The following is a 288,358-nucleotide window of genomic DNA, read 5'->3' as shown; positions in this document are numbered from 1 at the left end:
AAGTTGAAGACATTGCCCTGTATAGTAAGTTAACCATTGATCTCAGTGACATTTAGTCAATATAACTAAAGAACCACGAATTTGTTCAAAGATGCAGGGTCAGGGTTTGCCCAAATTAGCCTGTGTGTTGAAAAAGTAGATTGTATTCTTAATATCTACATTAAAAATAAGGACATTATGGATTCCTGGCCAAAAATAATGTATTAATGGTATGTATACAGTCGTCAAAATCCCTACTTTAAATAATGGAAAAATACCTGCTCTTCTAACTGTCACAAGGAATTATAAACCTTTCAAGTAGATACCTGAATCTGTAGAATAATAATGGTAAAATGTATCCAGGTCATGTCAAATAGAAGTAATATGAATAGTTATGGACAGGCTCTCTGAAAATTAAGATTCAGGAATTGATTTGGAATGCCAAGCTGTCCTTTAATTTGTGTTGTTATTAAGGTGAAATATTTAGGTCTCAAGAATGAAGAGTTTTCCTTCTTTGATTGGTACAGTGGAACTGACAGTTAATCTGAAAAAAAACACAACACCTACTTGGAGTTAATCCCCAGTGGAACTTCTCATCTGGGTCTGCTTGAAGTAAATTAGATGCATTAATATGTTTCTGAAGAAAATTTATAGCAGACTGAATACCTACCCCAGAGTAATGTTTAATAATCAAGAAGAATATTGGCTTTAGAAATACTCTGTTCAGCTTGTAAAGAAGTATGTTCTTCTACCGAAAATGTTTATGGCCTATCAAAGAATTAGATGGAGAGACAGTATCTAAAATGGCTGTTAATCTTTAGAGGTTGATTATTAAAAGTTATTGAATTAATCAGTGAACTATATTTTAGTCCTTTTGTAAGTATAGTTTTGATTACTATAAATGGTGGCCTATGCCTCTCAGAGAATGAAGTGAAGTTAATGCTATTAGTTTCAGTGATGGGCACACATGCCAAGGATAAACACAAGACAGGACTTAGGTTTGACCTCAAAGAATTTCCGCACAGTAGAACTTCTCTGAAATATCTTACCTTGGGATATCTGCTACACATTATTTCACAAGAATCCAAAATCATAGTGCAGACCTGCATTATTGCATTCATTATGGTTTTCCATACTGTTTGCCTAACTGTAGAAATCCTGTGTTGTGTACCATTCACACATCATTAAAATAGTTGTATGGATTTTCAATTTTTAGATACTTTTTCTCTTTGAATCACTACGTCACTACAAAAAAAAAAAAAAAAAAAAAAAAAAAAAAAGGAGGTGGTTTCTTTGTATAAATCCACCAATAATAACCGGATTTGACAGATTAATTGTATTAGACAATGTACAGCTGGTCGATCCCCCAGTAAGCACAACTTAATGCCATACTGAACCTATAGCAAACAGTACTGGCAGCACTGAACCAAAGGGCAGTCAAGGATCATGGAAATAGTTTCCTTAGCATCTCTGGGAAAACAAACCTCCCTCCCTTTCAGTGTTTTAGCGCAAAAATGTGGCAAAAGCAATTCACTCAGGACCTTTGGATGTTTTAACAGACACGTGGGTTTGGAAGAGACCATTTGCATCATCATGTCCAGCTTACTACAATCATCATGAAGTAAAAATTTAATTTATAACTGTAAATAGAAAAAAAAACCAAAAACTTATATAATGAAATAAAAGGGCAGGGAGGCTTGTGCATGTCAAAAAACCTTTGAAATTACCTTGCAACAGTCTTAAAAAACAAACAAACAAAGCCGTTGCTTCTTCAAGTGTTCTTTTTTTGTTTGTTTGTTTGGAATGTAAAATAATTTATAGTCAATTTTCTGTTTTATTTTGAAAACTTGCTTTCAAGCCCATTTTTTCTCCAACAGTTGAACATGATTATACCATAATACTTCGGATGGAAAAATTTGCTTTTTTTTTTAATTTGCATATGAGTAAAACAATTACTGACAGCACAATTGAAGTACTATGTTTAAATTATGGAGCAGAGTGTAAAATAAATCATGATATTCCTTCATATGTTTAGAGAATGATATATTCTGTTTGGATGTAGTGTTGCTGCAGCAATTGGTGATCCAAATTACTTTTACAGTCATTATGAGATACTGCATATGCTGTGTGCTGTGAAATGTGAAGAAGCATAAATATGATTCTCTTGTGTGAACAACTGGAAGTTTTCAATCTTGTTACTGCAAAATAACTTTTATGTTGTTTGGGGCTAAGAAATAAGATTTACATAGGCTTAGGTTAGAATAATAGATAAGCAACAATGTTAAAAAACAACAACAACAACAAAACAACAATAACAATTTATCCATGAGGAGCAGCAATAGAATACTGTTAAAGACTGTGTCAATGGGGCAGCCCCATTCTTTTCAAATCCTTATGGGTTTTTTTTTTTGTTTTGTTTTGTTTTCTTTTCTTTTCTTTTTCTTATTTTGTAAATGTTTTTAGGTTGTAGCTGTCCTTTTATAAAAAATTACATCCCTGTTTATTGGTACTTCACCGAAAGCAAATACAATTTGTCTTTCAGTCTTTCAAAAATGAAAAATTGTTTGGGCAGTAATACTGTTGCAAGTGGCAAAGTATTATCCAGAATGCATTTCTAAATATTATGTCTTTCCTTTTTAAAATATGTGCTTTTGATACAGTTTTGTTTCTTATGTGCCACAAAGCTACTGAAGATGGTACTGCAAGTTTTTTAATGTCGGAGTTATAGCTTTTCTCTGTAGGATTAATGTAATGATACTGTGAAAATCAGTATAACAGATATGGAGAACACGGTGATAACATGGATAACATAATATTTACAGTTGTCAATGAGATTTTTTTTTTCCTGCTGTGTACTGATAAACAAATGGTAACCGAAAGAGAATCTCAATAGAGTCATTCAGAAAGATCTTAGGTATTCATTTAAGATATAACTGATTACAAATGTTTGTTTGTTGCGCAGATATTCTGGGATTTCAGTGTGATTTTGTGGTAGTGTGCTGTTGACTTAGTAAATTATAGATGTTTGTGAAAGACTGCCAAACTAAATCCAATTCTTTTCTTTGTTTCCAGCAATTACTTGTCGCAGACAAGACGGAGGACAGGCTGACATCAGCGAGTGCCTTAAGTATGCTGGCCCTTTACCATCTTTAACACAGACATGTCAGATTCCCTGCCAAGATGATTGTCAATTTACAAACTGGTCGAAGTTTTCTTCCTGCAATGGGGACTGTGGAGGGGTTAGATCAAGAAAACGCACTCTTATTGGTAAGAGGAACAAGGAAGATAATACATCTTTTATTAACTGTTTTGATTAATGCATGCTTTGCATTGAGGCTGCCTTATGACTCTTGAACATAGGGAAGTGGCTAGAGAGAAGTAAGGATAACACAGGAAGGAGGCGTTTCTTCTTTATGCATTTCAGATAGAGAAGTGCAAAGCAGACCATTTATTTTTCTGAAAGGTAAATCAGCATTATCTGTAGGGAGGTGAAAAATAATAATAAACCGACAACACGAGTCCAAAGAAATAAAAAACTGTATGGCCTGTATTTTTGATAAGCCCTCCATTATCTTTACACCAGAAGAGGCACAATTGTCTGTTATTTAACAAGTTTTTGTACCTTGTTTATGCTGCACTCTGATTCTACAGCCTGCCTCTTTGCACAAAGTGGTCAGGAAGGTTCAAACAATTACAGAATAGTTGTAGGTGGAGGTGGCTTCTGTAGGTCCCTTGTCCAAACCTCCTCTCAAGCAAGGTCACTTAGAATCGCTTACCCAGGGCAACATAAAGGCAACTTCTGAGTATAAACCTCCAAGGAAGGTAAATTCTACAGCCTCCCTATGCAACCTGCGCCAGAGCTCCACCCACTTTACTACAGCACAGTGTAGAAGTGCTTCCTGATGGTCAAGTGATCCAGTGTGTGATCCAGTTTGTACCCATTCCCTCTTGTCCTTGCCCTGAGCATCACTGAAAAGAGCCTAACTCCATCCTATTTACACCTAATATTCAGGTATTTATAAACACTGATAATATTCCCAGTTAGCTTTATTTTCCCTAGGCTTGAACAATTCCAGCTCTCTCAGTATTTTTTCACTGGAGAAAAACTGATGATGAAAAATAGAGTGGCAGTAGGCCTTTTCAGTTATTTGCACTTGATTTACATGTATTGTGTAAGCAAAGAGTTTGGGGAGCAGGTTTGCAATTTGCTTTCATTCTTCAGCACCCATAATTATAGAAGCAAACTATATCTTGAGAGTACTGTCTAACCAGATCGAGTTTTCACCAGCTTGGATTAGGTCTGCTTTTTGGAGTTTTGGTTCTTCATGCAGAACTGTAATTGGAAAAGTAAAACATTTGCTGAAATTTTGCTGGATCTTCTCTTAGAAAATCTTGTGAAGACCCAGATTTGACTTTTTTTGTCATATATTTCAGGCTGGTAAGAGCAATCATTTATTCTTAACAAGATCAGGTACTCTTTCTTCTTGTCTTGGCTACACTACCTCTTGGATGATGTTTTGTTGCCATAGAAATGCTGCAGCAGTAGAATGAATGCTTTTTAGCCTCTTGATACAGAGATGCATTTTCTTTTTTTTTTTTTTTTTTTTTTTGACTTCTTAGCTGCACTCTTGAATGTTAAATTTATGATTAAGCCAGTCCTTCCCCTAGCTGAATATTTTTTCTTTAGAGTTCTTTATGTTCTCACTTCTGTTGCCTTCACCCAGTAGCTGAATTCACTGCAAAAGGTAATAAACTACTTAAATTTCTGCCTTATTTTTGCCACTACCAAGAATACACTTTTTGAGTGATTTTTCTATTTATTACAGACATTCTATCTTGCAGTGTTTTGTTACTTTTTGTTTGAGGCAATGGTGTCCTTTGAAATTTCTTGAGGTTGTGCTTAATAGAACAAAAATGTTTTTCCAGTGATGTTTAATCCTTTTCCAGAAACTTTTACTGACTCCATGTGATAGACACACTGCCACTTTGAAAAAACACTTTATCTTCAATTTTATTTTAGACCTGCTCTTTTACTTCTGCATGAAATCAAGAGAGAAAAAAAAATCCTGTTTTCAAATTATAACTGGAACCTCAAGTGTATGACTTGGCTTGTGTCACAGCACTATTTGCCAATTAGTCTGTGTTGTCTGTGGAGGAGGAAAGCTAGCTAAGGGGGGTGCCCATTAGCAGTTTCAGAAAGAATATGATAGCATAAAAACCCTATCAGTTGCTTCATCCTGCTGTAAATCAGAAGATCTGTGAACAGTGAATAATTCATGATCTTCAAGAATGTTCATTGAGACTGTCTTGCAACTCCAGTGAACTTTATGCCAGATTTGCTTTTGCATAAGGGGGAAAAGTAAATTATTATTATTATTTTTAACATTCAATTTTAAAAACAAAGCAAGAAATAATCAATTATCTTACCACACTGTCTACACTGTGAGGTACTTCCATGGCCAGTGTTAAGTTACCTCTTCAGACTTGCAAAAGCGTCAATGTGTGCTGTGGTGTTATTTCAATTTCAGTGTGCTGCACAGATGCTATGAAGGTTAACTGGCTGTACATTCGTAATGATCCATTGGAAGACGAGGGTTTCAAAGAGAGAGGTGTATTTAATAAAAAGTTGTGTTTTCAGAAGAAGGAATTATTTTCTAGAAGTACCTTGGTTTTAGTTTAAACAAAAGCAGAATTAAATATAGTTATTAAAGGTGCTGCAAAGTTCTGTCCAGTACTTTTGAAAAGCAAGGAAAAATATTGCAGTCTATTAATTTATGGTATAATCTAAGCAACAGGAACCTTTAAAACTGTTCTGCAAAGACTTCTCTATTTATTTCATAAGCTGTTGTATCTGGAAAGGAAAATAGACCAAACTTTACCATAGAGAACATTAAAATTAAATTTAATAGGGGGTGGGAGTTGGGAGGATGGGTACACAGAGTAGAACAAGGTAATTATTAGTAAATGTATGACAAGTGGTAGTGAAATGAAAGAGTTTTTACATTTCGAAGGAAAGTACTACTGTGCCAAAGCCGTATGCTACTTCCTTTTGCAACTTTCTTCAGCTTAAAAAAATTTTATCCATAGAGAATTGTTTTTTAATTGAACTGCACATTGCTTATGAAATAGAGGAAAAATCATATATTCACTTAATTACTATCTTTTTCAAAATGTACCCCCAAGAAAATTTATTCAAAGTAAACACAAATATATGACTTTATCTTAAAAAGCATTACCTATGCATAAACTTTAGACGTTCCTTACTTAAGAAACAAAAATGATTAAACTAAAAGAAAAGAGTTAATCTAACTAATTTTGGGAATGCATATTTAATTTAAAGTACTTAGATTTGCAAACTGGAATGAGGTTTATCTTTCTTGGACGATTTGTCTTAAGGATGGATAAATGATTTTTTTTGGAAATGTAAACTGATACAAACTTTCTAAAATATTTTTTTCTTCTTTCCAGGAAAAAGTAAGAAAAAAGATAAATGCAAAAATTCTCAGTTATATCCTCTGATCGAGAATCAGTTTTGTCCATGTGATAAATACAGCGCTCAGCCTGTGGGAAATTGGTCAGACTGTATTTTACCAGAGGGTAAAGTGGAAGTATTGCTGGGAATGAAGGTGCAAGGAGACATTAAGGAATGTGGACAAGGTTATCGTTACCAGGCCATGGCATGCTATGATCAAAATAGTCGACTTGTGGAAACGTCACGATGCAACAGTCATGGTATTTAAAGATTTATTTGCTTTCATCTGTTCTCATATCTGCTTTATTTTTTTGATATCTGTACATGTAGAATTTTCAGATTGATATTTATTGCTTAGGCAGAATTTCATGGCAAGATATCTTCAAACACAGTGCACATTTTGTATGCTTCTAAAAAGACATTTCAGCAATGATTCATAAAACAGTAAACTTTGGTTTAATGACTGCTACCGTGTAGTATTTGAAACTTAATAATAGGAAATTAGTAACTAGGTATTTTAGGAAATGAAGGACAAATCTTAATATTTTTCCTGATAACTGTTCTTGCAAATTTGAGAATGAAGACACTTCAGAGGGTCAGATCCTTTCAAACTAAACAGGGACCACACAGGACTGTTTTGAGGAAAATGAAAATAATTACCATGAATTTGAATAAACACAGAATCTTTAGATACCTTTAATCTCCTGAAATAGCCTTATCTCTACCCTCCCTACCTTCCTCAGCTCCTTAATAGATATACTTTGATCTGAAATCAACAGCGCATAACCCTGTTTCTGTGTAATTCTGTCATGTGGAAATGCAGGTTGCTTAAAGGCTTTATAGTCCTTGTATTCATGTTGCTCCTGGAGGGAACACTCACCTTCCTGAAGTGGATGCATCTGTAATGTTAGGTTCAAAACTGGAACTTTCTGATTTTCAGTGAGCTAGAAATGTGCTCATTTTCATCATGGAAGTTTCTGTAGTCATGTGTCCTCCTGCTTCAGAAGATTGGTAAGGAAAGTGTAAAAAGGTGCTATGAAACAATCTGGGCTGTTCAGAAGGCCCCAGAATATAATTTCTTTGTTGACTGTCTCTAACTAAATGTGATTCCAAGTGAGAAAGAAGTGTTCTTTCAGCACTGAGTGTAGAGTATCCTTGGTCAGTGAAAAGTGGAAAATAGTGAAAGAATGGAAGTCTATGGAAATTCAGGGGGGCTGATGGCCTAATGTCAGCTATCATTCTTAGCTTGAAGAATGTGGACTATTAGGTTTTGTGGAAACAGGGAAAATGTGAGGGAAATAGATGTGTGTCCAAGAGCAAATTGTAGGTGCTATGCACAGTAAGTAATGCAATGCTTTAGGTAACTTGCAAACAGAGGTGGAAATTCTTCCTTTATGTAGAACAGGCATGGACTTAGCTGCTTTGAAACCCTGGCAGTGCACATTCAGTATCTGGCCGCAGTGGTACAAAATGGGAAGTCAGCTGAATATCTGCTCTCTGTTTTGCACTAGCCTCATAAACCCAAAGAGAAGTAAAAATACATGCAAGAGTGATGGTGAGACGTATGGCTAATCCAGACTACATAACTTGAGCTCACTGTGTTTCTATTTTTCAGTAACCTTAATGGCAGCAAATAGCTCAAAAATGTGCTTTAGAATAATGTAAGTGATAATAATATTAACATTAATAATAAAAATTAAAGAAGTTCCTTAGCAAGAATCAAAGAGTAAAAAAGAAGGAATGAAAAATGGAAACAAAGCCTTTTCTCAGCCATCTTTCTTCACTATTATAACTCTTTATGATGACAATTTCCAGTCTAATGGGTTTTATCAATTAATGTCCTCTACACTCACAGTGACCACAATACGTGGAAAAAGAAAAAACTACTGACGATGTATTGTTATTGTATTTGCTATACCCAGGGTTACCATTTACATGCCATTAGCACTAGTAGGCTCCAGAGGGAATCTTCCTGAAATAAAAAAAAGCATAGCTGTATTTTCTCTTTCTTTGTACAGTTCTCATTTTTCCCATTTTTCTGACTGGAGATCTGAAGTCTCTTTTTGCTCTCTTTATAAACTGGAAATGTTTTTGTGTCATTGCTGTGATTATTGTGGAATGGAAAGCCAGAACCCCTTGATGTTTTGATTTTTGTTAGTTTGTTTGCTATTGCAGTAGTTTTGGTTTTTTCTTCCTTGTTGTTTTTTTGTTTGGTTGATTGTTTTGTTTTTTTTTGTTGTTGTTGTTGTTTTTGTTTTTTAATTCTTTGATTTTTAATTTTTTCCTGATGTATTGTGTGCTTTTGATAGTGAAGCACAAGGCATTTATGTGTGTTCCCTCATCAGTTCCATCTGAAGGAAGGAGAACATCTATCTTATCCATTTTGTGATATACAGGCAGGTGAGACTTGAATTGCTGTTGAACTGCCCTCTGTGCATCCTAAAAATATCTGACAGGTATTTCAGGTGCACAGGAAGTGAGATATTAAATTGATGATTAGGAATTAAACTGATGTTAAAGAATATGTCACTAAAATTATAGCTTCCAGTAGCTCTTTTAGAACAACACTCAATCCTTGATAGAGACCGGGCATAACCACATTACATACTACTTCTAAGGGTTATCTAAATTATTGTCGGCATTCCACATTTTTCAGATTTAGCATACAGTTACAAAGGGGCTAGGATTAATGACATCAATGTTTCTAATTTCAGTGTGTTTTCACACTGCCTTTTCTGAATGTCTGCTTTGTATTCATGGATTATGTTTAAATGATTTGTTTTATTTTGCTCAACATGTATAATTTGCTGTTTTGCCCATTAAATCTTATTTTATATCTTTCAAACATTTAAGATGTTTCTCTTGTTTCCATGCTCTTGGTATATGACAGTTCTTTAGTTTGACATCATCTCTAGATTTCATTGTTCTGTGTTGTTTTGTTTTGTTTTGTTTTGTTTTGTTTTGTTTTTTTGTCTTTAAGAACAAACATAAAAGCTATTTTATGCCAGATCAACAAGGGACTTCTGTGGCATCACAATGGTTATCCCACCAGCTAGCAAATAAAAGTGCCTTGTGGCTTCCCATCAATCTACTTTTATTTTTTCAAGCTAAACTTGACAGGTCTCATAACTCAAACTTGCTTGGGTTATTTTTGTAAATTCTAACCAAGTTGTTTATTTCCCAGCAGAAATGATAGCACAGATTTTTTCACTAATTTTATAACTGGTCCAAAGAAAGATAAAGCTTGTCTGCTATGTTATCTGCTTTGTTCAGAAATCAGTTACATTGTTAGTTCTTATGAATCTATTATTTCTTTTCAAAGTAGTACAGTATGTAATCAGAAAAAAGATGTTGCAAATCAGCTTGAATTAAGAAAGAAATCAAGATGATTATTTAAGGATTATCTTTGTGTGTTGCCCAACTTTTACTTGAACTTATTTTATGTCATGAAACTATGAAATAATGAGATAGAATATAGAGATAATTGTACTTCACCTCTGACAGCATCATCTAAATCTGACAAAAGGAACAAACTATCTCCACACTGATATTTTTAATATATCATGGAATATGTCATGTGGTGTACTAAAAAGACATAAGAAACTCAAAGTGCTGACATGTAAATTTATGAAGCCATGAATAGGTCTGCATTGCAAGTCATGCTGTTTTGAGTGTGAAGAATAAGAAGACAGACCTGCTCTGCAATGCAAAAAAGGAAATGCACAGCATCTTTGTTTATGTTTTGGCAGTTGACTTCTTCAGAAAAGAAAAGATGAACAAGAACATGCAAGTAAATGCATCAGAGCTTTTTTTTACTGCTCAATACACCTCATTTCAAAAGATTTGGGAAGAAGTAATTGAGTTTCGCAGAAGCTGAGGAGCTAAAGGAATGGTTTAACATGAGGAAGACCCCTATATTAGTACATATTATTAGTTATTTTTCAGTTATATCAGTTATGCAGTGTGTGGGCAGAAGCTAATCTTGACAGCAGATGTGGCATTGTTAGCTGAAATGACCTGTTGTTTAGCTGGTCTCTTCAATAGAAGACATACACATTGTTCTTACTTTGATTTCAGCTTTGTTTCATTGCTACTTTGGTAATTTCATTGGAGGAAAAAAAAATACAGTTTGCTTGATACACACGTGTGAGGTTTTGTGGGGTTCTTTTTTTCCATTAGAAAAGCAGTGGTTGTTTTTCATTGCTTTATCCCTGTCATTGCTACTATACTAGAGCTCTGTGAATAACAACAGGTGTCTTCCAGTAGTTTGCTTTCATGTATTTGAAAAAAAAACACCAAAACATTCTGTTCCCTTTAAAGCATATCTTGGATTTTTTGTAATGACAGAATCAGAAGCAGGCCACTGCCATGCTTATGAACTATAATGTTTATTCAACAATATTTTGTTTTCCTCCATCATAGATCACAAATCATGACCCACATAAGCTGAGAAGTGTTTGCGTTTGTGTGTGTGTAGCAAAAGCAGGCATAGTAGCATGGCAAACAGATGCAGCATTTTTATATAGGTCGTATTACCCTTCTTAATTCATGTCAGTTTACTGCTAAGTCCTTAGGCACAGTCAACCAGTCCAGGATAGTTTGTCTGCTGCCTTATTAGTGAGAGATTATTTCCTCCTTTAGCGTTAATTAAATGAGATGCATCGATTTGTGCTGACTCTACAAAGCCCTCCATGGCTACAAGGCTTATGCAGGGGATTAGTGAGGAATATCTGTGTATCACTGAATAGTTTTACAACAGCTGCTGGGAATATATCCATGTGAATCAAAAAATTTTGTATTTAATTGCTTATATATGTGATAGGAAAATCTTGTAGTTTATAACAGCGCCTATGTTGTCTAAGACAACAGCTAGATATATCCACTCATATCAGGACTTTTAAAAATCTTCTCGTACAGTTCCAGAGTGGTAAAATTTAATTGAGATTTTCTGTTGAGCATTTATGCTAAAATTCATGTATTTCCCGTAAGAGCTTCTAATCCAATATGGCAGCATGCTTAGGTTCTCAAACTGCTATTAGGGTCCTTATAGTTTCATAGCATATGAAAAATCTTCTAAGATTTATTTGTTTGTTTGTTTGTTTGTTTGTTTGTTTGTTTTCACATATAGGATTCTGTGTTTGTCCTGTTATGTCTTGGAATATAAGTACTAACTGTTGCCCCACACCACAGTTACTAGCATGGCCCTCTGCATTATAGTGCCAGCATGTTTGGTCTGCCAGTAGCACAGCAATTATGAGGCAGTCACCCATCAACCCAGAGACCTGCGTTTAGTTCACCGAAGGTAGAGATGCTGGTTAGGCATTAACAGTTGCCTTCATGTTTTAGAGTTTTGAAAGAGCAATTCTGAAAAAATAATAATGATCATATGAAGTGCAGTATATTTTTCCATGGATAGGCAGAGGTAAGAATGCTCTCAATTGTAACTTGCATCCTGTAAGATGTAATCCTGCAAAATCCTGTTACAATTGAAATGCAAACAACTGTGAGATTCTGTGGGTTTGGGTTGCTTTGCTTTATTTTGCAGGTGTTGGGGAGGATATTTTATTTGTTTGTTTGTTTTTGTTTGGTTTGTTTGGGTTTTTGTTGTTGTTTTCCTGGAAGATAGAATCTTAGAATTTTGTATTTTGTGACAGAAAAAAACAACCAACCAACCAACCAAAATAACCTACCAAAACAATGAACAGCACTCCCACCCCCCCCCCCCAAACTATGCTGAAGTACGTAAATCATTATTTTGTCATTGCAGTTTTTTTTTTTTTTTCCTTGGAAATAGAGCATAACATTTTATTTGTGAAAGCAAGGACACAATTCCGTCTGTCCTGAGGACAAAAGAGTAAATGTAAAGACTTTCCATGACGTTCTTTTTGTCTGCATTCTTCAATATAAGTAGTTGGTCTGTTCTTATACATTGTGGATTACAGTTTGTGTGGGGAAAATTGGAATCTCACCTACCAAACTTACTTTGTCATTAGGCTAAATGTGAAGTCAATTAAAGTTCCCCATTGGAAATTATCAAGCACATCTGTTAATTACTCGTTCTAGGAGTGCAGATTTTGTTACCAGTCACAGTGGGGCAGTAAGCCATTCCGTTTTAATAACAAATTCTGTTCATACTCTTAGAATTTTAAGGCATTTGTTAAATTGTGTTTCAGTATTCAATCTTTCATGATAAAATAGCCATGTTCTCATTCTTAGTAGACAACTGATCATTTTGTAGCCTTGTGGAGTTCAGCTGATAGGAGCTGAAACAATTGAGAAACTACTGCATTGGGAAAAGGAGTAGACCTAAAGAGATGAATGTTATTTGCCAGTACCATTCTGTACCTTGCAGAGAGATGTCGCTGTACCACAGTATCCCCAGATTTCATCTTTTCAGTCTTCATATATTACAGAGAATAGGAAGAACTGCAGGAAGTGTGCAGTGAAAGATTTGAGTCAGGAGGAGACAGCAGGCAGAACATGATCTGCAGATGTCCGATGAATATATCTTTAGCCTTAGCTGTGTTGGTCTGCTATTTCGCTGTCTCTCGTGTTCTTTCTTATTTTCTTCTGTTTTTCTTCACAGCCACTTCCATGCTCTTATTCCTTTTCCTTCTCTCTGCATCTATCCTGTTTTTGCTTGTTCTTTAAATCTCAGTTTGCTGTAATTGTATTACACAACCTGAATGTGTGATATAATTTTGTGATATTCCATTGTATAGACATCCCTCTGCCCTCAGGCTTTAGCAAACTGTTTCTTTAATTTGCTTTTACAGTATCTAATACAAGTTATACCCTCTCAAGTATGATTAAATCAGTAGGAACAAGACTGAAAACTGAAAAAAAGTCCCCATTTATGTCCTTTCCACATTAGGAGCTATGTACTGCATGTACTGCAACACTAGTCTCATTTGCATGTCTTTTATTTATTATTATTATTATTATTATTATTATTCTCCTATATCAGAGTATACTCTCTCCTCATAAAAATATTTATGGAAGGGTCAAGGTTTACAAGTACCAGAAATATAATAAAATCAGCCCTACCCTAAAGGAAAACAAACCAACCAAGCAACCAACCAAGAGTGTGCATTTTTCAAACTTCCTGAACATCGATTTTCTTTGATTTTCTGGTAATTGCTATGAACTTCTAGAAATGATTATCTTTATTAATCCTAAAATCTTAAGATATGTTGACATTGAGTGTACAGAAGGCATCTGAGGTGATGACATTCTTCAGAGAAACATTTTCTGAAAAGAGGCATTAGAAGAGTAGTAAATGGAGCACAGTATGTCATTTGCAGCATGTAACTTTTAATATTCAGACATCTTTCTTGACTGAAGAAATATCTACAAGCAATTTGAATCTGCTTCTGCCTGGTTCCAGGGGAGTCCTGGGGCGTAGCTAAATGCTAAATAGATTGTTAAATTGGAATAGTGAAGTGCCTGAGAGGAAGAAAAAGCACCAAAGAATGAGTATGCCAAAAACTTTTTAATGTCAGATATAACAAGGGTCTTTTCATTTTCATTCCACACATTAATTACCTAGAGAATAAAAATCAGATGCCAAATCAGAGTGGTTTTCATTATTATTATTTTATCTTCCTTTGGTCCTCTTTTATTATTTGTGGGAACATTCTTAATTCTGTTCTGCTTTGATACCTGAATAGAATCTTGAGTGAATTTCATTCTGTCTGTGCATTGCCAAGGTATTGCTTTGGGCAGAATGTTTAGTTTATATCTTTTCTCTTTTTTCTTTGTTTTCTCTCCCTGTGTAGTATTTTTCTTCACAATTTTCTTTACTATTTTCTCAGTTATTTACTTTCCCCTTCCATCTACTTGTCTTTATTTACTCTTTCCATTATTCTCCCTTAGTCTTTCCCTTCTCTAAAGGGACATAGAACTATAGTATAATCCTGGTCGGAAGGGAAGCAAAAGGATAATCATGTACAATTCCTGGCTCCACAGTGAAAAACCAAACCATTGTCAAATGTCATTCTGTCAGATTGCCCCTCTGCTGCCATCTGTCACACAGCAACAAAGTGTAATGGAATATGGGTTGGAAGGTTCAACCTCTACTACCGTATCACCAACATAATAAAATAGGAGACATTGCTTTTGGAACAGACTTCATACAGTATATTTAAAGCTCTTTGAATTTGTTTCTTCCATGCAATAAATGCAGATGCAGAGGTTTAATGAGTGCTAAATAGTATAACTGTGCTATTGTAGGTTTCTCCAGTACAAAAATTTAAGAAGTTATTTTGAAACTAAATACAACATATTAGAATCTCTAGCAAATTTATAAATAGTCTTAGATTTTCGATTTTCAGGTAGTTCCATTAGATAATAAATATCACTTTACTTTTTTTTTTCTTTTTTTTTTTCTTTTTTTTTTTTCTTTTTTTTCTTTTATTTGCTTCTTTTGACTATGTTTCTGCTGTGAATTTTCATTCAGTGATTTTTTAATGGTATGCATAAATGGTTTTGTATAGCACCTAAGAAAGCGTTTTGAATGCTAACTTCTGATGAAGTTACAGAGCTCAATATTTATGATGTAAAAGTTCATTGTAAAGTAGGACTTTGCAGTCAAATACCTCTGATTTCCAAGACTAATTCAGAGATATAAGTTAAGGTGAAATGTAATCAGTTTTGTATCTACTGCTGCAAGACAAACTGTGTCACCACCTCTGGTTTGCAGTGATGTGATCTTCAAAAACATATTTTGTCTAACATCTTTCATACAATATCACTGTGTACCTTTCATACAATATTTCATACAATATCACTGAATGAATGGCAAGAGATACTTAATGAGCGTGCTTGTAGTTCAAGATAATGGCATTCTAGCCAAATTAAGGAAGATACATTTAATGAATAGTAGTTCTGCAGTGCTCATATTCAGGACAGGCTGTGTATATTTAAACTGTTTAAATATCTAGAAGTTCCAAATGGAGGAGAACTAGCTCGACTAAAACCATCATCTGAATTTGGCTATAAAATATTTTGACTTTTACAGTATAGAATCATAGAATTACCCCGGTTTGAAAAGACCTTGAAGATCGTCAAGTCCAACCACAGCATAACCATAGTACCCTCACTCTAACAACCCTCTGCTAAATCATATCCCTGAGCACCACAACCAAATGGTTCTTAAACACATCCAGGGATAGCAATTCAACCACCTCCCTGGGGAGCCTATTCCAGTACTTGACTACCCTTTCTGTAAAGAAGAGTTTCCTAACATCCAACCTAAACTTACCCTGGTGTAACTTGAGGCCAATGATTGAGGTATGTTTAAAAAAAAAGCCACATGTGTTTTTTGTATTTGACACAAATATGTATATAGAAATCAAATCTCTTAAGAGTTTTGATTTTTGTACATTACAAGTGAGTGTTCGGCGTTGGCTGCTTCAGAAGAGAAGCGATAGCTTTACTTAGAAGTACAAGTTAAAACAAAGTTACTAAGATCAGCTCAGATGAAAATGGGAGTGATTTTTTAAAATTGTTAAAAATTGTGTTATGTGAGAAATAGATGTAACCATGTGAGTCATTCGAGAATCGCCTTATCCATGTGAGTATTAATTTTCTATCTGTTTATTAAATATTTTAATTCCCTTTTATATACACTAAGGATTATTTAATTATTAAAGTCAATGTTTTCCAACAGCAAATGTGTTCAAGATATGATACAGGGAAGGGAAGGGGATAGTTCATTAAAGTTTAGAATATTGTTGTAGTATAAATACTGCAAAGGCCAACTATTTTGCTAAGGTTTTGTATCTTCTGCTGTAAATATTGGCATAAATGACACACTTCATAGAGCTGTGGCATATGTTGCTTTTAAAAAAAGACATTTTCACTTACTTGGTGAATTGAGGCTTCATGTTACTCCCCACAGACCATGTTCTTCCCCTTTCCAGCCTCTCAGGGCTGATGACTTATCCAAACCCAACATCTGCTTTTCCATTCAGAGCAATTATTCAGTGTGTTAGTGGGGGCAGATGGTTGTTAATCGACAGATCATTAATGTGGCAGACCACTCTCTCTTTCTAGCCTTAGAAAGGTCACAAGGTGTTAAGTTCCCTTGCTCTGTGCTGACAAGAGATGAATTTTTTCATTCAGTTTGATAGATATATATATTTAATAACTGCAGCTTACTTTTTACATTTATGGAAGAGGCTTTTAATTAAAACTACTTTTATTAAAAAATGAATTGTTTCATGGTATAAGAATGATAAAACAAGGGATGGGTTAGAGTCAATTATGCTGTTGCTGTCAGAAATTTTGAATACTGAAATCTGATGGATGTGAATCATAATCGGATAGCAGTGAGGATGCTCAGCTATTACTCTATCACAGTCTCCAGAAAATACGTGTCAATTTTCAGCAGAATTTAATTTAGCCCTAATGATGAAGAAATCTCTCTATTCACACAGTCCTGTCAAGTCAAACTTTGGACAATCTAAATGAATTAGACTAGGGCTTCAGGGAGACATGGCAGGATGACATGCTGAAGAGATTTCACTTTCTTTTCCATTCACACAGGTTATATTGAGGAAGCCTGTATTATTCCATGTCCCTCTGACTGCAAGCTCAGTGAGTGGTCCAATTGGTCTCGCTGTAGTAAATCCTGTGGAAGTGGGGTAAAAGTTCGGTCAAAATGGCTCCGTGAAAAACCCTACAATGGTGGAAGACCCTGTCCCAAGCTAGATCATGTCAATCAGGTAATTTTATTTACATATACATTATTGATGTAGTTTTTCCATACCTCAGAAAACCCTTTTAGCTGTATTATTGTTGTTTGGGGGTTTTTGATTGTTTGTTTTTTAATTTTAAAAAGCTACACAAATATGGGGCAGATGCATGTAGATTGAGATTGCTTAAATTTCCTCAGCTGGTGCAGGACCTGCCTTCATTGTTCAATCATCTGCAGGAGTTTAGTACTTAATCTGAACTATAGAGTAGAGTCAATAAAGTATTATTTAATGTAGATGCTGAAGATCTTGTGTCTGAAGATAATAATCTGGCTGCCCAAACTGGTTCCTGTTCAAATGATACTAAGCTAGGACACATGATCCTAGAGCATACTGGGAGTGCTTTGATGAGAAATGAATGTGTAGTCTGTGGGAATAAATTTAGCACTAATCTAAATCAAACCCCTGATGTCCATGTTCTTCCTGTTTGCTTGAAGAGTTTTATAAAGGAAAAAAAAAAAAAAAAAAGCTTTTAAATTAACTTGCAATTTTTGAAGTCAATTTATATTAATATTGTTGTTGAATTTAATTTACTTTGCATAGGCATGTTGAATGACCACATGATCTTTCCTATAAATATCTAGAAATAGGAAAAAATATGATGTCAATATACATTTGAATAAAATGCATGTAGTTATCATATCAGCATTTTGCTAGCACAGAGTGAAATGGCTTGTTGATCTAATTTTCTACTATAGGGAATGTAATTAGTTTTAATTTATAAAATATCTATTCAACTAATGAACTAAGATTGTGATCCAGTCTAGCAAAACAAAAACTAGAATGTGTGTTGCTGAATTTTAGCCCATAAAAATCATTTAGATTAGGAAGAATATGTTTCAACAGGAAAAAACATATAGTCTATACAAAAATATTTCTCTTTCTATAATACTCATACAGAACATAACAGACTCATTTTGATTTTGTTAGAGGTCTGATGTCCTCAAATGTGCAACACTATTGCCCTCTACTGGTGTTTTTATTTGTTGCAATGTGGCATTTTTCAAATAATCTTAGATTCATAATATAATTACAGTAAATATATATACATATATATATACACACACATACACACACACATTACTTCATGAGAGAGTTACACACATAGTATAGTAATGTCAAAGAGTTCAGAGGATATGTCTTTCAATTTAAAATACATTCATTGTCTGGACATCTCAGAAATATTCAAGGAATGTGCCTACATTCTAATTACCAAGGAGCAACAGGTTAGTTAATTAATCTAAATACAGTCCAATATTCATTTGTCTGGAAAACAGCTGAAACTTCAGAATATTTATTTCATATAATTGATATTATATGTATATACAAATATATAAAATATCATTATATGCATACATACACAATATGTATGTGTACATACATACACAATGTTAGATTGGGTCTTTGGAGGCCTTAGATATGATGTAGAGAGAGATTATACTGTAGGTAGAGGGATGAGAAATATGATATCTGAGGAAAGCTTGCAATAGATAGTCTAGCTCATGGACAAGAAGATGGTAGGGATCATGCTGGCAGTCTGCTTGCATGAACGTGAAAGGCTCTATTAAAGGAGGAGGAAATAGTCTGTCTTCCATGACCATCATGAATAGGATAAAAAGCAGTAGGCTTAGAATGCTGCAATCAGTTTTGGGTTAAGCCTTGGGGAAATTTTCTAATGGTAAGACTAGTGAAGTGTGGAAATGAAGTGCTTAAGATGTTGTTATGTTTTAAGAGCTGGTTACTCAACATCAATCAGGGCTAACGAATGCATGACTCTTTTGGTGGGGACTGAACACAGTGATTGGAAGATGTCTCATTTAGCCTGCTTTCTTCCATGTACTCCTGGGTCATGCATGCTGGAGTGGCTCCCAAACCATGCTCCAGCTGAATGCAGTTTACTCTGCATTCTGTGAGGTTAAATGTCATAGTAATATGACATGGCAATATAAAGTCAGGATTATTGTAAGATTGCATCATTGGCCTTCGGAGGATTTCGAGTGAAAATGCTAATCTGAGATTGCTAGAGGAAACAAAAGTATAAGGGCATCGCTCCCATTCTTGCCTCCAGGTATTATTTTCTCAGTCATCCAGTGGATGGGTATGCATTCCTTACACTAAATGGTTGTTGTGACATGCAGTCATAGTTACAGAAGTGCAGGTAGGGTTGGGTGAATATCACTAAACACATACATGAATATACAAGTTTTATATATTTTTTCTTATGCCAAGCAGAACCAGATATATGCAGACATTCTCATGAATTAAGGCTTCACTGTTTTCATGTTGGAAATCCTGAACAAAACAAATAAAGTGCCTCCTCTCAGGCACTTTATGAGAAGAGCAAATTTAAGATCATCTGATGAGACTAAATGTCTGTAAGTCTATGGGGCCAAAAGACATGCATCCCAGGGTCCTGAAGAAGCTGGCTGATGTAGTTGCCAAGCTGTTGTCCATCATGTTTCAGCTGTCAGGTGAAGACCCAGGTGAATGGAAAAAGGGAAACATCAGTCCCATTTTTAAGAAAGAGGGAAATGAAGACCAAGGGAACTAAAGGCATGTGAGCCTCATGTCTGTGCCTGGGAGGATCCTGAAATAAATCTTCCTGGGAGCTATCCTAAGGTGCATGTGGGATGAGAGCCGAGTGCGGCTTCACCAAAGGAAGGTCATGCCTGACCTTCTGGTGGCTTTCTATGATGGAGTGATGGTATTGCTGACAAAAGAATGACAATAAATGCCATTTTCCTGGACTTGTGTAAGGCCTTTGAGGCTGTCTCACATCCTTATGTCTAACTTGGAAATATATGGATTTTAAGGATGGACTGTTCGGTGGATGAAGAGTTTGTTGGTGTCAGTGTTTTACAGGCTGGTTCTACCCAGTTCCATGACTAGTGGGGTGGAGGGATTTTACAAAATCTGCACCTCCAGAAAAAGGAATCAGGGGATCGAAAAATAATTTAAAACATCAGCAATGATCTGAGGAGAAACAGTGCACGACATGATGTTATGATGTGGAATACCAGTAACCAAAAGTCATAAAACCATGACAGTTGGATTACCACAGCCATAAGGTCATGGTCAACAGCTTTATGTCCAGGTGCATCTATACCACTGATCTTCACACCTGACTTAGTGCCTGCATAGTTCACAGAAGGCACAGATGCACTGACTACTGTGGTTTTCTTGTATTTAGGCTGTTAAACTGCATAGTGATATCTCTGATTCTCTGCACATTCATTTTTCTGTGGATTTTGTTTGTGATTGTAGGTTCATAAACCAACAGTTCTGTTTTTCCATCAAAATAGTGTTCCTGAATTGAATGTTGTCTTATTTAAAACAAAGTTTTGGATTCTCTAGAAATTCTTGTTGTGCTCACCTGACACCCAGGATGACATGTGGCTGATATAAGCCAATTTTGAAGCAAAGATCTTTAATCTGTGACATAATTGCTAGTAGTTATGTTTTATAAAATTCTATTTTCTTCTAAAGAAAATATCTTCAAAATGCCTCAAAAATAAGTAAAATCCAAGAGGAAAAAAAATGATGTGATTTGCTTATCAGAAGTCACAGAGTATTGTTTGTAAGGAAAACAAAATAAATGCTTTTTATGTACCTAAGTTTAACTCTAATCATTCTTTTTCTCTCTGTTTTTTTCTCTTGGGTTCATGAAAATACTTTCTTCAGGCTCAGGTAAGAGATTCTAAAACAGTGAAATAACCTTAACGAGGGCTTCCTGATACTGCTTCAGTACATATATTGTCTGCCTTTATTTTTTTTTTCCTAAAAGAAAACAAACATAAAATTTATATATAAATTACTATTCAAGATGCTATTCAAAGTCTGTTGTCAAATCCATAAAAAATACTAATGCCAGTATTCTTGTAGATTTCCATCAAGTATTTTATCAATATCATTATTACAACCAGCAAGTTCTATACATGTCAAATTAATTACATTTGTTATTCTTATCAGATAGATCATAAACTTTTTTTTGCTTATATGTCAGCATGATCTCTGTTGCATATTTATCTTGATTGTATGCAACAAAACTGACACTCAGTGTGGATTCCAGGTATATGAGGTAGTCCCATGCCACAGTGACTGCAGCCAATACATATGGGTTACTGAGCCCTGGAGTGTCTGCAAGGTGACCAATGTGGACTTGAAAGAGAACTGTGGAGAAGGTGTTCAAACAAGGAAAGTCAGGTAAAACAATATTGTTTCTCTTTCAATCTAAAGTACCTCTTGGCACATCACTAACAAGGAACATTTAACTTCTGTGCATTTTGTAATACGGCTGTCATCTGTATAAACAAATATTCTTTTTGTCTCTTTGGCTTTACTTGAGTTTTCACAGATCAGTATTCTTTTACCTCAATCACTTCATTTTTTGTATCCTGACAAAATGTTACAATGCTTTAAAATACTGTGTGATGCAGTCATGCACAAAATCCATGGCAAATGCAGTTTATGTGCAGTTCTTTTTTCCAGATGCATGCTGAACACTGTGGATGGTCCTTCTGACACTGTAGAGGACTACCTGTGTGATCCTGAAGAGATGCCGCTTGGTGCTAGAAAATGTACACTGCCATGTCCTGAAGACTGTGTTATGTCTGAATGGGGATCATGGTCTCGATGTTCATTGGTAAGAAGTGTATTGTATATGAATTATTGTGTTAAGATGCTGAAATGAGCACTGAATACATATGTAAATAACTGTATTTACTGTCATAATTCACACTTAGATGCAATTAAGGTATTTTTCATTCCGTGAAACTGCCCCCAGAAGTTAATCTTCATAAATAAAAATGTCACAAATGGACATTCTTCAGTATGGAGTAGGTTCTGTGTGGTGAAATAACTTCTTCAATGGTTTTTGCCTAGCTTTGGTCCTCTCTATAGCAGAAGAAGATAGCCAATGTACTGAAAATGTTACTATTCTGGAAAGAGAAAAGTTTGTAGTTAAACACAGAAAGATAATTTTGTATCTTTTTTCGCCTTCCTGCCAGGAATCTCCAAAGGAAGTGCCAAAAACTTCAATTCAAACATAAAAAAAGGTTTTAGAACCTCTGAGTATTCAGACTCTGGTACACTGCAGTAGGGCATTTGCAAAACAAGCCTCTAAATATTCAGTTTGAGAATGGAATCATTTCAAAGCACTACACTGAGATGTGAACTAATTGGGAAAATACCAAGTTGTTATCCAGTTAAAGGTGATTTCAGCTTGCTTGGTACCAAAGTTAAACAGCAGATTAAAATTCCTTCTGAAGTGAAAAGGAAATGATTTCTCATAGGCAACAACATGAGCCTGTTATTTTAAATTTACATTCAATCAAGAGGTTACTTGAAAGGTTGTTATAATATGGGAAGGTATCAGGGTGCCAAAATATCAAATATGTTTCCAATTTCTCTTTCAAGCCGTGCAATGGAAGCAGTGTCCGTGAAAGGTCATCTGAATCCCTAAGACAACCAATTGAAGGAAAGTCTTGCCCTGCTGCCACTGAGACAGAAGTCTGCACTTTGAACAAAAACTGCTACCACTATGACTACAATGTAACAGGTATTTGTGGTCTTATCACCTAGTGACTCATCAGACTATGACTTAGTTCCAACCACCTTGCAGGCCAGTTTTTTCAGCTTTCCATTCTTATCCAGAGTCTCATACTGAGGACTGTTGCAGTCTGTTTGATTTGTACAAAACATTATTGAAGACTTTGCAGCTGGGATGCAGTGCGCATGCTCTAACACCAGGAAATTAATTTAATTATCATTTTTTTTATTTCCTCAAAGTCTATGTAGATTGAATTGAATATGAGCTGTGCCTGCTTTCAAAAGCAAGTAGCAGCTGTCTTCCCTCCATGAGAATTGCACGTGTAAAAGTTTCTATGGGGATTATTTTATGTCAACAAAATTAGAATTAAATGAGAGATAGGATCATTATGAGTTTTATCTAAGATGTCTGCTACCCTAATGAATTCCTTATTTCCAGACTGGAGTACATGTCAGCTCAGTGAGAAGGCTGTCTGTGGTAATGGAATCAAGACACGGATGCTCGATTGTGTTCGCAGTGATGGCAAATCAGTTGACCTGAAGTACTGTGAAGAGGTGAGTGGGTACCTGTAAGATCTTTTCTAGTGGTGCTAATTAATGCTGAACCAACTACAGTCTACAGAGTATAACCCATCATTGCCAGCTGTTTCACAACACTATTCATGGATTGTTAAGTACCTCTGAAATGAACTGTGCCATCAACAGTGATTTTTATACAATTTCCTTTTAAGTGCCTCCATGAAGGTATGCTAATTATTATGTCCTAAAGGAAATGACTTAGAAACAATAATTAATAAAGTAGAATAAAGGCAATAAATCTTAATCAGTACACTAATCATCATTCTAATTTGATATAATGTCTGTGTGGGGCTTTGGACAGCTGCCAGTATCAATCATTTACTCAGTGTGTTGGAAAATATTTCTCACGTGTCATTCAGCAGCTGGGTTGAATGTTAACTTCTTGTACTCAGCTGTGCAACACAAAATGTACCCAGACTAGTGTGAAAAAATGAGCAGGATGAAGGAAGTATTAATGAAATAGGAGCATGTATAAAGGTTTAGTCAACTGATAAGAACACTTAAATTTTGAAAGAGCCATATTGCAAATGTTGGAATTAAATTCAAATTCTACAGGACTGTTTTTTCTTGCATTTTTCCATCAGTCTGAGTGTTTTCAGTCACATGGAGATAACAATTTGAAGTAAAATGAGAAAACAACACAAATCTTATCTGTGTTTCTTGATGGGAAGTAATTGAATTTTCTTCAGCTGCTATTCCTTCCTAATCCTGATATCAGAGACAAAATCACTTGCAATGGGGATCTGAGGTAGAGTGCCCTTTGCAGCATCTTTGATACAAACATCTTTTCTCTTGGACCTTCCTGGTGAAGAAGCAGCTAGTTGGTACTTTTCAGGATATAGCTGTAGAAAAAGGAATCTTCTCAGAAGTGGGAGATGTCATGTACTCTAGAGTATGATTTCATAGAATTTCCAAGGTTGGAAAAGACTTTCAAGATCATCCAGTAAGGGTGGAGATTCTCCTTAGCCTCCTCATATTGTTAATATATTTGTGAAAATGTTTTTGTTTTCTCTTACCTGAACAGAGAAGTTGAGTTCAGACCAAGCTTTTACCTTTCCAATTTTCTCCCTGCATATCCTAACCAATTCTTTGTACTCTCCCCAAGTTGCTCATTCCTTCTTACACAGGAGGTACCATCATCATAGTATCATAGTCTCGTGCGGGTTGGAAGGGACCTCAGAGATCATCGAGTCCAACCCCCAGGATTCGAGCCTCTGTGTAGCAGAGCGGCACTTCTACCACTTGCGCCACAGGGGGGATTCGAACTCCGGGCCCCAGGGTTGCAAGGCACACTGGTAGATTCTCTTTTTCTCCTGGAGTCTCAGAATAAGCTCCCTGTTCTTCCCTGCCAGCTTATCTTACAACATAGAGATATCAATCCAACCTGATCTTAGACACCTCCAGGGATGGGGCATCCACAACCTTTTTGGGCAACTTGTTCCAGTACCGCAAAACTCTCACCAAATCTACTCCACATTGGTGAGCACCAGCTCCAGAAACTCTTCACCTCTGGTTGGTCTGTCCAATGTTGAACTAGAAGGTTATCATCACTGAACTCCAGGATTTTTCTGGATTGCTTACAGCTTTCTGTGCTGTCTTGCCAGAAGTTATTTAGGTGGTTAAAGTTCCTCAACAGGATGAGAGCCTGTGAATGTGAAATTTCTTGTAGATGATGCAGGAACTGGCTCCTCCTGCTCAGGTGGCCTGTAGTATATGGTGAAGATGTTGACCAGTCCTGTCCCGAATTTTAAGCCACAGGATCTCAATCTGTGCCTGACTGTTCCTCAGAGGAAACTCCTCACAGTCTACTCACTTCTTAACAATAGGCGGCAACTCACCCACCCCTCCTACCTTGCCTATCCTTTATAAAGGGCTTGTAGCCCTCAATGATAGTATTCAACTTATGCAAATCAGCCAACCATGTTTCTGTGATGTCAATAAGATCAAAGTTTTCTGGGGACATCATGATTTCTAACTCTCCTTGCTTATTTCCCATGCTATGTGTGTTGGTATAAAGGCATTTCATCTGGGCTTTTGAACACAGTGCCTCCCTTGAGGAGCCTCCCCACAAACCTCTGAGACAAATCTGATGTTTTCCCCCACTGCTTCCTAAAGTGAAGCATTCCCTCACTCTTCTCTGCCTCTCAGCAATATATACCCTTACTACAAAAGCTCTGGTTTAAAGCCCTAGTGATGAGCCCTGCCAGTTTCCAGCCTAGTATGTTCTTGCCCCTCTTGATCAGTTGTGTCCCATACCAATCAGACATCCTTAGGCCTCCAAGATCCTGGGTTTCTGAACCTACAGGTTCTTTAGCAAAGAGAAGTTTTCAGTTGAGGCTGGTACCTACTTTTGTGCCAAGTTCCTCCTTTACATGTAGATTTTGGGATTATAATCCAATCTAATACTTGATTAATTTATGTCTCAGGAAAAATTTCAGTCTGGTTACCCACCAGCAAGTTTATATGAAATTAATACAGGAATGCATTAATAAATTATTTTAATGTTTCAGAGCACTCAAAACAAAAAACCATTGTTCCTTGTGGGGTTTTTTTGTTTGTTTGTTTGTTTGTTTGTTTGTTTTTTGTTATTATTAGAGGTAGAAATATTGATTAATTCATACCAGAACATCACAGAAAATATCCATCCACATGAATATCCCATCAATAATATATATGTATACTTCATTAGATTTTTAGAATATATATTTCTTATACCATAAAGCCCTTAAATTATTCCTCTTGTTACCCAAAGAATTTAAGCAACCTTTAAAATCAGTGGTTACTTTTTACCCTGGAAACTCATTGCAGAAAACCTCTGGAGCATTCCTGCTCCAGAAGAAATGAAAGTTTATTGCCTAGAGAACAAACTAGAGCAACAGAGAACTACTTACTGTAAATGACTGGCCAATTGACATCAATGAATTGGAGTTCTCACTTTACAACAGCTGCTGTGACACAGTTTTACTTATTTTTTTGATTTGCTGAAAATGTAGAGATATATCCTTGTGTAAAAGATCTGATCCTCTTCTCAATCATACTGTTAATACTACGTGTTCAATTTTGGATGTGTAAGCAGTGGTACAGCAAGGTCAACAATTTTGTCTGAATCAGACAGCAAATGCAAAACATTTTGGTTTTTATTGGCAAATAGTCTGTCTGACAGATTACATGATTAACCTCCTGCAGAGGTTAAACAGTCACATGAAACAAACCTATAAATGAATTTTTTGTTATCACAGGATTTATGGTTCATGTTGGTCTGCCTTCCCTGCCAGGTAAAGCCAAAAATAAAGGACTCCATGCTAGTATTCTTAACTTAAGTACTCACCATTCACTCATCATAGTATCGTAGTCATTATAGTCTCATGCAGGTTGGAAGGGACCTTAGAGATCATCGAGTCCAGCCCCTGGGGATTCGAGCCTCTGTGTAGCAGAGCGGCACTTCTACCACTTGCGCCACAGGGGGGATTCGAACCCAGGGCCTCCGGTGTTGCAACGCGGCATTCCTACCACTTGTGCCACCGGGGCACACAAGAAACCACAACTCATCTATAATTTGTCCAGCAACCTTTTCATATAATGTTTCCAATTTTTTTGCCAACCACATTTTCTAAGATCTACACTGTGAACTCTGATTCATCAGACAAAGGAAAGAGAGGGATGAAAAAAGAATATGGGATTAATGTCAAATTAGAGCAGACTAATTGTTCCTCAGATCCATTTCAGCAGCAAATCACTGTCTAACACATGCAGCTGGCAGATCCCTAGGGGTAGTTTGGCCTTCAGCTTCTCCTCTTGGGCTTTTGCTTCTCTGGCTGCCAAGGTCATTCCTGTTCTCTCTAGATGAGAAGGTCAGTCCTGAAAGAGAACAGTCATGTTCACACATTTGCCATAAATCAGTGCAGTAGATTTTGAGCCTTTGGTCAGAAGATTTGACCCAAAAGCAGACTTTAAAGACTATTTTATGGTTTCCTAATTATCCAAATTCCAGATGACCCAAAAGTTTCAGATGTTGATGTGTGCAGTAGCTGTTAAATCAGGTTTACACTGTGCTACAGCAAAAAGCCATGAACTCATTCTTCGATGTGTAAAGTAGAGCAGAGGTCTAAAATCTCATTTGTCTCAATACACAGTACTGCAATTGCAAATTTAAGACTTGGTGAATCTACCAGGATAAGACATTTCCAGTATCTGTGGTAGTTTATTTATGAAATGTATGCTAATGTTGTACCTAATTATTGCTTTATGCTTGCATTTAAGTAGGAAATTGTGAGTTTGTTTCCTTTTTAAAGGCTTAACTGCTAGTTTCATGCCATTAACCTTTGTATTGTTAAAATTAATAGGTTTTGAAAAGCATAGTTGGCTTTTTTAAAAGAAAAACAACACATGGCAGGATTTATCTTAAAGATAGTGGTAGCCTTCTGGAATTCTGAAAGGTCTCAGTGATAATCAAGGGTCACTGATAAAAGCCAGTGGATAGGAGTGTCTTTTATGCTGGAAAACTGCAGATCTCTTCATGTTAGCAGAATTGATTTTCCTTCACATCTTATATCATGTATTTTACAATTCATTTTGAAGCTATGCAGGTTGCAGGGATTTTTATTGTCATGCTAATATTTATGCCACCAGTTTTATTCCATCTTGTGTCATATATTCTCATGTGTATTAGCCAGAATATCTCTTCCTCCTTGACTGGAGAATATCTGGAGCACAGGAGTTTAGAACACAGAAACATAGTTTAGCACAGAGTTTAGTACATAAAAATGGCTTTACAAAATTAGACTGAAGACCCATACAGACCATTGTCTCTAAGCACAGGCTGGCACTTCCCTGAGAGGGCTGCATCATTTTTTAGTGTTTCACTGAATTCGGCCCCTAGAACTTCATACAGAACCTATGTTTGGGAGAACATGTGAGTCTGTTCCCACATCCCCTTCTTTCGTTCTTCTCCACTATGTGCAGCTTTTATATCAAAGGTACTGGTGATATCTTCTTATTGTACAACAAAGTGTTGGTTTTTTTGTTTTTGTTTTGTTTTATTTTGTTTTGTTTTCTTTCAGAAAAACATATATTGATGTATTTTTTTTTAAGAACAAATCATTGTTGACAGTGTCAATGTCATGTCATTGTTTTTGTGGATGGTGTTATTGTATGTAATAAGAATAGTTTTGAACTCAGCTCCTAGCATCAGTTGCTAAGCAATACTAATTTCAGAATGACATTTTCTATGGCAGAGGCAGATTTGAAATGCATTAAATTGTTAATTTTGGAATACTCCTATTTCAAAATACTTTAATAACACTTAGATTGCTTTGTTCCTTACTTATTGTATAGTTGAAGACGATGGGGCCTCCAACTGCATAATGCACTGATAATTTAAGACAAGTCAGAGAGATTTATCAACTGTGATCAGAGCTGCAGAACATTTGGACAGCATCTCATTCTTTATGCTGATGTTCTCTGCCAAGTGCTTGCAGAAACTCAACATATGTGCTATTTCAGGAGAAATAAAAAGTTGAAGAAAAACAATCATTCCAGTGTTAAAAAAGCCAGATGTCCATCCTTGGAAGGGAGGGACTGCAGACAACCAATTATCTATTAACAAAGCCTGGGAGGGATTGACTTTTTGAATAGTTTGTTCACTGCCCCAGTTCTGAGAAGGAATCAAATAGAAAATGTGACAATATGGAGAAACAGCTCTTGGTAGAGTCTGTATTAATGGCATACCCAGTGTTATCTTAGCTCAGGAGCAGAAGCTGGAAACAATCAGGATGCTAGGTTTTAGTTGAAAGGAGTGTTCTTTTAGTTAGAATAAACTTCATAGCCAAATTTCTCAAATTTTAAAGACCCAACAGATGGACTCAATGATTCTTGTAGGTCCATTTCAACTTTGGGTATTCAATGATTTTATTATTCTAAATAGTATAAAGTAAAAGTGCAAACTGAAGCCCTCATTTTATAAGCTATTATTTAGAGAATATTTATTTGAAAGAAGATTTCAGAATATATTTAAAAGTCAGTATATGCCTTTAGGACTGTGTTGCCACTGGGACTTTGTTGCATGCTCAAGTGACCAAAAGGGCAAATGACATCCTGGCCTACATGCAAGGGAGGTGACCCTGCCCCTCTACTGTGGAGTCCTCAGTATAGGAGAGACTCAGACCTGTTAGAGTGAGTTCAGAAGAGGGCTGCTGACACACAAAAATAATGCAAGGATGCACCATCCTTGGATACATTCAGGGTTTGACCTAGCTGTAGCTCTCCCTGTTCATTGCAGAGGTGTTGGACTAGAAGACCTTTAAAGGTCCCTTCCAAGTCAAATGATTTCATGATGATTCTATGATGATCAGAAATAGCATGGACAGTAGGAGTAAGGAAGAGATTGTCCCCTTGTACACAGCACTGGTGACGTCACTACTTGAATATCATGCTTAGTTTCAGGCCCTTCACTACAAGGACATTGAGTGTGTGCATAGAAGAGTAATGAAGCTTCTGAAAGGACCAGAAAACAGGACATATGAGTAGTAAGTGAGGGAACTTCAGTTTTTTCTTTGGAGAAGAGAAGGCTGAAGAGAGACCTCATTGCTCTTTAAAATTACCTGAAAGAAGGTTACAGGAAGAAAACATCTGCCCTTTTTCTCAGGTGATGAGGGACAGTGTGGTAGTAAGGGGTTTAGTTTAGGCACTGACAAGGGTGATAAGGCATAGGAACAAGCTGCCCAGGGAAGTGCTGGAATTCTCATCCTTGCAGGTGTTAAACAGATAGGGATACGGTTTAGTGATGGGATTAATTCCATCAGTTTCATGACTGGACTTGAAAATACTTAGATACTTAAAGATAGTTTCTAACCTAGATTATTCTATGATTTTGTGAAATGAGATTTAAAATATCCTATTATTTTACGTTTTACTTAGGGATTACTTCATGTTTACTTAAAGCGTACTTGTTTCAGATTCATCCTGTCCAAATGCATACTCAGCACTACTGGCACAGACTGAACATTACATACTAACCATTGGATATTTTCTTCTAGCTTGGTTTGGAAAAGACATGGCAAATGAATATATCCTGTGTGGTGGAATGTCCTGTGAACTGTCAGCTCTCTGACTGGTCATCTTGGTCTGACTGCTCACAAACATGTGGCCTTACAGGTCTGTACGTAATCTTGGAATATTTTAAAGGCTGATTTTTCTTTCCCTCCCCTTCCTGTGTTCTTTCCCCTTCCCTTCCCTACACATAATCCTGTATTAACTCAGGGGAAAAACAGCAGCAAACTCCAGATGAGGAGTCAGTATCTCCACAGAACTGCTATAAACATTTTAGCATCTTCAGAAGGAGTATTTTTCCACAGGCTTCTGAACTGGGAATTTACTACCTTTTTTTTTTTTTTTTTTTTTTCCTGTTACAGAAGTAATCTGAAATCCTGATCAGATATCCTCCTTCATGCAGTACTTCATGCTGTACTGAACATAGTGTCTGACTCAGAAAATGTAAAATAAGAAAATCCATGTAACAGGCAAGAGCCAACAGATTTGCTTTACTGTCCAATTTATCAAATATTTTAAAAGTACATTATTCAAACACTATGCTTTTCACCAACGTAGAACCATCTTGAAGAATAAATCAATCTGGCCACTTTCCTATTACCTATATTGCTGTTTCTCATTTGCAGGAAAAATGATCAGAAGAAGGACCATAAATCAACCATTTCAGGGTGATGGGAGGCCTTGTCCTTCTCAGATGGAGCAATTCAAACCCTGTCCAGTAAAGCCTTGTTATCGATGGCAGTATGGTCAATGGTCTGCATGCAAAGTAGAGGTAAAACCCACAATGGACACTGAAATTATGGAGCTCACATATCTAGGCATGTGAGAAATATGCCCGGATATCTGTTTGAAAGCATTGTAATCAGTTTACTTCCGCATATTTTATAGAAAAAATGTGACGATTTAATTTTAGTGTTCATATTTGTCAATGGGTATAACAATGTCCTGCAGACATTCAAAGTACAAAGTTTGATAATTCAGTGACATCTTTGCTAATAACTGAAATCTTGACATAGTAAAAGAATGTATGTGGTAACAGATGAGCATCCTTATTGAAAAATAAAAGCCTCATTGTAGAAGAGATCTTCTCTTAAGCTACTGCCATGATTGCAATTTAAAAGCACAAGCTAGATCCATACATTAGGAAACAATGGTGAGAGCGGATATATATATATATATATATTTTAATTTCAAATGTAAAATCAATGTATTTTTCTTTGTATTTTGGCAAAAAATAATAGAAGATGCAATGATATGTGATGATATGTTCAAACGATATGATATGTATCTCCTCCTTCCCCAGGATGCACAGTGTGGAGAGGGCACAAGACTGCGGAACATTTCCTGTGTGGTTTTTGATGGATCCACTGAAGATGTAGGCAAAACAGTAGATGAGGAATTCTGTGGAGAAGTAGAGCCTATTATAGATGGCAATAAGAAGATGGTACTTGAGGAAACATGCACTGTCCCTTGTCCAGGTAAGTTATTCATATAAACATTACATTTCAAGTTTGTTCGGTTTTCTCTTTTAGATTACAGTTATCAGTGTTCAGGATGAGCCACAGGCAATAAAATATTTTTCACATACTTGAGTGATTGGAAAAATCTACCAAATGACCAACTTTGTTACTCTGGTGGAGGATTCACTACTGCTTACTATTGGATTTAAAATTTTGCTGTGTGTAAACCTGTTCTTCAGCAGTCTCACATTTAGCCAGTAAGAATAATTGCCCTATGGGGATGTGCTAATGATAAGTTCCGGCTAATGTTTCCAAAAATCCCTGCTTGCTTTCCTATTATACATCAGTTCTCCAATTATTCATTTATTCACATGCTTTCCTAATGTTGGCAAATAAAATACCTTCATTAATCAGGCATCTGGTCAACACAGTGCTGATTACATCTTTCATCACAACAGTACAATGTAGCTTTAATTTTTAATAGCTCTCTTTCACTGCAATAATGAGAACTAAGAGGTTTATTAATGAGTCTGTGTATAGCCCATTTCATGCTGCATCTTTTACAAAATGGTCTGTTTATGTTATTTTGAAGGTCTTCCTTAAATTTTCTTTAGTCAGTCTCACTAATTTACCTAATTAGTAGAATTTTATTTTTTATTTTTACTTCATAAAATTACATTTTACAAATCTCTATTATACTACCCTGGAATAAGTGGAATAGACACTTTAATCACTTTCTCATTTCCCAGTCTTACAGAGAATGTATCAGTAGTAGTTTCTACTGTCTGTTTAAAGTGCTTCTGCATGATATGTGACAATCTTTTTAAAATTCAACTTCAAAGAGAAGTAATGAATAAGATGTATAAAATTAGCCTACGGCACACAGTGTACAATACCCTAATATTAATTAAATCCAAACAGTGTGTGGAGTGTCATCAGAAATTGAGAATGAGTCTGACCTTATAGGAATGCTACAGAAACCTATCCTGCTTTCCAACAAATAGACTTTTATCTTTATTATTTTCTGACCCACAGAAACTTAGAAAAGCTCAGAATATTATCTTCTCTTTTGTGTAAGTCATGTTTAAAAGTTAGAATGTAAAGAACTAAAGGGAATAATAACAAAAGGATTTGGGCAGTTTTTCTAAGTCCTACTCAGTGACAGAAGCTTTTCACATACATGGATTATCTTTTATCTTCTAATAAAATTTACAGGGGACTGCTATTTGAAAGAGTGGTCAGAATGGAGCCTTTGTCAACTGACCTGTGTTAATGGTGAGGATCTTGGCTTCGGAGGCATACAAGTCCGATCTCGGGCAGTAATCATTCAGGATTTAGAGAATCAACATCTTTGTCCAGAACAAGCTTTGGAAACAAGACCGTGCAGTGGTAAGCACCACAATACACATCACTCTTCCTAAAATAAAAAAGTACAGAAATATAGTATGTTTCTCTTCTTTCTGCTTAGGCTGTCAAAATTAGGAAAATATGGATTTAGTGGGTTAGAAATGCATTTAATTTTTTATTTTTGAAATATCAACTACGTACCAGAAAATCCTGGAAAATTTAACTATTATATGTTTCCACTTTAAACACATTTTAAAATCCTTTTTTAATAATGAAATACCTCTTCAAGATTCAGGGAAAAAATTAATTGACTTATCTGCTTGATAATTTCTTGATTTAAAAAAGAATATTATGATGCAGAACAAAATTTAGTATCCTATCTGCCCTTTGAATTATTTTTTTTTTCACATGACAATGACTAAAACGTCTGTCTTACTGCTAGTACTGAGCAAAATATCTAAGAAAAAATATTTTCTGTCAATTTAGACACCAGAGATGAATCAAAAAGAAATGTTATTGGGCTACTAAGGTATAGAAAGACTTTGTATTTTATCCCAGACTATATGAAATTTGTAAAGCAGAGTAGAGATGTGAAGCCAGAAACAGCCAACCCCACTTTACCATACACTGGAACAGTAATTAAAGCATAGCTTTACCAAGGAAGAAAGCTGACTCCTAAAAGACTTTTCACAATAGATGGGCCACAACCATTATGAGGTTGCTGGAAGTGTCTGTTTTGTCCATTAACTATGTTGATTTTACTCCACATACACAGTATGTATAAACATTATTATTTAGTGTCCACGAGACATCTGTTCTATTCTGTATGCATATGGTAAGTGCAGACTTCCATGTGTACAGTACACCTTTCTGAGTTGCCGGTTGAAAGAAGGACACCATCAGAGACATTAAACTTAATGTATGCTTTCTACTTGCAGCTAGAGGTAGGCTGAAGTCATGTTGTTGAATCTCTTAAAACGTGAATGTTTTCTGTATAGATGGCCACTGCTATGAATACAAGTGGATGGCAAGCCCATGGAAGGGATCTTCTAGAACTGTGTGGTGCCAAAGGTCAGATGGCTTAAATGTCACAGGTAACTATTTGTTTTACATACACACAAAAGCCTGGAAAATAAGTGGGTAATACATTTCTTTTCCCCCAAAATGAGAATATTTTTAAAAAATAATCTAATGAAAACACTTCTTCCTGATGCTTGAATCAGTATGCTGTTGAGTTGAATCATCATGTTTCTTCATACTAAAGATGTCAGCTCAGTTCCAGAATTATATAGCATGCAACAGTAAAAGTAAAAAATAATATTATCTTCTATATTTTACCTGGAATGCTGTGCATTGTGTATTTCTACAGGCATCCATGTATTTCTAAATTTCACATTTCAAGCCCTTTGGCAAAGAGAACTTTTATGTATTAATGTATGATGTATACACAGAGACAGAGACAGATGCAATGCTTGATGATAACAGGCATATATCATATGCATTCTGAAGATTATAACAGATTTTAATAAATATGTTAATATCAATGTGTTACTTTACATCAATGGCATAAATGTATAGCAGGATAGTTCAGTAGACAGTGATTGGATGGAGTTTCATTTGACGTAAACTAAGGTACAAAATGTCTTGTGTCTTGAGTGCATGACTGAGGTGCCTGAATTCAAGAAAATCTTCATACATATCTTATTTGCATGATTTTATTTATCAGAATTAGGAATTATTGCAATCTATGGGATGCATTTATTTTTTAAAATATTCTGATATCAGCCAAGGTGATTATAAACTCACTCTTAATTCCAGCTCCTGTCAGGTCAAAGGGGGAAAGTTCTGATTCATGATGGAATTCATAAGGACTGTCTGCAATTACTAGAAACTAGAAATTACATCTTCGTATCATTTTTACAAGGTGTTAAAGTAACTTTTGGTAGTACAAAGTCTCTTTTATAAGTGTCATCTTGTGTTGTAAAATTTCTAAAATGCATCATCTTCACATCAGGTGAAACAGGGCATCTTTAAGTCACAATTTTTGTTGATATAAATATATTAAATTATCTATTAAATATCCTAGAAAACTTTAAATCTCTCACATTGGAGATTAAGGCTCTGAGATATTAGAAAGCAAACTACATATATAAATCATGGTCATTCACATATAAATAATAGTTTGTTCTCCTGAATACAGAGCCATGTGATAAATTTCAGTGTACAACTTTGTGTTGCTGGCAGATTTTTCATGATGATCTCTTATATAAGCATAAATAAATGTAAGTGGAACTGATTCTTCTGAAATGAAAGTTCTGGGAGTTTTACATTATTTAACAGGGCCTAATAATTTTTTTCTGATTCTAAGATTTGCTTATTCTTCAAAATTGCTTTAAAATAAATTATAATCTGGCATTTATAAAACATGGACATGCATGAAAAGTAGAAAATAATAACAACAACATTAATAATAAAATTATTCTTGATTACCTAAAGAATATTGTAACAGAGAAACAAGAGTATGGAAATCACCTATTTACTAAGGAAAAGCTATAGATCTATATCTAACCCATTTAGAATACCAGATAAATATGCATTAGCATTACTCAATCTAGAAGAGATGGAAATTGCAAAGCAGATAATAATCTATCAGAAAGACAGATGCTAACAGATCCAAACTGAGATGAGAATGGATGGTTATGGAGGTAAGTTAGCCTCTAAAGACTTACCTTATTAATTTAATTAAATTTCCCTAGTCATATTTATGAAATATTTGAGAATATTTTCACCTCAAAGGAGAAATCCTATATTTCTTGAAAAGAATGGGAATCTAAAAGACTGAGTAATGAAATAAGATAAAAGTTATTTTAAAAAGTGCTAGCTCACATATTTGTCTCCTGAAGCGGTGGAACTTTAGCAGAATACAGTGCCTGCCTTGGCAATTCAATTTCAGGAAAAACATTCCAAGACAAGCAGGCAAGAGAAAGATGGGAAGATTTCCACTTTGAGCATCTTCATAGATTATTGTGTTAACAACAGGAACTAAAACCTAGCACAGATAGATAGGAGAAAATGAATCCATGAAACTTTCTAAATCCTGACAGGACTTCCATGGCAAACTAACCTAGGTTATGTTGTATCTCTTTTAAGAATTTGTTCTGTATGTGTTTTTAGGCTGTGGTACTTTTCTGATTTGAAATGAAGACAGATGGAAAATTTCAGACACTGTTCCCATGCAGTTCAAAACTATGTTTTTGATATATTCATGATTTATTTCAAAGAAAACGTTTGAATGTAATGTTCTGTGAGAACTTCTCTGCACGAAGTATACAATTATGAAGCAGACTGTATAATTCACAAAGCATTTTTTAGCATGGTTTGTATAAACTGTAGTATTGAAAAGCTCAAAGTGGTAGATACACATTTATGATTGATTTGTGTGGAAGTTACTTAATTTGATCAAGAATCAACTCATATGTATGATGACTGTATTATAATGATGACCGATATAATGATGACTATTTCTTTTATGCCTTCTTGCTGCACATCTGACTCTAAGATAGTGTGTCTAAATTGAGATATTGTTATCATGAGTCCTGTTCCTATTTTAAGGCCTTTATTTATTTACTTGTACAATATTATCATGCTGAATGGTTGTTTTTTACTTGAAGGTGTTCTTTCCTACGGGCGATGAAGCTACTATTTCCTTCTTCAGCTTGCTTGGATGACTGATACTTTATTACATAGATTCTCACAGGCATGAGATTTATATGCTAGGCTGCAGAATTTTCCTTTCTGGGGTGAGAAAAACTGATGGCAACCAGCAGGGTTTATTTTGTTCCTCATCAGCCATCCTGTTAACAATTTGATCTATATAACCACATCTAACTGCATCTGCTATGATTGTGACCAATGTCAACTATCAGGATTTCATCATCATATCACACCAGTATAAAAATATAGTTAATTTGGGAGATGCAAGATAAGATGTCCTGTTGCAATATAAATGTTAAAGTATGTACTGCTTATCTTTCTGAAAGATGAAGGCAAACTCAGATAGATACAGTCAAACTGATTCTAAATATATTTTGAACTCAACCTGGCTGAAATGATAGTGAAAGCCTGATTGTATATATTGGTCCATAACAATAACTGCACTTTAAGTAAAGATGTAGGAATGAGAACTACGGCAGTATAGAAAGGAAAGATATACTGACAACTACTTTCTATCAAAGCATTCAGTATATGTTCTTCACTTCTGAAAAAGTTCTCTTAGACAAGAGTTGATTGTGGCTTCATAAGAGGCAAAACTATAGCGTGAGTAAAATTAACTAATGAACAACTTCATAAAACATAAATTCATAAACTGACATACTTGTTTTCATTTTGTCAGCAAAATGATAGATCAAAAATATGCCCTTATTTTCTTTGTGGCCACAGTTTTAATATGATAGTTAATAGGAGGGCCTTAGGAAACTTCAAGCACAACAAAATATTTACACTTAGTTATTTCACAAAGAGTGAAAAGAAGATCACTTCCCAAATATTAGTTCTCTAAAATGTGAATGACTCGAAATCTCCATGCTATATCCTTATTCTACCAGTGAAAAATACTTAAGACAAATTATCCTTCCCCAAGGATTAAGAGTAGGAGCCTTGAATTCAGTTTAATAATAAAATGGTAATCCGTGGCATACTGTAGGAAACAATGGCATCAGTATTTTCATCAGAGGAGAGGTATTACCATGTCAAAATATGATTTTCTGTCCTACAGGAGGCTGCTTAGTGATGCGCCAACCAGATGTTGACAGGTCATGTAACCCACCATGCAGCCAACCCCACGCATACTGCAGTGAGGTATGTGCTAATGCATCAGAGCATTAAACATCCCCATGAGGGCTTTCCCTTACATCTCTCTGCATTTCAAAGATTGTGACAAAAAATGTATTTTCAGATATTTTTGATCATTACTTTGATATAATCAACCTTAGACTGTTTTCTAATTAACCTCTCAATTAAATGTTGAATAATCTTTATTCATTTGCTATGATACTTCATAAAAATATATGAAGAGGTACTCTCCAGGCTAGCACTCATCAAAACAATCTTCTCTTCTAGTCATCCTTCTTGTTGTGCTTTATAGCCTACAGAAAACTTGTTTTTCTGCTACACAGTGTAAAACACTTGTTCCCTACAGACTAGAACATGCAGTTGTGAAGATGGATATACTGAAGTAATGTCCTCTGATGGCACACTTGAACAGTGCACTCTCATCCCAGTGGTGGTGATTCCCACTATGGAGGACAAAAAGGGAGATGTGAAAACCAGTCGAGCTGTGAACCCTACCCAGCCCTCTACTAACCAGTCAGGACGAGGAAGGACCTGGTTTCTACAGCCTTTTGGGCCAGGTGAAGTCATGCAATGAGCAGTTTATAGTGCTAACTACTTCTGCAGGGCCTGGCATTCATGTATTTGTGATGACAGGGAAAAAAAGAAAAATCCTTAAGTGCTCATTTAAGAAGACAAAGACCTGTCTGAAAACAGAAAAAGAGATAATAGTTAAACTGCTGCCATTTTATGCTAGTCAATCAACATATCTAATGACATTTTGCATTCCAAAAGATTTCTTTTAGTTCCTGATACTTGTTAAAATTCACAGAATCTATTCAAAACACGACTTCAGATGGGCATTAGCAGTGAAAGTGCAAGCTAAGATATTAAATTATGCCACCATAATTGATAATGCCACTGAAAAAGGTATGAAGAGGTGGCACAGAGNAAATATTTCTTGAAGCTTTCAGCCATGGCATGAATCATAGAGAAACAAACAGTATAGATAGAGCATTTTTTTATTCCATATCTAAACTAATCCATGTTAGAGAAGAGCTAAACATAATATTTAGAACAGACATGCTCTAAATCACTGTAGGAAATGCTCATATTTACCATGTTCTTTAGAGCTGGACAAGCACTTGAGTGGTAAGAAAAATGTTCAGAGTTATACCATTAAAAATATTTGATAAGGTCCATCATGTAAACAGATTTCAGTAAATATTTTCTGATACTATCACTGACATAAATAAAAGTTTCAGTGACAAAATGCTTTCAGAGAAAGAGGTTTTATTCTTGTCCAAAATGTTAATTATACAGAGAACAATTAATTATTTTCTTGTCTTTTCAATCACATAGAGCTAGATATGTTTACATGTGTCTTAGTGTTTATTTCTAAAGCTTCCAAGAAAGTTTTAAATCTGAAGATTGAAAGCTATAGCTTTGCTTGCATAAACACCAGAATACTGCAAACTGAGAACAGCACTACTTACAATAAACAGTTTAAAGCAGGTTTGGGTTTTAAATACTTTAGTTATATCCCATTAGTCCTAGTAGTATATTTGTACTTTGATACTATACTTGATACCTCCAAAAAAATGGTCATTACTCCATTTAGTTATTACTTTTATCCACAATAAAAAGAATTTTAAAAAAGAAATTAAGATTTCCTGGTCCTCTTAAAAAAAAAAAAAAAAAAAAGAAAAGAAAAAAAAAGATCTTAACAAATATGCTATTTTTAATTCACTCTAATTCCACATTAAAATGCCATAAGGTGTGTTGTAGCAGTCAGAGTACTGTCAATAAACAAGTATCAGGTAGTTGTGTTGAACTGTAGAGAACATGGATGCTCGTGTGAGTTCAGACATATCTTCAGGAACAAGAAATAGTTGAGAGATTTCCTGAAACCTCACAAATGCTCCAGTAATTCCTGATTTGACTTAACAAGGCAGTATTTGTTTTATATCAGTTTTAGATAAAAACAATGATCCTTAATTGAACTAGGACTTGATTTATGATTGATTGTTTTTATTCCATGACTAGCTAACTTCTAGAAAGGTTTTATTTACTCTCCTATAAGTATTCCTTACCATACAGTTTCCAAGCCTAGGTATAAAATAATTCTTCAGTAATCTTCAACAAACTATACTACGGTTCCAGAAATGAAAGTTTTTATCCTCACAGCTGTCTTTGCTGATGTATCTTGGATGAGTTTGAGACATCCATTCCCTCATACACAAGAAATAAGCTGTCCAAGGGAATTCAGAGTGCCTGTATGAGATGTGATGCCTGTGTTTTCATAAAATAAATGACCTCGTTAACACAGTTCTCTATTCTGACCAAAATACATAAATCCATACACAAGATGATATCTGTCATTTCTCCAAGGACATAATATTACTTTAAAACAAGCAAACCCAGAACAACCCCAAAACTGTTACGTTTACCAGTGGAAATAAACAAAGGGAAGAAAATTATCTGTATATGAATACTGAAATCTGAATTCTTCTCATTCTTACAATCATATTTTTGGATATGTTCAATTTACCTATAACTGATAAATTATTTTCCTTTTATTGGTTACTATCAGTTATAATGTCATTATGTACATTAATGTAGTGAAGAAAAATGTTTTTACATTAGTCTTATTCAAGTTGTTCATGAGTATAAGGCTTTGCAGAAAGCTTAAAATTAACTGCATACCACTAGCGATGGTTACTCCGAATTACAACAATTCAGCATGTTTTTTGGTCTTATCAGAAGCTGGAAAATCATTAGCTGCATTGGTTATGCCTTATGCCTCTGCAAAAGCATCATAAAGCAATATGTACTTGTTCAAAAACTTATTAGCTATGTTTGCTTATCATTATATTGAAAATATATGCAAGGCTTCATGGAAGAAGAATTTTGCCCCTCATAAATGAAATAATTCAGTTTTTTAATTGAGTTTTCTTTGACAAGACAATAAGCCCCTTGTAAAAGAATGTTTTCAACAAGCAGTTTAGAAATGTGTAAAGTGAGTCATAAAAAGTAGCAAATCTAACAGCATACACTTAGCTTGTGTTGCAACACAGTCATTTAGGGTTCAGAGCAAAACCCCCAAAAGTCACGCCATTCTTTCCTTGGTTTTGCTGGGGTAAGCAAGGCCATCCAGAATTGATATAAAAAGGAGAGTGGAGTGTATACATCAGCCTGTAGGGATATCGTGTCCAAATTATAAATTGCACAGGCTGTACATAAGCACAGGTCTTATTATCAACAGACCGTTGCTCTATTTCTGAGCATGAGTTGTTTTTGTTTTTGTTTTTGTTTTTGTTTTTCTTGTGGGTTTTTTGTTTTTTGGTTTTTTTTTTTTTTTGGCTTATTCTGTGAGAAGTGGTTTTTCTAACAACAAAATGTGTATATGATATTAGATTAAATTAAAGTGTATTAATTTTTTGCGATAGAAAAAATTAAGAATGTGTACAAGGTACTAATGTTGTAAAACATGTTAAATATATTTTAAAATGGAAAATGAAATAGCAACAAGAATGAAAATAAAAGACTGATTTCCCAGAGGTAGAAGGGAAAGTGATGCTGCCTTTCTATCCTGCTGAAGAGGATAGTCCACTTAGCAGTGGACTCAGGGACTGAGTACCTTGCTGCTCTAAGATGCTGCCATTCTGTTTTTGTCCCGTGCCTCAGCATCATTCAGATTATCTGAACTTTAGCTGAAATGCAGAACAGAATAGCACAGAGAAGCTATCACTCCGTTGTTTAAGAGTATTTACTCTTATTAAGCTTTAACTGCTTGTGAAGGCATTTATTTTGGATCTTAAAAGTATTTCTGTACCGTATCAGAACTAATAATTTAGCAAGACTAACTGAAACACTACTGACTAACATTCATTCCTTTTAGATGGGAGGCTGAAGACCTGGGTTTATGGTGTAGCTGCTGGTGCATTTGTTTTACTCATCTTTATTGTTTCTATGATCTATCTAGCCTGGTGAGTTCTTTAATTATTTACCAACAAGCAGTCCCTTGCAGACTGTAATAACATAAGTATTTATATTTGCAGCTTTAGGAGCTGCAGGGACTTCTGTAAACTGTAATGTTTAAATTTCTATGTACTTTTGTTCAAGCTGAGGTTCATGGGCTCTGGTTGTAGCCCAGATGATAGATAAACTGATAGACTGTCTTGAGATCAAGAGAACTTCTTGAAAAGATGGCATATCTTAGTGGATAGTTTATTTTCACTCAGTTTATCTCTGTTGAGAATGACTGTACTCTGTCCATGGTAATTTCATTGCAGCTGTATCACGAAACCCAAAAAGAAGTATAAAATAGGAAACCTAGTCAAGTCTGATTTGGTACTTGGTGGGATATAGAGAAATACAACTAAGATAAGGCTTAAAGTTTTCTCATGTGTTTTCGTACACAATATATATATATATATATATATATTACTATATGAAAAAAGAGATTTTTTGCAAAAGCAAGTAATTTTTGAGAATGTTCTCCCTGAAGTAAATTGGGTCCTGCTTGGAATTTCTGATCCCCATGACTATGAAAGTAGAAGACGAGGGAAGTATGGTCTTAGACATCAAGCTCATGGCTGTATTGCATAAGTTAACATTTGGGTGGCTTCTGGATTTGTTTATGTTTTAGTAAACTTTCTCCACAATCTCACTTATGTCTAGGTAAGAAAGAAAATATTTTCTGAATGAAAGAATCTCCATTAGCTTTTAACTTCACTGCAAATTCTTCAGACGGTGGACACTGCAAGCCCCTGTAAAAGCTGTTCTGGGAACAAAGATTTTGGTTTGGACTACCTGATTGACATATCTGATGAAAGTTCATTGGACAACAGAATGCAGGGGCCTGATTTAAATGAATGCTTATAATATATATATATATTTATATATAAAAGAAGGCAAGAAATAAGGCTCTGCTATTATAATTAAAGACAAAATACGTAAACTTATATTTTTACTCAGCTTAAACATTTTTTAAAGCTATTGCAAATGGATTGGAAATACTGCTGGATTAAAATTTAAATTTAAAATTTAAATCAAGGATGGATAGAAAATGTTTATGGTTAGCAACCTTCAATATGTCAAGAGAAGATTTGAGTCACATAATTTAGAAGAACCCAATTGATTGCTCTATTAATACACAACCAAATATTACACTGTAGCCTGTGGGCTTTTCTGAAAAATGACTGATCTTGTATGATTATGTGCTAAAAATTTCATCAAGTCACATCAGTACCATAACATCCTGTTTCTGGACAACTGAACTTTGAATTAGGTGTTGCTTTGGGTTGATAAAGTGATAATTAATGAACCAAATGAAGGTTTTGAGTGTGTAGCTTTTACAAATGATAACCAAATGTATTATTTTAATACAACACAGTCATCATTAATTTAAGAATGAAATCTGTCATTGCTGTTATCAGTTTCTTGTTCTATTTACAAATTATCTTATTGTTTCAGCAAAAAGCCAAAGAAGCCCCAGAGAAGGCAGAACAACCGGCTGAAACCTTTAACCTTGGCTTATGATGGAGATGCAGATATGTAAAATGTAACTTCTCACGGTGACAAATGGAGTCTTAATTATTGGATTGAAATCAGAAGGTATCCAAAGCCACAGGGATTTTATATGGAGTGGACTTAAGTGTTTTGACTTTCTTTTTTGTAACTGCACTGTAGATAAAGATGGATGGATTTCATAATGCCTATGGATATTCGAGGCATTACTGCTTTACTTTAGACCATCAACACTGAGAAATCTGGCAGAATCGATTTAATAGATGATGCTACAATTGGAAATACTTGTGGTCTTTCGTCAGTCTTACAAGCTATAAGCACCACTTCTGTCTCCAGAATACTGTAACTGATGTTGTATTAACAGTGGAAAGCCCCTGCAACATTAACCAAGTATAATCAGTACGCATGAAGAGTTTGTACCAAGAGTTTGTATGACTCTTTATATTCAAGCAAAGCGCATATACTCAGTTGAAGAATATGTATTACTGTATCAGATTATATACTTGTTAAAGAGCAATTTAGTGCTTATTACATTAACTTTTAACTGAGATTAACCCATGAGCAAGTTCAGCAGTTTGGCAGTTGATGACAACTTGTGTTAAACTGCATTTCAGAGGGCAATGACTCACTTGCAAAATTCTACCCTGTTACCACTCCAAAATATAAAGGCCTCATAAATACACCCAGAAAGGAGGCATTCTCAGATTCAACATTTTCTAGCGGTTGCTGTCTGGAAAAAGAATACCCACTGTAAATGTTACAATACGTTTCTACTTTCTCTAACTCAAACTGTTGCCTGCATCTTTTTGCTACATGTAAGGCAATTTTTTGCACTATATTAGTGCAGCATGATATGCACTTAATTAGTATTGCCATAGTAACCGCCTCTTTTCAGAAAGGATGATGGTGTATCTTGTGCAAGGAGTGTCAAGTAGACAGGTCTTGAATCCTGAAGAGAGCAGCATTTGGTTTGGACTGCAACCTGATGGAATCGGCTAATGACATGTACTGTACACACTGATCCTCCTCACAGTGGCCATTTGTGGTCTATATCATGGCAGTAATACAAGTGTCTAGTTTCTTGCCCCATCTACCTATACAAGTATAGATTGTCCTGCTGGTTTCTAATTGTACTTTGAAGGCTGTTTATGACTAGATTTTTTATATTTGTTAACTTTGTTAGAAAAAAAAGAAAAAAGAAACGAAAAAGAAAAGTGATTGCCCTCTAATCTTGAGTGATATTGTCTAAAAAGGTATTCTGATTGTTTGTTAGGTGAAAGAAAAAGGTTTTGCTTTTTTTTTTTTTCCCCCTTCCACTAATGAGAGCATTTTCACTGTTGCTGACAGTGCAATATTCAGAGCCCTTTTTATCTTTTCTAATTAGGATAATTGGATAGACTCTTTTAATTATTCAGTTAAATTCTTGAGTGTGCTGGCAAGTAAACAATAGTAGTTCTGCCATTGTAATTGTCATAACATTTTAAAGATTTTTGGCAGAATAAAAGCTCACTGTTAACCTCTTTCATGCTTGTGGCTTTTCAGTGTTGCGCTTCTGACATCAAGCTCATTGACTTGCCACTGTATCTACATGCCTGTTACACATTCATGACCTGAGAAGAATTATTCTCATAAAATGGGTTCGATGTATAGTCTGAAGCAAGCATATAACTGACTGTGCCACTACTAAGCAATACAATTACAAAATTTTATCAGGCAACCTGTCAAAAATACTTGTTATATAAAGCTCAGTATTAGGTTCTCAGGTCTTTTTTATAACCTAAACCATTTCTGCCTACTCATCTTACGATTTACTCAAGAAGCACCCATTTTTGCATGTTGAATAAAATTGCAGCTTTGCAAACTTTGGCCCAGATTCACTGAAATCTGTGACAACTCTTAGTGACATCAGAGGATGACATCAGTCCTTAAAAGTAACTATTCCATATAGAACAGTTCTCGGAACCAGTGTGCATTTTGTGCAATCCAAGCAAACAGGATCCAACTTTTAGCTAGCTTACCTTACCAATGTGGAATTACTGCATTAAAAACAAACAAACAAATAAATAAATAATAATAAAAAATCTTAATCCCACTGCGTAAGTATTCTCCTTAATGGGATGGTAAGCAGAGAGGAACAATAGTAACAACCTTTTGTACATGTTTATTTTCTCATTTTTACCTTGATCCACAGCTGGTTAAGTGCCATGGCCCCCTACCTCATTAGTAGTTCATTCATATATGTATTGCAGAACTAGGGGCTTCAGTCTTGCATTTCTCTGTGAAAATCCATAGGAAGGAAAGATAGAAAGGGAAAAAAAAAAAAAAAATAACAACAACAAAACAAATCTCAGTGTATTTAATTAAGTTAGAATTCTTGAGTAAGAAATAAGAAAGGCCTAATTGATTACTATCTTTTCAAGCATACAAAAAAATGTGATGCAAAAGTTATAAAGTTTTAAAGAACAGTAAATATGTGGAAACATGAACCTTAATCATGATTTTTGTACATTAAAAACTGATTCTTTGTTATGAAATGGTATTGGACCAATAGGGATTGAGGGAACAGGGCTTCTTTCAGTGGCAGTGAGTCATCTCTGTTTAGTATAGGTCATTGTCATGGTTTTGTAATTTTGTAATTTTGCTATCAGTATTCCACATCATAACATCATGTAAAGCATGGATAATTTTATCGAATGTGCAGCTCACAGAAGAAAACTACATATCCCATAGAACATCACAGTCAGGGATAAGTCACGGGACCAGGACACTATATAATCTCGTTCCCAGGCTGGAGTTCTCTCTCTCTCAGACTTCTTGGAGAGTAGGAAGCATTCCAGCCGTGTCGCCTAGAGTTCACAGTAGGCCTGTCGGTTTTCGGGGCCTCTCTTTGTTTTGTTCAATTTATTAGCCTCAATTATATTATATTATATTGTGTTATCTTGTATTCCGATATCATAATTAGTAAAATAAATTTTCCTCCTTAGATTGCTGCTGTTTTTATCCCATTCCCCCTTTTTCCCTTCCTTTCCGGGCCCAGGGGGCCCTACGGGGTGGCTCCCCCCTGTCATGGGCATAGGTAAATCTAGGTAACCCGTGACAGTCATAGCAGGAGCTGTTGCCTAGTTCTTACACTGAAGATTTCTGTGCCCTACATCTAAGAAGTTAATAACATGAAGCTATAGGTATGCCATCTCCTGTTTCTTACCATGAAGTATTTGCCACTGAAGAAAGGGGGATTGTTTATTTAAGTATGCTCGGCCTTTGCAATCCATGCAAGTTTTTTAGTATGCTACTACATGTTTTATTGGGTCAGTGAATTTTGCTTATGCACATCTTCGTCATACTAGTGCTGCATTTAAAATCCAGAGTGCATTTTTTATTTTTACTTTTTACAAACAAAGTGCACAAAAATGTGAAGCCAAAATGGCTTCCCTCTTTATCAATGAAAAAAAAAAAAAATGTCTATAAGGAGGGCTGAAATGTTATGTTATGCTAAATGTTGCAAAGGTGACTAAGCCCTTTAGCACTGACACAGTAATAATAAGTGAATTATCAGTACAGAATGAAAAGCAATTTACTTTAAAAATCAGAGTGCTTCTACAAATCCAGTGCCTAAAGCAGCCACTACTGTAGATTGTTAGATTGTGAAAGTAAAGTGATCAAATAAACCGTTCAGAAAATAGCAAAGTAGACATTTTCCTGTTGATGTGGTGGTTTGTGTTTTCCTTTTTAAATCTGTAGTTTCTAGATTACTGTGTCTGCTTTGAGTCCTGGACTAGTTCCTTTTTGAAGCTTTGTTGCGACTGCACAAGCTTGTTTATATTTAGTATAAAGCATTCATTTTGAAACTCCCTTTCACCTGCCAAAATGTAATAAAGTTTGTTTTCCAATATTACAATCTGAAGAGACCAATTTAAAAACTCTGTGTATAAACCACTGTAAAATATACCTTGACTTAAATGGAAATTGTCTTTTAACCTTTATGTAAATTGTGCTCACCCAAAGTTAAGAGTTTATTTTGCCTAACTTAATTTACTTGAATATTTATTTTGTAGAACAAGGAGGCAGCTGTGTCTGAGGAATGTTTACCTTTTTTTTGTTAATGTTAATTTGTAAATTGTGTAATGTATTTTTATTTTTTAAATTATGTATATTTCTTTTTTTAAAAGCACAAAATGTTTACGTACAACTTCTTCAAATTTGTGTATATTGTCACTAAGCTTTATTCAGTTAATACAGATGACATGAAAATGTAAGAAGTCTTACATTTTCATCTGGGTTATTTTTACATAACTGATGTATTGCTGACAATAAATATAAACACAAAATCATTTCATGTGTTTTTATAACTGATGAAGTATATTCTTCTGCAATAGAGCAACAATAAAAAACAGGTTCCTGAAATATAAGCACCCTTTAAATAGTCTTCTTTTCTTTTTGTAAGAAATCAGTACTCATGTTCTTATTTTTAAATATCATTCTCTTAAAAAAATAAAGTACTTTCTGACATACATTCAAAACCTGTTCTTGCAGTGTTATTGACATAAAAGTTTACAGTGCATATTTACTTGATCAATAAATATCCAATATATCATTTGCATTTAAAATTTTCTTACTTTACTGCCATTTTTAGGTCAGCAAAATCAACCTGCGTGTGGAGGATAAGGAGTGAATCCAGACTTCACTGAAAGTTAAGCTGAATCTGTCTCTGTCCCTACAAGGAAAAGAACAGATAACAAATTCCCCCTCCCCCAAATGAACAAATATGCTCAATGCACTCAATAAATTTGTCAATTATCTCCCAGTGTTGATTAGCCAGTATCAAATTCAGTCTATTTTTTTTTTTTTTTCTACAATCAGGAATTTCTGTTTGCTTAACTAGGGGAAAAAAAAAAAAAAAAAAAAAAAAGTAAATTTGGTTTTATCATAATTGTTCAAATTCTGACCCATGTTCTCCAAATTATTTTTTGTCGTGTTAATTTCTGCAGCATATATTTACATACCAGTCCAATTTTATTAATTACCTCTCCAGTAATCCTTCACTATTTACCCTTAACAAGTTTCAACCCAACTTCAAGAGCACACAATTCTAATTTTAGAGACGTTTCAGGATTTTCAACTCTTCTCTATGTTATTTTCTTTTGCTGGAATCTACAGTAAAATAGAAATGTTAAACTTGTTTTTTCCACATACAATGTATATTATGAAGATTTTAGATAATACAAAGCTGTTCAATCCAGTACAGACAAAATTCTACAAACAGTTTAGAAAGATACTTGGAAGAACAAAAGTAAAATTCTCATTTCAAGCCTGTGGAAGTGAATTACCTACTAAGAAAATCATAAATTCTTCACTGTCAGTAAAGAAAACTTGCAGTTGGCTGCAAGTCTTATAGAGTAGTGGCTTAAATATTTATTTTAAAAGTATTAGAGGAATATAATCTTAATTATACAAATATAATGAAAGGAAATGAATTGAGAGCTAAATCAGGAAACTTAGATAGGCATTGTACATATTTTAGCCTTCTACTAATGTAAAGATCTACGATAATGATTCTAGGAATTTGTCCTGCTGAAATAGGTCTGAGCTGAAGCAGACATTCAGGACCTGTTCGGCATCACTGATAGTAATTTGGCTAAGATTATTTCTGCATCTTCTGGCTGTTTGCTTTGACACACCAAAGCTGAATTGAGTATACAAATAGCAGCTAGTGAACGGACAGATGATCAAGGAACAATCTGAATGTTGGGGAGCAGGAGGAGAAGGGCTTGTGTTGAGCCTTTGTCTTTCCTTAACTGTTTATGGTTTAGCAGAGGGAGCATGCTTTTTATTTTGCTCGCCTTCATTTGGGCAGTATATCTGGCCATGCAGAGTGGTGTTCTCTAGTAATGTGCTGGCAAAGAATCTCCTATATGCCTACAGAAACTTGCATTTTTCCTATGTCTTGGTTTGATCTAAAAGTTGAGAGGCATATTGTGAGGCAAACCTTCTGCTATGTTTGGCAGATGTCTAGTGTTCTTAGTTTTTGTCCTTTTTGTACTCTGCTGTCCAGAAACTTTGCCCTGGAAGATGGTTTAGTCTCACAAGAGCACGGCGGTCTATGAGTGGCATAGCAGAAACAGTAGTCTGCTGGTAGCCAGGCATAGCTGTACTTCAAGTAGACCCTGTCATGTGTAAGGCATTTCTAATATTAATACCCTCAGCTGCTTTGACAAGTTGATACTGTTAGATGCTGCCTCCTCCTGCTTGGCCCTGCTGGGGACATTGTGATGAAGGACCTTGAGGCATCAGAAGTTTCTAGTGAACAGCATGCCTAACCATGCAAACCTCTACCACAAAGGCTGGCAGCAAGAGGGGCAACTGCACATGTGTCTTTGTTGAACTGTGGAGCTCAGAACAGGACACAGTACTCCAGAAATGGCCTCAACAGGGCAGTGTAGAAAGGGTAGGATCACCTCCCTTGACTTTCTGGCTATACACTTTTTAATGCACCCCAGGTCAACAACAAAGTAAGTTGGAGCTAGACTTCCTGAAATTGCTTTGAAATAGTTTCACTTGAAATGTACCTTCAGATAATTTGGCCTCCAAATTGGAGTATTACATAATATATGTTGCTTCCACATTAACAACCCAATTTACTTTGGAGTGTAAAAGCAAAAACTCAGCCATGAGTGCTCTTATATCTAAGGACTCTTAATTGCTCAGTGCCTTTTCTTTCTGAACGCAGCTCTCTGTGGGATTCCTGAGCACAGGACTGCTTAGAGAAGATTGCAAAGAGTAGGTGGCATGCACTTACCCTTTCATGGTCTTGGCAGATGTTTGTCATGGGTCCAGCATGGAGCCTGTGTGCTGTGATATTGACATTTCACTGCTTCCTAAAAATCTCAGCTGTCCTGGCTTTTGCTGCTAAATGGTGAATGGTTCTGGCATTCATCATTTAGCAATAGTTAATGCTTTCCTGCTGGATATTTGAATGTCCATATTTAGTACAGTTTCTTTTCACATGTCTTGTAATGGCCCTTGCAGCTGTCCCTGAAGTGGTTTGCCATCTGTGAGTTGCAGTATTTTTCATAGTCCTCATCTCAGTAGGGGGTTTTTAAGAGTGAAATGGATGGATTTCCTGTTTGGAAAAGTAGGATCTTTTTTTTTCTGTGAAAAGTACTTCAGAAAGCACAAATGCTATTAACAGATTTGTCAGTCTGACTGCTTGTCAGCAGTTTCAGTGGTGGTATCCATTACAGAGATCCTCCTTCCTCAATAATATGGTGACAGTGACCAGTGTTAGAACCATCCTGGCAAACTTCTCAGATTTATTTTCCATTCATACCACATAAATTACTTACACAGTGCTGATTGATTGACTTTAGCAAAACACAGCAGTTACATAGGTTTCAAACTAACCCCTCAGCTGTGAAGGCCAAGTTAGTTTTATGGCAGCCTTATATTTGCAGTGATTACTTGAGGACATATAGGGTAAATGTAGTAGTGACACGTAGTGTGGTTAAGAAAAAAGCCCTTCACCTTGTCACTGTAATGAAGCTGAAACTTAGTTACATGATCATTATAATCCATTATATTGTCTAGTGCTGTTTTCTATAGTCAAAGAAATAATATTTTAAACTATTCAAGATTGAGTCTAGTTAATTATTATTATGTGTTTATGCATTCAAAACTCCTTTCACTTATGAGTGAAAATAAACATTCTTGTCCATTTGAGGGGTTAGTGGCTCACTTATGCATTTTAATTTTTAGCAGGTTGTATTCAGAAAATAGTCCTGAAGTTTATTAGAACTATATTCCGGAATGGGAATAGTCAAATGAATGAATTTTTGTTTATTTCCAAAAATACCTTTTCTTGTGTAATTATATTTCTTTTAAAATGGCACTACTATTCAGTGAATATCAGATCAAGTTTGCTAGTTTGCAAATTAAAATTGACAAAAATAGTTACATTATAGTCACGTACAGACACAGAATCACTACTGTGCTTGAAAGTAAGCCTTATTGACAAAAATAGTTACATTATAGTCACGTACAGACACAGAATCACTACTGTGCTTGAAAGTAAGCCTTATTTTTAATCCTTTCCTTAATAACTGTAAAAATATACCCCTCTTCTTACCTGCACATCATAAGCTGTGACTTAAATCTCAGCTTTTAGTTCTTCTCTGTGGTGTTCATTGAGATGCATACATGGAAATAGGGATGCAATTTGAACCCATGACCAGATTTAGTTAAGAGATCTGTGATGCATGTTTACAGTTTGGACGGGTTATGCTTTATGGACTGCCTAATGAAGTCTTACAAAACTTCTCCCAGACCAATCCCAAACTTATTTACTTAACTTGCACCCACAGAAAGATTATACAATCTATCACAGAAAAATGAAGAATGACAAGTCTCGTATTGTGTCTTGCTTTCATACCCTAGATCTGTTTTTCTTAACAGCTTTCTTCCTATGGCCCCATTATGTCTAGCTGCTTGAAAAAACAGCAGGTTTTAAAACCTACCTGGAATTTTTCTGATTTTCCACTGATTGCTGTCAAAGCCTTGATTTTCTTTTGATGTGTCTTCCCACTCTTAATATCATGGTTGGAGAGCAGTAGCTTGCAAGATGACATCTTACAAGTATCTGGTGGTATGCTATCAAATGCAAAAATATGCATATTTAAAAGGTTTTTTAGGCTGATGTAATTTTTTCCCCCTTTATTCAGTCAAATCTGCACTTATGCATTTGGAAATCTTGAGGATACACAATTCTACATTTTTATGGTTCACCCACATCATTTTATTGCCTTTATATTAATCTTTTTACCTCCTGTTTGCTTTTTATACTTGCTTTGTGTTGATTTTCATTGTAAATTCACAGTAAGGGCTGTTTCTCCTGTTTGTACACTTTCAGCACAATGGAGAACATTCTCTTTGGAAACCTAACTGTGATATGAAAATACATATTGATTAACAGAACACACTCAATACCTACTATGTTTCCAATATGTCTGGGTTGAAAGCTTGGTGAATTAGCTTTCAGGTGCTACCTATTTGTGAAGTCCTTGAAGATTTAGTCAAGTGAAGAATTTCCACCAAATTTTCTGTTCCTGCAAATACTTCCACAGCAGAAATATTTATATTCAAATTTCTTAATACTCAATGTATTATATTACCTCAAACACATGATAATGATCTGGCCTTTATTAATTTTTCTATTGATTATACCAATGACTTGAAATTGTGAGTAGTAGAGATGATCTCAAGTTATTTTTAAAACAATATTTCTGAGGTGCATATCATCCTACACATGATAATACATTGCTTACTTCAGGTAAATATTCTGTACCTAATGACAGAAATCTCCACATGTGAATTTCAAAATTGATTTCATTTATAGCACTACTATTCCACAAAAGTTAAGATATTTTCATTATTTAACCTGATTTGAATCAAGATAAAGTCTAGAACACTCCAGCTACTCACCATTGAAGAACAGTAACTCTGAGTCATAGATTTTCTCTATTTGAACTAGAGAGCTGAACTTGAATCTCCAGGAGGCTGAGGAAGGTGTATACCCCTTTCCCCTTCACTGGCTTCTTCTGAAAGGACCAGCCCTTGTTAAAATCATTATCTTCAAACAGGCTCAGAGGGGCACAGAGATAGTAAGACTAGCTCTTAGCCCCAAACCATGAAGTACTCATTATTAATACTGTCCCTGTGATCCACTAACAAAGAACCAACCTCCCATAAAAGCCTGACTTTCAAGATGGTCCAAACCTGAGAGAAAACAGTATCTCTGGCTTAATGGTACCTGTTATTTTAAGGATTACATTGCTGCCTTCCTCAGTGCTTTGTTTTTTTCAGTCTACAAGTATGAAGAGCTCTGCAGCTTCATTTTAAGAGTGGAAATTCGTCACACAAGGTTTTGCTCTGCAAAGGAGAGGAAAAAAAATAATTAGCTGGCAGTTTTGTGACTGCCTGAAGTTGAATTTAATGAACTGCAGCAAAAGCTTTCTGCAACATTAGAACAGCAGCTGGAGCTTAGCTTTACATATTTGCTTTAAATGGCCTCCACTTACTAGTTGATGAGCAAAACATTAGTAGCAGCCTTTTGTTTGGTTTTACAGAAACATAAAAGTCAGCTCTGACAGCTAAAGCAAAAAGTTACTTGTTAATCTTTAGCTTGCTCTCCACTCAATAATAGTGCCAGAGAAGCTGAGGCAAAAGTCTAATTCCTCACAATTGTAAATGGGCCTTTTCAGAAAGGGAAAATATTACCTGCATTACAAATTACTGTGCATCACCCCTGTTAGTGCTTTCTCAAAATGAAGTGTAATTTTCAGTACAAGACTTCTGTCTGCCACCTTACGTTAATGAAATGGCACTGCAATTTGTTTCTCCAGAATACTTCATGGCCCTCATCAAAAAGCCTGACCACCATTTATTACAACTGTAGTTATATTTAATGACTTGACATAGCATATAAAGATTTCTGCTATTGTGTTTTTATGTAGCTATAGTAATATTACAGAGATAAGAAAATTATGTGTGAATGATAGAAACAACATTTCCATTGTTTACAGCTTTTAAGTCTTACTTCTTTAGTGGCTGCTAATTACCATACAAAAGTTCTACATTAATGATATTAAACTATGTGTATAAGAAGAAAACTTATATATTATAACTTAATAAAAAAGAAACTTAAAGTTTCTTCTTTATTAAGACTCATAATTTCTCTAGAAGATTCTCTGTACTTTAACTGTACACTTAATTGCGTTCAAAAAAAATCAACAAGATCTCTAATTCACTGAGTGCACATTTAAATCTTTCAATTCTCACTGCTTTTCAAGGAAACAGCCCTTCTAAAAAATAAAAACAACAAAATATGAAAACATCTCCTTTTGTCTTGCTGGCAATATTGTACAAGCTGTGCCCTCAGACACGTCCATACCCATGTTTCTAACTAACCCCCACATCCTGGAAGTCTTTGACCCAGCTGAACCACCCATTAAGAAGAGCATTAGCAGAGGAACACAAGTTAAATTAGCAGGAACAGAATAATATGTCTGAAGTTAATTAGTTTTGATGTCTTTCTTCATGTAGTACAGCCACAGTTTTACATAAATAGAAGTAAAGTGTTTCATGACTCTAACATGATAATGTAGTAGAGAGAAAGACAGGCCTGGTACAATAGCTCAGTCCCTGAGCAGTAAACACTGGATGCAGAGAATGGTCTATGAGTGGAGGTTGCTGAAAGAAAGGGGCACAGGGTGGCACTGGAGGCCCCACAGCTGTAAGAAACTCACCTATGGGTAGTCAAAGAAATGGAGACCTGGAGCTGGACAGAACTGGTTTTAGGGGTAAAAAAGGGAACAAACAAGTAATAATTTATGTAATGTATGTAAAAGACACTGTATATAGAAAATTAAGGTGTGATTAGCAAAGGCATGAAAGTGTGTTGGCAGATATAAAAATGACCCTGAGGCAAGCCTGCTGTGAAATAAAGAAGCTATCAAGACAAACATCATATTCCTCACAGCAAATGGCTCCAGATGCTGATCATCACCACTGATATAAACTCTCCATTACCACTCCCCTCTCCCTCACACACATGCCTACTGACACCAGCATGAAACCACCAAGCTCAGCAATGAAAAAATGGGCATAACACTAGAGAAGGGAGCAGGAGGCAACGAGTCTGTTTAACATTCTTAAATAGTTAAGATCTGGAGTACTAAGAGTCAAGTTGCTTCAAATTCAGGTATACTAACAATAAGATTTTGGCTTTTTCAGGTGTGCATCTTCTTTTCCCATGAGGAATTTTTGACTGTAACTCAGCTGCAGCAGCTAAGAGATTTTTCAGGCATAGGGATGAGAGCAAAGGATATGTAAAGTCTTCAAACATTTTAAAGTTGATGTATGCCAATATGCATTCTTGGCATATCAAATTTAAATAAGAAACAGAAAAGCATGAGAAATAGAAATGTTCTGGCTCCAAGTCATTAGAGAAATGTGTAAAAGGAAAACAAGAGTGCCATTACCTGAGGGAAACATCTTGCTATTTTTAATGGAAAAGTTCAAGATAGTTAGTTTAATTTGGAATAGAAACAAAAATTTAGAAATTACCATATCTGGGCTATGTGTAAGAAATGTGATGACAGAAAAAAAGAAGAAAAAGTGGTTAATGTTGAAATGTGATGTAGGAAATACTTACAGTGTGCACTGCCATAAGCAAGGCTCTTATCTGTATTAAGATAGCAGATGATGTGTCTCAACTGAACTAATACGCTAATCATCCAGAAAAATATTCAATAAGGATGCAGAATTTGCTAATGCTACGAAAAAATACAACAGAAAAAAAAAAACAAAAAACAACACCTGAGCACATGTGGGAAAGAAACCTATGGGCTAGTTACTGAAAGTAGTAATATTCTGAACAACTGGAACAAGAAGTGCCTGGAGTGAACTAAAGAGTGACTGAGAGTTGCTGTAATACTGCAAGATAGCAGTGGGGGACAAATAAGAGTAAGAAAAAATATGTCATAAAGCAATGAGCCACAGCAAGATCTGATATTCTAAAAGACATAAAGCATGTGCTTTCCTTGGGAAACTTCCTTCACCCAGGAGCGAAGCAAAATTATTTCAAAATAACTTACAGCTGCAATGGTAAACAGTCAAACAGAGCCTTAAATACGGAATTGAACTGGTGAAGACAAGGATGTCACAAGCAAAGATTGACTTAGTAATACTGAAGAGCCTTTTCTTAGGAAATAGCTAACAAGTGAGAAACAGCTGTTTGAAGAACAAAAATGCTAGTTTTTACAACATCCAGGAGGATTGCTCATGTGTTCAGTCAAGCCAGGTATTCTATGCAGAACTTGCTGGGTGAGCAGCTGTATGTCAGCCACTGTATCTAGCAGATATAGATGGCTTTTTCTTTTGTGGAGACCAACTTGCTTTTGAATTTATGTTATCATCTAGCATCCATTGCTCTTCTAATGGTTCCAATGTGCATGAGTGTGAAACAAGATATGTCTACAGAGAACGCCTTTGCTGTATATTTATAAAAGATTAAAAGAAGAAGCTCTTGCCTTTGCCTTCCTCATATGATTTTTCCTTGGGCGTCAAGGGTAGCTTAGCATGCAGATGAAATGTGCCAGCTCACCAGCAGCATGGTAGAAAGAATCTTCTGCGCTGAAGACAGCTGAACAGCAGTCTTTTGAAAGAAGGATCTGACGGAATGAGAAATACAAGCAGAATTCCAGCAAATTCAAATGTTCAGTCTATATTCAGAACAAGGCAAGCAAAAACATGCCACAGAAGTGCATGAAAACAAAAAAAAAGACTGACATATGGGTGAGGCATACAACCTTTAAAAAACACCAGGACAAGAAAGCTTCTGTATAAATATCTTTGGTTTCTAAGACTAAAGCATGCTCTTTCCAGGAAAGTAGTGGAAGTCTCATCTGGCGAATCATTCACAACAAAACACCTGTAGCAGAAAAAGTAGCCTGACAGGCAATGCTGCTAGCTAGGAAAAGCACTCAAGCCTCCATTGTTAGGCAGTGCTACACTGTTGAGAAAGATGTGCAAAATTTACCATTATAAAAGCATTTTTCAGTTACTTCTATCCCTTTTTTTTCCCCATTTACCCTTAGAGACTTCTTAAAACATCGGAAGATGAATCCCCCCAGGATTTCTTTGGCACGGCACATCAAGGAAGCAGAAGGAGGTTAAGAGAATTATGGACAAGAGGAAAGATAAATCTGGGGGGATGAGGATAAAAATTGAGAAGCAGAAACAGAGAAAAGTCTTGTAGGGATGAATTATTGATAACATTTAGGGCATAATTCTAGACAGTTTTGTATCTAACCAATTGTCAGATTCTCAAATGACCATAGAGGTCAATTTCTTTCATATGCTATTCCTCTAATGAAAGCATCATTATTCAGTGTGTAAAACAGACCTAAAACACAGTGAAAATACAACCTGATAATGTTATAACACCAGCTGTAGATTTTTAGGTGCTGAAATGAAATAGGATTGAAAAATAACTACATTCCACCACTGAGCTTCATTTGTACAAGATTTTCTTCCTGCAAGGTAAATGCTATCCAAGTTGGCATCACCACATCAGTATATCAAATTAAACTGACTTTTTAAATGAGCTTCTAATTTGTTGGCTGAAAGAAGAAAGTAAAATGGCATTATCTGCCACATAATATTTCCCTTGTTGCCAGTCTACATCCAAGCAGTTTTACCTCATGGCATATACTGCCATGCTATGATGACTTAATAGTAGCTTATCTGAATTAGCACGATTTTGCTGGCATTGTCTAGACTATAATTAGAGCAGGCTATTTCACGCACTGTATGCTGGTTTTATAACAAACATATGTGAGACATCTGGGATGGGGAATCCAATGCATTAGTAAGTAAGCTAACAAATTCAGACAACATGTTGTAAGTTTTCCAGACTTGGCCTTTATCTTCATCTAAGAGGGCAATGTAAATTTTCCTGGAGACTTCAGAAGAAGAGTGTGTAGCTACATCTGAATGACACACTATAATGTGATGGAAACTTTTTATCTCAGAGAGTGGTCAGGCACTGGAATGGCTGCTCAGGGAGGTGGTGGAGTTGCGTCCCTGGTGGTGTTCAAGAGACATCTGGATGAGGAGCCATGAGATACAGTTTAGTAGCTTAGTGGTAGCAATGGTAATATGAGGACAGTTGGACTAAATGATCTTGTTGTTCCTTTCCCACCTTGTGATTCTATGATTCTATGAAATGAGGTATGGAAAGGGGTTGATCCTGTCTCCATCTGTTCTGGTCATTTGGATGCATACAATACACCTGAGCTCCCATGTGTTGGTCCTGCCTTCCCACCAGGTGCTCAATCACTGGTTCAAGCTGTGACTTAGCATTTCTGCTACAGACACAATAGCAAATAACAATCCTATGTCACAATCTTTCAACAGCAGAAGCCTGTTTCTGTTTCAACTCAGAAGCCTGTTTCTGTTTCTTCAGTTATTCAGTTTAATGCTGCAAGATAAGATGTTAAATTTCTAGTTTGGTTTCACCCTCAGACCACCTTTAATAAATCCTCTTTAACACTCCAGATTCTCAGGTGTTTGTCTCTCAGGAAAAGTAAACAGTAAGTTGAAGTAAAATAAAGTTTCAATCTGCAGAATAGGTCCACACAGCTTTATTTCTCAGACCAATTTCTCTATGGTCTGGTGAGCACAGGGAAATGCCACAATGGTTGGGCACCAAAATCTAAGTCCAAGTATGCGCTGAAAAGAAGTATATCAATGCAAGCCTACAGAAAGTAAAGCTACAGCCAAAACGCTGGAACAGTTTATTAGCTATGATATAGTTAGGGAAAAAGAAAAAAAAAAATGTAAAAACTTAGGGGAAAAAATGTTTTGCTAATTAGCTCAGCAGAAGGCTGGAGCATCAATACAAACATTCTGGAAAGCATGTAATAAATGACATCTCAAAAGATGAAAGAGATGTCATACTCACTGAATTAAGGATGAACAAAACTCATGGTTTACCCTGACTCATACTAAGATAGAAAATAAGGCAATTAAGTAACCACAGATACTTCACAAATCCTTCTCACATTAAACTCAGTGACTGTTTCAGATTGTTTCTTTCTCACTTAAAAAGAGGGGAAAAATAAGACAGAGAGAAAGAAAAAAAAAAAAAAGAGAGAGAGGTAATAAATGATAATAGTTGGTTACATGGCAAAACAACAGAATTTGCTCAAGCAGTACCAGGCTGGGAAGATCTTAAGTGACTCAGGAAACAACATGACAGATGACATGAGGAAAGAAACAACTGACAACCAAATTGCTTACAATTTTTTTCTTTTATCTTACAGCATGCACTAGAAATTGCAGTTCCAGTGAACACTGTGCTCTGAAGGGCAGAAAGATGCAACAGTATTATGAGTTTCTGAAGCAACAGTGGGAAAAGCCAGTCAGGCAGAAAGCCAAACAGAAAAAAAACCTCTCAAGACTGCATGTTTTTCTTGTCCAACACTAATGATTGCCAGAAAAGAACAGTGAGAATTAGTAAAAGCAAGGACAGACTGGTGCAAAATCCACAGCTATCTCCCCCCAGAGGCAATGTCAGAGAATTTCAGATTCATCAGCTGCGATTGCAACACAGAATCTGCAGAGAATTCTGTGCTATCTTGACAACTGCTTAATGTAGACAGGAATAAACGAAGCATTTATTCCAATTACAAGGGAAGAAATAGTCATGGAAAAAAAAAAATAAAAATCAAGGCCATAGAGGATCTTTTTTGCCTGATTTTATAACAGAATTAATTGCAATTTTACAAAGGATTTTTCTAAAGAATGTACCACTCTTGACTATAAAATTATATAATGTGAATCTCTTTGTTCTCTTGTTCATCCCTCGCTCTGTACAACAGGGATTCACACTCCACCTTGTAAGTGCAGACAGAGGTCATGCACTGACTGTGGATGATGGCTCACCTTGAGGCAGTCAGCATTTCCCCAGGCAAAAGCTAGGTGTGCACAGAGGCACAGCACAGACTTTACAGGGCAGTAAACAGAAAGTTTGTCTGGTCCCTGAGGGTATTTTTGGTGATGGTTAATGGAGAGCTAATGGAGAAAATGCAGCACTCTGAATACAGAATGTGCCACATTCTCAGTCCTAGGGAAGATACGAAGTCATGGTTCATCAGTAGCTCAGATGGACCCACAAGTCCCCAGAGAGAGAAATAGTGACTCAGGCATTCTCAGAAATGCAGGTGCTTTTCCAGATGTCATTGTAGTACAGACAAGACCAGCAAAATATTCCTAAGAGAATCTGTGAACGTTCTCTTAGACTTCACACGTACATTCTATAGGACTGATTAACCTTTTGACAATCATATATTTGTACTTCGATGTACTTTTTCAGATATATAATGTATGGAATTGCTCAATATCTTTTTATATAGTTCAGTCAACCCTGCTACCCAGGCCTTTTTTACTGCTGTGAAGGCAATAAGCCCAGTTATTAAAATCCTGTTGTGTGGACTATCTATGTTCTTGCCTTAGAAAAAGAACAAAGACTCAACAGTTTCAAACATTTTTCCCTTTTCCATTAAAGCCCCCTGTAGTTTGAGGTAAAAAGCAATTTAATAAAGCTTCCTTCTGATGTTTTCAGCTAAAAAAGAAAAAAAAAAAAAAAGAAAAAAAAAAAAAAGAAGAAGAAGAAAGGAGAAACTTCAGAAAAGTTTACCAGAACACTAGAACAAATTAAGGGTGCATTTTATCTGTCACTTTTCTGATGGATATTAGCCGTTTTTACATTTCAGCAGGCCAATTATCCAAAAGGAGAACTATCACTGAAAAAAGTGAACCAAAATGACTTCATCGTTTAACAGGAACAGCATCTTCTCAAACATTACCATCTAACTTTCATTTATTTGAATCAAAGTGGGACATCAAAGACATCAAATTAAGAGCAAAGGACCATAATTAATGAAGTAATGGTCCAAGAAAACTGATCAGTCAAGGAGAGGTGCAAATGAAAGCAATGAGACTCTAGCGAAGTTTTTAGTATCAACATTAGGCTTTATACACCAAAACATGAATTGTAGAAAACTTTGCAGAATTTTCCAAGTGTTAATTATAGCAATTATTTAATTGCTGAAAATTTTACTTGTCATTTAAAACTGATCTGACCTATGCTTTAGGCTACTGGAACTATCATTGTGTTATAATGTCTTGATGCAAGGCCATGGAGGAAGAAGAAAGATTTTTATCAGAAATATTTCTACATATGTAAATTGGTTTTAGACTGTGTATGTTCAATCTTTTTCTAGGTGACTATCTTTCGAAACTATGCTAATAATGCAAATAATAAATAGCTGTATGAGCAAATGTAAACAGTACTGCCAGGTGTCAGAGCTAGTGAGTTGGTCTCAGAGACCCAAGACACATTTCCTAGCACAAGATATTAGTAAGGTGTTGAGATATAGAATCAGAGAATCATATAGAACCAGAGAATGGCCTGGGTTGAAAAGGACCACGGTGATCATCCAGTTTCAACCCCCCTGCTATGTGCAGGGTCACCATCCACCAGACCAGGCTGCCCAGAATCACATCCAGCCTGGCCTTGAATGCCTTCAGGGATGGGGCATCCACAACCTCCTTAATAATAACACATTTTCAAAGATGCTTGCTTTCCCTTTGAAGACTTAACAGTAACAGCAGTTCTATATTTTCATACTTAAAGTAGGCATCCAGCAGCAGCCTTGGCTCTTCCTGGCCTGAAAAGAAGTCATGTCCACAGAACAAGCTGCTGGTCATTTTCTGAAACGGCAGGAAGATTATTTTTCATTTTTAAGCTTCATATTACCAGTGAGAAGCTCTGCCTGCATTTACAGGCACCTTTCTCTTATCTCACACATCAAATAATCCCTCAGAAATAAAACCACAATCACTAGCAAGCAAAATAACATCTCTTTTTACTGCCAGTATTAAGCGCTGCACAATTCAGAGTGAAAAGCCACAGTGATTAAACTGGTATTAATCCAAAGCCTGACATGTACAGGATTAAAGTTAAGACCAAGGAGTGACATCCCTTGGAGCAAGGTGAGGTGGGACAGTCACTGTTGTGCCTGGGCAGGAAACAGATGCCTTTTGTTGGAGGGTAGACCTAGGAATGTTCATAACAGGGAAACAGGTGGGACAATAACTTTGACACCCTCTTTAAAAACGTGAGCTCCTACTGTATGTGAACTCTACAGATGCTCACTTTATTTCCAAAGTTTTGTTACCCTTTCTTTTTGCCAGCATTACTGCAAAGCACAACAGCTATTCCTAGTTCTTTCCAGATCTGAGCCCTCCTGCAGAGGATGTGTGAATAATGAGCGGTACACACATTCGGATGGAGCTGAAGTATCTGTCCTGTCCTCCCTTTCATGCTGCTGCCCATGTTATTTTTGCTTTATATTTCTCTAGAGAGGACACGGGAATTAAATGATGTCTCTGATTTTCCTAGATTGCAAAGCCATTTTTGAACAGAATACTCTCCAATCTCCCCAACAAATTACAGTAAGCACCTGCTAAAATGAATTTTGCCAAGCTAGTCAGGCCATCACAGCACTGACACTGAACTGTGTGTTGGGCTTAGCTAGGAAGATAGAAGAGTATTTGGCAGCAATAAAGAGACAGAGCTCAGTGGAAAAAAAGGTGTGTATGTGTGTGTGAGGGGGGGGGGGGGGGGCATTGGGAGGGAAGAGAGAGAGAGAGAGAGAGAGAGAGAACTGAAATAAACACACAGAAATACTACACGTTGTTTGCATGTTTGAATGCTGTCGAGCTTCGTCCCACCGTCTCATTGCCTCAAGGAAAAGCGCCTACAAGCATCTCGGTAACCGCTGCCGGCACAGCAACTGCGGGAGGGCTGCAGGGACGACGTTGTGCCTCGAGGTGGCGCTGCTGCCCCGCTACTGCCTCAGTGCTGACCCGTCTTGTCCTCATGGAGCCTCAGAGCTTCACGCCGCTGCTGTGGCTGTAGCCATCCCCAGTGACACCACCCCAGCCCTTCTGCTTCTCAGTTGCTGATTCAGCAACGCCTTGAGGCGTTGATTGTAACTCAGCAGCGCTCAGACATGTCCCTTCTGAAATCAGATCAGCACACGTGGTAAAAGCCTACTTAGGGCACAGCAATCTGGAGGAAAGGCTGCAGTAATATACTTCAAAAAACTGGAAGGAAAGTCTTAAGATGGAAGGAAACAGAATGCAGTGCAGTTTTCTGAGGTGATACTGCAAAGCACAGCACAGTTCACAGCACTTAAGAGAAGGAACAATCCTATGTACTGCTGAGTAGTTTCCATGAATAAATGAAAGAAAGGAGTAAGGATTGCAAGCATGCTCACCATATCAATCATCCTGCTGAAACCTCACTCCACATCAGTCCACCACCCCTTTCTGGCACAAAAAGAGTTAAACACACCTCCTTTTCCTCCTTTGTCTTTGTTGTCATTCATCTTTATTGCCACACTTGAGCATTTCCAGACACATGTCTTATATTGAAACTACACCATTTGTTCTTCAGCTCTTGTTCTCTAGGTATATACCCTCATATTGAGGAAGAAAAAAAAAAGAAAAAGAAAAAAAAAAAAGAAAAAAAGGAAAAGGACATCTCTCTCCTCATCTGATTCAAGCTTCCATGGCCTTAAGTAGACCTTATTTATTTGCTCATAAACCCAAGTTAGGTAGCTGTTCATCCATCCATCCATCCATCCATCTATCCACCCACCCCATAAGAAGAAGGTACTCCCCACCCCCCACTTGCCATAACCTTCTCAGGTTGAAGAAATGTATTTTTCTGGCCCCAGAATAAATGCAGTCAGTAATTTACTTTCTTGTATTGAATTCAGAGGAATTCAATGAAAAACAAGACTAAGCAAAACGACAAGGCTTCAAGGAGGGCTTGAGAAGATGGATTATTGAGCCTGGGGAGAAGAAAACTGACAGAGAATCTAATTGTAGTACTCCTCTACCCAAAAAAGGGTCCTAGAGAAAATGCAGCCAAACTCTTCTGGTGTGTGTAGACATGAAAGGAAAAATTCCATCCTGATAACTTTTCCTCCTATGAAGGGCTGAGATTTCAAACATTTTATTAAATCAATAAACAATAAAATATTATATTTGTATTAAAATATCCTGTAAGTCTCTGGAACATAGTTTTAATATTGCTATTTGCATCTTTAAATATGGTTTCAGAAAGTGAACAGCTTTGTTAATACTACTGCTGGGAAAGCTATTTATAACCACAATTCCACCACAGTTCTGATCAGTATTCTGAATATTTATACTAGTTCTTCCTCTGAGCATTCTTCCAGACATGGCAAGAGCCACCCAATCTGTACCACACACACACACACAGTGTTACCTTGCCCTTCTTTTCTTCACCCTCCCCTCATACACTACTTTGTTTTTTCCATTAAAAGCCCTTGAAAATACACTGAAAACTGCTGAAAAGCCATCTAAAAAGGAATGAGCAGTCATTTTGGTAAAAACACGTAACTTCTCTACACTGTTAAACCACCTGGTGCTCCAAGGACAAAGAAGCCGTTCTGACAGTCGGCTTGTCAGCTCCTATCCATCCTGTGAACAAATAGCTCTTCGGGAAACTATTCCTTTGGCACTGACTTTGCCTCTCTCTAAAGAGGAGACATAATAGAATATCGTAAAAACGCCCTCTTTCAATCTCTCTTGAAATATTGGACACTCAAAATCTACTTGCTTTTCCTTTGTAACCCTCATTCTATTTCACTGGGCTCACAAAAGCATGCTGATTATGACTTGATTCTTCAGATCCCCTCTTTTCACCCGAGAATACCCTGTCTACAAGCAATAGAGCACAAGGCTTGTTTACACAGAGGCTGGTGTGCAGGGGCTGGGGCCTGCATTTGTTTTTGTGCAGTTTGTTAGCTATGCAGTGGCTCCTGGAAGGAGAGTTAGCACTGAAGATACCTCTAAGGCCTTACATACTTAATTCTTGGATGTAGGTTGTACTCCTCCAAGGGTAGGAGTGGAGTAAATGTCCAATTCCAACCCAACTTTTCAAGCAGGGTTTAATTTGCAAGGGGAAACTCAGTCTGCTTAAAACTGCAAGTGTGTTTTTAAGGACTGTGATGTGCTTACATAACTCACCCTCAAAATCATTGGTACTCACAGAGATAAGTGCTCTGGATAAGCTGAATTATTTTTTCAGCAGAGGTGGATGACTGTGTTATACTGGTGAATCTAAGCAGCCTTTCCAGAAACAGATAGGGGATATAGCTTGCAATAGGGATTCTCAGGAGGAGCCAGAAGGGAGAATTTTAGTCCCTACCCAGTATACTTCTGTAGGATAAAATGTGTTGTAAGATGTATATGATATAGAGAATGTTCCAGCCCAAATAGATTCATCTTAAATTTCTCTGTAAACAAGGTAATAAACCTGCTTTGCCACCCTGTCCTTCAATCATTACTAACATTTTTTACCACACCTAACTGAAGGGTGACCTCAACTGCATGTCTGAAATGAATTGCAAGGTACAAGGAGCATCTCTGCTAGGAGAAAGTGGGCATCAGTTTCTCAGCCTGTGGAGCTCCTTGCAGTCCAGAGGGGTTGGTAGTACAGATCTGTGGCCAGAGCTTATCTGTTCACTGAATAAATGTAAATTCATTTTGCAGTGTTCTTCTATAAATTGCATTCTCTGACTGGTTTCCTAACATACTTTAGAGTCCAAAATGAGGAAAACACACCTATATACTAATATCATAAAGACAAACAGGTTTTCTTTCCTTTTTAAGTCACTTGCTTTGTCTTCTGGGTTGAGTTAAAAGAGTGAGAAAGAAATAACTGGAGTTGTATTTTAGTGTCAGCTAAAGAAAAGGCAATTTTCTAATATTAATACCTGTGGGGTTTTTGTTGGCGTTTATTTTGTTTTGCAAAACATTGTTAATCTGTCCTAATTCCAAAGGCATCCCATGGAGCTATGCCAACAATAGATGCTGACTGGCAAGTAAATAAATACATACATACATAATGTTAATAGGAAAGATTGGCATTAATATCGGGGAGTTGGAAATGCTACATCATATGAACTATATTCCTTATTCAGTGGAACAAAATGAAGCAGTCAGAAAGCCAGACTCCTTTATCAAGTGCTGGTAACTACCTAAAAAGTTCCACAAGAGGGCAGTAGGCACTTGGCTTTGAGAAAGAAATGACAGGGACCTGCTCATATGCCATCCTTTTCGCTCTTCTTTTCTTGTTATTTCGCTCCAAAAAGGTAATGAATGCAAACAAGCCCAGGCGGTGGGTAAAAGAGCAGCTCCAGGAAGCCCGGGCTGCTGTGCTGCTCCAAGCTAACAATGTAGAAAGCAGCTACATGAAGCACAGGGTAACTATTAGGGAAGGCTATATAAAAAATGTGAAATATGGTTCACTGTGCAGCTACTTAGGAATGTATTCACTCACAGGAAAGGGGTGTCTTTTTTATTTCTGGTATCATAGATTTTCTGTGGAATACTTAAATACATACTTAGGCAATGAATATGAGAGCATACTTATAGGTAGAATAGTTCAGTAATTATCTCAAGAGCACTGTAAAAATTAAGCTTGTGTAGGAAAAGGAATTTTTTTTTTTTTTTTTTTTTTTTTGAGGGTGCTATCAGTTCATGCATAAAATTGGTTTTGCAGTTTTACTATAGAATCACAGAATCACCAAAGTTGGAAAAGACCTAAAAGATCATCCTGTCCAACCATTCATTTATTACCAATAGCTCCCACAAAACCATGTCCCTCAACACAACATCCAATTGCTCCCTGAACACCCCCCCCATGGTCGGTGACTCCATCACCTCCCTGGGCAGTCTATTCCAGTGCCTGACCACCCTTTCTGAGAAGTAATATTTCCTAAAGTCCAGCCTTTGTAAGATGGGTATATCTATAGGGTTGCATATGTGTGTGAAGAGGTGGGGGGATTAAAAGGGGAAAAGAAAAAAAAGTCTTAAATTTTCTGAAAATTTCAGCAAAATCCAAATACACACCAAAACCAAAACTAAGCGACCAACAACCCAATCCCCAACCACTGCCCCGGTGGTGCCTCCCTCCCCTGTCCTCCCCTCTCCCTCCCTCACCTCCCCCGCCTTTAGGAAAAAACACCAACAACTACAAAACAACCCCAAAAGAGAAAACCAGAAAACCAGAAGAAACCCTACCAGTTCTTCAGCCATGGAAAAAATGGAGTTTTACTAATATCCTTAGCTGTCTGCATTCTATGCTTCCATAAAGCCTGTAGCTCATGTGAGAACTTTACAGGCCTGCACCGTGACATCTCCAGTTCTCAAGCAAAGCAGAATTACATGAAAAGTTCCGATGTGTCGTCCTGGAACAAGGGAGAAGAGAATTCTTCTTATTAACCTGAAAATAAAAGAAGAAAATACACCTTAATGGTTGCAACGACACTGAGAAAAACGCAGGTGTTTGGGGGTTACTTTGCTCTATCTTTAGGGTAAGAAGTCAGATTAAACGTTAAGTAAATCCCTGGCACCGAGAAGAACAGTCTGTTTCTAATACTGGTGCTTTGATTTGGCTGAGCCTGTGTAAGGGGCCATGTCAAGCATGGCTGAAATTCTTTTGATTTACATTGAAGCAGACGAAATGTCTGACTGTTAACATTTTATTGCTAATGAACTGCCGTGCTGAACATGGTTTTTCACCACTACCCTGTTCTGTGTAAAGACAGGCTCATTTCAGCAGAGATTTAGAAAGATGCTGGGATGCAGTGAGAAAAAAATCCCTGAAGCAAATATTTAAATACTTAGACTGCCTGGTGAATGAGGAGATTTGTTCAATTTTGAAAGCGATTTAAAGTTAGCTATCACGGATGTCAATTAACATCAGACCAGCTGTAAAACATCTGCAAATGACACATGGGCTCTCCATTCCCTTCAATGCTTTTGGAAATCATGGTATTTATCATTACTTGGGCATGACACTTGCACAGGCAATCCCCCTGGCCCCTCTACCTGCAGAGACAAACCTTCTGTTATATGTCTTTCAGATTCTCTTCGATATTAACTTCCAGAACAATCAAATGAACAGTTAAGGAAGAACCACAGAGGAAATAAAACGGGCATTTCTGACCTTTTTTTTCTTAAATCAGCAGAGGAATTGTGCTACAAGAACGGTGTCATCAGTGAAGAAGCCATCTGGACAGCTCTAGTCATTGACCAGTGTTCTGCCCTTTTGAGGTGAAGTCTCAAAGCCTCAGAGACAGCCCTCATCAAAGAATTTTGAGATAAGATTTATTCTCCAGCAGAAATCTTGTCACATATCATTTTTTGAAGAAACTAATGATTCAAATAACTGTAATCTGCAGCTCCCAGTGTAAAGACAGGACTTAGGAGAAGCCAGAGAAGATTTTTAACTGGACAGACAAATACCTTTATATATGGCACTGTTTTCTTGCTATATACTGATTTTTTTTATTATTATTATCATTATTCAATTATTTTTTATTTTATTTTATTTTGTCTCAAGTCTCCTTTCAATGCACCAGGCCAAGATCACTAACATGATCTGGAGGATTTGTGTTAGTCCTTAGCTACCTGTTCTTCAGTCACATAGTTTGACCACAGATAAGCAGCAGACAAAAGCACATCTACAGTGCCTTTGGATACAGTTCAGTCAGTTCAGTACAATTAGTAACTGTGTTCTTGGTTTTTTGGTTTTTTATTTGTTTGTTTCTTTAAATTAAACTTGCAGGACATTTAAAACAATAGTAAGTAACAATTCATGAAATCTTTCTCCTCATTCTTAAAATCACTTCAAATTTGCAAAATTCAGGTATTTTTCAAATGCAAAGCAAGAGGGTCCCTGGTATCCAGCCTCTCTTCAGTAAATTTTTTAAATGAAGTTTTCTAAATATCTGATAAAGAAGTTTCATGTTATATCACCATCATTTATATGTCTCTTTTAGCTGGTAGGATTTGCTCACTAATATATTCTCTTTCTCTTAGAATGTTTATGGTTGACAAGTGTATCTACTTTTCATAATCCTCCTTTCACTGAAAAACAAAAGAGCTCCATTACACATTGTAGGGAAATTTATATCATGAGTTACTATGCTTTTGCAATCATTAATAGTTTATTTCACTGCCACATTGTTTGTAGCAGACTGTAAGACTTGAGTGCAAGACAACATTGCTACTTGAGATATGTATTGGGCTGGTGAGTAGACACTCACTGGAGACAATATATGAGCTTTCTAGAGGATTGTAGGGCAGTTGTCTATGTTTGACACTCATAAAATTGCACTATAGGTAATGATACACTTCCCACCTGCCTACTATCTATTTTCCAATCAATACCAATCTGCTTCTCAGGAATGTAAAATGTTTTGTTTCTGTTTAACACATATATTCCCAGTTAATGGCATCTTTCTTCCTTTGTTGCCCATAATAGACTGAATAGTAGCCATAGTTAAACTGTGATATGAACAAATTCATTTTTTCTTTAAAAAAATCCTCCCTACTACTCACAGGCATTTTGTGATAGTCTGTGATACTATGAGGAAAACTGAAGAACAGCACCAGAATTCATTATTCTCTAGACCATACATATAGGACCATACATTCACTAAGAGAAAGTTTTCGTGGCTGCATATTAGATTGTATTAGTTCTAACTTACAATGACATTGAAATAATAGCTTTTCGAACAATAGAAATACCATTACTTTGTATAACAGAGAGGTACTGCTTCAAACTTTTTCCAAATGGGTCTCATTTGAGCCATATATTTTTTGTGGCGCTTTTGAAAGATGAGGATTTGGGGACACTAATTTTGCTTCTTTTGTATTTTATGTATTTTAACCATTCTTCAAGAGGAGATGAAAGAAATGGACCACACTGTGTAACAAAGTATGGTACACTTCTAGGTTTGGACAGAAACGACATGGCATATTTTACTTGCTGTTCATGCATCATTTGCTTTATTTTGAGAAACTCTGTCCTTTCTCTTGATGCAGGATATCTGTGTTATATGAAGTGTAAAAGGAAACTGTAGTTATCATTCAAATATGCTTGCTGTCTTACTAAGAGGAGAATGTTCTCTATGTCAGATATTTTGGTTTCTGAAGGTTAAGGTCCTGGGGATTCTGCCAGAAGGCAGATGCTGGGCTGGCAGACGGCATATACTTTCAGTCATGGGGGTGTTGTCCTTCACTACTTCTGGAAAGAAAATCTTTTGTATAGTTGTGCAACAAACTTTTACCTTGTCTTTTTCCACTTCCTCTGGGACGTATTCCCTACCTCAACTAGGAAGTTTGGGATCTTATGTCAATCATCTGCTATAGTTTTGTTTTTGATCTGTGTGAGAAATAGCAACATGTTCTTTACTTCATTCTTCTGAGATATCAAAGCATTCTTCCATTTGACCTAACACTAATTTACGTGTTTCCTTACCCCCCATGCCACATTTGTGATCTATGTATCCAGCCTGATCCTAGCTGGGGGCAATAAAGGGCATATCTGTGAGAGACTGGATTATCAGCAGAGCTCTGGGCTCAGGTTATTATGAGAGGCTGCCTAGCTTCACTTCTCACTTTCCTTGCTCTATTTAGTTTTGCAGGTGAGGGACATGCAATAATAATAATAACAACAACAATAATAATAATAATAATAATAATAATAATAATAATAATAATAATAATAATAATAAAAAAAAGAAACACTTAAGTGATGAGTGATCCATACTGAAAGGAAGGGAGGGGATGCTACAGGCAGAATCATCTGCACCATGAATGGAAAAATAATGGAGTTCTCTAAAAAAATAATAATAAATATTGAAGAATAATGTAGACTTGAATAGACTTGAAGACCTTTTAATATAATAGTAAATCACTTTTCTCTTCTGAGTGTTGAAATTTGTTATCTTACATGTATGTTTGAATACTGATGTCAGAGGTCTTATGTCCTGAAAACATTAGGGGATATTAGTTAGAATAAATTGTAATTAAAGGACTCTGCTTAAAGAAAATATATGTTTGCATACTTGGTAGAATAGTGAAGAAAAGAAAACATAAGATGCTTGATGAATTCCCAACTTTCCTTTATCAGCTTTTTTCTTTACTTTCGTGGTTCCTAGGGAGGGAAAAATTCAAACCAAATGGCTACTAGCTGGAATTACTTCTACTTGCAAAAGTAGTTTCTGCTGTGGATCTCTCTGATTTTACCATTACATCCACCATTTGAGTCCAACACCTTCTGTCCTCTCCAACTAGACTTCCTGTTAGTGTGACAAGTAGCCTGAGAGCAATTTTTGTCTATTATCCACTATCTGTTCTCACCTCACTGACTCCTGCTCAAGGCAACAGCACTATCTCAGCTGTTGAAGACAGATGTTCAGATAATCAAATACCTAACCAGTCACCCAGACTCATGTCAGCTACATGCAAGTATAATTTCAACTTCTTTTTTTTTTCTTTTTTTTCAGAAATAAGCAACAACAACAACATAACAAAAAAACCCCAATACCTTATTTTCAAAATTATAATGTTATTGCCTAGTCATGTGTACTTTCACATTCCAGAAGTAATTATTACTGCTTCCTTATTAATTCTGGTAATTTAATACCTCCTACTGTGGTGAGCAAGTATAGAAAAAAGAAAAATGCATAATGAGGAAAACAGTTTTCTCCTCAGTACCTATAAGGACTGGGTTGAAGCAAGGACTGACCACAGAAAGTCACATTCCTCATGACTGGAGTCAAACTGTCTGTGAGGCTGCAGCTTCCTGATGGTGATTTTGCTGGCTTTGGTACAATTTGTAACCTACAGAGGTGCCACTTTACCTCCTGATCACTACTAGATTCATGAGAGGTTCTGGAGGAAAAATATAGTAAAAAAATATAATAAAAGCAACCATAAGAGTGGTTTTGGAAGAAAGCAAGTCTGGATATCAGATCTTTCTCTTCTTACAAGAATGTTGTAAAAAAAACTTACAAATTATATCACTGAAAATTTAGTACATAGGCCATCAGTCTCCCTGATGATATAACTGTCATCAATCAATGACAAAAGAGAGCATTGTTCGACTAAGACATACTCCATCCAAGGGTCTCCAAGAGTTTGTAAGCATGTATTTCACAATCTGCATAACACAGCAACAAACGTTCTTTACTTAAGGGTAAAGAGTGAGTAAGGAGTAATGCTTAGTGAGTAAGGAATAAGTGACTTACTTACATCAGAAGACAGAAGTTTGTCCCTAAGATGTAAGAAAAGACTACAGCATTCCTTCCGTCTTAGAGTATTTTTATGTAAGGTCATTTTCCTTCTTGATGTTGTATCTCTTTTAGGAAGTGAAATCATCATCCTTTGGCAATCATCATATTAAGCCATATTAAAATTAAGTTAGATTGAACTGAATAATTTTCTTACTTATTTTCCAAGCTTTAAACCAGTAAGTAAAATATTAACACTGAAAAATACAGGAGAGAATGAGTAGTACACATTTCCTGCTTCACTTGGGACAAAAAGAACATATAATATCACTGAAGTGTTCGATTTCATTTTATAAAATATGTTTTGCTAGGCTTATACTTATCTGATTTAACTTTCAGATACAAAATTTAACATGCTTTCAATATTCCCTGCTGATTTGCACAAGGCAGTAAGAACTAGAGCCAAAGAACTTCTTTAAAGTTAGTAGCTTGGCTTATGCATTGGCCAGCTTATGTTCAAAGGTTCTTTGTGAATAACAAATCAAGTGAATAGCATAACAAAAATTACAATTCCTTTGGAAGAATGTTTCTACCGCATTTTCTTTGAAAGAAAAAATATTTTTCCTATTCTGAAACTGGTAAAATAAAGAAAAATAGTTACTAATTCTCCAAATGTTTACATATTTTTAGACTACTTGTTTCAATTTTCATATTTGATTGCTGGAAATCATTTAATGAAAAGCATCTCATTTTTTAGAATGAGTCTGCAGATAAGCAACCTGCAGCAGAATAAGAAAACAGCAGAATGAGAAAGAACATTCTGCTGTAATCACAAAGGCAGTGACTATACACAGCTGTTTTTAAAAATCGTTGTCAAAGTATAATTAAAAGAATAGCAGAGATCTACCAGATATTTTTCTTGAGAAAGCACAGAAGTGTATTCTTAGCACAGAATTCTTCTACTGTGAGTATGCAGTGGTGGAGTAGAAGGAAGGTAAATAGCAATCCAGATGTTACAAACAAAACTGAAAATGAGAGGCTTCACATAAATGAATACACAAATACCTATGTACATACAAAATCTTAGATTAAAAATTAGATTTTTAATACATACTTACACTGTAATATTATTCTTGTATATACTTAAAAATAGTATCTGTTCCATATTAAAAACATTAGAAACATTTAAAATTGATGCATTGGCTAAATATACTAGAGCTGGAAATTTTTAAAGCAAACTCTGGAATGTTTAAGTGCTAAAAACCATCCTTCAACATGTGGGCATCTTGATTGAATTACATCCAAAATTGGAAGTGTAGTACCCAATGGTCAGGTTATTTCTTTGGTTTGTTGTTGTTTTCTTTATTTGTTTGTTTTACCGCACATTTGTACCATTCAGAGCTGAAAAGCTGTATGAGATTTCTTTTTCTAAATAGAGGAGCTCTGTTCATGAGCACTGCATGGAGGGTGTTCACTGCATTGTACAAAGAATGTAGAAGAAGATAAAACAACTAGAAACATGGAAAATGTCACTTAAATGCAACAGAAAGCCTTGGCTGCTTATAAACAGAAAATGAATAAAGTGTGCTATCATGCTGGACACAGGAACAGGAAAGGAAAGGGCATAAGCTCTATTAAGTTTACATGGAAGAACAATTTGTTGCTAAAGTTGACATCTGTGTTAGTGAAACATCATGCATGATTTCTATAGGAACCTAGTAGGGAAATTAAATCAAAATGGTGAAAAAGCTGTTGTTCTATGCCATATTTAAAGAGAAGCAAGAGAGGAAGGGAAGGGAAGGGAAGGGAAGGAATGGGGAAGGGAAGGGAAAGGAAGGGAAGGCCAAGGGAAGGAAGGGAAGGAAGGAAGGGAAGGGAAGGGAAGGGAAGGCGAAGGGAAGGGAAGGGAGGGAAGCGGGAAGGAAGGGAAGGGGACGAGGGCGAGGAAGGAAGGAAGGGAAGGGGAAGGTAAAGGAAGGGAAGGAGAAGGGAAGGGAAGGGAGGGGATGGTGAGAGGGAAAGGGAGAGGTAGAGGAGAGGAGAGGAGGAGAGGAGAGGAGAGGAGAGGAAGGAATGAGAGGAGAGGAGAGGAGAGGAGAGGAGAGAGAGGAGAGGAGAGGAGAGGGAGAGGAGAGGAGAGGTAGGCAGAAGGAGTAGGACGAGGAGAGGGAGGAGAGGAGAGGAAGAGGACAAATCGAGTGAGAAACAGTAGAACTGCTTGTCTCATTAGCTGTGTAACAGAGTCTAGGAAAGTCACCTATAAACACACAGTTATCTGTCTCCAAGAGCAGAAAACACAATGTAAACATGATGTAATTCATCAAGATAGTCTACATCTTTGAACAAGAATCCAGGCTGATAGAAAGTGGAGAGAGTGGACAGGGGCAAAATTCTAGGGGTGTTCACAAGAGGCCAAGTATCCAGACAGCTGGAATTGTTTTCTGTTTGCTTTATGATAACCTTCTGTTTCCAAACTTATAACTAATAATTAGATAAAAAGACTAATTATTAGTTATAATTTATTATTATTATTAGGCACACACAACTATTTTTCTTCGTTATAAAGTTTAGCTGGTGTTGGAGATGAGGTTTAGGCTGACATCTGCAGAGTTTCAGTATTTCTTACAGATGGGTTGCTTAAAGCCACCTGTGAAAGAACATGAACTCTACAGATTTTCCTTCTCAGTTGCAAAGAAAGAGCTTAGGGATTGAGCATGATGATCAAGAACAAGTACACTGCAATCACAGAATTGGCCCATACTCCAGTAGTGACCAGAGACCGGCGACAAACCCAACAGCTTCCAGGAAATCCTGAGCCATCAAGGCAGAAAAGACAATAACAAGAAGAGAAGATGGCAGACCCTCACTAACAAGGTGATGGGAGAATATTTTTTTAAAAAGTGAATACCAATGAAGTCAAATCTAAATAAGATTATTTCCTTTCTACATAATATGTAGACAGACCTACAGCTGTGGCCAACTGATGTCCGATTGCTGATATTAACAATGGGAAAGATCAACGTACAGTAATCATGATAGATAATATAGACATAATAGTAACAATGGTAAGAAAAATAACTGGAAAAGTTATGCAGTGTCACATTTCATGGTTTTAGCCACTTTTTCCAGTATAAATTATGATAGAATCTTCAGGGAGGACAGGTTATTCCTCATTCTCTTTCCTCTGAAGAATCTGTACCAAGAGATATGTCAAATACTTACCAGGTTTTCTGTAGTCTGTGTTGTCAGGCTACAGCACAAGCTTCATATTTCAGAAATTTCTGTCATTCAAAGAAAGGTTGCATTGTCAGTCCACTGAAGAAACATATCCTAAGATTTGTTTCCTTGAAAATCTTCACAAGGATGCAACATGGGAGTTACAAAATAATTAGGATTTCATATATATGCATCCTTCTCTCCTTGAATTACTCTGTTTCATGTTTTTTTGTCATTGGATTATACCATTCTACACATAGAATCATAGAATTATTATAGGATGTCTTAGGAGGGTAATTAAAGATCTTTTAGTTCCAACTCCCTTGCCATGGGCAAAGTTGCCAGCCACTGGATCAGGCTGCCCAGGGCCCCATCCAACCTGACCTTGAATGCCTCCAGAGACTGGGCAATCATAGTCTCCCTGAGGAGCCTGTTCCAGTGTCACACTGCTCTCTCAAGTAAAAAAAAAATAAATAAATTCCTAACATCTAAACTGAATCTACAGACTTTTGTACTGGAATAGGCTCCCCAGGGAAGTGGTTGAATCACCATCCCTGGGTGTGTTAAAGAGCGATTTGGATGTGGTACTCAGGGATATGATTTAACAGAGGGTTGTTAGAGTTAGGGTACTATGGTTAGGCTGCAGTTGGACTTGATGATCTTCAAGGTCTTTTCCAACCTGGGTAATTTTATGATTCTATGATTCTTTTAGTTTAGCACTATTCCCCTTCGTTCTGTTGTTATTACACTGCGTAAAAAGTAGGTCTCCCTCCTGCTTGTAAGCTTCCCTCAAATCCTGGAAGGCCACAGTGAGATCTCCCCAGAACCTTCTCTTCTTCAAGCTTAACAAGTCCAACTCCCTCAATCTTTCTTCATAAGGGAAGTGCTCCAGCCCATTGATCATCTTCATGGTGCTCCTCTGGAGCCACTTCAAAATATCCACATCTTACCTGTACTGGGGTCTTTAGGCTTGAATGCAGTGATGCAGATGGGGCCTCACAAGAACAGAGTGGAGGGGACAGTCACCTCCCTCACCCTATTTTCATGCAGCCCAGGATACTGTTGGCCTTCTGGGCTGCAAGTGCACACTGCTGGCTCATGTCCAGCTTTTTATCCATTAGGACCCCTAAGTCCTTTTTCACAGGAGTGCTCTGAAGTTCTTCTCCCCTTCTGTACCTACATCTGGGATTTCCTCAACCCAAGTACAAAATCTTGCACTTAGTCTTGTTAAACCTCATTAGATTTTTGTGTGTCTCCTTCTCAAGTGTGTCCAGGTCTCTCTGGATGGTGTCTCTTTCTTCTATTTTGTCATCTGGGATGCATGCTGTCTGGCCGCATAGCCTTTTATACATTTAGCCTCATGATGTGGTCTCAACTTTCTCCACTCTTACACTGGGAGGGATTTTCCTCCCTTGAACCCCACTTAGAAATTTAGGGACATGAAAGGCTTGTGACTGATGCACCTGATGACTGAAGCAAAGAAATATAAATACGAATGAGTAGTTTCATGTAAAACTTCACTGACTGTTATTCAAAGGTTGTTCTTTGTCTTACATATGTGTAGAAACTTGGATGACAAATGCATTAAAAATATATCCTACCTGCTGTTACTTATCGGTAGATCTACAGTAGTAAAATAAAAAGATAAGACTTTGCAGATCACCAATGCTATCTACAAACAAGGTTAGCAACAGAAGTTGGAAATCACATAGATTATGTACTATAGTAGTAAAAATAAGAAATAAAAGTGCATTTCAATATTGATTTTTAATTGCATTAACTTAAAAAATGAGAATTTGCAGACATATTGGACCAGATCATGGTCCATGCATTTTCACTTGCTATTAAATTCTGAATTATTTTATTTTCACAAGCTAGGTTTAATATATAATTTTGTTTCTTTATGCTTTCCTCTTTTACTATCAGAGCTTGATTAATTAAATTTTAACTCATTAAGAATTACTTTCCCTAATCCATAGCAACCCAGTCAATTAGAAAGGGTAATAAGTTAAGGTAAGTAGTCAAAAATAATTTGATAGGAATAAATTCAATCAACATAGCGAGACAGGAACTTGTCTGAGTTCACCTGAAAACTGCAGAGTTGGTTCTTGGTCTGTACTGGTATAGCCTTCAGCTAGTAAATTTATGTTTACTTGTTTAGGAATATAATAAAGTAGCTTAAATCTTTTACACTATATGTCTCATGTTCAGACCTGAAAGATTCATAATTTTGGAATTATTTAGGGGAGACAATATGGCACAGAAGGAAAAGTTGTTTGTTTATTCATTATATGAATACACTTAATTATTTTAATTCATTCCATCACATAAAGTAAAACACCTAGACTAAGTTCCTCATACGAAACAACATTCTTTTTCTCAGTACAGATAGAATGAAGAAAAGAATTAATTTATTATGGACCATCATTTTTCCTTGTTCGTTCATAATTGCTCTCCAAATGTAACTGAATATATCTATCTCCACATGCAGATGGTAGTGCTTTACTTTGTCTTTTGGAGGATTGCAGCTGGTCAGGCAAGGGGTGTTTGTAATTCTGCATCAGGTACTTCTCCCTCTGCCTGGCGGCAGCACAGTCCCTAGAAGGCCCTTTTGTTTCATGTCTCAGTTTCTCCTGTTTCCTATGCATTTGAGGGAGCAGTGTCCTCTATAGCATGTATTTTACTAAGATCAATTATTTTTAATAATTTCCATGAGAATGCAGTCACAGCCACTCTCAACAATATTTTATCAAAATTCCAGTACATCAAGAAAATTAAATTTAATCATACATAATTTTAGAATAATATTCTAAGAAATAAAACAAGCTACATGACCATTTTTCACCATGGAATCAACATCTATAGTTAAACTCCATGGGAAAAATTCACGGATTTGGGAATAATGGAGGATCAGACTGCACAGCAACTACTAGGATGATTAGTTGATCCAGCTTACCTCTGTGATGGGCCATGCAAACTTATGCAAACTGATTTCTGAGTATTACCACAGATGGAAGGAACAGAAGAGGCTTGAAATAATTGCAGACACTCACTCTTCTTGGGGAATAGTCTTGTCTACAACAGGAAATTTTCAAAAATGACAAATTATTTTAAAAATTATTTGTGAATTTGTTCATACAAAACAAACAAATAAACAAAACAGTTGATAAATGGCCATTATGAATTATCAATACTAATGACACCAGGACTTCTAGATTTAGTTTTCACATTTTCTAGCTATCTTCTTAAAGTTCTCGAACATGTAAAAAATAGTGTATTCTTGGCTTCAAAACTGCTTCATAGATAGTGAGAACTTTTCAGAAAAAGGACTCAAGCACAGAGATACCCAGTAGTCATTTGCAGTACACTGATGTTGAACATCTGAATGTCATTTTGGAAGATCCTTTTCTGAGATTCCAACTCAGCTCTTGTTTCTAAACCCAACAAGCATTTAAATGAGCCTGGATCCTGCTCCAGGACCAGGTACCCACTCATTATGCAAATAAGTTGTAGGCATTCATTTGATATACTACTACATCTAGCACTTATCTCTTCATATCTGTCTCCTTGTTCCTAAAATACAGCCTCACAGATTTTGTGTAAAAAAAAAATATTATTACTGGCTAAAAAGCATTATTTTTCTAATGAAATCTAAATATATGTATCATTTCAGTTAAGTCAAATTTAGGGGCAAATTAATACTCATCTTCTGACTTACTCTGACTATGCAAAACTTTGATTAATACACAAAAGTTTACATATATAAAAATAAATTGATTTATTGAAACTAAATCATTTCTTAACATGGAAGGGTAAAGTAAACCAGGAAGATTAAAATTGTAGTTATATCCCATGCAAGTACATGAGACATCTTGTATTATTTTTCCTAAAAGAGCTATTATTAGAAATGAAGCTCTTTGTGAATAAGTGCGGCAGATGGTGCATAGGAGTGAGTGGTGAGCAGTTTACAGTAAACAAATTCTTTATTTCTGACGGGTCATGGGGAGAGCTAACATGGTCCCCAATTTAATCAGGGAGTCATCTAGTAAACAGTGGCATTCAAATAATGATGTGAAACATCATCTTTTTTAAAAAGAAAAACAAAAACAAAGAAAGCCTTTATATTATAGAGTCCTGGAATCATTAAGGTTGGAAAAGAGTACTAAAATCACCTAATCCAATAGTCAATCCATCACCACCATGCCCACTAAAACATGTCCCCCTACATGTTTTTAGAACACTCCAAGGACAATGACTCCACCATTTTCCTGGGCAGCCTGTTCCAATGCACCACCATTTCTTTGAAGAACTAGAAAGCCTATTCCTACACAGATTTCCTACAGAAAGGATGTGCCTTCTGGGCCTGACAGCATGATGAAATTTGTGAAGGTGCTTCAGCATGCTCAATATCTTCTACTGAGAGCACTTTTGCAAGTTTAGTACCACTGCACTGGCCTAATTGAATTCAGGTATTTACTGACATGCCATATCTTTTGTCAGTTAGTCCCTTTATACATGGACTCTCATATACAAACAAGGCTTTACAATTACTTTAACTATTTGTCTTACAAGACACTCTCTATGACGATGTTTAGCAGGTTTTCTATATCGGCAGAGACTGCAATTCAAGTCAGTAGCAGATGAATCCCTTTTAATAAAGCAACCCTAGCTAATGGGAGTAACATGCTTAGTGGTCTTTCTGTGTACTGCTCAGACACAATATACTAACAAGAAATTTAGTTCTGCTCATATTAGCTACATCTAGGTGAAGTAGTATCATGAACTGTTGGTTGAAGAACATGAGTTTCCAAATATATTTTATCTACATCTTAAATTTGGACTCAAACAGTAGTCTGTGTCTTAGAGTTAACTAATACCACTAGCTATAGATAGAACATAACATAATTTTGCATACTCATGTGTGTGATGGGCTTGTTGAGTTACAGAAAACACACATTGTTTTCTGCCCCTTAAATCAGGCTATTATTTATTCACAGAAAAAAAAACCAAACAATTTTTGGAAAATCTATTTAGGTAAAATCACTCTTGGAGTTAATTTAGTTTAAGAGATAAATTGGTTATTAAGTCAGTTATGCTCCCTGCAATTCCATTTATATATATGAAAGAAAAAAATCTTGCATTCTCTGCAGACAGTAGCAAACCACCAAATACAATTTTTGTTGTCTCAGCACCAAAATTCTACCATATGGCAGTCTCTATTTGAAGCTAGATTCTATGCTTCTTCAGTAATCTCCTTCACCTCTTTTCCATACACACATGAAATCATCCATTGTCAAGCACTTGTACCTTGATGTACATATTACTTCCTGAAATACTTAGCAAAAGCACATTAGTCCCTGAACCTCTGTATTTTCCACACTGCTATTTACTTTTCTGTTTAATTGACTCCTAAATTCTGAATTTTGCACTGAAGCAAAAGCCTCTGCAGGCCTATCAGTGAGTTCTGTTGCCTGTAACATGTAACTAGCATTTACCTATAGAGATAGAGTATGAGAGGTTAGAGATGATGTCTTGAGAATGACTTACAGTAATAAATAGCAACAAATACTTCCCCCCTCATCTAAATTGGCCTTGAATATCTCCATGGTGGGGTCATCCACAACTCTCTGGGCAGCCTGTTCCGGTACTTCATCAGACTCTTGAGTGAAAATGTTTTCCCCAGTACATAATCTAAATCTCCACTCTTTTAGTTTAAAAAACATTTCCCCTTGTTCTATCGTTATCAAACCATGGAAGAAGTCTGTTTCCCTCCTGATTATAATTTCCTTGTAAGTACTGGAAGTGTTTGGTTTGGTTACTTTTTCTCCTGAAAAGAAGTTGGGAATATATTTTACAAATCATCTGTGTTCTATTTTAAAGATTTACATCTAGAGCATCAGGCAGGTTTTAGATAAATCTTTTACAAAATATCTGCATTATATGTTTTTGGGGGCATCATTCCATATTTGTTAATTAACTTATTCTGTTTTAGGTTTTCTAGGTCATCTGTCAGTTATCTGAATTGGTATTTCCTGATTTTGTATCTCATGAATTACAGGATAAACAAACTTAAAGAAAATAAGTGAGCAATATAGCTAATTTTTACTGTGATAATAAATAAACTATTAATTTGAAATCTATATCTAGTTGCATCCTGAAGGGCTTGGTTCTTGGCTAAGAAGTACTGAATAACTACAGGTAATTAACTAGAAGACACTGAAAATCATTGCTTATTGAGGCTGAAGATGAGAAAAAAAACAGTGGGCTGGGAAACAACAGTGAAGGTCATTTAGACGAACAGGCATTACTGATATACAGATTCAGCCAATCACCTACTATTTAAATCCATGAAAATTCTAGGCAAGAGATTAAACTTCTTCATTAGACCTTTGAATCCAATAAAATCACCTTAATTCTTGTGAAGGAAATTTCTCCCTACCAATCTACACAGTAATATTTCTATAAAGAAATTATTGGGTGTACACAGCTTACAGAAGATAGATGAGCAAGCATTATCAGAATTTTGTTACATGATATACTTCCAAGTCTAATAATAGAAGTACTTTTTGTAATGTAAAAACTATATTCATTCTGCATAGATGTATTTACTCTAAGAGTTGCAATTACTGAAACACTATTTGAAATGAGATTTCTATGTACTCCTGCAATTCAGGAAAATCTTAAAAAAAAAATATTGTAATAATGCAGGTAAGTTAGTTGTAACCCAAATAACAGTTTTTGAACGTACAGTTGTTCTAGAATACCAGGTCTTTGCGGGAGGGCTTCTCTAACATTACTGCCTCCTCCTATTTTGTTATAATGGCCCATGATGTCAGAGGTGGATACTGATTTTATGGTAGTAGAGGCTGAAGCTTCCCACCAATATTCCATTACGTTTTGTTGCCATATGACAGATGGCAGTAGAGGGGCATCCTGACAAAATGGAACCTTTTGTGGAAACGAGGATTAAGGAAAGATGTATCATTGAATACCTTCAAGCAGAATAAAGTGCACTCACTGACATTCGTCATGCTGAACATTTGTGGAGATTAAGCAGTCGATGCGAGCAAAGTGTGGCAGTGGATGATGCACTTCAGCAGTGGCAATGGTAAGAGTGGGTCACATCCACAGGTGCAGACTTTTATGACCATGGCATTCAGGCTTTTGCTCATCACTGGCAAAAATGGATAGCTAATAGTGGTGCCTGCATTAAAAAAATAATGTTTTGTAGCTGAGAGTTTAATAACTAGTGTTATTCTGCTCTTTGTATATGTTGCATTTTCCAAGGAATTAAAAAGGAGGCATTACTTTCAGAGCCACCTAAATATGATATTCTGTATGTTATGTTATCTGCCATACATATCTACATCACTTCTTTAGCAGCAAACATGATACAATCATGGGCTCATGAACATAGATTTAAAGCTTTTATCTTCTTTTTCTATTTTTAGCAGTTACTCATATGTCAGTCAGATTCGGGTCACAGTAGCCAAGAATCTATGATTGCCTCAGATACTCTCAGCTGGATTTAAAAAAAATCCAAATCAAAAACACCAGATCATTTTAACTAGACTTAGTTCCTTGGTGCTATTCTTTTTCTGGAGATAATGAACATAACATCCCTATAAGTCTATTAAAACTAATTTCCAATCTTGGCTTCTCAGTTATGTCTTGTATTTTGGTATGCAAATCAACTCTTCTTTCTCACACACATCCTCATACAAATATTTCTGCCTTTCTCAATAACCGATGCCTAATAATATAAAAAGAAAAAAGGAACGGTGAATTGTCTTGTTATCAGAAGCCATCAGATGAACATGTTGGTATTATTTATAATTGCTATATTGTTGCATAAGGAGCCAGTTGCCAAAGGAATCATTAAATCCACAGATTTTGACTTCTGTAGAGGATTACAGAAAATTGCTTTTAATAGAAAAGTCTTTCATTTTATCCACAAAGTGGGAAAAAAGCTAAACTAGGCAGAATAAATGGACCTTCTTTGAGAAGTTCTGATAGAAAATTCCCCTGGGTGGAAGCTTCAAATGGGTATAATAAATCTAGAGATTTAGAGGTATAATATTTTTTTGTTCCATACACTTCAAAGGAAGAACAGTGAGGGGTTTGAACAACTTTCTTGAAAACAATACAGCTAAAACAGAGTATGAACAACAAAAAGACCATAATTATCTACTTGGAAATAACAACAAATATTTGTCACAATAATGTCATCATAATGTTGCAATAATGTTAATTCAATGCTGATATACATATGCTCAGAAATATTAAAGATTAACCATGCCATGCTATTATCCTTTAATGTTCTTCTTAAACTTTTTCCTATGCTTCTTCTGTGCTCTCCTCCGTGCAGTCCCTGTATACTACACAATATGTTCTGTTAACATTTGAAGACTCATAAGCACAAAAATATTTGCCTACATCAAGATTAATTACTCGCAGTATACAAAGTGGCAATGTAACAGAGGAGCTTTTGAAAACACTCTTCTATTAAAATCCTATCCATTATGGATTTCAGCCACCTTTTTCTCTTTATTCTCCTTTGCATCAAACAACCTTGCAGAGTGTTTTCTCAGTTCCATTCTTGATCCAAGAAGACACTCTCATGTTGAGGTCAGGGCACTAAGTAGCAAGGTCTGTGGGACCAACTTACTGCCAGTTTTACTGATTTAATGAAGGCACTTCATTTTGAAATGCATAACCACTGACAATAAATACTGCATCATGAAAAGCAAACATGATTTTAGCAGAGTGTAATATTAGCCATGTATGCAGTACTACTATCCCATCAACTATTGACTCTAAAGCACCAGTTATTTAGAAAACAACAGAAACAACAAAGTAGCAGAAGAAAATTACAGACCTAGTCACTAGTTTGAAAATTATTGAGGAAGTTCGGTACAATAATTTTGACAATACATTCAACAAAAGAAACAAGCAGAAGAATTGAAACAGACAAAACCATTTCAGACGGATTTGGGAATGCATACTTTCTTTATCCAAGTATTAGTTTTCAAAAACTTATAACAATGTATAACAATAACTTCTTAATAATGGCTCAACTCTTGCATTAAATAATGGCATCATTTGAGAATATACTAATCAAACCATCCCAGATATGTGCCAAATTGATCTACAAGTATTCTTTGTCTTAGTCTACAACTATAACATTGACTGGATTAAGCTTCATAAGATATTAGCAGAAGTATTTGGAAAATTATGGTATATTACAGAATCCTTTGAAACTATGATGAGTTAATTAATTTTTACCTTAGAAATTATTTAAATACTAAATGTTGGAGAGTTTATGCAAGAAAAAAATGACATTTTTATTGCAATGAATTTGCAGCACCAATATAGGAGAAAAAAGAAGGAGAGTGTATTTGACTCTCAACAAAAAAACTTAAAATAATTTTACAAAAACTTGTTACTTAGCAAAAGCCAATGAAACAAACATTGATATCCTTTGTCCTTTTGTAAATTACCATAACTATTAAAGATGTATCCATTTGCTTCCTTATCCTTTTCTTTGTATCAGCATCTCATAGACACAGTATAAAATCTTTGTTCCATATTATGAATTATCAAGCAATAAAAGGACATAAAACATCTCGGTTCTCTCTTGTACAATTTACATAAAGAACATTTGCACCAAAAGATAAGTTCATATTAGTCCTAAGACAGATCATAACAGAGTGACTGTGCTGAAGCATGAATAAAAAATGTCTATAAGGACTACAGGTAAATGTTAACAGAAAACAGTTTCTGAAACCTTCAAGAGTCTGCAGACTTCCTGAGATTAATTTCATTATGTCGCACTTTGGACTTAAATGGTGTGAAATTTTTGTTATTGCCCTGAGATGACCTCAGCAGTCTGCAACATTTAGAAGCTTTCTAGTCTTTAGCTGCAGAAGATTTTGTGGTTGGTTGTTTAATTTTAGTTTTAATTTATTTTTTTCCTTTATATATATATATATATTAATGCTCATAGCTTAGTGGCAAAATTTGTCCTTGGTAGCTAAAGAACTACGAAGAAGTTCTGTATATGTATTGAACTTTCTTGTCTCCATTCAAACTTCTTTCTTTCTTTTTTTTATTATTATTATTATTTTTTTTTTGTAAACTGTTGTAGCAGAAATATTATTAAGAAAAGACAATTCATATTCTTCAAGGAGACCAGTGCTAAATAATTCTCGCTGCTTTCAGAAGCTTCTCTCTATTAACACAGTTATGATCTCTAATATCTCAAAGCCAGATGTTTCCCAGTTGGATGGGGTTGGGCACAAAGTAGAGTTTTATGTGTTTAATTAATCTTAAATAGAAATTTTCTTGATCTTCCAAAATGCTAAGAGAACTGATTCAAGATTTAAATTATTTTAACAATTAAACTATTTCTACAGTTTCTGCTATCAATCCTCGATTTTGCATATGCTTCCTCTATAATGCTTATATGCTTCTATACAACTATCTTTCCACTTTCAGTCGTATCTCGAGTGCTTATTTTTGTCACTACAAAAAAATATGTACCTTATCAAGGTAGGATGAGCTACTTAGATATGACTTATGTCATTATATGCTGGTTTTTTTTCCCTACATTTAACTAGAGATAGTTCTTGGAGCTGGGAAAATTTTGCGGGGTAATTTTTATCGCAGGTTGAAAATGTCAGTTCAATTAATTAGACAAAAGGAAATACACTGATTTTGGCAAAGACTGTATAGGAGCTTTTCTCAGGTGAGCACAGATTGTCTGGACAAGACGATTAAGCAAATTTGGAATACTTCAGATTTTCATATTTTGTTTCTGAATTAGCATAGATTTCAGTCTTTCACAACTCCCTTGAATATTCAGATAATTTATTTCAGTTATCATCTCTGAACTGTGAGTAAAATAACTCTACCAACACTTGCAACACAAGCAGCTTTAATTATTGTAGAATAGAATAATAAATCACATAATAATTACCACTGAGTACACATGTAAGGTGAAACTCCTATTTTCAAGTTGTTATGATTATTCCTATTAGTAAGCAATGGTAATTTTCCTTTAGGTACTGTGGGAGTGTGCTCAATGCTTGATGCACAGGACCTTTTTTGTGAGGTTTCTAGAAAACAGCCAAGTGACTCACATTCAAAAGCTCATTTTATGGAGCCAAAGAAAGTTTTTGTTTTCTACTTCCATCTGTCTAGAAAGACTCATGAATTATTCATGTGACAGGAGTTTGTTTCAAAAAGAAGACTACATGCCTAATTTTTCAGTTTCTATTTTTAGTGGGAGCTGGAGCGCTATGGAGGAAGCCCTGTGTGCATAAAAGCTCCGTTTTAAAAGTATGCCATTTGAGAGCATCATCTTTGTTTGCTACAAAAGGGAAAGCAGTGGCAGTCCTCCCAGTTATTACTTTATAAATTGGAATTTCCCTTATTGTCTATAATTGTATTTTTTGTTTTTAACCCACAAAGCAGAAAAACAATATTATAGGTTAGCTGAAGTGTTTCTGTTAGAAAAATACGTAATTTTGCATAAACAAGATCATCCTCTCTCTTTTTTTCTGTTGATTCTTTCACTGTATGCCAGCGTGATACCCAAAGGAAAAGGAATGATCTCACTGCATTTACTACATATGCACACTTAAAATGTTTCCTCTGTTACAGAGCTTTTAATTCCACCAAATTCCCTATTTTTATTTCCCATATATGGCAATCAAGGTTTGGAAAGAGTAGAGTTGGAAAGCCTTTCAGATCTCAGTCTTGAAGAGCCTGTTTGCTGGAACTATCTATCAGGCAGTTTTGACTACTTTTTGTTTCTTTTATTATATTTAGAGAATGAGTGATGGGGAAATGAAAGCACATCTAAATATATTTAGAATTACAACATCTCCTAATCAAGACAGTGTACAAACCCTTATTACTTCCAACATATTTCATAAATTTATTCTACTTTTTACTCTGTCAACATTTATGTGAATTTTTTCATACTTTTTCTACACTCCAAACATGAGGGTATTTTTCTTGATAAAAAGACTGGAAAAACACCCATTTAACCAGATGAAGTTTTTAGTGTGGCTTGTATTACCAACCCCAACAGCCATTAAAACAAATTTGAACATACTTATTTTAGCAAAATGCAAAATTTTCTGTCTCTTGAAATATATTATTTACAATTTTTTTATCAAAGTTACCCCAGTGGGTGTGAGTGGTCATATGAGTGGTCATAACTCATTATTTATAACCACTTGTGAGAGTCATTTGATAACAGAGAACGAATACCTTCAAAATAAATATGACACTGTACCATGTTATAAATCACTGATTTGAACAGGACACTGAATAATTTAAAACTACGTGTTTGGACTATATACAGTGTGTTTTGCATGTATAAAATTAAAGAGAAAGTGACATTATCATGTAAATAATATAAATAAATAAATAATATAAATACATTATATATAAAGAATAAAGGCATTCTGCAAGCATCTCGTTCTCAAATGTGTCTTTCAAATTGTGAGTGGATGTAGACACAATTGATTACTTTGTGCACATGTGCTGCCCTGCATAATGGGCTCTGAAGTTGTTTAGGCTTTTGTAATGCCTTCTGACAGTGTGATGATCACCTGGAAAACATGCTCCTGGGTAGCTTATCCTGCCAGAGGCACTGGAAAGGAGACATGTTGTCTTTTATTCCAGTCAGATTCTAGTGAGTTTATTGAGAAGGGAGAAATCCAGCTGTCCATCTGTAGAAACATGCAATTCAGCAGCTCTTGGGCTGTGGCAGAGATAGCTAAGGGTACAGAATTTTGCTGGTAGGCTCTCATGCTTTGCAGGGTTGAAGAGAAGCCTCTGATGATTTGCTGAGTAAGTGAAAAAGTCTATAAATCAGTAAAAGCCTTTGCAAATTCTATGCTTTGCCCATTCTATGTGGCTTCATTTCCTAGAAGAAAAATGAGTGCCACATATATTAGGAGACTGCCTGTGAGGATAATGGCCTGGCTTTCTCCTGAGCATGATATAAACTTGCAGCATCTCTCCAGCCTGGGCACTGCAGGTCCTTCTGTTTAATATGATCGCTATTAACTCCCACACACAGCAGCAGCAAGCTTTTCTAAAATGCAGACAGAAAAGTGATCTTACACAGTAATTTCTTTGAATGTTTGACTCTTCCTGGAGAGTCATTGCACTTGGACAAAACATACACACTGTTCTGTTTGCCACCATTGTACACCATCTGCATCTGATAACTCTTCATGATGACTTCATGAAACAGTACAAAAATGGCATAGCTTATCAAATGACAGCAGAAAACAAAAGCCCACAAAAAGAAAAACAAAACCCAAACCAAGAACTCAATTACATTGACCTAAAAACTTTCCCACTACGCAGTTCTTGCATTAACTTTGCAAAAATAATTCCTGCTGTGTTATAATGTGCTTATTTTTTATTATTATTTTTTAAATTTCCCACTTGTCAAGCAAAATGCCATGATGTGAATGTTGGAACATTATGAAAATGAATTCATAAACTAAGTCTATCTGCCAGTATTCTTGCTAAATGCTGCAATGAGTGAGAAACTCAGCATGTGGCCAACCAAAACTGCATTGTGAAATAAAGTAAGAAAAAAAAACAGCTAGTGAATGCGAAAGAGAAAACATTTGTGACATATATTTAATGATCATGCAGTTACATACATGTTAATTCCCTGGGGCCATAAAAAAGCCTTTTGGCTCATATCTCTAACCAAATCATTAACTTGGCTGGTAAAGGCAAGGCAAAAGAATTAACTTCAGCCCCATGGACCCTGCGTCACAAATATCTGATGAAAGTGAAGCTGTGAAAAACGCAGTCCAGAAAGCTGCTCATCTGGTGCTCATCTCTATAACAAACATCCATGACTACTATAGCAATGCAAAAGTTGGAAAATTAAGATCACGGAACCACAGAATATTCAGGGGTATGTCTGGCCAAGCCCTGCTCCATCAGAGCCACTCAGAGCAGAGTGTCTAGGCCCATGTTAAGGTACCTTCTGAAGATTCCCAAGGAGGTATCTCCACATCCTCTGGGCACCTTATGCGAGTGCTTGTATTTCCCAGCTAGCACTCTGCAGTATGCTGCTTCAGCCTGTCCCTACATCTTTACATGCAAGATACAAGGGTTAATGTCATCTGCTATCCAGAAACATGGTGCCTCTTGTAGGAAAGAAAGTTTCAGTGTATGTGACACTACACATACACTAATTTGTACAAAAGCACTATGCTGCATGACCCAAAATACTACAGGCCTTATTAATGTCACTGAACACTTGCCACATTCCTCTGCCACCAGTTTCTCCACAAAGAAAGACAAGAAACATACTGAATAAGCATCTATTTGTCTTCCCGGTTATTGCACATAAGGTCAGGCTTATCACCCCTGCACCTCAATGGAGAGATGGATAAAGATCCCAGTTTATTTGATTGACAGTCACACATTACCAGCTTCAATTAATTCTGTCTCTCATCAGTTGGTGACAAGCCAGAGAGGACAATCATTTTCATTCTTCATGTAGTGACTGCTGGCCTTTCCCTGGTTAGTGCTGGTACTCCACAAAAGATGGAGAACATGCCTGGACTGCCTGTCCTGGGCTGCATTAATTTGATTTTGTGCAACTTGGTATTCTAAAATGGGCCAAAATGTGCATAAATGATATTAATTTTACATTAACAAAGTGAATCTTTATCATCTTTGACTAGAATATCAGGATTCTTGTATTCATCTATTCAATATGTACCTTGTTGGCTAGACAGAATTTTTATCTTTGTATTAATTCTTATCACAATTTTATAAGTTACTTTACCATATTCTAAAAAGTAAATTGCCAATTTTAAGTGTTTTTAATATCCACTGGCATAATTTTTAGTATATATTACTTTTGATCATTGTGCTTTCATTTAGGATCAAGTGAAGGGCCATGACCAGAATGACTTTTCCAGAGTATTTTGCATTGAGGGCAGAGATGAGATCATTAAAGCAGCATAAACTAATCCAAGAATTCAGAAGTAAGAGGAAAACACTCACAGTGACCTTTCACTTTCTACAATAATTTATCTAAAACAAATGTTCCTTTAATTCACTTTATAATGGTAATAATGGGAGAAGGCTGGGTAGCTCTTAGAGGTTTATCTGCAGTAATTAAACATTTTCTTCTCCAGAATTTCTTTTTCCATAGATCAGACCAGAAGTGCAATTCACTCAGCTGGGAAAACACTTCTAGAAGGTCAAAAAATAAACCTATGCCATTTCCTTCACCTACTATTAAAAATGCATCAAACTACCCATGAACATTCATGCTGTATATCATTGAACATGAATGGGCTCAATGACCTGTACAGAACAAGGGTATTGAACAACCTATTAGACATGCTGACAAAAATACAATATTTGGGTCATATTATACAACATAAAAATAATTATTTCAGAGTTACGCCAAAAGACAAAGCTTACTTAAAACTACAGACAACTTTTATTCTTCACAAGTCATATTCCTAACAGAGTAGGATAAATATATTTTTGTTTTGGGTTACTGTTCTATTTAAATATAGTTTTGAAATTTGTCTTATAGTGTTTTACAGTTCCTAGCTGTTCTTTAAGTCTGAAGCCAAGAGTGTATCCAACAAATATTGTGGAATCTTTTTGTTGTTGTTTAAATTTGCCTTTTTGTTGTTGTTGTTTTTTCCCATTCAGTAACAGATTTTAAGTATGAACCCCCCCCCCCCCCCCACACACACACACACACTTGAGCCTTACGCTTTTTCTTTCATAATGTATTTGCAGATTAAACAGCAATCTGATATCAGGAAAAACACAGATTTCTCGTTGTTTACATCAGAAACATTACAGGAAAAAAAATGAATAAAAGGAAGCAAAAAAAAGATTTTCCATAATAATTAGGTTCAGATTAGGTTTGAAATATAAACAGATTCCACAATATATGAATTTTACTTTTAGGAAACTTTCATGCCAATATATTTCAACCTTTGCCAATCTGACTGCTAAAGGACATACTTGAATGAATGAAAGCAAAACAGGAAATCTCATTAAATGTTGCCAGCAGCTTCAAATTATTATGAATTTTCCAACATAGTATCCAATAATTATATTAACTTCCCAATAACGTAGTTAAGCATCTCTCATTACAACTAATTGAGAAAGTACAACAGATTACCCAAACTCACCATTTTATGAAAAGAAAATGACATTTGTTCAGCTCTGCTAGCAGTTGAATGCATTGGTGTGCAAGGACAGTAATAACAAAGTCAGCACTGACCTTTCTGTGGGTCAGAATACTACGTATAAAAAGTTGCTAACATTTTGTAAGTGTTGAGCTTGGAAGCTTTCCTGGTACTTCTGAGGCTTAAGCAAACTCTGACCTTAAGGTCCATGGCTCTGGGAACAGCTTTAGGCATAAGTATCTCTAGATATAACCTGCCACCAACAGGACAGCGCACAGTCTGAGTTCCAGTCTTCATTGCTGGCGATGAGGAGCATGCTGGGGAAAATCCAGAGAAACTTTCCAGGATTCACAATCAGACTGGTCCCCCTGCCACAGAGCAATAAAATTCACATTATTACTGCTATTATTATTACTGCTGTTATCCAGCTAAGAGCAGTCAGAGCTACATATAACTTAGTGCATTTGGCTCCAAGATTGTAAGACAACCCACACAGACTGCACTGAGCCAGCTGGGCAGAACTGCTCTTGAGGTCTGGGCAGCTGATGTCTCACAGCATCTGTATTGTGAAGCCTCAAAACTGGAACAAGTAAACCTAATTTTGAGGCATAAAATTAATAAGCATTCAATTCTGAACTCCAGTATAGTCTCTGGGAGTTTACTTCTAAGAAAATATTTATTTAAATAAATAAATGTGGTCACTGCACTGAGCTTTTTGATGTATATGCCCCACTCTCCACATCCATGGCAGAATACACGCACAGCCCAGTGCTACAGAAGGTCTCTGTTGCACCTGTCCAAAATAGAAGCTACAGCTTTTGGGCAAAATAGATGTTGTTGGAAGATGCAGGAATATCTCCATGCAGCCAAGCCCTAACAGATCTCAGTATTTTATGCACTTAGCAAAAAAACAGAAAATTTCCTGCATGCTTAAAACAGGCATCCATCTAAAATAACAAGGGTACAATAATACAGTGGTCATAGTAATATTAACAATAATAATTACAAAGCAGACAGTTCTGTAATGAATATAATGATGATTTCTTTTCTAGAACTTTGCCACGGCCATTTCAGACCAGCGTCTTTACATATTATGAAGACAGCAAACACCATCATTGATTGTTTCTTTTAACTTATGGGTTTCCAAATATTTATGGCTGAAATTAACATCAGAGGCAAAATATGCTCAGAAAGGATAGCACAGGGAACACTTACAACACATTTGAGAAGTGCTGCATGGGGTGAAATGCAATTATTAGGAGTGACAAGACATGAAGCTATGAAAGCGATCTCACTGTGTGTGGAAACAAAAGTATTTTGCAAACAACCTAAAGGGATTAATTTGGTGTAGTAAAATAATAAGTTCTCCTTTCTTTTACGTAACATTCAATTCTGCCCTGATAGTGATTTTTCTGAATGGTAAACAGCCTACCTGGAATAACACATTTGTTTAGAAAGATGAATGTTGGGAATGGAGAAGAGTGAACGGCAGTGAGACAAATGATTCTTGTTGCGTCATGTCTGTCTTTTCAGGAACCACTATCTCCCACCCTGGCTGCTTTCTTACAAACATCACTTACTTAATATCAAATGCAAAGTTTTCACCCGGTAATAATCTTTCCCAAGAAACTTAAACCCAGGGATAGATTTTCACTGACTGGCAGGATAGATTATTCCAAGTGCTTCTTTTGTCACTTGACCCAACATACAAATTTTACAGAGATGAAGAGAAACTGGCTATTATTTAAAGTTCACTTTTGGAGAAAATTAATGAATATGTTCAAGAGTCCTGAAAATCACTTAAAGCAAATCTTTACAGAAAAGATAAACTGTTAGACCTAACGAATGAACAAAGTAAAGATCCGCTGCTGAACACAAATGCTTACTGGGTCCCTCAGCAGAATAATAATACTGAATAATACATGTCATTTGTAGCCCTTCAAATGACCAAAATCACCTTTCAGAGTGGCAGTGCCTGTGTGTGCATGCTCGTGTGTAGGTTTCCGGGGAGGAAAAAAGCTTCAGACCACAGAATCGAGATTAATATGCTTTGCTCTCATTTAATTTGGCTCTTTATAAGGGGGGCAGACAGTGCCCTGGGGGCAGAACAGAGTCTGCAACCCATAAAATTTCCAATAATTCAAAAGAAAAATCTAAATTCTCCTTATCATGAAAACAACAGTGATTTAAGTGCCTGCAAATGGAATTATTTGTCAACAGTTACACGCTCTCATAGAATGAAGCCCAATTCAACATTATTCTCAAAGAAACCATATCCTTTTCTTTTAAGGAAAGATGGGAATAAAAATGAGTACTGTACAGACTGATAAAGGGGAGCTATTGCTTTCCAATAAGGTAAATGACACAATCCTGATCCCAGGGTAATTTGGCATAAAACTGGTTTTCCTGGTAACATGAAAAGGACATTGTGTGTGGAGTCTCTTCCTGTTGATTCATTCCCCCTTTTCAGGCTCCGGCGCTGCTGGAACAGATTGTCTCCTCCTCGTGCGCAAACCCAAGTGACATCTGATTCACCCACTGGCAGCTGTTCAAGCCTATCTGGACAAGCAGGCCTCCGTGAACTGGGGACTGCAGTTTTTTCCACAGTGTTTATCAGCTGTTTTCATGCTGTTGAAACGATCTTGGCAATATCATTCACAGTAATCCCTCACCCCTTTGTGCCAATGTTTTTTTGAAACACAGCTCTCCTTGCTTCTAGGTGTGTTATCTCAAAAGACTTGTGCCTAGGAAGGCTGTGCAAATGATCACTTAAACTGTACTCCTCTGATGATTCAGATGGTGTGTAAAATCAGTAACCTGTAAAAACTAATATAGTTTTTTTGAAATGCAATTAAGTTAGCTAGCTGCCTATTTAAATTTATTGTTTAAATCCTTGAAAGCCTAGCAGCCTGCAAGTGGCAAAACACTCCATACGTTAACTAAATACCGTTTATCTGAGCCCTATTCATATTCTCAAATATCAGAAGCCATTTCAGAGGTTTGGTTATCCAACGAAACCCAACGTTAAATTTATGTAAGTAAATGAAGGTCATGACTGTGTCTGGGCTGACAGTCTGTGGCAATAGAATGATTTTTGTATACAAAAGGGGAGGAATTTAACTGATTTGTTCTTGCAGTCATACCCAAGAGTTGAATTAAGGAAAAAAAAAAAAAAAAAAAAGCAAATGAAACAAATTGTAATAACCTCAAAATATCTCTGACAAATATCTATCTTACAACTTATTCTCTGAAGGAAGGAAAGGGACAAATCCATACCAATAGAAACCCCCCCAGCACATAGAATGGTGCTTTATATTGTGAATTAGATGTTATCCAGTGAAGCCTGCTAACTGAGAATGAAAGTACAGCCTATTCTAAGCATTTATAAAAGCATCTATCTATTTGATGCACATACATCAGTTCTTCAAAGCTGCCCTGAAAGACAGCAACAAACAAGATATAAGCAAGCTTAAACAGTACCAGACAAACCAATTCAAAGCTACAAAGTTTGGATGAAACAAACAACGCAAAACTCAGCATGGGTCAGTGCAGTGTTAGCAGCAGAGGAAAGAGTTGATGTGACTGCACTGACAGATGTCCGTGCTCAAAACACATCAAAAAGTACCTTCACAATTCAGTGGTTTGTGTATACGAGATGGCCAAAGCCAAAGAATGAAACCTGGGTAAGATTTCTCTAGCTGCTCATGAAACTGCACATTAACCATCTTTTTGATCACATTAGTGGTGGAGAAAGTCCGGCCTTCAAAGTAGAAAATGTTTACAGATTAAACAGGATATAAGCAGTGTATTCATAAGCTCTCCTAAACATCCCTTTTACACATTAAAATGGCCATATAAGGATTAGTGAAACAAGTATAACGGTAATGGCAATGTTCCAGTCAGAGGAGGAATTAAGTAGTAATATTCTATTTATTTTTTCCAGTAATGAACAATTTATTGCCAAGATTAAACAAACAGCAGGAAATACAAATTTTTACCTAACAGGAAAATTCTCTTAACCATTAAGGCATAATACACTGTTATTTATCAGGCAGTGCTCCAAAGAAAGATATCAAGATTTCTCCCATAATCAGTCATTAAGGACATATCAACCAGTCTCTCCTACCTTTGAGGTGATGTGGCTGTGGCTCTGATGCAAAGGAGATGAAGAAAACTCTCCAAGACACCTTTTCCAGAGTGCAGATCTTGTGCATTTCGTTGCATATTCAAAGAAGAGCACAGTAGTCATATTGTGATAGCTGGTATTGACTAGCCCCTAGATGTAACCTGACTGCAGAAATTTCCCTAATTTTCTACCTGAACTCTCCATTTAGAATATAGAAGAAGTTCTCTAAAGCAAGAACAATCCAAATGAGAAAATCTCATTTAGTAAGCTAAGCAACATTTCAGGTAAGCTTAAGTGCCAAGACACTGTAAAATTAGAGGGAACATGCCATTTTACTTTCTTTGAGGAAAGCATCTTAGAAGCCAAAACAAAATGAGAAGGTTGCAGGTGATCTTCTGTAACTTAAGGGAGAAACACAGTGAAATGATGAGGAGAGCAAGGAAAACCCATCAGAATCACTTGAAGAAGTGGTGACAGCAGACATCCTCCCCCAGTGAAGTCTTCATATGATAGTGTTTCTACTGTGCAGGAATGTGACAGGATGCAACTGAATCAGTACATGCTTCAGTAACAGCCTGGGCTAGATCTGTACTTTATGCAGGATTTGACTTGCACAGAGAACAGAGCAAAGAAAATGGATCACCTACAATCTTGAATACTGTGTTCAGTTTGGGGCCCCTCCATACAAGAAAAACACAGAAGCCCTAGAGCACATTCAGAGAAGGGCAACAAAGGTGGTGAATGGTTCAGAGAATAAGCCTTATGAGGAACAGTTTTGGAAACTGGAATTATCTAGACTGGAGGAGAGGAGGGTCAGGGAAAACCCTACTGCTCTCTAAAACTACCTGAAGGGAGGTTGTGACAAGGTGGAAGTCAGTGTCTCCACCTGAGTAACTCTAGTAATAGGACTAGAGGGAATGGCTTCAAGTTGTGACAGGACAAATTCAGGTTGGATGTTAGGAAACATCCAAAAGAATGGCCATGCATTGGAATGGGCTGCCCAGGGGGTGGTTGAGTCACTGTCTCTGGAGGCGTTCAAGAAACGTTTTCACATGTTAGTGGGGAATACTCATCATAGGTGGACAGTTGGACTGGATAATCTTGAAGGTCTATTTTGATCTTTATGATTCTACGATTTTTTATGATCTGATGTAAAGAACTTCACAAATTAATAATCTTCATAGTTTAACTTCACGCTTATTCAAATTCCTCATATGTTAGAGACAGAAAAATAGATTGTCCTATATGCACTCAAAGAAAGGCATATATTTCATCATTTGATATGCAAGATCTGACTGCATACTTTCTATATGCTCCTTAATGTGTCCGTTAGTGCTATTCCAAGTAGTTAACAAGTGAGTAAGTTTTGCTAGAATGTCTTTTCAGGTGTAATTACAGTATGCTTGTACATAGTTGAGTACCTGAAGCATAACAGGCATCTTGAGATTATGAACTATACTGTTTTTTTGGTGAAAAATACCCTATATTTGAGCTTCCACTCAGAGTCAACCTCTGGCAGTAGCTTATGCCTCAGTCAAGATGAGCTTCAGGGAAGTACTATAGCAATTAGCATGTACAAGAGCTAGTTCCACAGGGAACTCAGAAATAAGAGCTTTCCTGCTGAGTTATATAGCAGCAGTGTGAAAATCAAAATGTTTTGTTTTAATACTTCATGCTATTAACATTATATGCTGAATTCTCTTTATGGAAACAAAAATCAATTTCTGAAGTGGCTGATAAAGTTAAGAAACGCCTAATGCCAAAATGGAATATTCAAGGTTTTTTGTTTGTTTAGTTGTTTTTTAAAGTGAGAACATTGCAAAAAATAAAATCAGAATCACACTAATAAAGATGCAAGCAAAGTTCTCACTTTTTTTTTCCTCTTTGTGAGCTAATATGCTAAATAAACTGAATATTTGTAATATGCCATTTCTCATAGTTACGGCCCTATTATTTCACAGAGTTGCTATGGACAGGTATAATAAATAAAAGTAAATTAGCCAAAGAGACAGCAATATTCTGTCCTTAGTTACATGTAGCTGTTTGGTTACAGTACATAATTAGCATATAGAAATAACTTCCTGTCATGTTTTTTTTTTTAATATATTGCTTTGCCATAAATATAAACCTTAATCAACAGGTTGGATTAGGTTTTACATTAGAAAATAAATAGAAGAGCTAGTCTTTAAATGGAGAAGAATTATTTTGATATTCATCCTTCAATAACCACTACAATCTATTTTGTAACTGTCTTGAAAAAGTTGATTTGGCGATGCAAACATCCTCTGTATATCCCATAAAGGACATACAAACCATTTCCTTCAATTAGCAAAGTTAAGATGACAGATAGCAAGATTTTAAATTACCTTTTATGGCAAATGGATATTGTGATTTTATTAGAGCTCTATCATAGTACAACTTCATTTTATGACATAAGCATAATTTGACCACATTCTTAAATATTTTTAAAATGAATACTCACTGCCTGGGATGTTATGAAGTATGTTTGTTTTTATTGCTACTGAATCACTATATTAGCATTTCTACAAAAGCAGAACTTCTCTGTTAGCTCCTGTTTCCCCATGAAGACAGCCATATAAATAAATTAAGAAGTTTTTCACAGTGGAAATTGAAATTCTAGCTCCTACTACAAATTAAATCACCCTGCAACATGCTTCAAAAATGAAAGTCTAACATATTTTGTGGCAAGATGTGAAGCAGAAATCAAATGAATGGTCACATACACATTTCAGTGTAAACCCATGCACACTCCTATTACTGTGAATCTGAGAACACCTAATTCTGAGTAGACACTTTTTTGCACTGGAAACCACTTCCATTTCATAGAAATTCAGAATGAAATTTTTGTCACCACTTCAGGGTAGTCCATGGTAGAAAACATTTTGCAGATCTGGATTCAGAACCAAGGGCAGAACAGCGTGGGTTTCACTGTACTGATCTAAATTAAAAGCCTGTTAATGAATAAAGAATGTATGACTATATGTGTCTGCTCTGTTGACAGAATTTATTTCTTTAAATACATAAAACATTTAGGGAAGAGTAATTCTACAGTGTGACAGAAAGCACAGCAATAATAGCAGAGTGGAACAATCCCAGGCTGCAGCAAAGGAGAACAAGCTTAAATGAAGCAGCTGCAGGCACAGAAACAAAGGAAAAAAGACTGTTCACCTTATGAAGACCTCCAGTAGTCAGGGATCTCCAGCAAAATGCTACTGCCTCCACTACCAACACCTAAGTGAGGTCTGAGAAGGTGTGGATCCTTGCTGCACCCCTTCCAATCACTCAGAAGCATTGCATGCACCTGAGCTCATCTGGGTTGGCCCTGCCTTCCCACCAGGTGCTCAATCACAAGTTCGGGCCATGATTTAGTATTTCCACTACACTAAGGAATGCAGCCTCTGCTGAGTCAAAGCCAATGAGTTTTATGTAACCAATGTTACTTATTATAAATTAATAAAATAGCAATAAATTGACTAGAGATGAAAACTGTTGCCAATAAGTGTCAGCTCAGTACTCTTTCAAGTGATAACAGAACTGATATTTCGTCTCAGAAGAAACAGTGTGCTCTGTCAGGAACAGACCTACCAAGTGCAGGGAGAAGAGTGGCAAGAGAAGGGCAGAGGGAGTGGATAGTGGTGGTGCTCTATCCCAGCCCCAGCTGCTTTAGTTTGCCTCATACAACTGTCTAGCATAAACACTATGCTGATAACAGTATAGCAGGAACAGATAAGAATACAGTAGAAGCAAGCATGAGATCTGGGTTATGGCCGATGTACTGAGAATGGAAACTCTACCATGTGAGTGATGTCACATTGTTAGGGTAGGAAAGATTGCTCGTGAACATGGTATTTACATAGTAAGAGAGGTCAGTGGGAGAAAGTAGGTGGTGGGTAGGATGCCTGGTTCCTTAATGATGTTGTTGCTCAGCATGTTGTGATATAGCAGCAGTTTGCTAAGTAAAGCCTGCAAAATGACTACTTACAGGTCTCCAGAACCATTCTGCTATGGTCATGTACTAACAATGCTACAGCAAATTATCTTTTTCACAGGACATGGTATAGAATAATTTAGTATGGCAAAACAAGATAGTTTATATAATAACGTGTCATATGAAAGGTTCCACTGCTTGCCACGCTAGCACAGGTTTAACTCCAGAGTTTTTGGCAGCTTTGATTGTTCCCTGTTTTAATCACTGCACCTTTCTTGACATCGGTGTCTGTTGTACTTGACTTCACCCATGGCTCTGTTTTTCCCCAAATTCATTGCTTCCATTACCCGTGCTCACATAACTTACCTTGCGTTGGCAGGAGGGGAAGAATATACAGCTTCTTCCTTGTGAGGTAGTCAATAGTGTTTCAAAGATAAGCCAGGCACCAAAGGGTTGTAAATAAATGTCACTTCTGTCTTCAAAAGCCCTCCATATGTGACATGTGCAATGCTTTTAGTCTCACTTGACCTGACCCAAGGGGAAGATGTCAGAAAGCCTCAGCTGAATCAGAGCTTCTGAGGCTACAGCCTCACTGGAGAATTACCACCTTATGCCTTACTGCTGTTCTTTAACAAACGCTAAAACCTTAGGCTTCATTAAGACGTTATACACATGAACTCTCCAGTGAATGATTGTCAAAAGATGAACACATCTTAGCTTAAAAGGAGATTATGTAAGATGTATTCTAAAGCAGCACATGCAACTTCATAATGTCAGTTATTCTTTTTTTTCCTTCCTTCCTAGATAAAATTAGCTCACAAGTCTTCACAGAAACACTGTAGATTACATTTTGGGATGGTTATATTTCTAACAGAGCATTTTCTTTACATGGATTTAATGAAACACTAAGTAGGAACCCCCACAAAAGCAGAGAATAGCAACAGTTACTAGAAGGGCTCTGCAGCCAGCAGTTTCAACACAGCATGTGAGCGGGGTGAGACAGGCAGCTCTTAAGAGAAAAGAATTTACATTCATTCTTCTGAAGAAAAGGAGAGACAAGGGAAATTCTTCAGCCAGTGCTACCTATCAGAGTAAAACACTGATTAAAACATTATTTTCTATATGAAATTCTTTTTATTGGCAATTATCAAATGCTTCATCTATGGTGAGATGTTAAGATATGATAAAAAAATTATCTTCTTGAAAGTACAATAACAAAGGAGGAAAACAAGAAAAGTATATCTTTATCAGTGTTCTCTGGCCATAAATTCAAAACAACAAATTCTTTCCAGTGTACATTTTGGAGATTTCTTCACTATTTTTTAGAAATACTATGTATGTATCATCTTGCAAGTTCAAGCTTGTGTGGTTTGTGATAAAGTCCAGAGGTAAGTCACTTTCCAGAGACACAGAACTGGTCATCAGTGGAGCAGCAATTCTGCACAGATGAAGAGCACAGTTTATTCCTAAGATCAGGAATAACAAAATCCTTAAGTTTCTTGTCACTGCCAGAACTCAATGACATTAAACTGTGTCAGCTTGAGCAAGAGAAGGGATAGAATAAAGAGGAAACAAGAGCAACACAAAATCAGATACCTAATTTGTAGAAGTGGCTTATCCCCACTTGCAAAAAAGTAATGGAGATTCTACAGTAACACTCAAAAATGTGGTCTGGGTAAGTAGTAAATTACAAGAAACACTGGATTTCTGTAACTTTGGTGATGGAAGCCCCATTTAATATGAAAAGACAATGAGAAAATATTTCTTTTTTCATGAGAAAAGCCATGAGAAAAGTGGTCCTCGAATAGAAGCTGAAATTTTAAATGACTAGGAGTGAATTCCTGAGGAATGCTCTAATGAGAAAATGAATGGTTTTGAGGAAATGCTTCATCGTATCAACTAAGTCTGCATATATCTAAGTTCCTGAAAATTTACAGAGAAATAGAAATATATATATATACATATATATGAAAAATAAACAAAAAAACAACCTGCTTCTATTGTCATTTATTTCTGAAGGAATAAAAATAATCAAAATACCTAGATTGCTGAAGCAAAAAAAAAAAAAATAATAATAATTAAATCTGGTAGTCATTTTTAGAGAATGAACAGCAGCTACACAGTTTTATATTTAAATGTAGTGTCAGTGTGAGCCCCAAGAGCTTTCCTCAACACCCAGACTCCAAGGCAACGCCTGGATTCTGCTCAAAGTTGGGAAATTGGATGCAGCATGAAGCTTACAGTAGAAAAGTGCAGCTTGCAGAGGAAAGTGACATTTCCCTCATATTCTCAAGGGGAAAACAGATACATTTGGAGCTGATAAGCAAAGCATTTTTTCTCCCCTTTCTGTTTGTACACACAAGCTGTTAAGTATATAAACCTGAAATCATTATTTCAGAATTATAGAATAATGCAGTTTGGCAGGCAGCTCAGAAGGTCTGTAGCTGAATCCCCTGCTCAAAGAATGGTCAGCTTGAGATCAGACCAGGTTACTCAAGGTTTTCTCTTAGAAGAATGGAGTCTGCATAAAAAATGTAGCTCTGAAAGAAACAATATATATATGTATATATATGTATATATGCTATATTTCATTGATACAGAGAATTAGAAAAGCAGCTTGTTCAAACAGATTTAATTCTGTGATCTAAAACGATGTAGTTCACTCCAAAGTAGCTTCATATGAATTTCCATGGAAACTACAACAGATAGAAGAGCATAGTGACACTATTTGGTAGAGCAAATTCTCAGCTATAAAACTATTTTTTCAACACAGATATCACCATTAGCTGTACAATTTTGCAAGTGATGAATAAAAGGTTGTATGTCACAGCAGCTGGAATCTCACCATTGCTGAAACACACCACCCGCAACCTCAAAAAATCACAGAACTGTAGGGAGTTGGGAGGGATCTTTAGAGATCAAGTCCAACTCCTCCACTGAAACAGGTTCCCTGCAATAGATTGTACAGGAAGGCACCCAGATGGGTCTTGAATTTCTCTGGAGAATGAGACTCTACAATGTCTCTGGGCAGCCTGTTTCAGCGCCATGTCACTCACAGTAACTAAGTTCTCTGAATTCTTCAACTTCCTTGTATTAATACAAACTTCCTGTGTTTCAGTTTCTGCCTGTTACTCCTTGTTCTATTGCTGCATGTCACCAAAAAGAATCTACCCTTAACAACTTGACTCCTGCATTTTGGATATTTATACACAGTTATGAGATCCTTTCTCAGCCTTCTCTTTGACAGACTGAAGAGTCCCAGCCTTTCCTTGTACAGGAGATGCTCCAGCCCCTATTCATCTTTGTGGCCCTCAGTGTGCTCACATCCACTGTTTGGTCCTCACACACATTCAGCAAGTGTTAATGAATGTCACTGGGTGTCGCTTTTTCTGCATGGAGGAATGCAGTTCCACACCTTTATTTCATATGCACTTCCATGTCAGACATCATTTTCTCAGACCGCCCCTCTGCTGCCAGTATTTCATTATGCTGGCCTATGACAGCAAAGGCAGATGTTGGTGCTATGGCAGTAGAGGTTGAACTTTCCTGCCAATATTCCGTTACATTTTGTTCCTGTGGGTCAACATAATGAAATAGGAGGTATTACCTTCAGAGTACCACTCATGGAATTGTTTGTAGAAGAGACAAATAAAGGTAAGTTTTGTTTCCTCATGCCATAGATAAAATATTGTTACTAAAAGTAACTGCAATACAATTCATAAGTGAAAGTGTGTTATATTAATTTGACTTCCTGAGGACACTATGCCCCTGCTGAGATGATAAATTTACCTAAAAATTAAAGTCTTTTAAATGTAGTAGTACAAGTTCAAAGGCAGTGCTACCAAATCTGCTATTTAATTGCTGTCTTTCTTAAAATCTTTACTGCCAGCTTTGAAAACAAGGCAAACTGGCTATTCCATTTTCAGGGGCTGTGATCATGAGGCACAGTGGTATTTCTAGTGGTACATTTAACTTAACTGTTTTTGGTCTTCTGTGAGATTTTAAAACAGAAAAGCTGTAATGTGGTATTACAAAACTACACTCTTCTCATTCTATGTAATACATGAACTGAATGTAACCTAGTATTTGAAAAAAAAAACCAAACAATTTTTTTTTTAATTTTTTATTTTTGTCTACTAAACTAAATTCTAGACTGTATTTAGATATCTGTACAAATACATATACTTGCATCAAGGTAATGGCATCACTGATTTTCCTATCATAGAATCACAGAATCGTGGGGGTAGGAAGGGACCTCCAGAGATCACTGAGTCCAACCCACCTGCCAAAGCAGGTTCCCTACACCAGGTCACACAGGTAGGCGTCCAGGCGGGTCTTGAAAATCTCCATAGAAGGAGACTCCACAACCCCCCAGGGCAGCCTGTTCCAGTGTTCTCACCCTCACTGTAGAGAAGTTCTTGCACACATTCGTGTGGAACTTCCTATGATCCCGTTTCTGGCCATTTTCCCTTGTCCTGTCTCCACACACTGCTGAAGAGAGTCTGGCCTCCCCACTTTGTCCCCCACACCTGTATTTATTTACAGGTATTTATAGACCTGGATCAGGTCCCCTCTCAGTCTTCTTTTCTCCAGGCTAAACAGACACAGTTCACTTAGCCTTTCTTCACAAGGGAGATGTTCCAGGCCTTTCACCGTCTTTGTGGCCCTCTGCTGGACTCTTTCCAAGAGATCCCTGTCTTTTTTGTACTGGGGAGCCCAGAACTCGAGACAGTACTCTATATAAGGCCTTAACAGGGCAGAGTAGAGGGGGAGGATCACCTCCCTCAACCTGCTGGACACACTCTTTTTAATGCACCCCAGAATGCCATTGGCCTTTTCGGCCATGAGGGCACACTGCTGGCTCATGGCCATCCTGTCGTTCACCAGGACGACCAGGTCCCTCTCCGCAGAACTCCTCTCCAGCTGGTCATCCCCCAGCCTGTACTGGTGCACGCAATTATTCCTCCCTATGTGAAAGACTCTACACTTGCTTTTGTTAAACCTCATATGGTTAGTTACTGCCCAGCTTTCCAGCCTGTCCAGGTCTTGCCGAATGGCAGCACAGCCTTCAGGTGTGTCAGCCAATCCTCCCAGCTCCATTTATTCAGCAAACATGCTGAAGGTAGCCACTATCCCCTTGTCAAGGTCATTGATGAAGATGTTGAACAAGACCAGACCCAGCACTGATCCTTGGGGAACACCGCTAGTTACAGATCTCCAACTGGACTCTGCACCACCAATGACGACCCTCTGTGCTCTGCCTGTCAGCCAGTTCTCAGCCCACCTCACTGTCCACTCATCTATCCCACACTTCCTCAGCTTTGTTATAAGGATATTGTAGGAGAAAGTATCAAATACCTTGCTGAAGTCAAGGTAGAATACATCTACCACTCTCCCCCCATCCACCCAGCCAGTGAAAACATCATAGAAGGCTACCAGGTTGGTTGAGCATGACCTTCCCTTGGTGAACCTATGCTGACTACTCCTGATAACCTCCTTTTCTTCCAGTTGTCTGTAGATGGCATCCAGCATAAGCTGTTCTATCACCTTTCCAGAGTCAGATGTTAGTTTGACTGGCCTGTAATTACCCGGATCTTCCTCCTTGCCCTTTTTGAAGACCAGAGTGACACTGGCTATTTGCCAGTCTTCAGTCACCTCCCCCATTCTCCAAGACCTCTCAAAGATGATAGAGAGTGGTTCACCAATCACCTCTGCCAACTCCCTCAGCACCTGGGGATGTACCCCATCAGGCCCCATGGACTTATGAACACTGGTGTTGCCTTGGTGCTCATGGGCCACCTCTTTCCTGACTAAAGGGATGTCTTCCATTCCCCAGACCTTCTCACTAACCTCCAGGACCCGGGATTCCTGAGGGATAGATTTTTCACAAAAGACAGAAGCAAAGAAGGCGTTCAGTATATCCGCCTTCTCAGCATCCCTCATTACCAGAACACCCTCCTCACTTAGTAGGGGACCCACATTCTCCCTAGTCTTTGATCTATACATCATATATATATTCTATCAATACAGCCAAAAGCTTGAGACACCTCAAGCATTATCCTTCCTTTTTAGCATACGTGGTAGAAAAGAGATGCTACTTTTCCTTAATAAAATGTAAAATTAAAAAATATGTGCACATTTCCATTTTTGAAATAAAGCCAGGGATACATTCATTTATTTTCCTTCACATTCCTAGGCGATTTCAACAGTAAACTATTCACACCGTACAGATCTATTCAACATATGATCTGGAGGTAGCTGTTGTATTTTTTCCTTTCACTTGAGCTTGTGCTAACAATTAAAACACTAGAGATAAAATACTAAAAATAAAAACTAAATGTTTAACCCGATCATTTCTCTAGAGATCATTTCTGATCATTTTCACTGTTTTATTCAAATCCTTTAACAGTTTGTTCCCTTCTCTACCACAAATCTTGTAGAGCTAATTATGAGCATTTCTAAGACTTTGCAAGGTAATTTAACCAAACAATAAAGTCTAGCAATACTGCCAAGCAATATATCATAGGCTGGAGCCAAACCCTTGCTAGGTGCATTTAAATTGGAACAGAATAAAGACTCACTTATTCTCATACAGTTTTACTGTATATAAAAAAATAACAATAGTAGCAAATAGCTCTAACTCATGAAGCAGTAGAAGGAACAGCTTTGTTGTGCTATGCCTACATGAAACTACGAATAAGTAAAGTAATAAACATTTATTTTTAATACGATCAAAAACTTCTACCCAAGAATCTAACTGCTCAAACAAGAACATGATTGATAGCACCAAGAATATTACTTAGTAATTCATTATTCCATGAAGTTGTTTTTGTTATTATAAGATATATACATTCAGCCTCCACTCAGGCTCTAGTGAAGCTAAGTTTACTCTACTGCAAAACTCCACTACTTCCTGAAGGTTAACAAGAAAGTGGGAAATCTTGCCAATCCTTGAGAAAAAGACACTCTTAGGCTATGGGGCAGGTGTGGAGTGGTTGGTCATAAATTTGTATTTAGGTTTGCTCAAAGAGTAGCAAATAGGCAATGAATAAGAGTTCTGTGTACTTTTCTTTCTTTACTAAGACACTACCTTTAGCTGAGACTGTAGACAGCATCAGGGACTAATGCTAGACAGAACTCCAGTCTTCAGAATAAAAACATAACAGGTCTGATATGTCTACATCAAGCAATTAAAATTCCTACCCAGTTATGAATGGCAAAATCTAACCAGATTATCAACAATAACTAGAAAATGTGGGTCTAAAGATCTAGTTGTCAGTTAAAATTATTAATGGAAAACTTGCTCAGTCTAAAGAACTATTGCTACTTCTGCTAATTCTTATAATGACCCCAAGCCTTCACCATCATCATCTCCGTCTTGTCACAGTACAGAAAATTCACTCTTGCTCATGCTCCCATCTAGGTCAAGCTTTGTTGGAAGTAGTGAGATAATAGCTGGATTATAGGCATTATAGCTGCCTCATACTATCTGAATATATAAAGATATGAAAAGCATTAACTATTAAAATATTTATGGAAAGATTAAATTAATTATTTAATAAAGTATATTTTGTAGCAATATGCTCAAAATAAAACATCCAGTGCTGAGTAAAGAAAAATCAGATATTTGTGACTGAAACAATGATCCTTAAAATAAATAGTAAGTATTGAAACTGGACGTACAGTTCTAACAATTAAAAGAAAAACAACACAGTCTTTCTTGTAACATAACTGTTATAGTCTAGGATTTATAAATCCTTTTTTCTCAGCAGCTAATTAGTGCTTCATATTCCCCAGGGGTTTTAAGCACTTGCTAATGATTTTATCATGTAGCCTGTAAAATCTTCACAACAGACCGATGATTAAAGATTGAAGTTGTCTCTATATATTTTTCTTTCCAGATCACTGAAATTGGCTGGTTTTGAGTCAATTTACACTGCAGCCCCAACTCACAAACTATCTCTAGTCAGAATTCCTATGGGTATCACCTCCCATCTATAGAAATAAAAGCTCTAACACTCATCAGGCAAAAGCTTTTCAGATCGCAGTAATAAGGAATTTGAATATAAGCCACAAATTACTACCCTTTATATACTGGTGCTTCTTCAAGCTTTTTTGCTCCATTATGAGAATGAGGTTGTTCCTCTGAAACTCTATCCACCTTCTCAGTAGTATGGCAGAATGAAAACTGATTTCTATCAGTAGCTCTCTTTGCAGACCTCATTTGGTACAAGTATTAAGATATTCACAGTAAAATCTGGTGGTGATGTTATATTGTAAAGGGGATATACTTTATATTTACAGAAGTAAGCAGAAGAAGCATGCAGCAGATTGGTGACATTAATTGTTTTCATCTGTAATTTCTTCTTTGTATAACTTCTAACTCCATGTATTTTGCTAGGATGCTACAGGCTGCATTACTTTACCTGAAGAATATAGGCAGTGGTGTGCTATTGGCTTCTTACAATACACTTCTATCCCAAGATGGCAGATATATTACGTAAACTTTCAATAATATACTGATACTTAAAATTATTAAATCAATATGTATATGCTGTATACTGTCTTTACAGCATGAACCAGAAAAAAGAATGTTCTCACCGTACTCTTATTTATGACTGCATTTGTGTTACGAGTTCATTGTTACAGCTCTTTCAAAACTACATGATTTGGCAAGAACAAAATTAATAAAAATTTGATCAGGCATAAAATGACTGCATTTTTGGTTAAAGTGCAGAATGGTAGCACAATATAGGTATGGTACAGCTTTTGTTTTTATTCAGCTATTTAGTATGCTGTAGGTATAAGTGAAAGACTTAAACCAAACATCAACACCGAACCTTTTAGATGTTAATGTGATGATAGCTGTGTTATTATGAGTTTAATGATATCTAGCGCACACAAGAATACATAGGTGTCATGCTGGGAAACCAATGATCTGGCTCTCATTTTGACTGCAGGCAAAGAATATCTCATCAAAGCTATAAATTTCATGAGTCTGTTCCCAAATTTAAAACCCGTAAGGAAATGGCTTTCATGGTTCAACAGTTTTAAAGGGTTGCTCTTACTTGGCTTTGTAACAAGAAAATTAATAGTTCTTCTAAAACAAATCAAAAACAAAATTGTACCATAGCTGCATGCATTTTCATGCCATTGCCTTCAGCATTTCACTTCCTTTTCCAGATAGGACCACTGCAGAATCCACATTGAAGGCAGCGTGGGGAAACGTTTATAACTTGCTATGACTTCACACTACAGTGTTAAATAGGTGAAATAAGTTGTCTATTCATTGCTATGTAAAACTCGTTTTCTTCAGGTCATGTGAAATAGAGCCAGTTTCTAATCAACTTTCACTTTCCAGAGAGTAAAACCTATCTAACCTAATGTCAGAGAGAGTTAGTTTCTGCAGTGTGATGCAGAACAACCAACCCAGAGGTAGAAGCCTTATGGGACTGCAATAACACAGAAGTAGTAAAGCGATATAATTCTCTTTCAGTGTATTCTGTTTTGCTTTAAAAATTCTCACTGCATAAACACCAATTCTCCTGAGAATGAATAATCATATTTAAATCATTTTCTTAATGCAGAAGTATGACAATGCTCTCTAATGAGCAGAAAACAAATATTGTGCTTGGATTAGCTGTTGTATATCACATTTCATGCCTGTAATGCACTATGATCAGCTCTGTTCAGGAGAAAAGCCGTAAACGAACACCACAAATACAGCGTAGTAATACATTTCAATATTTCATTAACAAAATACCAAGAATACTGTGAATCCTCATTTCAGCCAGTAGAAAGACATATGTATAGTAGAAATAAAATACCAAGATATATTTCCTTCTGTGGAGTATCCTTATAACTGCACAATGTTTAAGATTCTGCTATTTCAGATGAATAGCATCAGTGTCAAAAGCAGCTTTGCTTTTGTAGCTAATGTCAAACGAGAAGCATTTGGAATGAAAATCCTGCTTGTGTGACAAAAGCAGTGGGGCTTTATACTAAGGAAATCCATTTTAAATACTAGCAACCTACTACACATGTATGCATGATACAACCTGATGTACACTATTACAGATTAGAAAAGGTTTTCTGCATTTGACTGCAAAGAGCTCCCACACCTCCCAGTGCTGGCCCTGGGTGGGGGAGGGGTAGGCCTACAGGAAGCTGAAACGTCAGAAATCCTTTCCAAAAACAAAAACTGTAGTAATAAACAAATTTGCTCATGTCTGAGGATGAAGTGATTGTGTGTAATAGAATAAAACAGCATTGGAGTCTCACAGTATCCCAGATAGGCCACTGGCATTCCACAAGAGAGAAAAAGCAAACATGGAGCAATGAACAAAAAACCAACAGCAATCCATCATGGACTGTACAAAAAGTGGTAAATTGGCTTTAATATGAGGAAAATGACAGCTTCTCTTCAAGCATGAAAAACGTGATTATCCCCTAAGTCACCCTAAAATAGCTATTACTGGGGTAAACGAGAAAACTGAGATTCCCAACTGGGGACCATCATCACTGTTGTTCTTGACAGGGATGGAGTGGGAAACAAATAGCTCTTAATCTAGACTTTCAGAGCAGCATGTGACTTTTATTATTCAAGGACAGCACTGGAGGAGGAAGAATAAAATAAAAATATATATATTAAAGCTGGCTGCTCAGGCACAAGTACATATGTGTGTCTGTGTATGTTTACATTCAAGGAATGTCCTGCTCTGTAGAAATGGCTGTAGTCAGTTAAAATAAAGCTGTGTAAACTTTTGCTCATCTCATCTCTCTAAGCCTTTGAACATATTCTGATATGCTTTAAGCTTCATTCTACACAAGATAAGACTGCTTTTGGTGTCCAAGTTGGCTTCTGAATGCAGCATGGACATACCTTTAATAAAAGGCAAAATATTCTGTACTAGCTTTTCAACTTTGTTCTCCTGGAGCACAACGCTGAATGTCATCACGTTGTAACTGTGTAGGCTAGCTGCAACTATTTACTTTACACAGTGCTTTGTGCGCAAAACACTTTAAGATAATGAGTAAAAAAATGCATGATGAAATTCATACCATTAGACTAAAAAATGCAAGAATATACAAAAAATACAAAGCTCTTTAGAGAAATTGGCTATAGACAAGTCAGCAAATCTCAGTTTTTCTAGAAGGGACAAATTTAGGTCTGCATTTTGACTCAGTCATTTGTTTTGCTTAATCTCAAATCCACCCGATTATGATAACATAATATTGATAATTATTATTATTTTGCAGTTGAAAATGTTATGGCTTTTTGAATCAAATAACTTAACCTAGGGACAGGTTTCTATTTTTCAGCCCAGAATGTAGACTTTGGGTGACATACACTGGATGTTTGTAGAAGTATGATTTATGGGATTGCACTTTCATGTGAAATTTTTAAGAGTGTAGGAAAGATACAGTAATACTTCTCTTAAGATCTCCAGCATTATACAACAAATAGAACTTTTCTCTATTTTTTAACATCTGTACTGCCTTTCTCATGCAAGTGTTTGAAGATCAATCATGCGTTTTCAAAAAAATATTGAAAAGCAAATATCTACCTTTTTCATCTCAGGCTACTATATAGTCTAGAGAAAGTAGCCATCATGAAGTGAATGAAAATAGACCATTTTGCAAGACTGAGAATATATTTGCTGATTTTGTATGACAATTTGTGTGGATAAACCCAAATTCGAACTTTGTTAAAGAAACATGCGTAATTGAAGCTCATGAATCAGAAAGGAATTTATAAAAGATATTGCTTGAGCATAGGTATGTTCCTTTTAACTATAAAACTATAATTTATATAGATGTGAGAAAACTTAAGATTGATACTATTTACAATCTGATTTACCAGTCAATATACAGAAATAGCAGTAATAATTTGGAAGACTGAGAAAAAGACATAAAGTTCTTCAGTGGAAGAAGATACAACCCTCCTAGAGCAAGGGACATGGGCAAATGTGGCTTCAATTCTGAAACAGAATAATATTCTTATTTTCTTCACTATATCAAGTGAAAGTATTAAGCTATAAACCTATATCTGAGTTTCTTGTGCTCATGTTCCCACAGATTTATAAATAGAAGTAAATAAAAAAAGATTTTTTTTAGGAAGTTTTTTTTTTTGTTTTTTTTTTTTTTTAATTTTAGATTTTCAGTATTCACTTCAGATCTGATGATGTAGAAAGAAATTATTTTATGCTGTTTAAATGCAAAGATTGCTACAAAGAAATTAGAACTGGGTGGGATGGCCCAATCAAGACAAAAATGTGGCATTCATTAAAAAACTAAGATTGTGTGAAGACGGAAAAATTTTACAAGGAGGAAAATGATGATACCATATGAAATAACTTAGAAGTCACAGACGGCAAAAGCACGTAAAACTAATTATATATGAAAACATATTGTATAAACCACAAAATCATTGCCTTCATCCAATCCCCAGCCATGCTTATTTTAACCACTGTTCAGAAGAAATTTCAGAACTTCAGCACATAACATAGATCTGACTTATCAGTATCAAAGCTTTTGCTCAGAAATACCAAAATGTGTCTCACTTATAACTATCCAGTAATAATAATATTACATGGTGTAATTAAAAAAAAAAAAAAAAGTAAAATAATAATGTACTGTTTGCTCACTACGTGTTTTTAGTGATGTTTTCAGTGATCCATCAGCTTTCTTTACCATGTTCAAAAAGCTTTTAGGATTCATTGGTATGGTGCTCAGTTCTGATAATTCAGCTTTTAATATAATCACAAACATCACCAGGAGCTACGTAATTAATTTCCCAGTGTAAAATGAATTTAAATTTCAGTGACTTTATTGAGAACTTTATTGTTAATTTTACAATGAGAAACTATAATCACTGTTACACAACTTGCAAATATTTAAAACAAGAACAGCAATCCCCTATTTTTTTGATTTTTTCTGTTCCAAATTCAGTTCCTGAGATGGATTTTCAGCCTCAGCTTCATTTTCATCTTCCTGTAAAAGAAAATGAAAACCCAAACATTAATCAATTTACTGAAGCACACTTTTAATACTTATGCATATGCATAGGGTTCTGTACATACTTCTGCCATCCTTCTCTTCACCAACAAGTATAAAAATAAGCAAATAACATCATGTATTCAATCATTTGTTTCTGCTCAATAGCTGAAATAAAAACACTCAAAATATAAATAAGACTAATCATCTACATTCACAGTAGAAGAATAATTTAAGAAGTAAAAGTCTCAGTTATAGCCATGACCAATCTGCAGGTTGGTTACACAAAGAAATTACTAAAACCCACACAGTTTGCAGCAGACAGTACTTCACACCTTTCCTTTGTTCTTGACAAGAGGTTTCCACTAAATTATTTTCAAATGCAAGAACTTTCATCATTGTTCTAAAAATTACTTTTGAAAAGCATCTGCCATTGAAAAATGTTTCATTTTTTTGAGACCAGATACGTTTAGTTCACCCTTTGATAAAAGACAGTAAATTTCACTTCAGCGACACTTTATGTGCTGCAGCATCGTATTTTTGTCCCATCTAGCATATTTTCTTGACAGGTCTGCCAATTTTCCAATTACTTGTACCACCATATGTTATCTGAAGATCAGTCAGGTCTAAAATAGGAAACATGAGCATGTCAGGCAGCAGCATGCTTACAATATTCTACAGCTTCAACTCCAAGAGTTGGGCTCATAATTCATGATGGGTTTAGCTGGATCATGCTGAAAAAATGAAGTGACATCATAAAGACCATTTCCATAGGAACTCGTATTATTTTGTGTCCAGTACAAAACTGTGACTTCCAAAATATAAATTAAAGAAGTCTGAGAAAATTATTTCATAGGGCAACTTGCAAGCCATCATCACATCAAAAACAGCCATTGTCATACGTTCAAAGTATGGCCAGTTTTCCTGCCTCTATTTAATTCACAATAACATACAGAGAACTTTTCTCACTTTGGAAACTTTAAAAAAAAGCAAACAAACAGATGTTTGGGAGTGAAAAAATATTCTGATTGCTGTAACACCAGTCTTCAATAGTCAATATTTGAGAAAGAGATATGTCAGGGATGTTGGATGGGACCCAGGATCCAAGGGTGTAGTTTCCTGCATTAAATCAGCAACTTCATTCTTCTATGCAAATCTTGAATCCTAGTGTTCCTTTCATTACATCAAAGAGTGTTTTGTAAGGATAATTATAATAAAGATTCAGAGATACAAAACATAGAGGAAGATCACATGAACTTCACAAAATAGAATAGGACCAGAAAATCTTATTAAAAAACATTGTGTCATAATATGTTACACAACATTAGAGTAAAATTGAATAGCTCATTGTTCTATTAAAGAAAGGTATGCTCCTAATCATTTTAGTTTGGTAAGGTATTGCAACAGGCTGCCCAGAGAGCTTGTGGATGCCCCATCCCTGGAGGTGTACAAGGCTAGGTTGGATGGGGCCCTGGGTAGCCTGGTCCAGCATTAAATATGGAGGTTGGTGTCTCTGTCTGTGGCAGGGGGGTTGGAGACTCAAGATCCTTGAGGTTCCTTGCAACCCAGGCCATTCTGTGATTCTGTGATAGTTCCAAATCTTTTTCCCTTCCAGAATAGAGTAAGCACCGAGAAACATTTTCACAACTGACTACTTAAGGCTAAATGCTTTCTTCTTAACGTCCTGGATTGACATCTTTTCAATTATCTTTAAAACACTTAGTGACCTCTGTTTTTCTAGTTTGGGTGTGAAAACATCTATACACACGTGTGAAAGCTAAGTTTATTGATTTGTAGAAATTACAAGTGTAGCATATATTTAAAAGAGTGTGATGTACAGTACACCCATAGAAACAACCAAGGAGCAATGTGTAGCTAAGCTCAGATGCCTGCTTATAGAAAATAAAGAATACAGCAAATGTTGAATAAAAAAGCAGAAAAAAAAACCAGCAACAAAAAAGCAGCAAGGTTCCTTCAGGTCAGGCTTGTTAACAAAGGAACAGCAAGTCGGTATGTTTCTGAAGGTCATTACCTATAGAAGTTGTATTTCTGCTGACCTCAATGCCAACCAATTCACCTCTCTAGCACATAACCTGCTGTTATTGCAGTGTCTGTGTCCTCCTCCTTCATACAGGCAAGGTAAGCCCTACATGGTCAATCTTTCCCAGCACACTTGAGTTGGCGTTTAGGGGTTCCACTTGTAAAGGAAGCATGCAGAAATTTCAGACTACAGAGAAAAAGACCTGGGCCTTGTCTTCACTACAGGCGGGCAAAGGGATATAAAACTGACATTAGCTTCCTGGGCCTATTTTTTGGGACAAAAATGTTTTATCCATTGAAAAAGATTTTATAATAGAAAGTAGCTTTGTATAGACTTGAAACGTTTTAATTTTCTGCTCTAAGGTCATGCTTGCTATCTGGCAGATTTCCTAGTTTATAGTAGCAGCTGCAGTGCATCGTTTTTTCTTAGAAGCGGAAACGATGGTTGGCTGGTTAAAGGAAGTCTAGGTTTTGCTCTGCACGAATTCTAAAGACAGAAGCATCTGCTTTGGGATATTTTGCAGAATCTGTGCTCTTTCTTTTGTTCATTTCCTGCTGCTTCAACCAGGTAAAATGTATTTAAACCAGTAAAATGTACATGAGTATAAATTGGATTTATGTGGGCAGACTAGTACATGTAAGTCATCAAGGGCCCTGGATGTTATCTTGTTTTTTTGTTATTTTGATGATTTTTGGAAAAAGAAAGCTACAAAAGCTTTCTGAACATGCTCTGCATCGGATATCTTAGCTTTTTGTAGAGGCACTTTTACCCCATCTCCATTTTCTAAGAACAGAAAGCATCACGTATTATTTTGAAATGGAAATCAGAGCTTAGAATCTCCAAAGATGGGTAATTTGTGCAAAATGAAAGATGGTTCATCTTTCTTACAGTATGCATTCACAAAGGGAGAAAATATTCTCTTTGTTACATGAATCTTCATCCACATCAGTTCCCTGATCTGTACATTACCACATGAACAACAGTGTCAGGACAAAAGAGACTGGTGGGGGACACAGGAAAGTATGAGCTAACAATTCTGATTCCCATTCTGCTTTCTGCCAGGAAAAAAAAAAAAAAAAAAAAGTGATGGTGGTGGCCTGAAAACCAATTCGCTGATTACTGAAAATTATCAGAACATTTTCAGATATGATCTCATGATATATAAGAAAAGCAACATCACTGTCAGTAAGTAAACTTGGGAAGGACTTGTACTGGCAATATAGAGTGTATACACTGACCATACTTCAAGGTGAAAAGTCTTACTGTTCCTTCAGTTTAGTGACAATGCCAAGTTTCTAAGTAATTTTTATTCTTCTTAACTCGAGGAATCCCAATGATAGCATATACAATACTAAATTGGAGTTTCCAGTGTCACTAAAAATGTTTGAATTTTCAGCTAACTAATCTATGTACCTAATTATAAAGAAATGGTGGCTGACTGAAGATTAAATATATATATTTGTTTTACTGATTACCGCTTACTATTATAAAGCTTTAAATTCTGAAGAAAAGAAAACAAAAATCTTTTATTTTTGTTTGTTAGTTAAAATAGTTGTTGATAGTGGTGTGTAAAGTTGCTATTACTGGTTTAAATATTAATGAATATGCAGGTGAAACACTGAACTCCAGTTTCTGTTTGACAAAATTCAGTTCACATTTCTGTTAGTATCTCACATCTCTATTTTACATTATTATTTACTTTGCTTCTGGTCACCCTATGACTCTACTGACCAGTGCTTTCTGCCCTAAGAATCCTGAAACAGAACAGATCTTTTGTTGTTAAAATGTTAAACCATCAAAGTAGATTTTGCTATCAGATGTCACAAGTCAAACTCCTCTCGGTATCTTTTCTGACTACAGCCAACTGTCAGTTCAAACATTAAGTGGATTTTGAATACACTCACATAAAGTATGCACCAACACATCTGGAGATTTGTAAGAGTAGTAAAGAGAAGTGAATCCCTCAAGATGTTATTACTACTGAGACTATCACTTGTCTCACTGAAAAAGTGAATTCAAGAACCCAAAGGATATTTTCATGTTGAAATGAATTAAGTTTACTAGTCTGGAATTGTTCTTTCAAATTTGCAAAAATAAGAGTGACAAGGAGAAGAATTAATGGCTTTAAAAAGCACTGCTGCTGCACATCTCATGAGGGGAGACTTTCCACACCAGCTGATTTCTAAGTGGTCTTTATAGGGGTAGAAATAAGGAACTGGATAAGATCCTTTCGATGTCCTACAGATGATTTCAAATGCCCTGTGAGCATCTGTTGGTTCATGCTACTTAGTCTACATCTGTTAGCTGAGCATTAGTGGATCACAGTACCGGAACAGGACCAAGAATTTAAAACTCAGAGCCCACAGTCTGCCACCTAAATAAATGTTGTGAATTATGAGTGTACTGAGCATTTAGTACCTCTTCTAAAGATAAATGGAATATTTTGAAATTTAGATGTGTTTAGGTGGCAAAAAACTGGGGGGATGTGGCTGACTTTCATGTTCCAACTTCTGAAAATTTTGATTTGACACTTGAGAGAGTGTGATTTTGTCATATTACTTCATCCCCTTTGTAAGCATGTTGAAGGTCAACTACAAATTATGCTCAAAGCAGAGAACAAGAAGCCCCACGTGGAAAGTTATTTTTATAGTAGTTATTCCAGAATATTCCCTTGTAGACAAATCTTGACATAAAAACAAACAACTCCTCCCTCCGAGAAACAGAGTTTCTTTTTATTTCATTGGTTACTTACATGAATTCTGGAAGACAACAGTGAATGAGACAATTCTTAACTCTACAGGGAATCTGACAGTATTCTGTACACAGAACAGATCACGTAACTGTGCTAGGAAATGCACAGTTTCACAGATCTGTGCATTACATTACATCTGCAACTTCTAAAGTTCTACTACAAAAGGAATATTCAATAAAATGAAGTTATTGTTTTTGTCCTGTGTGAAGTTTAAGCTATGTTATAAATTTAATAAATGCGGTATGATGGAAACAAACATCTGAGTAAGTTAGAAAATGACCAACATAAAAGTATGCTACTACATCAAGACATGACTGAGGAGTTCTCCATGCTACTAAATAAATTAGAAATACCATCTCAAAAACACTCACAAACAAATTCAGACACTACCACTTTTCATATTAACTTAACCCCAAAGACCTGTAACACGACCTGTATAATAAGCTTCATTGAGGTTGTGCAGTTGGTCACAAGAAACATTAAGTACTTCAAACTCTAAAAATAAAGTCTTGAAACATTTGTCAGCAAATACCGACTAGAAAAATATTTTGTTGTATACTCAAGTATAATAAAAATAATTATCCTGTAGAGTCCAGAAGAATAAAAGAATGTTCCTCATTGAGAACACGGTCAGAAGACCTGGTCTCTATTATGGACCATGTCCTCCAAATTGCAGTCTGTACGCTTTCTTTGGTCGCATCACAAACCTCACGCAAGCTCCAAATTGCTTGAGTGCCTGAGACACCACCAAAAAGGTCTCTGCTGCCAGCAGAAAGATATCTAGACTCCTCTCAGGGCAGCAGTTTTCCACACTCAGGTAGGTGGAAAGCAATCACCCTAAATACTTGCTAACTATCATTCCTAATATTGGCTAATTCATAAATACAAGAAAAATCACTACTTACAATCAAAATGTGACAGTTCATAGATATTGCAGGTCGTATCTCATTGAGAAGATCTTTGCACACTAGCATTTTAAACCCTCAGTCCAGACAGGAGGTATTTCATCACCTACCTCACAGATTCTAGCGAGCAAAACGCTAACTGGAAATAGGTAAAAATTATGAACTCTTTAAAAATACATCAGGGAAAAGGGACTTTAGAACCTACGACAGCTTTTCTTTGTGTAAGTTTAGCTCTTGCTTTCCTGTGCAATAGGCTGAACGTGGAGGAAAAAAAGAGTTTGCAGGACTATAAACTGAGTCTTAAGTCAGCCTCTGTGTTAAATCAGCAAAAGGTGAGCAACCAACACTAAATCAAAAGTTATTTTTCTTCCAAAGCCTGTGCTATGTGCTTCAAACGTATTGCTGACAAGCCTTACAAAGAGTGGTGCAAAAATACGGAGTACAACTGGAACACTTCTTTACAAAAGGATATTAGGAGCAAATATATATTTCTCATGGTGGATGACAGTTTTCTGTCAGTGCAGCCCTGCAGTGATAAGGCAGCTGTTTGTTTCCCAGGAAAAGGAGACCCTTGCTGCATGGATCATTTTCATACTGACAGCCTTGACAAGTTTGACATTTGCTTCATGAAGTATTCTGAAGCAGCCATCAAGAAAATGCACCCTCTGGGACCACTGGCAAGCTGACAGTCGTACCTTTTAATGTGCCATCTCCATTAATTCTTACTGCTAAACCCCACGAAGTTCCCACGACAAAGTCTCTGCTGATCTGCTAACATTAAAAAATTGAGGGTATCAACGAGCTAAGCATTATAATGTAAGTAAACATGACATCAATAAACTGGAAGCAGTTCCCCATCCCATTTTGTTGTAAATACTGCAACTGGAACTGCCGGGGGTGGGGGGTGGTCCTTTCACGAAGCAGTGCAAGGCTCTGCACTCTAGGTGGCAATGCAAGACCAGGAGAACCTCTGACACTCCAGCTTCCCTTCAGAAGATATAAGCAGCTGCATGCTTATCACAGCCTCTTTCCTTTAACTTGTACAAGAACTTGAAGGCTTTTGGAAATGGTTGTCAGTGTTTTGTATTTTCTATCTCCTTGTTTCTAATTCTGATTATACAGAATTATTATACAGAAAAATGTAGCATCGCAAGAGTCCTTGCAGCAGAATTGCATTTAACGTTTAGCACAGAAGTGGAATTTTATGCCAGATTTCCAATCCTCCATCTGTTTCTCTCCTTTTTAGGAGGCAACCATTCCACTGAGTGGCCCTTTTGGCTGTCTGCCACTCCAGTTGGGATGCTCTTCAGGGCAGGTGGTGTTTGAAACCAAACCATTGTTTTACAAGTTCAGCTGGTTCTCCTTGAAGAAAAGTACAGGAAAACGTCTCCTTTTTAAACAAATTGAGTCTTTAAAGATTTTGGTTTATGAACTTCACACTGTATCTATAAAAGCTAAATATTACAAGCCTGAAATATCAACAGTGAAATAGCTGGAAAGCTATTTCAAGGGGATTGATTGTACTGTGCCTGTACCTGAAAGGACAGGCTTCCTTAATCTCCACTCCTGTCATAAGATGCATGCTCATCTCTTATTCCTGTCTTTTATATCTGACCTCATCATGATTAAGATCCTTTCTAAGGCAGATTTGTTGCTCAATTATACCACTTACATCTGTGCATAAATAAACATACAGATGCTAATCACAATAGCATTTTCATAATGTAATCATTATTTTCATGAATTATGAATTTAAAAGTTCCACTGTATATATACACTCACTACTACAGAAAACTCCATACCCTAGAAATGCCTATTCTTATCAAATCAAGATTATTTTCAATATCTACTGTTAAATTCCTGCCATATTTACTGTATTTGTTTACCAAATTATAGGAAGCAAAACTTTTTGATGGTAAGGATTAAAATAGCATTTTCTTACAGCAGCGACATGAGGACAAAAGGTTCTCAGCAGTGAGGAACGAGCAGTTCTTTTAAACATTTTTATTTCTATGTATAGTGCAATAACAAGCAAAGAAATAAAAGGTTTTCTTATTGGTTTTTGTTTGTCTGTTTGTTTTGTTGCTTTTTTTTTCTGCTGTTCAATTGTTAGGCTCTACACATGGATTACTGACTGATATTTGAAGATTTTTTTCCATGCTTTAACTATTTTTTTCACAAATAAGTTTGGGTGTACACAGTCTTTGATCAAGGGTTCCAAACATTATTTGTTCCCAAAGTGACCTAAAACATATAACAGAAACCCAGGCACAAACGACTTCCACAAAAATGCTTTTGCAAACTACAGCCTAGAGTCAAATATACCACACTAAACATCCATGATGTACATGATTTGAACAGAAAAAGAGAACTGTTGTGTGAAAGGAATACATTTATCTCAATAACAAAGAAAATTTCAACTTTAATGAAAATGTTTTAGGAAAGATGAGTGCATTGCATGCTTCTGATCAAAATTAATTAGAGTTTTAATGTTTTACATTTCCACCATAATTCTTTAAATGGTGCATTTATTTCATAGTAATAAACACTCGGTTCATTAAGTAAAGTTCAAAATCTGTGTTACTCGCTACATTTAACAACCGTTGGCCCTCTTTTTCAGTATTTCTTGATTCAGATTTCCAAAGCATTGAATAAGCAATTGAGGAACACAAATTTCATGACTCTGCATATTTAGGATTCCTATTTTATCTATGACAAAGGGCAATTAATCTACCATTCTATTCTGAATTCTAACCTTAGTGAGCCATGATAGATACTGAAATGAACTTACAGGAAATGCTTAATTAAATTACTGTAAAAAGCACAACAAAAGTTTTCTCCTTATGACTAAAGGAAATTTATTTTTAAAAGTCTGCTGCAGTATTATAACTTGGGAACTCATGAAAACATTTCTATAATGTGATAACTAACAATTCAGAAACCTGTCTCTTTTTTATTTTATATTTCATCAGAGCACTTCACCTGAGTACAGCCATGAGATTTTGTTCAGATTCAAGGCACAAAAGATGGATCTTTCAATGGAGTTAATACGATAACATGGCCAGCTGGACAACAGAGCAAATACCTGTATCTTACTCATCTATTTTACAAAAAGCACTATTAAAAATGTTGTGAAAATGCCTTTGTATAATGTTATAAATGCCTTTGTTATAATGCCTACTTTTAATGACATTAAATTGCCAATAATAAATTATAGAAATAGAAAAAGCTCTGTATGTAGGCAGCAGGATTAGCTATGGCAACAAATAAAACCTGTGCCACTGACAAAGAAATCAGACCTGGAAGAGGATTTTTACTTTTTAGTTTTTAAACACAATTGCTTTTCATAGGTCCCGCAAAAACAAAGGGACGTTCAAACCTCTAGTGACATGAATACATCCAGTTATGTTAATGACTTACAGTTTCACCAAACACTGCAATAGCTTTCCAGTATTATGTTATTAATTTATTTAATGTGTATTATTTATACAACAGTCTTTACATTTATAATCAAATTACTTGACAGAATAAATTCTGCATGGCAAAAGCAGAAAATCTGCTTCTTTTTACCATTCTTTTGGCCCCCACACATGCGGTGTTTAGTTAAAAGGAAATGCATATTTTACCACAATATCAATAAAAGGATTAAATTTAGAATTTAACAATTATAATAAGCCAAATTTTACAGTGATTTCAACATCAATTAAATATAATCCCCAGAAGTGCGCTGTAGTCCAGGATCTGATCCACATCTTCACACTACCAGTAGAGGTAAGTCCCTCATGGAAGACCTATGCTTACCCTACAGTTATAATTAATTTAATCTGAATTGACATTGGCATTATGGACCTTCCTAAAAGTCAAAATTATTCCTTTATGAAACATATGTTCATTCTTTTAATTACACAGTAAGACTCAAACATTAATGCTATGGACCTCAGATCAAATGTGGCAAGAAGTCTATGGTACAGAAATTGGGATTCAGTTTGCTTGACAGAAAGGACAGATTTGTAAATTTGTTGTTATATTTTGACTTTATTTCTGTACTGAAGGTAGCATTTACTGTTCTGATTCTGTAATGATGCATGTACAGTCCTGTTTCATACAGAGGAGCACCTCAGCTGTATCTGAAGCATCAAAGGTATACACATAGATAATAAACACATAGCAAAAGTTGAATCAAAACTGTAACATAATAAACTCATGTTTCAGTATTTTCAAACTGATCCATTTCTAAATGAAAGATTAACATATTATGTTTAGCAGTAGAATGAATTCTCTTCAAGCTCCACTTTGAATTTCCAGCTGGAGTCTTTGCATTTCCAGGTGGGGTTTGACACTGGCTCCAGCTGTGATGGAACTGAATTTTCCCATAGCAGCCAATACAGTGCTGTGCTCTGCATGTGTATCGAAAGCAGCACTAATATTACGGCTGCTGGCAAGCAGTGCTGGCATGGCACCAAGGCTGGTTCCTCAACCTGAGCCATTGGGCTGGGGGTGAGCAAGAGCTGGGGAGGTCACAGAGTGAGGGCAGCTGATCCAGACAGACCAGAGGGATATTCCTTGCTATATGGAGTCATGTTCAGAAATAAAAGCTGGGAAAGGGAAAAAGGGATGTGAACGAGAAAGCAGCGAGTTCTCAATAATGAAAGTATTGGTCTCCCCCAGCAATTCAAGTCCTGTTTCTCAAGAAGTGGCAAAACATTGTTTCCTGAAGGGAAGTAGAGAATAACTGTTTTCTTCTTTTGCTTCTGTGATAACTTTGTTGTTGTTATTACTGTTTTCTTTTCCTTTAATTCAACTGTCCTGTTTGCCTTTTTTCAGCACATTTTCTCCCCATTCTTCAAGGGGGGAGGAGTGGGAGGGCAGTGTGGTAAGGCTGAGTTGGCCATCAGTTGTTAAACCACTGGTGGTTCTAAAGCCAAATGATATTTAATTCAGTGGATACTCTGAGGGATTTTTGATTTGTCATGATATTAATGATGTTTCACTGCAGTTTTGTAAAACTCTAATCTGATGAAACTCTTCCTACTGGAAGTAATGCAAAGCCCAACCTTTTAAGGTAACACTATAATCAAAATGAACCTTGAAAAATCTGATCTGAGAGGACCTGCCTCGAAACATCCTCTGAAATCCTTCCAAAACCTTCATTCTACTGATATTTATTGGTTTGTAGTACATTTTCTTCTGCTAAATCTAGTATTGTTTCAGTTCAGTAAATCAAAACCCTCTTGACGACACTCAACAACAGTCTCTTCCTGCCCCCAGAACACCACATATAACTCTGTTAGAAGACTGGGAGAAAAAATATTTTGTTGTGTTTCAATTACTGAAAAGTTATAACCTAAAAGATTCCCCAAACTAGGATAATTTGGCTAGAATAATTAGTGTTTTGCATATTAATGGTAAAAGTGCTCACGACAGAGCTCACATTACAAATCATTATTTATCTACATTTTCTTAACATATTGAAGCCACAATATAGTTTGTTGAAATGGCTGAAGCATACTGAACTTCACTCCTCAGAAGACTATTCATTCAGGAGGTGTTTTTGTTGTTTTTTTTCCCCTCTCATTCTGCTATTATGTTGTATCTTAGAGCTTCCAAGACATAATACTCTTCTCAACCATTAAGAACCCCAACATGCAAACACATATATATGCATCATTACATTCAAGTCATCTGATCATTGAACTGAACAATACTGTTTAGTGGAGTTACGTATGAAATATACTGCAGAACACAGCGTCTACTAAGAATAGAATACTGAATTTAAATAGACAAAGCAAGGCAATTAAATTATGAATATTTAAGAAGAAGAGGCTATTTTAAGATGACTATTTTATCCCAAAGTCCTAGTGCTTCCAGTCCACTGTCTCTGAAGGGTGTCTGCTCAGTGCTCAGTAGTTACTGCTCTGTTCTTTGTGCAACAGCTGCTGTCATAATAATGCTGCACCTACAGGTATTACCTATAGGATGAATGTAGAAAATACTAATATATTTGTTCATTTTGCTTAGTTGCAACTGCAGAATAGGTAGTAGAAAATAAAGATCTGTGGTAAAAAACAGGCTCATGATCTCCTGTAGCAAATATTACTCAGAAATTGATATAATTCCTTTTTCAATTTCAACTCCTTTTCATGCTTTGTCTTAACTAGGCATACCCTAGGTAATGTATAATACTGAAACTCCAAAAGCTGGTAGCCCTGCCATTTAAATCAGCATTTAAATTTAGAAACAGACATCTAACTGTACTACTTCAAATATCAATGCAATTTAAAAATGATAATTAAGAATGTTAAGAAAATACAGTAAGTGCTGTCTATTTTGTCTATTTTTATAGACAATAAACTATGGATCATGCCCTTCCTCTGTTAATTGATATTTCCCTTTGTCAGAGCTTTCCTTAGTGTCAAGTGGTATTCATTGGAACTGGACTGAAGTATCTTTAATCATTTAATTTCAATAAAAGCTTTCAAGAGAGAGATTCTCTAAAAGGAAAACCTGAAAAGTGTTAAATGTTGCTTCCCTTGTACTTTCAAAACAGTTAAACTGATTATAAATTCTCTGTTTGTTAAGTACTCTACCTCTTTCCAAGATTCTGCAGTTTATTTTAATGAAGTGTAATACATTGACATAATAATTAACTAATTAATCAATTAATTAAATAATTAATAGTCACCGAAATGTGTGTGAGCTACTAGATAATTTTACATTTCTTTATAAAATAACTAACTGTACATAACAGACACACAAAATCTGTTAGTTCTTGCATGTGTTTTAAGGAAATAGTACTGGGACTTGAGGAGTAAGTCAGTGGAGCTGTTCTTTTGTGAAGAAAACCAAGTTCAGATCAAGCTGTGAAATCCTGATGTGAAGCTGAGAAGATGTCATTGGAGAGGGAGAAGGAAATGGGAGAGAGCTAGCTTACAGGATGTATAATCTATAGGAGTGTCACTAACAGAAACTAAGATAAAGTATGTGTCTAGAGTAAAGCAAGGTCTGAGATTCAGACGAGGATATCTTTGGCTACAAGCTAAACTCTGATGTTTGTCCTCCTACTATATCATCTCTTTGGCCTGGGGAGATAGGAGGAGGCATGGAAACTGAACATTAAAGAACCTACTGGTAAAATGTGAATAATAATGCTTCCAATGTCAGGATGGAGTCTTATGCATGAAAAGATTTATGTAAGTGCTAAGTGCTGTCATCGTTATTACATTTTGAAAGTACAGGAAGCTTTAAAAGCATTAACTTTTCTACTGTAGATCATCATATGTTCTTTTTGAAACCAGTATAGAAGATGTAAAATGAGTGTACATATTGCAAGAAACAGTCTGGTTTCACTGTTATATATGGTACCAATATATGGTACCAGTCTGGTTTCACTATTATATATGGTACCAATTTAACAATTTTTTAACCTGTACATATATACACACACACACACACACACACACACACACACACATATATATATATATATATTTCACTGAGAAAAATAGGATGAATAATTTTCTTTCATTTATTTAAAACTTTATAGAAAGAGAGTAACTGGTACTGCCTGAGAGGTTAAAACACTTGCTATGAACAGAGCTGTCACAGTATTTACATTTACAAAGTGATTTCTGCATGGATGGGATTGTTCCAGGCTAAAACAACATTTTTAATACCGTAAACAAACAAGAGATGAATGCACAAAATGAACTGTTTAACAGGGCTTTATGTACCCCTTGTGCATTGTATTTGAAAATGAAGTCCTTAAACTAAAAGGCGGAGGGATTCTCTGTGGATTAGAAGAGAGCCCTGCAGTCCTTTCAGTAGCATCTTTTTATACAAAATTTGGCACTGTTTGCTTCAGCAAATGACTTCACGCTTTGTCCTTTTAATCCAATTTCCACCTTAATATAGACTAAAAAATGTAGTGAAAATACTGAAAGAGGAAATGTTTTGTGTTGGAAATCTAACCCAGGCAGTAATCCAATCCCACAGTCAGTTCCTCATTAACAGAATTCTAACCTACACATACTCCATACAAACTGGCTTTCAAAACTAGCTATGAGTGCATACAATTATCACACAGATATGACTCAAAAGGGCAAGTAAGAGGTTAAGTCTGACAAAAAGAAGAGACAGCTGAAAGTTACAATAATTGACTGTAATCCTTATCTCAACTGCTTGGCTTAGATTTCTATATTGTAACAGCCTTCAAGAGCATAAACCACCCTATTCAGCAATAGCTTCCTTATGAGCAGGTATCATCTCCTATTTTTTTTGTAGACTAAACTGTTTATACATATCTTAGATAGCACACTACAGCAGCCAGGAGCCCATTTAAGGAAAGTCATATACATACTTTACAGTTGCATAAAATACCGATTTCCCAGTAAATTAACATTGCTGTGTTTATTTTATTGTTCTTAGACTGCTTTACCACAGGCATGAATTTGGGTAACATTAGACAACTGTGGATTCCAGGGGCTTGCCAACTATACATCTTGGCAAAGAAGGACCAGAAAAACAGCATCATAGTGTATCCCTTGCAGAAGTTCTGCAGATCCAGTGATGACTCAAAAAGCAACATCCCAACATCAGAACAGTAAGATTCACAAGAGGCTATTTAATTAAATATAAAAACACAACTATCTTCAAGCAACTTAAGTACGATGAAAGTATAGTATGTAGATTCTACCATCACAACATTCAGTGCCCCATATCTTTTAATGTTAGCCAAACTTTTATCTCTTCATGCAGGTCCATGTCTTAGTCATGCCTTGGGCAAAATCGGGATACAGACCCAAACCAAATGCAGATTTAAATAAACTAATGGATTATAGTCTTGCAAATCAGAATCTTCAGTAAGCACAAAGTAAGTGAACTGACTGCCAGAGTTCACTGGCAGCTCATTGCAACAACCGTCAGCACTAAACTGTGTCTCTCCTACTTGCCTTCACAGTGGGAAAACATGACAAATAAAAGCCTAGAGCAGATAAATTAATTCTATTGGTGGGGGGGGGGGGGGGGGGAATGCATGCTAAATTCTTAATTTAATATCACTGGCAAAAAGGAACCATGGAGTATTTTGTACCATTTGTGAAGTATTTCTATAATGCGGTTTATTTTGCATAGCCATAATTGTCAGTTTTACACTCCACCAAAAGCTGAATTGCTTCTTAATAAGTTCCACAATTTCTCAGAAGATATAAAGGATTTTGCTTATATATACATAGGTCACTCCAAAAGTAACACCTGCTATTTACTTCCATGGAAACTACAACACATACAAAGAACGCAGTAATACTATTTGACAGAGGAAAATCTGAGCTACAAAACATTTTTCAGCACAGGTGTCACCAGTAGCTATGCATTTTCACTAGTAATGAACGGCCTGCATGCCACACTTGTGTAAATCTGAACCAGCAGAGGTGACCCATTGGTGCTCACAGCCACTGCTGAAACACACCACCCACCACCTCACTGTGCTCACAGCCACTGTTCGGTCTCCATAAACATTCAGCAAACACTGATGAATATCAGCGGGTGCCATTGTTTCCCACATGGAGGAATCTGGTGACACACCTTCACTTCATATGAACTCCAATAACAGACACCATTCTGTCAGAATGTCCCTCTTCTGCCATCTGCTTCATGGCAACAAAATGTAATGGAATATTGCCAGGAAGGTTCAACCCTTACTGTCGTATCACCAGCAGCTGCCACTGGTATCATGGGCCAACATAATAAAATAACAGGCGTTACTTCAGAGCTGCCCTTGTAGAACACTTCAAAGTTAAGCTGTAAGAAGATGAAGAAGACCCCAAAAATGGAAAATATAATTCTTGACTAGATTCCTTCCAAGGTAGCTTGAACTGCACTTTTCCTGCATTGGTTTTCAGCAATAAGCTAGTAGGCTCACTTAATGGAAAGGATTCACATTGTTAGTCTATATAAGAATACAGGCTATCCTTGTGATTCTTTTTTTCTTGCTGTTTCTCTGAATGATTGAGGTCAGGACTTATATTTTTATTTTGTCTTGGTGGTTTCATTAAATGAAACACAGCTTGACTGTTTAGAACTGATAGCTTTAGACAAAAGTAGGTGCCCAAAACATGTCTGAAGGTTGCACTCTCTCCCAGAAGCTACTTCCTTTTGCTGCCTTGGCAACACATACAAACCTTCACTCTCTGGCAAACACTTCACCATCTCTCGGCTTGTTTCCTTCCAGCTTTTACAGTCTACTTCACAAAATTCTCATCTCTCTAATGGGGAAAATTTCTGAAGATCCGTAGGATAACTGAAAATCTTGCTGTTCGTTCCTTTAGGACACAGTTCTTCTCTCTTTGTTTCTGCTCCATTTCCTTTTTTAAAAGAACATCTCTCTTACAAGGACAAGGTAGAACTAACAGCTTAACATTTATAGAAGCAGTCAAAGTGGGTGACTGAGGAGGTGTTCCTAGAAGGAAATATCTAACAGCAAGTTTGCTTTCTGACAAAAAGAACTTTTTTTTTTTTTTTTTTCCTTTTAAATCTAACATTAAAAGTCTTGGAAAGCAAAACACCATTAAAGTTAAGGGGAAAAACAAAGATGGCTCCAGTTTGTTACTCTAAAAGAGAGACTACTGTAATGTATTCTCCAACTTTGTGTTCAGTCTTTTTTGACTTCTGTTTGGTTATTTTTAAATGCTTGACCTGTCTATTCCGTAGCCTATAACAGCATTTGCTGGAATGCAGTTCTAATTCTCCCTTGGGTAAAAATTTATCCATGTCTAAATCACAAATCTTTGCTCACTAGTATCTAATCACTGCCCATCCCAGTTTTTTAATCCTTATTTTTATTTCTACATTAAAAATTAAACAACTTCCTGTCTTTTCTAGCTGAACGAATTGCCAAAAATTTTAGTGCAGTTGGCATGGATTGGAGCAGAGAACTCAAGTCTAGTTGTAGTGGACTAATTGCTGATAATTTGTTACATCTGCCACTGTCTTCAATCCCTTCTGGACACCAGTTTCATAACCCAAACTTTTAAATATTTTAGAACACCTGTCACATTAATATTTCATCAGTCTGAAAAAAAGACTCAGATATTAATAATGACAACAGAAGCCTTTGTCTCAGGTGATATTGAGAAATACAGTAGGTTGTGATCACACCTGTAGCAGCCAAGACAATTTTGTAACTAATTTCTATAGATTAGCTCACTCTGCTTTCATGTACATATTCCCAGTAATCCAGAATGTTAAATACATAATAGAATTTCCTTTTCTTAAGGCATATGATGTCATAACCCATGGTAGGAAAGAATAAGAGTCAACTGACAACAAAATATTATGCCTGTCCAAACATTTAAAATGCCGCATTTCTTCAATAGCTTGGCTTGCACATCATTCTGCTTTTTACATTAATGTTTATGAACTAGTTGTCTATCAAGCTCTTCAAAATCAAAGAGTAGATATTCTGCAGCTAACAACCTTTTTCATGCTCTTAGAAAGGCACACTCAGACATATGCAGTCTAATAAAAATTAACACTTCAGAAAGTCCATTGTTCCACTGGGCTTCAAAAACACTTTACATGAGACTGGCTGGCTGACTTGCTGCAATTTCTAAGCCACATGCTTACAGCTTTTTGGAACACATGAAAAAAGAGTAACATGATTGCATTTCTGATCAATGGTGGGCTTTCTTAATGGTTTATTATTATTATTTTTCTTTGTTGTTCTGGAAGATGCATGGCAAGCTCCTCACAGAGCATTCTGAAGATATGTATGCTCATGAAGAAACCCAGAAGTCAACACCAGTCATCTAGAATCTACAAGACTATTATGATCCTGTAGTTTAAAGTCTCACTTAGAATAGCTGTAAAATAGACCAATTCAATTGACTACTTGACTTTATTGCTATTAATTTATTAACATTCTTCATAAGATAAAAGGATGCAGTGAATCTGCAAAACAAGGACAAATACAACTTGTTGTATCCTGTCCAGACCTCAAAAATGCCTCTATTGTTATGGTGTTTATAAATGAAATGTGTAGAATGCTTAGATACAAATGCTGTTGATGCCATTGATTTTATCTTAAAAGCAGTTAAATGTACCAGTTAAAGGAGGTTCTCAATCCACCTGTTGATAGCTGTTTAGGTTGAAGTACTGTGTTATCTAGGGGGACACATGAAGTGACTGACAAAAATTCAGTATATATGAATAACATAACCTTGAAATAGAAAAGCCTGAAGTCCTGAACAAAATGTGAAGAGCACAGACCAATTCATTCATCTGTTTGACACAGAAAAGCTGCCAATTTCATATGCCATGACTTGGATTCCTCATTCTTGTGTCTGAGCTCTCCAAGTTGGATGATTTACTTATACAAATATACTCCATGGACAGTAGAGGGAATGTCCATCACCCTTATCATGCACACTGATTTGAGGATGGGATGGTGCAACATTAAAGCCAATTGAGTCAGTCATAACACTTTTTTTCTGCAAAGTGACCACTTCAAAGTAAATGCCACTCAGAGTGTTATTGATCATAAATTCATAGTTCATAGAAACAGAAAATATTTACAGGTTTTAAAATTGAAATTATAACTAACTTTCAAGCTACTGATCATGCACTATTAAACAAGCCTTACTGTTTTATCACAGTAATTAATTTTTTGTTTCTCATTAATGACATTCTTATCATTCCTATGATGCAAACAGAATTTAACAGCACCAAATGCTATAAGATTACTTAGCTTATTCATGTCACTAGAAAGCACAAATACATATCTTTACATTGTTGATCTTCCTAACATACTAATTAATTGCAGCATGAAGGACAGTTTCCACGTGTCTTAGTTATGACAATAAAGGATTCATCCTCAAATCGTCTTCTAATATCTGATTTTGTAAATAAAACAGTTATCAAATTTCTAGGCAGAATTCCAAACCTAAATCCTGAGTATATCCCATAAAATCACATTTCTATGTATGTTCCCTATGATACATTTGTACCTTACTACCACAGAGAATGTGTACCTTCAGACTGATACTAAATAAGCATCAAAATTTCTTGAGTGTTCTAGCAAAGTATCTGCAGAATTGGTATGAAGTTTGCTGCAAGCTTGTTTTAACTTTCACTTGACCTTCACTTTTTTTTCAAAAAGAGATTTTTGTATTCATATATCCATTCTTGCTGAAGATGGGGTTAAACTTGTCACAAGCATTTTAATAAAATACCAAAGACCTCCTTTAATTTATGGCAGATATATTTTCAAGAAGGAAAATGCTGATATTATCTTGGTTATAAGCTTGCTGCTGAAATGATTTAGATATTCTTTTCCTTTCACACAGTATCAGTACAAAGCCTTTCTTTGCAAGCAATGAATTATAGTTGACACTTCAAACCTATTCTATCAGTATCTCCTAGTTCAGAAAAATGAGAAAACATAAATATTTATTCTATATATATAGATGAGACAAAGGACTCTGATAAAAATGATCCATTATGGAATGATGAATAATTGTTACATGTGTCACACTTAGAACAGCAAAGGGCAAAAAAATTTGCCACTTTTTAATATGAGGATTCCAGGTTATTGTGTAAACAAAAATACAGTCCTTTTATCGCACTGAGTTGATAAGTGTTCAAGCCCAGTGATTTCTGATGACATTCACTTCATGACTACATGGATGATGAGGCCGCTTGATGCAGACCCTTGGTCCGATTTGATAGAATTTATTAATGACATGCTTTAAGAGTGGAAAAATATTTATGGAAGCAGCTTATCGTTTCCCCAGCTTCTAAGTGCAACACTTTCCCAGCTTAAATTAATCCCAGCAATTAATAAGGACAGGAATTCATTTGTTCAATTAAGAGATCTGTTCATCCTCTTTCATCTTGATCCCATTACTAATATATCTAAGGGATTCAATAATTTTTCCCATTGGATAGCGACAGTAGGGTAAAAAAAGTAATGTTTCCAATTATTTGAAACAGTATTATCAAATATAATCACTCTTATTATCAGTCGTTCCTTTTAAAAAGGGAAGAAAAACACCACAAAAACAACAAAAACAACTATATGCAAGTCAAAAAGCAGCAAACATGGGTTCTTTTGTTATATTTTTAGCTAAAAAGTCTGTGTTTTTGTTTTTTAATTTATTGAATATTTTTAACCATATGGCCTAAACAAACTGATAATACAAATTCTGGGTTTCAAATTAAATCAAAATGAAAAGCTCATGGGATAAGGTCACCACGAGAAGGGTATAATATATACATTTATTAAATACAAATTAAAATGTATATAGATTAAGTGAAAATAAACTAGCATTAACTCAGTAAACAATAATCTGAAAGTTCTAATACTCTGAAAAAAAAATAAACGGCTAAGCCAACTTGTACACTTCCTTAAATTAAAAAAGTGAACTGTACATATTGCAATTCGCTCATGCTGACTTGGAAATAAAAACAGAAATCATACAACATATGCGACATTGCATTTGAAAAGTATTACTTTTTGACACTATTTTTGGCTTCATCTCTTCATCCATTGGTAGGTGAACTTTTGGCATAAGCAAGTAGAAAGCTGCAGTAGTAGCTATGAACTGCTTCCCACCTCCCCCAATGGCCACAGGCAGATACCTAGGGAACACTGCAAGGTGAAGGCAGAAGCAAATCAAATATGTCCCTGCTAATTTCCCAAATTAAATGTTATTACTAACTACAGTACACTTTATCTAAATAATATTGAGATAAAGACATTTTATCCAAATTACTTAGTATTACAGAAGGAATTTAGAAAACTTAGAATGTATGAAAAATAACATTAACACTACAAATTTTCCTACTTTCCAACCATGGTTAAAATACTCATGCTTCAAATATAAGCCTATTTATTTATTTATTTATGTACTTAACATTCCTACACAACATCTTGAAGGAGGAGTGGAGGGAGAAGATTAATTATCTTCATGGTATACAGTATCTCAGAATTGTGGTAAAGAAAGATGCTCTCTCTGCTCAATCTTTCTGCTTTCTGGGGTTGGGTTTGTTTTGTTCTTTGCAATTCTGAGTACTTCCTTTTTTGAATAACTTAGTGCCTCTTTAGATATTGAAAGCTTTCTCAAATAATGTCATGAGTTCAAGTTTTTGGTTTTTTTTTTACTTCTGCTTCTCATCTCATCTGGCTAAAACATGAGCAATGGTGACTTCCGGATTATCTGTAAATTCAGAATGACAGTGCATCATTTTTGCTTCTATTCGCATTTCAAGTACTACTCTTTCAACCACAAAGACTTTACTACAACAAGCAACATTTTGCAGATACCGACATCTAAAATTCTTCACAGCACGCACACGCGCAAATTATATTCTATAGGTGACTCCATTTTTAGATGCTGAGTTACTGAGATCTTTCTGCACAGTTACCTATAAAAATAAAGACTGTCAAAGATGATATCAAAAGTAAGTATCTAAAATGCAGAAGTAAAAAAAAAAAAAAAGTGCTCTTTTCATTATGCTTCCTACTTCTTCATACTCTGTCATTTCTTTGGAGCCTTATACCTCCCAGAATCAAAACTACGTGTGAATAAAAATACCCTTATTCTTGACTCAATGTGTAATTTTCTACATTTATCCAAGAAGATACTATCTAAAGGCCCATCTTAATCCTCCTAAGTTATGGATATTTATCTTTGTAATACGTAACTTGTGTGACTAATATTGGACTGAGTTTACCTACGGTGAGTGCCTACATGCTGAGAGCCTACTGAAAATGTCGAGAAAACTGCAGTCAAGTACAAGTGTAGGTTTAGAAAACATATGCCGAGGTGAAAGACAACTAGATCATACTCCATAAGTTATACTAGAAAAAGAAAATCCCAAACAAATCAATGTTTGAATTGCCTGACAAAGGTTTACAATAGATAGAGGTTGGACTCACATTACAAAGCAAACTAAGATTTATCACTGGAAGTCTTCAGCATGGAATCTTGGGTTCACTCTGTTTTGTTTGAAGTGTTTTTAATGAATATAAATACTAATTTATTTTTTTTTTCCGAAAGCATGCTCAAAATTACTATGGTATATCCCACATAATAAATTATTATGGTTAGTAATGATCACTCCTGGCTTTCTAATTTACGAAACATACACAACGAACACTTGCTACTGACTTATAAACTTGAAATTGTTAATATTTAATTCACTTATAAAACAACAACTACAAGATGATAGGGAACATTTCTAGCTTTATTCACATATACAGATTTAAGGCTGCTTTCTACTCTGGCTATTCAGTTTGGAATTTCTGCTGTAAATTAAAATGAATTATTAATCAGAACCTACTACTTAAGTTTACTCTGCTTTCAAAGAGAGAATGTTCAGGCTAGAGGCCTAGATTTGGCTCTGCTGCTACAGAACCACAGTGCATCTCCAGGCTCCCACATGAGACAGCATCAAAACATATCTTTCTATTTTAAGCCCCACTTGAGTTCTCTCAAATATCTTCTGCCAGCATCTTTCTCAATGGACAGTGGCATGCTTGACAGAGATTTAGACAAGTAATTTTAGCCATCTAAATCTTGCAGTAGGCATATCCGAAATTCTTTTCAGTATATGGACAGAATATTACCAAAGTAGTACCTTACAAGCAGACACTAAAATATCCTTGCAGGCAGAATTTGTGTGCTGATTTCTGTTGCTGGCTAAAACCAATTTAAACAATAATCTTAACAGATTAAAATAAACAAAACAAAACAGGGCTGAATATAGGAAATCTAATTTCTCAATGATGTTACTCATATTCAAAATCTCTCTGAGTTAAACTGTACTTTCAGTAAAATTCTAAATGTTTTTATATAGAAGAAAGTTTGCAACTAGAGCACAGACCACACCATTCTGGGTATCCTTTGTGATCCAGAGGATCAGGAAAACTACAACTGAGTATGCATTTAAAAAAAAAAGAAAAAAAAAAAAAAAAAAGATTAACTGTAGGAAAACTGTTCAACTAAGAAGGATTTAGCAGGTCAGTGAAGGCTATGAAAAATAATGTCATTTGCTAATCTACTTTAGAGTCTTCAGAAAATAGCCATTTGGTATAAAGTTAACATAAATTCACTTTTAATTTGCTGTTAATTAAGGAAGATGAAGTATGTATAGCTATGACAAAAATATAGATTTATAACAAAAAAAGTGAGTCTAATAAATAACACATCACCAATTCTACTGTGCTAAAATATTTCAGTAATATGAACTCCTCAGTGCCTGCTAAATATAAATAAAAATGAGAGTAATTTAAAGAAACAATACTTTGAAGAAGCAGAACTGCATCACTACTGGGATTGCACTGCAATTCAGAGATAACCCTGAAACAACTGGGTAGGGAAAAATCTATATGACCTACATTATTAATGACTTCTGAATGACCTCTGCTTATCTTCACTACCTTAAAGATGACATTGAAATTTCCAATGGTGCCCAAGATTCAACATCTGAAATCCAGACTTAAAGAATATTCTAATATTTTTAACCTGTCATAAAACAGAAATTTCTGAGATTATATATGATCTATAGAAATGATCAGTTTTCTTTACACAGTACAATGTGAGGTCTAATATTTACACTACATAAAAATGACTACATAACATATTCATTTGTTTTTTCATTCAAATGCTACAGATAAGAGAACAAATCATTCAGAAAAGAAATAAATTAAAAATAAAAGACTGTTTACAACAGATACTCAAGAAAGGAGTCAAATTTTCTTCCTCCCAGGAAAAAATTTCAATGGTACATCACACATGCCACTCAGCAAATGACAACAGTAACTTACACAGCCTGGAATCACAACACTGCACAAATCCTTCACAACACCTACTGACAGCCAACCAAATAGCATTGTGTGTCCATTGACATTAGTACAGATACCAAAATACGCAGCTATAGTAAAACAGACTTCAACTGTTCAATTTGCAGTTACTTTTTAATTAAAATATGTTTGTTAAGAACTAGTTGAAGTTCATTTGATTTTTTCACTACGTTTCCCACTCCCTTTCTCCAGCTAAAACATTATTTTTTTTTTCATGATTTCATTATGTAGTTTGAGCTGGAAAAAATTATTCTTTCTTCTTCTTTCCTTTTTTCTTAAAATACAACCAATTAATTAGCATGCTAAAGACACAAAATATAACATGCTAACATCAAATTGAATTTACAAAAATTAAAACAAATAATTTTGGGGGAACACATATTAAAGAAAAATGATGTCTTATTAAATATACATCAGTTCTAATTTAATCATTTCTTCTGTTCTTATTAATTTTTATGATTATTTTAGATTAGTTTTTCAAATAACAATGAAGCTAGTAACATCTAAGAAAAGATTTTTCTTCTCTTTGAATGAATCTATTTCCAACTCATCTGTATTCAGAATATGAATACAAATCTGTACACAAGTAATTCTAAATGCCATTGGCTTCCTGCGTTCAGTGCTGCTATTTTTCTAAAGAATGTATCCACAGATCAATGACCCATTCATAAGATCTGGAAATGCCAAAGAATAATACCCCAGGGAAAATACTGTTTTCACTTGACTTAAAATAATAATTTTTACAACAGAAAGAAAGCAATAAATCCCAAAATCACTGGCAATGCCATCCAGAGTATCTATATATCTGAAAGGGGAAAAAAAGTCATACAGAACCAATAATTTTTTGCACATTAAGTTCAAACTAAAGCCACGGTAGAATGAATGAATCTCATAGATGAATGTTCATGTGGCAGTGTAATACTGTCCAGCATTTTTTTCATGTTTCATCCCTTTTCTGTTACTTTTCATTACTCATTGCTACTCTGAGTTGATGACCTCCAACAGACTCATTGTGACATACCAAGAATGGTGAATGTGTCACAGACATTCAAGGCACGTGGAGGGGCTGCCCACAGAGAAGACTTCTGATGTAATCCTGAATGTTTTCCTGCAGTGATCTTACAAAAGAAATGGAACACACACAAGCTTCCCCTTCACCTTATCAACATCTGACCTTCTTATGATGACACACAAGTACACACTTTTTCCTGAGTAATACTTGCTGCCCAGTGATATTTTTCTATCCTTCTTTTTCCTTCCCAAAGGAGAGAATTATTGTAGATTATTTAATTTATCTAACTTGTACAGAGTGCTTTTCTCTACAGCCCATCTGTAGACTGTGGTGCCAGTTTCTGAATTCAGTTATTTGAGTACAGAAAACAAAGGTTATTTTCTACATTTCTAGCACAGATTTTTTATTTCTTTTAGAAATATAGCTGAATGTCAAGCAATAAAAGAGAATATTGCAAGGATTCTTAGCTTTTGACATTTTTAATTGCCCCTGCTTTGGTTATTACACAATAGATAGTTTTGTCATCTAAATATAATGTATCTTTGTGAAATCCTTTAAAATATAATTTCAAACCAGTGAATGCCATTTTCTATTTGCCTTTAATTTTCTCTCAATAGTAAGTTCATCAGAGTGTAACAATTAATTAACTTAATTAAGCTAACTTAATTATGTTCTTTCATAGGTCAATATGTAGAGCTACTCAGATTAATAGCAGAGCTTGTAAAGTTAATCTTCTTGTATAATGCAAATGATGCCAAGTCATGTATTAAATACCTTCCTGAGTAACAGATGATATAAGACTAAATGTACTTTAAAGAAGGGCAGAGACTGTGAAAAGGTTAAATAAAGAAAAATGTCTTGGATTTGTGGAAATTTTAAACAGATCTAATTAATTTTTTACATTAATGATGTTCTTCCAAGAGAAAGCCTCATTCCATAAGGCCATTTCCAGCTTAAATATACATAAATAAATTTTAACTTCAAAAGCACAACTGCATGACAACAGTTTCCATCCATCTTGCAACCTTTATGTTTCATTTTTAAGAAGATTACATAAAACGGTCATGTGAAGAGACTAGGCAGAAAATTTGAATTTTTAACTTCAGAGTATTTGCATGCTTACTCTATTTCCCAGTTTATTTTACAAAGGAATCACTTCAGTAGCCAAAGGTATTATGCTCTCTTCTCTGCTCATTATTAATTCACTTTTAACAGTTGGACTCTAAGGCTTTTTAGGCATATGGCTTAGCACTTTTGCTATGAAATATTAATGAAAACTACAGCATTCATAATAATTACTTGTAGAAGCATAAAAGGTAAAATCAAACAAATCTCCTGAGTGCCAAATGATCTGAATAGGTGACTGAACTCCTATGTTAAATAAATGAGTTTGATGGTTGGAATCTATACTCTGACATGAGGAATACAGGCCAAATAACCAAATTTCAGCCAAGTAACTAAATTTTGATCTTCTTCAGAAAGAGCGTGACTTAAGCCCACAAAATATTCTAAATTTATAGAGATTCCAGATCTGTAGCCTATTGCAAGTAACTAGTAAATCAGCATTTGCTCTTTTATTCAGAAATCAAGATTTTCCTTGGTACATACAGCACAGAAATTTGTGATAGCTTTTCTGAGCACTAAGTTAAAAGAAAAAATAGTGTTCAAGAATTAATCCGTATTCTAATTAATTCAGTTTGGATAACTTTTTTCTCATTTAACAGTATGTTGGGAAGAACAACATATTTATAGCAACAACAAGCAGTCTGCCACAGTTCTTCTGTCACATGAGTTCAAACTTGCAGCTACACAGAACAGAGGGAAGTACTGTTAAGCCTATGAAGTTTGGTAAGGAATGAACAGGTGTTGTTTATTTTACAAGCATAACGGATTTGTATTTATACGTATGGATATACAAATACACGTGTTTTCTCTAGTAAGACACCAAATCCTCACTCTGCTTCTTGCCAGTGTTTATTGTGGACAATGACTAAGATATTTTCTCAAAAGAAAAGTGAAAGCTGGAAATTCAGTTATTTAACAGCCTTCTACTAACAGTAAATGGAGAAAATATCACATGAGCAATATTACATGCTATGCCATAGAATTATTTTCTATTCTGTTCTTTCAAAGCATCTCACTTCACACTTTAAAGCAAATACCTTAGAGTAATAAAGCTGCAAATGAATGTATTGGACGCTCTGCTTATTAAGTTTATGATTTCTTGTTTTTGTTTTTTGGTTGTTGCTTTTTGTTTTTAATCTATTTAGTATTGTCAATGGAACTTGCTAGGAAAAAAAAAAAAAAAAGTCTTACCTGGAGATCAAGGAAGAAAGATAACTCACAAATAAATAAATAAATGAATATTTAATCAGAGGCAAATTGTGTTCATAAAAATCAACAAATGCTTCCTTTGCCCAAAAATGAAGTAATGCAGATGTTTCCCAGACTTTCTGAGAATAATGTAAGGATTTAAAATTGCTCCAATCATATTTATGACTAAGATGTCTTAAGTATAGGACACATCTTTTCCTACAAAACAAAACCATGATATGGCTGTGCATTACTAATGGGAGAAAAAAAATCTGTGCTCTTTTCAGATATAGGGAAAGCACTAAATGCTAATAGCTCAGAAGAAGATTAATCTTTCTTTAGTTCATAATCCTGCAGCTTTTTTTGCACAACTTCTGTACTTTTAGAAAGCAACACAGATACATGGGCTATTCTCATTCATGTGCTACAATAAGGTTATCAATATTTTACCTAAAATGCTCCTTATATACACACTTTTGAGGGGAAGAGAGGGGCCCCGCAGAAATGGGATTGATTGGTTATTCTTTGTTTTACTGAGCAGAGCTAAATGTCATAAACTGAGAGTGGCACAGCATTTCATCTGTATCTGTACTGCTCCAGCAATGCAGCCATGCAGAAAGACCAGCTCTGTTAGCCTCGAGGCTTACACGATTAAACATGATTAATTGATTTGCCACCAGATCAGCAAAGAAATTAATACACATAACTCATGCATTTCTGTTTTACTTCTAATTAAATAAGAGAATACGCCTTTCCTGAGACTCAGGTTCAAGGGAAGTGTCAAAACTTGTCTCTTCTTCCTTACATAGCTTGCACCCGATGCTGTCACTCCCAGGAGACTTGAGTGCTGCTTATGGGAAATGATATGAAAAATACAGAACGCCAATCAACTACTGCAACAATAAACTTTCACCTCACTTTCTCCATCATGTTTGTGCATGCAGCTATAAAAGAAATATATTTACTAAATACACTGGGACTTCCAACTACCAGATGAACAATGCAAGTGACTCCAGAAAACAGACTAAGGCGGCATGTCCAACCCATGGCCTGCAGGTCTCACAGTGCAGCCCGCCTGCTGGTGGCAGCACTTCCCTATTGAGTGGCCAGGTGTGCACCCACCACTCATAACCACCAAACAACAACGTGCTATCTGGCACTGCCTGGGCTGAAACCAGGCCACAGGGAAGGCGCAGTGCAGTGCTAATTCAAGTAATGGCAAATAAGCGCATGTATTCTGATACACTGGCTAAACACAGTCCTGTGAACAGTAAAGAATGCAAAGCCTTTCTTTCAGTTTTGGTACAGGAAAAAAAATCAATTTATGCTTGTGACTCCATTTTCAGTTGATACATTACCTCCAAATTTTCAAATGGAATGCAAAGAGTTGCAATCAGATATCCAACTCAAAAATTTGTTTATGTCTCTTTATCAGACTTCTAAAAGCTCTCTTAATGGAGAAAAAAATAGCCATTGCTTCACAGTCATATCATATTCATGTCATCACTTTGGGCAGTATGCACATCTGTGAGCAACCACTGTCAAGGAAGAGTAAAGTTTCATTAAAAATCTTTGATGAGCACCTTAAGGACTCACTACAAATTGCAACCACTGCCATCAAGCTAGCCTGATGCACCAGTTTCAGAAACATGGGGTGAAATATCCCATTAGTTTTATGGTTTTGCTGCTCTATCTATGGTATGTATTTTATAAGGGTTGCTTTGAAAGTAATATCTGTTATGACTTCAGGGGTGGATGGCGGTGGTATAGTAGTAGAGGTTGAACCTTCCTGACAATATTCCATTACATTTTGTTGCCATGGCAGCAGAGGGGCAGTCTATCAGAATGGCATCTATCATGGAGGTGTGTAAGAAGAAAAGGCGTGTCACTGAATTCCTCCATTTGTGCCCACTGACATTCATTGACGCTTGATGAAGATCTACGGAGACCAAACGATGGATGTGAGCATGGTGGCACAGTGGTGACAACACCAGTGGGTCATTTCCACTGGTGCAAGTTTTGACAAGCATAACGTGCCAACTCCTGTTCACCAGTGGTGAAAATGTACAGCTAATGGGGGTGACTATGTTAAAAAACACTGTTTTGTAACTGAGAATTTGCTCTATGAAGTTACTGTGCTCATTGTATCTGTTATATCTCCAAGGAAATAAATAGCAGGCTACTTTTGGAGCTACCCACGTGGCCCAGGACAATTTTTCTTCACGTAGTGAGGCTCAGGAAAGCTAAAAGGTTGGATACTCATTGAGTAAGAGAAAGGAAATGTAACTTCTCAGCCTTCATAACTGCAGTGTTATTCAAGCAAGTGCATTTGTACTTTCAAGGCATTTTAAAAGCCCCAACACTTGATTTATCTACATGTCCAGAGATTTTTCTTTCATTAGCTAATGGTAAAGAATGAGTGCTATCAGATACAATTGAATATACTGAGTCAGGACATCCTAACAATAGGTAGGTGTTGAATGTTGAAATGGTCGTAGTGACAAAATGTTTACATAATTTAAGATCTTAACGTAATTTTAAAGACTGTGTAAATTAGTATAACATTTTACTAAAAGCAGTTATTTCACACATTCCCAGTAAACTGCAAAGAAGGTCTAATTAGGTGGCACTGAAATTCAGATGGTAAATGTTTATTCCTTTTCACACGCAATGAGCTTTCCTTTCATTTTCACTGTTGCATGCTACTTATTAAAAATGACAATAAAAATAAGTAGCATTAACTTATCAGTCACACAGGTAACTGCTTTCTTACAGTATGGACACCATGCAAGCATTTAAACCTGTATAAATGATTTTTTTCACAAGGGACTTCACAGTTTTTGAAAACATGGGCTAAAGTATACAACCCCAACTTCAAACACAGTTTGGTTACTTTACAGTCTCAAGTATTTTGGAATCTGAAGTACACAAACTTTCCTGCATCTTTGGCAGGCACAAAAATTTCACAGGTATAAAGGCTGAACTCTCATCATGCTGATTACTTATGCAGCAAGTTTTGCCATATGCCACATCGTTGGCCACTGTCCATGTCTCACACAGCTATGTCTGATTTCAGAGCATGAAAGAAGGATGGTAAGAAGGGGGTAGTACCAGGAGCAAATCCCCTGCTGCCCTCCCACTGAGAAAGGGCAGCCTCAGAGAAAGAGAACCCAGCACTCAGCCATCATCTTGACTAGCAGAACATCTGGACAAAAAGCCTCATCTAAGTGATCAAATGACATCACACAAAGCTATTGAGTGAGTCAGATGGGACTATCTAAGGGGAAAATAAATTATAAGCAGGAAAAAAAACCAAACCAACATGGATTATATAAACAACTATAGCAATTCATGGGATTTTCCTGACTTCCTCCTACTAAAAATTGTTGTCAAGTGTGCAAATTTGAGACACCTCTTTAATACTACCTTCCGTCTATTTCTTTGTACCATCTATTCCATTTCCCGAAATCCTTAGTCTGATAGCTTTGTCCCCTTTACACTTCTTTTCTGTTTCCCCATATGTGGTTGCATTTGCTCATTTCATTAACAGCCACAACCTCTTCACCAGTACTGTCTTTTGGGTCGAATTCAGATGAGAATGCATTATAAAAGAAGGAGTGCATCAGTTAACAGCTGTAGTGAATTCTGAATATTAATTAATTGAGTGAATACTGAAAAAATATATATATACATGAGAGTGATATACCAGGAGACTTCAAATAAAAGGAGAATTCAGAAAGGGATCTGTTGAAGTAAACACATCTGCAAACAGTTTTGTTGCTGCTAGAGACATGTTTTTTAATGTGTAATTCACAAACATTTGCTTACTGTGCTGACTTACCCACACGTAACTTAGATGGGTTGTTTCACAGTGAGTTCTGAATTTGGGAATACAGCATACTGGCTCTCCCCTCTCAAGGTTTCCTGCAAATCCAACCACAAAACTCTTTCTGACTCACCTCTCTCTGTTTTGATATAAGCTGCATTAATTATGTTTTGAGAAGTCTCATTCTGTTATTAAACATATACAATACCTCATGACCCCATGTTCAGCAAAACAGCTTCTCCATAAACTGAGATATTTACTCAAATTCAACAGGTATATTTCCATATTTCACTTCTTTCATGTTTCCTCAATTGTATTAGCCCCCACAGCAATGCTGTACTCTTCATGGGCAAAAACTGTATACATATCTTCTTCTTTGCTTTTACTAAACATGTTTCATCCTTCTTTCTGCATTATTTTATCTTGCTTTCTAATTATCACTTCTGCTATGCTTCTGAATTTCTCCAGAGAAGAAACTGAGATAAACTAGAAGAGCTGAGACCTAGGAGTCAAAATCCATGGCCCTCCACAGGCTAAGATCCCTTTGCTCTTAAGGGCAAGACTCCCTCAAGAAAATAGACATAAATATTATTAAAAGTTTACATTCCTCTATCCACTGGACTGTTTAGATGAGATCTCCTGAGTACAAAGTAGCTCTACAGACTGAAGCCAGAAGACTATCTTAAGAATTCTCCCAGCCCTACATTGAGGACTTGCCTCTTCTTCAGACAAAGTGAGAAAATCATCGGAGAAAAGAAAAAATCCATGAAGGTATTTGATAATTATCTATGAGCTGCAAAGGAGAAATAGTGAATGACACTGCAACGGCTCTATTTCTTCCTGCTGATATTTCATAATCTCTTTTACAGGGAAGATGCAGAGAAAATCTGAGGAAAAAAACATCTTAACATTACCTTGTATGTGGCATATTTTTAATAACAATAAATGAACTGCTTGAAGAAGCCAAGATCAGGAGTATTAAGGTTACTCCAAAACAAAAGACTTATCTCATTAAATAGAATAACCTTTCCCTGAAAGAATGATTCTCATCATAAAATTAAGTTGTAAGTCTCAATTCAGTAGACAGCCCTCTCTCCAGCAATCATGTACTGAGACAACCATGTACTCCAGGGTCTGAAGAAGTCAGTCACAGGCTATGTTACCGAACTACCTTACAAGTCGGCACTTTTTCTTATAACAACAAGGAGTATGGCCTTATGTTCGCACTACATCATTAGCATCTAGCATCATGTTTTTGGAACACAAAGGTCACAATGAAAGGAACGATAATATGACCAAGGGTCTTTCCTTTGCGCAACCTAGCGGTTAGCCACGTTTAGGTTTAATGAAGAATGACAAATGCTTTACATCTACTTATGTAACTATATACACATTCTGCTTCTGTTTCTTTAGTCTTATAAAGCTTCATTTGTTCAAATCTAACAATTTCCTGATACGTCACAGGTGTGTGAAAGATAGGAATAATGAAAAAAGTATTATTTCCCAGTCACTGATAATAAGCAACAGTATTAAAATGCACTAGTTGGAGACTACTTGGCTTACATAACAAATGTCTGGAAATTTACCCTTGTCTTATGTGTCAGTGGTATGGGAGCATAAAATTCAGCTTTAGCTTTAAAAAAAGTCTCTGCTACAAGTAAAACAACACTAGGCATGAAAAACAGGCAAACGAGTATTCCCCAACAGTTAACCTTGGAACAGAATAGACACAGAAGGTCCTACCTCTTCTGGATGTTTCTGTGCCACCGATATCAGCTCTTCAGAGCTACTTCTTGAGGTAGAGGGTACCACATTACCTGGGGCCTCTGAGACCACCTCATTTGACGGCTCGGAGTCCTGAGGGCAACAGAGACAAATAGACCCCTCAGCAGTGTGTTGGTGTGGTACCCCAAGAGGGAGAGACTTCTCAGAGGAAGCGTGCTCTAAGCACAGAAAAACAAAGAATACTTGAAGTCTAAAACCTTGTTTTAATCTGGGCCAACACCTTTACCCCAGAACAAAAACACCTGTCATTTACTTTCTTAAAATGCTAGTACTTTCTACACAAGAGCATTTTAAGGCTTAGAAAATAACTACATAGCATTTCAGAATTGTCAATTTCTGAATAAGAGCGCTTGTTTAGCCCATACCTACCCCTGTGTTTCATCCCCTTATTTATGATGGAGGTTTCTGCAAAACAGCTGGGACTATGTTAGAACAACTCAACATAAATATATTTTATCAACTGCCGTAAACTGATAAAGCACATAAAAATATTAAGCTAGAAAAGGTTGTAGTTGATTGTCAATGTTAACACTACCATCAAATAAGTAAAATTAAAACAAGTAGGTAGTTTATATTGTATTTTCTGAATTACCTTCACAGTGAATTTGTGATGCAATGCTACTAAAATAGATCAGTCAAAACAAAAATCACTTTAGTACTCCACTGCTTCACACAGTGATTTTGATATCTGCATAGATTGAGATATTTTGCTGTGTAGAAAAAAAATCCATTAATCGGTACAATCTCCACTGTGCTTGTAATGCTCATTATAGAATAAGATATTTTAGATGTCATTGCTTAGCAAGCAGAATCTATGCTTTTGATGTACCATTTTCTCCCTATAGTTATTAATTGCAAGGAAATCAAGATTGCATTTTCGGAAACTGCAAGCTGCAAAGCTCATTATTAAGTTGTTTTTTTTTTGTCATAACAACTTCTCAATTGTAAACTGAAACTTCATACTAATAATATTCAGCATTTGCAGTTTAGCCCAATGAATGTGTTTGGACTGTTGGAAGAGGAAAACTGAATGCTGTACTCCAACACTCATTAGTGAAAACCACACTGAGAATCAGAGTACAAAATACATGGATGAGGTTGCTGGAGACTAGAAAGGGGGAAAATCTCTTTGGACCTGGAGAGTTATGTAATATCTCTATCTGATATAACTTTTCAGGTTAGTCCCAATAATAATAATAATAATAATAATAATAATAATAAAGCTTTTAAACTTAACTTTTTGGTTGCGCTGCCTCTTCCTGACTCAGAACATTCTGCCACAACCTGTGGTCTATCACCTTAAGTTGAAAGCTGAATGCCAGGAGGACTTAAAAAGCAAAATCAGCTTTCAGTGGAGAATGAAGAATTCCATCAATTAAAATGTTAAAAACAAAGTCTTGCTGAACAGTTTTACAGGCATTAATTAATGCAAAATGAGACATTTTGGTAAAGCTACCATCCTAATTCTATGACTGGAACAGTAAAACACTATTTTGCTCAGTTATCTCAATTACTCACAAGAATATAAACATAAAGGCTAAATATGGTGAATTACAAAGAGAAATATCTCAAGCACTCCAACAGAAAATGTTGATTCTTCCCTATCCATCACATGAAAGCTCACTGCTATCTCTGCCATGCAAAACTTCCGCACTGTGCTCTCACTCATAGTTCCTGCCTTTGCCTTAGAAGATCTGGACTCGCCCAGCCAAATGTCCCCTGGCTCAGTGGCCTCCTCATTTTGGTTCCTGGATAACAGTGACAACAAGACTACCTCTTCTCGCTGTTGGTCCAACTATCCGTGATCTGATTCAGAGTACTGAACCATGCCATTTTGTTTTCTCCTTGAGGACTAGAAAGTTAAATCACTGCTACGCAATTTATTGGCTTGGTACGCTTCCAAGAGCTCTCCTGTGCTGCTTACAAATACAAAAGTAACAACCACATATGCTTGGAGAAAATGGTATACTTGTCCAAATTCTTTGGTTCAGTGATTTCTCTCCTTGAATTCTGACTGTCTTTTGAGCGTAAGAAAAGTTGTGGTGGGCCAGACTTTGGTGGCAACACTTCTTTCTTATATTTTTTGAAAGTTAAAAAAAAAATTGGTTTTAAAGCTCTTCATTATAGCAGTAATTTGATAAGTGTGTATTTCCATTTCATTCCTTTTTCCTCATCAGGACCATCATGTCACAGATGCTCTCCTCTGATCAAGTCTCAGTATCTTTTTCCCATTAGCCATGCTTCTCCTTAGTTGTCTAAAAAACAAGCTGGCCAACACAGTATTCCATTTTTAAGGTTATGGACAGAAATCAAATTTACTTTGTTATACAAAAAGCAATAAAAGAAAATGATTCTCCTTGTACAGTTACATCAGTTTTGCCATCTCTTTCTGTTGCCACGTCTTAGGAAAAATATTCAAAGCCTAAACATCTATATGAAAGGCAATCTATGTTGTTATGAAGTACTTAAGCAACATGGGTAATACAGGTTTTAGAAATAAACATTTTCAGTAAGTGAAGTGTGATCTATTTGTGTAAGGTAACGTGACAAAAATGCCACAAAGTGCAATTGAGAACCTTCACAAAGCTTCTTCTCATTGCATTATGAGTACACAGCCAAATAAGCAATACCTCTACTAACCACTTCTAGCACTCTGACTTACACTTGGATAAATAAAACCATCTGAGAAAGTATTAGCACTGTTTACTTTTCTGAGGGAAAGGAACATCATCTGTTTCACTGACACCAAACAATTATTTTACTGAAGAAGTATAAAATGAAAAATGTGCTTAAAAACTAAAATCAGTTTCTTGTCTTCTTCCTATTATTTATACCACAATATACAGATTGGCTGCAAAAATGCCACTTCTTTCTTTTCTCAAGGCTTTGTATCATGAAAAACATGTCAACCACACCTCTTGTTTATTTGTAAGCTTCAAATATAGTCACAAATGACATGACTGTTCAAAGATGTAAAAACAGCACAAGTACCACACCAGACATTCTACTGTTTATACAAGAAAGGCAAATCTGCTTGGACCTGTGTCTGTTTTCATATAATCTAAATATTCATATACTTTAAGATACAATTTGGACCTTCAGCACTTTATTATTTTAATTCAGGTCAGTAGAGATCAAAGGTAGGAGGTGAAAAATCGAAGGTTTATCCAACTCTAATGAAATTTCCTCAGAATACTCCATTTTTATTTTTTTTTTCTCCTTTTCATCCTGTTTGGAGTGTATGCTATTTGCATCCACTGAAATGGAAGTAAACATCGTTATCTTAGTTTCTGTCCTTTGCTGTGCAGAATTAGCAGTGATATAATACACTGAAAAATCAATAGTGCATACAGAGCAGATGGGGATTTCATTTGTGAGCTACATAAAAGTGATAGATTTCAGAGGAAAATATTTACATTTTATGCTATACTGATGTTGGGTTTTCTGTTTGTTTTTCAAGTTCTAATTTGAGGACTTTTAAAACTTTTTTCTTTAAAAGAACAGATATTAAATACACAATACATACATAATTACACATATGCATTGTATATGTATGTTCCATATATACACACACGTATTTACAGGCACGTACACTGCCAAGGCTGTATTCATTATAAATATTATGGAAACAAAATACTGTAACTGTTTACCCATTTATGTTAGAGACACAACAGATGTCAAAATGTATAAAACAGAAGGTCTATGCAGCCTCTGATTTTGAAGAGAATGATGAACTGATGTATAAAAAAACATGCTTAAAAGACTGCTCGAAAGCATGAGAAGTTGCATTCAAAAAGAGATGATGGAAAAACATCATCTTAAGATGGTATTTATACCAGCTGAGCTTCAGCTAGTCTGCTGTTGCTAATTTAAAACAAAACAAAAACAAAAAAAAGAATCCAAATGAACAAACGAGCACCCAAACCTTTTATAGATAATTTCAAGCTGTCAGGTTTGAATATATTAACTCTGCATCAGTTTTCATGTATCATCCTTTACCTTGGTCCAGTTGAAAATTACACAAGCCATAAATTAGCTTTAAACAAGCTTTGAATCAGCCTGGAACCAGTTTTCAAATTAAAGAACCGTCAGTATATTACATGGTACTGTCATTTTATTACCCCAATCAATTCTGTGTGGCCTGAGGTTGAAAGAAAATGGATGCTGTCTTCATTTGCAAAGGGTTTATCTCTTACACCAGGCTCTGAGAACATGACTGCAGTAATGAATTGAAGGCTAAAGTTACTAACAAAGACTTTTAACAGCAGCAAAGTAGAAATATTTGCCCCCTCTTTCCAAAACATGAAACCGGCTTCTTAAGGCTGAAGGACTATGGGAAGAGATGAGTTTATGTTTGTTCAAGTGCCATGGTGCTGTGAGGCTCGGGGAACACTGCATTCAGTGAGATGTGGGAAATGCCTGACTGGATCAGAGCAGGGTACCTGAGAAGCCCTGCAGGAGACGATCTCGGATGCTCCCATCATTCCCTGCTCTCTCTTACTCCCTACGTTCTCACTTTGAAGGTCTTTCTGATATCTCAGGTAGGATATGGCAAAATCTAGTGAATACAAGGTATCTGTAATTCTCCACAGTTCATGGGCAAAGTGAAGCCCCGGCAGGAACAGAGCTTATCTTAATCTCCTTACACACGCAAGATCAATCACTTTGTCATTGCCAGCATTCTACCCAGCAATGGTTAATGAGGTAAGAATACAGGCTTTAAAAACCCACGATCTGTATCTGTAAAATTTCCTCTTATTCCCCTTTTGACACTTTCCTCGTGCTGATTTTGTTTCACATCTGACCATTTCCTCTCTTCCTCTGCCCTCTTCAAAGACATGAAATTACAGCTGCAGCCTTTACACAGGCTGCTAGCCCTCGGTGCACTCCCGTGCTTGTTCTCAGCTGCTTCTTCCCTCTCTTGTGAAAGGATGATGACTCCTTTGTCTGCACACTGATAACACAAGGCTCTCAGCAGATGGCTCAGCAACTGCTTCAGTTCAGGTAACAAACCTCAATTTGGAACTGCTGCCCTCTTTAAAGGCAGAAACAAAAGAAATATCATTTATAATTCTCAGTTTTCCTAACATAGAACCTTCATTTCATACTTTAGCCTCACGCTATTTTTTATCAAAGTGTGCAATACAGAAGACCTAATGAAGTTACATTTGCACTAAATACCAATCTGCTTCCATTTATTATCCTTCTAACTTTCTATAAACTACAGCATTGTCAAAAGCAAGCTTGCATCTTCAAAATGTGCCCACATTTCCAGCTGTCAAAGGGTGAATCCCCTTCACAGCTGTTTAAAATAAAGATGTTACTATCACTAGAATTTTATGAAAACTGTGTGAACAAATTATGACAGGAAACAGGGTCATATGTTTGCTCAGGATGTGTTCTTCAAATGTAGAAAAAAAAAACAATCTACATATATTTAAAGATAGAAACAGCACTCTCAAAGTAATGTTTTTCATATTCATTCTTCCAGGTTTATCTTATGCAAATAGAAACAGCTATGGGTGGAACATTTAATCATCTGAAGGTATCACCACTCACCTCTGGAATCTGAATTCACATTCACTTTTTAATCAACACATTTTCCACATCTGCATTAAGTCAGCGTAGTAATCCCACTTCTCTGTGGAATGAATCCTTCCCTTTTAAAATCAAACTCTCCCACATTTTTATATTTCCCTTTTACTCTCCCATTAATGGAAAGCTGTCTTTCAACACCTGCTTTTTATGACCCCGGACCCTCCGAACAGTGTTAAAGAAATCAATTGTTAAAGTGCTGTAATTTCTAAAAATACGTAAAAAATAGAATTAACCACTGAAATGTAGGTTTGTGACACTAATCTTATATCTTGTATATAATGCAAAGAAGTACGCCTTTCTTGCTATTGTCATGGTCTAAAGACACTGATCACAGATATACTGTGGCTCAAGCTGCTGGCAAATGTAATGATATAAGCATCTTTTTGCATGATTGCAAAGTTTTAGAATTTCTTCAATAAAAGGAAAAAGGCAACATTTATCTTTCCTGTGCTATATCCCCTATGTCTCATCTCATACAATGTGGTAATTATCTGGTGTACCAGAGCAACAGATTTTACGTTAATACCTTTTTGCAGGCTATTAATGTAACGGTCAGACTGATATACAACACTATTATTGTTGCATATAAGAATAACTCCGTACTTTGCCTTTCTTCTACACACCACTATCCTTCTATCCTGTTATGTAATTTTTTCTCACAATGATTCAGGATACAGGCTTGTACAAGTTATTAGGAACACAGTGCTGTTAGCTGTGCAGTAAGGTACAGCAGCAAACTTACTCCCACCCCTCAGGCCAAGCTACCCACTCACACGATTTGTGGCCTAAGCAGTTTGCTTTACCCCACTCCATCATTCAGAGGGAAAGCAGACAGAAGTTTGCTCCTAATGCGTGGCTCACACTCTGCTCAAACCACAAGACTGAGCACTTGAGAAGATTTCTGCTCAAAAAAAAAACCAAAAAACCCAGCTGCTTTATTCGAACAAAAATAGAACGTAGCTCAGAAAAGACTTTCTTTCAAGCACACAATCTTCAAAACTGTGCATCAGCATGCAGAGTGTGTCTGTCAGATGTCGGAACAAAGCTTTAAATTGTACCATCTAACTTAATTCTCAAGATAGGGTCAGCACATTCACAGGGCTTTTTTTTCCTTTGAGATGTCCTTAAAGTAATATTTATTTAGCTTCTTAAATCTTCATCAGCACTGATTCTTGCTTTTCAACTCCTTGAAGTCCAGATTTTCCCAACATAATGCAAAACAGAGCAATGTTAAAATGTGCGAGTGCCAAAAGCATTGCAAAATTGTCAAAGGCTACTTAACAAATCAGAATCAGTTTTCATATCTCCCCACTTTGAGATTTTTTTTCCCCAGTAATAAGAGGAAATAAATAAAGAGACTGCATAGTACATCATTTTGCAGTCTGAGTTCACTACGTATGTTTTATAGCTCCCTGAACTTTCCTCATATGGCACCCACTTATCTGCCTATGGTTCAGTGCTTCATAACTTCTCTATCCTGCTCTGGGGGAAGGCTCTATGTGCCCTCTTTACCACAGTCCAAGTTTTTAACATGTTCTGCTCTCCTCTGAGAGGCTTTTTGTGCATTCCTCCATGAGCTTCCATATTCCTAAGAATGTGTGCGTGCTCATATTTCCCCTTCTGTGTCAAGGGCTTCTCTTGCAGTGGCATTAATTTCCTCCAACCTGCTTCTGTCCCTCTCCCTTTCTGGACCCCATCCCAAAAAGTATCATCATTTACTTACAACTGGTAAGGCAGAGAACAAAAACATTTCTTCAAGGCTATGAAATATTTTAAAAGAAATTAATCCATCTCTGTTTGATCATGTATACAAAAATGTTTCTTATGTCCCCCTTTTAAGATCTCTATAAAATGTGCTGTTAAAAAAAAAAAAAAAAAAAAAAAAAGAAAAAAAAAAGAAGACAAAAAAATCTCCCAGTATCCTTTAACAAACTTCAAACAATTGTGTTATGAATCTCATTTTGCACATGCCCCTAAGTTATTCATTCATGCTGTTGAGCAAGTGCAGCAACTCAAGAATACTTCCAGGTAAGTTTAAGCTACTAATGAAAATACATACTCTTAATAATGCAAACATAGGGATGTTTTGTTCTGTCAGACTAAGCCACTCTGACAATGGGCTGTGTACTCAAATGGGAAGGAGCAGCCCAGTTTCAGAGGTGACATTAATCAGCCATCTTCTGCTGAGCCTGCAGGAATTGAAAGGTCAAACCCACTGCTGCTGCTTGAAGGCATCCTCAAAAAGGCCTGGAAATTCCTCATTCTTCTCTAATTAAGAACACCAAGAATGATATATGGAATGATGAGGCTAAATTAGCTCAAAATATAGATCTGACACCTTATTTTTAGGGGGCATATTTTCCTCTTTTTATCTTTTTAAAACAGAAATCTTTTGTTTTGTTTCTAATCTGTATTAAAAAACACACACCAAGACCCTCTTCAATATACTTCCTTAAGTAACATTGAAGACCAGGTTGTTTTAGCTAAAAACATTATGCACACAGTGCTTACACAAACATGCAAATTATATAATGTAATAACTGAACAGAATATATGTGTATTAAATTTTAGACTTTCTACCTTGAGACTACTGATATGCAGTTCCACAAAATCTCTTATTAAAATGGGAATGGAATAGCTTTTGTAGTCAACGAAACTAAAACACAAATACCTTTGATACAGCAAATGTAAGAGTGATTTTAATAGTCATTTCATGCCTAAATTACTCTCTTTTGATGTTGCTTCTTCACATCTCCATGAAACGTATATATCAAACATAAAAGTATTTATCCTTCTACTCTGAGGATAAACATCAGCCAGATCCCAGGCTTTGTATGAGAGAGAATGTTCTAAAATGCAAACGTGCTTCCTAAGTGCTGACACAGCCCCTCCTGAATCAGCTAGGACTACAAGGGCAGCATCAGCACAACCCGGAGAAGGTGGCACACACCACCCTGATGAATACGAACAAGACTACAGAAAGCACATGATGGAACAAATTAAATATGCCTGACATACATTATTGTGGGCAGTGGAGCACAGAGGAAATTCTTGAGTAGGATTGCAGAACTGATGAATTCAAAACAAAGCTATGTTTCATGAAACAAATTTTGGGCTTTGATGTAGTCCACTTTCAACAACTAACGAAACGCAACACAACTATCAGAAATAATGAACAATAAGCCCCAACTAGATGAAAGAACAGGGCTTTCCAAATCCTCCTTTCCCAATAAGTAAGCAAGCTGAAAGCACAAAGAGGCACTAGAATATTCAAGTAATGCATTTTCAAACAACATTCTGAAGTTAATATATTTTGAAATTAAAGTATTGACAAGTCTCATCAAAAGAATCATAAAATCATAGAATCACAAGGTTGGGAAGGACCTACAAGGTCATCTAGTCCAACCATCCTCCCATTAACATTGCTACCACAATGATCAAAAGATCAAAAAAGGTTGAAGACAATTACACAAGCAAATCCCAATACAATACACATAGAGAGCCAAGATGCACCATCACTGGCAGCTATTGTGATGCATAAGGAACAGTCCTTGTGCTGAGGATCAGCCAAACGTGTTGTACACGTTTCAGAACATCATTGCTTTGGCCATACAGTCTGCATGTCCATCTCCAGTTTTAGCGTCCCCTGAAAAGAACCCAGTTTGCATGCTCTTCAGACTGCACTGTAATGCAAACCAGAGCATTGCAACTGGCGGCAACTGGATGATTTGCTTCAAAAATGCATTCCTGATTTTAACCAAAATGGTAAGATAAATGGAAACTAAGATACCTGTGATTAAGATGCTAAAATGAGCTCACCAGTATGCAGAACCACCAGAATCTACTAATAGCAAAAGTTCAGAAGAAAAGCCAATTTATCTTAAAAGCCATCTTTAATCTTGTTAACCCTGGAATATTAGGTTTCCTTCCTTCTCCTGAGATTCACTACACTGAAAGCTCTGTGCGGTCTAAACCCTTCTTTATTTTTTCCCAAGTAATAAAAAGAGACAGACACATTTATACCTTTAATAACTTAGTTGCAGAAAAGGCTTGATTGCTTCCCTAAATTCACTGGTCATTCATTCAATAATCACTATGTGGACCCAAGATGACTTTCCTCTTCTGCTTGGCAGAGTTCGAAACCATATTTATCTAGAGATTATTTAATTCACTGTTCTTGAGCTGAGGCAGATTTCTTTGCATGGAAAAAAACGGATTCACTACGTAAAATGGCTCAAGGTATATTAACTATATTAACCGAGGAAAGAGACAACTTGTATTCTGAATACTGTTTTGTATCAAGGAGCTTCCCACAGGTTCTGCCTTTCCTGTACCCTGAAAGCACAAACAATAGGTCTGTAAGTCATTCCAGTGAGAGATTATGACAGATTAGTAAATCACATCTCCCATATCTCAAATGTTCTTTTTGTTTTGTTTTAATTTTCTCATAACTAGCTTTTAAATGTGGGTGATACTGATGATTTTTGTAAAAACCTTCAAAATGTTCCTTACCACGGGCAATAAGGAGAGCTATTTAGAATATCTTTTTGCTCTGAAGTTGCTCTGTTTTTTGCAAAAATTTCATCCTAAGCAAGCAGTGGAGACATTGATATTATGTACTTGCAGAAAACAAGAGGGCAAAATGAATATTCACTCAATACATAATATACCTGCAAACATTAATATCTGGTATGTATCCTTATTTATTGCACAGGACTGGTTACACATTTAACATCCATTATGTCAATTACTGTATCAATCTGCTGATGCCCTTCTAATTCCAAAAATAAACCTGCAGTGTGATTAACTCACTCTAAGCACACTTCTGAGCCTTCCATAAATACTGAGTTATCATGTTATTTCCTTTTTGACGCTTCTTTTCTGTGGCTATTTATACCACTTTTGGAATGATACCATCTGCCTGTCAGTCTTCAAGAGACTAGGAGCTAGAAGAAACCTTGATATCTACAGATTCCAAGGCTTTCCATTGGTATAAATATATTTTTTCCTCTGGTACAGTTCAATGCAGTTGAAATACACTTAAGACTTCTCAAACATGCTCAAAGGTGTTTCAAACCACTGAACCAGATAATAATTTTCAACTGTTACCAAAGACACATTTACAAAATCCAAGATAAACTTAATTGCTGCCAGAACTTATCAATGCAGTATGCATTTTAAAGGTTTTGTGAAAATCTTTTGAAAAGCTACCTTAAAATCCCACATAGTATTTGTGCACTTTCTTGGTAGAGCTAATTATAATGCTCTTGCGGTTATATTCCCACACAAGCTATTTGCTGAGCCAATTTTAAGAAGAAGGAACTTTTCTGCTACAGAATGCTAAAATTCAAGTGGTGAGGCACTCCTTAGCACAGAAAGAGGCTGACACAGCACAAATCAGAAATGCCCAGCTGTCTTCTGCAAAATGTGATTAAATGTGGCTGGCACTACAAGAATCTCTATTTGAGAATGGCAACAACCTCACAACCACTATCTAACACTACCACAAAAAGCAAATCTTGACTCTGCTAAAATTCATTACTTGCTTAGCACTTCATAAAATGGCATTTTTTTGGTAGTTTTTTTTTGTGTGTTTACCCCCCCCTTCACTCCCATCTCCTTTCTCTCTCCTGATTCAATATGACTGGATTTCGTACTGGCAGTATTAGTGATTTATACTGATGAGTGACACGTTACTTAAAGTGGCATACATGGCTGCACTTCTTTGAAAGCCTTTAAAATAAAATCAGTCTTGAGAGTAAACATGAGTAGGCAATTAGGAAACTACAATACAATGTTCAGATCCTATCCAGAGCCTAACAATTAAAGATCTAATTCTTCCTCTAACATACAGGATTTGATTACAGGTGCTAAGTTAATTTTCAGGGTAATAAAGTTGAAACTAGTTGTGAGGAATCAAGATACATAATTCTTCTCTAATTACATACTTTCTAATTCTGTGTAAGACATAAGGTAAGAAATATACATAAAAGGCTTTCAGCAGCAACAGAACTCTACTTGGCAAAATTAGAGTGGATGGGGATGTCATCGTAATCCAGGATTCCTTTTCTCTGTTTTGTAATTGTGAAGTACACACCCTTTGCTATTTTCTGTTGACAGTCTACAATTCTTGAATGAACATTCAAATTATAAAATATTATGTACACTGCATATGCTTTTACTACAGCCCTCCTGGCATCTTGTCATCAAAGCCAAAAATTTAAGCAATCTTCGACTGGCTTGTTAACAGAATAGCAATGGTCAATTACAATTTATTGGTAAATCTGTTGATGACACCATTGTCAGTACAAAGCCCCTATAAATACTTTAAAGGCTCTGTCATTATTTTTTGAATACGACAGTAAGTTAACTTAAAATCTTTTGGCAGCTAAAATTTGATGACTTTCACAAGCTTCTATTTTCCTTCTCTTACTTCATTTAGAAAGGAATGTAAAACTGAGCAAACCTGGATTAAAACTGCTATCTCCACATTGTTTACATTTCTGTGTATTACCTTCAGTTACAGTCACACAATCACAATGCTGCTCAACAGCTGTAGATATCTTGAGATTATTTTTCAAAAGCACAAACAATAAAATAACAAGAAGAATCCCTCCTGCCTTTGTCAGTCAGTACTCTTCCATCAGCCTTCTCATGTACTTTGAAAGCATGCACACCAGAGAGCAGTTGTAAAACCTTCTTATGCTGAGGTGCTGCTCAGTGTTGAAAATGTATTCTCACTTTTTTTTCTTTAATTCTCTTATGATGAGTTAGCATAAAACTAGGTTTAGTGGCTTTATAGACACAATGCTAGCTGCTTTTTGGATTTTACCAATTGCAGATAGGTCCCAGCTTAGACTCCTTGCCACTCAGTAGAGTGGTAGTAAGCGACTTAGGCTGTAAATTCATTTTGTCATGGCTTAGGAAGTGTAAGCCATAATTCAGTAGAAAAGCTATTTCCCAGATAAGCCATAATTGTAAGCAGATTTTGTTAGAAGCATAACCTAAAAAAGGTAAGGGGGAGCAGCGGTGTTTCTAACAGCTGCCCAGTGACGAGATTTTCTTTCCTAAATCATTACTTTATGCTAGATAATATTTATTTTACCAAAACTAAACCGTATCTAAAGTAGAGTTTTAAATGCTTAAACAGTAGATTGTGTTTATTCAGATTAGAAGCATTAAAAGTGTATCACTATACTGCGTGGTTCAAGTTACTAAGCTTGGCACTTCACTAGTACCAGGAACCTTTTAAATTATACATGAAAAAGGCCTAGGTTGGAAGGGACCTAAAGGGCCATTTAGTGGCAACCACCCTGCTATGGGTAGAGCTGCCACCCACCAGTGAAGGCTGCCAAGGGCCCCATCCAACCTGGCCTTGAACACCTCCAGAGATGGAGCACCCACAGCTTCTCCGAGGACCCTGTGCCTCACCACCCTCTGAGTGAAAAAGTAGAAATCTCTTTTGTATTTGGAAGAACCACATGTCATCAATTTCTGGCTGGTATTAGATCTACTGACCTCTGTGTAACCACTCAAAAGGAGGTTTGTTCAGAGAAGGTTAAGAAAAAGACAATGCTGTATGTAGCATATTGCCCATTTTTCACAAGACCTTTTGGTTACAGTTAAGCTGAACCCGGTAGGAAGCACAAGCACTGGAAGTCCAAGATGAGGCATCCAGTGGCATGGGGTGTTTGGAACTGGTTGAACTGATTTTGTTGTGGAGAAGAATTCAAATAAACATCCATTCCAAATGTATTTCACAGTGCTTTTTTTTCCTTCATTATAAAAACCTAAGCTTCCTACATACACTTTAAGAATCTTCTGGCAACTGAGTGTATCTGATTATTTGGATTCATCTGCGGATTTAATACCAACTAACTCTATCCTGAGCTTATCCTCTCTATATAAATCAAGCTTCATCTTAAGTTAATTTCAAGGTTGATTATTTTTGGAACATTTTATGGTATAAATTATTCAATAGATAGATCTTTTGTATTTATTTGCCAAAAAATAACAGAGGTTGAGCCAATTCATTTTTCTAAATATGATACCCGGGTAGCGAATGCTAGAACACACTTGGCAGTATTAACAAGCCAGCTGATAAGAACTGCTCTACACTGCAATTTGACCTTTTCGTTGTTCCTTGGACTGTCTGGACAGTCAAAATTCTTCCTGTGACAAGGTTTGGCATTAGCAAACTTCATAGAACAGCACTACTAACGATTCACACAGTCTTAACATTTGGATACATTTTTCTTGTCTCATTTCATGACACTCATTCAGTGGTGTCCAAGGCTTTATGGCTCCTCACGAATCTGTGAAAACAAGGACTTCAATGCCTTAGACACAATGTAACTGAGTATTTTCCAGCATATATATACATATAAATATATATGTTTGTATAGCTTTTATCATATGACAGTACATGTCTCAAGCTGATTTATGTAGCATAACTCAACTCTACTCAAAAAGTTTTAAAATATATGAACAAATACAAAAATGTTTGACTGTACCGCCCTTGATTGACTCACAGGAAAACAGGTCATAATATCCACACCCATTAGAAGTGAAAATAGATTCCACCTTTTCAAACGTGGTCACTTACAGCATGCAATTCACCCTTCTGTAATATTGACTTAAGCCTGAAAATTGTTGCATAAAGCATAACAGAAAAATTCAATTTATGTTCGCCTTCTACCAGCTAGCAGAATTGTTAGCAGTATTCATTTTCCAGGTGCAGTGATGTTTGCCGTGGTGGCTGAACATTTTCTTGTATGTAGTGTTCTCACAAGAAGGTGCACTGACTAAATTTGGGTCACAGCTTCTTTACAATCACTGCAGTCACCCTTGTAAAAAAATGCAATTAAAAAAAAGTTTCAATTAACACAAAGGAACTTTAATAATAAATATTTTAATGTGTATTTTTTGAAATATATATTTTAAAGATAACTACTTTTGCACTGAGTGATTCCTGCAAAAGTACTATAAAACATATTTAAGACATGGAGCACAAATATAACATTACCAGTCTGCCAACCTCACCTTTTATCCTCAAATAGTGTTTTCTTGTATATATAAGGCTTTAAAAGCTTTTCCATTTTAAAAACATTTCCACTTTCTTAGAAATGTATAGTTCTGAACGTTTGTAAATGCCTGGATAAAGTCTGTCCTTGTAACGCTGATTCCATCATCTTCTATGAGTACTCAAGCAAACAGAATCCCACTCAGACTAATCCCTTTGCTAATCTAAATTGTTTAGCCCCTGTAGTCCATGGATAGGAAAAGGCAGTTCCAGAAAACCATTCATCCCAATTTAAGGAAAATGTCTAAAATAAGGGCACAGTAATGGCATTTTACAACCGGGGAGTTAAGGCACAGGGATTAAATCATTAAAAATTCCAATAAATTTGTTACTCAGTTGCAATAATCCAGATCACATCATTCATTGTGATGACTTGGAAACCCAGATTACACCACCACCAACTGCCACTCTGAATTCAGCATTTTTGCACGTTAAGCCAAAGGATCCAAGTGAAGCAGCAGCAAATGAAGAGAGAAAAAAAAATACTAAACATCTAAAAATACTTATTTGGTCTAACATGCACAGGAGCTTGGGGTGAGAGAAGGGTAAAATCCAGTCTTCCAGTCACAGCTCAACTACTTCATACATAAAGGAAATCTTTCTTTTTTCTGTCCCTGAAATGGTCCTTTTTGTTTCTATGTCTTGCAGAACCTGAAGACAGTATTTTCTTCTAACATTCAACCCAAATAATTCTCTTTCAGTGACCCCCAAAAGCTAAATGGGATAAGGCAGAGGTCCTATAGAAAAAAATAACAATAGCAGTGTGAACTTACTAACGGCTATAAATTTATGCACAGCCAGAAGAAGAATGCAGTGCTGCATGCAACCTTAATTTGAGCATTTCCTACATTCTGAAAGCTTGACTTTTTATTTACATATTTTACTTTTTTTTTTTTTTTTTCTGATCAAATTAAGAGATTTGAAAGCCAGATATGCTGCTGCTTTGCTACTAAGTAAAAGTGTCTACAAATGCTTTCCAACAAGAAAGGTGTACAGAAAATACTACTTGCCAGGGCTTGGTATATCATGGATTTGTAGCTCCAGACAATATTTACTGAGGGTTTTAGATGAAAATTCTATGCACATACTCTCACAATTTATTTTCACTGAAAAAACGCAATACCGTAAGATGAAATAAAAGCAAACTGAACAGAAGTCTACAAGCAAGGCAGCTGATCTTGCAGCACTCAAATAATGACCTGACATGTACACTCTGCAGCTTTTTGCAAAATTGATTGTACACAAATACGAACAGATAGAAACCAAAGAAGTCAATGACTATGGTCATTGTAAATAGCATGATATATTTTTAAAGTTTTTTGCTGCCTTGGTACTTTGCAAAATTTGGAAATTGAAAGAGATACTTCAAACAGTATTTTTTAAAAGGAAGGCAATAGAAAGGATTCTTAAATTCCATATCTAGTAACAATGAGACCCCATAACGAGCCCTTAAATCACGTCATAAACACATGGGCAGGCCACATTAATTTCTACTGAATGTTACATCATAATAATAAAGAACTACATTTGTATTATTGGTTAGTATCAAATTAAACTTTTAATGTTCTATTTTTATTTTGAATATCAGTATTTGAAACTATCATGCTATCTACGATTTAGAGTGCTGTCTGACAATACTTAAAACACTCCATAACACACCAGGCAGATGGATGATGTATTAGAAATGGAGAGCCTATAGGTTCACTTCAGCTTTCATGCGATGCAACAAAATCTACAAGGCCTTTGAGATGAGAGAGCTTGTCAGATTTTAGTAGTGAGCTTCACCCATTCTATAAAGTGACAGTAAGTATTACCAGCAGAAAAGCCATTGCCCCCATGCCCTACACCCTTCTCCGCCTGTCTGTTGTTTGACAGGAAGGGTAATATGGGAATTCATCCTCCATGCTGGTGGAAGAACTGACACAACTGCTGTCCTGTGACTTGTATGAGCAAAATAGAAGGAGCACGTCCACACTTGTGATAGATGGCAATGTAAAGCGCATGTTTATTATCACTACACTACATCTCTTACACTATGGACCATCAACAAGTGTTTAGTAAAACCTGAAAATAAAAATGCATTATTTGCATTTTTGCACTTCCCAAACACATAAAATTAAAAATTGTAATTGTAAGTAAAAATCCATTAAACCACGACACGCTATGCGCTATTGCCTCTCTTCATTGAATTAGCGTAATTTACTTACCAGTTGTTTCCAAGGGCCAGGACTGCTGCAGAAGACATCACTGCAGAATTTTAAAACATACACTAACAGTGATTTAAATTGGATCACAACAGATGAAAAACACTGAAGAAATGAAAACTAAACAATAGTCTTCTTGGCAAAAGCTGGAAATTCAATCCTATTTTGCTGCTATAATCCGTACTAGAAACTACACTGTGACATACCAAAAATTGGATTTAGTAAGTGACTGAGAGATTGAAACTGCTGGGAGCTCAAGCTTGCAATTCCTCCATAGGTCAGGCAGAGTGCAGCAAACAAGCAACCTTCTCTACAGCTTCTCTCTCCCTATCTCTAAGTACACAGCCGAGGACTACTCCCTCTAGTAAGGGGCAGAAAAAGCCTCATCAAATTGCAATAGGTAACAGAGTAGGAAAACCACATAGAAAACTGAATGCAAAAATGATGAAGCACATAAAGAAAGCCCTAACCTTCTAAAACGCTGTTTGCCTTAAGGAAGGTTTGCAACAAGTGTAACTCAACACTAAAGTGTTTGAATATGTAACACATTATAGAATAAAAAGACTTTAAAACGGGAGAGAAAAATGCAGCTTTTTCAGAGAATTTTTCTGTACAGCATTGTGAAAAAGCAATGTGAATGTGGCTACCGAAAACCACAAGGAGTCCTCATAAGACAATTTTTCATCACCTTTCAAATACATTTCCATTCAAATACCATTCGAATTGCTTAAATTTGAAAGTGCAAATGACTTTATTATTTAAATATACTCATTTAGAAGTCTATGGAATGAAAATCAGATACACTAACAAGCTTTTTTTGTTGTTGTTGTTGCTTTAATTTGTATCACTAACATAATACAAAATACATTGTCAATCTAACAATAACTTTGTTTACTCTTCAGAACACTGTGGTTTTCAATTTAAAATTAATGCATGCCCTGCACTAAAATGATGTCAATCATACTTAATTTACACAATAAAGTATTTTATATTATCTGGTACATAGCTTTCTAATCTCCTGAAGAAGAAAAAGCATTTAGAAGTTACAAACTCTGCTTTTTTTGAGTTTGTTTACTCAAAAGAAGTCAAGGAAATTGGAGACAGAAATTTTAATTAACGTTACCAACGACCCATTTTAGTTTAAGCAGGTGACAAAACTTCAATAATTTCAAGTCACTCTTGGAAAGTCCATTCCATGTAAGTGGTATCCAAGAAAGACTGCTTGATGTCCAAAATGCAGTGGACAGCTAATTCCCGATGGCTGTCTTCATATTTCCTTACAGAAGAATTAAATTAACTCCCCCACCACGCAAAACTGAGAACCATTTCCTCCCAGTTGCAAGTCAAAAACTATATTTGTACATTTGGTATCTGCTTCTTTAGAGCAACATCCACATATGCCAACACATAACTTATGACAGAACCTCTGCATAACTGCATCCTTTTGGTTTGTACTCAAACCAACAAAACTTTGATGCACCAGATGAATTAGTAAACCCAGTTTTAAAAATTAAGTACATAGAGTCTCTTTGCAGGTTACAGTGATGACAGAAGAGAATGCCAGTACTATGGAAACTTCTGTACAGGAATGCAAAGACGTACATCTTTATTTTTTAGTAAGTTAGAAGAGTACTTTTTCCATCTATACTACTAAAGGGTACAATCTAAATCTATGTCAGAAATTTAATTCTGACTTTAAAATGTTATATTTGATAAAAGTGTACTCACCAATAGTTTAGTATTTTACTGGTTTTCTTGTAAGCTTTATTATCAGTTTCTACTAGTTTACGATCACTAGTTTACTATTAAGAACTTTCACAATTTTTACCACTAATGGAAGAAACAAACAAACAAAACCCACTAAAATCAACATATTTATTCAATTAAACCATCTTCATTAATTCTGACAAAGGTATATATTCTATCTCTGTTCTTAGAGGTTTTTGTACTATACTAATCCAAAAGTACTTTCACTTGCCTGTAATATTACCAATCTTGATACAGTTATACTTATTCACCAATACTTATACTGAAATAGTATACTTATTCACTCTTTTCTCAGAGAGAACACTGTAATATGAAGAGAAAACATGTAACTCAGATAATAAAATTCTCTTTATTATTTTCATTTTTCATACATTCCATTTTTTTTTTTTAACCTGTTTTACAGAGAATCTGAAATCATTATTTTATGACCACCTGCTTTTCAAAGCAGATCAATTTAAAGCATTTCAATAAAAGGTGTGAGATGATTAAAACTCCAACTACTTCACAGGATGAATCAACTTACTTTGGAAGATGTAGAGTCACATTCCTGACAAATCCATCCGTAGCCAGTTTGCTTTGGAGACTTTTTCAAGGGAGGGTCTAGACAGCCAAAATGGTAACAGAGTCTGCATTCATCGCATCTGTGAAAGAAAATAAATATATCTATGTATATATATATTGTATCTTTGTATTATTTTACACTGAGATTCCCTGCAATTCTCAATGCAAGCTTCTTTGATCCATTATCATGGTACAGAAAGTACATTTTCTACAAGTGTAATTTTCAAATGCCAAGTATGTTTTGCTAAATTTGGAATATTCCAATGCAGACACTCGTGCATCATCTTCATCGCAATCTTATATAAAGGATATTATTCAAGAGAGTTGCTAATTAAAGAATATAGCCAGTTCATTTTTGTCATTTATTCAGGTATTTTTTCTTAAACAAAGGCAATATTGATTTTTAATAGTCATTTCACTTATCTGTTTTTACAAGGCAAACAGTGAAGCACTCACACATTCAATAATTCAAGTATAACTTACAGCTATAAATTAGGTATTTTAAACTGTAACTATGTAGTTCATAAATAAGGGCATAACACATTTTCTGATTCTCCTTCAATGTGCTGGAGAAGGATGACTATTTAAAATGGCTGTGATCTTCCACTGTGATCTTTCATTTATAAAACTGCCCTATGTATAAATAACACTTAAAAAAAAAAAAATCAATCTTTTTGTTACTGTTTTGTACCACGTTTAGTCCAGATGTGAAGCTCAAAACAAATATAAATATTGTCATTTCCTTGCTCAACTATTCATAATGTACCGAGACTTTGAATAAAAGACAAGGTAAATAATAAAAAAGTAAGAAATAAAGACTTCAGAATTAGAATCTCTAAGAATTCCCTTGCATTTTCTTTCTCTGCTTCCCTTGCAACCAATTTTTTCACTACAAAACATGGAAAATATCTGAAAACTGCAGTAAGAGTATGGCATGCCCACCATCAGATAGAAGACAAAGGCGTCATAATTATCAACAAAGATAAAAAGCACTGCATCACAGAAGGACTCAAGTAATGGAACACCTTGCTGTATTAACAGAACAAAATACACAAGTGACTTTTATCCTGGAATTAGTCTCCGCATAAAAGAGAAGTAACTGTTTTATGATGACAATTACATTATCTAAGTAGTTACGTTTGTCCTTGTTGTCAAATCTGTTTTTGCTTGGGAAGCTATCTGTTTTCACACATCGTACATAAGTCATGAGCACTGGTGAAGGCCCTGTTTGTACTGTTTTTGCTAGAAGGAATTTGAAACAAACCTGTAGGCACTGTACAAGTTTGCAATGACACAGTTTATGTATTTTTAAAAATGGGAAATAACACAGTATGAAGTATATCCTTTGGATTATTTAGTAATAATGTAATTCTAATTTCAGGACAAAGATCACACTGAAAACTTAAGCAAGAAAATCATTCTGTTCAGTTCTAATCTAGAAGTAAACTATTTAAATATGTAAGTAGTTTTATTTCTTCTTAAAATGACAGAAGGGTTGAACTGGAGATAAGATTATACTCATTACCTTAACGGCATATGCAATCTTCAACTAAAGACAAAACTTCCTTTCAGCTCCAATGTTCTTTCATTTATAAAGAAATACATTTTTCCTAACCTATTTAATTCTTATAATCCTGTCCAGTTAAGTACTTGCACTTGAGCAGTGCTCATCAAAGCTCTCAAGTTTCCCTTCTAGTTTGGGATCCTCTAAGTAACATAAAGACTCACACTATTTTTGATGAGCATGGAGTATTTCTGTTTAATCCTAAAGAACTACATCTGGCTACATCAAACACTAGCAATTTAGGTTGCATTTTTTTCTAAGGCAATTGCCTATACAAAGAACTGTTACATATTATGTTCAACAGAAGCTGTTTCCCCTTCAGAATTACGCTTATAATTGAATGCCACCTTTCAATGTGAAAATAAAATTTGGTACCTAGAAAGTGGTATTTCCTAACTTCACCTTCAGCCACATTTCCGAAGTATGCTGAGGAGACAGAAAAGGCTGGGCTGAAATAACCAGAATGTGGTGAAAGTAAATGCAAAAGCCCCATTAAAACTGAGTGTTTTTAATTTATATCATTACTTTCATTACTTTTTGCATTTTCCGAGAATGAGTTAACAGCTATGAAAATGTACGGATACTAAGTAGCTTTCAGATACTAGATAGCTACTATCCACATTTGCACAGCTGAGAAAATGCAAACAACAAAGCATTCTCAAAATATAAAATGTTGCATGGCTAAAAATGAGACTATGTCAAATATTTTGAAACAGTTTCTTCATATTGCTTTTTATTGGAATATCAATTCTGTATTGATGAATACAATTTCACAGAACCTGAAGTTCCTAGAGCATGATGCTGGGAAGACTGGATGAATACAGGCTGTGCTGTGGTTATAGATGACGAGCTAGCTGCCTGGAGAGCCTGTTCACTGACACTGAGTTGGGACAAAAGGTGAAGCTTAAACACATCTTAGTACAGAGAACAAAACTGGTATTCATAACTCGTAATCCCAGAAGAAAACCTTAAGCCCATATTAAAAAACAGCAGTAGTAAACTAAGGCTACGCCTTGAAGAAAATACTACTGTGTTCTTTCATCTAGAAACATAAAACAACAGAAAATCCACTGTCAGATTCAGAAAATAAGAAACACACACAAAATAAAGAGCACTTTCCAACTACATTAGAGCTTGAAATTGCTGGGTCACGAAAAGTGTCACACTGACAGCCTCACAGTCTTTCAGCAGATGTGCTCATAGATCAGTCACAACTTGGACACTTACAGAACAACGGAGCTAAACCATGTTGCCATTTACAAATACCGTCCACTTCCATCCTGGTAACAGAGTCAGTTTTAAACTATCAGGGAAAAACGGCACAAAACAAAGAAACTCTTCAGCTTCTTCCACTTTAAAAAAATCAAGCTAAAATTGTTATCTTTGAAGATTCAAGGTCACATTTCCAAAACTGCCCTTAAAATAGCAAATGTTACTTACGGATATTTTTTTTGGTCATTGTTAAGTCTATAATGTATAACTGCAATTAAATGCCCGGTCATTTTCAGTTGTCTGGCTAGCAAATGAATTTAAAACTTGAAAATGAAAATCAGAGCTCCACACAAATATAAGCTAAACTAATCTTTTAAATTATCTTTAACTGACAGATAATTGCTTACTATCAATGTTTTAACAAGCCTGAAATCACTTTATGCATCAAAATTAGAAATTGTTGTATTTCTCATTCCAGCAATTAATTAGGATAGATATATGCCCACTACATGACAAGAAAATGGAGTCTGGAGAAATGCAGTGCATTAAGTTAACAAATTAAATAATAATAAAGGAAAATATTTTTCACTTTTAAAATACAGAATGCAGGTCAGCTACATCTTCACAGCAAGAAAGCCTGATTAAGCATTTCTATACCTGAAATATGTCTGCTTTGTTCTTTAATAAAGTGATCTCCATCTGTTCATGCCCTTGGATTTTTTTATTATTTTAGGCAGTACAGCTGGCTGTGCTCAAGCCCAACATAACTCTGTTTTCCTGTTATAATTAACTAATTATCCTCTAATCAATACTGTAGATACCGATTTTACAATGTAAATGAGATAAATGAGATAATGGCTGGAGTCAATCTCATTTTATTTACAAAGCTTAACACACATATCCAATTTCATCACACTGCATCTACCTACACAGGAATGAGTCTTATCAGCTGGGCTGCAGAAATCTTCATGGGAGCACTGTGCTTTTACAGAGCAACAGCAAATGGAAAACCTGCCCATCACTGGCATGTGTCTAAGTCACTGGTTAATATATAACACCAAAAAGAGCTGACTCAGCTAGAGTGAATAAACTTATTTTGTATTCACAAGACAGCATCACCCATCTATAGTTGCAAAAGTAATTACCTGCATGTCCCTGAAACACAACATTAAGAAGCTAATCTCTAAATACAACTTCACAAATATGCTTCAGAGACTACAGAAAATCCTTCATATATGTGCACATCACTGAACACTGTCTGCAGTGTCATGCCAAAAAGTACTATACTGATCAAAATACAAAACAGATGACAAACAAAACCTATTCATCACAACAGCTTAGAAAAATACATTATTGACAAATCACCATCATCATTAGAGAACTTGTCATTTAAGAGTTACTCCAGCAAAATGAGAAATAATTAGACCAAAATTAGGAGCAATCTCATCCAGAATTTTTAAACTCTCAGAACTACAGTGGGTTGGGCGTGCCCTAAACTCTCCAATAGTGGGGCAGATGCAACACAAAGGCTAATCCAGCATACGGCTGCATTTGACATAATTACTGCTACATATCCTTCATATCCTTCCCTGTTGGCTTGTGCTTGACCTCATTTCTGACTGAAGGCTCTGAAGACCTGAGGAGCAGATGTTCCCTCTCAGGCACAGGTCTTCTGGTCCCTTTAACTCCTCAGTGCTCAAGTGTTGGGCCACTGAGATTGCAGACAGCTGGAGACAAATACAGAGTCCACTTCAGACTGTAGCACATTCTTGTGTTCAGACAAACATTTTAGATAAATCTATGACAGTTTAAGGCACTGTTTCTTTTTAGTGGTTTTATGACAAACATGATGGACAGGAGGTCCCTTCCAACCTAAAACATTCTGTGATTCTGAATATGTAAGCATTACAAAAAAGATCAAAGTAAGCTCAAGTGAGTTCAAACCACCAAACCCAAGGTGAGGACTTCAGGCTGAAGCCGGTAAGCAGTGCTTCCATTATACCTTAACTGTAATGGGAACAACAGACAAATTCTGGGTGGCAGAAGTGAGTACTAACAAGGAGGTTATAACAGAAAATCCTACATGTGATGTCAAAGAAGTTTCCAGTGCCCTTATTTAAAGAATAAATTAATAAAAAATCTAATGGTAATGTACCTCTACAGCCGTACATTTATTGCAGCTATTAATACATACTACTACTTCTCCACTGAGGGAAGGCACTCAAAACATTTCTGTATTACGAAATATGTGCAAAGCATTCTTCCTTTTAGCTTTCTCTTCTGACACCTCTTAAAACAAAGAGAAGCCATTTCAAGACTTCATATCTTACCCTGCCACTCTACTCCGAACTCTTCAATTCAGCTTCATGGATCATGACAGAAACTGCTTTCACTTTGCTGTGACACAATATAGATCAAACATGAAGGAAAAGAGACACTGTGCTCTCATTAATACTCTTATTTCAAATACAAGGTCCAGATCCTTCACAACTCTTGCTTTCAGACTGAACAGGCAAGAGAAGTTTAAGAAAAACAAAACAAAAAAAAATCCCTCGCCTACCAATGGCATAAAAGCATAATATGGATGGTCAAGTCATCTTGCAGTTTCTGGTCTACAGTTATAAGAAATAATTAGCATCAGAGCAAGTTAGGACAGTCCTCTCACATAGACCAATAAAGCTCTAGGTGACTTTAGCATCTGCCATGTGGCAGATTCCAGCACTGAAATGATTGTACATGCACTGAATGCTGAACATAAAACAGGATGTAGCTCAGAGATACAGCCACATGCAACATATGAAATGGTTATTTTGAACAGTTGTCTGTCTCCAAAGATGCTGCAGATTCAACTGGATATAATTCTGAGGACTGACCTCAGTAGTCAGTCTTCCTTTGAGTGGGCAGTTAGGTCAGATGCCCTAAATTTATTTAGGATTCTATTTTCTATTTTTCTATTTTATATATGTTTTGACTTGAAGTAAACAAAATACTCTTTCTGGGAAAGGAAATGATTGTAATATTACGCATGATAACTGAAAGCCACTATCAAATTTCTATTATATTAGGTACAATGCAGTTGTATTAAAACAAAAATTCTAAATTGCAGAGAATGTAACAGTAGATGGAATTCTCTTCAGCAGAATGTTACTCTCTTCTGTTACACCCCAAAGCGAGAGGGGGCATGGCTATTGCAGACAGGTGAGAGAATACACCTGAAGCAGGATGATTAGTACATTCTCCCTCTTACATATATATGTAAGAAGAATGTACTAATCATCCTGCTTCAGGTGTATTCTCTCACCTGTCTGCAATAGCCATGCCCCCTCTCGCTTTGTAAGAAACAGAATATATACATATGCCCCCTACTGAATACAGTTTTTGGACAAAATGTCTTCACAGAACAGGACATGTTTACAGGCCCTCAGCTGATAGAAGTTTCAGGATAAAGTACCCCCAGATGATTTGGGTGTGGGAAACTGCATACTGATCTCTAGTTTACTTATATTTTTGTCCATACCCTCAAGGGCATTAATAAAATGTATTTTTTCTCCTTACCACACAATAATCTTGCTGCAAAACCCTCACACACTTAGAGGATCTGTGTTATACTTTTCAGTAACTCCTATATTACATGAGATTTTAAGCAAATCCTGTATTTATCACTAGTTATAATATATAACAGCATGAGTTTCTATGGCTCTGAAAGTCAGGAGAAAGTTCTACTTCAAAGCAAAAAGCTAAATGAAACATTCTACCTATGAATTCAGAAGGAAAAAATAGCACTTCATGTTGCTTCTACTCCCCTTCTGCTTGAGATGCTTATCATTAGGTAACCTAAGTATTGAATATTTCATTTTAACAGTACTGATGAAGTGTCATCAATAATAACTGAGTGAAAGAAAATAAGCATTATCTGGCACAGATTTCTGTAGCTAAATTTATGATACTAAACCCAGAAATTCCACCTTGCCTACTTGCTTTTTAATATTAAAATGAACAGAAACAAACCAAACAAAACCAACATAAAATCCAAAAACAATTACTATTTATGGGTAAGGACAGACTCTGAACTAGCTGCATATAAGACACTTATTCTATGTAAATCTAGATGTTTTCTGAATTGTCAGCAATTCATTTATGTCATGAAGCTTAGTTCACAAACAGTCATTTACACGAATGCTATAAAGAAACTTTATTTACTATACCTGTAAGTGAACAGCTTCCTTTCAGCATGAAGTGTTCACTTCTCTTTCTCTCATAGTACTTCAATACTACAAAACACAAGGCTTCATTAAATTATTTTGCAAAATAACTAAGGGCCCACTTATATAAGAGGAAACACTACATAAAACACTATATTAGGTGTGATTTTATTTCTGTTAATATTGTACAACTACTATATAGAGCTTATACTGAAAGATTTTTATGTTCTAATTAAGTATTCCTGTGAAGACAGTTCCTTGGACACGCATTAAGATAACGTTAGTCAAATTACTGCCCCCCCAAATGTGCAAAATACTTTCTTCTTTGGAAAGAACAAGAAATTCTGACAAGAATTACTTCCACTAACAAATAATACTGGACTGCAGCTGTGGTGCCATTCTCAAGGGTTCAGACTACACTTAGTTAAACTGAATGGTGCACTGTGAAATGCAACTGAAACCTCATTACAGATGTGAAGATTGCCAACACTTGTTTCAAAAGGTGAAATATTGAGTGCTAACATCTGGCTTTCCAGAAAAAGAGAGGCAAATGATGTGAAGAATCATAAGATGATAAAAGAAAGATTAAAAACTAACCTAATGTCAGAAGAAAGACCCAAAGAAAGCAAGCAATCCTATTACAGACACTCTACTGGAGGACAAACATATAAAATACAGCTGGAAATCCCCTTGGGGTTAACAAGCATGCCCAAGAGTAACAACAACATCAACATTTATAAAATACCTAAGCCTGGCCTTAAAAGCCTTCAACAGCTGAATTTATTTAACTTTCCTCACCCTGCAATTAGATGCAATCAATGCAAATTCTTTCTATCGCTTTTCTAAGTCGTCTTGCTAAAAAATCTAACCAGACTTGAAGGACAACTTTATTTTCCCCTTCTTTGCAGCAACTTCTGCTTTCATCTCTTTTATCTAGCATGGATCGCCCCATCCTTGCTAAATTAAAGAAATCCAAATATTTTAAGCTTTCCTCTTCACTTAGGTCTCTTGTAGTCTGCTCATTGTTCAGTCTGTTTTCCTTGGCCTTTCTTTACTTCTCTTGCTGAGGTAGACAGCACATACTAGCTGAGCCGTTTTCAAGGCTGCTATACCAATCTGAGCAATGGGGAGTACTTTCATATGTTAAGCATATTGAAACAACCCTCTTCACAGAATCAGATTGATTCAAAGAATTAGTTTGTGATCCAAAATTATCCATTCCTTCATTTTTGGAGGCCCACCCCCTAAATATTTATCTTTGTAAGATAACTGCACTAAATAGTGATTTGCCCATCTTTTCTCCATGGTATATTTTTCTAGATGGTTTCTTAAAACTTCATTTTAAATTCTAGCCTCATAGTTCCTCAAATCACCTTGGTGTCACTTGCAAACATAACCAAACTCTTTATTACAACACCTAACACATTAAAGCAAAACTTAATAAAAATATAGGAACACAATTCGGGAGAGGACTTAGTGGAATCCAGTGAATGGAACATGGCTCTAATTTGACAGTGAGCCCACAGCTACTAGTCTGCTTTCCTGATAAGCCACATATTTCATTGTAGCTTAATTAACAGAATATTTCCCTTGCTTACTTACCAGATCACACAAAAAACATTTTCAAAGTCTTACTAAAGCCAGGCTGTGAGGCATTTATCATTCTCTCCTTCAACAATGCTTGTAATAATATTACTTTAATAACGGGCCATAAGTCATACAATATATTTTAATATTGTTTTTTACGCCTAAACAGTAAATCAAACAGGTAAACACCCATATTCCTCCCCACCCTGTTAGCACAGTGTTGGGATGAGACTTTATTGTGCTTTAAAATTCTGGATGAGCAGTCCCTAAAAAAAACAATAAATCATATTTCCTGAATGAACCCCTATTTTCTAGAGCCAATTTCTTTACTTTAAAGGTGTCTTTTTGTATCTTGCCAACACAAAGTAGTAAGCAAAGGTTCAACAAAAAGTCTGACTTGGATATCATCCCTCCCCTTTTAAAACAAAACAACATGTTAGACATCAGGTTAATTTTATTCAATATAATATTCAAACATGAAATGCCCTAGCAAGAGATGACTTGAAGTAAGTATACACAGGTTTATATATTTCTCCTATTACTTATTACAGCATTTAATTTCTTTCTTATGTTTAAAAAATATTTTCAGATGGAAATGTGCCTTCCGAGATGACAAAAATCACCATATCTCAAGAAATTCAAAGATATATGCCATCAAGTTACAGGTTTGATTGCCTTTGAGCAGAATTTTTCCAAGCAAGTTCAAGATGAGATCGATGAGGCTGTCAATACATTGCTACAGTAGATTTTAGAACTGGACCGGTACTGTTTGAAGATGAAAATACTATGTCTGCATCTAGCAGGATATATATGGACGAAGACGGAGATCTCAGCAGTCACACTGTGTGATCAGTTCTTCATTCCTTCCCCAACTTACACAACAATTTCAGATTTGGATTTTGATGAAATAAGCTTGTTCTGAACACAGTCAGGGAAGTGAGCCAAATAAAACAATATCTGCATTTCCTTAATATTTTCTCTTTCTTAAAAATGTTCCATAATGCAATATAGGTATAGTTCTATTCACTCAAGTATCTGAAGTCAGAAACGATTAGTCCATTTTTTCCGTGGCAAATCTATTCCTTAAGAATAGTAAGTCTCAAGTGTTTTACAGGTCTCATTATCACTGAACATTTTTTTTTTCTTTTTAAAAGGAAAGAATCCTTTTTATAGTAGGGTCTATGTACAACATGATGTTCTATATAGAAATGTTCTCTTCAAACTGTATATAAGCAGAGCAGCAGGTTGATGGCGAACCTTGTTTCATTCAGTATTACCATAGAGGAACACATAGTATTTCAGTCCCACAGGCTTCTGTCACTCTTCAGTGAATTCAAGCATTGTATAACATCATTTACCAAGGAAGCACAGGGGAAAAAGACATTATTTAATAGGACAATTCTGACAAGACATTTATCCGTGATCTTTTAACAATGCACATAAGAAATGTTCCTGATTAGTGCTAAAAAAAAAGCAGGCAAATTAACTACCTTGTCAGTCCAAATAACAAACCAATCAATTACATTCTATCCAAGCCTGACAAGCAAACTCAACTTTTTGTCATAATAAGCTTATAGTAGAGACAAGGTAGCTGTTCTCCTTTACTTTAGGTACTCTATTGACTGCTTAATCCACATTTAAAAATCATATTTATAAAAGAGGTTTCCAGGATTGCCTCCGAGGATGAGTTGTGGCAGAGTTGTGTCTCATGAAGGGTATCTACACAGTAAAGTGATAAGAAAAAAATATTAACATTTAAAGATCATAGCAGCTCTGCTCTGTCTTATGAAACATTTTAACATCACACTAGATTCAAGCAATTTGTATGCTCAGATCCAAATAGTATAAGACTCTCATAGAAAACTACCGAGAGTTCGTAAGAGTCGGAACATTAAATTAAGTATAACATTGTTTTCATTTTTGCTCAATACAGCTCAAAGAATAAATGCAGTCCAATGCAAGACTGATTTTTTATTTTTTTTTAATTACAATAGCAGCAAATTAATAGAAGTAGACCTCATTGTGTAAACTAGTGTTTTCCTCATATCTGAAAGCCATGCAAAAGTATGTTTGGGATTGACTACATGACAGCACAAACAGCACTGGTACTGTGTTAGAACTTAGGGTTTTAGTTAGAAACTTCAAAAGTTTTTAAAGTTAGAACTTTAAATAAATAAATAAGTTTATTACATAGAATAGCTTTTGAAAGAAAATAAAGCTAAAGATCTATGAAGTTTCAAAACTGAACTTACTAATCTGCTACACAGACTACTTTGATACTTTTATCATTTCTGAAACAACACTTTTGAGGTAATAATTTGCAAACGTTGAAAGCTTTTTTTCCTGCTTGTATTCCTTTTCTTTTGACATTCGCAACATATTTTTTAAGGATGCAGGGTTTTTCTGCTTAGTTTGTAATTTCAATTTTGGAGTGATATTTTACATTTAAGCTTCATAAAACTAGAAGTAACATGAGAAATTAAAATGACTGATAAAGATTTTCAGAAAACAACGTCAACATTGTCTTTGAGCTGTGCTGGCATATCAAATACATGAGTTTTCAATGATGTATATGAACTCTTCACCAATTTTATTTCCCTACCTTGAAAAAATATAGAATATAATTGTAAGTTAAAATAATTCTGAGATACTTTCATGCTGTTATGAAATAAAAAAGCAATGATCTAAAGAACAGCAGGTAGAGTTGCCACACATCCCAACAATGATTCTTCATAAAATACATTTGAGTATAAGGATTTTCAGAGTAAGAATTAAAGGGACAGTAAGTAAGTAGTGTGTGTAAATCCATTTCAGTTCTTACTTCATTTTTTACTGGGGTCATGATCAGTTTTGTTGTTTTTGTTTGTTTGTTTGTTTTGTTGTGTTTTTTTGTTTTTTTTGTTTTAAAGTCAGGTGTACTGAACTGCACTGCTACACATATTCCAATTTTGAACTTTTTAAAAGCTGAGCTGGAAAAAAAAAAAAAAAAACAAAAAAAACCCACAAAAAAACCCAAACCAAAACACGTTTAAAATCATTTTTCTGCAATCCCGTTTCCTTAGCTAGGACAACCATCTTTGCTCCGAGTCATCTCAGAGTAAATAAGGTTGATGGGAATAGGCATACAAGGGCAGAAAAATGAACAGCAGCCTCAGTACACAATTCAAGGTAAGCATAAGGTGTTTGTATTTAGGAAGCGTAAACAGACTGTACCTACACCAGTAATTCCTATGTTATTTCTTTATGTTTCATTTTTATTGAGAGCAACATAAAATCACAGAACTCACTGTTCAAGTTGGAAGAGCTAGATGACCTTTAATGGTCCCAACTCCCCTGCAGGTTACTCAGACCCCAATGTGCTGAGATATTTTAACGCATATTATAATATTAAAAGGAGTATTCCTTTATAACTGGATGGATGATGTTACCATTTATATGCTTTTAAAATTAGACAACATCATTATCATGTATGATTTAGGATTATCTTAATCCCTCTCACTTCTGAGTATTACTTTAGTAGGTAAACAAAGCCAACTACATTTATCCAGATTTCAAGCCAGAAGCAGCTTAGGAAAAGAAAAAGGAATATAAATGAACAAATAGAACCATTTTCTTTAGCTTTTAATGCACAAGCTCGTCTGCTAAAATTATTGATTTTGTAGAACTACTTACTAAAACATTTTCCTGCGACTTCTCACATTTCACTTCTGTCCCATTCTCATCTTTTGCTTTCTTCTTGTCCCTACGTTCCACTTTCTGACCTTCACAGACGCAAAGAACTTATCTTACTCCTACATTCTTAACAAATTGCCAGCACTCAGTCAGTTATGATTAAATGCACTGTAAAGGCTTTGCACTGAATTAAGCTTTTTACACATTTATTCTCACTTCTTCTGGTGGCAGCACCCAGAGATGCTCACATTTTCACACTTAGTTGAGAAAAGTATTTATGAACATAAAAATATGAAATGAAGACAGCATGCAAAACTGAATAGTTTTGCTATCTTTCTGAACAGTAGGCGTGAAAAATACCTGATAGATAAAAAGCATCCTGCACAACAGTAACAGCTGTTTTCAACAAGGAGATACTCAATTGTGTTGTCAGGTCTCCTAGAAAATTTATTCTTTACTGTAAAGCTGTCCTTTGCTTCAGGACAAATAGGACTATGGGACAACTTTTCATCAAGCTCTAGAGAGAGAAAACCACATCAGCAACTCTCATTTTCCTCCTGAACTACACATAGCCGGAGCCTCCTCCCTTTTCCTCAATTAAGCAAATATTATGTAGTAGGGAGTCCACGCATATGTGCAGATTTCCTTTTTAAAGGAATTTAAAGCACAAGAAACAGAAGGAATTATTTCAATACTTTTTAACAGAGTTGCCAAAGGCTGCTGTTTGTTTGTGTGAAAGTTACTGAAAAGGACATGTGGCAAACAAATGCTTACAGAAGTAAGATTTGATGATCTTTGTTGTTTGTTTGTTGGTTTTTGGTGGTTTTTTTTAGCCTTCTTCATCCTTGCTTTCATCAATGTAAATGCCTGTTCTGAGAACAGCATTTTTCACTGTTAAGTGGGCACAAGTATAACATATCTGCAACCACAATGCAGGTTCAGTCTACCTTCAGTTATTTTCAAAGATTTGAAGGCAAGGAACTGTTTCAGCATACCATACAAATTCTGAATCGTTAAGATGTTCACACCTTGAAATTCTATCAAGCCTAAGGAGGTATTTGGGACAGTAGTCCTGGTACAGATGAAAACTTTTCTCTAATGAAATACGATGGTAATGAAAGAGGTAGAAAAGTGAAGCTATTTATCCACAGGAAATGCTGACAAAGACTAATTTTAAAAAACAAGGAACCATGTCTGAAGTAAACATCAAAACATCCGAAGGTGATACAAGCAATATGCATTTTTAGAACTGGTCTGCTCAACATACATCTCTTGATCTCTGGTATTAATGTGAATCCACAGCTCTATTAAGTACATGGGTGTTACAGAGCTCTTTATTGAGTGGAATAGAAAATGAAGAGAAGGACTCCCATAAAATAATATGCAAAGCGTCTCCTAGTTAAAATTAATTACTTAGATTCTTCTCAGCATTGATCAAGTTATAAATACAAATGTTTCATTAATGTTTACACATTTCTACTTGTTCTAATACCCATTCATTTACCTATCAGAAAGTTATCTGCAAGGAAAAGCACCAAAGCATCTGGAACAGAAAAGCTTTGCTTCATTCTCATAACTGGCACACTGGAGTATAAATAGTGACATTTAGAAGTGGTCACTGTATAAATTTGTTGAGGTAAACAAGAGTAGCACTAGTCACTACCTCCACTTGAAAACAAGTGAAGCACACAACCTGAATTTATTTCAGAGCACAGTAGAAACCACACATCCTATCCAAAAGACTGAATATCAGTATCGCATATCTGAAATTATTTCATTCAGTAGGAAAAGTGTCGTTTTCCTCCATTCTTCAAAGCCTTTGTGAATACATGCTTCTGAAAATGCATGAAAAATAAATAAATAAATAAATAAATTTTTAAAAAAGCAGTCAATACACTCAATACTCTACATGAAACCCAGCTTTCTCTTTTAAGAGACTGCATTTACAGACCTTGTCACAACAAGGTCCTTGATGTTATCGAAGTAATTTTCAAGATACTTTAATCATTGGCGGAATTCAGTAACCTGACAAGAGAAATTTGGGCCAGGAAGATTTCAGTAACTTGAAAGGAAGGTTATTGACTGATGTAATTTCATTTGGATGTGACTGAATCCAATTGATTTGTTTTTCGCAATGCATATCTTCCCTCTGCAGCTGTCTCTATCTGATTTAGTGTGCAAGTGCAAGGAGTGGACTACCTCTTTCCACTTCAAGCAAAACATTTCCTTCCTCCTGCTATTATTTAGAATGAGCACGCAAGGAAAGCACTTTCAAGCCTAATCTCTGTACACCCTCTGTACACATTCAAATATTCATTTGAATGCTAGGCCATGAATTTAACTGAGCCTTGTGAGTGCCAGCATAAGCAAGTAGTTAGAAAAACAAACTTATTTTTTATTTACTGAAATACTGTGTTAGGGTTTGTAAAACATGAAGTCACATCACAGTACCACATTAATTCTCACTACCAAATCTACAGTAACATGTAGCCTGAAAACTTTAGCAGACTGCATATTTTCAGTTCAGATGTCATTCAAAGAAAAAACTACTTTGTATGCAATGAGCGTAAATTTATAAACACCGATATTCATGAAATCAAATCTTACCACACAAGTTGATTTACAACATTTCTAATAAAAAAGAGGCATATTAGGAGAAACTTCACAAGTGAAGTCAGGTTTAAACAGCATAAAACTTAGGGGCAAAAAAAAAAGTGGAGAAATGCATGACTCACTATAAATCCTGTGTGTGCAGCACAGTGTGCTGAGAAACACCAGATACCTTGGTAAGGTTTTGTCAGAATTAAAGGGAAAAGGCTGTGACACTAATATGTACCTCAAACCCAGAATGGTTTGACTGTTTGCATATTCTGTTAAGATGGCATTTTCTCTAAAATTCAGTTCAATTACTTCACTTTCTTTTTTTAATTAAGTTGAGTATATTTGCTTCCTTGTGCACTATAATAATTCAAGAATGCTGGTAAGGAGAAAAGTATATCTAGAAGATAGAACACCGCTACTTTCAAACTGTACGCAAATACTCATCTTAAAGCAATCTGAAAGAACCTGTGACTGAACTCCTCACATGCACTGCTTGTTTCCAAATATCCAATGAGTAAGATAATGCCTCTATTGGAGTTTCCATAGTAATGATAAAATATTTAAAGGCTTGCATCATAATGTGTCCTTCCAATGTGCATCTATCCTGACAGTGAAGTTACACAGTATGTTCAATTATTTTAACCAAGTAGATAGATTAAAAATGCAAGAATGTCAAACCAACAAAAGAAAAGGCAAAGACAATATAAGCACGCAAATTCAAAACACTATTTCATCTAAGAAGTACACACCAATTTGATTGAGAACAGAATGATTTAATTCTGAATGTATGAAAATTACTCTTTTATATCAAAACTCTGTACATCTTAAATAATCAAAATGTCTTTTTCGAGTTAATTCCAACCCCCCACATAAGTGAACAAGTAAAACTTTGCCCTACAAGTAAGTTATTTGGTATTTCTTCTCACAGATTTGCTGCTCTTTTTCCCTTTGCTTTTGTTGCTATTTCAGGAAGATGGGATGAAATAAAACAAAAAATTAGGAAAGCATTTTCACTGAAGAATTAACTTGGCTTTTACTGACCAATTGCTTTATTTTCTTCAACTGCCTGTGCACATAAAACATGGCCCACCAATTATACATGACTAGTTGGCTCAAGGACAAAATTTGTGAGCTTCCCTCTGATAATCTAACAATGGAAATGGAGCTAAAAATCAAGTTCTGACAGTCCTTCCATGCCGTTCCAATTTTTATGTCTTGGAAAATAACATGAGTTCTGCTACAATTTAGTTTTTACGCTTAATCTATATACTTCAAAGTTCTAAGAGTTTACAGACTCTATAGCAACAGGAATATTCAGGCTGTCCTGAAGCAGCATGCTCCCAATGTATCTGTAGAAACATTTTCACAAAGAAGCAACAACACAACACTCAGCATCAACCACTTGCTTGATCCCAAAGTAGGCTAAACTGGCTTCAGTTTCTGCTGACAATAACTAAAGGGTATCTTCTAAACAAAATTATGTCTTGCATAAAAACTGTGAAATTAAGACTTCATTTATCAACAGAGGAAGTTAACATCATAGTCTAAAAATATTTACTATAAAGAATGTACAGAGGAGTCTTTTTATTTATTCAAAAATAGACAATGAGAAAAAATGGTGAAAAGTATATTTTTTCCAATTCAGTACATTAAATGAAGTCTAAAGAATTTTTCTGTTTTAGTCTTGTTTAATTAGTCATATTTTTAATTATTTTAATAATTATTGTTATTTTTAATTAACCTTTCATTTTTACTGCTTTCAATTATGAAATGATTGGCTACATGAATGAGGAAAGAGGAGTGGTGGTGACACAGTGAAACACGTACAGCTAAGGCATTTTAAGCTCCTGGGCATTTGCAATACTAAGTTAAGTACAAGACTGGATGCATAACCTGAAAGCCAGCTAGACTGCTGGGCCCAAAGAGCAGCAGACAACAGCTTGGGACAGTGTCCATTAACAGACAAAGAACCACAGATGTTGATTTGGAGGCTAATATAGATCACTGTCTTCATTAACACTGAATGGTAAAGCTTCAATCTAAAATCTGCTTGAGAAATTTGAGGAGTAGACCAGAAGAAAATTATGAAGCTCATCCAGAACTATGAAATTCTACATCAAATAAGATTTAACTCCACACATCATGCAGACTGAGAACCAACAGCCTATGAAGCAGCTCCACGAAAGGGAATAGGCAGTTAGAGTAAATATCAGACTCTGTATGATTCAACAGAAATGGTACCAGCAAATCTAGGGAGGCTATTATTTCTGTCTTCCCAGTGCTAATGAAAAATAACTTACAATGCCATAAGCCGTTTCAGGCAACACAATTCAAGAGAGATTATGAGAAAACAGAATTCATGTAACAATTGCCAAGATGGCATCAAAGGCTGCAGGATCTGGCCTTATTTGGTCCTGGAAAGAGGGTGCTATAGTGTGAGGCAGGGGGATCCAATTGCATCCCATAGTTACCTGAAGAACAGTTAGAATGACAGCTTAGCCAGACTTTTCCCATCACGACTGATGACATGACAGAAACAAGTATGGAAAGTTCAAAGTGGACATTAGGAAAAGTCTCTTCATTCTAAGTAATGCAGCACTGCGATAGCTTATGCAGTGAACTCAGGTGTTACTCAAGACTCAGCTTATCACAACCACAAACTACCTCTTCCAGTGGAGATAACACCCCCTTCTCTGAAAGAGAGACAAAGCTCTATGACCTCCTGAGGTTCTTTTCAAACAACTGTTATATGGCTACCTTTCTACTCTTGTGAAGTTAATTTCTGAATAACATAACAGTTTTTATAATCATTAGGCAATGTAGTTTAGTTTTCACGTACTCAGTTTGAGACATAAAGTCAACACTTTCATAGGAAATTCATCATCAGTCCCCTGAAATGACAAACTCAGGAGCTGTCCAGTACAGCACTGACCTTGGATTCACTGAAACATTAAGGGATGAGAAAAGAGCCTCCAGATCTACAAGCTACTCTATAGGAAGTAGTCCAGCAAGAAATTATGATAATTCGTGCTTGATATTCCAAGCACTTTCATTTCAGGTGTTAGCAGACTAATCTCTATATCAGTCATTACTTCCAACTATTGCTGATGCCTGTGAGATCAGGATGGAAAGCAGCTACTCTGAAAAAAAACCAAACAAACCTGTGATGCTCAGTATATGGATTTCTCTCAGTCACAACAAATAGCATGAAATCTTCTTTTACAGCCCTCTTGAGGAAAGCATCTGACTGTCCACATGCCAATAACTGATTTTTAAGAGTTGTCCAAGAGTGATATTTATAATCAGTCTCATTTTGCAAAAGTAGTAAAATGACATCTCAAAATGCAAAGGAAATTATAAAAAAAGGCCCTTCTCTTTGACTGAAAAGTAATTTTGTATTCTACCGAAAGCCAGAAATTATAAACATTTTGTCTGCTAAAAGCCAAAGACTGTGTGAGTAAAACTTGAAACATTTGTTTTATAACTATGACTGCACATAATGCATATTTGTAGCCATCCAAAAACAAACACTCCAAGGCTCAGAAAACTGGTATTCTCCACGAGTATTTACAAATCTAGAATGAAACACTTTATCTTTGAAACAGCCTAAATAAAAAGTTCCTAAATGTATTTCTAGCTTACAGAGTCTACAGAGCAAGCTAGAAAAGTATGGAGAAAGCAGTGTATTCACTTTTACAACACACACACACACTTATTGCTGGAACTTTTATTTTTCTTTCTTTCTCAAAAGGCCAGAATATTTTTTTGTCCTGCTCAGATTGATAAAGAATTGGCTTATCAACAGATATGGAAAGGCTGAGAAGTGTTTCAAAGCACATTTGCTTAACTTGCAATGCAAACATCCCATGTATTTCACGGTAATTTGTTAATTCATTTTGAGCCTTCAGTTTTACAGCTTTCTAAAAACTAGTGAAATACACAAAAATTAAACTCACGAAAGCCACAAGAATTACAGTACTGTTTCAAACTATTTCTGAGCAGGCAATAATTACCGATAGTTTTTCAAAGTCATAAGTTAACAAGTAAGTATACACATTTACATCAGCATACAGCTATATACAAAAATCATAGATTTTTTTCCGAGATCAACTATTCAGAAAAGCATGTAGAACAGCAATTGTTAAAATATGTCATATAGTGCTCTTTGTTATGGTTAAGAGAGCACGGAAAAAAGACTGAGATGTCATCCATAAACCTTATAAGAAATGCAGAATATCCGCATTGTAAAGAGAAATTTGTTAATTATCAGTATTTAAGATAATTAACGGAAGTGTACTAAGAAAATGCTCTATTAGTGCAATTGTATACAAGGTATTATATAATCATTTCTAAGAAAACTTGAAATCAGTAAAACAATACCATGATGTTCACTTTAACACATTTACCACCTTTTTTTTTTTCCCTCAAACAATATAAAATGGGACCTTTAAAAAAAAAAAAAAAACAACAAAAAAAGAAAACAACTGTTATGAGAAACAAGGAAGAGATTTTCAGCAGTTTTTTTCCAATGGAATATTAATTATAGTAAAAGTGCATCAAAAAAATAGCGTAGCTGAAGCATTAAGTGTGGTTTGTTTCAACTGAATTAAAATGAGGTAACTTCTTCAGAAAGAAAAACATATTTTAAATATACATTTTCATTGTATTACCTTTTGGCAGAAATGTTTGTAATGAAACAAATCTAAAGCACAACCAACCAGTAGAGTGAACTGATTGCTCACTGTATGCCATTCTGGGTGCAAACCAAGTCAAATTATTTTTCCATTTCATCAGTTCCCTAAGCTTTTGTTGCCTCTGTGGTTGGTCACCCTCAGCCAGATCTCTTTCACATTATAGTTTCCCTTTGAAATATGCAAAAAATAAAAATAAAAAATCCCTCAATATTCACTTAAGGTAAAAATGAAATGTCTTTTTAAAGTAAGTAGTAACAGGCTCAAATGTCTTTATAAAGATACATCTATACAAAATTCTGTCTTCAAAGCATGAATATAAAGACAAAAGTATTAAATAAGAGAAGACTGGATGCCACTCTGCATCACGTCAGAACTACAAAGAAAAAATTTAGACTTTTTCCTTATTAATGGCCATCGTTACTCTGTAAAGCTTCTGTACCCCTCTCTTCCTTAACACTGGTTTTGTTTCTTCTCAAGAAGCGATCAACACATACATCAAATGATGCAATAAAATGGCACAAATACAAAAGGTTTGTTTGTTTGTTTGTTTTTAAAAAAAGGTGTGTGTGGTGGGGGGTAGGGGGGAGGGGAAAGTGGTATAAAGAATGTAAAGAATTTATCTCAAGAAAATTGCCAAGTGCTGGAATCTGTGAAATCTATGATTGAGATAAACTGATTTCTGAAATCTCTGCTGTAAGAGGAAAATGAAAACACTCCAAATGAGGCAAATACTATTTTCGAATTAGTTAGTCAAGATAGATGAAAGGCACCATGTAACATCAAAGAAAATATGTAAAAACATGGGGACTAGAAGTTCAGCCAAAAAGTTAATTTCTTACCTCCAAATATCTTCAGTATTTTAAAAATAAAGTACCAGTATCAAAGAGAAATTTTATAAGCATACTACATATCCTCTGCAACACATAAAGTAGCTGAAAATTTAATATGATGTAATTTTCTAGTCACTCAATGGAAAACACTGAGACTCACGTCTCAGCTCTAGTGACTCTACAACAGAAACTTCTCTTTTCAGCACAGGTTCTTATCTACAACTCTGTCTCGCTGAGTCTTTAAAAAGTCTCAATATCTCTCTCTCTTCTAGCCACCATCCACAGTTTTCTTTCTCTAATCAGCCTGACTTCTCTCAAGTTCTGAAGCTTGAAAAAGTAGCATTTTGCTGCCTTTCCACAACTCTATCTCAATTCCATTTTTCCACACTTAGCATCCAAACTCAGATCTTTCTCCAGCCCACTAATCACATTTTCACCACGATATCTGTGTTTGGCAATGAGTACCAGTCTTTCTACCATATAACCACAGCTCAAGGATTCACCTGGAACTCAAAGCCATGTTTCATACAGCACATCTGCATGAGCTTGGCTTGGCTTCACTGAGCAAATAAGGTTAAGATGCAAGAATTCAAACTGCTTGCTAATTAAAGCATTTAATGGCAACTGTTGATTTTCAAATCAAAAATAGTTAAAGGTACCGACACAAGAAAAATAAATAAAAACAGCAATTCACTAAGATCAGGATCAGCTTGTTCCAAGGAGCAACAGGACTTGAAACATCTTCACCTTACTAACGACTGCTTGTATTCAAATATTTATCAGATGTCTGCATTGGCTCTGATATTCAAACCAAGGTTAGTCCAGCAACATGCTAATCTTCATCAGATGTCATCACCTACGTCACGTGTATCATGCTTGCAATGACAAAAATGGCCAAAATGATACAGAAAATGGAGAGAGAGACACTGGTCAAGTTCACTGCCCCCTTTTATTCTTCTCATCTTGTGTACACATGTCCACTTTGCACCTGAATCAAACAGACTTCAACCATCAATCACTGACATCAGTGGTAAGCTATTTGTTCACACTTTTCATTTCTCTGCACGTCCTGTAGCAAACTGCATTGCAACTGCAGGGACAAGCATGTTGAGCTGGCCCACAGTACACTATAAGCATCGGTGACAACAGACCTAAAAACCAGCTATTAACAAGTCTCTCGTAGTTCCAAGGAATCTGTTCTGCTTACAATACTCTTATAGGTCTCCTTCTTTTCCATCCTCAGGAAAGAAAGGGAAGCCTCTGATCAGGTTTTTCAATTCACTTCAATTCACACTTATGCCTGTGTGCATATAAGATGACAGACTTGCCCACATCTCAGAAACAGATGAACAACTAGTAATTTTGCCTGAAAACAATCAGTGTAATGAAGGCACACTAGAGATACAATAAACTTTTAGATTGATTATAGTATTATAAGTAGCATGGAACAGAAGGTAGGGTCCAGTACTGCCATTATCACCAGTGCTTATCATATCTGATTTTCGTCTCTTCCAGTGCCAGCTACAAACCTTCAAAGTTTTGATATGTTTCAGTCACAGACATTTCATTTGAGCATTTCACCATTTCCCTTTTCACTGCCTGTAAGCAAGCACTTTATAATTCAGTCACTGTATAGAAATATACTATACATTATTCATGACTCTGAAGAAACAGAGTGGTTAGCTTGCACAATTTCAGAAGCATAAACAGTAATATGAATTTGAAAGAAGTGAATTGAAACTAACATTCTAAAAGAACCACTGAAAACTTTAAATTAAAAATGTTTCAAAAATATTTTCCAAAAAACATTCTGCAATGACTTTTCCAGTGAATCCCAGACAACATTTTGTGACAGTAACAGAGACAAAAAGCCACAAATACAATGATCAAGGGAGGCTGAAGTACTATTTCCCCAAAGCTCTGGTGCCAAGCGCTGTTAGCTGTTTGAACAAAAATGTTATATACATCATAAGAAATGGCAAAAACAAAAATAGCATTCTAGAAACATTTGCACTTCTGGGGCTGACAGAGAACACTGAATACATGCAAGATGCTGGAAAAGGCAAAAGCAGAAATATTTAACCAGAAACACAAGTTTTCCTTTACTTCGTGTATCTTGTTAAATGTTATGTATTAAGTGAATTTTCAGTGGATACATTTTCCTTAAGTTGACAATAAAAATGTTTTGAACAGTATCACTTTAACTTATACTGTCTATTATGTTCAAGTAAACAAGTTCATACATAGTAGACTGAGAACAAGTACTTCAAATAACTTCAATATTAATTAACCCACACTGAAAATATCATGTTGCTTAATTTCAGAATTTTATACATCTTCATTACTAAAAACAAAAAAACATTTCGTACTCATGAGTTAATATTAAATTTAGGTGCAGAAATAATGAGAATGGGATTTTTTCTTAGGCATCTCATGAAACAGTAAAAATAACCTTGAATGAAACAGTAAGATATTATTTTCATAATTAAAACAAGACTAAGATATTTAAGTAGAACTAAGCAGAGAAGTTATTCATTCAAGCTTCAGAATTAAGGACTCCATTTTTTTTTAAGAAATTTAGTCTTATGTGATTTCTACGCTAAGCAGGACCAACTGAAAAAAAAATGTTAGGTACCAAGGACTATAAACTTCACCCAAACTTCATTTCCCAGAAAGACACAAAACACTGCTATACAGCAATCAAGTGGGTCAACACAAGCAATGTGTCACGGTCTTTCAGAGGAGAACCCAGATGCAATGACAGCACACAGGAGCATGGGACAGGCCTCACAATTTGTAGTTGCCTTTGCTGACTGATACATGCACGCACATACAATCCATACAAACCTACGTACATAAGCGCAGCTACATACAAGGTGAAAAAGAAGCTACAATAGTTTTGACTCAGAAAATAATAGCTAACTCAATGAAGCTGTTCAGATCAAGTCTTCAAATAACTATGATCCTTATCAAGGTATTAGGACTCAAGACCTTCCACAGAAAGCCAGCTCATCTCACTTGTGTTTGCATGGGGTGGGGAGGGACATGCTTCCCGGTGGTGCTGAATGAAAGGGCAAGAAATCAAGGCACAAATTGAAACAGTGCACATATTAGCATAAGCAGCAGCACTTTTTTTTTTTTTTCTTTTTCTTTTTTCTTGCTATTTTTGTTTGTTTGTTTGTTTGCTCTACTGGGAGGAAGGTCAAACAGAACAAGAGGGTCTGCAGAAACCCCATCTACGGAGGTACTGGAAACCCAGCCAGCCCGTTTGAAATGAGTTACTCCATCTGACCTTGCTCTGAGCAAGGGGCTGGAGGCCAGCTCTAGAGGTCTCTTGCAATCACAGCTGCTCTGTGATTCAGCTCTTTACAAAAGCAAAAATGGTTCAGACAAGCCTTTCAGAACTGAAGAAAATTAAAGTCCTACAGTTTACTTATTGTTCTTTAATGTGAAAAACTAAGATTACCACTAGAGTTTTAAAAGCCCGCTGGTTTTCTTATCTCTTTTTCACAGCCAGTGTTATTAAAAGAACTGTCAGTAGGTACCAGCAGACGACAGGCTGTTTTTATGTAAATTTAAATAATTTTACTATGACTGGTTACAAAATAAAACTTTTTTTTCCCATTTCATCTGCTTTGCATCATAAGATATCAAACTGCTGCTTTTTATATACCAGAAATGGCATAAACTCTCCTAAATGCAAAAAATGTCAATTAAATACTAGACTGATGAACACTGCTCCAACTACTAAAACTGGCAATACTGATTTTACTCATGCAAAACCTAAAATCTCAACAGATGTAACTTTTCTTTTAAAATGGACATTAAGCATCTTTTCCTCAAACGCATTTCTTAACATTCCTCTACAGGCTCACATGCTTGGCAGTTACAATTAGTCTTCATCAAGCAAGAAAAATCTATAAATTGCTCTCTTTATCTGTCAATTATTATTTAACAGTCTTCAAAACTTATTAAACAAGGTCATCCTTGCCAAAATTTCTCATGCTGTTACTGAATGCAATTTGTTTCTCTTTTTGAATATCTTCAAAACTCATTTATTCCTTTTCAGTGCAGATTTTTAGGTTACACTGTGTACTACCCACAAACACCTTCATCCTTGGTTCTCCAAATCACTGAAATAATGAAAAAAAAAAACAAAAAAAAAACCAAACAAACAAAGAAAAAAACTTAGGAAGTCATGTCCAAAACAGTCTCTAGATTGGAAATGAAAAGTCCAGTGAATTTCTGAAACTGACAAGGTCATAAAGACAGAGTTTAAACTTTATTTTAATTGCCTTTTACCAAGCACAAACAACAAGCCTGCACTCCCTTGTGGTTATACTAATCAGCAAGCACTGCGTTAGATGGAAAAATGCACAAGAATCTCATCCATTCTCTTTTATGTTCTATTTGCCTTAATTGCTAAGTACAGACAGGGTATGAAATAAGTGGTCCTTATCACTAGATCCAAAGAGATGTCCATTTTGAGGCTGGAAAGGTACAATACCAACATACTACTGAAACAGAAGGTTTAACTCCCTTTCCCTTTATTTCCCTAGGTAACATCAGGACCAGGTATAATTTGTCACTGAATTTCCATAACAACCACACTTTCACAAAGGTCTTCAAATTTTTGAGATTTTTAAATCCAAGGATAAAACTTAGCTGCAGTTCAGACTGAAGTATGCACTTTAATTCATACAGTATTTTCCTACTGAATTATAAGCAAATTTCTGCTATGCAATTTTAGTACTGCTATTGCTAGCTTTTATTGCTGTATGAAACTGCAAACAGCTAAAGGCTGCCAAAACAACCTCATCACACCTATTTCATTTTTAATTGCCTTTTCTAAGAATTAGATCTGGAATTATTGTTTAGATGTCAAATAAATGACAACACATTTTTATCAATTAGGTTACACACATACGTTTTTTTGCAGTTAATTGAGAAAATTCTATGAAATAATGTTCTAATGTATTCTAATGTGTTCTAAGTTAGCTACTAGTCCACTGGTATCACTGGATTATACTTGCATTTACCTCTATCAACTTCAGCTAAAACTGAGCAATGTTTCAAGCATCAACACCCACTTGGCTATCATTATCATTAAAATTCCCTCTGAAAAACACAAACACCTCATCAAACACATTTCACCACATATAGGATGCTGAAGTTTTCATGAAGTCCTGAAAAAGCTCTCAGTTGCTACAGTTTTCATAACATAGGTTCCATCAGTAAAACACAACCATACATACTAGCTTCCAGGAAAAGCACAGCGTTAGTTGTGTCTGTTTGCTTTTAACTACAAATAGTTAAACTGAATAAATTATTTTTATTATAGATTTCAATTAAAGAACTAAGGCTCTCAAATCAGAAATGACTGAAGAATATTCTCTTTGTCAAACACAGCATACTGGTCCACAAATAATGGTGCAGCAAACATGCTCCAACACCTATGTTTTTTCTTGAAAGTCACTGGACAATTGCACCGCTAAAGATTATTTTTCAGTGCGCCCACAGGGAAACCTAATGACTTACAATGGCAGTAATAATTATCCAACACACTAACTGGATGGGAGAAAGGAAAAAAAAAAGAAAAAGAAAAAAAAAAAAAGTGCCAGAAAAACTTTACACATCCTTAAGAAAGCAAAAACCAAAACTGCGTTTTTAAAGGATGAAAGTGTATACTGTGCTAGGCAGCAGCATGATTTTTCATTAGTTCCAAAATCTGACAAAGGATGCAAAAAACACACTTCACACAAGTAATATTTCCTGTTCAAACCACGCTTACATTTATTAGCTTAGAAGACAAGCTCCTGTATGATATTGATGGGCAGAAGCTTTCTCACTCCATACGAACTTATCCATTTCCAAGTGACAATGCTGACCTTTCAGTGTACTACAGTTGCTCATACTTGGCTCTCTTCTCCAACAATTTATAATAATATATATAAAAAATGACATGCAGAAATAAGTGCACTGTGCTGTATAGCTCATGCATAAGGTCTCTGTGATTGCTAATTAGAAAGGATGCTTTCCTGAATTATCATACTTTGCATGCAATTACTGCAGAGCAACAACATAAATTAACTTTACAGAAAAAGGCGTTCAATATCATTGCTTGAGATACATACATTTCCCTTCCCCCATAATCAGTAAAATTCAATATGTGAAACAATGCACATAAAATGGTATTGTTTTTGTCTTTAAAAGAGAACAGTGATTTCTGTAATAGAATTCAAATGCTTGGCCACCCTTCTTCTACCTTCCTAACCTAACTTTTGTTTCCTTTTAATGAGAAAAGGGAAAGTCAGCAAAACAAAATGTCACCATTAAATCATTTCACAGCATTTTGTGTCAGAAATGTAATGGAAAATGCACACATCATGAGAAAGGTTACTGTTCTTCCAGAATATCTTTTCACTTGGTTCAGGGCATATCTCTCTACATAACTGTGCAGGCACTACTGATAGTTCTCCCTAGGCTTAATTTGGCAGTTGAAGGATTGTGGCATTTTCAGGAAACCACTGTGCAGTGATTTTAGTGGTTATTCAGCTGAAAGTGATGGTATGATTTAGAATAATTACTCTGTTTACGTGCAATGGTAAAAGTCAGTTATGACATCAAATTCCAGTGTCAGCTTGTATTTTACTGTGTATTTCCCTAATATGGCAACATATCAGACTTCAAAGTCAGAATTACAGAAATTTATTATTCATGTTCCTCAACAGCAAAATATATATGGAATACAGGAGCACTGTTATACTTAGTTTAAGTGATAATTTTAAGAAAAATAAAAATGAAAAGAGAAAAAAAGTTTTACCTAGTTAATCAGAGAACTGAAAATTAATTAGTGCCTGACCTTTATATTACAGTCATTGATATGAAGAAGGGAACAAAGTTATACTAGAAAGTTGTGGGTTTTTTTTCCCATTTCCTCTCTACAGTCTGTCTCCAAGTGAAGTTACCAGGCATTCTTCAATTTGAAGTCAAAGAAACACTTGAAAAGTTAGCAGCAACCTTATTCAAGACAGCTGGCAAAGCTTTCATGGCAAATAATTGTTTTGTTGTTGTTGTTTTTCAACAACAATATGACAACAACATCCAAAAAATATGTGTTCAAATAAGATAAAAAAGACATTTCATGACAATGATCAAGAATTAAAAAAAAAAACAACCAAACAAAAAACAATTCAAAAGTTAAATGCATAGGAAAAACTTGAACAAGAAGCACGAAATTGTTATAAAGCTAATGTGCTAAACACAGAGATACTAAATCTTGTCTTATTACGGAAACAGATCTCTGGCTTTTTGAGTGGCAGATACAAATTAGTAGTTTTTGTTGATATGAGAATGCAAAGTCATCAGAAAACAATATAGGTTATGGTAACAATCTCACTTTCTCCAAAGAAGTCAGTTTTATTAACTGTAAAGCAAAACAAATTCTGAATCCAGCCCTGGATGCACATGATTAAAAAAGAAAAAAAATCCAGTCTTAAAATGCATGTAAAAGGAAATAACCAAATGAATAATTGCTCTAGTCTAGATTATCTAACTGGCAATTTCAGTGGCAAGGACAGGGAACCAAAGCAAGATCATCCAAAATAGACAAAATTGTAGCAAATACTAACACGCCAAAATACAGAAACAATAAACAAAACCAAGAACTCTATTTTTCAGAAAAAGATATTTTATAAAAAGATTGATATTAACTTGTAAATTTCTCAAACTTCCATTTATCAAATTTTATGTGTAAATCATTTCAGCTAGATTAATGTTTTACTTCAAAAAATGAATTTCTCTTCTAACGTAAGCTGCGAAACAGCCTTCTTTACACAGTACATCATGGTGCTAAAGAGGCACTGTAAAGGGTTTTTTTCTTGTTTCCTTGACTGTGGTTTTAAAAGTATGTTCTCCGGTACCAAGCTCTAAAATATCTCAGGTTACAGATTAAGCTAAAAAGGAACGATAATATTGCATATATAAGTAGTCTATCCACAGCTATCCAGAGATCATCATTTTCTACCACATAGAAAACTTTCAATTTGGTCCCAAATTAACAAGAAATTGCACACATTTTTACTCCATTAATTTATTAATGAATATCTGTGCTATGTGCCATTTTACTCGCATCAATAAAAACTGTGCTTGGTGCTTAGAAAAAAGACTAAAACGTGCTAAGCTCCCAGTACTCTTACCTCCTTTTCATGTATGTACTTCTTCAATAATGCAAAACATATCTTCTCTCTGATTTCACATCAAATGTTGAATACTGTAGATGATTTTTGCACTAATAACTCAGGCCTCCTACTATTAAAACCCCACACAGGTTATCTAACTACAGATCAAAGAGAAGCAGTAGTAGTGGGCAGCAATAACAAATGAAAGAAACAATCAACCGCATACCAGGACAAATTATTATCTTTTTGTGTACTCAAATAATTCATAATTGACATTACACTTCTGTGGGCAGACAGTTACTCTAGAAAACTGACTCTATAGATGCTTGCTTGGTGCTAATTGTGCCAAGCCAAAATTAAGGCTGCAATACAGTGTTTAAAAGGTATTGCTTCCTGCTATCTACCATGCTCTTTTAATAATCTGAACACAAACATTCTCAGGCTACAAATTTCTTAAGTGTTTCAGTTTCATGGTTTCTGTAGCTATGGCTCAGTTTAACAATGCAGAACAACTGAACTGATAAAGAATTTGACATTTGTTTTTTGAGTGCTCTGTTCTATGAAATGCTCTGATGTGATAACGTTGCTGCACTGAAAGCGACTGAAGCTGTATGGCCAGAACAACAGAATATCTCACATACACAAATGCCAACTGAATTGGATTATTTGATGCATGCTTAATGCTTTAAGAAGAAAAAAAAAAAAAGAAAGAAAAACCTTAAGAATATCCATGAAAATAAATGCTACTGACCCTAGCAAGATAAATATTTAAATCTTTTGCAGCTATAATGTATTACTAGGAACCAGGCTGGGAAATACTTTGCTAGGTCATCAGCCTCTGCTGTTACAGATAATGTAATTCCACATTCTCTGCATCTTGTTTCGTTAATTTTAATCTTCTACAGAGGCACCTCACTCACGGGCATTTTTTTTCTAAAGAACTCACTACTTACAGCAAAGATAATCAACAGAGCCTGACTATTATGTTTTTTAATTCTTTTGAAACTTGGGAGTTAGAAAAAAAGGTATGGAGGCCTCTGATCCGTGTATTTCTTACGGCAAACAGAAAAATAAGAAATAAATCCTGAAATATCTAGCTGTTTTGGGAACAGATGACAACTGCCAAATACAGCATAGAGCTCTAAAGTACAAATCCATGATTGCATCACAGACTTAATCAAGCAGCTGCAGCCAGAGAAAAGGAAAACTATTTCTGAAAATTCACTGATCAAGAAAAGTAAAATACTATTAGCAGAACAGAAAGTAATTCTGCAGAAAGATCTGCCTGAATTTCTATTTACAAGCAATTACTTGAAAAATGTACTACTTCTAAAGTTCATGATACAAGTCCACAAACATTCGGGTTCAAAATACTAAACACCAATACCGAGATCTTCTGATAATTGAATGACTGAATAAACCTTGCATCTGAAGAATGCTGAACCTTCCAGTGCACAGCGGAAGATTAAAGCCCAATAAAAAGATAAAGCCCAGTATACAAGTAATTGGGAGTCACTGGCCTACAACTTTTAAATAGATAGGTAGGCAGACAGACAGATGTAGATAAAGAGATAGATAAATCTTGCACTAAACTAACTTTAAGGTGAGTTGATCACTAAACAGACTGGGAAATAACTGGAAAAAAACCAAGCAGCTATGAAAAATTAATCCTTGATCAATTTCAGGAAAGAAAAGCAAAATAAACAAATAACCTTGGGAAGTAAAAATTCACTTAGTAATGGGAATGCTGAAAAATCTTGTCAAACATCACAATAATACTCCAGTAGGTCTTTAAAGCTTTCATAATAGCGAGAGAAACAAGCATGCATTCTTCTTCTACCTTACATATTAAAAAAAACAAAACTTAATTTCTTCACAGTATTTTAACATGTATTTAAAATGTAAACACTGTTTAAAAACAAAACACACAGAAATCACATTTTTTCCTGAAAAGGTCCAAGATTATTCTTTTCTGCACTTGATCACAGATGGGTAGAATAGTCACAAAATTCAATTTTGTGCTGTCTTTCAAAAATGAGATTTAGTAGCATGATTTAGACAGAAATAACATTAGATGATTTTGTACATACTGCCTAACCTGGCTTTCCTGTTTCTAATAACGAAGAACTGAATGGAAACAAGTCTTTTAACCTAGACAGTATGTCTAAAGTTTCTGGTTTTTGCCAATACTGTGCAGGTTGTCTTTCAGATCAAGATCATATAGTGTCAACAATTAAAGTACAGCTGAAAAATAAAATCAGTTATCTGAAAATCTAAGTTTATATTTTTTAGTGGCTTGGATTTCCCTAAGATCTAACTGGTTAAACAATGTCAGAGCAGAGAAATAATCCAGGCTTCAATTCAGGCTTTGCTTTACCATTTTCAGAAAACAGCAGACATGCATATTAAAGAAACCATTTAGGTACCAGAGTTAAATAGACTGGTTTTTAATTAATTCAACATTCAAGAATCTGCAATGGATTTCTTGCAGTAAATCTTCAAAAGTTCCAAGTATTTGCAGCTTTAGAGGACTGAGTAACTGAAATACAAGTGTATATGTATGTGTTCACTTGCTATCTATCATCAAAAGAAATTCCTGTGAGAAGGCAGTAAAATGAATGAGAGTGAAAAAAAAATACAGCAGGTAACTTATGCAATTAGAAAAGTTAACGTGCCGAATGAATCCAGATAAATTATGTAGCAGAAATAAACCACACTACTGAATATTTAGCTTCTCTTTATTCAAGTACTTCATTCCAGTAAGATGATGCATTTATAATCCTCTGTAAAACCTAAGACTGTTGCAAATTGTGGATGAATTAACTAATATTTCCTTATAATTAATCTCTACATTAACAGCCTTTAACTATTGTAAATCATACTATTTCAATTATTGTGATAAATTGTTAACTTTGTTGTAGTGCATTTAAAGTAACTCATTATTAATGTGCTTGTTCTGAAAAACTTTAGCTTATGCAGAGCTTCAAAACTAGTAGTTGAACTAACAGCTACAGAACAAATCCTTAACATGAAGGCTGATAGGCACCTCACATGGAAAAGAGAGAAACAAATAATGTGAAGACATACTTATTTGTCTTACAAATGTCATACACATTTGTAGCACCCCTATTACAGATGTTGTATAGATTTTCAAGCTTTTCAGTTATTTTGTGACTTGGTTAATCCAGTATGAGAAACTTTATAGTTAAATGTATCGGATATGTTTTCAGCTTTAGTAAATATGTCCCTGTATGTTTTCATCTTTCTACTACTCACCTTTCCCTATAAGATCTGCCTTGATACAGTGACTGCACATGTAGAATATCATGTTTTACTTGAATCACATGAAAATGAATACTTTCAGATTTACTTACTCTCAAGCATGCATCTGCATTAAAAACAAATACTGTGTACATGCTTAAGAGCTCACTTGCCAGTTTTATACATTTTTGAATATAGTAATCAGTATTCAAATCTGTTCGCAAAAAATTCGGTTTAATGTTTTTTTCAAATAGAACCCTAGACTATGTTATATTCTCTGTTACGCTATCAAAAGAAATGAGAAAATCCAATTTAACTGATGGGTAAGTGTAAAAAGTCAATACATAAGATTCCAGAAGTACACTTGCTCTAAGCTGTGATATAAAGAAATCCAGTGCTTTTTCAGCTATTTCTTTAAGTTGGTCAATGTAACTACAACTTGGTCTCATACATAAACTATATATTAATTTTGTTCTTCTTTTCACATATTAAGAATTTGTGTGTTTTGTTTTTTAATGTTGCTATATTCCTAAACACTTCCAAGCACACCACGAAGGCAAAAACTAAAAGTTATAGATTTGACTGTTTGTTTTGAACAGTGGCAGTACATCATAATTTTTTTTCTTTTACCAAAACAGAATAAACAATAACACTATGTTAAATGTACTTTAATGCATAAAGTGGCACGATCACTTTCTCATGGAGAGCGGAGCAAAATAGAAGGCAATCTTTACCTATTAGATACTAAGCCACGCTTTATCTTATACATGTTTCTACTAAATATTGTTAAATTATCAAGGGAGCTATTAGACAATATCATAAGAACTCTGAAAATATCTGCACTAATAATAGTGAGTTATTAGCTTAATTTTAAAAAGAAGATACTTAAGTAGCAAGCAACTGCTTTGTAAGTTCCATGATTCAATGGCTGCAATAAACCATCAAGGAAACCCATTAAACTTCTCCACTGCAGACAACTTACAAAGATTTGCAAAATGAAACAAAAGAAAAGCATCATTATATAAACACTTTCTAAAACAAACAGTAGTGGTCACATCTGAAAACAAAGATAGCTTTTTAAAGTGCTTTATGAATGCGTTAGAAATCAGTTTTTATGTTTAGTATCAATATTTAGATACTCTCTTATCTCAAAATGTGTCCTCCATTCCAAGCAAATCTTTTTAGTATTTGATACTCCTCTACCAAGTTCTTACCTCTGTGATAAAACGCATGCCTCACATCAAATCTATCTGCACTCTGTACTAAATATTGTAAAAACACTACATTTTACTGCTGTTCTTCTCAAAATTCAGTTCATTTGAATAAAAGGATATTCAAAATTCATAATTATTTAGTCAATGATATGGCTTCTTTATTTTCATTAATCACTGTTATGGAATGGCTTGGATTGGTAGGGACCTCAAGGATCATCAGCTCCCAACCCCTCCCAAACCACAGGCAGGGCTGTCAATTGCTAGATATATACTTGATCAGACTACCCTGGGCCCAATCCAAAATGGCCTTAAGCACCTCCATGGATGCAGAATCCACAGCCTCTCAGGGTAGCTTGTTCCAGCACCTCACCACTCTTAGTAAAAAACTTACCCCTTACATTTAATTTACATCTCCTGTCCTTTAGTTTAAAACCATTTCCACTTGTCCTATCAATATCTACCCTTGTAAAAAGATGATTTTGCTCATATTTATGATCTTCCTTTAAACACTGGAAGGCCACTATATCTCCCTCATTATTATGCTACATTACACCTACTTGACTGAATTGCTTTGATTAACTTTTTCTGTCCAACTCATCTTGCAAATAGTAATTGTTCCACTTATAACAGGCCAAAACTGCACAAGTATTTTATTCAATAAAATTAATATATAGAAAAATAAATATAATAAATTTATTTAAGAAAAAGGTGTTGCAAAAAGGATTTCAAGACTGATCCACCCATTTTGTGGACAAAGCCAGAAAACATGAATTTTTAATATAGTGCATATCCGTATTGGAAACATCTATGTATGAAATCTGACAGCAGCGATTAAAAACACAGTCTTCTTATTTCTATAAATTATATGGCCACACACAGAAGTACTGACAAATTAATATGTGTCAATATGGTTTTTAAAAAGCTAATAAATATGGATATTCTAACTTTAATCAATTTTTAGTACAAAACTGAAATCAATAAGGTAAACTTCAGCCAATTAATGATCTACTATGATTTATGCAAATGAAACCTGCCTTTTCAGGAATAGTTACAAATCACTTTACAGACAATTATTTAAAGATTTTGTATCCATATGAACGACAAGTTAAGTAAAGTCATAGATAATGAATAATCCTGCAGCCATTCCCTGCTGCAAATAAGCATCTAAAACTGAGATTAAAAAACCTGAATCTCCATTTGTCAAATAGTAATAGCTAGTTGAACAATTTAATACATTTTATTCCAGATTTAGTAATAAATATTCATCTTTGTTCAAGAAACACGTATTTTACAAAACTCATTCAACCATGGCTGAAAGACTGTGCTGGCAAATTAGCAGCCAATAAGCATTTAACTGCAGTTCAGAAGCCACTTAATTATAAGCAGTTTTCTGTTTAATGATGTCTTGGACTCAAAAACATTTGCCAAAGTGCAAGTGGTATACAAGCAAGGGGTCCCAGGTCTGAATTACCTCACAAACCTCCCCACAACAAAGAAAGAAATTTACATTTTGTGCGTGAGAGAGGGAGAGTGCAGCACTGCAATCTCTGAAATAAATAATTGCTTATCTTCCTCTAATCTCCTCTGAGCAGCCAAAAGTGAGATATCTATATAACTTCTAGAACATAACATTTCTGAAAAATAGATTGCTCATGAATCATGCAATTAACTCTGTCTCCGGTAACATCAGATAGAAAAGCTGGAAGGCCCCATCAAGATTATTTCTCAAGTCTGCAGTTTCAGCAGTTGTGTATTTTCATTTAACTTACTGATCATACTGCACATTCAAAAAAAAAAAAAAAAAAATCACTTCTATTACATCCTCCCTAATCTACCTTTTCTTCACAGGAGACAAGGCAAAAACAAAATCCAGTAATGACAAAATATTTGCTGAGTGAGAGACAGAGATGACGGAAAAAAAAAATAATGGTTTTCTGAAACATTTGTCTGTAACAACAAACACTGCTATAATATGTCCTTTTTTCAAAAATTGCTATCAACTTACATTTAAAGTAACACTAATTTGCTTCTAAAACTAATTGGGACGATAGTTTACAACAGAATTTATTAGGTTTTGACACAGAGTATGTTTATTTTTGGTCAGTTTGAATTATTACTAAAATCTATTTTGTAATACACAAGACATACCATTCAGTTCCTAATGTATTTTTAATTTTCAGCCTAAATATATGGTTCTGGAAAGCATTTCTTCACCTCCCTTATTTTCTCACTTCTGGTACTCACTTACAGAAAAAGCCTGATGGGGAAAATTCACTCACTGCCCTTTTCTTCAGTAAGGCATGGTATATCTTTCCAGGATTTCTTCCCACAACCAAACAGCTTTCTTTCACTGCTGAATTCTTGACAACTGTTATGAGAACAGGACTGAAGAAAGCCATATTCCTGTTGCTGAGACTTAAAAACAGTAGCACCAATTACCATGTTCCTTTGTTAACAGATTTTGGGATACCCTGCTTCTGTATCAGTCTGGTCCAGGAAAGGAACTAGGAGGCCAACCAAGCTGTAGAATACCTTCACAACATATGAGTTATTTATGAGGTCACAGAAGTACTCCAATTCCAAAGAATACTATCCCCAAGAAAAATAACTGCATGCATCAGAACAGGTTAGGGCCATAAGAGCTGCAAAGGAGCTCTGCAGAGAAGCCTATGAGCCGGCAGTGTGCACTGGTGACCAAGAAGGCCAATGGTATCTTGGTGTGCACTAAAAAGAGTGGCTAGATGGCTATCAGAGGTTATTCCTCCCCCCCCCAACCTCCCTCCACCCCTGTGTCCAGTTCAGGGCTCTTCAGTTCAAGAAAGACAGAAAACTTGTGGAGGGAGTCCACAAAGACAGTAAAGGGCCTGGAACAGCTCTCTTTAAAGGAAAGGCTGAGAAACCTGGAACTGTTCAGCCTGGAGAAGACTGAGTAGGGATCATATCAATACTTACAGATTTCTAAAGGATTTGCATCAAGAGGATGTTGTCAGCCTCTTTTTGGTTGGGCCCAGTAAAAAGACAAGGGGAATGGGCACAAACTGGAATACAGGTAATTCCAATTTAGCAGGGGGTTGAACTTGATGATCTCAAGAGGCCCCCTTCCAAACCCCATAATTTTGTGAACCTGTTAAATTTCATCTTCTACAGTACAAGCTATGCTAAAATCATAATATAAAATAAGCTTATCTCAGAAGAAGACATCTGTATCTGGGATATATCCTAATTCTAAAGCTACATTTTGACTGCATTTATCACCAATTCTGTCTTTCACTGTAACCGATTCCTTGAATGAAATTAAAACATGCATTTTAGAATAAACCCTACAGTTAAAAATACCAATTATGTCTGTCCTGAAAGGGGAGACCTTTTCCATAAAAATCTAACTGAATCATAAAGGACCTAAGTATAACACTGTTTTTTATCTGAATTTATTATGAGATCATTTTAATGAAAGTTCAGTAGATTCAATTAGAATTTGTTTTCTGGTTGCTAAGCTCCATTATTATTCTTTCACGAATTATGAACAGTTTCTACAGCTTCACAAAGAGGTCAGAAAGCCAGATATAAAGTTTAAATCAGCAAAAATTGTGGTCAATAGTAGCTGTCATTGAATAGCTATTCTACATTTTAATTAGATTTCTGCACCCACTAAAACACCATGAGGGTTTTTTTTTCAGCTCTATTTCAGATAAGGAATATGATTATCAAACTCTTTTATGATCTGTATTAATGGAGGTAGCATTAATGCATTTTTAAATACACAAATTACTTATAATCCAAACTTTAACCCAAAAAAATATGTTGATGATACTAATTTAATTAGTCTTAAGATAGTCCTGTTGATTTACTATCATTAAATTGCCTGTTTATCTTTCTGACGTGCTATAAAACATTGACAATTCACCCTAACAGAAAAAAATTAATTCCTTTGTGTTAGAAAAACAGATTACCTTGGTTATTTACAACTTAATCCACAATGTAAACATGTTCGGCAGGTCAGTAAGTGAATCAAGTCAATGTTTCTAGACTAATGTTTTTCCTAAATATTTTTATAAGCACATTTTATTCAATAAAATCATGAAAACAAAGTGATGAAGGTGGAAGTTTAATCCCTCGTAAAGTCAGAACATCAAACCTACCTGACTAGATTTTCATTGTCTCCAGTCCCTTTGCATGTAGCACACTCAGTCCTTAAGTCTTCTGATTTGGGCTTCTTTTGCAAAACAGACTGCCGTTGTCTTCTTTCTCTGGGAATCCGTTCCTGTCATAACAGTAGACAAAAGAAAGGAATGGGGGGAAAGAAGGGGAAGAAAGTAATATTTTCAATTACAGTACTGAAAGTAACATTTCAACCCAAAGTTTAATTTATATTTTTTTTGTGAAAGTCTTTAAAAACAAACAAACAAACAAATAAATCAAAACACTATATTCCAACCTCAGGTTTTTCTTCATCTGGCACAAAGCTTCGTTTTCGTCCTCTAGTTCTCTAGAAGAAAATATATTTAGATTTCAATATAAAGTAACACAGCACGTTTTTGTGATTTATTACTCTAAACATCAACAAAAGTATACCTCATGAAATCATTTAAAGAATTAATTATAGAAGTACTGAAGGAAAACTACTGTATCAGATGCTAGAGAAATGTACAGCACTGTCCAAAAAGAAAATATAAATAATTTTGTTGAGTTGTGCATGTGGAACCTTATTCCAAAGAACATTATCTTCAGAATAGTATCATGAAGATGTTTCATAAACTAGCCAAATACAAAACGCATGAGTTTAAATTCAATATAAGCATTTTATTACAGTAAATTAATACCTGATTTAGAGTACACAGAAATTCACCTTATCACAAGACTTCATATACCATAAGTTGTTTTGTATTGTTTTGTTGTTGTTACAATGGAATGATACATGTCAGTCTTAAATATATATATATATAATCACATATATTTAAAATTGGTGCTTTAAAACCATAATACAATATTAAATTGGACTTTTGTAATCTAAATTATATTTCAGTACAGGATATGCTTCTGTACAATGTTTTCAACATTAACTAGGACAATTAAATTCTGAAAAACGTTTCACCAGCTTTAGTTTCATATATACTGAGGTACGTAGTAAGAGAGATGAAAATATCTATGTGGCAGATCATTTTCCGATAATAGTCATTCATTCTATACTAAGGGACATGGCTTATTGGGGAAATACTGTTGATAGATGCACAGTTGGATTAGATGATCTCAGAGGTCTTTTCCAGCTCTCCTATTCTATGATTCTATCAATCTACAGCATTAACTACATGCCAACTTAAAAATGGTACAACATAGATCAGATGAGTAATATGAGAGGCAGAACTAATTACAGTATTGCATTCGGCCAAAATAATTAAATGCCTACAATGCTAAGAAACTAGTTCTAAAAAGTAGAGTCTCCATAAACTATACCAACAATAAAAAGTTTAAAAAGAACTGTAAGTATCTACACGCAGCTCTCAAGCAAGTCTAGTTTCACTCAGTACTTATCTCTGAAACAGCAGCAATACGAACTGCCATTAAGTTGGTAACATCACACTTTCCCCTCATTTAATAAGGAAAGAAAATGAGAACAGATGCAGTAGGAAAACATCAGAGACAATTCTACTTATCAACGAGGTCTGATACTTCAAAATTAGTTTTAAAAAGGACTTCAAAATGCTTCTTTTTCTTAGAGAAAATAATCATCCAGGAAGTCATTTGTCATGTGATCAAAAACTGCACGCTACTTTTTCATTTCAGTTACTTATTTTTAACACAGCTACTTTTGATGTCAAAATGGAAAAAAAAATAGTGAACAAAACAATCTTAGAACAGTTAAGAAGCATCTGGATGGTAAAGCAAAACCCAACGAAGCCAATAATATAATGCTTTTCCTGTAATTGTCTTCATTGAAGGGGATTTTTTCTAGTTTCACAATTCAATATTTAAAATTATTATATACATTTAAACATAGGCACAGTGTAAAGAAAACTGCCACTTCAGCAGATATATACAGATCTCTCTCTATAAAAGCAGACTTGGACCTGCTTACATTAGTTATGCAGTGTTTGCAAAGCTTGTTCTGCTTCTGAGTATGAGTTAACTCTGTAGTAAAAGGAACCGGAAATGAACAGACAACTGATTTGTTTTGTGTCTCCTTAGAAGACAGATTAACTACTATTAGGTTTTTCTTTCAACATTTCCCTAAGGACAACTGTTAAAAATGGTAGGACAGTTGAATCAAGGGGAGAGGGCAGAAAATGAGAATTTAAGGGAGAAAGGTATCAGTGAACAACCCTTGCAGTTGTCTCACAGCAGATACTTATCAGTCTAAATCTGAAAGAATCAATTCATTACAAGTATCTGAATTAATGTAGTATTAGAAATACTAATATAACACTGTATATAAAATCTATCACTGCAATAAGATACCTTAAATTTCTACCTTATACGTTTACCAGTGGCATACACATCACCTACATATAAATACTTAAAGTCACTGTAACTATAGTTAGGCCAAAAGTTTTCTTCCAACATCAGCAAATTAACCACCAGCTTTAAAACTTCCAGCCTCTGTCATTAGCTCTATGAACATTAATGAACTCTGATAATTTCAAGCCATGTAGGCCCCACTGAATGTAGCTATGTAAAAAATAAAAAGTGCTAATAGTCCTATTTTCTGATGTTTAAGCAGGCAAGACAATAATGCATGATATATACAATAGAATAATGCCACCTTGAAAACTAATACATAGTTTAGAAATACAGTAATGATGACTTTTTTTTTTTTTTAACCAAGTGGAAAATACTAAAAGTTAATGTAAAAAATCAGATGAAAAAAAAACTTTTACATAATACAAATTACATTCTTTATATGCTATCAAAGATAAGGGAAAAAAAAAATGGGCTTCTTTCAGCTATCATTGGGCTTTGCATCCATCTGTTGTACGCAGCAGCCTACTGTCATGGTTTAGAAACACATATCAGCTTAGGGAATTCAAAATATCAAGACATACTGCTGAAAAAGCAGAATACTGACATATGGAATAAATAACGAAAAGTGAATAAACAAAATGATCCAACATGATGTGGATCAAATGTGCGAGTGGTTCAGAACTAGGGGTACATGTTAAGAAGGCATTAATATAGACAAGAAATAAGTAGATAATGCAGATTCCAACTCACAAAATCAAGTATGGTACTGAAAAAACTTCCTTACAAAATCAGATAGTTAATAAACCTGTCCAACAACAAATGTTCACAGGAAATTTGGCCAACAACAGGATCAGTTTGTTAACCAAAAAGTGGGAGAAACTTCCCTTAAGTCTTCAGCGAAGACTGATGTGGGATTCTCTATTCTCAAGTCAGGAAAGCTAGAATTTGGCTAAATTTCACATTCAAATAAGCTTCTTCATTTATAAGCACCTCAGTGACAACTTGACAACAATATGAAACAAAGAATATTAAGAAAGAAATTGACTGGACAATTTTGAAAATTCTCATTAAAAAATTGAAATTGATACATGAAAGAAATGAAATATTTTTATACAGGTCTAGGATCCTTACAGGATCCCATACCTAGGGTCAGTTCCACACACTGAAAGGAAATAATCTGTTTGCAAAGCAGTAAAGAAAACAAAGCAGCAAAGCACAGCAGCAAAGGAAATAGATCGCCATCACTCACAGACACAGCAAGCTGGTATGTTAGTTTGCAAATGTGAAAGCAGAACGTTGAATGTGACAGAACTGGTGCATACATGACCCCAAACCACCACGGCTGTCAGCAAACCACATCATTATCCCTCACTCCTTTGTCTGCAAGATGCACACTTTAAACCTGCTCATCCAAAGACAGCAGCAGAAAGAAGAATGCTCTCTTGGAGCAGTTTTGTTCTCCTGTGAAGAAAAGGAAAATCTACAGGATTCAAAATTGTTCAAAAGGAGATGGCAATCCCTAAATGTCACAAATACGTGCACTCCTGTTAAATACTAAGCATTTACTGAAATGTAACAGGAGAATAAAAATTTATAGTGTCACTTTTTCTCTATAAAGAAATACACAGGATTTGCCAGCATCATAAATTTGAAAATAAATGAATCATTGGGATCATCTGTGGTCAGAAGGTGTTGTGGGCAACAGTTCAAGTACACACAATGTGAAAGCAAAATAGTATAGTTCTGGCTTTGATCAACTCATTTTGTTATTTACTAAATCAATGGCAATTTCTAAATGACAATGCCAGAAAGTTGTTTGAGAAAATGTATTTAAACAGGAAGGGTGAGAGCACAATGACATTTAAAAGCACTTAAGACGTTCCAAAGCAGAAAGGTCTGCTCCCAGTTTCACCTTTGCTTACTATGCTAATTGGTTAGAATTTCTCTTAATGTTTGCACATAAGCACTGCAAAGAGGCCCAGCACATCTGCTTATGTAGTTATATCTGTGCAAATTTTGAGGTTTCACAACATTTGCCTTCACTGCTTCTGCTAGTAGACAGGATTGGTGCTCTTTACTATGCATGTGTGTCTGTACCTCACAGCTGACAAAAGAACTAACACCATCAACACCACACCATTCGTAGAGCTCCCTTTTGTCACGGGGCTGCTAATATCACACTGATGGTGATGACATCACAAAATAATACTTTTCTGTAGAATGGTAAGCACAGGAAATTCATTCAGTACTTACTCCAAGTACTCTGGGTGTTTTGAGGAACACTGTATCACATAATGGTACCATTAAGAAGGTATGCATTTCTGTCTGAGAATTTCATATAAGTAATTCAAAACTAGTCACAGAGTTAGTATTAAGAAATAGATTACATTACTAAACACATACCTGCCTCTTAACACTATTGGTACAACGACAGTTTGTTGTGTAAAGTCTGGAGACATCCTATGTGGAAATCATATATATAAACAACCAAAGTCTACATAAAACAAATGTATCAAGTTATGAATAAAAGACTGCTAAACACAGAGTACCACTGACTGTGGATGAACCTTCAATAATGCTATCAAATACTCTTGCGTTACAGTAAGTAAAAAGGAATGCTGAGTTTTATAAAATATGAGTAGGTTTTCTGAACAAAGAACTGGGAAAAGGTCTAATGCTTTCAGAAGAAAAAAATGAGTAACTTAATGAAATAATGAGAATACACATAACGCAGACTACGGTTTTTCTAAAGCTTGAGAAAAAATAAATAAATTGAAACTGCACATTTTGCAAATATGGTAATTTTTACCATGTCGCCCAATCTTCATTAACAGTTCAATGTTGCCAATACCCTTTGCCAATGGAAAAGTTATAATCAAGACAGTCACAGAAAAACCCTTTTGAATTAGTTTTGGTTAATCAAGGAAAAAAAAAAAAAAAAAAAAGCTACTGATGGAATCACACAGGCATAAAATTACTTTAAATAAAGGTAAGGACAGTTAATGTAGACACCAGATGGCACACTCGCTCAACACAGATCAAAGTGAATACCTTGAATGGTAAATTTTGGTATTCATCAAAACGTATCTCTGGAATAATTACTTAATTTTCTGTTAAGCTGGCAGTAATAAAAAGGGAACTGCCGGACAAAAAAAGAAACAGCAGCAAATCAATATATGATTAAAACAATAAATAAGTCAAGTGTGAAGCTCAATTACAGAGACTTCCAGTTTGCCCCCTCCCCTCACACAGTTTCCTTTTAGTTTCTTTCTTGTAAGAACTTTTAATTTGTGGGAAATTTTTCCAGCATTCCTGTCCCTATGCTGTCAAGCTGTACTATCACTGGCAATTAATGACTGTTTCTAAGAAATAAGCATAAGAGTTTGAGAATCTGAAAGACTACTTCACATCCAAAAGGCAGAAAAGGCAAAAAAAACCAACAATAAACCAACAATAAACCAACAAAACCCAAACCAAAAAACATGAAAAAACAAGGCAGTTTGCTGATGTGACAGAAATTCTTTTCAAGAAAAGTTAACTTAAGTGCCTATTTTTGCATGGCCTTACTTGAAAACTGCCAGGTATCTATGGTTACATCATCTAAATATTATTTCGAATATGTCCATCTTTCTCTTTGGTGTAGTAAAAATAAGTTATCTATGATTTTTGTTTCTTAAAAATACAAATCAAAATATCAAAAACTATTTATCCTTCCCCAAGCCCAAGTAATGGACTATAATTATAATTTAGTCCATTTACTTCAAACTTTGTTGAAGAGCTGCATTACTTTACTTTACTTTCTGCCTTTTAAGCCCAAACAAATAGTTCATAGCTATCTAAGTAACGTCAAGTATTCATGTATTTGGCAGGCTGACAGATCTAGTTTTTACACGTTTGAATTGATAGGTTATACATTGGTTTGAACTTTAATATTTGGTATTGAGGGGTAAAAAAGAAAGGTAATTTACAACATTCTTTCTTATAAAAAACTTTCAGTTTCAGAAAACTGAGGAATTCCTGATTTAGTTTTTCCTCATGTTCAATTAGCAGCAATTTCCAAGGTGAGTATTGCAAAGACACAGCACCCTGATGATAATTTGCTTTATTTGGAATGGTTCTCGAACTTCAATGGGTTGACCAATCGCAGCCAATGTCAACTATCATGACAGGAAAAAGTTTAAATATTATTTGCTGTCTTTATGAAGCCCTGAACACTCAAATTGGAACTGTTTTTCTATTTTTGTTCTGTAGCCATCCCTTACTCAAAACTTGTACCTATGAAATCACATAATTAAATTATACAATAGATGTTTGGAAAGAACTTGCTTGAAATAATTCAGTTAAACACAAAATAACAATTGCTTATCTTTTAATATACGGGGTAAGAAAAATACTTACTTCTCTTTTGGTATTTCAAACAAAAGCAAGAAATATTAACTTATTTTAAATAATACTATTTATTTGTAAAACAAAAGCAAAGTACACAACAATTCCCTGAGCTGAATACGGTTTGTAGGTACTTTGTCAGTATTTTTCTTTTTTTTCAAACTAATCTACTTAAGAGTGTAGCCCCTCAGGCACAGATTTGCTTTCTTTCATGTTCCAAAGAACGAACAGCATACTGCTGGCAAATAAAATAATTTTTTTCCCCAAAACACTGTGTTTTTACTGCTAAACAGAAAAGCCCCTGTCTGCTCACTGGATTTTATACAGAGCGATTACAGAAAAAGTTATCAGATTTTCAGTTTTCAAGTAATGAAAATAAGAAAATCAGAAGATGGTATCATTCTTAAATCCCTCGAGAAACTATTTGATGCCCTAAATCCTTTACAAAGAGACAACTTCTCTGTTTTAATAGTGGACAAATGTTCTCATTTAAAAGGAGCTAATAATAGTATCTATACACAAAAAAAATGCTAGTATGCTCATTAAAAGTACCCAAGAATTACAAGGAAAAGCATTCTTTACCACCTCTTACAGTACACAGCCAGCTCCAGCTGCAGTTTTGCTTTAGAAGATGTGTTTATGATCTTTCTTACAGAAACTCCTTTATACTGCCAGAAGACAGCATGTATACTAGATGATCTGGCAACTTTCAAGTAAAAGAACTACTGAAATTATACTTAGAGATATTTTTTTTCAGGGGACAGAAACAGCATATTCACTTTGAAAAACGTACAATACCAGAATACCAAAATTATTTAACTGATGAGAACTTGGGTGAACAATCACCTATTTTCTTCTTCATTCGAGGATATCAAAGGAAGTTGCAACTTATAAAAAGCTGATTTGTATTAATAAGGATAATCCCATGAAGGCTCTCATCAACTGAACATATATAACTGTATAGAAGATCAGCATTCATCTCTCTGCTTACTACTCCAAAGCACTAGCTGTACCTCTTAGAAACATACATTAAACCGTGTTTTCTTTTAATCTTTGTTGAAAAAAAAAAAAACATCCAACTTGAAAAAACTATAGGTTCTGAGAGCAAACATTAAAACACATCTTCAGCTTTTTAAATGGTATACCAAAAAAAAAACCAAAACAAAACAAAAAAAACCAACAATGTTTAGATAGCTCAGTTTATGCAAATTAAACATTGGTTCACTGAAATTCACTAGCAGCAACAATGATGATTTATGAAGCTTATACAAGTATGAAATTGGAATTACAAGGATTATGGATTTAAATAGAACTAGTTTGAAAAGTTATCTACTGGGAACCAGAAAATTGCTTAAACAATTACTAAGATTACTGAATAAGGCTTGAATCAAAAACACTGCAAATTCAGCTCTTATACAATAGACTATAGACCTAACACCTAGTCTATTCATACTCAATAAACACTTGTTTAGACCCTGATTCAGAGAACTCTGAATTTTAAATTTACCTTTGAGCATTTACGTATAATCTTACATAACATGTTCAAAGCAAGAAATGTGTTATCATAAACTTTCTCTTTCACAAACAATATGCTAGGCACTCTCTTCAAAACAATATAGTCCGAAGGACTCCACATTCTCACTGTTGTCTCATTTACTTTGAAATGGTTGCTCTTGATACAAATATTCTAAACCATCTGAAACCTAAGAGACTGAAATATTAGAGTGCAAATACAGAGTAGTTTTAAAAAACATATATCGTATTAGGGTGCATAATACTGTCCTGAAAAAATTTAGAGAACTGCACAAGTGAGAAGCGTGGTCCTGACTCTGAATAGCCTTCTCCAGTCATAGTCCTCTCTTACTTCCAAATTCTAGAGGGACACTGAGTCCTCAATGTAATATAGAAGCTCTGAATACCAGTGTATTCCCAACTGCCAGAGATCTCTGGTCCTCTCTATTCAAATCTAAGATTAGGCTGAACAATGTAGTCCCAGTAAAAAACATAAATTTTCATTAGAGTATCCACCTCCCTCTCATCCAGTTGGAAAGTAAGTGTAACTCACAGCTCTTCCCAGCCCAACAATTAGTTATGAGCCAAGTTACTGCACAAGCGGTCATGAAGACAGAAAGAAACTGCACCACATTAAAAACAATACAGAGCATCCCATTCTAAAAGTCTGCTAAGAAGTATCTTGAGGCAGACCTAGGGCTAAGCAGTTAAGAGACTTAAAATGAATGTGCCCTGAAAATACTTCTAAGTTCATACAGTACAAAGCAGAAGAGATGATATGGGTTACAGAAGTTAAACATACAGAATTAGTTAATCACTCATATTTTTAAAATGCATGTAAAATCGTTAGAGATATCAGCTAATACTACCCAATCCAATTTTATCTAAATAAATATAGTAGAGCTTTTTGTGTCAACAAAAAAAATGAAGAGTTAAATACAACAAATGGCTATAATTAAATCCAAACAGGTAAGATGCATTCTCTTTTCTTGGGTATGCTGTACCATCAAAACAAAACAAAAGCCTTTTCACAACTGAATCAATTGAAAATAAATTTATGCAAAACACATGGAAATTCCCTTTAGAGCAACAAACATACAATTCAACAGTCTTTAATTGCACTTGTTGATTATAACTGTAAACAACGATGATTGCACACTGCTAGGTAAGTGGGTTTGCCAATTTCTTGCAAAACAAAATTAAGTTGAATAAAATGTTCAGAGATATTAAGATGAGAGAACTGTGAAGTAAACATATTTTCAAATTAGTCATTTTTTTCCTCTCTTTAAAATATTTACACCAAGTAAATATACAAAGGCATACAAAAAAGAGAGACCAAGTATCTGGTCAACACTGTTAAACCATACCACAGAGAAGTTCTCTCCATAATCAGATAAAATCTTTCATTTCTAACGAAGAAGGTAGCAGGGAATCCCATACAACTTGGAGGTATCTACTATATCTTCCAAGATCAGCACTTCTCATTTTGTTACACCACCTAAATGTATCAGTCCCAAGAAAGAATTTAACAGAGTTCAGAAAAAGAAACAAGCAAGGTATCAAGAGTGCAAACTTTCACAGTTAAGCAAAAGGCAATGCAAGTGAAACCAACAAAAAAACCAAACCAAACCAAACCAAACAAAGCTTCAGGAAAGCTAAACAATCAGAGCTAAAGAGTTTATCAGAGATAACTTTATAAAAGGATATAATATCTTTCAAATTTGTGTTTTGTAGAAAACAACTGGAAAGAAGTGAAAGGCACCCTAAGCATTCAAATAGAGGAACAAAGCCTTCATCAGACAGGCAGCCATAATTGTTCCACAGTGTAATGTTGTACTTTGCCAATGTATTAGCCCACTCAAAGTAAATTTTATCTCTGTGTTGTATAATCCCCACGCAGCACCAGTGACACATTTTCACAGTGGAAGAACCCATTAAGAACAACTACGCAAACTTCTCTACACTTGGCACAGAAGAAACTATTACAGTATCACCAATAACACATAAGCAGAGTAGTAACGTGTCACAGTTCCAGCCTGGATTGGCCTAGTTCCATGACTAATATAATGAGAAAGAGTGTCCAAAACCAAAGGCCTTACTCTAATGCTGAAGGCAAGACAGCTAGGGAGCACACACCACAGAGACAAGCAGAAAGAGAATAGTCTTGTGACTCCCACTCAGTTTAATCTTTCTCTCTGAACAGAAAATGAAAATGGAATAATGAACTCTTCTGGGAGCTGTAGTTCATTCTCTCTCTTCTGAGAGAAATGTGGAAATATCGGCAATCCATGGAACTACAGCATTAGCTCTAACTCCCGCTGCACTACATGATGTCATGTAGTGGGATTCTAATAAGAAAAATCATAAAATCACAACATAAAGCAAGATTGCTTTCCTACAGATACACAAATCCATACTATGCCTTACATCACCCTTTTATTATCAGTATGAATGTCTTTCCTGCAGAACTTTTAGTTCTATATTCCATAATCATGAATCTCAAACCTTAACCACTATCCTAAGTTTAGACATGGGTAAGAGAAAGAAGAAAAATGGGAGATGTAAAGAGTTCAGTAAACAGGAAGACTAGATTCTCTCTTCTGCATGAACAACATGACCACAGTTAGTTCAACCCATCCAGAGAACTGTTAAGAACCTATTGATTCTCACACGTAAGAAAGAAGGAAATTTTCAGTCAATGAGAAGAAAAGGGACATAAAATAAAAAAAGTTTCTGCCCTGTAGGCACTCAGTTATTCATACAATTTAATTTTGCAAATAGTCCAAATAGTTACAGCTAAATTAATTGTTACTCTTTGAGACAAGAGTTGGACTCGATGGTCCTTATGGACCCTTTCCAATTCAGGTTATTCAATGACTTTACAATTCTATCCTTAAAACTCTTCTTAGTCACAGATTAGGAAAACTATTATGTATATCAAAGCTGCAACCCAAGCATTCCATATATGTTGAAATTTATTTAAACCAAACATTTAGGAGGAAAATACCTACTTAATCCCATCAGGGTATACACAGAGGAGTGAAGTATGGTGTATTTACTAGCGCAAATATCAGAATTCAGAAAAATGCCTCTGAGGAAAATGAAGTTCTAACCAAGTAACCCACTGCATGTCAAAGAATTGTATCTAACCCTAAATTGAGTGGGTTTTGGTATGTCCTAAGATTGGTAGTATTTCAGAAGAGCCGCAGTTTACATACAATTAACTACAAATGGCAAAAGGATCATTTGAGCAAGAGTTACTCCCTGAACTGCACCATAATGTCCTTTGATAACATTTATGTGCATTTTGTAAGTGATGTGACACATTACACATGAAAAACCTTGCTTCAGGAGTAGGAGAATAAAACTTTAAGCACTAGAACATTAGAAAAACACAATGGAATGCAGAGATTAATGCTAAGTTCTACTTTCAAGTAAAAAAAAGTTAAATATTTCATGAGTCTAAAAAACAGCAGTTCTTCTAAAAAACTAGATAAAGAAAAGTAAAAACCAAAACAAACAAAAAACACCACCAAACAAAAATGAATGAAAAAAAAAACATGCATCAGGAAAGTTAAGAGAAAGCACAGTGACAAGGAGGTGTCACACAGGCTCATGACATAATCTATGCAGTCAGTTAGCAGGTTATTCACACATTAAAAAATATATTACTTTTCAATTGTAGCATATATCTTCCTGAGCATATAAGAACAAAGTGCCTGCACTATTAAGACAAAAAAAAAGAAAAAAGAAAAACAAAAACTTGTAAAGGATAAGCTTAAATGCAAAGAGAACCTTTTGTTTTTCTGCAATTAACAAGGGCCTCAGTGACCAAGATGACTGGAAAAGCTAGCACAACTCTTCAGTTCAGAATTCTGTATCACACATCATTATTTAGTTTAGCAAAACTGCATTTTTAACACATGTTATAAAGCCTTATACAAGATAAGTAACAAAATTTACTACATCCATACTTTTTTTATATTTTAAAATATTGTATAATTTTCAAGATGCCCAAAAAATAAGTTATTTTAAACAAAATTATTATAAATATGAGCTGTATATCACTCAGCTGTTATTTACCGTATTTCTGATTGGAATTTTCTTCGGTTCTGGTGGCACATCCTGAGGAACAAATTTCACTGGTTCCTTAATCTGCCTCCGTGATCTTTTGGTCCCATCTGGTAAGGTTTCCATGGCAATATCAGCTTCCATGTCACTGCTACCTGCCTGGTCACACTCTGAGCACTGCCTGCAAAGGGAAAGATTTTTTATTTAAAACTGCAGCCACAAAAGCACAAAAAGAAATGTTCTGAAGCGGAAAAAAAAAGTGTTTGGGTTAGAAAGAAGTAAATTAAAGTCAGTAAAGCCAATAGCAACTAGATGAATCTCTCAAATGCATGATAATGTAGTCATCTGGTGATAAAAATAGCAAGACTTACTCTGTAGCTGTGTTGTTTTTTTTCTGACAGTACTTGTATCTTGAAAACCAAGATTTCAGAAGTAGAATATAATCTTATGTCAGTGTTCATATTGTACCATATCCCTATTTTTAACTGTGTCCACTGATCCGTAATCAATTCATTATTGAAAATGCTGCTGTAGTTTAATTTCATTTTAAATCTTAAAAAATTAATATATATATATATATAAATAATAATTTAAAAAGTGATGTATTAATAATCATTGAACAGTTAGTTGAAAAAACATGCCTGTTGAGTTTGAGGAAGTACCTAATCACAGTCTGAACTACCAAGTGTACATCATCTGAGGAAATGCTAATGACAAGCTCCAAGATAGGATTAACAAGACAGGAAGTCATTGAGTTTTGTTGTGATTTGCAGAAATGACTCATTTTATGTGAAGTTGTAAATGCAGATGGTAACTAAAAATATGCGAAATGAAAATTTAAAAATGATATCCACTGGTAAAGGATTTGCATTTTTTCCTCACATAACTTTTTCAATTCAGCAAACTATAAATCCTTCCAAGCAAATTCTAATTAATCGCTGTTTTCATATATTCAAAATATTCCTTCAATTATATCAACTAAAAAATAAAAAGGTCCTGCTATTGATTGGCATTACAAGGGATATGAAGTTGCAAATTTGCTCTGCAAGGAGGCTAACCAAAATGTACTTAGTTATTTGTAGTTAAATGTTAATGAACACTTGGGAGAAGGCATGTCCATCATTCAATAAACTGAAAGAACAAATGTTGCATATGTACTGATTTCTTCATCTATGAATTTTCAACAGAAATAGCTTTGCTCCTGTAATATCAACTCATTTTATCTTAAAAACCTATCAGTCTTGCCTTTATTTTGAAATGTCACTGCTGACAAATGGTATATTGCTTTTAGTCCAAATTCCAATTGCTGTTCAACTCAAAAGAAGAGTACCACAAATAAAACATACAATACACTTTTAAACTGCATTTTTAACAAAGGCTGCTTCTGATGCATGTTTCCATAACTTCTTTTACATAGCAACTGATAAAAAACAAAAAGTCTATCCCACTGATGGTCTTACAGTCTATTCCAACAGGAATCAAATCTCCGTATTCATTTAAACATCTGGCTATACCTGCAGCTACAGGCAGTGGTCGCAGTCTGCTAGACAAGCCAGTGGCTGATTAGTTAAATTACAGAGGGTCTAATCCTGGACTATGTAGCCATTACCAGTGTGACCCTGGGGAAATCAGCACCTTTGTGCTTTAATTTTTCCATATCTAAAATTAAGATAATTGCTGCTACATTATAATGTTATGAAGATTAATCATTTCTTATCGTTAATGCACTTCAGACCACGAAAAATGGGACACATGATAGTATTACAAGGCAGATTGCAGCAAAGATACCACTGTAGATTTCATACGGTCATCAAGACAGAAGAAAGTCAGCCCTTGGTTAACACTGCAGCATCGATCACATTTATATAGAAAGCACAACTAAAATTATTTGCTTACACTTATGTAAGTGCCATTTTGAGCAATTCTGACATACAAAAAAAATATCGCCTATGTTATGGTAAAAGCCTGTACTGTATGTAAATTAAAAGAAAAAAAACAAAAAATCTATAATTAAAACACTGCACTATAAATGAAGTTACTATAAGAGAAACAACAGTGATATGATCTTAAAAATATGTCTGGAGCTGGGAACCTCGCCCGCTGTATCTGACACTGAATCATTGACACTCCCATTGTTTAGCTGTGAACTGCTAAAAGGGAAAAACATTTTACTCCTCCATAAGCTCAGACAATTGCATAGAAAACAAACTATGCAGGCCTGTAAAGCACTCTAGTTTCACTAGAGCCCTATTTAAACACATAAATATGTTATTGTAATTTTGATGGATTTAACCAAAGAGCTATGATACTATTATCATCTAAGAGTTAAGATACTACCTACAGGTTTCTGAAATTCTGTTTCTACGACCATGCTTACTCTGAAACAGGTGGTAAATGTCTCACAGCATCCAAAGAAAAGAGAAAGTTCTACAAAAAGAAAACTGCAAAACCACAGCCTGTTGAGAGGCAGGGGGTAAACACGCAGAACAAAACCTTACTAACACACCAAAGATGAAGAGAAAAAAAATAGAAGTTACAAACAAGAACTACCAAGGAAACTCTCGATTTACTGGAATAGCCTCTACTAACACAGGTAACTATATCTTATCAACCCTTTTATAAAGCAGTCAAGTTATAAAGTTGTTTTGTTGTTAGCTCCCACAGGATCCACAGAAAAGCTATTACAGATATACAGTCTTCTAAGTTGGAAACAATCTTCTTAACTTTCAGTTCCTATTATGGTTTATTTCAACATGGTTCTCGAATTTAAAGCACTCCTTTTTTCCATTCTGCTATTTAATTCCAATATATTCACAGAAAGCACAGAACTGCCATTCCTTTTCTGGCATTGCTAAAGTCATGTTCATTTTATTTTGTCTCTTCAAGGGCAATCAGTGAATTGAGAACCTATCACAACAGGTCATCTTTCCATCTGTTCAGACTATGTCATAATTAGCAAGAACTGCCATTCAGCACAAGTAACTTAATAGGAAAAACAGTGCTGAAGATTCTATTTCTGTACATGGCTTTTGTTTTGCTTTTACTCTGGATTTGCTTAATCTAGCCTCAGGGAAAATCAGTGGTTGAATGTAATAATCTTCTGGACTCATCTGAAAAGAATGCGGTAACCATGTTCCATGGTCCACAACGTGAACCACAAAGCAGCAATGTGATTTACTCCAAACTGCACATTAAAATGTTGAAACAGATTTGCCCCCTGTAGAAAACAGGAGACCATAACTGAACATAATGTTTTGGGCATACTATCCATGTCTTACACCAAAGCACTGAAGCACAGCTTAACAGAAGTTTCCTATATTTCAGATGCCATTTTTGGTTTGTTTTTTTAAAACATACTGTAAAATTTCCCATAGCATAAGTAAGTTAAAAACAATTACATTACTGGACATCAATTAATTATGACAAGAGACTTGACATCCAAAAACAACATTTTCAACAGAAAAATCTTCTCAACAGAGGTATCACTTTACATTATCCTTAAATGATCACTAAGACATAATTCTGAGAGCTTTCACATTGACCATAATGCTTCTTTCTTGCTTCCTTTTATGGGAAAACAACAAAAAGGTAGCTTAGTACATCTTTTCAAAGGCAAGTACAAATGCCAAATTTAAACAAAAGTTAAATGAAGGCACTGCAAGATCTTAGTCTCATTAAAAATGGCATTATTCAAATCTTCAGACATCTGGTTATGTGTTGGTCATGCAAAAAACATTTCCCTTCATCAAGAAAAATAACACTACAATGGTATTATTACAACAGCCAAAACTACATGATGTCAATACAAGTTGTTGTTTTTCATACCACAAAACATTTTGAGCTTCATGCACAAAGATTTTACTTCAGGGTAAGCACCTTAAGACCAAAGAGTGCTGCATTCTCACAAAGTTTTAGAAAATAAGACCATTAAAATATATTTTAACCTAGAAATAGATGAGAAGGAAAAACTTAAGGCCTATGTTAACAATAAAACAAGGAGGAGGGACACTTTGAAATTGTTTTTGTGAAGTGGGGACGTCTAGAAATACTTTTAAAACTAATATAAATTTGGGCTTAACTTAATAAATATTTTAAATTAGTAATTATAAAGTAAATTATGACCAATGATAATGGAATGGAAAACAATCATCATGAAAATTATTTTCTACTGTTTCCTGTTTTCAATGTCGATTAAAGTCAATACTTTTAATCACTTTAAATAAAATATTTCAACCTGACTAACATTTTAAGGAATTTCCCATAATAGCCATTTTCCTACTTAATCCTTTTGCTTAAATTCATATTACATTCTATAGAAATATCTGAAAAGTACATCAAAAAATCTGCATTTTTATTCACTGCTTAATCAAAAGATTAAAAATTTATTCACAACAGCAGGGGGGAAAGCCTGCTGAACTCCAACTTAGATTAAGGTTTCATTCAATATGCTCTCTACTGATCTGAAAGGATACATAAAGGCATGTAAATGATGAAAAGAATGTAATCAATACAGATCAATTTGTCTGCTATAATCTCACTGTCTAGAATAAGTCTTAGCTAATTAGAAGTAAAAGCAAACTTTGTGATCTGAGGTATAACTGAAGCATGAATTAACAACAAAGATAAGTCAAAACTTTGAAAAAACAGTTTGTGCTACCTGTCCTATTCTGTCTTTAACACCCATTGAGAATTATAGCTTTACATCTTTGACCAATGGCTGTTAGCAAGTCCTTTCAAATCAAGTCAAAAAGCCAGAAAAAATTAAAAAAAAATAAATAAAATAATAAAATCAAGAATATCCTGAAAAAAAAAAAAAAAAGAAAAAAAAAACAAACTTCCATGGAACTGCTTCATAAATCAGACCAAAGATTAGAATTTCTTCAAAACAGCCAGAAGTCCAAAATCAGAGACTGTAACGAGTAATTTAAGGGAAATTATGTTCAGAAAAAATTTAGTGAGTGAATCTTTCTAAGCTTTTCAGCTTTTAAAGTAAACCTCAAATTATTAAGTGAGTTTACTGGAATAAATGCAGGCTGTATCATATTCTGATAAAACAAAGAGAAAAAGAAAAAAAGAGACCTCCCGTTTCCGGTATAAGCCACCTTGATCTGCACACAATATATCATCAAAATAAGGCAAAAAAAGATTGTTTAGATGTTATGTGGAAGTCTGAAGAAAAATTTAAGTGACATTAAGAAAAACAGAATCAGAGTTTTCTTGATTATAATCACTACGCCGTATCTTCAGAAGGAATTCTTATCATATACTCATGTGGTATCTTAACATTCAGACTAGGTGATGATAATTCACAGACATGCTGTAAGCTAAATTCTTTCCAGATAAAACAGAGTAGCAAACTAATTTTATGATAATTAGAAATCAGCACCTCTACACTTTGGCAGTTCTCTATTGTAACACTTAGCTTTTGTTCTGCTCCACTCCCACAAAAATAATCTTAATTAACTGTAGTAAGTACAGTTATACATGTACTTTTGCCAATGCAGAAGACAAGTTTACGTTTAATTAGTTACAAGTATTTTCTTAAAGATCTAAACAGAAGAGCTGCGTATCTGAGTCCTGAGACAAACAAAATCAAGTTGTTTATTTCCTGTGGTTTTCTACTGTTATTACATGTCATTGTCAATAATCACAGAACACAAAAGCAAAGTAAAGCTGTAACATATTTGTACAAGGACAGTAATGAGAAATCTTTGCCAAGTTACATTTTAGCTTCAGTCATCGCTGCTGAAAATAAAATAACCCATCTAAGACAGCAAAATTTAAAACAAAGAGAATGTGATATCTAGTTCATGTTCATGTCCTACTTTAAGTACAGGTGTAACATAAAATAAAGCACCAATTGCATTCTTACCAGTAACTGTTTTTGGTCTTCCTGGGCATCCTTGTAAGAGGTGGATCCAGACAACCAAGATGATAATGGAGTTTACAAGTGTCACACAGTAACAGCAGGTGCTGATCATGGTTCTTCTTGCAAATTCCACAACTTTTAATGCAGGCAGTAGAAAAACATTATAATTACATTTGAAATTACAAAGAACAACTGACAGCTTCAGCATCAACATGTGGCAACTACTTTCATGTAAGTGTGTAACTATTTTTACAAAGCACCTATACAGTAAAACACCTAATCCAGTTAACAATAAAGAAATCTTCAATCTAATTGTTAAGGACTTTTAACTAGTTGATGCTCAGACAAAACATACTAATGGAAAAGAATACTATCTTTGCCATCCAAATGCTTAAACAGAAAAATTATATGGCTAGTATCAGTCTTAGCAATCAGATTTATTTCATTAATGCAAATACCTCAAAACAGGTCTGCGCTGCTAATACACTAGGCAATATACCAGCTAATAGGAAACTACATTTTAATATTATTATTATTTTACCAGAATTAACATTTCCATTCAATTATTTCCAAAGGCTCAGATGTTTATTGGTCTCCTTATAGGAGAAGCTGTATCAGTAGACTGTGAATGCAACGGAACTAGTAAAATATAACTTCCATTGTTTGTCACTATATGTAAAATTGTCAAATCCTCACCCCGCTCACATGTTCTCAAGATTTCAGCCGCTTACAGTACTAGAATAAACTTTTACATCTTCTTTGTTCATTTTGCTAGCTGGGCATGATAATGTTTACATGCTATTCCAAAGCATTTGACATTTCATAAATAAAAAGTAAATATTCTTATGTAATAGGTGTATTTTGCACCCAGCCATTACAACTAAACAGTAGCAGCGCTGTTTGAAAAATCATCAGCGCAGATGATTACATTGAAAAACACAAGACAACCAGTGAAACAATTGTGTACTATGCATTAAAAAAGACTATGTTAGTTGTAAAGTTACCTTTGTTCTTAAAGCATTGCTGTCATGTTAGCAAAGGAAAAGCTCACTGATGTATGTTAAGGGGAATAAATTATTATTTCCTCAACATAGCCTTTAGACGTAAAGCAATTAATAGAACTCTGAAGCATTTTGTTAATGAAAATCTAGACAAACTATTTTCTCTTAGTAATTTTTTGAAACTGCAACTTAATAAAAAACGTATCTGTTCTATCAAGACTTCATTACTTGCCTATAAAGTACAGCTGGAAGCGTAGATGCCTTTTGTGTTCCTCCTTCCTTTTTACTTGGCTTTCTTTCCTTAGGAGCACGTAAAATTGCAGGTATGTTCAATTTCTATTGGATTTGAACAAATGCAGTACAATGAGTCTTGGGACTTTTAAAGAACTTCATTCCAATCTCAATGCATGAAGAACAGGACTCAAACTGAATGGGAAATGGCTTAGCCATCTATTTTACAAACAGAAGCAACTAAGGCTGTTTATATTACAAAATCATATTGGGGTAAAGTAATATTATACTCATTTTTCAATTCAATAAGCACAATGAACTACTAACATTTAAAAATTCATTTCAAGCTTTAAGACAGAAGGATGGACAAATGCTTCTAGGTCTACAAAGTGGCAATAAGGAAAGCAAAACTCACAAAACTGACAGAATAATGCTAAGACAGTTTGCTTTTCATCCAGCATCCCTACTACATTGGTGCTCGATAGGTTAATTAGAAAAATTATCTTATTGGACCAAGCCTTCCACAAAGCAGACAAGATTCTCTTCGGATTTCTAGTAATCTGCAGTACGCTGGCTTCCCAGACAGCAGCCATCTATCAAAGTCATTTCTCAGCAGCCCCGTGGGTCTGCATCTGTTCAACCAACTGGAAAAAAAAGTCATGCAAGCTGTGCAAATGAATTCTACTTTTTCTTTTTTTTTTTCTTTTCTTTTTTTTTTGTTTTATTAACATTTGCACCAGGAAATATATTTCTGAATACTTTTTTTCACAGCCATGTTAAGAAGGAGATAAAATATCCTTATGCAATAGATGCAATGTACTGTTTAAAGTATTTTTTCTTCAAGTAGGAACAATAGGCTGACAAAAAGAACAACCAATATTGTAAAGACTATAGCTCCATAAACAAAGGCTAAGTTCCATTTCCTGAACAGCACCACAAACCATGCAGTAGCAAAAGTCATCACAAAATTATGATCCACTTATATGTTTGCATTTTCACTACAAACAATTTATTCAGTCTTATTTAAAATTGGAAGATGAAATCATTTCAGCCTCTCTTTGAAAGCTAAAATTGCCCGCTGTCATTTAATACTTTTGATATCAAACATATAAACACTGTAAGAATCTACATTTCACTCTTTTTAGCATATATAACAAAGTGAACTAAAAGATAACTATTGGCAACCGGAAGTAACCAAATCTTCTTCTCTCCTACATTTTATATTCATTTGACTAAACACTCTACACTATCCACCTTGAAAAACATCACATACATAATGCATCCTATAAAAGCCATAAAGTTCCTATACCATTTGAAGCCTGCAGTAAGTAACGACAACACTGAGACAAAAGTGGGAGGATTAACTTGTGCTTCATGTGCAGTTTCTCACAGATGATAAGTCAATCAGTTCTAACAAACGCAAGAATTTTGCAAACAAAATCACTATTACAACAACACAATTTAACTACAGATTTCCATTAGGTGGTTTGCAGAAGTCTGTACATTTCAATCAGGAAACATTATTCCCAGAGTGAAGCCTAGGTCTGATCAAATCAATTTATTTGGCCACAGAAGTGACAGAAAGAACCCAAAAAGCTCATTTTTTGAAAACTGGATCTGCCTATAAACTAAAAAAAACAAAATAAAACCAACCTGTCCAATGATTCTACCCAGCAGAGCCCAAATGCCTTGCCCCTCATTTCGTAGTTTTCCATTCATATTTTGTAGTTCTTCCAAAGATTCACAAAGCTGAGCAGTTAAAGGAAGAAACAAAAGGAAAGAAAAATCATTTAGGTACATTCAATAAAATTTAACTCTTACCCATTAAAGGTGCATTACTTTATTGGAACATTAAAAAAATGGACTGCATGTCAAAATAGCTGAGATCACTGCAATCATTTGGCAATTTAAAATGAAAATGCGGGCAGCCACCTGCTTTAAGATGACAATCTGAAGCATTTTAGCATAAAAAGAAGGTTTCATAGATACAATTAGTAAGTAAAGTTCAAAATACATCAGTGTCTCATATGTGTTGTCTCTACCACTTAAGCAGCAAAAAATATAAGTGACCAGCAAAATGAATAAAAGCTCTATATTACCATACTTTCACTCATTCTACTGGAGAAATAATCTAAATTAAAAGGATGCAAAGAGAAGAAAAGGAAGTTACCACACAGCATATATAACCTATTAATGTGGATAAAAGCATCCCTCTTTCACTCTCCCTTTGCCTTTGTCTTCAAACTCAGCAATTCATACAAGGCTGTTTCTCCATTTATGTATGTTCTCATGTAAAACACGAACCTAACAGTTTAATAGCAACACTATCCTTTGATACCAGTAATTATCAGCAGGATACTGAACTGAGCAAGAATTGTAACATCAACAAGTACAAAAGGAATCCTATGATACATTCAAAATATTTATATGTTACAGAAATTATTGAGTAAAACATGTAATTAAAACCTTTTTTTTTTTTTTTAATGCACAATTGATATGCTAGAAATTTGGGGGTAAACGACTATAAACCTGTTGCCTCAGAGTCTCAAATGAAATGCATATGAAGAACAAAAACAAAAACAGCCTTAAGACTGCTCTGTCAGGAGAGGGCTCTGCCTGCAATTTGTTATGGGAACAATCTATGGGGACAACTAAAGAATCACTGCAAAGGCAACATGGACTCTGCTGGTATATTGAGGTGGGGGACCAATAACCACAGAAAAATTTAAAAAGAATATTTTAAAATAGTACTTTTCTTTAAAGACTGAATATTATCTATTTTTCTTTCTAAGTCATCTTGTTTGGAAAGAGAAATGCTATCAAAGTTAATAGTAGCAGCATTAAACAGAACAATGGCTTATTATTCTTTTTACTTCACCTTATTATACTCCACATGAAGCTTTTCTTGCTCGTTTTCTAATTTGTCCTTGATATTCCTCTGCTCAGCCATATTCTCCTGGATTTGAATCATGCGCATATTTCTCTCTATTTAAAAGAAAAATTCATTATTTTCTAGCCTTGGCTATATTTTCAAGTTCTACACACTGAAAAAAAGTGAGGCAACGAAAAGCATAAAACCATTGTTTTGTTTTTTGGGTTTTTTTTAAAGCATACAATTATAGGTTTATTACACAGCCTCAGCAGAATGAACATCTTAACACTGACTTCTTGCTGCATACAATAACCTAGTACAGTTACTTAAAGGGTTATCTCTGATCAGCTAATCTTCTGTGCAGTCAATGTCAAAAACATGCCATTCCACATGTAAGGAAAACATAAAAGAGATACTAAAGGCACCTAAACTTCCAATCCCTTCTTAGAAAAGATACTACTGCCTGTTTGTATTTGAAAGATGGTTTTCTTTTCCCAAAATTCTTAAAAAAGAAAAGTCATCAACATTCTGTATATTGGGCAATAAGGTTTCTGACCAAAAATGAAAAAATAAAAAATAATAATAATAATTCCTATTTGCCTATTAACAAAGAAATACAAGAAAAGAAAGTACAAATACATCAAAACAATTATTTTTCTCTGAGAAGAATATGTACTTTCAATCCTTACCAAGGTAGTAATTGACAAAATCAGCAGTGAGGGCTGGTTGTTTATGCTTTCTTCTTCCATCAACACTGGAACTAGTATCTGAAGTATCAACTGGAAAAATGTCTGTACTAATTCCCATTAATTCAGCTTTGCGCATAAGCTTGCGAATGGCTGAAGCACTGCTAGTGAGTGGCCGTGGTAGCTTCTCCCTGGGAACCCAGGCCTGTGGCCTGGTGGTACGAGCCAGCTCTGCCTTGGCACGATACTGCTGTAGTCTGGCATTGATTCGAGCCTACAACAAAAACTTCCATGAATTAAGAACATAAGGGAACGATTCAAAATCAACATTTCTGAAAGAGTCTGTGTCTTATTTTCAGTTTAAAAGTTGAAGAATCTAACAAATACTTTTTTAATTACAACAATTTGATTCAAGAAATACACTAACAGACATGTGAAGTAAAATCAAAAAGCATACTTCAATAGCATTACCCTTCCAATAGGTTTCAGAGGATTTCACAGATTCCTTGATGAGGCTACTCTATTAACGTCAATTATTGCTGGCTTTCAGACAGTCCTTCCCAAAAATGATAATATGATGGAACCATGAAATTTCATTGGGAAAAATCTTTGCTGACCTACCAAAAATACATTAAGCATGGCCAACATGTCATGGAAGCTGATCTTTCCCCTCTACTCTGCTGTAGTGAAACCACATATGAAGACTTGTGTACATTTCTGGGATCTTCAGTTCAAGAAAGACAGTAAACTTCTAGAGAGCTCAACAGAGGATGAGAAGGATGATTAGGGGCATGGAGCATCTCCCTTCTGAGGAAAGGCTGAGAGACGTCCTGCTGTTCAGTCTGGATAAGTATCTTAAAATGATATGTATCTTATCAATACTTACAAATATCTACAGGATGGGTGCCAAGAGGATGGAGCCAGCCTCTTTTCAGCAGTGCCCAGGAACAGAACAAGAGGCAATGGGCACAAACTGGAACACAGGAAGTTCCATATGAACATGAGAAAGAACTTATGTACTTTTAGAGTGATGGAGCAATAGAACAAGTTGCCCAGAGAGACTGTGGACTCTCCATGTCTTAAAGCATTCAAAAACCACCCAGATGCATTCCTGTGCAACCTACTGTATGGAACCTGCCTTAGCAGGTTAGTTAGACTTGATAATCTCCAGAGGCCCCTTCCAAACTCTATGATTCTGAAGTTTATGTGAGCAGTAAAATTTGGTGAACAGTATTTTTGCCATATATGACATTCTTTTGTATGAACACCTTTTTCAATGCCCTCTCACTTCACAATGTTAAACTAGTTTATTTTAATCTGCCAAAATCTTAGCCCAAAGGGAACTGAAATCAGCAGAAGCTCACAATACTTGTTGTTGATGACATCTGTATATTTGTGACCATCTGGGAGATCAGACCCAGATCAATCAAGTTGTTGCTGACAGTTGGAAAAAATTGTCTTGTGGGAACTCTATGCAGCAGTAAGTCTGGCAGAAAATGACATCAATATACAAGCCTTCTGAGGCAAAACTTCAGCTGACTATGACTTAGAAGTTGCTCATTTGCCAACATAAAGAAACAGCTAACCCAATCTGACTACCCTACCATATGGTACGAAATACTCCTGAGACAAAAGCAAAAAAGTTTGCATTTATAAATATACACCACGCATAAGGAACATCTTTGATTCCAAACAGCATTGCTGAAACTACTGTTAAAGATGCAGTTTAATACATTACCTTACTAGGTCACAAACATTAATGACCAAGAAACAAAAGAAATATGCCTTGTGGAACAGTTTTAAGCCCAAGGGCTTTTATCTTGAACATAAACAGCAAGCAAGAGATCCACCTGCAATCATCAACTTGCTTTATTCATCGCCAGAATGAACAAGGATGGTTTATATCTTCCTTGTTCTTGATTCTTCTTTACTTGATGATGTACTCAGTTTGAAAATCTTGAGGTCATTTAATGTCATACAACTGTATTCTCAGAGCCCAATTCCAGAAAAAGCTGACAGATCAGACTGACTAGTTTAAATGAAATTCTCAACTGTAAGAATGGATTTAAGTAAATTCGAATTACTTTACTCAAGTAATGTACATTTCCTTTATTCATATAAAGGAAGTATTTCAACATATACTGTTTTCCAGTAATCAATAGTAGTGCCAGACGGTTATATAACTTAGATTCTTTCTACAGATTTTTCTTATTCTGGGACACAGGACTTGCCAAACTGCTAGCTCAGCTACTCCTGTCAGGGTTAGAAAGCACCAAGCACCACCTTTTTCTCCTTTTGAAATGTGTCTCAAAAATACACTTTCACAGCAACACACATTTTATTTCTACAACTACATACTCATTTATCAATATCTGGAAACCTTACTTAAGCTTTAAAACTCCCATGGAAGTAAGTTTTCATTTTGTGTATATGTGCATGTGTATTCAAGTGCAAGATATGACTTTATATACACTTTGTGTCAACTCCCGGGTCGAACATTTCTGGTATGTATTAAGAAACCTCTGCAGTTCTAAAAATGCATAGGAGCCACTCAATTATCAAAGAATCACAGAATGATCAAGGCTGGAAAAGACCTACAGGATCATCCAGTCCACCCATCCACTGATCACCAATAGTTCTCATTTTTTTTTATTTCAGAAAAAATTCCATACTCATGGAGTCTTGATTTGAAGGAAAGAGCAGGAAGAAAGGAAAATGCAGAGAACTTACTAGCACTAGCAGCACCACATAACAAATGAAGAGTTCTAACCAAAGGTCTAAAAATAGAGCAAGTATGAACCCTGTTGGACTCACAATGATTTTGCACAACCAATACTTACCACAATGATGTGAATACTATCCAGCATAATGATGCCTTCACTACAGAGTCAATACTTCACATATTGAGACCAGAGAGTACTACACAGTTATGTAACATGCTTTCAATCATGTCCCACCAAGGCTCAATGCCTCACAGGAATATTTTATTCAAAATTCTTCTGTGACGCTGTTTGCTCATTCATTCTCAAATGCATGGGTTATTTCATATTTAAATTTTCTTTGCCTATTTAAATATCCTTGAAGAACTAGAAGTATATATATACATATATATATATATTTTTTTTTAATAAATATTTTTATAATATAAAAATTTATTTTCTGGTTATTATACTGAAGTTCTACTTTCAGAAAATGTTTTGTTTTTTTTTTTTTTCCTCTCCATTATTTCACTCTTCCATTTTATACAAAGCATCTGCCAAGGCCAACAATAAATTAGGCACAATTCCTTCCAATGACAAGCTGCTTTTCCATATAGCTACTATTTGTCCATAGAATTCAGTACAGCCTCAGTAGTGAAAGTTAAGTAGGCGACAAATTTCTCAAATCAAAGAAACAATTAACTACACATATTTAAACACACTGAAGTACACAGATTCCCTTGGAAGTACTGAAATTTTTATGTCAACATATATCAGCTGAGCTTATGGAGTAACAGTAGTCAGGGATACAGATGAAAGAGATGCCTTTCAGGTATCTCCTACTCAGTAGTACAGATGAAATACTTATTACATATAAAAACAAAACAAAACACCTGCACGTAAAATTCAAGGAAGCCCTACAATAAGTGAAAAATGTGATCTAGCAAGAAAATTTCTAGGCTAGCTAAACTCTTCAGCTTATTTCAAAATATTATGACAGGAAAAAAAAAAAAAGTAGATTGTCACAGAATAATGATACAGAAATATATCTTTTTCTTGTCTAGCTCTAGAAAAAAAGCATTAAAAAAATCTATGAATCACAATGAAAATGTAATTACCATCTTTGGGCAAACAAATAAGATTTTTCAATTCAGTTAAAGATAGATTCCTAGCTGACAATAAGTTGATTGAGAAGAGTTCTCAGAAGCCCAAACCTGCATATAATTCACTGATATGTGAACTATGTGCCATCAATACATTTCACATTTAATTCCCTACAACAATAGCAATTACCCATCCTCTTCCTTTCTTCCTTGTTTAGCATGGATGATTAATGCAGATACATTTGTGTAAGAAATATAATACCTGAGCTTCTGGCGAGAGCTGTTTTTCTCTCTCCTGCAAGGACATTTTACAGTAAGACTGTAATGCCAAGTAATTTTTCCGTTTCCATTTTCGGTCTAACCTGTCCGCATGCTGTTTACAATAAGCAAAAAAAGGGTCAGCTATATCCTGTTTCAGAGAAAACAAAGAAGAAGGAACAAAAGTTAAGACACATGATGTCAAAAAGGCTCTAAAAAGCACAGATATTACACCAGCAGATCACACATTCAAATAGACTTGTTTTTGTTCTTTTGTTTTTTAAAGTATGTACATTTCTAAATCAATTTTGTCATGTTGATACAATTTACAACATAAGGGGATTTTCCATCTTTTTCACTGCATGACCCCGACATTTTTAAATGCATTAAGTTAAGCAGTTACCTCAGTGCTGCTTCATATCTGCACTATTTTCTCATCCCAGAAAAAAAAACAACAAAAAAACATTCAAATGTATTTCACATATAGCATTTATAGCAAACTTGTCCCTGCTTCACTGTGTCATCTTTTGCATAAAATCCTGCAAGGGACTGACAACTGAATAATATGAACATCAATATATTTAATTCCCTCAAATGGTCTTTCAGTGACTTTTGTCTGATTAGCAATCAGACAAATATTTTTTGTTCCTATTTCTACTTCTTAGTTCCATCAGATTTGTGCATTATCATGGCTCAGAGTTTATAGCAACATTTAGCATATGCAAACACTGCAAGTAGTTTACAAATATCTAAGCCAAGAGGAGATTCACTCCGAGAAGTACATTTCATTGCCAGCATACTTTCAAAACTGGAGAAACATAATAAATACACAGATTAAGAAAAACTTGAAGCAGTCTTCCTACATTAAATAATAAAAATCTTATAAAATAATTAGTCTATCAAACTTTCCTTCACTTCACCTACAATGTGCACAATAATAAAGTCTGTACAGGTTTTCCTTACAAATATTTATTTTGATTTAGATTCTAAGAGGGAGTAACAACTTACTCTAAAAAAATTAGCAGCTCCCTCAAATGAGATTTTTTTTTTTGAGGTCTTGATTAAAAATATTTCAGTTACAGAAAATGTGTAAAAAAGAATTTACAATGAAAAGACAAGAAAATACATATGCCTAGACAAAATTCACATAGTTTTTGAAGAATCAGAGTTTCATATATTTTTTTAGGGAAAGGAACACTGAGGTATCTGCAGTCTTCCTATTTACCAACCTCACAGATGGGCACAATTTTGTGATCCCTTTAAATGTCACCATTAGGTGGTCTGTTCTTTCATACACAAAATCCTTATTGTCAATAGTGCAGGTACTGCTTATAAGTGCACCATATTTCATACTTTTTAAGACAATAAAAAGTTAAATTAGGAAAATGTGAATATGACAGGCTCAATCAAAATGATAAAAACCAGAGTGAAGTCTGGCAATCAGGATTGCCTTAATTATATTAAAAAGTGGACGACTGGTTAAGAGCATGGATTAAAAATTTATCAGTAAGTTATAAATGTTTGCAATGGATTTCAGTTCCTCAGAGTAATGTTTCTACAAGGAAAGACATACACTGGAAGAAATGCTCAGAAAACAGCAATGCAGTTAAATTTCCTGACATTTCATGCAGTCATACAGTCTGTGATACTGTGAAGTGTCAATCCAGGTAAAGTTCAATAAATAGATTTAGAATTCGTTTCTCATTTATCTACAGAATATTAAGCTAATTTTTGTATAACATCCTCTATTCCTTTTTCCATGCCATTTCAAAAGATGCTCAGAGTTGGAGAATTTCACAAACAAAGAGCCCTCTCTGGACAGTCCTTTTCCTTGGTCTACCACTTTACTCTGAAATAGTGAATAAAAAGGGCAGTATTACAGGTCTTCCTCACAGGCTTTTCATGCAACACTTTGATTGTATCTTTTCCATAGGTACATCAGAAGTACCTCTTCTGCTGCTGCTTCTGAAAGGAGGCCTTCCTTCTGAGCACAGGTCACATGGAAATAAGCTCTGCACATCCCAGCATCGCAACTGATGCATACTCCAGTTCTGGCAAAACGAGGATCTTCACAAAAACTACATTCCTGAATAAGGGTAGAAAATTTAAGTATTGCAGGTGCATTTTGCTTAATATTGCTTAATTTACTTCTTATATAGAAATATCAAACAGGTTATGAGTTTACTCCAGTGCCATACAGGAACCAAGTGGGTTGCTAAAATATGAAAATATTGAAAGCTTCACCAATACCAAACTCCAACAACTGACATCATTTTCAACAAGCAATGGAAAAATGACTAAACAATCTGAAGAACATATGAGATGAATTTATATCCTCTGGATGACTGAAAGCCATAGATAACTATATAACTTTATTTTGATAAGCTTTGAATGAGGAGCCAGTGCATGACAATGGAAGAAAAAAAAAAACAAAACACATCAAAAACACAGAAATGTAAATATCAATAAATAAGTTTACAATTCACATAAACACAGTATTAAGGCTTTGGTTACATGCATTCCAAAAGTAGCTGTTTTGAACACAGAAAATGGTTATCCATAAAAATATAAACTTATTTCTTAGCCAGATTAGTTCCTTGGTCTTATTCACCTCAAATTCATATCGAACAGCTGTTCAAGCAAACTAAAGCAATGAGTGCCAAAGCAGGAATAAGCAAATGGAAGCAGCGCTATTATCCAGTGAGTAAAGATGACCAAAGATTACACATGCATTTCTTCATCTCAGACACGTTGAGTATGAATCAAAGCTGTGTATCACCTACAGAAATTATCTCCATGCAGATAGTTAAAAAATAACAGAGAGGAACTGCAAATGCAATTCAGTGACTGAAGAATCTCAAGACACTGCACATACTTCCTAAAAAGGCACTATTTATCTGTGCAACAATAGCTCATAACAGAAAAGAAAGCAATAGAATCATAGATTATTATTTTAAACTGATACTCCAGGGGGAAATTTAGCTAAGTAAGCTGTAACTTCCACACTTGATATAGCAAACAGGGAGAGTTTACAGCTCTGTGAGAGTAATGAATCCTCATGCACACAGTTCACTTGTCTTACTCACAGTAAGCCTTCCTCTTATAATGTCAATAGAAAGAAAATGTATGATTCGTTGCAACAATAAGACTGCAAGACTTTGCAAGAAAAAAAATAATAATAATAAAGGTGACAAACAAGCTACCAAACATTTCTAAGCAATGTTAAATACCCCAGTGGACTCATGTTGTCTGTGCGAATACAAAGAAGTACAACACAGGCAGGATAACCAAAGTGTTTTAATTTATCTTTTAAAGTTTCTATATTTTTAAAAAGTTATTACATATTCTAACTTAGTATTCAGCTTGACAACCTGACACCCTAGGAAAATTACAATGCATAAATTAAGCATTAGAGAAGCAGTAGCACAGTTATTTTCCCTTACATTAGCCCAGCAGATAAAGATTCTCCACAATGTCTCCAGGGCTATAGCAAATTATATAAGCAAATTAGTTTGTCCTTTGCAGTGATTTTCTGTATGTTTTGTGTATGACCACCTTTGACCAGGACTGAGAATATTTACATGTAAATAAGTATTTACGTATAAAAAAGTAAATACTGGAGACATTTTTCTGATCAGGTTTAGAGTCCCATACTCTTTTGTTGTTCTGGTGCTGGTAGTGGAATGAGGTTAATATTGCTTTCCAGTAACCCTATGTATTCTAGTTTATGATTACAAAGAACCTAAGTAGTTCTCACTGAATATACATCTGTATACTTCTTAATCCTCAAATCCTCCAACTCAATTTCCTTTCCTTCATTTCACATCCCATAAATCCCTTTCTCTCTCCATCCACATTTTGGCAATCTGCCACTAACTGACTTTAAAAGAAGGTAACTGACACCTGTATAAAAAAATAAGGGAAGTGGAGAGACAGCGACAGAAATTACACAGAATAGCAATGAGGAAAAAGAACAGGTATTAGGAAAAAAAGAAAAAAAAAGGAGGAAGAGCAAAGTTACAACAAACATGAACTTTATCACATTTTCCTTCCTAAATCTCACTGCAATAAACACAAAATGAGATTGGAAACACACGTTATTTTTAAGTAAAAATGTGAAATAAATCTACTGGTAGGCAGCATATATCTTCTAAACTTACCTTGGCACCATACTTTGAATAATTCATTTCTGTAAGTGTTACTGGCCGCAATTTGTCAATATCTCCAAATGCCACTCCTGGAACATAGAGGGCACAAACAATATGGACCCACCTAAAACAGCAAATAAATTTAGTTTACTATTATCAATACTTTGTTCTCACATTACGCTCATCATTTGCAGATATTTAAGTACCATGTAAATTAAACAGATGCTAGAAAAAGAACATCTAAATAAAAATACACTGGAAGCAGGTGGGGAATTTAAAACCTAACAATGAATAGCAGCAGTTTTTTGGTACAACTGTGATTGCTTGTCTGGATCAACAGCAAAGTTACCATCACATTCTGTTCTGATGGTTCTTAAGTAGTATTTCACATCACTGCTGCAGGAGAAATATATTAAGATTTTGACATTACCTACAAAGCCTGGACAGACTAATGGGGAGAGATGGTGGAGGTGAAGTTTGAGGTACAAACTTATACAGGTAGCAACAGGTTAAAAGAAAAATCCCTGTAACAGTAAAAACTACCTACAGGTTATTAATCCACTTCATTCTAAACTGGTTAGTAAATCTAATCAAAGCCCTAGTGCCAATCCATTTACTATGTTGTATTCCACAAGACTCTTTTCATGTGCATATTTGAAAGCAGTTTTTATACTATTGTTAATCACATGGGTTAGAGATGCTAGACGATAAAATCACTGCGCAACATTAAAAAAATAATAATAATAACAGAAAAATATATAAACGGAATATAAATTTAGATGCAGTAGCTGCATTACTTTGTCTTCATGGATTTCGCTAGAGCCATCTGCACCCACAGTAAAACACTGCCACTAGTGGAAGACTCAATAAAAGCTAAAGATGAATTACAACCTTGTCTTTGAATAATGTGATCCAAAGCTGACAGTAGACTAGCTGTAAAAGAACAAGCTGAGATACTAAACTTACTGCTGTATAGACGGAGGAAAGATCATGATGCCACCTGCTGTGGCAACAACTTGAGGCAATTTCCTCTAGTCCTACCTATTTACATGGGAGAAGAGGCTGAACCCCACTCTGCCACAACCTCCTTTCAGGTAGTTGTAAAAAGCAGTAAGTTCTTAATGGAGTCTTTTCTTCAGATTAAACATTCTCAATTCTCTCAGCTACTCCCTATAAGACTTATACTCCAAACCCTTCACAGCTTTTTTGCCCTTCTCTGGACTCACTCCAGCACCCCCAGGTCCACCTCTTCCACACAGTCTTGCAACCACTCTCACCCAAGCCTGTAGCACTGCCTGGGGTTGTTGTGGTTAAGGTACAGAAGCCAGCACTTAGTCTTGTTGAAGCTCACCCCACTGACCTCAGCCCAACAATCCAGCATGCCTTTGTAATCCTAGGCAGATCAACACTCCCAACTTGGTGTTATCTGCAAACTCATACCCCTAGTCCAAGTCATCAATAAAGATATTAAACAGGACAAGCCCCAGTACTAGCCCCCAGAAAACACCACTTATGACCAATCTCCAGTCAGACTTTATCCCATACACCACCATTTCTGGGCTCAGTCCTCCAGCCAGTTCTTTATCCAGCAGAGTGTACCCATCCAAGACAAAGGCTGTCAGCTTCTCCACTATACTGTGAGAGACAGCATCAAAGGCTTTACTGAAGTCTAGGTAGAGACTACATCTATGGTCCTTCCCTCATCCACCAGGGGGGTCACTCAATTGTAAAATGCAAATAGGTTAGTTGAGCAGGACCTGCCTTTCATGAACCCGTGCTGGACTCGACCTCTTCCACTGTCCTGCACATGCCAAGTGATGTCACTAAAGACAGTCTGTTCCATCACCATCCCTGGCACTGACATCAGGTTGACAGACCTGCAGTTCTCTAGACCCTCCTTATGACACTTCCTGTACAAGGGAGTAACAATGGCAAGCCTCTAATAGTATGGAACTCTCCAGTTGACCAGAACCACTGATAAATGGTGAAAAGTGTCTTATAAGTCACCTCTGTCAGCTCCCTCAACACCCTTGAGTGGATCCCATCTGGAAAGCAATGGAGCACCTGGCACCATCTGGCAGTCAAAAGGACCAGCCACAGCCTTGTGTACATCAGGCCCAGATCTGCCAGCCAGTAAAGAGAAGGGACTGTACCAGTCTGCTCTGAGCAGCCACAGCTTGAGTACTGTGTCCACGTTTGGGTGCCACAAGGACAGAAATTATAGAGTATCCAAACAAGAGGTACAAAGATGGTGAAGGGTCTACAGAGGAAGACCCATGAAGAGCAGCTGAGGTGACTCAGTTTGTTCATCCTAGAGCAGACTGAGGGGAAACCTCATGGCACCCTGCAGCTTCCACACAAGGAGAGCAGAGGTACAGGTACTGGTCTCTTCTCTTTAAAGACAGGACCCCAAAAAATAGCATGGAGCTGCATCAGGGAAGCATCAGCTTGGGTATTAGGATGGCTGGGCCCTGGAAACAGGATGCCCGGAGCAGTGGTCATGGCCCCAAGCCTACTGCAGTTCAAGAAGTATAGACTACGATGCTCACCTCTGCCTTTACTTATCCAGAACTGGATATAGCTTGGCCTAAACCACTACAGTAATTTGATATACTTCACAAAAAGGGTGCACACACATGATTTTGTATTTAAATAAATATTACTAAAAGAAATATCATTATGAATACACAACTTATTCTCTTCTCAAAGAAATCAAGATGCTACTTTTTAATTTTGCCCCTCGAAAAATGCCACATGCAGAATAAGTTCTGTAACCCCGAAATACAGAGATTGCTCAGATGTTAATAAATGTCTTGTATATTCTGTGAGGCTTCTTTTCTACATACTTTCGTTGATTTAAGATTCTTTTAATTAATTTGTATGAAAGGAAGTCACACATACTCACAATTATTACTCTTAAAAAAACAAACAAGGCTCTGGTTGAAGATTTTCACATTAAGTTTAGGATACTGGTTGCCTTAAAACTTACCCTCCAAAGTTCAATATAAAGATACACATCTTCTACAAACATCTGCTTCTCAATTTAATTTGCACAGTTTTTTTATGCTCCAGTGGCATACACAGTAGGAGTTTATCTATGGTAAACCCAACAGCTGGCTGCTTACTTCATATTGACCTTCTTGAAATGTTTTAGTACATGTCACCCAAGTATTACAGTACTACAGATGTAAACTGCCATTTTAGTGTGATTGGCACACAAGTGCCTCATTTCTTTAGGCACCTTTGTGTGAACTCAGACCTGAACCTTTACTAAAAAACATAAAGAAATCAGTCAAGTTCCCAGCTGAAGTGATTTCAGCTGCTTTTAATACCAGTTCTAAATATTTTCCTGCTCATTTGTTTAGCTGCACATGTTTTAGAAGACTGTAATTAAGACAAATTGGGTAATCAAAGAAGAATAATCTTCCTTGTTACTTCACCATCCATTTTGCTTGGAGCAATGATGACAGATGTTGATTAGGGAAGAAAAACTCTACACCATAACAAGGACAGAATTCATATTCTTGGTTAATAGCATTCTGAGAAATAAAATTTCATAAATTCACATTTATGCTCATGAAACTGAGAAGTTAATGTGAAAAGGCTTCTGTTGAGAAATTAAGCACCTAATTATTCTAATGATTCATGTAGGAAGAAAAAATTATTCTAACTTGATTATGAAGGGAAACTGAATAGGTTTGGTTGCACTTTACTGCAATTTCCATCCACTGATGCACATAAAGAAACACAGCAATGGACACAGCATACATCCATAGCTTGCACTGTCTCATTCCCTAAAGATTTCAGATTTATTAATAAGCAATAGAAGAAAGAGAACAGTATTATGTACATTGGCTAATGCTGTTTTTTTCTACTACATGAACCTACCCACATGGGAGACTAAACCTCTACTTAATCATGAGATCTGTATCATGTAATCCAAACGCACAATAATACAATAGGAGGGATAACAAATTGACATGTTACTGTCCACAGTCAACCAAGTAGGCATGTGCTTTTCAACAAAGCATCAGAATAACATATAAAACACTTCTACGTCAATCAAAAACATGCTGCCATTTTATAAGAAATTTCAAGCAATGTAGTGTAATTTATATTACAATCATATGAGAAATTACATAGATAGCACTTAACCTACATTAAATAATGCAGAAGACTGAAACATATGCTGCCAAGTGACATTAATTCTAGTACTACCTAATTGTCAGACAGTTGATTTCAGTCTCTAGTAACTGAATTCAGTCCACACAGCAACATTATTAAAGAACAGAGAAATAAAATTTGATTAAATGTTGTAAGTTACACCAGAGCTACTCCAAAAGTAATACCTCCTATTTGATTATGTTGGTCCACAACATCAGTGGTGGATGTTGGCAGTAGGACAGTAGAACCTGAACCTTCTGGTAACTACTTTGTTACATTTTACGTTGTGCAACAGATGGCAGTAGAGAGTAGGTCTGACATGCATTGGAGTTTAAGGTGCATCGCTGAATTTCTCCATGCAGAAGAAACAGCACCCATTCCACATCAACACCTGCTTAACGTTTGTGGACCATACAATGGATACTAGCACAGTGAGGTGGTGGGTGGTGTTTCAGCAGTGGTGCCAGTGGGCCTCCTCCACTCATACGGATTTTTACAAGTGCAGTGTGCAGACTGGTCTTCATTGCTGGACGAAATGAATAGCTAGAAGTGGTGTCTATACTAAGCGTGTGTATGTATATATATGTGTATATATATATATATATATATGTATGTATATACACACACATATACACACAGTTTTGGAGCTAAGAACTTTCTCTACAGTGTTACTGTGTTCTTCGTTATCTGTTGTAATTTCCATGAAAATCAATAGGAGACATTACTTCTGGAGCAACCTACATACAAGAAAGATGGACTAATCAAAAATTGAGAACTGGAGCCCCAGAAATAATTTAAAACAAGCATAACTTCAAATAACATTGTCAAAATTATTCACTGCAAATCTTGACTCATTTATACAAACTTCCCCCGCTAACAGTACATTATTTTCTTGTACTTTTAGTGCTCCCCCTCAGAAGATGCATNAAAATTATTCACTGCAAATCTTGACTCATTTATACAAACTTCCCCCGCTAACAGTACATTATTTTCTTGTACTTTTAGTGCTCCCCCTCAGAAGAGACATGGATTGAGGAAAAGATTTAACAAGTAAATCTGAAAAACACAGCTACAAATTCAGAAGCTGAGCTCAGTGTATATCCAATGCAGGAAGGTAGTTACTCTCCAAAGACGACGTCAAACAAAGCTTTCCAAAATATCATCCAGAGCTCTGCTCATCTTTTAATTTAACGAGGAGAGGATTTGTTCATTACAGTATCAGCAATAGTACAAGTTTGCGTAACACATGAATGAGAAAAAGAAATGTTTTGGCTTACAATACAAGACAGTTCATCTAAACATGACTCCTTGTATTTAAGTACAAAAAACTGTAAACTGTGAAGGCTATTACAAGCCAGTAGATGGAAAAAAGACCAAGGATACGGTTATATTTTGCTATTTGCTAATACTAAATATGATGTACTGTAATATATAGCTTCATGTAAATGGTAATGCATCTATCAATTCACAATGAATAACATGAAAGATCTGAATTTTAAAACATCTGTACTAATACTGAATAACTGAATTCTTTCCAGTTCATCCACAATCATCAGTAAGATGTCTGCAGACTTTTACAATCCTACATATCAAATGCCTGAAAGTTTTATATGTCACTGCAAACCCACGATTACATAATTGTAAAATGTATGGAAAAATAACTGTTGTGATCTAAATAATAATATATTCATTAACATTAGCAAAAAAAAGCAGACATAGCTGACAAGTCTGCTCTCCTCTTTATTGCAGAAAATAAGTTACCATTAACATCCATGCATTAATTTATTTTTTAAATATAAAGAAATGGAAGATATTGCATGAGAAAGATCTTCTATTATATCCTGTGAGACATCTCTATGCATACAATACATGGTGATTTCATGTTGGATAACAGGTATTATTGGTTCCTGAAGTGGTGATTCATTGCTTTACTTAGAAACATCTGTTGCTCATAGCTAATAAACCATCATGCTCAAATTCAGGGTAAGACAAAATTTTCCCCAGTTGGTGTGAAAAGTATTAGGTGTGCAAAAAAGAGATTGGGCGACTGCCTATTCAGTTAGCACCCAACTCAAAAATAAGCTGAGGAAAAAGGATATTAACAGCTTAATTTATGACCCCATTGCCTACAGGAACAGACTAGGGCAAAATCCCATCTTTTAAATTTAATCTGCTATCCAATTTAAAATGACACTTTTAAGCCTTACCTGCCTGCATCTGTCTCCTTGAAGATCCCATCTTGGTTAGGACATAGTTCACAACTAGGTGTGACACCACATTTGCATGCATCGCAAAACCAGGGTTCAGTGGAATTTTCTGAAGCCGAGCTCATGATAGAATCACTCTCTCCATCAACACCATAGCAACCTTCACATATAAAAAATGGAAGACAATATAAGAAAAGACAAGTAGGCATACAGTTCTTAGGAAATATACACACTCAGTTTAATAACAACTAAAATCCCAAGAAAGCTTCCAATATTTTTGCAAGAGTCATTTTTAGAACAAAACTTCCATTTTTACACAGGCTCTAATTCTGAAATGCGATATATTATCTGGGAACGTCTTAGATTGCAATAAAAAAACAAAAGGAGAAGGTTTACACTGCTTCGTTTTTTTTAGCCTATTCATCATGAAATAAAAAAGACTTAAAGCAACTCACAGAGATTAAGCAAGAAATAAAGCATTTTTTTAATTAAATACAACATATTTCAAGTTAAACATAGCATCTAAGGAAAAAATTAAGAAATTCTACAAAATACTGAAACATGCTTATTCTTAAGTGTCTTTAAACATTAATTATCCTGTAAGATCTTTTACACATCTTTCTTCCACTGTGGCAGTTCTAGAGCTTCTGCTGATCTACATGCCTTCTTGTGCAGCCTGGAAAGTCAGCTTTCAGTTGAATTAACAGTCTTACCAAATTCTAACATGGTTTCTTAAATTCTGAAGTACTAGCAGCATGTGATGGATCATCGGTCAGTTTCAAGGTTTGAGAGCATGTATGGGTTCAAGACATTCCTATTTTTCTCCCTCTATCCACCTTGAACTTCTAAACCAACTTGATCATGCCAGCAGTATGCAGTCAACAAATATCTATCCCACATTTCCACTTCACATTCAATATCCAATTCATCAAGAGAACACGTGCATAAGAAGAACCAAATGTATTCTTACAACAGCTGAATCACAAGTCTAAAAGACCTTTTGTTTCTTCAACATCAAAGTATTATTTGACAAGCATAGCTTGACTTTTGACAGACCACTTTTTTATTTTTTTTTAATATATTTATCAATCATTATTATCATTTTAGTTGGTTTTAAGTTATGATTAAATTCATTGTGTCTCAATTCTTCTTTTGGTATACTTAGTGCATTTTCATGTTTTTTAAGGAGTCACTGCATGCTTAATCACCATAAGCTTAGGAAAATTGTTCTTCAGAATTATTCAGAAGCTTCTTACTTCAATTTTGGACAAGAGTAAGAGCGGTATTATTACTGCTGTAAATGACATAGAAAAGGAACCTCATAAAGCTTATCAACAAAAAACCTATACTTCTGTATATGCCACACTGAATATTTATCTGCAGCTCAGTGCAAAAAGAAAAAAAAGGAAAAAAAAAAAAAAGAAAAAGAATGTCACTGTCAGCATCGAAGCAGAAACCTTACAAAAAGATTAAATTCAGTTGTTTGCCAGATAAGAGTGATCAAGTATCAATTTTGCTTGTAAAGCAGTTAAATCCTTTAATCTTATATTTAAATAGCAATGTAGTTTATTACTTTGGTTCTCTACTGACTGTATTAAAACAGCAATAGTGCTCTAACCCTCTTTATGACAGCAACAGAAATAACAGTTTGAAACTACAGTCAGGAAGTAATCAGAAACCACTATAGGTACCATTTAAAAAATACAGTCCTCCATTACAGCATGAGGTTCATCAATAAGTATTAAACTAAGAAAAAAGTATTAAAAAGTATTCCAGAACCAAGGAAATAATGTGTAGGGAACCTGCTTTGGCAGGGGAGTTGGACTCAATGATCTCTAGAGGTCCCTTCCAACCCCTGCAATTCTGTGATTCTGTGAAATAATGCTCAGACGTGCATCCACACACCAGATGCATTAGGTATATAAAATAGTGTCCAGCTCATTTATAAACTTATTCAAATTTCCTTAGTGTCCTGGTAGCTTTAAGGAACGCAGCAGATAGCCATTTCTTTTTAAAGCTGCAATGCCACAATGCGGAATAGCTGCCAGCAAAACTCCTTTTAAACAATTACATTAATGTACAAACACATAGCCCACTGATATCATACAGCTGATGAAAAATTTAGACTTTTTAAGAGAAGTACATAGGTCTTAAGAAAAAGAACAACAACAAAAACAAAACATTTCCTTAAATACATTAAAAATTACATAAAATTACAGGAGGAGAAATACTGTCATCAGTCAATACAGCAAAATAAGATTAATTTCTTCCAAACACTGACTATTCTACAATCAACTATAATTAGATTTGCTTTTCTAAACAAAGCATCATCAGTCTACTAAAATTACAATGGTGTCACATCATAAGGATTTGCCTAGCTATCCTTATCATTCATTTATAGCTAATATTTTCCTCCTTTTTCCCAGAAAACTTCTACATGTATTAGCTGTAATTATTTCCACTCTTATCATGTATGTTGATGTCAAAATTGTTTTTCCTGTAACACTGCAAATCTAGGTCATCTCCTCATGAGAATTTATAACTCAAGTATTTTTTCCTAATTCATTCAACTGTCTTAGTGACAGCTTTAAAGACTTCAAGATCTCTAATAGACAAGGAGACATTTACACTTTTCCCCATCATTTGTCAAAACCTCAATATCATACAGTTACAGGCAGCAAAAGGGATGGTCATTAGCCAGAGAAAATACACTACATTTCTGCCAAGGGCTGATGTTCTTGTTTCAGCTGGGCCATTTTCTCTGGTATAGTGCTGTATTTTGGATGTAGGATAAGAACAACGTTGATACTACACCCATGTTTCAGTTGTTACAGAGCAGTGCGTACACATAGCCAAGGACCACTCATGCTGTCCTACCAGGAAGAAGATGGGGGTGCACAAGGAGTTGGGAGGGGACAGACTCAGTACTGCTGATCCAGACTGACCAAAGGGATAAAGGGATTGTCCTATACCATATTAACATCATGCTCAGCAATAAAAGTGGGGAAAGGGAATGGCCAGGGTGGACTGCTGCTGCTGCTTGGGGGCTGGCTGGGCATCGATCAGTTGGTTGCAAGGAACTGCACTGTGCATCATTCTTTTAATATCTTCTTTTATCACTATTATTTTACTTTCTTTTCTATCCTACTAAACCATCTTTATCACAACCCACATCTTTTACCTTTTTATTTATTTATTTTCTAATTCTCTCAATCATTCCTCTAGGAAAGAGAGGTAGAGTAAGCAAACAGCTGTGTGGTCCTAAGCTGCCTGATTTAAACCACAACAAGCAATAAACATACCAAAACAATCTTGTCTACAAGAGCTGGAGGAAAGGAAATCCAGCTGGTAAGAATGCTACTGGCTGGTAAATGAAGCTGGGGATGCAAAAATACTATCCAAAACAGCAATTATGTTATTTGACATTTTGATGTCAAATGTAGAGGAAGAGCTGTAACAATTTTATTTTATTTTTAAAAAAGAAACAGCAAAAATCCCCTCCATTGTACTTCAATTAACATATGGAGACAAAAGTACAAAACCCTACTGTAGAAATGTATGGATTGGGCAAAAACTCTCGATTTCAGCCCAAATAAAAGCTGCAAACCATCAAAGGTAAAGAAAGCTGCTGAGTAGCATCAAAATTTAGAAAAAACATTTCTCAAATTTTCTCAATATACTGCGTTCATATTTTCCTCTTGCTATCATTAGCTGCAATAGTAACTGTGAAGAGAAAGCCTAAATTGATCAGGTTAACATTACTTTTTCAAAACTGTTAATGGAATGTTACGTAAACACACACAAACTATGTACCATTACCAAGTACATACAAATAAGCGAATATACTAAATAGGATTCATCAATTAACACTCAAGTAAAAGATGGATTTGCAGTCCTAAACTAAACCACGCTTTTAATGACTGCCAATTAATTTTAAATAACAGTTTAACAACCATCCAAAAAGACACATGTCATTTAAGTTGAAAAATAAGTGTTTTTACTGCAGAGCTATAACACAGTTTGTGCATTGAATCAGACAGTACAGCATTTGATTTAAAAAAAAAAAAACAACACCCAAACGCAGTTTCTTCCAAGGCAATCTGAAAAGTTACAATACAGACACCATAAGTTCAGTCTTTAAAACAATGTATTTCCTTATTTTACCAAAGTACTATTCTTCTACCTCAGACAGTTCTTTAATTATTTCATTTAATATCCTTAAAGCTTTGAGGAGTATGGTGGTTCAACTTGCTATCATGTACCTTCCTCTGCAGTGCCTGAAAAAAAACTTGTCTTTTTAACAAAGATTTTCTGCACTACTTTTATGTCTCTTTAAAATGCATGGGCACACAGATACAAAGCAGCTACTGGACAATCTTTCCAATCTTTTTTTAAACAATTACAAAATAAGCATGACAAGGATGTTCTAGCTGACCCTCCTGTACTAATTGTTGGGAATTGTGGTTTTTGAAACTGAAAACAATGTAACAGCTCACTACCGTAAACATTAAGAGGTAATATTCCAGGTTTTCTCAAGGCAGCACAGTTGTTTAGGTGGTGTGAAGGTCTTAGGATTGAAAGGATAACAAGAAAAAGATAATTCTTGTAATGGAAATGGTAGGTTTCAGTTATTGGAGTTACTGCACCTGGGATCTAGTCAGCATTAAGTGCTCCATCTACCCCTTTCACCTGAAATTATGTAATTAAAAAACCCAACACTAACATTTTAAACACTTAGCTGGAAATGCATGCTGTATTTTCCTTAATGTTCATAGAATTCTGAATTTTGGATCTTTGTACAATGAGAGCCTTTTCCCAAATGGTGCTCAGGAAGTGCCCGCATTTATGTATTCCTTATTATTCTTTCACTCTGTCTGCTACTCCCTTGAATGCTTCTTGCACTAAGCAATAAAACGATATGAGAATAAATCCCATGAATTTAAATATATGAAAGTCAAGAAGTTGAAATTCTCTTAACATTTACTCTTCCACAAACTGCATCTACATATTATTGACTGCAGTTATCTACTGAATGTAATTTCATACAGAAAGCTAACTTTATTTCCTGAATTTAAGTCCACTGTATACTGCCATTAGCTTATTTTTATGCATTATCATTAAAATGAAATTACAAACACTTTAAAGTGCTAGCATTAGAACAAGTGCTCTGAAATGTATGCCACTGAGGGAAAAGAGAAGAGAGAACTAATTGTCTCCAAGGATAATATTTTGCTAGTCAAACTGAATGTCTGCATATGCTAACAACAGCCACATATATTTCAAATCCTGATCTAATTATAAAGCTCATGAAAGCATGAACTTAGGCAAACTGTAGGTTTTCAAAAATAAATGCTGTGAGATAACAGTATTTCAAATACATTACATTTGATACTTAACTGGATCAGGAGTTTAGAATAAAGATATTAACCATGCACAATAAATCTAGAAGACTATTTTTATTTAGTTAAGGGAGAGTACTAGAGTACATAATATGACAAAAATGAATGCTCACACCAGACGTAAGCAGACCAAGGTAAGCATCAAAATTAAAGCACATGGAGACTACACTTCTGCTTTTAGCAAGTTAAAGCTTTATTTCGCACCAAATCCAGCATAAGAAAGTTAAAACAAACAGAGGGGATGGAAAAATAACAGCTAGAAAAAAGTGGAGCTGCTCTTCCTTATTTAATTCCCAGCAAATAACACAAGGGCAGTAGCTGGCAAGCATACTACCTACAGTTATGTCATATCCTATGATATGCACCAGACATTCTCTTCAGACACACTGCAATCAATATGTCAAGACAACTGACATCACAGTTGGGGGCGTCCTGCTATTACAAGATCTTACCACAAAAGCATTTGTCCAAAGTGACAGATTATCGCCTGAAGATGATTTTTTTTCTTTTTTTTTGTAAAAAGAAATTAGAATTATTTGTATGCTGAAGTAAATACACAAACAACTGTATAACTACAAATTCACAATATTTTTTTTTCCTAGCAATATAAGCTGCTATTTTTTTTCCCCTTTAAGAAAAAAGGATTGATATGTGAAATAAGAACAAATATAGTTCATGAACATAACTTACAGACTGAACTGATATCTTAGACATAAAAATGCTAAGTATAAGACTGGGTATTAGTATATACACGTATGCTGCTTGCATAAGTTATGGAGTAGTTACCGACCCCTGAAATGCTCTTCAGAGGTTACAGAGTTTTTGCCTGGTGTCTGCACCAGAAAGGCAGTTTTAGGATAAGTCATGCAGGCCACGTATATGATATGAACACCACACAAAGGGTTACCCTGAAAGGAAATTTCTAGCAATATCAGCATTTGTCAGTAAGGCAAACAAAGAGCTCATTGAGCACCCACAATTTTATGTCCAAACTAGAATCTTCCTATACATCTTGGCCAAGTAATAATGTTTCTCAAGAGCTCTGACAAAGTTTCTCACAGATGAGTTATCACACCTTCTTCCTTTGGAGGACATCATGCAATTAACTCAAGGGAAGAAATCAAAAGGAACACAAATCATTACTGAGCAGGCAAATACTGTACTGTGTGTTTAAGGTACTTGTGCCAAATACTCAGGTGTGCATATAATGAGTAGTATGCACAGAGGGAAGCTAGCTGTGATAGAAAAGCCAAAGTATATGGAGCAAGAGTAAAGGAAGATCTGGACTGTGACAGCAGTTCAGGAGTTACAGTACATCTCAGTACCGAACAGGAGGCATCTGAAAAAAAAGGTGGAATTCTACCCACTGTTTCCTAGTTGGCATTAAGCAAATGAGTGCATGAAAAATATTGCTTTGAAACCATTTTTAGTGTGTGAAAACAGAAGTGGAGCAGCAGATAAGGAAAAGCATTTCCTTCATGAAAAGTCACGCACCAATGAACAAATCCAACCATTTTTATAACGCCATAAATCACACAGATTATACAAATATCATTCATGCTTTAAGGAATGAAGGTCTACCTTCTTTTAACTTCAACTTAACTTCTTTTAACTTTAACTTAAGCTGGCCTACCTTACTTAAAATAGTACAGAATAGCAGAAATAAGAAGTTTTAAGAAGAAAACTAAGATATCAAGAACATAGAATTTAAATTTCAACAAAATATGTATGCCTATCTGTATTTCTATCTACTTTATCTTCCATCCTCAAGAGAAAGAGCAAAAACATAATACACACTCATCTTTCTTGTAAAGGCCCTTATAATTCCACATGCTCGTCTTATGATCACCTAGGAAGAGCTCCTTTAAAAAAATAAATTAATTAAATAAGTGAAAACTTGTCTATAGGAACCTGTTCTCCTCGTCTTTTGAGATCCCCTTTTAACTTAGCAGTATATCAATAAATCACACAAAATTGTAACCAAGTTAACACTTCAGAACTATATTCACAGAAAATGCCAGATGATTTCTCTTGAATCCTCCCCCTATACACAGCAGGAAAGACCAACTACACTTAATATAAACATCTACTAGATGTCAAAGTAATTGGCAAATGAACAATTTAAGCATGTTTTAACTTCAAAATTACCATTAAAAATTATGAGGCCAAGGCTAGCTGTTAAGTGCCACGTTCAATTCTTTTCTCATCTCTCTGCCTTTTTAGTACAGCAAAAACACATGCAAAAGTCCCTTTCTCCTGTGAATTCTCCTATTCCCACTATCTTCTATGCCATCATGCAAGCAAATTTGCATACTGAAATAGACAAAATTTCATCTGATATTAAGTCCTAAAGTCTTGAGAATAAAATCTGTAGTCAGGAACATCTGCAAAATGTCATCAATTCCACAGGTATATGCAGACCACGACCTATCCTGTACTTGCTTGTATTAGCTTTCCTAAAATAGATGAATGCAATACTACAAAGAATCCATGCAGCACTATAAAAAATTACTCACCAGAGTTCAAAGGCTTAATTTTTTTCTGAAGCAAGTAAAAATATTAATAAAAGTAAAGCTTATGCTTTCCTCATGCATTAACAATGAAGGAATTGTATTACCTTCATGCACTGTTATTCCACAGTTGTCACACTGGATTATTTCATCAGCATCTTCACTGTTATCTCCAAGACAAACGCAACAAATCAAAATATGGTCCATTTTCTGGGAACTCCAATTTTGGGACTTCTCAAGGATCAAGGAGTCCTAATATCAAAAAAGGAATGCACGCAAATTACAAGAGGAACTTCAATTTTATTTAAAAGATCTGTTATTTGTTCAAATTTTGTGGAAAAAAACATCAACAAATAAAGCCTCATATATGTCTTTGTTGTCAAAATATTCAAACTCTTCATAAAATTAAAAGCTGGATACAATCTGATCTTGTTAAATTTGTAGTTCTGTTAATACTAAAATCATATGTTTGACTATAAAAAGGGACACACACAGAAAGCCATCTAATAAGGAAAAGAGGACCACCAAAATAAAAAAACTGAGCTTCAATATCCTAATATTTAGAAAGGAAGATTCCCTTTGTTGGAAGCAAACAAACAATAACAGATTAAAAGAACAAGAAACTTCTTGTATTTTTGTATTAAAACCTGAAAATAAAGAGCAAAAAAAAGCCTGCCAAGTCTTCACATAAATGAAATATAACCATTTATTGACTCAATTGTTTTATTTTGTTACATGCAAATGGATTTGCCTCTATGCAAAATTCAATGACATATTAAAAGAACTTATTTTCTTCTTCTAGGATATTCACAATAAGTCAAATGCTCCTTTTAGCAACCTTCAATGTGCATTAAAAAACTCAAACAATTCCCTTTTAAAAAGGAATTTCTTTAAGGAAACAAAGCAGCATCTCACAATCCAAAAAAAGTTGCAAATGTCCATATTTTCCAGAAGCACCATCTCAGCTACTTATTATTTCAAGTGTGAGGTATACCAACTGTCTCTTACTCAAAAGCCTCATGACTTATAGAAATTTTCTTCTTTCCTATACTAAAGAGAGTTTGGACTGCCTTCACTGGTGATATGAAGGCTTGCAGGGGCTAGACTCACTGCTGAAAGAAAAAAAAAAATAGAAAAAAAAAAGAAGAAAGTAAGACTTTTAGAGCAGAGACTGATAGTTCAGTGCTAAACGGCATCCATTCAACACACTAGAGGTGTGAGAATATTACAAGAGTGCTGCAGTGTATCAAATAGAGAAAAAAATTAAGGTGGAAAGTTTCCTTTCAAACTTCTCTTTCTACTCCATTCCCCCCATTCATAAATTAAAAAACACAACAGTACCAATACAGCACTTTCATATCCAAAGCAGATAAAGATTATGAATGGTAAGTGAAGCAGATAGTCTTTCTCAAAGATCTTAAATTCTTTCACCAATCTATGCAATTATTATTCTATGGTAGTCTGTCAATCCTATACTGTATGTCTCTGCTCTCCTCAAAGTTTTCAATGAATCACTGATAAAGCCTTTTAGTACTTCAGGTTTATCCAGTACAGGCATTTAGAGGGTAGGAGAGATACCATTGCTTTTTGTAGCTGATCTCGACTGGTTTATTCCAAATAGAACTGCCTTGTTATAAAGTATATATTGAAGTAGGAATGTGCAAAGATACTTCTGGTTTTGAAATCTTCCCATCTATTTTTGCTAAAGGAAAAAAAAAAATAAAAATGATGACCTACAAAATACAAACCAAAAAACTCCACCCCATCTAGAGTTAAAAATAAATAAATAAATAAAAATGAAAGACAACATAGTTGTTCATAAAATCATGCTCTTCCCCTAAAGAGTATAAGGTTACTAAGCATTTCTTCCATCTTCCTTTACTTTGAGTCAAGCAAGAAACTTGCACATATTTGTCAAAAATACTGCATCCCACCATTATTTATAATAAACACACAGTTCAGATAGGGAAACAGTAGTAGATACTCCATAACTTTGGCACATTTAACTGTTCAGTAGCACCTGCTTGTTGGAAGCATCTCACATGCCATGAGAAACCAGCTTCTTCTGACTATATACTTTCAACTTAAACTGTTACTTAGCTTCATTAATATAAGCTTAAAATAAAATTGTGATCTCTACTGTCACAGAAGTCCAAAGTCTGGTAACTAAAAAAAAAATAAAATACAGTAAATATATAGTACTGCATTGTTAAAAAACAAAAACAAAAACATATATGCAAACATGAACAAAACAAAAATTAAGTGATGGAAGGCCATCAGCTTTGAATCTAAGAGTTATGATTCACAGCCATATTGCTTTACATGAAGAAAATCAAGTGGTCAAATGCAGACTAGAACAACTTTGTCGTCCTTGCAGACAGGGAGGCAGACCTGGAGAAAAAGACAGGAACTGCTGCCACCTTCCAAACAACTCCCCTTTCATATCCAATGGAAGGACTGCATTCAAGCTATATGCCTCCCTATTTACAAACTTAATGAGATCTTAAAAAACAGTAATTATCACTATCACTAGGAATAGAAGAATCCCATGAAGTGGTAGCAATTTATAAAAACACAGAAATATTGTTTCTCCAACGATGCTTGATCTTGCAAAAGAAAGCTATGTTTGCCTGCCTCTGCTCCATATAGTACATAAGTACATAGCATTTCATTACAGCACAGGTTAGAAGACTCACTATCCATGCCTCAAAATATTTTAAGTGTAGAAAAATGAAATAAAAACTGCAAGTTGATTAAAAAAAAAAAAAAGAAAGAAAAAAAGGAACTGGACAGCAAGGAAATGAAGAATACAGACTAAGGATACTACTGCTTAATGTATGTTCAGAGTTAAGTACCTGAACATTCTTTCATGCAGTAATTATGCCTTAAGACATCTCTTTTTCTTAGAACTTGCAGAATCTCATTACATTGCAGAACCCAAGGCAGCACTTTTTTTTTTTCCACAGTACTGGTTGTTAAGAATACAGTTGAATATTAATCTAAAAAATGAGTCTAGAATCCAGCGTACGGATACTGTTGCAAGACTCTTTGCTAGAATATCTGTTCACAAACGGCATTCAGCTTCACAGTTACAGAATTATAGCGTGAACTTCAAAATTTCAAATTCTGATTTTTATCTTTTGATAAATGTCTTAAATTCAAAGAGGAACATATATATACTAAGCAGGTTCCCAAAAGACGCATTTTAAGACTACCCTGAGTTTCTGAATTAGGCTTCCTTTTCAAAGTCAGTGGAAATTTTGGACATACTGAAGAATATGTCCCTGACAATCTAGGATTACATTTCCATTCTGATATGGGAAAAAATACTGGAAGGAAATGGCCCATCTCCCAGCGATGACCTGGTTCTCATTACTGATACCAGTAAAGCTCTTTCAGCTCCTGAGCAAAGACAGTACAGGTAACGACACAAGAATTACAGAGCTTTATAATGAAAGATAAACAGTAGCCTTATCGGGGTAGAAAGACTTTTATCCCTGACAAAATGAAACCATTTCACAGACCAGCTTAGATGAGTAACAAAAGAGAAATGGTCTGCAGACTGCAAGTGGCATACAAGTTTAAAAATAATAAAAGTACTTAATCCACATCCAAGCAGCATCTAGTAGAGTAAATAACATTTCCAAGCATCACCATTCTTTTATCAGTAAATATCTACAGAAAATTTAAAATTAAAAAAAAAAAAAAAACATACAAAAAAAAACAACCAACCTAGAACTATGTATTTTTAAACAATTATTTGATTATTTCTTGTCATTAAAACTGCACACCTGGCTTGCAATTACACATATAAATATAAATACATACAGCAACACATGGAACAGAGAAGAGTGATTCCTCCAATCATTTTGCTTAGCCTTCATTAAAATAAAGTCTAAATGAAGCAGCAAAACCTTAAACTGTTATACCCCTATCATTTAACAGATATCTCATTTACAATGCAATTGTTTCCTGAAAATAGAATGTATATTTTACAATAACACTTTTTACTTTGTTTAGGATTTTGCTGCTGGAGGAGAAGTCAGCCATCCTGACAACCAACTATCTTTTTCCATGGCACAACCTCTAAGGCAACTGTAACTGTATGGGAAAAGAAAGTTTCATAATTTGACACTTACCATACTATTTTCAGATTCTACAAATAGAAAATAGTTACTCTAATGATTAAGTGCACAAATACTTCTTAGCACTGTAAGGAATTACTCCACTTATATGCATTATATGTAAAACCAACATAAATTGACATGATTGTCCTTAGATTTTAAACCCAACTGTGCATATTTATTTACTTAGTATTCTAGCATTCAGACTTCTATGCTTGTGACAAAGAACGGCTGGGATAAAGAATAACCTATTATTTAGCTATTATGAGAATGTGATGTTTCTGATTTTTGTAACATTATAGATGTGCTACATCTAACCTACAACTAACCTTAACATTCCACTATTATACGCTGATTTGCAGACCAGATCCTGTATTTGCTTCAGAATTAATCCAATCACCCTTCCCATTAAAGCCAAGAGAACTCTGCCTATTGACTTTAATGGCAATGGATTGGCCACAAAATGGTCCAAGCAAGTTTATTAAATAAGCAGCAAGTGCTTATTTAGCCCAATTTTGCCACTTTGTTTATTCCTCTAAACACAATGCCAGCCAATCAGTTAACTTTTCAAATCAACAGAACAGCACTGGGGAGTAGTTTCCATTTCTCAACAGACATATTATAGAAAGTTGGGTGCACTACCTCATTACTCTTGCTTTGTGAAAGAGCCAGGCTATCATTTGTCAGTTCCTCATCATCTGCATTATTTCTGTTAAGAACTTTACTCTTCTTTTTCTTGGATCCTCCATCACTAGCTGTGCTGCTATTATCTTCTTCGTTACCTTCCTCATCATTGTCATCCTCATCACTTCCACTCCCATCATCTTCATCATCCTCATTATCTCCATCACTCCCTTCTTTTCGCAGTGCATTTTTTCCTTTTTTCTTCTCAGGAGTAGGCCGCCAGTCATTGTCATCTTCACTATCATAATCATCCATATCATTTAGCTCTTCCATTGACACAAAGTCCAATAACGGTCTGTTCCTTCGCAAATTCCATTTTTTTGGTTCACTTGCTTGTTCATCAGCCACAGGATCAGTTTCAGCTGCTTTCTCTTTTTCTTTCTTCTTTTTTGGCTTCTCTTCTTCATCTTCTTGCTCCTTCTTTTCAGTTTTAATTACGTCTTTGTCTGCTGTTGGCATTTCTTCAGTGGAGCTCTTTGGCTGTTGCTCTTCTGCCTTCTCTTCTGCTGGCTCCTCCTCCAAAATATTTTCTTCTGATTCAGTACAGGAACCTTCTCCACTGTCCTTTGATGCATCTTCACTTCCATGACCACTTCCTTCAGAATCTGTTGAGTATATGAAAATTTAAAAAGAAGTTCCGAAACAAATGTACCCCCAAAACCAAAATCTGTTGAAGCAAGTTGTTAAACAAAAGAATGAGGCATGTTCCTCCCTCATAAGGAAATCCATCTATTTTTTTTTTTTCCAATTGGTCTCCAAATACTTTTATTTCAAGCGCTATGTTGAGAATCTGTTAAAACACCAGTGCATTTTAAACTGGCAAAAAAAAGATGGTAAAACTTATTAAATGAACGTTAAATGTTCATTTGAACTACAGCTCATATTAACAATAAGTGAAGTGTCATGTTAATGAAAGAGTATTCAGCTTTTAATTTTTGGAGATGTTTTCTAACTTAAAAATATATTTTTAAAAAAGCAAAGAGTTTATATAGTACTAATAATGTGGCTGATCCTATAAATTCATTTCTTGTACAGGTTTATTTTTATGGTTTGGGGTTTCCTTCAATATTATTTGTCAACCATGTATGAAATATGCTTCATTCAGCATTAAGTCTGCACAAACAGTGCTTAAATTCTAACTTTAGACCACCCATATGATACTTTTCTGGGTACGTTAATTAACACAAGCCAGTCTGTGCATGATCAAGGAACAAAAGAGGATTCATATGTAAAAAAAAAAAAAGAAAGAAAAAAAAAATCACAAAAATAAAGGCATCAGCAATACAAACTACACAAAAATTACTGAAAAAAGATGACAAGGGAACTTGTTAGCTTTTACAAAGATCATCCTCCTTTACTATCTTTCATCTAGTATCTTCCCACTGCTTTTCTCTTACAGTATTTGTTTTAATGAAGAAAAACCCAAGAGAAGATTCTTGAAAAGCTAAATATAGAAGTTGTTTGATCCAATGTATGGATCAACTGCACAACGGCTACATTTTTCAATTTGTTCAGAGCATTCAACAACTCCTCGTCGCACTGCCAGAGGTTATTAAATAGATGGAGAGAAGAAACATTTTGGTATGTAAATTTAAAAAATAATAATAATAATCTTTATTCACTTTACTTACCACACGCAAATATAACACTGATTTTATCGCCTTGCATACAAAGAGAGAATTTCTGTGCATAACCACCTCTTTATAAAGCCAAAGAAACAGTGGGGCCAACATACTTTCTAAGGCATGTACATTTCGAGAACATGCTGCACACTTCACACATGCCATGTATTCCCACTGGCAGAATATGACTGACCAGTAATTCAGCTGTTACATGAATATATTGGTCAATTTTGCTTTCATACACCCATATATAGAAGCGGAAAGAATCTGATAAGGAGATCATATAATTATCAGCATGAGAAAGTACATCAGTGCTACCACTACTGATCAGAATACTACTGTACCAGGTAAACAACAGGCCCCTTACAAGCTGATAAAAAAGGAAGTTTTATTTAAGTCTTTTACTCAAAGAGTAATTCAGTAATGCCCTACCCTTTCCAGCCAACGGTAACTGAAGTACAAGCATAACTAACTCAGACTTCGAAACAGTGGAATACTTTATAGGAAAGAAAAGCAATATTAACAAATATGCAATATAGCAAATAATTCTTACATTACAGTATCTTTCTCTGGATTCTCATTTGCCAGATCTCATGACCACTCTAATGGTTAAGTCAAAGTTAGACTATTCCACTAGGCATTTATGCTACAGATTAAATGCCAGATGTATGTTTGATAGCAAACTGTACTTTTGTATTACAGGCACCTACTGACAATGTGCCAAAGCAGCATGGAGCTTGCAATGTTACAATTATTTTCACAAGTTTTTATTACCTTATAATAGATACATATATTGTATCAGTACTGTACCAAAAAAGTAATTTAAGATTTCTGGACACAAATGGTTGTATTTCTGAACACACATAGATCTCCTGTGAATTTAAGCTTCCACTTCATTTCTGGGTAGAATTTTGATCTGAGCATTATTTCCTTTGTAGTATCACCCAATTAACCAACAATGAATTTTGTACATCCATACTGCTGCACTAAGCTGTTATATCCCACAGACAGTATAAAGCAGATAACAAATAAACCTAAGTTTCATTCACTTCTCACCTTCAAATTTTCTCTTCTGCCCGCACATTACATTTTGTATTTTCTACCTGCATGCATGCACATACCAGAGATACCTATACTAAGGGATATCTCTATTTGAATGCATCTGCTGTGATAGGTATTTCTCTAGAAAGAGTTGTTCTGCGATAACAGCTATTTTTGCAGCTGTTCTTCTGTCAGATGCACTTTCAGTTAAGAAAGAGGCTGTAGTGTACAATTTTCCTCTTGAAAGAAATTCTTAAAGAATGGCTCTTTCAAATTGGCAACCATATTATGTCACTTCCTATGGAAGAGAGTGCAGCTACTCCCAGTAAAGACAGGGCCAGATACATTGTCAAATAGTGAAGAATACAGAGTTCTGCTGAGGATAAATATTAGAGATAACAGTTGGGAGAAAGGCATTAGTTACTTCCGTACAAATTGTAGCTCTAACCACTGAGCAGAGGAGCAAGTGGCAATCACACCCAGAAGGGGTAACTGAGCAGTTCTCCAGCATATAACATTATGCTCCAGAATTAACATCAGAAAAAGTGTAATGAAGGTAAACAAATGTAAACAAAAACAGCTCCATATCAGCAGTTTGCAAACGCATGCTGTGCACAAGACTTCAGAGGAAAGATACTACAGCAGTTTAATAACAAACACCAGGACTTTCGTAGGGCTGTTTTGCAGGCAACTAAATGCCACACATTCTAAGAAAATCCATACATACTGAGAGCGGGTGCTACACTACTGAAATAGATGGCTACTCACTCAGAGAAGACAGGTTGATTCTTCAGTGTAGCATGAAGTTTACCGAACAGCTCTGTAAAAAGCAGTTTGAAGGATAAGCTAGCTAGAAGACAACACAGACTCAGTTTTGGCTCTTACACTGGCAAAGCCAACCGATTTCAGACAGTAGAAGAGAAGCATCTGGATTTTTTTTTTTCTTTTTTGTCATCTAGCACATGTGGCAGCATGCTTCATACCATCCTCTTTATGAGGAGAGCAACAACAGAAGGGCTACAGGAGAGGTTCATCCTTTAGGAGGAAAAAACAGCTGAATTACCATAGCTATGGTCAGTAGCTTCTTAAGGCTGCTTCTCCCATTCACAAGGTGAACAAGAAATCCTTTACATGAAGTTGAGAAATTACCGAGATATCACTGCTAGAATCACACTTCACACAACACCTACAACCCCACAGTCAAGCTGCTCACATGCACTATAGCAAACATAGGTTAAAAAAAGCTGTGTTTCAAAAATATACGAGCTAGAAATTAAAATTAATATTGAAGATTCCAAAATACCTTGAGGAAATGTTTAAACTAATGACAAAGCTCCGAAATTAAGACCTGGATGTAAGAAGTCAGGGAAAACCAGATCATATACAAAAATTTAAATGAACTTTTGAATTGCTGTAGGCGGTGTTATGTAACTGGTCAACTTTTGACCACAGCTTTCTGTTAGCATAAAGTCAGACAGCCTCACTACACTCAGACTGATAGCAGGAATGAAAGAGACTCAACGCTTCATTTTGAACATGAGTTCAAATAAGAAAACCTTGGCTTAGGACACTGGCTTTTCTACACTGCTCTGCAAAAGACGAATGTAAAGTGACTTTAAATATTTAAACTCTAGTAGGCTATTGGCAATTCAGTATCGTAATGTTGGCAATTAAAAAACCTGGAACTGTCTGCATGAACACAGTTAACTTAAAGAACAAAAATCACAACCAGTTATGAAACTGCTGTTCTGTTCTGAGGTAAAGTTCATTTCTAAAACAAGAGATGAAGAAAATATAATCACACATGGAGGGTGGGAGACCAGGAAATGAAACCAATTCCTCACCCACTATTACAGTTGTTTCAGAAGATGTATTTATTTAATAGGGAGGGGGAAAAAAAAAGAAAAAGAAAAAAAATAAAAAAGGAGGAACAAAGGTTTTTAATAAGCAGTTTTCTTACTTCTACACTAGCAGTAATATCACAGCATCTTCACAGATATCTACTCAAATCTTAAAAGCACTCAAAACTGTGATTTGCTAACTTTGTGTAGAGGTCATAAGCACTGCCTCAATTTAGGCTGCTGCAACACAGATGGAATCAGTTAAGCTACCTCTTGAATTCATCTGACATTCCCCAGTTTAAGGCACAGTCTTTCAACTGTCTTTTAAAGTCAAACTTTACCCATTTAGATGAAGTATTATATGCCCTGTGGTTTCCCCTCAGCAAATTTTCACTGCTAATATTCCATACAATTGGATTCGAATGCAAGGTTTTACACAGTGAACTAGAACTTGCATTTTTTTCCCAGAAACACCTAGGAGTTTCACTTCTTGCAAGAGGGACATGATTAATGGAGGCTTAAGTCTGTGAAGCACTGCAGCAGGTCCATGGCTGACAATTGAAACACAGCATCCTCCCTGAGAATTGGGCACACTGCAAACAGGTCATCCCACTGATTTAATGAAGCAGAAGAACATCCTCCAGGCAGCACAAAATATGCAAGAGAAGGGCATACACACACAGAGAGAAAAAAAAGGGGAGATGCAAGAGAAAGTAAAGTAGAAGTGTTAAGTAGCTCAGTAGGAGACCACAAGTTCAAGTTTGCATTCTGTCTTACTGAATATGTACAACACCATGAACCAGCAATGGTTTTGTAAGGGGCAGACTGCAAAGATGAGGCACAAAAATCACAGCAGAAGAAAACAAAAACAATGTTACTTCATCATAAAACTCCTGCCCAAGTTACCAGAATGAAAGCCTTGATGACTATCAGGACACACAAAGAAGAAGTCTCAGCACTTCTGAAGAAAATACCAGTTCAAAACACTAGTCAGTCACTCCAAAATACCACTGTGACTGGCAGATAGCTATACGGATAGCATATCTCACATGGGATAAAGATAACCCAAAAGAATGTAGCATCCATATTTTTCATCTTCTCTAATGAGAAAAAGCCCTTGGCAATTCCACTCAGAAGAACTACACACCAAGGCTGCAAAGTTAAAGTCCTCAAATTCAATTACAATAATTAATATTGTGCAATTACTTGATAATTTACTTAATGATTAGCTCTGCTGTATTATTTCTCTTGTCCTCACTGTCTGCTAAAACATCCTACAAGTCCATTCTCAGAAACAAAACTCTTTAGTTTCTTCATCAATATTTCATCCATGTTTATAGCAGCTGCAATCTGATACTTTGCAAACCTTTCTATATGACAATATCCTGCACAGGAAGGAAACAGTGGAAAAGGAAACAAATAGAAAGGCAGGGAAATCGTAAGTTTCAAATACAAGCATTTCAGAACACCTAATAGATGCTTTTACATATATCATCACACAGTTTAAATGGAGCTCCTCCTGACCTCAATTAGAATAACAGTATATAGTACTTCTGCAAGCCAGACATCATGCTCAACACAAAAAAAAATAATAATAATCCCAAACATTTACAAATGCCCCTAAAAATGAAGGTCCAGGAGACTTTCAGCAGAAGTAGCGACAGGCTTCATGAATGCTGAATTCAACTATACTCTTCTTAGTTACGCTGAGGAAGAGGTTCAGTCCTTAAATTCACATATCATGCTTGTTCAGGGACTAACTTTAGAAACAATTAATGAAAGAGCAGCTAGAAAAAAAATTACTTAGCATTAAAATACTACAAAGCCAAGAGGCCTGAAATTATTTCCATTAAAAAATTTGACAACAATATAACGGTTCTAAAATCAATTCCCTTGAACAGATGCAATAATTTTTCTTTAGAATAGAAAAGTCAATAATTGCCTGTTGCTGTAATCTAAACGCAAAAGAAAATAACACAGTAAATAAAGGGCAATATTTCCTACTGAAAATTTAGCAGTGAAAATGGATGATAAGCTATTAGAAACACTTCCTGTAATGAAAAAGTCACCGAGACATCAGGACTCTGAATACAAAAATTCAGCAATTATAATTCCTTTCCATAAATACTAAAACTCAATTTATCAAATCCTTACTGCATCACATATTCCCAGAAATCTGATAGAACATGCATAGAAATTTTAATGTTCAGGGTTCAGTCCTCCTAGACTTGTGCACTATCATATCTACTCCCGCATATCACTTAACATCCTTAAGCTCATACATATGGATGCAACAAAATCAGCAGGGAGTAAACAACTTCGGAACCTTTTTAATTCAGTGTTTAGATAGTCCTTGAACCTTTAGCTGTCAAATTCACTTCTCTTTTAATTTAAAAATTGCTACTTATAGCTGCATTTATGAATCAAATAAAACAGGCAACGCAGAGCGGTAGAATAATCATAGATAAGGAATTTTTCTGAGCCATAAGTAGACTTAATGGTCATTTTCAAGGTAGAAAGATCACCTATGCCCCTATTTATTTATTCCTCACTGTAAGCAAACAGTGCAATGAAATTCTGAACTCAAAGAACCACTAAATACTACATTTATGCAGACCCTGACTTGCAACAGGCATGGAGCCCACTGAAACAAGGAAAAGAGCAACAACCCTCTTCGTGTATGTTTGGTGGCCCTGCTAGGCAGGGGGGTTGGAACTACATGATCCTTGAGGTCCCTTCCAACCCGGGTCATTCTGTGATTCTGTGAACCCTGACTCTAAAGGAGATCTACATATTATGCTTTGAAGGCTAAATTCTGCAGAAAGAAAAAGGAATATCTATTGTCTATCAGTATCCTATCAACAACAATCCAGAATTTGTCAGGTAGGTGTGTTTATGTGCATACACCATTTTTTTTCTCCCTAGACATATAGTACACATACATATACACAAACTTTGAAGTGACCAATTGTATTTACCTAAGTGCCTTTTTTTCCAGTACGTCTTCCATTTACTCCGAATGGATTAAGTACAAACAAATTTAAGGGTATTTTATACCAGTCTCTCTTAAAATCATCACAGATGCCCTATTTCAAATATCCCGCAGCTATCTAAATGAACTGTACGAGAACAACTTCTTGTTCAGTTTAAGAAGCTATACATTTAATAGCATCCTACATCCCAACTCCTCCAAGCCCTCACAAAGTTTTCCTTCCACACTAAACACAAACATCTGAAAAGAAAAAACACCCAACGCTGTTGTTTCAATAACATTTTCACTTAATGCCATGGATAACCAAACACAAAAGAGTTACCCATTGGGTTTTTCCCATTATACAGTTGAGTCCATTCAGCATGGCTTCAAAAAAGATTCAACTTCCTCAAAATGCAGCTGAAGTTGAACCACTCTCAGAGGTGGACACTGCTCCCCCATGTGCACGTACATACTCTAAAAGCTGAAGAGGGCATCAACCACAATACAGTCCTTTCCACTCATCCAAAGTTGAGACAGAAAGCTTTCTTGACTTTTAAGTAATGAATGATTGTTTTTTTTATCAAATAATAGATTGTTTTGGATTACGTGTCTGTGTTCCACACTCTATTTCCACTTCTCTTTTTCCCTTAAGCACAGCCTACATTACTAATGCAAAACAGAGAGGTTTTATTTGGAACGTAAAAGAGGGATAAAAGAAAAAATCCCAAAGCAGAATTATAGAAGCAAATGAAAAAAGTTTTCAAAACTTCACACAGAACTGGTTCTGGTGAAATGATCACTAAGCTTTTCTTCATTAATACAGAAGATCTTCAGAGATGATTAAAAATAAAAAGGAATCTTTACAAGGAGATGGGGAATATTTTTGCAGGATAAAGTCACAAGAAAACACAGACCAGCACCTCCAGTGCTGGAAGAAGAAAGTGGAGTTCTCTGACAAGGAGTCATATTGCTTCCCTTACAACTTATATACACTGCTTCTCTTAATCTGTTTCCCTGAGCATGACGTAAAACATCCAGCATGCAGCTTTTAACAAACACAGTCCTGCCCCTTTTCTCCCCCTCCTCTCCCTCCAGCAGAGCTCAATTTTTTCAGCATCTTCTCTACTTTCAGTTTCTGTGGATGTTCATTCGATAGAGGAATGCACAGAGCACTGAATGAAAACATCCCAAAGCAAGGACTTCTGTTATGAAATGCTTACATCTTTCTGCACAACTATGACAGAGGACATCCCAAGTCTGCTGTAAAAAATGTTAACTACAATAATATAGAATAAAAACTTGAAGACATTATCCTTCTGTTTAAGACTTTCACTCAGAGTGGAATTACCCTTGAGAAGTCAGGCAGGTTCCTCAGTCCTTCAGAAATTACTATCCAGACTTATCCAAAACAAAAAGGCTTCACAGCAGTTACTCCAATACCAAAAGAAGCTAAAGTTTCCTAAGTTGCCTTTAGACTGAAGAAATTAAAAGCAACAGGCACAGCCACGACAGTCAGCGCAGAAGCTGCTGAAATGCTTCTGCCAAAACTTATTTGATAACTGAGTTTTCCACTGTGAAAAATGTATTTTCAACTGAAGCACCGTATGTTTTACTTGATCAGCTGTTTCCTATCTGCAGCATGGAATCTCCAGCTATTCAACTGAAGCACTTCCAGCAGCACCACATCCCAGCAGCTCACTAGTACCACTCTCATCTCCTGCATGACATTAAATGAGCAACCGTAAAACAAAAATGAGGTAATTCTCAATAGAGGAGACGAGGAAACATATTTACCTGAAGCATCTCCAACTTTAAAATCACTGTCATCAGAGCTATCATAATCTAAAGCTTCCAGCAGGGAAGCCGCCAGAGGCTTCACTTGTCTCCTCTTCGAGCTGCGGTCCACTGCAGAAAGAAGCACAGTACTCCTGTTAGACGGCACAATGAACACAGTACTCCTGTTAGACGGCACAATGAACACAGTACTCCTGTTAGACGGCACAATGAACACAGTACTCCTGTTAGACGGCACAATGAACACGCAGCGTGGTTAGACGTGCGGCGTTAACCCGACGGGGCAGCCCGCACACGAGCGCTGCCAGCACCGGCGGCGCCCTGCCAGGGACGTGGGGGATCGCTCACAACCCGGGCACGGCACCGCGGGCAGACGGAACCGGCACCTCCCCGGGCCCGGGTTATAGCGGAGGGAGCCGCTTCCCTGCGGCACCTCCAGGCGTTCCGCCATCCGGAGACACGGCACGGCAGAGAGAGGACGAGGACCCGAACCGCCCGGCACCCCGAAGAGATGCTGGGCTGCCCCCGTCCCGCCGAGCGCCTCCGCGCTCTCCCCGGGGAAGGGGCGGGAGGAGCCGCAGAGAAGCACTTACTAAAGGCTGCGCAGGTGAGCGGCGGCGAACGGGAAAGCGTCCAGGCGGCGGCAGCGCGGCGCCGCTCAGCCCGTCGGGTGCAGAGCGCTGAGCCCCGGACCCCCTCCCCAGACAATGGGCACGGCGGCGACCCGGATGCAGACCCTCGCCCGCCCGTCGTCGGCCCAACGGCGCATGTGCCAAAGCGCTGCGCCTGCGTGTAGCGAGGTGAAGGCGAGGAGGGGGCGGATGCTGCCCGTAGTCCGCCCGGTTGCAGCGAGGAGCCTCTCCTGCCGTCTGGGGGGCGGGGGATCAGAGGGGCTGGGTGCCGGCCCAATACTCCGTTTGGAATGGTAGAATGGGAAGGTCTTGTGCGCGTTCACGGCGTGCCTTTCAGAGTCATGTTGATGGGGAAGAACGCCTCAGCAAAAAGCACTGGGGTGTCCTCGGTTCCCCCGTGTGGAAGGTTGTTTTTATTAAACAGATTGTTTCTATTAAACACACGGAGAGCATTCATGGTTAGTCTTCCTTTTTTGAATACACCATTCCTGACTCCGGTTCTATCACGCCTACTCACATACACTCTCCACCCATGCAGTCTAGTGTTCCCTTCAAAATTGTGATCACCTTCCTGTTCCCATAGGGGTTGCATATGTCTCAGCTTTGCACTCCTGGAGTGTTGTTACTTTTTTTTCCTTTTTTTTTCTTCCTATTTTTTCCCCCGTTAACTGGTAAATTGGAATCCCCATCCCTCTTCACTTAAAATTTCAGCCTTAATAGGACCAGTAGAGGGGCTTGGCCCCCTTTATCTGTGGGCCCATACTGGTACGTGCAATCACAACTGGCAGGAGAACTCAGAAAGGTTACAGGGAAAGGTGGAGAAAGACCACTGCATAGTGGTGGACAAACTTTTAATTCCTCTAAACATGAAAGTTGAAGTAGATGTACATCAGATCGTCCAGGCTTTGATTCAGCTTGCTGGGTTGGTCTGCTGTGCTAGGACTATTCCAGTTATTACCTGTGTGGGCCTGGCAAATCTAGGTGACCCAGAAGTAGCTGATGTGGCTGCCTGTCCTCTTTATCAGCCTCACTGTGCCCAGCTATGCCTTCCTCCCCTATTCATGCTCCTTCCTATGACTCTCAGCCTATGTGCTTTATCTCAGCACCTAACATCAATTACTCTTTAATTTCCCAGATCTCTTTCTCCTTTCTCCATTTTTCGTCCTCTAAAGGAATATTCACACTTATTTTTGTTTCTGAAAATGTCATGCACGTTCTTTGTTGTCTTCTGTAGTCAGCTTTCATGCTTCATCCTCGTTCATTAACAGAAAAAAAAAACCCACATCAATAAAAGTACAAGAAGTGTAAAGTACTTAATATTTATTCACTGTTTCCTCGAGCTTCTGAGCACTACAAAGATAAGACTTAGCAGCAAGTCCTTCTAATTCAATAATTCTAAGTATGTAAAACTTATAGCATAGAAAATAGCTTAAGAAAAAAATACAGTCTATGACATTATTCTGTGGAAGCTTCTGGCTATTAAAACAGCTACAGAATGGTAACAGAATGGTAAGTACCCCTTAGTAGATTTTAAACCCCTTTAGTTGATTCAGATTGTTTCAAGTAAAGGAAAAAAAAAAAAAAAAAAAAAAAATTTCTGAAAGCCAGAATGCTTCATATTAAAAGATGTGAGCAGTCATTGAAAAAAAAAAAAAAAAGGAAAAAAAAAAAAAAAAAAAAATGCTCCACAAGAAAGAAACCTTCAGAGGAAATGTCTGATCTTTGTATTCTTACAAGGCCTTTGTCAATCTCGGCAGATAGCCAAGTATATTAAAATGTGCAGCTGCCTTCCTGATTCAAGAAATAAGGTGTTAATGGCACACTGCTGGGAGCTGGGCACTATACATGCCCATTAAATAGATGGTAAGTGTTGTCAGCTTAGCACCTTTGAATGCTACTCTCGTACACACACACACACACACACAAATTATCTTAAAAGGTAATTTTTAGAGCAAAATTATAAAGAACTGAAATAGCACATCCAGTATGAAAATGTCATGGCAATTCCATCACTAGCACAACATCTAAGAAGTTTCTAGAAATACTTCAGTATATCAGGTCATGTCAAATACATCAGGTCTTTCAATTATCTCCACATTCCAATGGTTCTCTCCAGCTCTGTTCTTCAGTGCACAGCCGGCTTCCAAAGCAGGTGTCTGAATCTCCATTTCAGTGTCACTCTTCAACTACTAGAGAAGAAGAGAAAATAATATCTTCTAACTGTACTTTTGCCCTAAGAAAAAAAGAATCTTTGTCGTGATTCTGTAAAGGCAATTTTATAGAGAGTTATACAATACCAAATCAGCAGAGAATATGGTTATATTCACATAAACTGACTTTAAAATATCATCTTTAGTTTAATGAAAGTGTCATGTTTTCAAAGAAAGAAATACAATAATACAACATTTCCTCACCTAGAGAATAAACTGAAGAAAATGTATGTTTTTAACTCATCCATCAACTGTGAATGGAGAAATAATATTATGAGGAACTGTATCTATTTTTTTTCCTGTCAGTGAGCAGACAGTTAAAGCCGTGACCTACCTGTCTAAATCCAAACAGCAAACTCTTTTTTATCCATCAAAACATCACCATCTGTAGTAGGGAGACTGACCTTTTCAAGTACCTTTCCAAAGCGAATTGTTCCAGCTTTCACTCTTTAACTGCACCATTACAGCAAGCACCTCTCTGTGATCTCTGCTCTTTTATCTCATATTTTATGGTGAAATATAAAAAGACTGAATCAGATATATTTACTATTTTAAATCACAAAGAGATGGAAATCAGCATCAATAGTCTATGAACAATAAGACTTTGAAGTAATAAACTACACATTTCTACAAGGTTTCCTGCAGTCATATACTGCCAGCAATGTTCCCTTCATGTATACCAACATTTCATTCACTCCTTAAGCCAGTCTCAGCCTCACTTGATTAATTATGGATTTTGCTGATTATATGGCACTCATGTTGTAAAAGATCTGAGAAAACTAAAATGGTCATACCAATCTGCAATAGAAAACTTTCTGAAATATAAATAAATAAGGTGTTAAGATTGCAAGGGTTAAGAAACATTAGAAATAGGGCTATTTATACCTTTGATTCTGTGGGAACTGTCACACAAAGTAATGTGTGTCTTCTTTCATTTTTTAGATAGAGCTTTGCCCCATTCCCCCTTTTTCTTGCTGGTATGGGATGCAGGTGTTAAACCTAAGGATAGGCAAAGATGGATTTGTCTATTTCTGCTGCAGACAGGTCCCATGTACGTTGCCCATGCTCAAACAGAGGCTCACGGGCAGTCAACTCCTACTCTCTTTTCCCAGTGCTGAAACACAAACCTCAGCAAGCCCTTGTGTGGAGTTCTAGTCCTGCAGCTCCTCCACCAAATGGTTATTTTAACTTAATAAAAATGCCATTTTGTAAATCATAGTCATCTCAAGCTTGAAAAAGCTAAAGCAGAGACCTTTCTCCTTTCCCCTGGGTCACTTACCTCCTTTTGCAGTCACAGTGACGCCACCCCTGTCATTCACTTGCACGCAGAGGACACTGTTCACAACTCTGACCTCACTGCAGATTCTGCCACTAAAGGTATGTCTTAAAGATTCAGTGCAAAACACATCCAGTGTGCAGCTTTCCTATCTCCCTGTTTAGAAAAAAAAAATCATGCTTAGGCTCATCTCCCTTCTCATTTACATCAATATTCCTTAGCCTGGCTTTTGAAAATGCAATTCTGATGTTGCCATATCTATTGTAATGATTTTTTTCTCAGCTTCCACCATGTTCCTTTTCCATTTTATCCCTCCAGTGATTTCCCCTCCTCTGCTGCATGTGTCATAAATTACTTGGGTCTGATTTCAATACACTTCACAGATTACTCTTTCTTTTGTCTACCATTTATTTACGGCAGATGACATTTGACATACATATTTGTTCTGCACAGTGTATTGCCTCCTGTTCTCTGTTACATTTTAAGACAGACACTTTTTTACAGGCATCATTCGTACTCAGAATGTGTTCCATGTAAATACCTGCAAACTCAGTTTGTGTTTCCTTTCAAAACACCCTTCTACCACCACGCTTCCCAAATATGTTGTAAGGTTCAATGGAACTGTCTCTCATACTGTCTCACATTTACTTTTACTGTTCTGTCATTGCCATCCCTTTCTTCTTTTTGTCCCGTGCTTACATTCCAAATCTGTTTGGAATAGTATTATTTTCTATTATTTATTTATTACTCTGTATTGCCATGTTTGCATTGTTTTTCTCTCTATGGTTTATGTGATGTAGCAGAACTTGGAGTCAGGATTAAAGCTTGTATGTATAAAAGCTATAAAAGAAATAGTAAGAGTTTGTATTTAAAATTTTCATTTTAATATAAGTTTACATGATTTTCAAACAGCAAGCTCATCAGATAAGTGATATTTTCTTTGACTGTATAAAATTTGGCCATATAATGAAGAATAATAGTTAATAATAATACATAAATATTAAAGCATTAGACCATAGAAGTGTTGTACTGGTTCAGATTCTGAGAAAGCCAGTGAAAAGCAGGCACAGAACAAATATATATTATAGTTTCCACTGATTTCCCAACTTCCAACTATTTTCAGCTGTGAGACTTTCTTGATCCAGGTGTGCGTTGTCCATGTTGTGGTCTGTAATGAACCTTTCATATTATTCCATAGAACTCTCTATGAGTCTACCATCCGGTGTATGGCAACAGTATCGTTTTGCATGTTTTGAATCTGGCTTTTATGATGTTCTGTTCCATCTGTCAGCTCCTCCATTTTCCAGGCTGAGCAATTCCAGCCCCCTCAGTCACTGCTGACAGGGAAGCTGTTTCATTTCATTTCTTTAGTAATTCTTGTTTTCCTTCCATGAGGTTGGGTTTTTTGTTGTTGTTGTTGTTTGTTTTGTTTTGTTTTGTTTTTTCCCAAACTTAATATTTAGGTTACTCCAAAAGTAATGCCTCTGATTTATTTCTGTGGAAACTAAAACAGATACAAAGAGCACAGTAACAGGGACAGAACAAAATATCAGCTACAAAACACTATGTTTCAACACAGGCACCATGCTTAGCTATACATTTTTGCCAGCCATGAACAAGTTCCTGCATGTTGTGCTCCTAAAATCTACGCCAGTGGAGGTGACCCACTGTTTTGCAGTGTTTTACCACCCACTGCCTCACTGTGTTCATATCCACTGTTTGGTCTCCATTAGCATTCAGCAAGTGTTGCTGAATATCAATGGATGTGATTTTTTCTGCACAGAGGAATTCAGTGACACACCTTTGTTTATATGCACTTACATGTAAGACGCCACTCTGTCAGACTGCCCCTCTGCTGCCACCTGTCACATAGGAACAAAATGTAATGCAATATTGACAGGAAGGTTCAACCTCTACTGCCATACCACCAACATCCTCAACTGATGTTGTGGGCCAACGTAGTGAAATAGAAGGCATTACTTTCAGATCAGCATTTGTACATCCCTACCTGTAAAGGAAGAACAGCAGTGAAATGCAGAGAAACTATGCATTTATTCAGTTGTCTAAGAACATCTTCTGGTTTGTTCTCTATTCCTTTCCTACTAATCTTTAACCTTTGAGATATGGAGTGTGCACTGACTGCTACACGGCACTGAACTAGCACTTTTAAGAAACAAATTCCAAGCTCCTGTTCTTCAAATGAGACCAGTTGGCTCAGTGTCTATCATTCCATTTGTGAAGTTAGAATTGCTTTTCCCCGGGATCATCAATTTCTTTACATTTATCTGCACTGCATTTCACTTCCTTTGCATTTATCTTGATTGAATTTCATCTGGCATTTTATTTACTACCCCGTCCTATAAGGGAGTATTTCAACTGCTCCATGCATGAGTTATTTCAGAATTCTTGCAGAAGTAGTGGTTTCTTAGTATCTTATCTCAGTATTTTATATTTTTTCTTAATATTTTATTAGTAGCTGCTTCCACAGTAACTTCAAATTCAGTCTTTCTGCTGAGCCCTCTCCCATGAGAGAAGAGCATCTTTTTTTTTTTTTCCCTAAAAAAAAAAAAAAATCTCTTTTTTTCCCCTTCATTTCCCTATCTAAGTACACACTTCCTACCAACCATCAGTTGTCCCGACGGATTCTGGCATGTTCCTTACTGCCTCTGAAACATGAGTTAGTAACAACTTGGATTCTCTCATCTAATGGATCCTCAAATCATTTTTCCATTCCACCTAATAAATGATATATATTTTTTTTCCATTTAATCTGCTAGACCTTATGATACTTTGCATTGTCTTGTTTAAAATACAGTTCCAGCCACATGAAGGATTTATTCCTTTTTGTAACAGTCTCCTTTACCTTGCTAGAGTGATTTCAGCTTCCTTTTACCTTTTCACTGTCACTTCCATATCTGTTAAGCAGTGATGCTGTGCTTCACATATAGTATTCTCTATGCGTTTACATGCCTCTTTCCCTAAACTGTCCCACTCAGATGTGTCATTAATAAGCTTCCTCATATTATCTAAGATACTCACTGAGGTGGTTCATTCGTTCATTTCATTTGATTCTGATTTCTTGAAAATACACCGATATTTTGCACAATTCTATTTCATGTATATTTTTTGTCCTAATATTTCAGTGCTCCACTGATTGTCTTCTTCCCAAAAGTCTGTTATGCCATTTTATTTTTGGTGTGTGTAAAGGAGAACATTCCTGTTCCATCTTATTTTTGACTCGTTTAGGATTTAAATATGTGCCTGTCGTTCTCTCTTCAGGAAGTCATTTATGTAACACACATGTAATAATTACACCATTTAACTCATTCAGTACTGTAAAATACAGAGCTCAGAAGACTTCATTTTCAGCAGCAGCATTGTCATAGAACAATATGCTCTTGTGTATTTTTGTCTCTTTAGCTGTTTCTGTTTTAAACACTCAGTTATCTCTTTCTAGATATACAATGCCAAACTAAACATCACACAGTATTCACCTTGTTAGTGCCTGCACGTACAGGCTCTTCCTGAAGGAATTCAGCCACTCATGCTCAAACCCAGCAGCAATGCAGTGCAGCCTTGCAACCTTGGATCAGACTCCAGAGAAAAGCTGTGAGAGACAGTTGGGAGAATACTTGCTGGAGAGAGAGCTCTTGGCTCTGAAGCAGCACTAAGCTCAGCTCTTAGTCATGGATTCTGCCTGAACAATGACTGCCTGCCTGTGCTTGGTCTTGTTCCTCTTTGGTCTTATTCCACTGAATCCCTGCCTGTCACTAATGTATTTGGCTGGAACCATCAGACATTTGGCTGACCCCGGTGACCATCACGTGTGCTTTTCTTCTGCTGGCACTGTGTCACTGTGTCATCCCTGCCTTGCTGTCACCATCAGCTCCTGGCTCACCTTCCCTTACATAGCAACTCCCTCTTGCAGCTTCCTAACATCTCATTCAGCTGAATTCCAGATAAAGTACTCCTTTCATCCTGAAGTTGTCCTCAATTCATAATGTACCTGTATTCTTCCTCCTTGCACTATCCAGTCAAGATAACAAAAATCTCTCTTTCTACCTCTTCCCATGGTGGCATGAGGGGCAAGGTATCATTTTACAGAATACTGTCATAGAAATCTTGGTCTTCAGTTTCCTTCTTATTTGCCTAAATGTTCTTCCCTTTGTCATTCTGGTGCACCACAGCCAGTTACCCTTTCCCAGCACTCCTTAGAAGCCTATTTACTAAGTGGATTTGCTGCCTGGTATTCACTATAGAAGCCTGAAAGCCTCTCGGGGTCACAGACCCAGACGTGTATGTGCAATGATAGATTATTCCACCAATACCCCTTTCTTTTGGGGAAAAAAAGTTACATGCAATGCAAATACAGAATGTCATTCCATTCTTTTTTAATAATCAAGATTCACTCCCTCTTAACGAGCTATGAAAAATGTCAGCATAAGCCAGCAATTTCCAGTAACTTCAGAAGGCTCTGGCTCAGACTTTCAATGACACTACCTGATACACTTTTTGCAGACCCAGTCTTTCATCTGCTATGTCACTGTGGTCTTGAAAAAATCTGGGATGTAAAGAACATCTGCTACAACAAACATAAAAAGCAAAGACCTGCTGTTGCTAATGGGAAATATTCTAAGGGCTCGGATTTAGAAAAAAAAGTTAATTAATTTTTGAAGAATAATTGCTTTGATTGCACGTGTCAATGACCCTTCTCACATAAAGCTCTTCCAATACAATCTTGTTTCAGTCTCACTGAGGACAAAAGATGCTTCAGCTGTACTGACAAAAATTCTTATGAATTGCTATAAATTCTCCTGACAGGGGTTCTGTAGCTTCCTTTTAAATTCTATTTAGTTATTATCTGTAAACAAAAGAAGCTGAGCTGGCCTGGTTTGGATTTGTATGAAAAATTATAATGAAATAATAAAACCAGTAAGCAATAAAGAAAGGAAATAACTGCTTTTAATGTCCTCTGTTAAATGTAATCGTGACATTTAAGAATCCATTCGCTTCTTTCTCTAATATTAATTATTTCACTGATTAGCAGAATGTGAGGCAAAAATACAGAAAACATCTGTTATCATCGCAGAATTTATAGGAACTAATCTATTTTTTTCAAATTATGGAGGTTTTTCTTGAAAAATATATTTTTGAGAATTTGAGCTGATTTAAGATCCAGTTTATTACAAAATAAAAGTCATTTAGTTATGCTAGAGTTTCACTTCATCATGGCATTTATACAGTTTTCTTTGTGCTTTGAAAAAGTTTCCAAGACTTTGTTAAGGTACTGCCAGCATGTGGCAAAAATACTGGCACTTTGCCTGGGAAGTTCAGCAAGAGCTGGAAGATCTCATCTCATTCTGTGGCGGTGGACAAAATAGGCCACAGTGAAGGCCAGTCATATGGCCAGTGACCATCAGCTGCTTGGCAAGAAGCACAGCTTCCTTGAAGCAGATGTGGGAAGGTGAACTGATTTTGCACATTTCTGAGAGATTTTTCCTTCCTATTCGATGGCAGAGCTCCCAAGAACAGCCCATTACAGCTGGGACTTCAGAAGTCTCTGTGTAATTGTTTGATATACTACTCTGAAATGAATATTTCAATGCAAAAACGTTTGAGAAATAATAGCTGCTCATTTAATATTAATGGGTCAATTTCAAGTATGTTTTGAGGACTATGAAGTCCTGCACATGCAGTTCTACAGAAGAAGCAGATTTTCTACTGTAATGCTTTATCGTGGAGCCAGACATTTAGTGTTGACCTGTTGCATCTGGAACACACAGACTTTTTTTTTTATTGTACATTATTTGAAACATAGCTTGGCATTAGGCAAATGCACAGCTTTTCTGGTTTGGGTGGTATTGAGTTGGAGATGAGTCTGTTAAGTAAATCCTCATCGATCCAGTTCCAAACATGAGCAAGGTTTCTCGTTAAAAGATTCCACTCCATTCTACAAAAAATAAATAAATAAATGTAGGCTAAACATCATCCGACAGCGATGTTAATTTCTATTTTTACACAGAGTAAGTACACATTACACTGTGAGAATTACAGAATTACACAATGTCTAACCGTAATGATGTCTCCCTAGTCCCATTGATGGCAGTGTGCAGTTTCACATGAAACTGCCATCTTCTAGTCTCAATACCAGTACCAAACTTATAATTACCCAAATCACAGTGAGTCAGATTACTTCTTTATATGACAGAAAGCTACTCTATGAAGAAGTCCTGTGGCTCCAAGGCCAGTATATCCAATGCACATTACTGGCTCTGGAGCAGTTCACGTTAGATCAGGTGGGACAGATGCAGGTGAAACACACATTGAACTTCAGTCTTGCCACAGTGAGAAGGCAGAACCCCACTGCCCCTCTCCCATTTCATTCTCCTGGATGATTTTAACATCCTTTACACCAGTAGTATTGTACATTGTGTACTATGAGCATTAGCAATGAGCTGGAATTGATCCAGATAAAACCTTTTAGTCTCTTTTGTACAGCCTAATGTAAACTGGTGCTGGCACATGCATATCCAAAGGATGGATGAAACTGTCTTTTTGAGTAGCTTACTGTGGATTAAAATGGCTGTGTAACCTTGGCTTTAGTGGTTCAGTATATCCTTTGCTGTTGCATGGAATAAGACCATACCTGTCTGAATTCTCACTATTTCTATCCTGTGACTTAAGGTGACCTTAAAGGAAAAAAGAAAAAAAAAATCTTGGAATGCACATTACACAGTCTTTTTTGCTGTCCCTCAAATGACCTTTATCTCTCTTCCAAATTCCAGTCATGAAACAGTACACCAGAAAGTAGATTTAAAAGACCTATCACTTTCAAAGTCATGCTTCTTTCCCTCTGATCCAGGGGTGAAAGAGAGACAGGAAACAAAAAGTCCTGCTGTCCTGATTTGTTTCTTTAAAAGATGCAGCTATGAGAGCTGCTCTTGTTCAGTGCTGGCAAAAAATTGTTGTATTTATGTTGAAAAAATAGTAGCTGAGAATTTGCTCTATCAAATAGCGTTATGTTGTAGATTTCACAAAAAATAAATGAGGCATTACTTTCAGAGCAATCTACGTAGGTAAACATTACTTCTTTCAAATTCATTGAACTGGAATTTTCTGAATTAAAATCACACGAATAATTTCAGTTTGGCCAAGTTTTAATTTAAGCTCATTTTAATCTAGAAACAAACAGAATGAATCCAAGTTTGAGAAGACTGGAAGTTCTCTTATAGACTTATTTATTTTTCTTTTGCAAATAGTTAACCTCTAGACTGACTTACTTACACGATTTTTTATTATTATTACTATTATTTACTATGATTCTGCTCTGGAGAGGGCTGTGAAAAATGCATCTCATATAAGAGTTATCTTTTGTCAAAGGCATTGCTTTTCAGAGCATCATTCTTGCAGGGCATAGTGATATAAAAAATGTATTAACTTTATCCACATCTGTTCTGCATTCCATGAAGAAAAAGTAAGACTACTGGGTGTCTGAATCCACTAGTAATTGCTACATATGCTTGTTGGACAGCTCTTTCACATGTACTGGTGTTGTGATTATGTCTTAGAAATTAAGGACGGCAACCTGAAGGAGGAGTTTCTTAAAGGGCAAGTCCCAAAGAGAAAAAAACAGATGGGCAGAGCCAGCACTGGAGTAGCATCACAAAGTATACAAGCTTGTAAGTTAGTCAGACATGTAAGTTAGTGGAAGACAGGAGTAAACATTTTTAGACTAAGAAATTGAAAAAATACAACACTCTATTGTCTTTAATCTGATTTCTTGCACAATATAAGATGAAAACAACTGTTCACGAAAAAAAAAGTATCCTATGAAACTTCTTTTTCATTAAATCTGTTCTTTATGTTCTGCCTGTTCTCTCTTTGTTGTCTTAATGTATCAAAATATTCTGTTGCTTTCCCTTCACATAATTTTCAGTTCAGACTAGACTGCTGTCCAAATAACATCAGAAATTCCTTCTCAGAAGTCTTATTACAGGTACACATCAATTTAAGAGATATACTGTATATATCCTTCAAAGAAGGATGATGGACTTAGTCATAAAAATATGTTATTATCCTTCTCTCATAAATGTAGTAATATAATTCTCTACATATAAATGAAACTGTAGTTAGCGAAAAGATAATACGGGAATACTACCTCTTGAAAAGCAGTGATTCATAGTTTTTAACAGAGCGTGAGGTTCCAAAAAGTTCCCGAGCAAAACTCAAGAGTAGTCAAAGGAATTAATTTATTTTTTCATTAGTTATCTTTTATATTTCTAGATAAATGATTATAAAGACAAAAATATATTTTCTCAAAATTTGTGGCAGATGTGTTAGCATAAAACACAGCACTCTAATCTGTATCCAGACTAAAACATGTTCCATCCTCTTTCTCCCAATTGGAGTGAATACAGTACATTCTTTTAGTGTCCAGATTCCAGAAAGGAGACAAGCTGGAACTGGATTTCACATTCTGTTATGTTAGAAATTATCAGCAGAAAGTACTAATGATTCAAGTGAATGTGATAATTGGAGAGAGAGTAAGTGTGAAAAAGTAATGCCTTGGAGATGCACTACATGCCTCTTTACAAGAACCTGGCTCTATGCCCCTCCATAGAGATTTTGCTTGTGTCTAAATTGTAGTTCAGCTAGCAAAGCCGGGAAAAGGGTTTAAACCACTGCCAATATGTCCATAATTTATAAATGCAGCTGCCTGCAACATTAGGCTGCTTTCAAAAACAATTGCCTCTTGCAGGGTCTGAGATCATAGCCCTAGTAGGAGGAACCCAAGTCTTTGCACAGTGTCAGGCTGGCCTTGTCTTACCAGGTTCACACCAGGATATTGCAGGTAGCCCAGTTTTGCTCTGAGGGGTAACAACAGTCTGAGTTTTAACTACTTTCTGAAATACAAGGGAAGTCTATCCCTGTGTATTAGCTTGCATCTTGAGTGATTTGCTAAAGGCTATAGATGACATCCTAAAAGAACAATTTATTCTAGCTCTGTTTTAGATTACATCCAGCCTGTATCTTTCTACTTATTTCAGAGGATATACTTGCTTAAACTAAACCCTACATTTGGATGTCAAACATTTTGTGAAATACATTTCCCCCACAGTACTCTCATTCACTGAAACACGGCAAAACATGCTCCACTTTCATCCTTTTACTACTAAAGTAATCAATAATAATTCTGTCATTTAGTATTAGCAGCTGGATTAAAGTTTCCTTGTCGCAGTGTATAAAAATAATAAACAGTTTCAAAACAGTCTTGCAATTTGTACTCAGTAAACATTTCTACTTTGCAAACATAACTCTCCCCTAAAAACTACAGCAGAAAACACAGGCAAATAACATTTTCTCTGGAATTTACACAAATGACAGTTACCTCTGAAACAGCAGTATCTGCCCTCCTGATCATAAATACAAAAAATCCCTGTCTACCACTTCCATAAAGAAAACAAAAGCATATGACTCGTGTTAGTTGAAGACAGATGATATTTTTTCCAATCTACTTTTGTAGAAAATAGCTTGCTCAGAATGATTTCTAATCCTGTACTCTAAGGGTTCTATCACTGTTTTAAATGAGAACAAGCTTTAGCTTACTGAAACTGCTAGATTTGGGAGCCTTATTCTTTCTATAAATTGTATTTCTATTAAAATACTGACATCCTCCATTAAAGAAAAAAATACAGAAAAAACAAATTACAGCACAAAATCCATTTATACTGTTCTAACTGTGCAATCCTTTGTTGACACAGCTTATGCAGTTATTGCCACAGCAGTAAGACTATACTTTGTAAACATGCTGCTTTCATGTTTCTTTGTTAACATTAAATTGTTCTCTTTAATGTCTGGAATACATAGTAAACATGGAATCTCACATATCATTTCCTACAGCTGTTGCACAGTCAATTATGCATTTTCTTTGCATTGTCACATGTTAGAAGCTGCTTATAAGCTGCTTGTGCTGCTCCCAGACTGTCTGCTTAAGTCACTCCAGCTGCATCAGTTTCTGCTAAGCAGCAATATGTCCTGGAAAAGGCTGTCAATACCACATTATTTCTTTCCAGTGAAGAATAATACCTTTCTTTTCCAGAGGGGAAAATAAATAAATAAATAGATAAATAGATAAATAAGACTTTGACCAATTTTTTTTGTAAGTAGCAACAGCAGATGACATACAGTAGTTTTTGGTAGACTGAACCTGTCAGGCCAGACCTGAAAATGTGTTATCTCTGTTATCTCAGTCAGCGTGGATTCCCTGCATAAAAATCAGACTTGTGTAGAAGTGTAAGTAAACTAAAGCTTAACTGAAGGCTAGCTTGAACTTGGAACACCAGAGCAGAGGACTTGTAAGAACTATTTCTTCACAAGCACATCTAGAAGAAACAGCACAGAATGGTCCAAAAAACATTAATCCCCTTCACTTGACAGCAGAAATTAAGAAGAATCCCTTAACCCTCTGGATTAAGATGGTGAACCAAAAGTTTCAAGACATTTACAGGCACTAGAAACACTTTCAGTTTGTCTAAAATATTGTTAAATAGTTGATGTAGCAGCTAGTTAACAGTTTGAGGTACTACTAACATTTTTAGTAAAGATTTTTGCTTTAGGAATTGATATATTAAACTTTTATTTTTAGTGGTCTGATGGTTTTTGAAATCAAACAACAGCAGCTTAAAGGGCAATACTGCCTTTGGATGCAATTGTACAAATGAAATTGTCTATAAAAGAACAGCAAGTCAGCATCATTTTGGGAAGATATTCTGGGGCTTGACAGGCCCTGAATCAAAGCTGACTGATAGATGAGCATCTCAACCTCACAGTGTATCTAATGTACTGTATTAATTGCAAATATAAGGTGTCATTTATCCACATTTTGCCATGTCAGCATGAGAATGTATATTCTGGTGTCCATCTACAGAAGCTCTGTTATGATGCTTATTATGCAGTATTAATAGTCAAATTGCATATTTATTGATCACAAGGGAACTCTGCTGTAATGTTTGTTACTCAATTAAGCATGATGCATGGGATTTGGGCAGACATTTGTCTGGTCAAAGAGACCTATGGTACACCAAAATAGATAGCACAATTTCCTTGGTTCCTCCTTGAACACTGGCCATGTTTTTTGGGGAAAACCAATAGGAGAAAGAGGAAACTGGATGATCCACCTGACTAATACATAGATTTGGTTATTCAGCGTTATAAAGGCTGGACCTGTCTGCAGTGACTTTGGAGACCTCACCTACAGGGTGGACACACATCTTTAGGACTTCCCAATTGCTAGGACAGGTTCTCCAGATCCTTGCTGCAACCGGGGCTCTCCAGCAACTGTGGATCTGGATGATGGTAAAGTTATAAGGCAATTGGTGAGGTCTTTCTCACCATGAGGTAAGAAAGGTTATTGCTAACCTCACATAGTAATGATTAGATGCATTACCTTGCTTATTTTCTTTACTGTTAAGCTTATCTTTTGACTATAGGTACTGCTTTATTTTCATATTATTTTGAAATAGGCAGTAAAATAAGCCTATCATTTTTTGTTGCCGTCTCTGCTCTTCTGACTCCATCAACTGGAAAAACATAAGGGAATTGTTCTAATGAATTCTTGGGGTTGCAGGTCAGATAGGGTGCAAGCTGTGTGAAATTTATGCTTCTTCATCCTAAGTTTCAGCAAGTTAAAGATCTACAGTACATTTGAAAGACCTGCTATTTCTGAGATTTGCTCTCTAGAGAGCGAGCAGAGACCAGGATTTATTTATTTTAGATGTTTGATTCTCAGCTGTTCTGCTGTTGCCATGTCATTCCTGTTCTTGCTTTGTGGTTTTTTTTCCTAACAGTCAGGGAATTTTATGTTTTAAACAACCATAAATACAAACCACGCATTTTATAAATGCTGGTATTTTAAACCTGAATATTTTCATCCATTCTGAAATGTCCCATTAGTCCCATATGTCTCTATTTCCATTTTCCTTTCATCTCGTAACCATGGAATTCTTTCAAGGGATTTTTTTTCCCAATACACTGAGCATAACCCTCACTGGTGACAGGTGTTTTAACTCAGTTGCTCCCGTGGGATCTGTCACCTGAGGTGCTGCCTCAGCCCATGTTGCTCCATCTCTCTCTACAGAGAAGGAAATGACTTCCATTTATTATTGAATTGAGCCAGATTTGAATCTGTTTGCTGACAAGTAAAACAGCTCAATATTCCATCATGAACAACCTAGATAGCCCCATGGTTCCCTGTGAAATATACACTTTAATAGCTTTTCTATTCTAAGAAATATCCTTCTCACTGATTCTTTTTATATTTCACATGGATAAACAAAGAACTTCCCTTCAGGTTTTTAATGCAGATTCACCAATACCTGTTTATGACAGCAAGGAAATGTGATTTTACACAAATTTTGTTCAAGGACAATTTCAGAATTTTAAATATTTGTATTCCTCATTAGAAAATGCTTAACTTCAAGAAAGGGAAAGAAAGGAAATCCTCACTTCATTTCATTGCTGATAATTTACTTTTGCTAAGTAGCACATACTCTCCTATTCACTGTTTGTAGGAAAAATAACTGTATTTTCACTTTAAAATGTAAAATGTAAGAATGTATTTTCACTTTAAAATAAAATTCCTTATTTTAAAGAAAACATTTACTTGTTTTAAAGTAACTATAAGTGCATTAATGCTAAAGCGGTCTACATGGCTTCTTTTATTAAGCTTTCATTATTATTTAATAGCAGTATCAATGTGAAACCTCTGTAAATTAAGGTTAATAACTTTAAGTTTACAAATAGCATTGTGAAAATCCAGGAAACAGGTTGTATTTTTTTAATATAATTTAAGGATTTTAAGTTATATACATAAATACATTTGAACTAAATAAATGCTTTCTGTTCTCAGTGTTAATATTATTCCTTGACTTACTGACCGGATTACAAATTCTTTAAAACTATTCTTCCCTTAGTAATTGAACGTACAAGCATTGTCATTGTTTTCTTTTCCAGATCTCCAGCATTCTATTTCACAGACATTTTACTTCTATGGTTGCTAGTAGGTGATACTGTGTAACATAAATTCCTTCCAACTTTTTACAAAGTACCAGGATTTCTGTGTGCTCTTAATGAATGTAGAGAGACAAGAAACATTATCATCTTGTACTGCTGACAGGCCTAAATGAAAGAAGAGGCAGAACATTTCTTTATCACATATGTAGACGGCTCCAAAAGTAATGCCTCCTACTTATTTCCATGGAAACTACACAAGATGGTATTTGTTTTCTCTAAGAACTGTTTTCAAAAGGTTTTTACCTTTTTACCAGAACTGTTATCTCCTAAAGAAAATCCTCAGCTTATTCATTGTTGTGATTAACAGAAAAACGTCCTTGATGATATAGATTAATTCAAAATCAAGTGATCTGTGACTGAATGTAATAGTCTTTCCTTCATATTTTTCTCCAATTAAAATATGTACCTTCAAAAAGGACTCTAATTGTCTTTGCTGATATTTTTGCAACTGATTTTGTCAAACTTCAAGGGTGCAATTCTTCTGAAAGCCTTTGATTTTATTATGACTTCATATTCCTGTTCTTTAGGAGATCAGATGTGGCTATAACTGATCACTCTTAATGTAAAAACAGTAGTAACAATAAAGCCAGAATTCATAGAAGACAGCAGAAATCTGTGGAACATCTTATGAATCTGTTATGATTCATAATAACAGATAAAGTTTAAGAAAGGAACCCTTAGAAGCAGGAAGGCCAAAGAATAGAAATGGCCCCAGGCCCTTCACAGCTTCATTGCTCTTTGGATGCTCTTCAATGTCCTTCTTGTAGTGAGGAGACAAACCTGAACACAGTACTTGAAGTGTGGCCTCATCACTGCCAAGTGCAGAGAGACCTCCCTCATCCTACTGACTACACTACTTCTGACACAAATTATTCTGTCCCCACTACACAATGAAGGAGTTAGAAAAGTCTTGATGCACACTAATTATGGACCATCTTATGTTATCAGCACCAAGGAAAACAGATAAACTGCATTGATAGCATGACTTGAGCTGTGATCTACAGTCACTCAGCGACTTGTCCAGTGTATATGTATGAGGCACTGAATGTGTCCAATGGCAAGCATCTGTTCTTGTGCATGGTTATTTGTTAGCTAGATTGGTTTTAAGTTAAAAGAAGGAAGATTTAGGTTGGATGTTAGGGGGAAGTTCTTCACTAGGAGAGTGGTTAGGCCCTGGAACAGGCTGCCCAGGGAGGTTGTGGATACCCCGTCCTTAGAGGTGTTCAAGGTTGGACGGGGCCCTGGGCAACCTGATCTAGTAAAGGTGTATGTTTGGTGGCCCTGCCAGGCAAGGGTGTTGGAACTACATGATCCTTGAGGTCCCTTCCAACCCGGGTCATTCTGTGATTCTGTGATAGATTAAATGGATTGACAAGCTGGAAGAAGCTGGATTATAGCATGATGGATGAGAAACACTGGCATTCATTAGAGTCTGTTGTGATTGGGATAATCCAAGATGATTCTTGGTAAGGTGCTAAGTGAGTAACTGGAACTAGTAAATGAAATAAAAGACACGTTTGCTTAAATATATTTGTTCTCTGCTATTTCATTCGTATTTAATTTCAGAGTTCTACTTTGGTACGCATTCACACAAACCACTGGCAATCACCTCAAGTTACTCTGCTTACTCGGCCAATCTATGGGCCATTTCACTATAAACATCCCTGCCACATTGTATCATGTGTACGTTCAATGTTAAAAGGTCCCCATCAATGCTGTGTACGCAGCCGGTTTTCACCACAGCGGCTGCAGCAGAACCACGAACACGGCCGATTTATGGCGTATTTCTCGTTTTCCTTCGAGGTGCTAAAACCCCGTTCTGTTCAATCTTAATTTTTAACTGGTGAGACACAAGCAAAACCGCGCAGCCTCCACAAACACCCTCTCCAGGCGGCCGCTTCCCCAGACGCCGCGGGAGGGTCAGCACGGCCAGGCCCAGGGCAGCCCCCAAGGGCCCGCAGCGGCACCTCCCGCCATCCCTCAAGGCCCCGGCGCAGGCGCCGCTCACACCTCTCCCTGCAGCACGGCGGAGCGGTGTTGGCGCCTGCTCGGCTCCCCTCAGCCGGTGGCTTCGCGGGGTGCCCCGGGAGGTGCCTGCTCGCCCGGTAAGCGCTGCCTGCTTGCCTGCCGGCCGGGGGCTGTATGGAAGCAGAGCACGAGGGGCGACGTTAGCGCGGGTGCTGCGGCGGGGTGCCGGCCGGGTTGGGCTTAGCGACAGGCGAACAGGCAACCGCCGGAGCTGCTACATCCGGGAAGCGGGCACCTGCCGCGTTGGGGGCCTCCCGTGACATTGGGCTTCGGCAGCAGAAGGGGCAGGACGGCCTCAAAAGCGGGGTAGCGAGGAGGGCCTTCGCCAGCTGCAGCTATGTTTCGTGTTATCGTCAGCCACGCCAAGAAGCACCCCAGTGTGAGTACCCGCGGTCGCTGAGGCGGCTCGGCGCCGCCCAGGCCGCTTCCCTCCGCGCCCTCTCCTCGCTGTGCCTCGGCCTCGGGGTGGGCACCTCCCGCTGACCGCCTTTTCCTTCTGTGTGTGGCCCTGTACCAGCTCAACGCGAGATACCTCTATCTTTCTTGGTTACATCTTCTCTCCCTAACAAATGTTTCTGAGAAACGTATTGCTAGAACGTGTTCAATGGAAACAGTTTTTCCATGTTAGTTTCTACAACTCAGAACATGGGAATTGGCTGTTTGGTTTGTCACTACTGTCATCAGAAATTCTCATTGTAATACCGTTTTGTTACATCTCATAGAAGTCTTTCTTGTTCTAGTTGATTCCTCTGTTTGTGATCATTGGATCAGGAGGCGTTGGTGCAGCTCTGTACGTCATGCGTTTGGCAGTGTTCAACCCTGATGTCAGGTATGTAAACAGTTACTTACGGTGCTCAGTCATCTTGCTGTTTATGTGAATGTAAACTTCAGCACGCTGGTCTTTGTTTCTGGAGGCCTTAGTAAATCTAGCTCCATATTACAGGCATGGGTTGCGAGATTATTTCCTTGCTTTGGAGGTTTGCTTGCAACTTCACCTTACAATATTTAGAGGTTACTGACAAAGAACTGCAGCTTCTTCTACAGAAACTTTATTTAGATAGATGACTGTGCATGGTTAATAACCATAGTATACAGATACATTTTATTGTTTTTGGAGGTAATGTGAATTTTCTGAGTATGTTCTCATGTTCTGTATTTCTCTCAATAGCTGGGACAAGAAAAATAATCCAGAACCTTGGAATAAACTGGCTCCCAACGACCAGTACAAGGTAAAATGAAAACCGCAGACTTGTAGGAAACATAGTACCAAAAATATAGCTTACTCCTTTAAGACATTTAAGTTTATTAGAAAGCAGCTACATGAGTGGTATGTTTCTTCTGCTGTGCAATTCACGGTTTGTCTTTTGAAGTCATAACAGATAGAGTTGTTTGAGCTTCATAACCTTGTCTTTGGTTGATAGCAGTCAGGTGTCTGCTTTAGTGTAAGAAAGGGAAATTTCATACCTGTGGGAGAATAAACTAGTGGCATAATGCTCAGAGAAAAACATGACAGGAAGGAGGACAAAATCTCCTCCCAAAAGTTCTGAACTAAACCTTTTAGAGTTCTAAACTGTTGGCCTTTTATCATGGGAAGCAAAGTAGGATAATGTCAGTTTATAATATAAACTATAATTTTAAGATTAACTGCTAATAATAACTAATAATTTGAATGTAAACTAATTGGCATTTGTACAGTTTGAAAATAATTGTTTGAAAACTGTTAGTAATGGACACAATAAAATGCTTCTTTAAGTGATATTCAATCTATTTCAGGGAGCTAATGAGGAAACACGTTTGTAAAGATTTTTGTACTACACAGAAGTGGTACTCTTACTACATATTAAGGTCTTCTGTTAAGCACAGTTCTAAAATTATCCTCAGACTACTAAGAAAACAAACATACTGTGTTTTCTGTTAGTGTATGCTCAGCACTATATCTTAGTATGCCAGTTATTCAGATAAGTGAAAAAACACTCCAGAATAAAATAGGTTGTGGTTCCCTTTATTTTTATTATCGTTTCTGGAATGTTGCTTTTTCCTTTATATCTAAAAGGCAAATTCAATGCAGTGCACAGCATGAATTCCTTTAAGAAGAGCATGCCTTATGTAGCATTCCTATCTGCCTTAGCATACAAATACAACCACAGAATTTACCATATTTGGGTTTGTGTATCATTGTGGATTTCTTTTTCCCAAGGCTGTACTGTGGGAAATGGGAAGGCAGAAGTTCAGTAAAAAGCACTGGTGAAACAGTGAGCTTTAGCTTTTGATGAAATTAGGTTTTTTAGTTTGTTTGTTTTTTAAACTTGTATTCTCTTTGGAAAGACTGAGAAAGTCGATATTAAAAAGAAAAGAGCTGAAAACTTAGTTTTTGCTGTGTGAGTTGCAGAGAAAGATTGTAATTTAAATGTATTAAAGGAATCTTAATTTCTTTTTCAGTTCTGGGCTTTTTTTTTGTTGTTTTCTTTACAGTCACATACTTGATGTTAGTTCAGAGATATGATTTAGCAGAGGGCTGTTAGAGTTAGGGTACTATGGTTAGGTTGTGGTTGGACATGATGGTCTTCGAGGTCTTTTCCAACCTGGGTAATTCTATGATTCAGGCATGGAGTCCAAAATACCCTGTTAGTATGTAAATTCACTGTCTTCAGTAACTGTCTGGACTATTTTAAATGGTTTGTAACAGGATCCAACTTTATTAATATAAAATGGGTCTTTATACCTGCTCTTACCTTCTTTCTTCTTTGCAATTTCTTTCAGATCTAGTTTACATTTAACTGAAGTACTTAAGTTTACTTAAACCAAACTAGGTTTTAGCAGCACTGCTCTAAATATTCCCTTGTGATGCTGCTTTTTCACATTTACAATCCTTTATGCTACTTGGCAAGCTTGATGTTGCCTTCAGCAAATAGGAACACCGAAATCTGGGGAAAACAAGATAAACCCAGCAGTGCTGTGTGAACAGTGCTGTGCATGGACTTCTAATCCGGATATTAAATAAGAGATTCTGTGGGGTTTTTCTTTGGTTGTTCTGACAAGCTCAGGTGATACATGTTTTTAATAAATGCCATGGAATATATCATATCATCAAGTTTCTCATTCTTGTCAATATTATTATTTTTTATCTCTCTTGCCTAGTTCTACTCAGTTAATGTAGACTACAGTAAGCTCAAAAAGGACCGTCCTGACTTCTAAAGAACACGCACATCACCACGAGCCGCACAGAAAGGTCTTCCGGAAGCTGTCCGCACAATTACCATGCTTAATCATCCAGGAAATACTCAAACATGCCTCACGCTGCACTTGGTCATGTGTTTGAAAGTGTTTTGATGGGGTTTAATAAATGTCTGAAACTTGAAGTGTCTTCAATTTGCTTTAATTTCTCTAAATAAGAACATCCTGACATTGACAAACACCGATTCATATTTGCTTTACAGGAATTGAAAGTTGTCTTGATGGGCATAATACTCACTGTTGACTTAAAGTCAGAACTTGAGAACAAATGATTAAATGTGTGTGCATATATATTTTTAATTGCACTTAAATTTTTCTAGTTGCTGCTTTATATAGTGGACAAGTCATTGCCCAACAGGAAAGCAACAGATGTTTCCATATGTTCTGAAAATAAAAAAAAAAAGTTCTGTGGAACTCTGTTTTTGTTCTTTGTTTTTTAACTCATAGTTGGTTAATAAGAAGCCAATCTTAAATACCTAAAGAAGTAAAATGCTAGGAACATAATTAAAATTTCCAATGGATCCTACTTTTAAAGGTCATAAAGCATACAATCAGCAGAAAAAGGCACAGGGTTCAAGAAATAATTACAGTTTTTGTATTAAACAAAAAGAAGTTTCAGAAGTATTGTGTCCTTGTTTTGGTATTCAGCCGAGCTTCATTACGGAGAGGCAGGAAGAAAATATATTTGCATGTCTGTAATTTATGCTCGGTTCTTTTCTGTAGAAAGTTGGTACTTCCGTGGTTCAGGGTTGTGAACTTAATACAGCTGTCCTTATTTTGTTGTGTATCTAGTTCTTTAACTAGATGGACTGCTGACAGTGGAGTTAACTGGATAACCTTAGCTGTCAGTGTAAATATATAATAAGGGCAGACTCGACCTTGGCAGCAAGAACATTCACTGGAGAAGAAAATTATTTAAGCAATTGCAAAACACCAAATATCTGAAAAAATTCCACATTTTATGCAGAAAATCTTGCAAGTTGGTTGGATGTGGTTTGTTTGGCAGTGCTTTAAAAAATTCTCCTTTTTGTTGATGTACCTTTTTGTTGGATTCAGTTGTGTTTTTTCATTTGCGGCCTTGTTTGCCCTTGACATGTATTAAAATTAAGAGAGATATTTAAGCTCTTTATAGCTTTAAACATGAATTGACTAGAAAACAAAAAGGCCATTAATTCAGTGCTCTTTCCTGTTTCTAAATGGCAGCATGCTTGCTGCTGAAACTGAAAACTATTCTGAAGGCCAGTAAAGGGGCATTTGCTCCTTTCTGGAGCATTTGGGGGCACGCTTCTGTCATACTTCAAATAGTATCAGGCAGTAGATTCCATTGACTGCCAAAATTAAAGCTAATAAATGTAAGACTTTTTTTTTTTTTTTTTTCCCCTGCTCTAATGCTTCAACTACTTATTAATTGAAAAGTATTAAGCAATTTTCAGAAAGAAAATAAAATGAACAATTGTGTGTACTTTGTGTGACTCAACCAGCTCAACCACTAATCCGTTATTGTCATACAAGTGTTCTGTGCTGTTTTTTAGCTGTATGGGGCTAAGTTTTGCAGATGTTTTAGAGCTGAACTCTCAGGCTTACATAAACTTGAGGCCATGCTACCAATTGTGAGTCTGTGTTCAATTTATTTTGTTGTTGTTGACAAAATAAGCACTTGCTTAAGTCTTCAGCTTTGGAACAAAGAAGCATTACAATCCCCAAACTGGATTTTCTTAGAGTGTGAAATCTTTGTTAAAGTTCCACATTATTTAATATTAATATTCATAAATGGATCAGTATTTCAATTCTATTAAATTACTATTCCACATTTTATTTTAAATCATACAAACCTACTTTGTCATTCCCTTTTATTCTCATTTCATGTGTATTGATTTTATTGTCAAATTTCATTCGTTCAAAGGCTTAAATGTGTGCATTCCTCTACCCACTGTGAGTTTCCCATGGGCACAGGTGAAATGCTTATTCCATATAAAGCCAGAGCACACACTTTCCCTTGGTTTGTTGCTGCTTGCTGGAGGCCTATCAGTAGCCAGTGCATTTCTTTGCATTTTGTTGGGAGAGAGCCATTTTTCACAGCTTGACGATACTCTTCATTACAATTTTGAACTATCCCCTTTAAATCTCTTTCCTCTTTGTAAAGGCAGAGATGGTATTCCCTGAAGACAGCACAAAGAAGCTGCAGTTTAGATTTCTGTACTCTATTATCTTTTAGGATTCTAACTACTAGTGTTCATCTTTAGCTACTCACTTTTATGAGATGATCATTAGTAGGAAAACTGAGGTCTTTCACTAATGTCAAGGTATGTGATTTCACTTGGGCAGATAGATATCACGTTATATGAAAAAGACTGATATTCTGCTGTCAGACATTGCAGCTAAGATTGATACAGCTGCTGTTCTTCTCTTCGAGGTGGGGTTTTTTCAGAGTGATCACTGTAAACCCAGCCTGTGTGTCTTCTTGATGAGCCGCACACAGGAGTTTTGTCTACTAGTGTTAGAATCCAGCTGTCAGATTTCCGTGAATGCAGTAATTCTGCACTTCCTCATCAATGGTCCTGATAAGAAACAAGATGATTAAATCTGAAATTATTTCTGCCCATCTAGGATAGAAAGAATGACCCATTTCCATATTTTTTTGCAAGTGAGTGTGTATTCCATACAGCATAATTTATTTCCTTTTATAGCATGTTTAGTATAGTCAGTAAATACAATTTATGTTGTTGTTCTTAGTGAGCTTAAATTAACCAGTGGCTGTAAGAAATTAGAATAGTGTATGTGATATTAAAAGAATAATTTAAATTTTGCATAGGATTTCTACCCAAATGTCATGTGAGAAAACGTATTTCAGATCTGCTTTACCTTTAAAGATAGTTTGGCGCATGGCTATTGAATGACCTTTAAAACTCAGCGAAGGTATGTTTAATTTTGATTGGACTGTAATACTGTGTGAGAAAGAAAGACTGAAAACTTTTAAGAAGGTGTTTTGAAAGAAAAAGTTATTGGAAAAAAGAAAAAAAAAATCAGAGATATTTGAAAGTGCGCACAGTTATTGTTTCTACTCACTGGTGGTAAGACCAGCCTTACTATGGCTGCAGCTGTATGAATTTGGAAGTCCTTCCTGTGGGACTAAGAAAAATGAAGTACAGAAGATATATGAGAACTCTAAAAATAAGACAAAACAAAGAAAAAAAGACAAGAACCACAAAGGTGTTCACTGTTATCTTTGACACAGGTAATGGATTTTTTTTTTTTTTTTTTTAACTGAGATAATTTCATAGAAAAGGTTACTCTTCCATTTCTTGAAATCCAGGAGCTGGTTGATTTCATGCTTTTACTTAGAAGTGGTCTTGGGACTGGAGTTTAGTCATAAGAAGTTCCTGTGAAGTCTGAACAGTTTAATCACCTTGTCTCATCTCTAAGCTTCTTACGAGTTTGTTTCTCTGGATACAACTATTGCGGCATGTCTCCCAAAAAAATATTAATTCTGTTGCTGTCTATTGCCATCCATCTTTGATGGACTTTAATTTTAATTTATTAACTTACTTAAAATCTTTTTGGAATACCATTATCTCTGATTTGTGTTACTACTTTCTTAGGAAGTACAACATCAGCTGGTACAGTGGAGGAAAACAGCCTCAATTGCCATTCGTGAGAAACATTCTTTAGCATTTGGCCTAACATTCCTATAAATCTCACATTTTTCTCGATAACATCTCTACACAGGCTTCTGCTTACATATCTGAGGATGAATGAATTCTATGTAAGAAAAAAAAAGAAATGATCTTTCTACTACAACAATATAAATTAAAAAAAAAATCAAAATTCCAATAATCTATGCTATTATGTATAAATTAAAAGTTCAGAGTTTGAAGCAAGTTAGCAAGTTCTGAAGATGATTAGAAAATAGTTTATTAACACGTCACGCAGCACACATTAGAAAGAAAAATAAAAATTCCACTGGTAATGTTCATAGCAAATGCTTTGCAACTTAGACACCTCAAGTAATGTTTCTAGGGTCATTAATTTGAATTACTTTAGACAAAATAATGCACTGCACCATTCACAGTTCATCACTATAATGTAAAGACAACTTCTTAGTAGAACTGCACAAGACATAACCCAGTATAAAAATTTATAGACTTGTGAGTTTTTTTCATATTGAAAGCAAACTAACTATGAACATAAAATGTTTTCTAATTTTAGCTTCCTTTCTGCAGGCAAATGAAACAAACTGCTGAGAAGGTAATGAAAACAGATCACTTAATGGTGAAAAATCTGTGTGCCATTCTTTCCCTACCAGTGGTGCCACTGCTGGAATTTAATGGGGTTACACCATTGTGTCTGAATGAAGATTTTTGTCCTAACCATTTAAAAATGGGGTTACAATATATCAAGATTTCCTCCATAGTCACATTTTTTTTCCATTTGTTTTGCCTTTCCTTTCTCCTTTTTCCTTTCTCCTTTTTCCTTTCTCCTTTTCCTTTCTCCTTTTTCCTTTCTTCTTTTCCCTTTCCCTTTCCCTTTCCCTTTCCCTTTCTCTTTCCCTTCCCTTTTTCTTTTCTCTTTTCTATTCTTTTCTCTTTCCCTACAGAACTCATTATTGGCAGGAAATAAACTGAATTTTGTCCCAATTCAAGCTTCTTAGTCTATTACTACTAACCTCTCATGACAGTCCATGGGATTTTGATGGAGTCTTAAGGGGATAATTTTCTTCAGATGATGTTCTTATCTTTATAATG

General features: G+C 35.7%; 3 protein-coding genes across 18 annotated transcripts in view; 2 read left to right on the top strand and 1 right to left on the bottom strand.

Annotated features, from left to right (window-relative positions):
• Positions 1-45,858, top strand: part of THSD7A (thrombospondin type 1 domain containing 7A) — a 258,813-nt gene extending 212,955 nt beyond the window's left edge. For 6 of the 9 annotated variants that reach the window (XM_015853613.2, XM_015853612.2, XM_015853616.2 and 3 more), the window contains 17 exons: positions 3,052-3,246; positions 6,448-6,711; positions 17,000-17,178; positions 20,890-20,895; positions 21,278-21,411; positions 21,697-21,850; positions 22,624-22,765; positions 23,195-23,310; positions 30,369-30,486; positions 31,008-31,153; positions 31,685-31,859; positions 33,057-33,230; positions 34,187-34,282; positions 37,963-38,045; positions 38,386-38,596; positions 41,917-42,004; positions 43,494-45,858. In XM_015853613.2, coding sequence (XP_015709099.1) covers positions 3,052-3,246; positions 6,448-6,711; positions 17,000-17,178; positions 20,890-20,895; positions 21,278-21,411; positions 21,697-21,850; positions 22,624-22,765; positions 23,195-23,310; positions 30,369-30,486; positions 31,008-31,153; positions 31,685-31,859; positions 33,057-33,230; positions 34,187-34,282; positions 37,963-38,045; positions 38,386-38,596; positions 41,917-42,004; positions 43,494-43,578 — 2,366 coding nt within the window. In that variant the 3' untranslated portion in view covers positions 43,579-45,858. The other 3 variants (XM_015853618.2, XM_015853619.2, XM_032443164.1) reach the window with 3 other exon arrangements.
• A 45,672-nt stretch (positions 45,859-91,530) lies between these two features.
• Positions 91,531-261,933, bottom strand: PHF14 (PHD finger protein 14). Of its 8 annotated transcripts, XM_015853573.2 has the most exons (20): positions 261,759-261,933; positions 261,166-261,276; positions 251,852-252,498; positions 247,193-247,337; positions 239,177-239,336; positions 232,818-232,929; positions 230,606-230,743; positions 228,662-228,808; positions 224,601-224,871; positions 223,918-224,024; positions 222,693-222,788; positions 221,041-221,144; positions 219,811-219,942; positions 213,951-214,119; positions 201,949-201,999; positions 201,653-201,774; positions 164,459-164,576; positions 145,243-145,356; positions 143,515-143,597; positions 112,621-112,790 (listed from the first exon to the last, which is right to left on the bottom strand). In XM_015853573.2, coding segments are annotated over exons 1-19 (2,817 nt in total). In that variant the 5' UTR covers positions 261,760-261,933; the 3' UTR covers positions 112,621-112,790; positions 143,515-143,525. The 8 variants fall into 8 exon arrangements, 7 of the variants coding, with proteins under 7 accessions (XP_015709061.1, XP_015709057.1, XP_015709060.1 ...); XM_015853571.2 differs by lacking the exon at positions 143,515-143,597 and having other exon boundaries at positions 112,609-112,790; XM_015853575.2 differs by lacking the exons at positions 112,621-112,790; positions 143,515-143,597; positions 145,243-145,356 and adding an exon at positions 91,531-92,090.
• An 18,457-nt stretch (positions 261,934-280,390) lies between these two features.
• NDUFA4 (NDUFA4 mitochondrial complex associated) lies at positions 280,391-283,741 on the top strand. The gene is made up of 4 exons (XM_015853651.1): positions 280,391-280,761; positions 281,123-281,211; positions 281,551-281,611; positions 283,521-283,741. The coding sequence occupies exons 1-4, from the start codon at positions 280,720-280,722 to the stop codon at positions 283,575-283,577; spliced, it is 249 nt and encodes an 82-aa protein (XP_015709137.1). The 5' UTR covers positions 280,391-280,719; the 3' UTR covers positions 283,578-283,741.
• The last annotated feature ends 4,617 nt before the right edge of the window (positions 283,742-288,358 follow it).

This window comes from Coturnix japonica, chromosome 2, assembly GCF_001577835.2.
Source record: "Coturnix japonica isolate 7356 chromosome 2, Coturnix japonica 2.1, whole genome shotgun sequence".
Classification (NCBI taxonomy): domain Eukaryota; kingdom Metazoa; phylum Chordata; class Aves; order Galliformes; family Phasianidae; genus Coturnix; species Coturnix japonica.
The sequence above is the reverse complement of the archived record's forward strand: the minus strand, read 5'-3'. Positions and strand labels throughout refer to the sequence as shown.

What these genes read in the sequence shown, in the direction of transcription:
- NDUFA4 (XM_015853651.1), top strand. Translation starts at nt 280,720, where the DNA reads ATGTTTCGTGTTATCGTCAGCCACGCCAAGAAGCACCCCAGT. An exon ending in ACGCCAAGAAGCACCCCAGT is followed by an intron (nt 280,762 to 281,122) that starts GTGAGTACCCGC and finishes TTCTTGTTCTAG; the next exon opens with TTGATTCCTCTGTTTGTGAT. An exon ending in GTGTTCAACCCTGATGTCAG is followed by an intron (nt 281,212 to 281,550) that starts GTATGTAAACAG and finishes TTCTCTCAATAG; the next exon opens with CTGGGACAAGAAAAATAATC.
- PHF14 (XM_015853571.2), bottom strand. An exon ending in CACAAAGCAAGAGTAATGAG is followed by an intron (nt 247,338 to 251,851) that starts GTAGTGCACCCA and finishes TTTTGATATTAG; the next exon opens with GACTCCTTGATCCTTGAGAA. An exon ending in CACAGAAACATCCAGAAGAG is followed by an intron (nt 112,791 to 145,242) that starts GTAGGACCTTCT and finishes TTTCTTTTACAG; the next exon opens with GAAGATGAAAATGAAGCTGA.